The 246,795-nt window shown below is 29.5% G+C and overlaps 3 protein-coding genes across 7 annotated transcripts; 2 read left to right on the forward strand and 1 right to left on the reverse strand.

Annotated features, from left to right (window-relative positions):
• Window positions 1–36,475: 36,475 nt before the first annotated feature.
• On the reverse strand, window positions 36,476–68,728 carry LOC107445760 (uncharacterized). 3 transcript variants are annotated; one of them, XM_087158226.1, is made up of 8 exons: window positions 68,403–68,728; window positions 63,511–63,613; window positions 58,376–58,477; window positions 55,898–56,167; window positions 50,321–50,503; window positions 45,836–45,946; window positions 42,383–42,526; window positions 36,476–36,621 (listed from the first exon to the last, which is right to left on the reverse strand). In XM_087158226.1, exons 2-8 carry the CDS (start codon window positions 63,567–63,569, stop codon window positions 36,546–36,548), a joined length of 945 nt encoding a protein of 314 aa, XP_087014352.1. In that variant the 5' UTR covers window positions 63,570–63,613; window positions 68,403–68,728; the 3' UTR covers window positions 36,476–36,545. The 3 variants fall into 3 exon arrangements, with proteins under 3 accessions (XP_087014352.1, XP_087014353.1, XP_087014354.1); XM_087158227.1 differs by having other exon boundaries at window positions 68,081–68,501; XM_087158228.1 differs by lacking the exon at window positions 63,511–63,613 and having other exon boundaries at window positions 68,403–68,508.
• On the forward strand, window positions 68,678–161,446 carry LOC107445759 (uncharacterized). Of its 3 annotated transcripts, none has more exons than XM_043050116.3 (25): window positions 68,678–68,817; window positions 70,071–70,246; window positions 70,417–70,650; window positions 75,366–75,551; window positions 84,178–84,345; window positions 85,048–85,179; window positions 86,534–86,746; window positions 89,879–90,054; window positions 92,811–92,936; window positions 95,894–96,059; window positions 98,422–98,547; window positions 100,656–100,748; window positions 105,572–105,738; window positions 106,009–106,129; window positions 107,093–107,211; window positions 108,432–108,641; window positions 113,936–114,050; window positions 116,180–116,228; window positions 118,330–118,516; window positions 144,930–145,185; window positions 147,601–147,727; window positions 150,656–150,787; window positions 153,128–154,932; window positions 157,047–157,081; window positions 160,738–161,446. In XM_043050116.3, exons 2-25 carry the CDS (start codon window positions 70,100–70,102, stop codon window positions 161,276–161,278), a joined length of 5,631 nt encoding a protein of 1,876 aa, XP_042906050.2. In that variant the 5' UTR covers window positions 68,678–68,817; window positions 70,071–70,099; the 3' UTR covers window positions 161,279–161,446. The 3 variants fall into 3 exon arrangements, with proteins under 3 accessions (XP_042906050.2, XP_087014351.1, XP_042906049.2); XM_087158225.1 differs by having other exon boundaries at window positions 68,708–68,839; XM_043050115.3 differs by having other exon boundaries at window positions 68,763–68,924.
• Window positions 161,447–166,410: 4,964 nt separating this feature from the next.
• Window positions 166,411–243,534, forward strand: LOC107453272 (protein Skeletor, isoforms B/C). The gene is made up of 16 exons (XM_043050114.3): window positions 166,411–168,833; window positions 186,602–186,754; window positions 195,044–195,116; window positions 196,228–196,336; window positions 198,323–198,488; window positions 201,638–201,710; window positions 207,013–207,199; window positions 220,934–221,033; window positions 223,862–224,001; window positions 225,734–225,860; window positions 228,250–228,366; window positions 229,440–229,763; window positions 233,836–234,029; window positions 234,950–235,010; window positions 240,362–240,525; window positions 241,446–243,534. Exons 1-16 carry the CDS (start codon window positions 168,749–168,751, stop codon window positions 242,751–242,753), a joined length of 3,381 nt encoding a protein of 1,126 aa, XP_042906048.2. The 5' UTR covers window positions 166,411–168,748; the 3' UTR covers window positions 242,754–243,534.
• The last annotated feature ends 3,261 nt before the right edge of the window (window positions 243,535–246,795 follow it).

Raw genomic sequence — 246,795 nt, forward strand, 5'->3', positions numbered from 1 at the left:
ATTTTTTTTTAACTGTATAGATGCTGATTTTTTATTATTGATTCTGAATAAATCAATTTTTTTATGCTGCCTATGGTCTTTTCTCAACAGAACTGATATAATTTCGCATCACTGATTTCAGATCCGTAATCTGTCCAGATCCGTAATCTGTCTTATAAATGTTACGAGGAACATGAAGAAGATACAGAGCATATCATCAAGATTAAAACTGCATAGAAACCCATGCCTAGAATGGTCGTCATACGCCGATAGGGGCACTTCTGTATTATGAACTGTTTCTTTGAGTACTTCTAAATAGCTCAGAAGAGGGAACAGGTCTGTATCTTCAAGCTACAGTTTGTTCTAAATTGGTTTGTATCTGCACAGAAACCCCAAGGGTAAATGGATCGTCATACGCCAATAGGGGCACTTCCGTATTATGAATCTTTCCTTGCGTACTTCTAAACAGGTCATAAGAGGGAAGCGTGCTTAGCTGCGTACGACAACAATACAGGCAAGCTTTCCTATGCAGTTTTAATCCCGATGATGTGCCCCGATTCCCCTAAAAGTCCATCGCGCATTAGACACTGTTATACATAAAGTTTCTAAACTTGCACATTTCGTTGAAAATTGACTAAAAATGCCCTTTTAAAACATAAACAGGATTTATAATAAAATTAGTTTTATAATAAATCCTGCATAGTGAAATTAGGTTAAGTTAATTTATTATACCTATTCACAATCCGGCGAGATAAGGTAGTTTTATAATTGTAACAAAAACAGTCAGTGTAACGAATGTGTGTTAATGAATAATAAACAAAAATGTATGTTTATTAATAAAAATATAGTATGTTCATGAATAATAGATAAAAATGTATGTTTGATTCAAGCACAAAATATTTAAGGTAGAATATTATCAAACAGACGAATGTTATGAAAACATTAACTACAAAATTTTAATTTTTATAAAACTCTAAAATTTTCTTAGTAATATTAAAAAACATTTTTGAGAAAGTAATTTATTGTGTGTATGTAAATTTATGTAAAAAATTTTAAAACATATTTTAGGGTATATATGTAAACGAGTAAATGTAAACTTCAGAAATAATTTCAACATTAAAGAAGATTTAAATATGAAAAAAAAAATGATTCTTCAATAATTATTTCATATAAACTCGTGCAAAAACATATCATTATTAAAACACTACAACGTGCCAATAATTTGATCTAATTATTATAATATACTAATATAATACCTGATGTAATAAATATTTATATAATTATCCCTTAATTTACCCTATCCTTAAATTTACATGATATATAGTCTAATTTAAACAATTGATACACGAAAGTATAGAAGTGCAAACTGATTCCAGTCGCTTAAAAACAACAATACAGGTGTATAGTATTACCTGATAATTAAGATTTTACATAGAATCTTACAGTGCGTCTAATAACTTGGCCAGGGATTGTACAGGTACAGCCTAATTACTCACGCAATTTAAAATCTCAAATAAAAATGAATCTTGAAGTGAAAAAAAAAAAAATCATCAAAGCCACAAAATACGATAAGAACGTTACAAAACAGAAAATAAAAAATCATAGATTACTTACATTCAAACATTCTACTTTTAAAACTTCTTTACTCCTACAGCTCACGAGCAAGCCTTAGAAAAAACTGAATTTTCATTTATTTACTTATTTTTTTTAGAATACAAAACATCTAAAAGACATAAAAAAGAAGGAAGATGCAAATTAAGCTCTTTGTGGGTTTTCGATTCGCTGAGAGTTAGTGACGCAAAATCAACAGTTAGAAAATGAGACCGATTCTTTCCCCTCTTGCCCCCCCCCTCCCTGTTTACAATCGTAGTTGAGAGGAAGAGCTTTAAAATGTTCATTTTGAAATTCGAACTTATATAAATCTCGCCAATCTTTTTTTTTTTAAATAAATATTATTTCAAAATTACATTTTTACTTTTGCAAAAATTACAAACTATAGTTAAAAACTTATTACTTGACGTGTGTTTTGCAAAAGTTTTTTTTTTAAATAATAAACGAGTTTAATTATTTATTAAATGCTTAACTTATTTGTTTTTTCCTGCGGTTACAACTTATAAAATCGAAGGATTGTTTTATGTGCTTAAAAAGTAATAATTATTGAAGCCAATGTTTTTAAAATTTTATTTAGAAACCTTTCTTACCTCACCCGCTACATTTTTAAGGAAATTATAACGATTCTAAGCAGAACTTCTATTACGAGTAAAATATAAATATGTATAGATTCTAATTTATTCTCGACAAATGTAGTTACGCATTTAAAGTAATTTGGTTCCTTACTTTAAGTGTGTCTTAAATTTTTTCTTTTTTTACGTACCAAAGTTTAGGTTAAGTTTAATTTGCTTCAAAGAAAAGTTTTCAATTTGAGATCCAGTAACATGTGATCAAAAGTATTCCATCTACCAGCTGTTCTAAATAAATTACATTTTTAATTACATTTAAGAAAACTTAAAATTTACAGTAAAAAAATTAGCAGAACCTTTATGATTAAGACATAGATATAATTTGCTTTTACAACGCTTTTCTGAAAAGAAAGTGTTTTTTTTGCAACGATTTCTTATGAATCAAATTGTTTTTTGAACGATTTTGTGTTAAATAATTAGAGGAGAGAGAGCAAGATTACAGAAGAAAGACCCTTCAAAACATTCAGAAAAGTAACTTTTTCTTCATCCCGGGTTAAACAAAAGCGAAATTCTGAAAGACCAATTTGTAGCTGTAACATCAAAGTTTCAACGGAGCAAGGTGATTTGAAGAAAGAACCTTCTTCCAGTTCTCTAACGGAACCTATTTTCGCGCATTGTGCGTTTCCTAATTTGTCAATAAAAATTTTCTTTGGTGAAATTAAATTATAAATTCCGGCAGAGTTTGAAATTTATAGGTTCATTTTAAAAGGAATTACGGAGCTTTTACTTGCGTGGGCCGCAGCACTCCATTTTACTCTTTTATTCTCTTTTCAACAAAGAAAGATGCTTGTTTTTTACATATAGAAAACTTCATTCACGCTAATCCATCAAAAATATTGAAAAAGAAGTTTAAAAAATTAATATAAAATGAAATAAATAAATATATAAATCAATAAATTATCCCAAATTTATCTGTCTTCTGCCTAGTATTCAGAGAAAAAAGTATTTATATGTATATATTAAAATATTTTTATACACTTAAATCGTGTTAAGATACCGGAAAAACATTAAAAAATTTATAAGAAAGAGAAAAAAATATGTAAAAAATCGACCATCCCTGTGATTTGAACTCAGTTCCTCAAGGCCTACAGATTTAACCTCGCCAGCTAATATGACGGTAAAAGGCTCAACTTTCAAGACCACGTAACTCCCTTAAATATTAAGTTATAATGTTCAAACGCGGACCGGAAGTAGGGCTCTCGGGGACCAACCACCCTGCCAAAGGAAATTTTTATAAAGCAATTAGGGGGGAACAACGGCCACCTAATCTCTCTTAGTTAGCTAACCGGTTGAGGTTGCTTGAAGCCAAACAGTCGCACAATCCCCGTATAAGCGTGGTCTAGTGGTAGAACGCTGGAGTAGTAACTTACGCCTGGAGTGGGGCGGAGCAGGTTCGCATCCCGACTATGGACAATTTTTTTTTTTTTAAAAATTTGTTTATTTTACATTATTACATCGTTTATTTGTTTATTTTCATTATGTCATGTGTTTTTCGATATTTCAAAGAATCCTACATATAAAAAATCATTTTTTTTATTCGCGAAATGGCAAATAATGCTCGAAGACAGGAAAAAACCAAGAAAATTAGTTTATTTGTATTATATTACTTTTTTTAAACTCCTTTTACCATATTTTCACGATAGTTTAGCATGCGAAAGGTGTTTTATTTATAAAATTAAGCAACTTTCATAATTAAAGAACGCACAATGGAATAAAAACAATAGTAAAAACGTCACGTAATGGTTCAAATTTCAAGACCGCATAACAACTTTCAAGACCGCTTTTTTACAAACGGATAAAAATTTCCGCCGGCTGGCACGTTTGGACCATGGATCCCTATGTGTTTTTCGATATTCAGGAGGGTCCTGCATGTAGGAAATAATTTTTTTTTATTGGAAAAATGAAAAAAACTGGAAAAATCCAGAAAAAATGAGTTTATTTGCTCTTTTTCAACATTTTTAGAAACATTTTGGATATTCTTTTTGGGATTCCCGGGGATTCGAACCCAGGACCCCTCTCTCTAGCAACGAACTTGCTTGTCTGGTGGCCTAAACTCCATTTCACGGTGATAAGTGAAGCCTACCACAGCTTCGCTTCAAAAGCTCTTTCCTCTCATCTTCGCAATATACCTTTAGGAGCCCACTGACTCCCTCCTAATTGGCCTATAAAAAAAATTTAGGCAGTCATGCTTGGATCATAAACCCTTACTTAGGGTCCGAGTTTGAAAATTATACCTTGATATTAAAGGGAGATAGGGGGTCTCAAAATTTGAAAATTTTTACTCACGCTGAAAAATGAAATGTAAAAAAAGTTAACTAAAAGAAAAAGCAAAAAAATTAAATATTAATGCGTGATCAGCACCGAACCTTTGACCACCGGGTCTACAAACTTCTTTACCCGCGGCGCTAACAACCACACCACAGTTAACACGTTGCTTCCACGAATATATAGCTTAAAGAACTTTCCTCTGGTTAATTAACAAAATCTATTTTGGCCAATTACGTGATATCTAATTAGTGTATAAAAATTCCCTTTGTTAATATTGTTTGGTATATAAAACTCTAATTCCTGGCACAGTTTGAAAATTATAAGTTAATAATATAGGAAGTTACGGAGTGAGTCATGTGCGTAGCTCCGGAGTCGAAATTTATCCGTTTTTCAGCTATTATTCCCTTTTTCCCAAAGAAAAATAATTATTTTTATACATATATAACACTTTATTCACGTTGAAATAACGAAAAATAAATTTTAAAAAATAAAATAAAGTAAATAGAATAAAAAATATAAATATAATCCGTGTCCAGGACCGAACTCCTGACCTCCGGGTCTAGAAACTTCTTTACCCGCGGCTCTAACAACCACACCACGGCTTCCATGTTGCTTCCACGAATATATAGCTTAAAGAACTTTCCGATGGTTAATTAACAAAATCTATTTTGGCCCATTATGTGCTCCCTAATTAGTGTATAAATATTCCCTTCGGTACGATTGTTTGGTATATAAAACTCTAATTCCTGGCACAGTTTGAAAATTATAAGTTAATAATATAGGAAGTTACGGAGTGAGTCATGTGCGTAACTCCGGAGTCGAAATTTATCCATTTTTCAGCTATTATTCCCTCTTTCGAAAAGAAAAATAATTATTTTTATATATATAACATTTTATTCACGTTGAAATATCGAAAAATAAATTTTAAAAAATAAAATAAAGAAAATAGGAAAAAAAATTAAAATAAAATCCAAGACCTGGACCGAACCCCTGACCACCGAGTCTACAAACTTCTTTAACCGTGGCGCTACCGACCACACCAAAGTTCAGACGTTGCATCCGCGAATATATAGCTTAAAGAACTTCCTTTCGGATAATTAGCAAAATCTATTTTGGCCCATTATGTGCTCCCTAATTAGTGTATAAAAATTTCATTTGGTACGTTTGCTTGGTATATAAAACTCTAACTCCTGGCACAGTTTTAAAATTATAAATTAATATTAAAGGGAGTTACGGAGTGAGTCATGAGCGTAGCTCCGGAGTCGAAATTTATCCGTTTTCAGCTATTATTCCCATTTTCCCGAAGAAAAATAATTATTTTTACATATATAACACTTTATTCACGTTGAAATATCGAAAAATAAATTTTAAAAAATAAAATAAAGTAAATAGAAAAATATATATATATAATCCGAGTCCAAGAGCGAACCCCTGACCTTCGGGTCTACAAACTTCTTTACCCGTGACTCTAATAACCACACCACAGTTCACATGTTGCTTTCACGAATATATAGCATAAAGAACTTTCCTCTGGTTAATTAACAAAATCTATTTTGGCCCATTATGTGCTCCCTAATTAGTGTATAAATATTCCCTTTGGTACGATTGTTTGGTATATAAAACTCAAAATTTCAGGCACAGTTTGAAAATTATAAGTTAATATTATAGGAAGTTACGGAGTGAGTCATGTGCGTAGCTCCGGTGTCGAAATTTATCCGTTTTTCAGCTATTATTCCCTCTTTCCCAAAGAAAAATAATTATTTTTATATATATAACACTTTAGTCTAGTTGAAAAATCGAAAAATTATTTTTAAAAAATAAATTAAAGTAAATAGAAAAAAAAATTAAAATATAATCCGAGACCAGGACCGATCCTCTCTCCTCCGGGTCTACAAACTTCGTTACCCATGGCTCTAACAACCACACCACAGTTCACATGTTGCTTCCACGAATAAATAGCTTAAAGAACTTCATTCCGGTTAATTAACAAAATCTATTTTGGCCCATTATGTGCCCCCTAATTAGTGTATAAATATTCCCTTTGGTACGATTATTTGGTATATAAAACTCTAATTCCTGGCACAGTTTGAAAATTATAAGTTAATAATATAGGAAGTTACGGAGTGAGTCATGTGCGTAGCTCCGGAGTCGAAATTTATCCGTTTTTCAGCTATTATTCAATCCTTCCCAAAGAAAAATAATTATTTTTATATATATAACACTTTAGTCTAGTTGAAATATCGAAAAATTATTTTTAAAAAATAAATTAAAGTAAATAGAAAAAAAAATTAAAATATAATCCGAGACCAGGACCGATCCTCTCTCCTCCGGGTCTACAAACTTCGTTACCCGTGGCTCTAACAACCACACCACAGTTCACATGTTGCTTCCACGAATAAATAGCTTAAAGAACTTCATTCCGGTTAATTAACAAAATCTATTTTGGCCCATTATGTGCCCCCTAATTAGTGTATAAATATTCCCTTTGGTACGATTGTTTGGTATATAAAACTCTAATTCCTGGCACAGTTTGAAAATTATAAGTTAATAATATGGGAAGTTAAGGAGTGAGTCATGTGCGTAGCTCCGGAGTCGAAATTTATCCGTTTTTCAGCTATTATTCCCCCTTTCCCAAAGAAAAATAATTATTTTTATATATATAACACTTTAGTCAAGTTAAAATATCGAAAAAATATCTTTAAAAAATAAAATGAAGTAAATAGAAAAAAAAATTAAAATATAATCCGAGACCAAGACCGAACCCCTGCCCCTCCGGGTCTACAAACTTCTTTACCCGTGGCTCTAACAACCACACCAAAGTTCACATGTTGCTTCCACGAATATATATCTTAAAGAACTTTCCTCTGGTTAATTAACAAAATCTATTTTGGCCCATTATGTGCTCCCTAATTAGTGTATAAATATTCCCTTTGGTACGATTGTTTGGTATATAAAACTCTAATTCCTGGCACAGTTTGAAAATTATAAGTTAATAATATAGGAAGTTACGGAGTGAGTCATGTGCGTAGCTCCGGAGTCGAAATTTATCCGTTTTTCAGCTATTATTCCCTCTTTCCCAAAGAAAAATAATTATTTTTATATATATAACACTTTAGTCAGATTTAAAAATCGAAAAATTATTTTTAAAAAATAAAATAAAGTAAATAGAAAAAAAAATTAAAATATAATCCGAGAACAGGACCGATCCCCTGACCTCCGGGTCTACAAACTTCTTTACCCGTGGCTCTAACAACCACACCACAGTTCACATGTTGCTTCCACGAATAAATAGCTTAAAGAACTTCATTCCGGTTAATTAACAAAATCTATTTTGGCCCATTATGTGCCCCCTAATTAGTGTATAAATATTCCCTTTGGTACGATTGTTTGGTATATAAAACTCTATTTCCTGGCACAGTTTGAAAATTATAAGTTAATAATATAGGAAGTTACGGAGTGAGTCATGTGCGTAGCTCCGGAGTCGAAATTTATCCGTTTTTCAGCTATTATTCCCTCTTTCCCAAAGAAAAATAATTATTTTTATATATATAACACTTTAGTCAAGTTGAAATATCGAAAAATTATTTTTAAAAAATAAAATAAAGTAAATAGAAAAAAAAATTAAAATATAATCCGAGACCAGGTCCAATCCCCTGTCCTCCCGGTCTACAAACTTCTTTACCCGTGGCTCTAACAACCACACCACAGTTCACATGTTGCTTCCACGAATATATAGCTTAAAGAACTTCATTCCGGTTAATTAACAAAATCTATTTTGGCCCATTACGTGCCCCCTAATTAGTGTATAAATATTCCCTTTGGTACGATTGTTTGGTATAGAAAACTCTAATTCCTGGCACAGTTTGAAAATTATAAGTTAATAATATAGGAAGTTACGGAGTGAGTCATGTGCGTAGCTCCGGAGTCGAAATTTATCCGTTTTTAAGCTATTATTCCCTCTTTTCCAAAGAAAAATAATTATTTTTATATATATAACACTTTAGTCAGATTTAAAAATCGAAAAATTATTTTTAAAAAATAAAATAAAGTAAATAGAAAAAAAAATTAAAATATAATCCGAGAACAGGACCGATCCCCTGACCTCCGGGTCTACAAACTTCTTTACCCGTGGCTCTAACAACCACACCACAGTTCACATGTTGCTTCCACGAATAAATAGCTTAAAGAACTTCATTTCGGTTAATTAACAAAATCTATTTTGGCCCATTATGTGCCCCCTAATTAGTGTATAAATATTCCCTTTGGTACGATTGTTTGGTATATAAAACTCTAATTTCGGGCACAGTTTGAAAATTATAAGTTAATAATATAGGAAGTTACGGAGTGAGTCATGTGCGTAGCTCCGGAGTCGAAATTTATCCGTTTTTCAGCTATTAGTCCCTCTTTCCCAAAGAAAAATAATTATTTTTATACATATATAACTCTTTATTCACGTTGAAATATCGAAAAATAAATTTTAAAAAATAAAATAAAGTAAATAGAAAAAAAAATTAAAATATAATCCGAGACCAGGACCAATCCCCTGACCTCCGGGTCTACAATCTTCTTTACCCGTGGCTCTAACAACCACACCACAGTTCACATGTTGCTTCCACGAATATATAGCTTAAAGAATTTCATTCCGGTTAATTAACAAAATCTATTTTGGCCCATTACGTGCCCCCTAATTAGTGTATAAATATTCCCTTTGGTACGATTGTTTGGTATAGAAAACTCTAATTCCTGGCACAGTTTGAAAATTATAAGTTAATAATATAGGAAGTTACGGAGTGAGTCATGTGCGTAGCTCCGGAGTCGAAATTTATCCGTTTTTAAGCTATTATTCCCTCTTTCCCAAAGAAAAATAATTATTTTTTTATATATAACACTTTAGTCAGATTTAAAAATCGAAAAATTATTTTTAAAAAATAAAATAAAGAAAATAGAAAAAAAAATTAAAATATAATCCGAGAACAGGACCGATCCCCTGACCTCCGGGTCTACAAACTTCTTTACCCGTGGCTCTATCAACCACACCACGGCTTCCATGTTGCTTCCACGAATATATATCTTAAAGAACTTTCCTCTGGTTAATTAACAAAATCTATTTTGGCCCATTATGTGCTCCCTAATTAGTGTATAAATATTCCCTTTGGTACGATTGTTTGGTATATAAAACTCTAATTCCTCGCACAGTTTGAAAATTATAAGTTAATATTACAGGAAGTTACGGAGTGAGTCATGTGCGTAGCTCCGGAGTCGAAATTTATCCGTTTTTCAGCTATTAGTCCCTCTTTCCCAAAGAAAAATAATTATTTTTATGCATATATAACTCTTTATTCACGTTGAAATATCGAAAAATAAATTTTAAAAAATAAAATAAAGTAAATAGAAAAAAAAATTAAAATATAATCCGAGACCAGGAACGATCCCCTGACCTCCGGGTCTACAAACTTCTTTACCCGTGGCTCTAACAACCACACCACAGTTCACATGATGCATCCACGAATATATAGCTTAAAGAACTTCATTCCGGTTAATTAACAAAATCTATTTTGGCCCATTATGTGCCCCCTAATTAGTGTATAAATATTCCCTTTGGTACGATTGTTTGGCATATAAAACTCGAATTCCTGGCACAGTTTGAAAATTATAAGTTAATTTTATAGGAAGTTACGGAGTGAGTCATGTGCGTAGCTCCGGAGTCGAAATTTATCCGTTTTTCAGCTATTATTCCCCCTTTCCCAAAGAAAAATAATTATTTTTATATATATAACACTTTAGTCAAGTTAAAATATCGAAAAATTATTTTTAAAAAATAAAATAAAGTAAATAGAAAAAAAAATTAAAATATAATCCGAGACCAGGACCGAACCCCTGCCCTCCGGGTCAACAAACTTCTTTACCCGTGGCTCTAACAACCACACCACGGCTTCCATGTTGCTTCCACGAATATATATCTTAAAGAACTTTCCTCTGGTTAATTAACAAAATCTATTTTGGCCCATTATGTGCTCCCTAATTAGTGTATAAATATTCCCTTTGGTACGATTGTTTGGTATATAAAACTCTAATTCCTGGCACAGTTTGAAAATTATAAGTTAATATTATAGGAAGTTACGGAGTGAGTCATGTGCGTAGCTCCGGAGTCGAAATTTATCCGTTTTTCAGCTATTATTCCCCCTTTCCCAAAGAAAAATAATTATTTTTATATATATAACACTTTAGTCAAGTTGAAATATCGAAAAATTATTTTTAAAAAATAAAAAAAAGTAAATAGAAAAAAAAATTAAAATATAATCCGAGACCAGGACCGATCCTCTGACCTCCGGGTCTACAAACTTCTTTACCCGTGGCTCTAACAACCACACCACAGTTCACATGTTGCTTCCACGAGTAAATAGCTTAAAGAACTTCATTCCGGTTAATTAACAAAATCTATTTTGGCCCATTATGTGCCCCCTAATTAGTGTATAAATATTCCCTTTGGTACGATTGTTTGGTATATAAAACTCTAATTCCTGGCACAGTTTGAAAATTATAAGTTAATAGTATAGGAAGTTACGGAGTGAGTCATGTGGGTAGCTCGAGAGTCGAAATTTATCCGCTTTTCAGCTATTATTCCCCCTTTCCCAAAGAAAAATAATTATTTTTATATATATAACACTTTAGTCAAGATGAAATATCGAAAAATTATTTTTAAAAAATAAAATAAAGTAAATAGAAAAAAAAATTAAAATATAATCCGAGACCAGGACCGATCCTCTGACCTCCGGGTCTACAAACTTCTTTACCCGTGGCTCTAACAACCACACCACAGTTCACATGTTGCTTCCACGAATATATAGCTTAAAGAACTTCATTCCGGTTAATTAACAAAATCCATTTTGGCCCATTATGTGCCCGCTAAATAGTGTATAAATATTCCCTTTGGTACGATTGTTTGGTATATAAAACTCTAATTTCAGGCACAGTTTGAAAATTATAAGTTAATATTATAGGAAGTTACGGAGTGAGTCATGTGCGTAACTCCGGAGTCGAAATTTATCCGTTTTTCAGCTATTATTCCCCCTTTCCCAAAGAAAAATAGTTATTTTTATATATATAACACTTTATTCACGTTTAAATATCGAAAAATTAATTTTAAAAAATAAAATAAAGTAAATAGAAAAAAAATTTAAAATATAATCCGAGATCAAGACCGAACCCCTGCCCTCCGGGTCTACAAACTGCTTTTCCCGTGACTCTAACAACCACACCACGGCTTCCATGTCGCTTCCACGAATATATTATCTTAAAGAACTTTCCTCTGGTTAATTAACAAAATCCATTTTGGCCCATTATGTGCCCGCTAAATAGTGTATAAATATTCCCTTCGGTACGATTGTTTGGTATATAAAACTCTAATTTCAGGCACAGTTTGAAAATTATAAGTTAATATTATAGGAAGTTACGGAGTGAGTCATGTGCGTAGCTCCGGAGTCGAAATTTATCCGTTTTTCAGCTATTATTCCCCCTTTCCCAAAGAAAAATAATTATTTTTATATATATAACACTTTAGTCAAGTTGAAATATCGAAAAATTATTTTTAAAAAATAAAATAAAGTAAATAGAAAAAAAAATTAAAATATAATCCGAGACCAGGACCGATCCTCTGACCTCCGGGTCTACAAACTTCTTTACCCGTGGCTCTAACAACCACACCACAGTTCACATGTTGCTTCCACGAATATATAGCTTAAAGAACTTCATTCCGGTTAATTAACAAAATCCATTTTGGCCCATTATGTGCCCCCTAATTAGTGTATAAATACTCCCTTTGGTACGATTGTTTGGTATATAAAACTCTAATTTCAGGCACAGTTTGAAAATTAAAAGTTAATATTATAGGAAGTTACGGAGTGAGTCATGTGCGTAGCTCCGGAGTCGAAATTTATCCGTTTTTCAGCTATTATTCCCTCTTTCCCAAAGAAAAATAATTATTTTTATATATATAACACTTTAGTCTAGTTGAAATATCGAAAAATTATTTTTAAAAAATTAATTAAAGTAAATAGAAAAAAAAAGTTAAAATATAATCCGAGACTAGGACCGATCCTCTCTCCTCCGGGTCTACAAACTTCTTTACCCGTGTCTCTAACAACCACACCACAGTTCACATGTTGCTTCCACGAATAAATAGCTTAAAGAACTTCATTCCGGTTAATTAACAAAATCTATTTTGGCCCATTACGTGCCCCCTAATTAGTGTATAAATATTCCCTTTGGTACGATTGTTTGGTATAGAAAACTCTAATTCCTGGCACAGTTTGAAAATTATAAGTTAATAATATAGGAAGTTACGGAGTGAGTCATGTGCGTAGCTCCGGAGTCGAAATTTATCCGTTTTTAAGCTATTATTCCCTCTTTTCCAAAGAAAAATAATTATTTTTATATATATAACACTTTAGTCAGATTTAAAAATCGAAAAATTATTTTTAAAAAATAAAATAAAGTAAATAGAAAAAAAAATTAAAATATAATCCGAGAACAGGACCGATCCCCTGACCTCCGGGTCTACAAACTTCTTTACCCGTGGCTCTAACAACCACACCACAGTTCACATGTTGCTTCCACGAATAAATAGCTTAAAGAACTTCATTTCGGTTAATTAACAAAATCTATTTTGGCCACTTATGTGCCCCCTAATTAGTGTATAAATATTCCCTTTGGTACGATTGTTTGGTATATAAAACTCTAATTTCGGGCACAGTTTGAAAATTATAAGTTAATAATATAGGAAGTTACGGAGTGAGTCATGTGCGTAGCTCCGGAGTCGAAATTTATCCGTTTTTCAGCTATTAGTCCCTCTTTCCCAAAGAAAAATAATTATTTTTATACATATATAACTCTTTATTCACGTTGAAATATCGAAAAATAAATTTTAAAAAATAAAATAAAGTAAATAGAAAAAAAAATTAAAATATAATCCGAGACCAGGACCAATCCCCTGACCTCCGGGTCTACAATCTTCTTTACCCGTGGCTCTAACAACCACACCACAGTTCACATGTTGCTTCCACGAATATATAGCTTAAAGAATTTCATTCCGGTTAATTAACAAAATCTATTTTGGCCCATTACGTGCCCCCTAATTAGTGTATAAATATTCCCTTTGGTACGATTGTTTGGTATAGAAAACTCTAATTCCTGGCACAGTTTGAAAATTATAAGTTAATAATATAGGAAGTTACGGAGTGAGTCATGTGCGTAGCTCCGGAGTCGAAATTTATCCGTTTTTAAGCTATTATTCCCTCTTTCCCAAAGAAAAATAATTATTTTTTTATATATAACACTTTAGTCAGATTTAAAAATCGAAAAATTATTTTTAAAAAATAAAATAAAGAAAATAGAAAAAAAAATTAAAATATAATCCGAGAACAGGACCGATCCCCTGACCTCCGGGTCTACAAACTTCTTTACCCGTGGCTCTATCAACCACACCACGGCTTCCATGTTGCTTCCACGAATATATATCTTAAAGAACTTTCCTCTGGTTAATTAACAAAATCTATTTTGGCCCATTATGTGCTCCCTAATTAGTGTATAAATATTCCCTTTGGTACGATTGTTTGGTATATAAAACTCTAATTCCTGGCACAGTTTGAAAATTATAAGTTAATATTACAGGAAGTTACGGAGTGAGTCATGTGCGTAGCTCCGGAGTCGAAATTTATCCGTTTTTCAGCTATTAGTCCCTCTTTCCCAAAGAAAAATAATTATTTTTATGCATATATAACTCTTTATTCACGTTGAAATATCGAAAAATAAATTTTAAAAAATAAAATAAAGTAAATAGAAAAAAAAATTAAAATATAATCCGAGACCAGGAACGATCCCCTGACCTCCGGGTCTACAAACTTCTTTACCCGTGGCTCTAACAACCACACCACAGTTCACATGATGCATCCACGAATATATAGCTTAAAGAACTTCATTCCGGTTAATTAACAAAATCTATTTTGGCCCATTATGTGCCCCCTAATTAGTGTATAAATATTCCCTTTGGTACGATTGTTTGGCATATAAAACTCGAATTCCTGGCACAGTTTGAAAATTATAAGTTAATTTTATAGGAAGTTACGGAGTGAGTCATGTGCGTAGCTCCGGAGTCGAAATTTATCCGTTTTTCAGCTATTATTCCCCCTTTCCCAAAGAAAAATAATTATTTTTATATATATAACACTTTAGTCAAGTTAAAATATCGAAAAATTATTTTTAAAAAATAAAATAAAGTAAATAGAAAAAAAAATTAAAATATAATCCGAGACCAGGACCGAACCCCTGCCCTCCGGGTCAACAAACTTCTTTACCCGTGGCTCTAACAACCACACCACGGCTTCCATGTTGCTTCCACGAATATATATCTTAAAGAACTTTCCTCTGGTTAATTAACAAAATCTATTTTGGCCCATTATGTGCTCCCTAATTAGTGTATAAATATTCCCTTTGGTACGATTGTTTGGTATATAAAACTCTAATTCCTGGCACAGTTTGAAAATTATAAGTTAATAGTATAGGAAGTTACGGAGTGAGTCATGTGCGTAGCTCGAGAGTCGAAATTTATCCGCTTTTCAGCTATTATTCCCCCTTTCCCAAAGAAAAATAATTATTTTTATATATATAACACTTTAGTCAAGATGAAATATCGAAAAATTATTTTTAAAAAATAAAATAAAGTAAATAGAAAAAAAAATTAAAATATAATCCGAGACCAGGACCGATCCTCTGACCTCCGGGTCTACACACTTCTTTACCCGTGGCTCTAACAACCACACCACAGTTCACATGTTGCTTCCACGAATATATAGCTTAAAGAACTTCATTCCGGTTAATTAACAAAATCCATTTTGGCCCATTATGTGCCCGCTAAATAGTGTATAAATATTCCCTTTGGTACGATTGTTTGGTATATAAAACTCTAATTTCAGGCACAGTTTGAAAATTATAAGTTAATATTATAGGAAGTTACGGAGTGAGTCATGTGCGTAACTCCGGAGTCGAAATTTATCCGTTTTTCAGCTATTATTCCCCCTTTCCCAAAGAAAAATAGTTATTTTTATATATATAACACTTTATTCACGTTTAAATATCGAAAAATTAATTTTAAAAAATAAAATAAAGTAAATAGAAAAAAAATTTAAAATATAATCCGAGATCAGGACCGAACCCCTGCCCTCCGGGTCTACAAACTGCTTTTCCCGTGACTCTAACAACCACACCACGGCTTCCATGTCGCTTCCACGAATATATTATCTTAAAGAACTTTCCTCTGGTTAATTAACAAAATCTATTTTGGCCCATTATGTGCCCGCTAAATAGTGTATAAATATTCCCTTTGGTACGATTGTTTGGTATATAAAACTCTAATTTCAGGCACAGTTTGAAAATTATAAGTTAATATTATAGGAAGTTACGGAGTGAGTCATGTGCGTAGCTCCGGAGTTGAAATTTATCCGTTTTTCAGCTATTATTCCCCCTTTCCCAAAGAAAAATAATTATTTTTATATATATAACACTTTAGTCAAGTTGAAATATCGAAAAATTATTTTTAAAAAATAAAATAAAGTAAATAGAAAAAAAAATTAAAATATAATCCGAGACCAGGACCGATCCTCTGACCTCCGGGTCTACAAACTTCTTTACCCGTGGCTCTAACAACCACACCACAGTTCACATGTTGCTTCCACGAATATATAGCTTAAAGAACTTCATTCCGGTTAATTAACAAAATCCATTTTGGCCCATTATGTGCCCCCTAATTAGTGTATAAATACTCCCTTTGGTACGATTGTTTGGTATATAAAACTCTAATTTCAGGCACAGTTTGAAAATTAAAAGTTAATATTATAGGAAGTTACGGAGTGAGTCATGTGCGTAGCTCCGGAGTCGAAATTTATCCGTTTTTCAGCTATTATTCCCTCTTTCCCAAAGAAAAATAATTATTTTTATATATATAACACTTTAGTCTAGTTGAAATATCGAAAAATTATTTTTAAAAAATAAATTAAAGTAAATAGAAAAAAAAAGTTAAAATATAATCCGAGACTAGGACCGATCCTCTCTCCTCCGGGTCTACAAACTTCTTTACCCGTGTCTCTAACAACCACACCACAGTTCACATGTTGCTTCCACGAATAAATAGCTTAAAGAACTTCATTCCGGTTAATTAACAAAATCTATTTTGGCCCATTATGTGCCCCCTAATTAGTGTATAAATATTCCCTTTGGTACAATTGTTTGGTATATAAAACTCTAATTCCTGGCACAGTTTGAAAATTATAAGTTAATAATATAGGAAGTTACGGAGTGAGTCATGTGCGTAGCTCCGGAGTCGAAATTTATCCGTTTTTAAGCTATTATTCCCTCTTTCCCAAAGAAAAATAATTATTTTTTTATATATAACACTTTAGTCAGATTTAAAAATCGAAAAATTATTTTTAAAAAATAAAATAAAGAAAATAGAAAAAAAAAATTAAAATATAATCCGAGAACAGGACCGATCCCCTGACCTCCGGGTCTACAAACTTCTTTACCCGTGGCTCTAACAACCACACCACGGCTTCCATGTTGCTTCCACGAATATATATCTTAAAGAACTTTCCTCTGGTTAATTAACAAAATCTATTTTGGCCCATTATGTGCTCCCTAATTAGTGTATAAATATTCCCTTTGGTACGATTGTTTGGTATATAAAACTCTAATTCCTGGCACAGTTTGAAAATTATAAGTTAATATTACAGGAAGTTACGGAGTGAGTCATGTGCGTAGCTCCGGAGTCGAAATTTATCCGTTTTTCAGCTATTAGTCCCTCTTTCCCAAAGAAAAATAATTATTTTTATGCATATATAACTCTTTATTCACGTTGAAATATCGAAAAATAAATTTTAAAAAATAAAATAAAGTAAATAGAAAAAAAAATTAAAATATAATCCGAGACCAGGAACGATCCCCTGACCTCCGGGTCTACAAACTTCTTTACCCGTGGCTCTAACAACCACACCACAGTTCACATGTTGCATCCACGAATATATAGCTTAAAGAACTTCATTCCGGTTAATTAACAAAATCTATTTTGGTCCATTATGTGCCCCCTAATTAGTGTATAAATATTCCCTTTGGTACGATTGTTTGGCATATAAAACTCGAATTCCTGGCACAGTTTGAAAATTATAAGTTAATTTTATAGGAAGTTACGGAGTGAGTCATGTGCGTAGCTCCGGAGTCGAAATTTATCCGTTTTTCAGCTATTATTCCCCCTTTCCCAAAGAAAAATAATTATTTTTATATATATAACACTTTAGTCAAGTTAAAATATCGAAAAATTATTTTTAAAAAATAAAATAAAGTAAATAGAAAAAAAAATTAAAATATAATCCGAGACCAGGACCGAACCCCTGCCCTCCGGGTCAACAAACTTCTTTACCCGTGGCTCTAACAACCACACCACGGCTTCCATGTTGCTTCCACGAATATATATCTTAAAGAACTTTCCTCTGGTTAATTAACAAAATCTATTTTGGCCCATTATGTGCTCCCTAATTAGTGTATAAATATTCCCTTTGGTACGATTGTTTGGTATATAAAACTCTAATTCCTGGCACAGTTTGAAAATTATAAGTTAATATTATAGGAAGTTACGGAGTGAGTCATGTGCGTAGCTCCGGAGTCGAAATTTATCCGTTTTTCAGCTATTATTCCCCCTTTCCCAAAGAAAAATAATTATTTTTATATATATAACACTTTAGTCAAGTTGAAATATCGAAAAATTATTTTTAAAAAATAAAAAAAAGTAAATAGAAAAAAAAATTAAAATATAATCCGAGACCAGGACCGATCCTCTGACCTCCGGGTCTACAAACTTCTTTACCCGTGGCTCTAACAACCACACCACAGTTCACATGTTGCTTCCACGAGTAAATAGCTTAAAGAACTTCATTCCGGTTAATTAACAAAATCTATTTTGGCCCATTATGTGCCCCCTAATTAGTGTATAAATATTCCCTTTGGTACGATTGTTTGGTATATAAAACTCTAATTCCTGGCACAGTTTGAAAATTATAAGTTAATAGTATAGGAAGTTACGGAGTGAGTCATGTGCGTAGCTCGAGAGTCGAAATTTATCCGCTTTTCAGCTATTATTCCCCCTTTCCCAAAGAAAAATAATTATTTTTATATATATAACACTTTAGTCAAGATGAAATATCGAAAAATTATTTTTAAAAAATAAAATAAAGTAAATAGAAAAAAAAATTAAAATATAATCCGAGACCAGGACCGATCCTCTGACCTCCGGGTCTACACACTTCTTTACCCGTGGCTCTAACAACCACACCACAGTTCACATGTTGCTTCCACGAATATATAGCTTAAAGAACTTCATTCCGGTTAATTAACAAAATCCATTTTGGCCCATTATGTGCCCGCTAAATAGTGTATAAATATTCCCTTTGGTACGATTGTTTGGTATATAAAACTCTAATTTCAGGCACAGTTTGAAAATTATAAGTTAATATTATAGGAAGTTACGGAGTGAGTCATGTGCGTAGCTCCGGAGTCGAAATTTATCCGTTTTTCAGCTATTATTCCCCCTTTCCCAAAGAAAAATAATTATTTTTATATATATAACACTTTAGTCAAGTTGAAATATCGAAAAATTATTTTTAAAAAATAAAATAAAGTAAATAGAAAAAAAAATTAAAATATAATCCGAGACCAGGACCGATCCTCTGACCTCCGGGTCTACAAACTTCTTTACCCGTGGCTCTAACAACCACACCACAGTTCACATGTTGCTTCCACGAATATATAGCTTAAAGAACTTCATTCCGGTTAATTAACAAAATCCATTTTGGCCCATTATGTGCCCCCTAATTAGTGTATAAATACTCCCTTTGGTACGATTGTTTGGTATATAAAACTCTAATTTCAGGCACAGTTTGAAAATTAAAAGTTAATATTATAGGAAGTTACGGAGTGAGTCATGTGCGTAGCTCCGGAGTCGAAATTTATCCGTTTTTCAGCTATTATTCCCTCTTTCCCAAAGAAAAATAATTATTTTTATATATATAACACTTTAGTCTAGTTGAAATATCGAAAAATTATTTTTAAAAAATAAATTAAAGTAAATAGAAAAAAAAAGTTAAAATATAATCCGAGACTAGGACCGATCCTCTCTCCTCCGGGTCTACAAACTTCTTTACCCGTGTCTCTAACAACCACACCACAGTTCACATGTTGCTTCCACGAATAAATAGCTTAAAGAACTTCATTCCGGTTAATTAACAAAATCTATTTTGGCCCATTATGTGCCCCCTAATTAGTGTATAAATATTCCCTTTGGTACAATTGTTTGGTATATAAAACTCTAATTCCTGGCACAGTTTGAAAATTATAAGTTAATAATATAGGAAGTTACGGAGTGAGTCATGTGCGTAGCTCCGGAGTCGAAATTTATCCGTTTTTAAGCTATTATTCCCTCTTTCCCAAAGAAAAATAATTATTTTTTTATATATAACACTTTAGTCAGATTTAAAAATCGAAAAATTATTTTTAAAAAATAAAATAAAGAAAATAGAAAAAAAAAATTAAAATATAATCCGAGAACAGGACCGATCCCCTGACCTCCGGGTCTACAAACTTCTTTACCCGTGGCTCTAACAACCACACCACGGCTTCCATGTTGCTTCCACGAATATATATCTTAAAGAACTTTCCTCTGGTTAATTAACAAAATCTATTTTGGCCCATTATGTGCTCCCTAATTAGTGTATAAATATTCCCTTTGGTACGATTGTTTGGTATATAAAACTCTAATTCCTGGCACAGTTTGAAAATTATAAGTTAATATTACAGGAAGTTACGGAGTGAGTCATGTGCGTAGCTCCGGAGTCGAAATTTATCCGTTTTTCAGCTATTATTCCCCCTTTCCCAAAGAAAAATAATTATTTTTATATATATAACACTTTAGTCAAGTTAAAATATCGAAAAATTATTTTTAAAAAATAAAATAAAGTAAATAGAAAAAAAAATTAAAATATAATCCGAGACCAGGACCGAACCCCTGCCCTCCGGGTCTACAAACTTCTTTACCCGTGGCTCTAACAACCACACCACGGCTTCCATGTTGCTTCCACGAATATATATCTTAAAGAACTTTCCTCTGGTTAATTAACAAAATCTATTTTGGCCCATTATGTGCTCCCTTATTAGTGTATAAATATTCCCTTTGGTACGATTGTTTGGTATATAAAACTCTAATTCCTGGCACAGTTTGAAAATTATAAGTTAATATTATAGGAAGTTACGGAGTGAGTCATGTGCGTAGCTCCGGAGTCGAAATTTATCCGTTTTTCAGCTATTATTCCCCCTTTCCCAAAGAAAAATAATTATTTTTATATATATAACACTTTAGTCAAGTTGAAATATCGAAAAATTATTTTTAAAAAATAAAAAAAAGTAAATAGAAAAAAAAATTAAAATATAATCCGAGACCAGGACCGATCCTCTGACCTCCGGGTCTACAAACTTCTTTACCCGTGGCTCTAACAACCACACCACAGTTCACATATTGCTTCCACGAGTAAATAGCTTAAAGAACTTCATTCCGGTTAATTAACAAAATCTATTTTGGCCCATTATGTGCCCCCTAATTAGTGTATAAATATTCCCTTTGGTACGATTGTTTGGTATATAAAACTCTAATTCCTGGCACAGTTTGAAAATTATAAGTTAATAGTATAGGAAGTTACGGAGTGAGTCATGTGCGTAGCTCCAGAGTCGAAATTTATCCGCTTTTCAGCTATTATTCCCCCTTTCCCAAAGAAAAATAATTATTTTTATATATATAACACTTTATTCACGTTTAAATATCGAAAAATTAATTTTAAAAAATAAAATAAAGTAAATAGAAAAAAAAATTAAAATATAATCCGAGATCAGGACCGAACCCCTGCCCTCCGGGTCTACAAACTGCTTTTCCCGTGACTCTAACAACCACACCACGGCTTCCATGTCGCTTCCACGAATATATTATCTTAAAGAACTTTCCTCTGGTTAATTAACAAAATCCATTTTGGCCCATTATGTGCCCGCTAAATAGTGTATAAATATTCCCTTTGGTACGATTGTTTGGTATATAAAACTCTAATTTCAGGCACAGTTTGAAAATTATAAGTTAATATTATAGGAAGTTACGGAGTGAGTCATGTGCGTAGCTCCGGAGTCGAAATTTATCCGTTTTTCAGCTATTATTCCCCCTTTCCCAAAGAAAAATAATTATTTTTATATATATAACACTTTAGTCAAGTTGAAATATCGAAAAATTATTTTTAAAAAATAAAAAAAAGTAAATAGAAAAAAAAATTAAAATATAATCCGAGACCAGGACCGATCCTCTGACCTCCGGGTCTACAAACTTCTTTACCCGTGGCTCTAACAACCACACCACAGTTCACATATTGCTTCCACGAGTAAATAGCTTAAAGAACTTCATTCCGGTTAATTAACAAAATCTATTTTGGCCCATTATGTGCCCCCTAATTAGTGTATAAATATTCCCTTTGGTACGATTGTTTGGTATATAAAACTCTAATTCCTGGCACAGTTTGAAAATTATAAGTTAATAGTATAGGAAGTTACGGAGTGAGTCATGTGCGTAGCTCCAGAGTCGAAATTTATCCGCTTTTCAGCTATTATTCCCCCTTTCCCAAAGAAAAATAATTATTTTTATATATATAACACTTTATTCACGTTTAAATATCGAAAAATTAATTTTAAAAAATAAAATAAAGTAAATAGAAAAAAAAATTAAAATATACTCCGAGATCAGGACCGAACCCCTGCCCTCCGGGTCTACAAACTGCTTTTCCCGTGACTCTAACAACCACACCACGGCTTCCATGTCGCTTCCACGAATATATTATCTTAAAGAACTTTCCTCTGGTTAATTAACAAAATCCATTTTGGCCCATTATGTGCCCGCTAAATAGTGTATAAATATTCCCTTTGGTACGATTGTTTGGTATATAAAACTCTAATTTCAGGCACAGTTTGAAAATTATAAGTTAATATTATAGGAAGTTACGGAGTGAGTCATGTGCGTAGCTCCGGAGTCGAAATTTATCCGTTTTTCAGCTATTATTCCCCCTTTCCCAAAGAAAAATAATTATTTTTATATATATAACACTTTAGTCAAGTTAAAATATCGAAAAATTATCTTTAAAAAATAAAATAAAGTAAATAGAAAAAAAAATTAAAATATAATCCGAGACCAAGACCGAACCCCTGCCCTCCGGGTCTACAAACTTCTTTACCCGTGGCTCTAACAACCACACTACGGCTTCCATGTTGCTTCCACGAATATATATCTTAAAGAACTTTCCTCTGGTTAATTAACAAAATCTATTTTGGCCCATTATGTGCTCCCTAATTAGTGTATAAATATTCCCTTTGGTACGATTGTTTGGTATATAAAACTCTAATTCCTGGCACAGTTTGAAAATTATAAGTTAATATTATAGGAAGTTACGGAGTGAGTCATGTGCGTAGCTCCGGAGTCGAAATTTATCCGTTTTTCAGCTATTATTCCCTCTTTCCCAAAGAAAAATAATTATTTTTATATATATAACACTTTAGTCTAGTTGAAATATCGAAAAATTATTTTTAAAAAATAAATTAAAGTAAATAGAAAAAAAAATGTTAAAATATAATCCGAGACTAGGACCGATCCTCTCTCCTCCGGGTCTACAAACTTCTTTACCCGTGTCTCTAACAACCACACCACAGTTCACATGTTGCTTACACGAATAAATAGCTTAAAGAACTTCATTCCGGTTAATTAACAAAATCTATTTTGGCCCATTATGTGCCCCCTAATTAGTGTATAAATATTCCCTTTGGTACAATTGTTTGGTATATAAAACTCTAATTCCTGGCACAGTTTGAAAATTATAAGTTAATAATATAGGAAGTTACGGAGTGAGTCATGTGCGTAGCTCCGGAGTCGAAATTTATCCGTTTTTAAGCTATTATTCCCTCTTTCCCAAAGAAAAATAATTATTTTTTTATATATAACACTTTAGTCAGATTTAAAAATCGAAAAATTATTTTTAAAAAATAAAATAAAGAAAATAGAAAAAAAAAATTAAAATATAATCCGAGAACAGGACCGATCCCCTGACCTCCGGGTCTACAAACTTCTTTACCCGTGGCTCTAACAACCACACCACGGCTTCCATGTTGCTTCCACGAATATATATCTTAAAGAACTTTCCTCTGGTTAATTAACAAAATCTATTTTGGCCCATTATGTGCTCCCTAATTAGTGTATAAATATTCCCTTTGGTACGATTGTTTGGTATATAAAACTCTAATTCCTGGCACAGTTTGAAAATTATAAGTTAATATTACAGGAAGTTACGGAGTGAGTCATGTGCGTAGCTCCGGAGTCGAAATTTATCCGTTTTTCAGCTATTAGTCCCTCTTTCCCAAAGAAAAATAATTATTTTTATGCATATATAACTCTTTATTCACGTTGAAATATCGAAAAATAAATTTTAAAAAATAAAATAAAGTAAATAGAAAAAAAAATTAAAATATAATCCGAGACCAGGAACGATCCCCTGACCTCCGGGTCTACAAACTTCCTTACCCGTGGCTCTAACAACCACACCACAGTTCACATGTTGCATCCACGAATATATAGCTTAAAGAACTTCATTCCGGTTAATTAACAAAATCTATTTTGGCCCATTATGTGCCCCCTAATTAGTGTATAAATATTCCCTTTGGTACGATTGTTTGGCATATAAAACTCGAATTCCTGGCACAGTTTGAAAATTATAAGTTAATTTTATAGGAAGTTACGGAGTGAGTCATGTGCGTAGCTCCGGAGTCGAAATTTATCCGTTTTTCAGCTATTATTCCCCCTTTCCCAAAGAAAAATAATTATTTTTATATATATAACACTTTAGTCAAGTTAAAATATCGAAAAATTATTTTTAAAAAATAAAATAAAGTAAATAGAAAAAAAAATTAAAATATAATCCGAGACCAGGACCGAACCCCTGCCCTCCGGGTCTACAAACTTCTTTACCCGTGGCTCTAACAACCACACCACGGCTTCCATGTTGCTTCCACGAATATATATCTTAAAGAACTTTCCTCTGGTTAATTAACAAAATCTATTTTGGCCCATTATGTGCTCCCTAATTAGTGTATAAATATTCCCTTTGGTACGATTGTTTGGTATATAAAACTCTAATTCCTGGCACAGTTTGAAAATTATAAGTTAATATTATAGGAAGTTACGGAGTGAGTCATGTGCGTAGCTCCGGAGTCGAAATTTATCCGTTTTTCAGCTATTATTCCCCCTTTCCCAAAGAAAAATAATTATTTTTATATATATAACACTTTAGTCAAGTTGAAATATCGAAAAATTATTTTTAAAAAATAAAAAAAAGTAAATAGAAAAAAAAATTAAAATATAATCCGACACCAGGACCGATCCCCTGACCTCCGGGTCTACAAACTTCTTTACCCGTGGCTCTAACAACCACACCACAGTTCACATGTTGCTTCCATGAATATATATCTTAAAGAACTTTCCTCTGGTTAATTAACAAAATCTATTTAGGCCCATTATGTGCTCCCTAATTAGTGTATAAATATTCCCTTTGGTACGATTGTTTGGAATAGAAAACTCTAATTTCGGGCACAGTTTGAAAATTATAAGCTAATATTATAGGAAGTTACGGAGTGAGTCATGTGCGTAGCTCCGGAGTCGAAATTTATCCGTTTTTCAGCTATTATTCCCTCTTTCCCAGAGAAAAATAATTATTATTATTATAACACTTTAGTCATGTTGAAATGTCGAAAAATTATTTTTAAAAAATAAAATAAAGTAAATAGAAAAAAAAATTAAAATATAATCCGAGACAAGGTCCGAACCCCTGCCCTCCGGGTCTACAAACTTCTTTACCCGTGGCTCTAACAACCACACCACAGTTCACATGTTGCTTCCACGAATATATAGCTTAAAGAACTTCATTCCGGTTAATTAACAAAATCTATTTTGGTTCATTATGTGCCCCCTAATTAGTGTATAAATATTCCCTTTGGTACGATTGTTTGGTATATAAAACTCTAATTCCTGGCACAGTTTGAAAATTATAAGTTAATATTATAGGAAGTTACGGAGTGAGTCATGTGCGTAGCTCTGGAGTCGAAATTTATCCGTTTTTCAGCTATTATTCCCTCTTTACCTAAGAAAAATAATTATTTTTTTTATATATAACACTTTATTCACGTTGAAATATCGAAAAATTAATTTTAAAAAATAAAATAAAGTAAATAGAAAAAAAATTAAAATATAATCTGAGACCAGGTCCGAACCCCTGACCTCCGGGTCTACAAACTTCTTTACCCGTTTCTCTAACAACCACACCACGGCTTCCATGCTGCATCCACGAATGTATATCTTAAAGAACTTTCCTCTGTTTAATTAACAAAATCTATTTTGGCCCATTATGTGCTCCCTAATTAGTGTATAAATATTCCCTTTGGTGCGATTGTTTGGTATATAAAACTCTAATTCCTGGCACAGTTTGAAAATTATAAGTTAATATTATAGGAAGTTACGGAGTGAGTCATGTGCGTAGCTCCGGAGTCGAAATTTATCCGTTTTTCAGCTATTATTCCCTCTTTCCCAAAGAAAAATAATTATTTTTTATATATATAACACTTTATTCACGTTGAAATATCGAAAAATAAATTTTAAAAGATAAAATAAAGAAAATAGAAGAAAAAAATTAAAATATAATCCGAGACCAGGACCGATCCTCTGACCTCCGGGTCTACAAACTGCTTTTCCCGTGACTCTAACAACCACACCACGGCTTCCATGTCGCTTCCACGAATATATTATCTTAAAGAACTTTCCTCTGTTTAATTAACAAAATCTATTTTGGCCCATTATGTGCTCCCTAATTAGTGTATAAATATTCCCTTTGGTGCGATTGTTTGGTATATAAAACTCTAATTCCTGGCACAGTTTGAAAATTATAAGTTAATATTATAGGAAGTTACGGAGTGAGTCATGTGCGTAGCTCGGGAGTCGAAATATATCCGTTTTTCAGCTATTATTCCCCCTTTCCCAAAGAAAAATAATTATTTTTATATATATAACACTTTAGTCTAGTTGAAATATCGAAAAATTATTTTTAAAAAATAAATTAAAGTAAATAGAAAAAAAAAGTTAAAATATAATCCGAGACTAGGACCGATCCTCTCTCCTCCGGGTCTACAAACTTCTTTACCCGTGTCTCTAACAACCACACCACAGTTCACATGTTGCTTCCACGAATAAATAGCTTAAAGAACTTCATTCCGGTTAATTAACAAAATTTATTTTGGCCCATTATGTGCCCCCTAATTAGTGTATAAATATTCCCTTTGGTACGATTGTTTGGTATATAAAACTCTAATTCCTGGCACAGTTTGAAAATTATAAGTTAATAATATAGGAAGTTACGGAGTGAGTCATGTGCGTAGCTCCGGAGTCGAAATTTATCCGTTTTTCAGCTATTATTCCCCCTTTCCCAAAGAAAAATAATTATTTTTATATATATATAACACTTTAGTCAAGTTAAAATATCGAAAAATTATCTTTAAAAAATAAAATAAAGTAAATAGAAAAAAAAATTAAAATATAATCCGAGACCAAGACCGAACCCCTGCCCTCCGGGTCTACAAACTTCTTTACCCGTGGCTCTAACAACCACACTACGGCTTCCATGTTGCTTCCACGAATATATATCTTAAAGAACTTTCCTCTGGTTAATTAACAAAATCTATTTAGGCCCATTATGTGCTCCCTAATTAGTGTATAAATATTCCCTTTGGTACGATTGTTTGGAATAGAAAACTCTAATTTCGGGCACAGTTTGAAAATTATAAGCTAATATTATAGGAAGTTACGGAGTGAGTCATGTGCGTAGCTCCGGAGTCGAAATTTATCCGTTTTTCAGCTATTATTCCCTCTTTCCCAGAGAAAAATAATTATTATTATTATAACACTTTAGTCATGTTGAAATGTCGAAAAATTATTTTTAAAAAATAAAATAAAGTAAATAGAAAAAAAAATTAAAATATAATCCGAGACAAGGTCCGAACCCCTGCCCTCCGGGTCTACAAACTTCTTTACCCGTGGCTCTAACAACCACACCACAGTTCACATGTTGCTTCCACGAATATATAGCTTAAAGAACTTCATTCCGGTTAATTAACAAAATCTATTTTGGTTCATTATGTGCCCCCTAATTAGTGTATAAATATTCCCTTTGGTACGATTGTTTGGTATATAAAACTCTAATTCCTGGCACAGTTTGAAAATTATAAGTTAATATTATAGGAAGTTACGGAGTGAGTCATGTGCGTAGCTCTGGAGTCGAAATTTATCCGTTTTTCAGCTATTATTCCCCCTTTCCCAAAGAAAAATAATTATTTTTTATATATATAACACTTTATTCACGTTGAAATATCGAAAAATTAATTTTAAAAAATAAAATAAAGTAAATAGAAAAAAAATTAAAATATAATCTGAGACCAGGTCCGAACCCCTGACCTCCGGGTCTACAAACTTCTTTACCCGTTTCTCTAACAACCACACCACGGCTTCCATGCTGCATCCACGAATGTATATCTTAAAGAACTTTCCTCTGTTTAATTAACAAAATCTATTTTGGCCCATTATGTGCTCCCTAATTAGTGTATAAATATTCCCTTTGGTGCGATTGTTTGGTATATAAAACTCTAATTCCTGGCACAGTTTGAAAATTATAAGTTAATATTATAGGAAGTTACGGAGTGAGTCATGTGCGTAGCTCCGGAGTCGAAATTTATCCGTTTTTCAGCTATTATTCCCTCTTTCCCAAAGAAAAATAATTATTTTTTATATATATAACACTTTATTCACGTTGAAATATCGAAAAATAAATTTTAAAAGATAAAATAAAGAAAATAGAAGAAAAAAATTAAAATATAATCCGAGACCAGGACCGATCCTCTGACCTCCGGGTCTACAAACTGCTTTTCCCGTGACTCTAACAACCACACCACGGCTTCCATGTCGCTTCCACGAATATATTATCTTAAAGAACTTTCCTCTGTTTAATTAACAAAATCTATTTTGGCCCATTATGTGCTCCCTAATTAGTGTATAAATATTCCCTTTGGTGCGATTGTTTGGTATATAAAACTCTAATTCCTGGCACAGTTTGAAAATTATAAGTTAATATTATAGGAAGTTACGGAGTGAGTCATGTGCGTAGCTCGGGAGTCGAAATATATCCGTTTTTCAGCTATTATTCCCCCTTTCCCAAAGAAAAATAATTATTTTTATATATATAACACTTTAGTCTAGTTGAAATATCGAAAAATTATTTTTAAAAAATAAATTAAAGTAAATAGAAAAAAAAATTAAAATATAATCCGAGACAAGGTCCGAACCCCTGCCCTCCGGGTCTACAAACTTCTTTACCCGTGGCTCTAACAACCACACCACAGTTCACATGTTGCTTCCACGAATATATAGCTTAAAGAACTTCATTCCGGTTAATTAACAAAATCTATTTTGGTTCATTATGTGCCCCCTAATTAGTGTATAAATATTCCCTTTGGTACGATTGTTTGGTATATAAAACTCTAATTCCTGGCACAGTTTGAAAATTATAAGTTAATATTATAGGAAGTTACGGAGTGAGTCATGTGCGTAGCTCTGGAGTCGAAATTTATCCGTTTTTCAGCTATTATTCCCCCTTTCCCAAAGAAAAATAATTATTTTTTTTATATATAACACTTTATTCACGTTGAAATATCGAAAAATTAATTTTAAAAAATAAAATAAAGTAAATAGAAAAAAAATTAAAATATAATCTGAGACCAGGTCCGAACCCCTGACCTCCGGGTCTACAAACTTCTTTACCCGTTTCTCTAACAACCACACCACGGCTTCCATGCTGCATCCACGAATGTATATCTTAAAGAACTTTCCTCTGTTTAATTAACAAAATCTATTTTGGCCCATTATGTGCTCCCTAATTAGTGTATAAATATTCCCTTTGGTGCGATTGTTTGGTATATAAAACTCTAATTCCTGGCACAGTTTGAAAATTATAAGTTAATATTATAGGAAGTTACGGAGTGAGTCATGTGCGTAGCTCCGGAGTCGAAATTTATCCGTTTTTCAGCTATTATTCCCTCTTTCCCAAAGAAAAATAATTATTTTTTATATATATAACACTTTATTCACGTTGAAATATCGAAAAATAAATTTTAAAAGATAAAATAAAGAAAATAGAAGAAAAAAATTAAAATATAATCCGAGACCAGGACCGATCCTCTGACCTCCGGGTCTACAAACTGCTTTTCCCGTGACTCTAACAACCACACCACGGCTTCCATGTCGCTTCCACGAATATATTATCTTAAAGAACTTTCCTCTGTTTAATTAACAAAATCTATTTTGGCCCATTATGTGCTCCCTAATTAGTGTATAAATATTCCCTTTGGTGCGATTGTTTGGTATATAAAACTCTAATTCCTGGCACAGTTTGAAAATTATAAGTTAATATTATAGGAAGTTACGGAGTGAGTCATGTGCGTAGCTCGGGAGTCGAAATATATCCGTTTTTCAGCTATTATTCCCCCTTTCCCAAAGAAAAATAATTATTTTTATATATATAACACTTTAGTCTAGTTGAAATATCGAAAAATTATTTTTAAAAAATAAATTAAAGTAAATAGAAAAAAAAAGTTAAAATATAATCCAAGACTAGGACCGATCCTCTCTCCTCCGGGTCTACAAACTTCTTTACCCGTGTCTCTAACAACCACACCACAGTTCACATGTTGCTTCCACGAATAAATAGCTTAAAGAACTTCATTCCGGTTAATTAACAAAATTTATTTTGGCCCATTATGTGCCCCCTAATTAGTGTATAAATATTCCCTTTGGTACGATTGTTTGGTATATAAAACTCTAATTCCTGGCACAGTTTGAAAATTATAAGTTAATAATATAGGAAGTTACGGAGTGAGTCATGTGCGTAGCTCCGGAGTCGAAATTTATCCGTTTTTCAGCTATTATTCCCCCTTTCCCAAAGAAAAATAATTATTTTTATATATATATAACACTTTAGTCAAGTTAAAATATCGAAAAATTATCTTTAAAAAATAAAATAAAGTAAATAGAAAAAAAAATTAAAATATAATCCGAGACCAAGACCGAACCCCTGCCCTCCGGGTCTACAAACTTCTTTACCCGTGGCTCTAACAACCACACTACGGCTTCCATGTTGCTTCCACGAATATATATCTTAAAGAACTTTCCTCTGGTTAATTAACAAAATCTATTTTGGCCCATTATGTGCTCCCTAATTAGTGTATAAATATTCCCTTTGGTACGATTGTTTGGTATATAAAACTCTTTTTTCTGGCACAGTTTGAAAATTTTAAGTTAATATTATAGTAAGTTACGGAGTGAGTCATGAGCGTAGCTCCGGAGTCGAAATTTATCCGTTTTTCAGCTATTATTCCCTCTTTCCCAAAGAAAAATAATTATTTTTATATATATAACAATTTATTCAAGTTGAAATATCGAAAAATTATTTTTAAAAAATAAAATAAAGTAAATAGAAAAAAAAATTAAAATATAATCCGAGACAAGGTCCGAACCCCTGCCCTCCGGGTCTACAAACTTCTTTACCCGTGGCTCTAACAACCACACCACAGTTCACATGTTGCTTCCATGAATATATATCTTAAAGAACTTTCCTCTGGTTAATTAACAAAATCTATTTAGGCCCATTATGTGCTCCCTAATTAGTGTATAAATATTCCCTTTGGTACGATTGTTTGGAATAGAAAACTCTAATTTCGGGCACAGTTTGAAAATTATAAGTTAATATTATAGGAAGTTACGGAGTGAGTCATGTGCGTAGCTCCGGAGTCGAAATTTATCCGTTTTTCAGCTATTATTCCCTCTTTCCCAGAGAAAAATAATAATTATTATTATAACACTTTAGTCATGTTGAAATGTCGAAAAATTATTTTTAAAAAATAAAATAAAGTAAATAGAAAAAAAAATTAAAATATAATCCGAGACAAGGTCCGAACCCCTGCCCTCCGGGTCTACAAACTTCTTTACCCGTGGCTCTAACAACCACACCACAGTTCACATGTTGCTTCCACGAATATATAGCTTAAAGAACTTCATTCCGGTTAATTAACAAAATCTATTTTGGTTCATTATGTGCCCCCTAATTAGTGTATAAATATTCCCTTTGGTACGATTGTTTGGTATATAAAACTCTAATTCCTGGCACAGTTTGAAAATTATAAGTTAATATTATAGGAAGTTACGGAGTGAGTCATGTGCGTAGCTCTGGAGTCGAAATTTATCCGTTTTTCAGCTATTATTCCCTCTTTACCTAAGAAAAATAATTATTTTTTTTATATATAACACTTTATTCACGTTGAAATATCGAAAAATTTATTTTAAAAAATAAAATAAAGTAAATAGAAAAAAAATTAAAATATAATCTGAGACCAGGTCCGAACCCCTGACCTCCGGGTCTACAAACTTCTTTACCCGTTTCTCTAACAACCACACCACGGCTTCCATGCTGCATCCACGAATGTATATCTTAAAGAACTTTCCTCTGTTTAATTAACAAAATCTATTTTGGCCCATTATGTGCTCCCTAATTAGTGTATAAATATTCCCTTTGGTGCGATTGTTTGGTATATAAAACTCTAATTCCTGGCACAGTTTGAAAATTATAAGTTAATATTATAGGAAGTTACGGAGTGAGTCATGTGCGTAGCTCCGGAGTCGAAATTTATCCGTTTTTCAGCTATTATTCCCTCTTTCCCAAAGAAAAATAATTATTTTTTATATATATAACACTTTATTCACGTTGAAATATCGAAAAATAAATTTTAAAAGATAAAATAAAGAAAATAGAAGAAAAAAATTAAAATATAATCCGAGACCAGGTCCAAAAAATACATCGAAACTGTCCTGAAACCGAAATTGATACCTTCCATCAGGAATCTCTTCCCCAACAATGCACCATTTATTTTTCAGCAGGATACAGCTCCATGCCACACAGCAAAAGTATGCAAAGCATGGTTTTAAAATAAAAGCGGAGATATATTACCATGGCCAGGAAACAGCCCTAATCTCAATCCAATTGAAAATTTGTGGCAACGTTTGAAAATTCTTGCCCGAAAAAAACGTCCTTCCAATAAAAGACAACTTATTGAAGCTATAATTGATTCTTGGCACCATGTGATTACGAAAGATGAACTCTAAACACTCGTTCATTCGATGAAAAGATGCTGTGAAGCTGTTTTAAAAAATAAGAGTTATCCTACTAAGTACTGATTGCGTAAGTATCACTTTAAAAAAATGCAAATCTAAGATAGATCTTACTATCAGTTGCATAACTTCTTTTGTAATACAGATATTGTAATACTGTATTTATTATTAAATTCTACATTAAATTATCTTCAATTTGATATCTAAACGTTTGTATTTTAGTGAAAATTAATCTTTTCCACTAGTACACAAAGTTGAAAAACATGAAACTTTCAAAAAATTTCCACACTTTTGGCCACCACTGTACGTATAATACATGTATAGGAAAAAGTCAAATTTAAATTGGGTGTATGCTTATAATTACTTACTTTGTAAAGCCCTTTATGTTAATTTGAGTTTTTGCGTACTTCGCTAGATCTCGAGATCTTTAGTCTTCTTGACATGCATTCCATTCGCTTTGTTTTTAAGATATAACTAAATAAGCAAAAAGTGAAATTAAAATCTACTATCTCCCTGATTATTTGACTTGAAATTGGAACTTAGCAAGTAATTAAAGTGGCCACGAATATCAAAAAATTTTCAATCCGTATAAAAAGTTCTCGAGACGTAGCGAATACGTAAAAATAACATTAAGGGGTACAAACTTTTGATATTGCCATATCTATCAGATATCCCTCTGACATCTGAATAATATCCATGAAATATCCAAAAGAAATCCAGTGTGTGTGATGTCAATCAGATATTTGGATATTGATGTCGGCTGCATATCCAAAAGACGTCTGACAAATATCTCTGACCTACCACAGTTATCCAGGGGATATGTGGGGAGTGAGTAGTTATCGGCCATGTCATCTATAAAAAGGCAGGGCCGGATTAAGCACAAGCGGGGCCCTAGGCCATTCAAATTTTTGGGGCCCTTAGATTAAATTTTTTTCTCATATATTTTTTATTTATTGAAATATGAAAGTGCTTATACATCTTTTCATTTAAGAAAGCAAACTTAAAATAAAAATAAATAATAATAAATTAAATTTTACTTTATTTTGTTAAATTAGAGCTAAAAAAATTATCGTATTTTATTAATATATATTTGAAATTGATTTTTTTTTAAAAAATCCTTGTTTTTCTTAAATTACTTCAAATTTATTTCCAAAATTTTTTTAAGGAGTCCCCAGGCCATGGTCTAATGGGTAATCCGGCCCTGTAAAAAGGTACTCCACCATAGAATTGAGTTAACATGTCTTATATACTAGTGAATTGGAATTATATTTTTGTAGTGGTAGATACATTACTGACATCCCTGGATGTCTGAGAGACATATAGTTTGTCTAAAATAAGAACTTCTCCAGGCATTCGTCTGGACTTGTGGCTGTGACTATGGTAACGAGGTATGACTATTTCAAGTAGGGGTGCGGGGTCCCTGTTTGGGGTAGGCGAGAGAAAGGGAATTTCTTCGGTCTATTGTGTTAATTCTAGAGTGAAGCCACCCTCCTTAAAATGCGCCATTCTTGTTTCCATAGCACCAGACGGCCTCAGACTTTGTGGCGGGAGTTCTAGCTTAGAAAAAACTCTATTTCATTTTTGTGTACCAGAATATTTAAAAATGCGTCGTTACTAAATTTGTATTATTTAATATTAAACGATACAAATTTTTAATTGAGCATTTCTTATTAAATTGAACTTATCTTGTATTATGAGTATAGTATTTAGATTGTATATCATGCAAGTTTTGAGAATATTAATTGCAAAATGTTGGGATATATGTAAAATATACTCAAAATACCTGATTTACTTTATTTGAAAAATTGTTTCAGAATTCTAATTGGAAATATTTGTATACTTTAAATTATTTTTTTGCTTTGATTGATCGTTTAAGAAATTTGTTAAAACAGTAAATTTTATAAAATACTGAATTTTGTAAAATTTTATTAAAATAAATTTTTTTCCACAGTGATTGTAATATTCAAAATGAGTGTTTTAAATTAGAAACGTTAATACAATTATGGCATAAACATTTTTATTAGTTCTAGAAAAGAACTGGTTGTATTTGAAAAATGAGTAGTTGAAGGAATAACTAACTAACTAACTCAGTGGCGCGACAGCCCATTAAGAGGGCCAAGGCCGACTGTGCCCATCTCAGTTTTCTTGACCTTGGGCTCTGGGGTGCAGGAGCATATGTTCCGGTCAGGTGGTCAGCCGAACGCGGAACCCCCAGTGTTAGTTCCCAAGCATGCTTGGTACTCATTTTATCGACCCACTGAAGGGATGAAAGGCTGAAGGAATGAGTTGAAGGAATAATATGAAAATATTTCAAGATTCTGAATTTTTTCAATTATGAAAAATTTTTTTTTTTAGAAATCAATGATTCATTCTTTAAAATTGAAAAAAAAGTTTCATTAACTTCAAGAAAATTGTTTAAATTATGAGATTTAATTTAAATTAGAAAAAAAGGAGCATTACTGAAACTGAAATTGTTTTACAGTTTCACGCTTATTGAAAAGAATGTTAAATAAATAAGGGTATAAATTTAAACAATAGAAACATCATCATAGTTTGCCAGACAGCTCAATGTGAGCCAATGCCTTCCTCTGAATATTTCTCCATAATGATTTGATTTTTCTTTGATCTTCAATTCTTTTCATTAGATGCAAGATAATCAAACTCCACTGAGTCAGCTCATCTCAATCGCAGCTTTCCACGCTTCCTTGTTCCAGAGGGTTTAAAAAGCAGCATCTTTTTGTACTGCATTGTCATCACTCATTCGAATCACGTGGACCATCCAATTCATTTTTACGTATTTTATAATATCAGGTTGTTTATAAATCTTGTACAGTTCAAAGTTATATCTCCTTCTCTAGTTATTGGTTTCAATTACACCTCAAAGTATACTCCGCAAAATCATTCTCTCAAATATTACGGTACAATTTTCCTCCAGTTTTGTCACTGTCCAAGCTTCAGAAGCATATGTCAAAACTGGCCTGATAAGAGTTTTGTAGATTAAGAACTTTGTTCTTCTAGAAAGAAATCTAGATTTCATAAATATTCTCAACCCATAGACAGATATTGCCAGTTTTTATTTCAGGAGTCATTCTGTTGTCAATAGTAGTCAGGGGTCTGTTTAGGTTTTTCTGAGAGGTACATATTTTGTGAAAATTTAGACATAATTTGTGAAAATAAAAATTTATATTAAAAAATCAACACAAAAAAGTGGTAAAAATATGGATTTATCGTTTCTTACAGGCTAGAGAAATAAAATTTTAAGAAAAAGTATTTTGTTTTTTAAAGTTGAATTTGTGAGGGTACCGCTAAATTGTAGTAAATTTGGCCTGGAAAGACCCCTGGTAATAATTGATCCCAAGAGATCCTTACTGTTTCAAATCTATTTCAAGACTCTGTTTCTTGAGATATATTTTGTTTTCTCTACATTTATGACTGAGCCCACCTCAAGAGCAAGAAATGCCTATTTTAAGGCAGGAAGAGAACAAGCACAGTAAAAGTTTATATTAATCTGTTTTCCCAGGGATGCAAAGGCATAAAATAAGAATTAATTCAAATAATAAGAAACATATAGGATGAATATTTTTTATTTTAAAATGAGAAAATACAGTGAAAAATACAAATATAAAAAGTAAAATTCTTCATGTCTCCATTTCATCTTCTGGAAAGATTTGACACAATTTATCTGAAGTTTCTTGGGATGACAAATATTGATGACTGAAATAAAATCAATAAAACAATTATGATTTGCATACTAGTATAGATCCTAAAACTTTATTTAATTAACACTAAACATACCATAACACGTCAAATGACCGTTTAAGAAATTTTGCATTGAAAATGCGCTCATCAACTTACTGCTTTTGCACATTTGACTTCATGACTTTTTCTAACAATTATAAACATTTAATATTCTATTATTATTATTTTTCGTATTGTGTTTGTTTCGAATAATACTTGTCGTATACCTAATTTCTATCACAACCGGTCATTTGACCGGGAAAACAATTTATTGCTTTATGTGGTTATCGGATCAGGAATTAGGATGTAATGCGTGGTCAACTTATTGTATTCGATTATAATTGCACATTTCTGCAAAGACTGTTGTGTCGTTAGTTCAATCAGAATAAATTCAAATTTCAAGAAAGTACATAAAATTTTAGATTGGCATTTTTGTGCCAGAAAAAGTGACAAAAAGTAAATGTTTTGGTAAGTAGCTTATATTTTATTTTGAAAGTTTTACTTGATTTATAAGTAACTGTTAGTTTTTACCCAGAAAAACGTCAAAACAATGAAGACAGCATAAGTATTTAGAAGAAATAATATTATTTATAAGAATAATTATAATTCTAATAGCTATTCTTATAATTATAAAAATTATAGGAATAATAATAATTAGACGAAATATGTTTGCAGAAAATGTACAATGGAAACACCCTGTATATGTAAAAAATGCATTGAGCAATGAATTAAAAATTCTTATTCTTTGAGTTTGTAATACATAAAAAATTGGCAATATACAATTCTGTTTAATTATAAGAATTTTTTTTTTTTTAGTTTATTACCTTCCTAACATCCATATTTCATACATTCAATCAAGAAACATAATGTCCGGTCATTTGACCGGCTTTGGTAGAAATAGGTATAGATTAACAGGGTTCGTGATTTTTTTGATTTTTTTAGAAAAAATCAAAAAAATCGGATTATTTTGATTTAAATCGGATTTTTTTGATTTAAATCAGATTTTTTTGATTTTTATTTAAATACACTATAAGAACTTTAATTTAGGATCAAAAAAACTTTATAAATGTTTAATCAAAATTAAATTAATATTAAAACTATATTATAACAATATTTTAGAAGCTCTAACTTACTAAAATAATTTTTCATTATAATGCATAGCGACCATTTTGATACAAAGGCATGATTGAAATTAAAAGACAAGATAAAATAGATAATTTAATGAATACTACTTTAACTAATAACACAAAGTTTCAATTAGCACAGCATAATTTTAATTTAAAATTGTGATCTCTTTTTTTTCTCATGATTTATAAAATAGCAAAATAAATGCAACAGATTGTGTTTATAAATGTAGTTATTCATCAAAAATTAAATATTCAATCTATATATTTTTATGTTAAAATATTCATTTTTAATCCTTTATCAAAATACATATGTTAAGCTAAAAAAACATTTTAAAAAAAATCTATGTACTCATTGGAATTTTTTTTCACAAAAGAAAATCTGATAATTTCAAAGATACCATAAACATATTATGAGAAGAAAAATAAAAACCAGTTAATAACCCTACTGCTTCAAATAGACTTTGATAGGGAAGAATGACACTATATCAGGAAAAAAATATCTGAACTCAGCTTTTTTTTTTCTTTCTATTTTTGGCATATTAAGGTAATTTTTTTTAAATATAACCTCAAGCTTTAGAAATATAGAAATTTCCATCAATAAACTACAGTCAATTCGCTATAACTCGAAGTTCGTTAACTCGAATATTACTATAACTCGATATTTTTATGAGGGCCCGACCCTTTTATTTTCAATTTCATGTTAATTATTCTCGATTACTCGAATTTTACTCCCTTTAACTCGATTTTTTTTGGATCTTTTAAAGCAAGAAAAAAAAAATCTAGGAGCTGATATCTTGCCCCTTCCTTTGCAACAAACACACACAATGTCTTTCGCACTCTTCATGGAGAAGCTAAAGCTGTCCCTCTTGAAGTATGTGAACAGTGGTTAAATGAAACGTTACCAAATTTACTTCAAGCATACAGTTAAAATGATGCTTTCAATATTGATGAAATGGGTTTATTTTTTAAATGTCTTTCAAATAAGACTATGATGTTTAAGGATAATAACTGCTCAGGGGGTAAAATGAGCAAGAAACGTTTGACTGTCCTAGTTGAAGGAAATGCGTCTCGGACAGAGAAATTGCCCTTACTTGTTATCGGAAAATACCGAAATCCCCGATGTTTCAAGAATGTAAAAACGTATCCTTTGGATTACAAGTCTAACAAAAAGTTTTGGATGACATCAGTTTTATTTGAAGACTGTGTAAGAAAATTAGATCGGAAATTCTTCGCTAAAAAAAGAAAAGTGATACTGTTTATGTATGAATGCACAGCGCATAGTGATCTACCTAATTTGAAAGCAGTAAACTTGCAGTTTCTCCCGCCAAACACAGCAGCAAAGTTGCAGCCCATAGACCAGGGTATCATAAAGTGCTTAAACAGTCTTATCGTAAATGTCCTGTCAGAAAAATGATCTTAAATATTGTTAGCATTTGGAAGATTTGTAATTGATAAGCATTAATTAGATAATCCGACAATATTTTGAAAGTCCAAACCGAAACTAACGGTAAGTCGAACTTCCGATATGTCGAAGTTTTTCGTCAGTTCCATCAGATTCGAGTTATCGCGAATTCACTGTATAATGTAGATTTGAATTTCATGCTTTTTTAATCAAAAGGTAGAATTTTAATTAACATTTGCTTTTTGAAAAAAAAGCATGTTTATTTACTTTCTACAGCTATGCAAGTCTATATTAAGACAGCATTAAATATTTACTTTAATCTGTACTTTCAATGTTAAGAATCAAAAGATTTTTAAACATGTAATTTTAAATGTGTTTAACACACTCCAAGAAAGAAAGTAATTTCGTTAACTAAAATTAATTAATGCAGCAATTTATTTAAAATAAATTTTAAAACTAAGAAAAGAAAATAATAAAAGTATCAATAATTTAAAGCACTGTTTTTTAACTTTTAAAATCAATATAATATATATATAAAAATCAGTTGATTTAAATCAATGATTTTTTTTAAAAAATCATTTGATTTTAATCATGATTTAAATCGTGATTTAAATCAAGCTGATTTAAATCAATGAACCCTGTATATTAAGTGTTGGTATTTTTAGTGTAAAATCAATCAAGCTAATTTGAAACGGGCAAAAAAAGATTTTTTTTTGTTGATAAATTAAGGAAACCAGACTAAACTGAAGAGGAAACTTAAGAAGTTTATTCCTTGAAATTATCAATATTACTTCTTATAAAGAAATTACAATTTTTTTTCAAAAAGGGGAATACATGAAAAATATTGAACAAAAAATATAACTTTTGAGACATGGAGAAGATTAAGGGTTTAGGATATCAATGTACCAAAAAGAGAAAATTTTTTCTGAGTTCAAGCTTTATTAATACTTACAGCCTTAAACTTAAAAATTTGGAAACTAGGTTTAATAGAAAACATATCAATGAACAATTGAAACATCTGAATATAATAATTAACATCTAAACAAATAAAGAAATTGCACTCATATTATTTCCCACAAATGAGTATGCTGGAAGTGAAATCAATATAAAGCTATAAATAATTCATTTGTAGTTTTGACATGAAAGAAATCATTTCAAAATTTAGATTTCAATATAAGCGACGTTTAGTGAACGAAGATGACTAAAGGAAATAGAGGAAAAAATGAAAGGTACAAATTTTTATATTGGTGCATATTTCAAACAAGCATACAATTAAAATACCTTAAATATATAAATGATAGCATCATTTGTAGTGAACAATAGATATGGGAAAGCACTCTAAGCATATCGACATAAAATATAAAATAAAAACTGTACGAAAAATAATAAAGCAATAGACTTGAAAATTAATAAATTTCACAATAGGTATAAAAATTTTTTAATGAAAAGAAACCCCGTGGCAGAATCGCGAAGACATTGTCTTACAGAGTTCTTGCAGAAAGATTTTATCTTTTCATTTGAATTATATTCAAAAGATGCCTTTCTTGCACATCGAAGAGGTAAAAAATGCTCACGATTTTTCTATTCTCATTTGAGAATAATGAAAAATAAAGAATAATGATGAAAAAAGTTTAGTTACAATGTTATTTATTACAACAACTGAGTCTCGAAATGAAAACACGCATTTAGTAACCCCTTTTTAGAGAGTCCGATTCGCGTTATTTCGTTGTCAATCTCTTTTTTCTAGTTACTGCCACAGATTTCATGATTTTTTTTTAATGATGAATTACAAAATGCGAAAAGGAAATAATTAGTGAGTTATCTTCCTACAAAATGTGAGAATATCGCCCATAATATTAGAATAAAAAAAATATTACATATTCAATTAAAAAAATTATTTTATTTGATCAGATTTATTTATTTTTTAAAGTTAACGCTTCTGTCGCTTTAAATTAGTAACATGTATATTTGTTATTTTTAAGTATCCAGCAGAAAGATATTAGTATTAGAGAGGTATGAAGCAGAAAAAATGATTTTGCTACCGGGAAAAGAATTATGTATTTAAAGCAAAAGAAAAATAAATTAACACATTTATTTAATAGGAAATCACATGTTTTTTTATTGAGCAGACAATAAATTTTCCACATTTGTAAGAGATTTTTTGTAAGTTTAAAATAAAGAAGGTTCCTTATTTTAGCAATGGTTGTGGATTCTGTTTTACTGTTTTTGGCAGTATGACTTCTTTAGCTTCTGCACTCATATCTTGTGCCGACAAAAGCACAGGTAAAAGTTAGCAACATTATAATGTTGCTAACTTTTTCGCTAAGTCGTCTGACGATTAAGCATCAAACCATCGTCTCTTTCACATAACATAAAATTGATTCTATTCTAAATTTAAATTTTGTTTACAAAATATCAACATGTTAGGAAATTTCAAAACGTAGGCTAAAATTATCTGTTGTCTCCAGTAAATATAATTTTCCAAATTTCTTGATGTGCCCCCTGTGGCAAAATTGCGGTGACACAGGCGATATTGTCGCAGAACGTTACACAGTGTTTGCAGAAAGATTTTCAGTTGGAAACGTAAAAATTTTGGTTTTTCTTTCTGCATAACTTTTCAAAAAATGTTTTTTTTTTTCTCCAGAAGAATTTTTTTTCAAAGATATCTTACTTGTGCATCAGAGAGAAAAGAAATAATCTTAATTTCGCTATTCTCATTTGAGATTAAAAAAACAAAAAATCATTAATGACCAGCATCAGCCTAGAATTTCAATTTAATAATATAAAATAAAAAGAATAAAAAATCGTGAAAGAGATAGTTCGTTCTAGAAATGATGACCTTTCTTTCATTATTTTATTTCTTTAAAGAGCACCATATTTTACATACACTTGTTTGAGTATCTCCTTTTCAAAGAGCTCTATTTGCTAGATGAAGAAATAATTAGTGAATTTTTTCCGCTGAAAAAATGCGACAATTAAAATTTTTCAAACATTTTTATTCGATAATTTCTTCTGTTAACACAACGTTTCTGTGACTTTAAATTAGTAATTATTATAATTAAAAGTATTTTAAGGCAAAATATTAGTGATAAGGAAGTTTGTCGCAGAAAGCCAGAAAAAATTCTGTCACAAGGGATGTGGCCATCTGGAGAAAAAAGATAGAAAACTCATACTTTTTTAAAGAGAGGAAAGGAAAATAGTTTCTTACCACATCATGCTAAGCTGTTGGGGTGTGAGATTATTGTTGTTATGCTTTATGTCAGATGCTTCTCCTTTTGGAATATCATTATGTTTCTCTGTCAGTTTGTTGTTAGGAGGTTGCCACACCACCAATGCCATTGAAGGTTTCTCTCTGAAACATTAAATATCGTGATAATATAATTTCAATTGCAGTGTTGTCTCAAGAAATTTTTTTAGAGAGTCATTTCTCTCACCTATTATTTTTTGAGGAGTAAATTTTAAAATAGAGGGGTGATTTAAAAAACAGAGATTATGTTTGATACTTATAAATTACTGCAATTTACACAGGTTACATTATAACTAACAAACATATTACACCAAGTAAATATAGAATCATTATTTGAACATTTAACCAAAAAACATTATTCCATATTATTTTAAATATATTCCCTATTTAATTAATTATACTAAGGTATTTTTTAAAAAAATATTAATAAAAGACATAGAATTAATTATTTTTGTTTTAACCATTTTATAGCAAGATAAAAATTCAGGTCACAACTGAGATATTTATTGGTTGCAAAACGTTCTGGTAAGATCATCCAATTCAGAGATAGCCAGATTTTTCGACAAAAAAGAAGCACCTATCAAGTATTTTTAAAGCATTCAAAAAATATTTTCAATCACTTTCTCAAAAAATCTCAATTAGGATCAGTGCAGAAATAACAATTATTTTTTCTGCCGTTTGAAGTTCTTAATTTATAAATACAAGATCAATAAAATTCAAGAACATTTTCAAAAACTTTACATAATCAAGATAAAATAACTAGTTTCAGATAAATTTTACCGAGAAAATAGTGAAAATCATGCATTTTTTGTAATTTAGAACGACAATCGTCATGACAAAGAAAAATCTCTTCTTAAAAGACAGAAATTTAAGTCATTTCTACAAAACCCTAATAGAGCTTTAAAAAAAACTTAAATAAAAAATAAACACCTTTAAGCACTTTTTAAAAACACTATGAATCCTGCATTAGTCACATATCAAAACTACTAGCCATAATTCAAAAGTCATTGTCAAAGGCAAATCTTAACAATTTAACACAGAAAACTTCAAACTAAAATTTAAATTTACCTTAAATTGAACTATTTAATAAAATAAAAATTCAAATTAAGTCATTTGAGGAAAAGAAATAAGAATAGATTGGGTTTGATTTTTGATAACTTTTCAAGACTAGAACACTAATAAGGATAAATCTGAAGCAATATTTGATGTTTTTTTAAAATTCTGACTATCTTTTAAATTATTATACTTCATTTTAAATATATTTCAGTCTTTTATTTTTTTAATGAAAGAATTTTGTTTATTTCTTACTGTTGCAATTGGAATCATTCAGCAAAAAAAAGAAAGAGAAATTTTTTTATTCGATTACAGTAATTCTCGCTGAATACCTTGTAAAATTTATTAGAATTATTTGTGCAGTAAAAAAACTGTGCAAAAAAATTCTATATCAATACTTTCGTTGAAAGATAATTTGTTTCGCTGAATTTACTATTTTATTGCATTTGGTGAGGTGAACTCTTAGAGCAGTACCTATAATTTCTCCAAAGCTGGCTTTTTAGATACTTTGAGTAACAAAATGTTCCTGAAAACGGAATACATAAAACAGGGTGCGTAGCCCCTTTCAACAAAAAATAAGTTTTAAGTACTTTGTAAGCACTCAAAAAATATTTTTATGAACTATATATATATTAATAAAATGCAAAATAATTTTCAAAGACTTTTCTTGATCATGATAAAATAACTAGTTTAGGGGTGATTGTGAGCCCAAGTCAAAATTCCGGAAAATTTCTTAAGTTCAAAAAAAAAAAACCCAGCTTAAATTGAAAAATATTTAAGCAAGGTTTTTTCTCCTTCTTCTCAATATTTCTTGGTTTACTTAAAATATATTTAAAATTTTACACATTCCTATACCATTTACACATACCTATAATGACCTGGAGAAGTAATTAAAATTTACAAATATGTCTTTCTTTCTTGAGTTTATGATTATAATAACTATTTACTGATAAAAAAAAATTAATATTAATCGTGAATATAAGCTTAATTTTTTCCGGAGCACAATCTAAGAATCTAAGCTCTATCAAAGAACATTTTTCTTGATTATATTAGCTACCATAAAAAGATCGAGAGATTTTTCAGTTCGATTTCAGAGTGTGGAAAATGGTGTTTGAAATTGAGAATACCTTGCAAAATGCAGCAGCGTTGCACATGAGAGTGCTAGAATCTCACCAGACCCAGCTCAGTAGACGCAGATGTGGAATCCGATATATTTTATCAAACATGTAAAATGATTGACATTTTTGAAAAGGGAAAATTAAGCACTTTTTAAAAACACCCATAGAAAAAAGCACCTTTAAGGGCTTTTAAAAAAAGAAAATCGAAAGTAAGCACGTTTTAAAAACGGTACGCACAATGTATTGTACAGCAGGAAAAGAACTAGCAGGAAATGCGCTTCAAGATGCGCACTAGCCAACTCAGCATTCGAGTTGAGGTTGGTTAATGACAGAGCGTCGCTAGACTAGCAGTTCTACTCACGCCAGTTAATAAGAAAACAGTAAAGGTTTAAAGGGGGGTAGATAACAAGTCTTGCAGCAAATTTATATGGCAGTGCATAAAACTTTCAACCAAAGATGATTTGAATTTTTTTTGACCGATGGCACTGTGGATACGTAAAAGCCGATCTTATGTGGCACATGGCAATTGCCAGACACATGGCAATTGCAGTTCAAAATATGGTAGGAGAACAAAAATTATATTAAACTAATTAATATTTTTAAAATTTTAAACTAATCAAAAATTTGTTAGTACTAAAATAAATATATTTGCAATTGATCTGGAGGAAAAAAAATTTACAATTAAAGGGGAATTATGGTGCTTGTTTTAAACTCTAAATAATATCTATCTATATAAATTTACATAAATATCTGATTTCATGCACATGATATCTAATTTTTTCTGATTTAATGAGAATTCAATAAAAGGAAATTAGGAAAACAACTGAAAGTTATTATGGGAGCTTCATTAGATACTTCATCAGTTATAACTTGGAGTTAACCTTAAAAATTTTTAATAATGATATTCCCGATTTCTTTCTTCTTCTCTGTTCATTAAAACTATGAAGAGTCACATCCATACTAAACTTAGTGAATGATACTATACCGAAAAAAAAAAAAAATCAGCGCACAGCTGTTTGGTGACTGTCGAGAGCACTCCTTCAACTCCAATTTTTGCAAACTGAGTTTTATCCCGTATAGGATCTGCATTTACGCAATGTGGATAAATTGAATTTATAAATCAAAGAAAAACAATAAAGGAAAAATTAATGACCAAACATGAGAAGCGCTTAAAAAACTGGCCAACTGTGAATATAGTTTTGCAATAAAAGTAAAAGCTCATCAACATGTAGTACATTCTTACATTTTATTTAAAAAAGTACTCAATATTTTCTCAGGTTCAACCAGCTTCTTAAGTTCAGGTGCAAGAATCAAGGATTTGGAAGTGGTGTCACTGGAACCAGCATCTTGTAGCCTGTGTTAAGAGAAAAAACAAACAAAATCCAATTAATATCAAATAAACTGTGCAAAATTAATGCAAAACAACAACTGGTACATCTAAGACATATTTTTCTGAATTAATTTTGTTAGCTCATCTCAATAAACACACCTTTTTAGATTGTTTTAACATTTTAAATATTTATTCACCCTTTGAAACTGCCCATAAGCATAATGATTTACACATAACCGTCACCCTCTATCATAATTAAAGTTACTTTCCTCATATAGTTTTACATTCTGCAGTCACCATATAAAAATAGTACTGCATTTATATATAATATAAAACCCCATGGTTGAATGGCAGCGACTTGTCGCAGAACGTTACATAGTTCTTGCAGAAAAATTTTTCTCTTTAAAAGTTTAAAAAAAAAAAACTTTTCTTTTCTACAAAACATTACACGTAATATTCGAGTCATGTATTTAGATAATCACTCTTTGATATGCTAAATTTTCGCCGATAGTATCGTAAATCAATGCAATGTTTCGATTAATTTTCTGCAATTAATGATATTGATTTTCCCAAGGATTTTAAATATCCCGATATATTTCAAACAGTATGGAGTATTTACTTTTGAAGGCTATCAAATTTTTGGCAGTTATTGCTATTTATTTGTCCATAGTTTTTAAATCCAATATTTTTCACTACAATAACCTAATCTCGAAACGAAACATGCATTTGAGGAGTCTGATTTGCGTGATTTCGTGCAAATAGTACTATGGATTTCATGACTTTTAATTATATTTTTTGTTGTAATGATTATTTTGCAAAGAACGAAATAAATTGTGCATTCCAAGAATAACACCCATAATATTAGAATAAAAAATTATTACATGTTCAATTAAAAAAAATAATGTTTTTTGTTTTGTTAACACAGCGCTTTTGTTATTTAGAATTAGTAACATACATGTTTGTTATTGTTAAAAGTATCACGCAGAAAAAATATTAGTGCTAGAGAGTGTTGTTGCAGATAGATTGGAAAAATTCTGCCTCAGGGAAATAAATCCAAGGTTAGGACTTTGGACATCATAATCTGGTTTTAGTTGGATCAATGGGTTCTGAGGTCCTAAACTGTCTATAAGTGTCCAAAAGTTTATTTTAGTTAATTTTAGTTAAAAGTACAAACTCCATATGTAATCATTGGTTTATACAATTAGATATATTAATACTTGATACATTTAATTAACTTAAATTTTAATGAACTTAAAACAAATAAAAATCATCTATTTGTGTATTTTAACAAAGATTTATTTGAAATAAGAGGGAGTGTAAAATAAGAGAAATGGAGATTTTAACAACTATAAATAATTATGCAGAATATACCTGTACACTTGGAATAAAGTAAAAAAATTGCCACTTCAAATATTAAACACAAACCACTATTTCAACAAGCACTGTTTAAATAGTTATTATGTTGCAAATAAAGCTAAAATTTTTATAATGCTTTTAATCCTCTTTATTTAATCATGACAAGTAAAATGAAGATGGATATTTACTCTACTTAGTAATATCTTTTGATGCATCTAAAATACATGGCTATTAACCAACCAATCAGAATTTGTGATAGAAAGTGTGTGCCATATTAGATTCTTCAACAATTTTTTCTGACTAAATTATGCTACTACAATTTTGCGTTCAGCAGGTTTTGAAAGGTAGTGAAATAGTATACAAATTTGACAAACATCTTTGTTTTTGAGCAAATTAATGTTAAAACAATTTTTCAGAATCATTCAAATCAGTTTTCAACAGTTTGATCTGTAATTGAATAAAATTTAACAAAAATCTAAAAATTTGTGATGTGTAGTTTTAAATGACTTATACAAAGCAACAAATCACAGTACTTATTTGCTTGAAAATTTTAAGGAAAAAAAATCCATTGAAATTCTAAAAATCATCCAGCATCATTATTTCATTTAATCTAATAAAGTGGTTCCTATATTTTTCACCTTTTTTTTAAAAGCATTGTGCTGTCTAATAACATTCTATCCTTAAGAGAGTTCGTTAAATAATAAATAAAAAAAATCAAGAAAATAGAAAGCAAACTTTTAATTAAAAACCCATGATGGTGAGGATAGAGGACTTTAGGTATTTTTTAAATACTTGTTAAAAGCATCCATATAATCAATAACTTTTAAACTCTTCCATAAAATTTGAAGATTATGTTATGTGTTTGAAGATTATATTTGACAAATGGACAACTTCTTTAAGTTGAAAAATGTTAATTTTTTTCCTTCATCTATTCATAGTTTTTATTTTGAATTGAGTGAAATAAAAATAAATTACCACTAACTTATCCTCAAGAAAACATATAAGTCATTTTAAAAGTTTCTCATGAAATAACACTAAGAAAATTAGTCAATAAATAACAATTAATAAAATATGTTTTTTATATTTGTTTGTTTTACCCCATTCCCTAATTAAAAATGGACCGTAGCTGAATAACATTAGTAATTTAACTTTCTTTTTCCCTCTAAGGCAACACAGCTATAAGCATATATAAAACCCTAATCACTACTTATTATTTCTTACTTGTGATAAGGAGTAACAAGGAGTGTGATACATATTTTTCTTAAAATAAGAACATTAAAAATCATAATTATCATCAACGGCCCAGGGTGGGCCTTGGCCTGCTCAAAAAGTCTATTTCCAGGATAACCTTCTTCCTGCTAGTGTTTTCCAGTTAAGACCAAAAGGTGTTACTCTTTTTGTTTTGTGGGACAGTCTTTGTCCCTTTTTATAGCGTGGCCTGCCCATTTTATTCCTTGTCGTTTAATAATGTCAGCCGGTAAAATATTTTATATCATTTGCAGTAAAATAAATATATATATTCAATCATAAATATTGGTATGATCATAAATGTCATTAAAACACATAAAGGAATGAAATAAAATTTGAAATATAGCATGCGATTTGTTTCTGAACAGTAAGCAAGTATGTGTATGCAATACAGCAGGACATACGACACATAGTGGAGGAGTAAGAGTACGGTAAAGTGTGACACTTAGAGGTGAAAGAGAGGAGGGGTTGTCAGTGGGCATACTAAGAGCCTCACTTTCAGTGGACAAATTAAACTTTTTCCATCTTGTAAAAAGTGCAACTCCAGCGAGGCTAGTCCTCACCACCTACTTGATTGCCTGGTTTTCACAATGGAAGAGGTTCTTGAGACCTCTCCTTTTCCTGGATTTTTTGAAGACTCACGGCCTCATGGATCTGGTATAGCTCCACTATCCCAACTGGGATTGGAAACAACAAGGGAGGAGGGGGATTATTTAGAAATAAGTGTGACATCATTTATTAGATGGCCCTTAGGGGTGTAATATTTTTGCGTTCAAAAACACACTACTATGAAATCTCCTTAAAACTTATACTTGTTTCAGTGTCAAGATGGGACACCTTTATTAGTAGGATAATTGGCATGAATGGTAAAAACAGAGATGATTTAATTTGACAGTGGCTATGTCATACTGAAAAAAATAAACATATAGTTAAACGACAAAATGATAGAAAATTATAAAATTAAATTCTTTCAACTATATATTTATCTCTCTTTTACTTTTTTTACTCTTGTTTTTCATCCAACTGATGAAAGTGTACCATTGACACTGAAACACATATAGGTTTTCAAATTTCTTTTAGTATTTTTGATTTTAAACATTGTTTTGAATAAAATTTAATTTCATCACGAAGAATTACTCTCGTAATTTTCTATTACAATGAATTATAACAAATGTCATACATTTCTTAATAAAGATATAATCAAAGCACACAATAAAAAAAAAATGTTTTGTTATATAGCAGGGGTGATTGTGAGCGCAACTCAAAAATCCTGAAAATTTCTTGAGTAAAATCATTAATGACTCATTTCAACTTAATAAATTTAAATCAATGATATTTTCACATCATGAAATTCTAAAAATATTATATGCCGCATAATTTAAATGAATAATTATGTACAAGTTTACTTTTATCTCTAATGACATTTATTATTCTACCAGAAAAAATATCACATATGAACGAGATGTTAAGTATAAATTCTAGTTCTAATATTTTTAAATAAAATATACCAAAATTTTTATACATAAATGGGATAGATGATTTCTTGAAACTTCTGGACCTTTCCGGGACCGGAAATTTTGGATCGTGGAAAAATCCAGGACGAGACACGGAAATTTTCGGATCTCTGTTAGCAGAAAATCTGGATTTTTTCCGGAGCACAATCATCTCTGGTATATGTTAGATATAAGCTTAAAACAGATGATATAGATGCGAAAAATCTCATCTATAGACGATAGATAAGGAAAATTGTACTAATCAATCCTGAAATTCAAACTGAGCACTAGACATACTTACATAATTTCTAACTGCTGCAGATTACTTGGGGATTTATTTACAGGAGCGCTTGCAGAGGATGAGCTATTGCCAGATTCATAAGTGCTGCTTTCAGATGGAATGATGAATTGATTGCTGATGTGCATGTCTCGAAAACGAGCCGCCATTTTTTCTTCTGTTATGCACATCTTTTGAGGGGTGTCCCTAAGAATTATTCTCAAATCAATATCATCAAAAGAAAACTTTCTAGAAATACATACAACTTAATATACACTTCTGTGAACAGTTTACAAAGTTGTTAATATGAATCAAAAACAAATAATTTGTGCATCAACACTATGCATAGTCATGGTGCGTAGTCATATGTTTCAAAAAAAATAAGAACCTTTTAAGTACTTTTTAAGCACTTAAAAATTTTTTTAAGTACTATATACTTCAGCAAAATGCAAAATAATTTTCAAAGACTACATGATCCGGATAAAATAACTAGTTTCTGACAAAGAGCTCTTTTCCCGACTATATTAGCCATTACAAAATGATCAAGAGAATTTTCGGTTCGATATCAGAGGGTGGAAAATGAAGCCAGAAATTGAGAATATCTTGTAAAATGCAGCAGAGTTGCACATGAGAGTGAAATAATCGCACCAAACCCAGCTCAGTAGATGCACATGCGGACACGTAAGTAACACCAAATAAGTAAAATGATTGGCGCCTTCATACGCTATGTACGGTGGTTCACTGAAATAGATTGTGGTTGAATGAATTGTGAAAACGTTGAACAAAGTGAATTTGTGGCGTAATACGTGGGGAAAATCAGCATGGTAAAGAAAAAAAATCTAATTTTCAAATGCCCCATTTAAAAACTTCCAATGAAAAAAAGTACCTTTAAGGGCTTTTAAAAAAGAAAATAAGCACCTTTAAGCTAACCAAATGCTATGCACCATGATGATACATTAATGAATTGTATATTACATAGACAGCCCTCAATATTCTGATTAATTTTGTCAATGACTGATTAATTTGTTAAAAGCTGTGTTACAAATAACTTAAGAACCAAAAATATAGTTAATAAAAGGATGAAAATATTGCACAATGAGCAAAATGATAAACAGAACATTTTAGTAACTTATCATCTAGCAACCAGATTCTTTTCATAAAAAGCAGTTTTAATGAGGGTCTTACTTTAAGTACATCATTTGAATTGTATAGATGGTATTTCAAAATATGACACAAAAACATATTTTCTTTGAATAAACAAACCTTTTTTTTGAGGGATTTTATTTTTGACTTTAAGTATAAGGGATTCACCATGATTTGGAATACATAATCCCAATAGTTAAGTCAAGAGCGCAGTCAAAAATAGCCCCTTAATGAACTTTTACCTTTTGTAATACCTCTAAAACTATTTGAGCTAATCAAAAAAATTTTTGCACGCAATTGTAAAACTGGTTTTTAGAAAGAAAATCTCATGCACAATAAAATTTAATTGCAAGGTATACAAATCTTTACCTCATTTTTAACCAAGTAATTTCAAATGATGAAACACAAAATTTGAGAAAAATCATATCTCAGTATGAATTTTATCAGAAATCGCATTTTTAAATTTTAAGAGCTATTTGTCATATATGTTCCGAATTTCGATTTTGCCATTTTTAAATAACATAGCTTAAGTCAAAGTAAAAATTTGTGTATCTTATAATTTAAAATTCTTTGAACCATTTCTAAATTAAATAAAGAGAAATGCTAAATAATTGTAAAAGTATATTTGATGTGGCAAAACAGGTAAAAAGTAAAATTTAATATTCAAATAAAGGTCTGAAACTTATAACTTCTTTCTTTATTAAAACTAAATTAATGGGATCATATATTCTATATACCACCTTATTTTGAGGGTCAAGTATTTAAATTTGAGAGAAAGAAATTTAATTGGAGAAAGTACATTTTTTTTTACGCTTTTCAGAACTAAAAATATGGTTTGCATAAATTAATTAGTATATTTGAAAATGGATCCTCGACCCATTGAGGTTGAATCTCAGTATGTGATAATTCAATCATTAGATCAAAAGCTATTAAGATGTTCCATTTTTTTTGTACACTGTACATAACACAGCAGTTCCCCCTTCTTTATTTTTGACTATGGATCCTAACAGAATAAATAAAGTTCATTTGCACCTAGGACTGAACCAAAAGTCCACTAGTTATTTTGAATATATTTAAGAGGGCAATTTTTTTATTGTTTTATTTACAATAGTCTAGTTATGAAAGTGTTTTTAGTGTATGCATAAGCTGAAAATGAATAACATATGCTACATCATAATATTCAAGAAAGAACTGTTATAAATATTGAGACCAGTTATCAGAGACACAGAATTCATCATTCTTAAATTCGATAATTATATTTTGATTGGAAAAATTTCTATCAGAATTACTGGTGCAACTTTTTATGAAACATATCTCTTTCCTAATTCATTTAAAATATTATAAGCACCTTTTAAGTACTTTTTTAACACTATATACATTAACAAAATGCAAAATAATTTTCATAGACTTTACATGATCATGATAAAAGAACTAGTTTCTGACAAAACACTATTTTCTTGATTATATTAGACACTAGGACTGGGCGATATTAGAAATTATATATCGTGATATATCGTCAGTTTTGCATCGCGATATAGCGATGTATCGCGATATAGTATTTTTGAATTTCATTTACTTTAAGGCACAGAAAGTCAGATTTCTATCAAGACTTCATACGCATATTGATTTAAATCAATTTATAAATTTGAAAATATATATGTTTTGCTAAAGAAAGATATTAAATAAATTGACTAAGATGTACAAATCTTACTTAAAATATTTATTGAAAAAATGTGCGTAGATACAGAATGAAATATTTGCACTTCTTTATCGTTTATAAGGTATAAGCAGTCTTAATTTAAGTTAACCCCTAAAACACCCTTAATGAAAAAAAAAATTGTTATTAAACAAAAGCTGATTTTAAAATTTCAAAATATATTTTAATTAAAATAAAAGTTAGATTGACTAAAAGCCGAAGTTTAAAATTAAAAATGTTCGAATTTTAAACTAAAAAGTAAACATAAGATTTGTAATAATTTCTTAAAATTTTCGTTCTCTGAAAGATTTCTCAGTTTAAAAATAAAAAGGGAATTTTATAAAGATATCTAGCTGAAATTATTGAAAGAAAATTTAAAAAATTAAAAAAAAAGTTTGTTAAGAAATTCATTATACACTTAAAACAAAATGTTAAAAATAATTTTTTTTTTAAAAAAAGAAACTTTTTTTAACAAATCAATATTTGCTTGTACTATCATGCGTAAATAATTACAGAATTATTAAGTTCGATCGGAATGTTCAAATTCTTAAAGAAGAAGTAAACACAAGTTTTGTTATATTTTCTAAAAATGATCACGCAAATAACAAAAGATTTCTTAGTTTAAAAATAAAAAAATAAATAAAAGTGAAATTTATCAATATATTTACCTAACAGCATAGGAACAAAATTTAAAAAATAAGTTCGTTAAAAAATTATTTGTATGCTTAAAACAAAGAGCTAAATAAATTTTAGAAAAAAAATGCTTCTTAAACACTATTTTTATTATTATTTCATATAAATAATTAAATTAAATTAAATAATGACCGAATTATGAACGAAAAACAAAGTAAGGCAAAGTTTCTTAATTAAATTCTTAAAAATAAAAACAAAAGAATTGTGATATTCGGTAATATATTTAGCTAATTAACTAATAATATAAAACGAAAATTTAAAAAAAATAATGATTTTACTCTCTAATAAAACGAAGTAGTAATTGATAAAAAAAAAAAAAGAAATGAATAAAATTCGCAAACTTTTCAAATTCTTTTGAACAAATAAAGTTTATTGACTTATGTCCAAAAAATAAGTTTTGTTTTAACTTTATTTCTAAAAATAAAAACAACTCAAGATTTATAAATTTAAAATCAGTAATAGAAGCCCATTAAATTATTAGAAGTTTTATCCGAAAGGTTTTTAATAAATTAAAAGAAAGTAAAAAAATAACCTAACAAATTTATTTACTTTGTAATTTAATTCCTTATGGGTGCCTTAAATTAGATTTCCGATAATTTTCACATTTAAAAATATAAAAAAAGTTTTGTCAGAAAATAAATAAAAAACTTACCTAATTAATGAAGAAACTTTTCTTTATAAATTCTTTTCAATAATAGATTGCGTTCAGAACAAGGTTACGACGGCGATCACGAAGTTAATCCCATTGAAAATAATCTACAAGAAACGATTTCAAATCGCGAAGGTGCGAAAACGAACATGTGATATAACGATATAAGGTCTCAAAAGTGATTCTGATTCTACCGCTCATCAGTCAAGGCCGTCTCAACATAACGAAACAATATCGTCTTCCACAGCGCGAGTTGGCATCGGAACGTAAGAGAAAGTCCTTGCGTGTATCGCTATATCGTCTTCTTCACTCGACGGCTTAAATCAGATTTCTGATGTATCGCTTGGAATGAAAGTTGCTGTATCGGTTTGCCGATATAGCCGTTAAATCGATATGTCACGATATATCGATTTATAGCCCAGTCCTATTAGACACCATAAAAAGATTTTTCGGTTTGATTTCAGTGGGTGGAAAATGAAGACTGAATATCTTGCAAATTGCTGCAGAGTTGCATATGAGTGAGCAATAGTCTCACAGAAACCAGAAGAATATAATTAAATAAGTTCAAATTCTCAGAATTCCGGTTACCCTTCCACGGATCCCAAGAATTCTGAGGAACACCTCTCGGGAACCCTATACAGAGTATCTGCTACATTTTATATTTTTAAATTCATGACTTTCCATGACTAATTCCAAGCATTTTTCATGACTTAACAAAGTTACTATTTTCTCCGACAAAATCACAACAATAAATTTAAAAAAGCATTATAATAACATTAATTGAAATGCCAGGTAATACCAAAACTGTCATACTCTGTATCTTCATATTTATAGATTTTAAATTTAAAAAACAGAGTGAAGAAAGAGTTGAAGCAATAGAATAGCTGGAAAAAAAATGCAAAAGCAAAAAATTTTTCTCTCTGCAGAATTCTAAAGATACTTTTCTTGTTTATCGGAAAGGAGAGAAATATTCCTGATTTTTCAGTTCTCATTTCGGAATTAAAAACAGGCTTGTTTCAGCTAGAATTTTAAATCGATAGAAAAAAATATAATAATAATAACAAAAATGCTGAAATCAGAGAAGTTTAAAAGATACATTGCTCTAGAAGTGATGTTTTCTCTCTCATTCTTTAAAAGAACACTATAATTTTTAAAGAACATAATAAAAACATTTTATATTTTAATAAAATCTGCCTATGAGTGGGGATTTTGTTACAAATTCAGATATTCGGAACACCATGAAATTGGGGGGGGGGGGTAATTCCATTTTAAAAATTAGATTTTTCGACGTCATGACTTTTCAGGATTTTTTAAAAATAAAATAGGTTATATCATGACAAATTTTGTTCAATGCTGAAATTCATGACTTTCCAGGTATGCAGATACCCTGCATATATTGTATAAAATTTATAAATCTTACTCTGATCCTTCAAGATCTGTTTTTCTTTTTAGGTTGATTTGTGAAGGAGGAGGAGTGCTGTTGTTGTGCATAAGTTCCCAACTGGTGGCTGTCTGAGATGTGCAGGGATCAGGATGGATTGGGGCAGAAAAACGGACGAGTGAAGCGTCTCCTTTTGGGACCCATGGCATAAGACTCGGCACAGTGTGCGCCCAGGAACAAGTGGATGTCGTACCATATATAGCAGTGGAAACAGGTGTAACAAGTGGTGGATCCATAGAGGGTTGAGCACTAAGGTGATAAATATTGCAAGTTTAGTATTTTCCAAAAAATATCTGTTTTATTGTGAACTATTGCTAGCCTTTCATTGAGAAGAAGTAATTTTCATATTTATCACTTAAGAAAAATACATAAACAAAGGAAGAATCGTGTGGCAGAATCACAGTGACATTGTCCCAGAACGTTACAGAGTTCTTGCAGAAAGAATTTTCCTTCAGAAAGTAAGGAATTATGGTCTTCTGCTAAAATGCTCGAAATTTTTTCTTCTCTAAAATTATATTTAAAAGATGCCTTTTTCGAGCATCAGAAGGGAAAAAATGCTCATAATTTTTTGAATTCTTATTTGGGAAAAAAAAGGTTTTCTTTTCTCTTACTGATTGTACGATTTTTTATAATTATTATTATTTGATGATAATGCAAAAAATGAAATAATTAGTGTGTTTTCCTCTTACAAAATAAGAGAATATCACTCGCCCATGATATTAGAATAAAAAATATTTCATATTCATTAAAAAAAAAAACATATAATTTTATTATATCCAAATAGGGTTTTCGTTGTATAGACAACATTTCTGTTACTTTAAATTTAATTAATAGCATGTATATTAGTTATTATTAAAAGTATCTTGCAGATATTAGTACTATAGAGGTTTGTCACAGAAAGCCCAAAGCAATTCTGCCACAGGGAAGGAAACTTTAATCGCTTATACACTAACACATTTTGTTGTTTCAAATGGTAAAAGACATTAAAATTCTGCTACTCTTTATTTTGTTCACTTTTACCAAAGCAAGGCAATAAGAATTTATCAAACTTTTTATTATTATTATTATTAAAGTTCTTTTTTTGTTTAAATAACAATTTCTCTATATTTAATTAGAGATTGCTATTATGAAATTTTAAACAGACTAAACGAGACATAGCGTACAACATTGTCACATGTTTTACAAGCATAAGTTTTTGCTTTTTCAAAAAACTTACTGAAAATACTAAACTTTTTCCATATGAGAATGTGTTTAGGGGAGCATATTATGGATGTAACAAATAAATATATAGATAATCTTTCTTATATCTAACAAAGTTATTCAATATTGCTGTAATTATTTATGGTTACATGTATAATAAAGATGAGAAGAGCTTAGTTCAAGCCAAACTTGGACTCATTAGCTCAAAGAAACATTTAAGCCCATAATAAAATTTAAATACTTTCTAACTATTTGTAAATTAAACAAATATACAAAAACATCAAAACAATAATGCGAGTTCAAAGTAAGTATCATGTTAGTAATCTCGACAATATATTTTATATGGCACTTCTTTTTGCAAATTTAGGCTTTAAATATTATCCAATCTCTCATAATAAATTTCTGACTTGGGTACAAAAAAAGAATGCTATCAATCTTAGGCTCGGGTTTTTGGATCTTAAAACATCCATAGTTCGTAAACAATTTGTCTTGTATCTAAAAATCTTATTTAAGGTTGCTTCTATTCAGTGATGGGATTCAGTTGGTACATGGGTACCGATTTTTAGAATTTTAAAAGTATTGTGTTTCGCTTCTTTAAACTTTCTAGCACTATTGATTTGCATAGGTTGCAGTAATAAATGTATATTGGATTTTTACTACTTCTGAGCATTTAATACATTTCATAAATTATTATAGTAATTATATTTGACTTAAATAGAATTGAAAAGGCAATAAAATTTAATGGACAAATTTTTCTAATAAAATATATAACAAATTTTTAATCAGTAGAAGGAACAAGAAACCACAAGAATGCAGAAGAAACTAACTGTTAACTAAGATAACAAAACTACTCTTCTTGAATGCCAGAGACAAAAACAGTTTCAATATTTTTTCGAAAACTTTGATGGATAAATGGATGTTAAAAGGTAAATGTGATATGACAAAAGTCAAAAGCTTTAATGTTTCTGAAGAATATAAAAAATGCCAAGTGGAGCCATCTGGAAATGTAAATCTTTTTAGGATATTGACAGGCTTTGATAATAGCGAAAAAATTTTTGTTGTTGCTTTTTTACATTAAAATCCAGTCTTGATTTAAAATCAAACGTCACAAAGTAATCATATGTCATAAAGTAACATTTAAAATAAAAGTCAGTTTTTTTTTTATTGTTCATGGTTAAGTAAATAACACAAAAAAGTAATACAGTTCCTTTCATTTTAATTTCACATAGAGATAGTTAATTAAAAAAATCATTTTACCTGCTGCCCATATTAGGAAGAGCGCTTATATTGTGAGTTGCAAAAGGGTTGCTCCAAGCTTCTGTAGGTGGTTGCATCTGACACAAGTTATGGAATTGCAATCTGTTTTTAATTAAAGAGAAAAAAAATTAGTGCAACTAATAAAAATAAACTCTTTCAAATTTAAGAAATTACACAATAACTTTTTTTTTTAAAAATCAAGAAATAATGAGCAAATTTTATATGTTTCAAGATATTGAATATTGTTTTCATACATAAATATATATGAATAAAATATATTAAATTATTCAAATGTCTAAGTTAGCTCATTAGAATACTTAGTCTGATTTAAGAGTTTTAATATTTTTTCATCTCAGGAATTTTAGTTCTTAAAAAAATGCCATGTCCTTTATTTTACTACTTTAAGCTAGTTTAGAGATTTACAAGATTACAGATTTACTTGTCCACTTGTGACTTACTTATTCATTCAAGAACAAGGGATCAAGACCCTCTATTCGAAGAACTTTATAAATTATCCTATTTTTTGAAATTTGTAATAAGAAAATATTTTTAAAATTTCTTTTAATAATATAGCTTTGCTTAAATAGTATGCCGAGGAATTTTAGAAATTTATTTTTTTGTATAAATCAGTTTTTCCATATAGTTAATATTACATTGATAAATAATAATAAGTCAAATTAAAAGTTATCAATTACTCTTACATTTAAATAAGTACTCCTACATGTAGATAAATTATGTGTACTTATCATTTTTAGTTTACACATTTAATTTTAAAAAAATCATTCATTGCTTAGATAATAATTACACACTGGTAAAATTAATTAATAATTCAGCATTGAATTATTAAATAATGTCAAATATTTACTCTGTTATAATAATTCTCAACTGGTTAAATTGAGATGAGTTGAATTATTATGAGTTTCTTTTTTTTGGGGGGGGGGGGGGCAGGTTAATAATCTTCTTTGGGATTTTGAATTTTACGATTGTAACTTTTAAAAATAAACAGTTTTAATTGAAAAATGAACATTTAAATGTTTTTTTCTCATAATTTTCTGTTTAAAATATTAAAAAAAAGTTGTTTATCAATCAATCATCTTTTTTAAAATTACTTTTTTTGAAGAAAATTCATACACAAAAATTGTCTTTTAGCTTGCTTTTAAATATTTTTCAAAGGCATCGATTTGTTGGTATTTTGACAATTACTGAGCATTGCTTTTTGAAGTATACACATAAAATAGTATAAGAAAGGTAAAATATGTCATTTGGTTATTTAGTCTGATTCAAAATGAATTTCAATATTTTTTTTAATTAATTCTTTTTATAAGCTTTTGTTCTTATAAAATAAAATAACATGCATTTACTATTTTTAGTTAGGTAACTTGCTATAGATGTGTTAAGTACGAGGGCCATCATCTTGTTTCTTCTTCTTCTTTTAAAAAAAAACTATCGACACTCCAGGTTAAAGAGTGAATAGAAGGGCTGGGTCACTCCTTCGAAGAGACCCGTGCCACTCCGAGCCTCTAATTTAAGTCAGTGAGGTTACGGCGGAGCAGCATCAACTTCTCGTTTCAAAAATAAATTTTTCCGTACGCCATTCGTTACATTCATTGTTTCCCATCATTTTGAGGCAATTTTCTTCTTATCTGATTGCAAAAATTTAACAGTCAAATATCAGATAATGACCAACAAGAATTATGATAAAACACAAAATGAGAAAACGTAATTTTTCATATTCTACTTCAGAAAATATAAAGGTGAAATCAAATGAATTATAAGAAGTATTAAAAGAATTTATGTGAATAAAAAAGAATTATGTTTTTAGTTTAAAACCTTTAAGAACTTGTATAAGTGATTGAAATCAATACCGCATCACAATTTTAAACAGGAAAGAAGAGAAAAAAATGAGCATCGTCAAAGAAAATAAAATCCTGAACTTCAAAAATTAAAGTTATAAATGCTTAAATATTTTCTCCAATTTCATGATGTATTTTTTTAATATTATTATTCAAAATATTAGTGAGTTTTAATTATAATGCATTACTTTTAAATATTTATTAGTAAGTGTAATATTTCTATTATTATATTCTCAAAGATCATTCTTTTTAGTAATTAGCATTTAAGGATTTTGCTTCTCAGTGATAATGTATAAAAACAAATTTGCTATTATTACATATATATACATACGAAAATATATTAAAATTAGATATGCCAATTAATAAACTATTCTAATCAAACAATATGTAATATAAACATGACTTTATATGCTTTTTTTTTATTTAAGAGCAAAAGTTAAAACTAAAAAAGAAAACAACATTGAAACGATGACAACAACCATTGAGAAATTTTTCTAATTTTAGAATGTTACTTTTTAATAATATAAGGAATACCAAGAAAATGTATGAATAGCACTATATTTTTGAACAGAAAGCAGTGTAAAGTTTGACAGCTATTATCAGAAAAGTGTTGAACTCTTTTCTTACAGAAAGTATAAACAGCAAAGTTTTCATATCCCTTCGTTGTGATTTTCGAGATCTGGGTGCGGTGTGATATCATGAGGTGAGTAATCGCAGTTTAAACTCTGCATAAGGAATGAACCACCCCTTCTCTATTTTCTCCTTAGCCCTGATCTACTCTGCTCAGAAAAATCAAGAATTTCCACAGAATGCTGAAGGGATGTGAGATCTCAGGGTGCAAGATCTATTCAATTGGACACATTCAATATAGAGAATAATGCGTCCTTATGAAAGGTGTTGGTTACAGGGTTGGAGTTTTGGACAGGACACATGGGTTTTACGGTCTTAAACCGTCTTCAAGTGTCCAAGACCATGAACATTTTTAAAAGGTAAAAATTTTATAAGTGTAAACATTGTACACATAATAATTACATATACAGTAGAGAACCAATTATCCAGGATGCTCGGGACCATCGCTAACCTGGTTGCCTGAATTACCCGGTTTTCTGGATCGATCAAAAAGTGTCGTTAATCGATGTTTTATCGAACCCGAATTACAAGGAAAAAGTGCAACACATTTTAAAGTAAGAGAAAAAAGAAAAGCACTCTAAAATTTAAAAAACAAATAGTAGTAAAATAAGATTTAAAAAAATTTGCAAGTTTAGACAAGAAAAACAAGTTCAAAAAATATAAGATTCTCATATTTATTTTTAAAAATAATTATAATTCCTAAATTAACTAATATAAACAAAACCAATGATTAAATAATGAATATATTTTATACCTAATTATCCAGGGGGAAAAACGATAAAATAAAAGGAAAACTTTTTAATCTAAATAAAAACAACAAAAATCATTGAACAGAAACAATAGTTAAAAAAGACACTAACATAAATATTAAATCCCGGAACAAGGAAAGATCAATGGAATTAAAAAAAGAAAAAAAACCTAATGATAAAATTTATGAATAAAAAGAATTAATTTATTGAGTGCGAAATTTAGCGTGAAAAGAAGAAAAAAAAAATTAACATAGTAGAATCAGAAAAACAAAACTGCCATCCGCTTCATAAAATAATCGTACTTTTAAATTAATAAACAATCCTCCTTTTATTTTCTTCCATAAAAACACAATTTTTAATGAAAGTAGATGTGATTCCACATTAAGAAAAACTTTCAAATAATACCGCACTTCCAAAGAATCAGAATTTATTCAAAAGAAAAACATTTCATTTTTATTAATTGATTTGTTAATCGATGTCAAATAGACAAATATATTCTTCCCTTTCCTCTTCAACAAAAGTAAACATCTTCAAAAAAGTTCAACATTTTACACACTGAAATGAACTCCTGCAAATGCAGCATGCCACTCCTTTGAGTTTGATTGACGGCCTAAAGGAGAAAATAAAACTTTCATCCCTTCCCTGCCTCCTCTCGATCTAAATATCTTCAAGGTCACGGAAGAAATGACGTTTCTCTGGGTAAATGGGGAAAAAAATTCTCCCCTTCCCACATTTTTCTCTACTCAGCTTCAAGGATGAGTCCAATTCCCGCTTTTTTCATAATTGTTCTAGTTTAAAATGGCGGCAAAACAGTGCAAAATGTCCCCCGGTTTTCTGGTTACTGGATAAATGGTTCTCTACTGTATTAATAAATATTTTATACTTTCACTTTACTTTAAATTAAAGGATAATAATCTAATGTAATATAGCTGGAAAAGATTAATAACTTTTGAAGCTGCACAATTCACATAATAACAAAAGTGAATACCTTATCTATTAAATATGCCTTAAATACAGATAAAATATGTTTTTTTTTCCAAAAGGATAAATACAATACAGTAGGGAACCGATTATCCGGAACGATCGGGACCATCGCTATTCCGGATAACTGATTTTTCCGGTTTTCTGAATCGCTACAAAAAGACGTTTTTTTATTGTTAAACCCAACTAAAAAAAAATAAATCTTTTGGAAATAATCTTAAAAAGAAGAAAAAACGATGAAGAAATAAACTAATGATTATTTTAAAATGATGGTAAGGTAAACATCTTTCAAAAAAGAAAGAAAAATCCTAAAATCTTGTGAGAAAATTTATTTTTTTTATTTTTAAAAATAGCAAAAATAGCAGGAAAATTTATCAAATTTCGTTCCAGTTTTTTGGTTTTCTGATTTCCGTATAACGGGTTCTGTACTGTATTAGAAATAATAATAAACTCTTTTAATAAATCATGAACTTGTCTTCAGTTTGTTTCTTGCCCAAAAATTAACCTTTTATTTTTCACATTATTTTTTTAAAATTGTAACATAATTTGATCCACTGGGTCTTGGAGAATTTGAAGAAAAGGGCTTTGGACAGGATGGTTTAAACTGTGGATTAATCCATTCTGTCCTAAACCTTGCCAACTTTGGCTGGTTATGCAGTTATGTGAATTAAGAAGTTAATGGTTGGTATGATAAAAAATTATATTGCTCCTAAGTTAATTTTTCAATCAGAAGGTTTGTATTATTGTTGAATACAACTGATCTGCTAAAATGTTGACAGATTTATAGAGGAAAGAATTAAGTCTGGAAGCTATTTCATAAAAAATAATTTGTATCTGAGGTCTGAATAAGCATTTTTTTAAAATTTGAAATGTCATTGTTTTTTAAATGAATGTCTATTTAATTAATATTTAACATACTCACTGTGTATTATTTACAGGCATACTGCCATTTGAAGAATAAAACAATGACTCTTGATTCATTTTCACAAATGGAACTATACAACAAATCGATATTATTTATAATGCTGAAACAAAAAAGAAGATTTAGTTTCTGATAAAACAAGTTACAAATATAAATGTTAAACCTGAATTGCAATAGTTTTAAAGTAGCCATTTTTTTTTAATAAAACTTGCTTCTACATTAACAGAGAAAGCACAGACCAGGATGCAAATGAAACAATAAAAAAATTGTTAAAAATAAAACAAATTTAGGTGTTAAAAAATTTAGCTGTTATAATAAAAACTTATGTTTTCAGTGCCTCTTTTCCCATTGCCATCCAAAAAATTATTAGGTTAAACTATTAATATTTAAAAAAAAGGAAGAGATTTTAAAATTCCTTTAACAATGCTAATAGATCATTGGTATCACATTGCACAAATTATTATGGCAATGAGAAAATGCTACTGAGAGGTAACATTTATCTTTTTATAAACATACAATATGTTATGAACAATTTCTAAGAAAGCCCCAAAGTGAAAGGCTAATAACACTTAAACAAAATCATAATAGAAAAAATAATAATAGAATAATAACAAGTTTCCTTAATAAAAAAAATTTTCTTTCTTAGTAAATAACAGGAAGATTTTCGTAACGTGATCTATGGCAGAATAATCGGTATATCTTGGCAACTTCCGGGCAGTGGCCCGCTAGGATCTCTCTCTCTATATATATATATATATATATATATATAAAATCACAGAAAGGTACCAACTGGAAAGATATAACTTGTAGCCACCCTAGGCAAACATCTACATGTTTTTTTTTTTTAATTAGCAAGTTTAAAATCCAATAGGTACTTTGGAGATTGCAGTTAGCGCAACAGATCACGATACGGAAATATCCCCTAAATAACAACAAGTTTCTTATTATTCACTAAATACAAAATAACAATAAGCTTAATTATATCAAATATATCTAATAAGTTTTGCTAAAAGAACTTTTTCTCAAAAGGGAGAAGGGTATTGAATTAAAACAATATATCTCAAAATCAAGGGAGAACAACTTTAGTCATAACACAGCCCCTCAATTTTCTGTATACAGGGATGAGATTAGCCAAAACGCAAAAAAGCTGAATTTCCACGATAGTAAATTTTACGCAAGAGCAACCCTTTAATAATAAATTCCAGACAGTTTAAGGTAATAAATAATGTGTTGACATACAATTGTGTACTAATCTATTATTATAAAAATGATTACATTGATACTTAACATTTAGTGAAGAAAAAAAATTACCAATTGAAAAAATAAAGCTGGAAATTATATTTTTCCTCAGTTCACATAAAAGACAATTACTAATTGAAAAACTACCTGGTTTGGCAAATTAAAACTACTGAGAATATATATTAATATTTCATTTCTTTTAATAAATACTGTTATGTGATTTATAGCAAATATATCAGTAATATCACTTTTTAAATTATATTGGGAAAAAAAACTTTAACAATGGACCGAATCATTATGTTCATATTATAGTCTAATCTAAACACAGCCCTCTGAAACATATCAATAACAGTGAAATAGAAATATATAGTAACTCTTCAACATACGAAAATTGCTATTTTAGTTTGAAAAATTACATGACAATCAGCAACTATTTAGATAATTGTTTTTTATTTGATAAGAATTTTGCATTTTATAGCATTAATAACAGCAATTATAAATAAAATTTTGATGATGAGTTCTCTTTTTCCCCAAAAAACATTTTTTAATTAAATCCCTTTTTAAGTGATTGCTTTTGTTTGCTATATCTTTTATGTTTGCTATATTTAGTCATTAGTCCATCTTCAAACATCTTGTGACAAATCCTATTTTTTCTTCTTTGCAAGCACCGAATGTAAGTTTTGAATATATTCCCTTCCAGTTTCTCTGATGTTGTAACACTTACATATACTAATAATCGTCGTTAGAAAAACAGTCACCTTTATAGTTACTAATACTAATTAAAAAAAAAATTTACTTCTTACAAGAATTGCGATAGTTGATCTTAAAATTGCGTGAATATGAATAACAATTATGGATTTTGAAATCACATGAATATGAAACTAGATATACGATTTTGAAAATGAGAAATCATGATGTGTAATTTTTAGATTGTATAAATAAGAATTATGATGCATAACTTTTAGAATGCGTGAATGCGAACCCCAATGCCTTATTTTAAAATCACGTATAAATACAAAAATCAATGTTTGATATTATAAACCGCATGAGCAAATCAACACATTGAATTTTAAACTTGCGTGAATACGAATCGCTACTTAGTTTTTTAAAAAGACGTAAATACGAATCACAATATCAGATTTTTAAATCTCGTAAATAAGAATCGCAACGTACAATATTCAAATCGCGTGATTAAGAATCGCAACACGCAAATATGAAAAGCTATATTTGATATTACAATCATGTGAATAAGAATCGAGATATTAGCAGATTCCAGGCTTGGGACCTCTAAAAGGCTTGTCAGAAGCAGCGTCGTTTGAACTACGAAAATCGGATCTATCTGGAGAGCGGGTAAAAAATTCGGAAAATCTTATCTGCTGCGTGTAAAAGTGGAGAAAATAGGGAAAAATGAGAAAAGATTGGTAGCTATGTAGTATGAATTTTTCTGTTTCTCCTTGAAAATCGGTGAATTTTCTGAAAAAGCAGAAGCTACTTATAAAAAAAAATGAAATTTTCAGAAAATCTGAATTTTTGATAAAAAAGCTGAAATTTAAGAGATAAAAGTGAAAAAAGCAGAAATCCGCTAAAAAGCGGAAAAATCTCATCTCTGTGTATAAAAATCCTAGGGGTACCAGATACAGGGTATCCGCGCACCTGGAAAGTCATGAAAAATCATGAATTTCAGTATTGAACAAAATTAGTCATGAAATGTCATGATTTTAACTATTTTTTTAAAAAAATCATGGATTTAGGTCGTCAAATTGATCTAATTTTTAAAATGGAATCCCCCCCCCCCAATTTCATGGTGTTCCGATTATCTGAATTTCTATCAAAATCTTACTCACAGTCATATTTTATTAATATATACAATATTTTTATCATGTTTCTTCAAAATTATGCGTTTTTTCAAAAAAATGAAAGAAAGAACATCATTTCTAGAACAAATTATCTTGTAAACTTCTGTGATTTCAGAATTTTTTATTTTATCAATTTAAAATTCTAACTAAAGCAAGCCAGTAATTTGCGATTTTTTTAAATTCCGAAATGAGAACAGAAAAATCCGGATATTTCTTTCCTTTCTGATGAACAAGAAAAGTATCTTTAGAATATAATTCTGCAGAAAAAACAGATTTGCTTCTGTATTTTTTTTCACTTATTTTATTGCTTCAACTCTTTCTTTACTCTGTATTTTAAATTTAGCATCTATAAATATGAAGAGACAGAATATAGCAGTTTTGGTTACACCTATCATTTCAATTAAAGTTATTATAATTCTTTTCAAATTTATTGTTCTGTTTTTATCAACAGAAAATAGTAACTTTGTTAAGTCATGAAAAGTTCTTGGAATTAGTCATGAAAAGTCATGAATTTGAAAATCTAAAATGTAGCAGATACCCTGCAGATACATGCAGAGGAGTTTTAAAAGATATCAGCTTATACTGAGTTAGCTGGAATAATGTAATTTTTGACAACAAATATACAATATGAAAAAACATAATTTGTATACTAAAGTTTACATTTTAGTTTCGTAAAAAAAAACAATATAGATATTGTTTTATTACAAAACTAAAATATAAACTTTAGTGTACAAATTATGTTGACTAAATTTCATCCCCTTGTTCTTCCCTGCAAGCCTTTTAAAAAGTTTAGTACTTATTTTAAAATGACGTGGTTTATGATTATGGTAAATTTGTTTTTGGTAGAAATCACCACATTTTCTCCCAACAATAAAATGCTGCTTAGCCCTTTAATCAGAAAACTATTTTATAACATATTTCAATAAATTTTAAAAATTAAGAATATTTAGCCAAAATATGCCTTTAATAAAAATTAACATCACAATGTGAATAATTTAGAGAATAAAATATACTGTTTTCCATATTGGCAGGAATATGTTACAATTCAAATCTATTAGAATTTTTTTTTATAAGCAACTTTATTTGTTTTTTTCCCCTTACAAATTATTCATTTTACACTTATGCAAACACTCATAGGCGTAACTACTGCACACAATTCATTGTAAATACAAAAAAATAAAAGAATGTCAAATTTTAACTATGATTCATGAAATAAATCATTCTCATCTCATAAATGTTAAATTAATTTTTAAATATCGATGGTTTAATACATTACACAAAAGTCCTAGAAGTTTTTCAATACTTGGAAACGACTTTTAAGAATGCTCAATAACAGATATGTTTTCCTAATATGTTCTCAACTTAAGTTAAATATCAAAATAACACTACATGAATAATTTTTTTGCAATGAAATAAATATTTAAATATGATTAATACACATAAATAAGGTGTAATAAAATATGAAATTAATATACTTTAAATATTTAAAAAGAGTTATTTTTCGTATTATGCTCTGTGTAAATTCCTTTTCTACAATTATCCTAGCACATTCTTCCCTTTGGAGGTAGAAAAATGAAGAATCTTGATTTTCTCTAGTATTCTTTAACAGCAATATGTCAAATTTGTGCTTTACATTAGATCAAATGATGTAATACAAAAAGAGAACTATAAAATTACTAAGAAACGAAAACTACAACAAGATGTTTGTAACGGCATAACACATATATTATACACGGTTGTAATTGTTACATATAAAACATAAAGAACGTTGCTCTTTAAAATAAAAAAAATTCTTACAATTGACATATTTAAGACCTGAATTTATGTCTCTTGAATAAATTCATCACGTAAGTAAAGCAGTACGGACTGAATCGCTCATGTCGTCCTTTGTTTTGTTTTGGTTGTAGAATTTTCGATTGAATTTGGAAATTAAATATTAGAAATTTTAATGGCAACAAAAACTGTCTGCAATATTTTATAACCGTTTACCGTGATCGTTACAATCCTTCTAAACTTTTTGAGTTTAAAGTTTTGTATCTAGTTTAATGCTATATACTTCATATATCTTTAACGAACGAAAAACGTGTTCTAGCGTTTCAATGCGAATAAGAAACTCACAACTAAATGAATTTTTCGTAGTGTCCAATCCAAGTGGTCCAATCATCAAAGAGGGGGGAAACAAGAACCATCTTATTTGAACCTTGCCTTTGATGTAAGAATAGATATTATATTTAGTAAGTAATTTAAGTATGAAGATATTTCGTACTTTGATTTTCATTTAACATTAATGTGTAACGTGGTAACTATAATATAAATCTGGTAGGTAATATTTATACTACTTCGTATGTAAATTCATTTTTTGCTATTTTACTCTTTAATGTGATATATTTTTTTCATTATATCTAAAGGAATTCATCTCTCTCTCTCTCTATTTAGAAAAGAATAATTTCATGAATTGCTGAAACCCATGCTTGAATTAGCATTTGGGTCCCTTGATTAGTACCTGAAACTAATACCTAGAGCTGACTTGTTAATAATAAAATGCAATTATAAAAGAAAACCAGGTTGGTTTTAACGGTTGAGCAAAATTGTAACCCTGAATGATCTAAAATAGCATTTTTTTCAATACTAAAAATTGTAAATGCAAATTTACAAGTATTAATTCAAATGAAAATTTTGTTTACTTTGTTAAAGTATTAATTTTTGTAATGTTAGTAAAATTTTATCCTTTCTCTGGACTCGAAATTCATTTTTTATGAAAATATCCCATTTAATATAATGGGGCTTTACCATATAGAAATCTGTAACAATAATAGTTGGGTTAATGATGAAATCAGTTAAAAATCAAACCCATAAAAAAACCCACTTTTAGAAGGTAGAATTTTTAATTTCGTTCTAAAAATATGAAGAAATTTGTTTGATTCAATTTTATTTTAGCAAAAGATATATATGTTTTGATTTCATAATTTTTATTCAAAGTTCAAGATTTTGCAATTCTTTATCCTTCTTCATGACCTGAGGTTTGGGAAGTTTTAATAATATTTATGTTATAATATTTTATGTTATAATCATAAGTATTTGTCATTTGTAATGATTAATTCAAAAAGTAAATATTTGATTTTTATGCATAGATGATTCCCCAAGATTATTCATATGATATATATATAATATAATGTCATATAAATCTGCAAATATGACATTTTTAGATGAAGGTTTTGCCTTATATCAATGTCTTCTTATTCAGGGAAATTCCCCTGTCCTAGTTTTAATTGCATATTTCAATTGATCTTGCTTCTAGAGTCAAGTTTTTCTGGGTTTTACTATAACCTTTAATTATCTATACTGATTATTTACAGTGTAAACTAATTATTTACAATTTTTAAGAAATCTATTAAAAATAAATGATTTTAGTTCAATTGTTTTATTTCATACAAATACTAAATTTTCTCAAATATCTTTATTCAGCTGGAAGGTGTTAGTTATTTGTTAGAACTATGTCTTCATCATTGTATGGTGATCTAATGAGTGAGGGTAAAAAGCTTGCTGCAGAAGGTAAACTGTATGAATCCCTCAGCAAATTTGAGCATGCCAGAAAGATTCAAGAGACACCAAAAGTCCTTCAGAGAATCCAGCGTTTAAAGGTAGGAAATTTTCGCATTTCCTTATTATTTTTACTTTTGTAAAATATCCCACAATAGATTTTCAACCATATATGATAATTTTTTTCATCCCTTAAGTTAAACCTAATTGTTGCTGTCTTTTAAAAATTTTAAAATTATTTTAAAATGGCAAATATTTTTTCTTTTTGCAGGAATTTATACAGCAACATAAGAATAAGAACGAAGAGTCCCGTGTGCAAAAGGGAGGAAAAACAAAGGATTCCTTAGAGAAACAAAAAACTCCATCTAAACAACTTAAAAATCATGATGTGCTACACGAAACCCAAAAAGTAGAAAAAACAAATGATTCTCCATTGCAGGCAAAAACTATATCAGAACAACATAAAAACCATGATGTCCTACAAGAAATTCAAAATGTTACTGAGGTATAATATATATATTTTTTTCAGATTATCTTTCCACCTGTTTTTGTTATTTTATTATTTATTTATTATTGTAAATCGAAATTTTATTTTTTTTACGTAACCAAAAGGCTACTTTACTCTAAAAAGTTACAAAATCAAATCATTTACCCCTTGCCAGTGTCACCCGAATCCAGTTCAGGCAACTACTATGTGCAGTACTTGTGATGCCCAAACTGACTTCGGGCATGAGAAAAATTAAAGTTTTTATTTTGTGAAGCCCGAGCTGTGTTCTTTTCTACTTTAGGATAATTCATTTAATTCTTTATTTTCCTAATAGATGGTCCTAGTTTTTCACTAATTAGGACTTTAGTCCAGGGAGGAAAAATGTGGGTGTTGTCATCTGCTTATCATACTTTAAAGTAGGGGTGCACAACCTGTGGGCAGCAAGAGCTTCTAAACACAAGAAATTTTTTTTTTTTTTTAAGAAATGGTAATTTTTAATCGCACTTTTAAGTCATCACGTTTTGACACAATCAATTTTAACAGATTCTTTATTAAATCAGTGTTTTCACTACAGCGCGAGAATCTCGCTTATTTTTTTCTTTTCTCGCATTAAAAAATTATCAACGCGAGAAGATCGCACACTCTATTAATCAATTTCAAAATGCGCGAATTTTGGAAAAAAATTCGTCTTCTGCCATTTTGAATAAAATCCGTTTAACTTTTCTTCCTTGATCTTTCATTATTTTCAACATGGATCCCTGTTACATAGCTTCCCTATTTACCAGTATTGTTCAGAACTGGTGCCAACAGCAGAACACAATGCCCCCCCCCCCCGAATGACAGAACACCTTTCAGAACACATTTTTCTGCAACCACGTGTTCATGGAAGGTAAGATTTCTTCATGTAAGACGTTTAAATTTTTTTCAATGCTACAAATTTACTTAGAGATTCTGAATTGTTCAGCATCTGTTGCAAGGTCATTTAGCACTCAAAACCGAATTAGGACAGAATATCTTATACAAATGACTGATAAACATTTGAGCAACCTAATGAGAATAGCTGATGAAAAAGTAGATATAGAACGTTTTCCATATGATGATGCAGCAAAAATATTCAATGCTTTAAAAATTAGATGTTAAAAATGTATTATAATTAAAGAAATATTTTTTTCTAAGTCTATTCGCGTTATTTTAATTTTTAGAAATCTCACTTAACTTTTTGAGATCTCACCCTGTTTTTGAGAAAGGGTGAGAAATTCTCTCTCATTTTTTTTCTGTAATGAAAACACTGTAAATGTATGTTTAATGCGCTTTCTTGAAGCCAAATTTATCGTAAATATAAATAATATTTTTTTATACAGTTATTTCTGCTTTTCTGCGTGATTTTGAAAATTCCGAATTTTTATTACGATGCGAGAATTTTTATCAGATCGCAAATTTAAATAATCACTTTTTGTGCACTTTATTTATGACGATTTCAGCTTAAATCTAAGTGATTTTTTATCTTTTTTTTGCAATTCTTTCTTTTTTTTCAAAATTTTTTCTCGGCAGTTATTCCTATGTGTTCCCACGTATTATAAAAAATTCCAATTATTCTGTTACGACATGCATTTGACGCGCTTTATTCGTGCTGAGTTCAGCATAATTATATTTTTTCCTAATTATTTCTATACTTTTCCTCGTGATTTTGACGATCCCGTTATTTAACTCTGATGTTATTACGACACGTGATTGTTAATCACGCAATTAAATAATCACTTTTTGATACGGTATTACAGTACAGTTTTATCGTAAATCCTAGTTATTTTTTCTTCGTTTTTATTTCCGCAACGAATGTGGTAATGAATTGTGATTTGATCAAAAAACAAATATTCGGCAAAAAAAGAAGAAGAAATCTATTGAACGCCGTACGCTTGGGGCCAAATAGCAAAGTCTTTTAGCAGTATAGCAACAATGAAACTAAAATTTCACTGCTCAGAACAATATTTCCTGGAAAAACGTATTCATAAATTAACTCTAAAAAATAAGGCCAATCAAGAACGTTTTTGAAAATGTCAAAAAGCGAAACAAAGAACATAAAAATCAATCTTAATTGTCAGGATCCTGATTCCTCTCCCACGCATTTGATTGACCCCTGACCTGAGGGTAAGGGACATGGGAAGTGTCGTTCCCCTACATTGGGGGTAGAGCGAAGGACTTTTTCTTATGAGAAAGAATATTTTTAGATCAGTATTAGTTTGAACGTAGAAGAGTTTAGTATTAGCTGAAGTAGGAGAGCGAAGGTATGAACTGGAAGGGAGCAGGAGAGCTCCGGACTTTGAATGCCATGTAGATTATGTATGTACTCATACTTTATTTTTTACTCATAATTAATCCAGAGATGCCGAAATAAATGCTTATACCTGAAATAATCCTTTGTCATCCTTATTGAGGATTTCATTAAAACGAACCAAAAAAGTAGTGTCTCACATTGATTTTTGAAAAATTCTTTTAAAGCTTAACATCTCAGTTTTTCAATTACCAGAAAAAGCCAAGAAAAAAGAATTAAGTCAACAGAAATGCTATTAAAAATTACTGCATTATAATGAAAACGTCTAAAAAAAGTTGTTTTTTTTTATTTAAGGAAAATAAAAAGATAGAAAAAATGTTCTTAATTTTTTAAGTGAAAATCTTATGCCAAAAATCTCAATTTAAATTTTTCTCATTGAAATAATTTTAGAAGAAAAAAAATTGTTTAGAAGAAATTAAATTTTATTTGTAACTTTATTTTTAAAAAAAATGCTGAGTCATAATAAAAATGCCTAAAAAGAGAAAAACAGAAAAAAAACAAATTTTTCTTAATTCCTGAAACAAAACTTTAATGCTGAAAATCACACTTTTCTATGTTACTGGTTACTTATATTACAGTTTACAGGGAAAGAGTGATAATAAATTAATAGTATGAGACGCTCTGTTAAAATGCTGGGTTATAATAAAAACTGCAAAAAATGGATCCTTCTCAAAGTATCGAAAAAATGACAAAATTGACTTGTCTGATTATAATTTTAAAAAAAAAGTAATATCTATAAAAATTCAAAAATAAAAAAAACTTAGAAAAATACATTTCAAAAAAATATTCTGCCAAATATTTGACTGATCATTCAACCAACTGAATTTTTCACAGAAGGGCCAAATACTCGTTACATCCCTCCCTAAATTAAATGCAATGTTATTGCAACTTGAGAAATTCATTAAATGGCGGAAAACGTGAATTTTTAAACTGCTCACTGCTTGTAGTTTAGATATCAATTTTTTGTTGCTTAAGTGATCTTTTTCGATAAAAAAAAAGGGAAAATGTTTACGATATAAAAAATCTAATAATTAATAAAATAAAATAATAAAGTACATTAAAAAATAAGCATTGAATTTTATTTTGAACTATCACAGCTTTGTTTTTATTTTAGACTTTTGTTTAAAGGCTATAAATTTTTTTCAATTAAAATATTTAATTTGAATTTATATTACTTAATTACGACTAAACTTTTTCCTACTTTCATTCTGTGGGCATTGCAGTTTTTTTAAATTTATTAGAATTTAATTCTAAAATGAGTTTTCATATTGCATGATATGATAAAAAAAAATATTTCTTTTCTTCAATGTTTATTTATTTTGATAAATCTATTGTTCATATGATAAAAATAGCAAGTTCTTTTATTTTTGAATGAATTCTAATAATGGAACACTACTAAGTTATTGATATTACTAAGTTTATTGATAAAAAAAATGGAATGCTAATGTTTAAATAAACATTATTACATTTGTCATTAACGTGTCTAAATACATGTGTGGCCCTTCGTTATCCAACCTGCTGTACAAGTGACCCTTCTCTCAAAAAGGTTGTGCACTCCTACTTTAAAGGATTTGTGAAATTTATGTTTTGAAAATCATATTGTTGCGTTTTTATATTATACTACTTATATTATATTTAGCTTCAAAATTTTGTTTAATTTGCTCAAATTGATTAAGATGTGTGTGTAATCCATTACTTTTTTATATGTATGTAGAACTTATAAATACAGTAGTTATTGCATTTAAAATTTCATTTTTGTAATAAAAAAACCATTTTTTAACTTTTATGATTATTCAAAAATAAGCAGTCAAAAACAAAATAAGATTAAACAGTCAAAAATTTTTATTTTTGGTCCATTTTTCTGGAATATATGTAACTGCTAAAGAGTTAAACCACAAGAGTGCCTGAAATAAACCTGTTTTGTCCGGAAAAAACCTATATCTGTCTGGATATGTACTCTGGAAAACCGGAAGAAAATAGAGAAACTGGAATAAATTATAAATGACCAATTTAATTATTAGGCTATAGGTATAATAAGAAAGGCTTAAATTTTAACAACTGAAATTTAGTTTTTCACATAAATTTATTTATTTTTAAAAAAATATCTATTTTCGTACTTTTTTTTTTAGCTTGATACAGATTTTTAAAATCTATAATTCCTATTATTAAAGAATTGAGAGCCCTGTAAAGAGAAAATGATAGACAAATAGAAAAACAAATAAAAAAAATAACAAAAGATAATTTTTTTTTTTGTATGGAATTCATTTTGTGAAGCTAACTTTGCTTGAAATGTAATCACTTTTAAGGTCAATTATCTTGGAGCTTATCACTACTCTGATAATTAATGTAATCTATTAGTTTTGTTAACATTTTGAATTTATTTGTGGCGTTTCTTGTTTTCCAGGTAATTGAACTGCCTGATAATCCAAGTGAGTTAAGCCCATCCAACTTGAATGAGTTTAATAAACTTAAGAAGACAGCCATGAGCTTTTCATATGAAGGTCGCTTTCAGGATGCTCTCAATACCTTCCAGAAATCATTAAAATTGTGCAATTGCCCACTTGTGAAAAAATATATAAAAGATATTAAGGTAATTCATTTTCAGTTGTATATTTTGCGATATCCGATGAATAAAAAAGAATGCTCCTTTAGAGTAAAATATTTGACCACACCTTACTATATAATACAGGAAGTGAAATAACTGTATAACAATCACGAGAATTCCAGACTTACATGTTGGCAGTTCTTATGGTGATGTTTAATTAAGGTTTTGAGATTGTCAATGGTTGTCAACAGTTAAGAAAAATTAACATTCAAATTTCTGTTTCAAGTTAGTTAAAAAAAAACAAGTTGACTAGGCTTGGTTGACGGAAAAAAAACTCTTTTCCTTTAATGTGTACTTTTCAGAAATGAGTTTGCTTTTTTTCACATACCAAAGTAACTTCAAACTTTTTATCTGGGGGAATTTATCATTAGCTGGATAACAAAACTTCATTAAGAACAGGGTGCGTACCATATTTAAAAAGTGCTTAAAGGTGCTTATTTTTTATTTACGCTTTTTAAAAGCTCTTAAAGGTGCTTTTTTTTATTCGGGGTTTGTAAAAAGTATTTAAGTTTCTATCTTTTAGAAAGAGATATTTTCTATGCTGTATCGATTGTTGTTCCAGGAATGAGATTCTTCCGCGGATTTCGGTTTTCTTTCCAGATTTTTCCCTCTAATTTACGCAGAAATTTTTTTTGCACAAGTTCAAATATTTCATGAGGAATTTAATTTTGCGGTGGGATAAAACTGGTTGACCTTTAAACAGGGATGAGATTTTTTTCTCTCTCAAATTTCGGCCCTTTTATCAAAAATTCCGCTTATCTAAAAGTTAAGTTTTTTTAAAAAAATAAATATCCCGCTTTTTTTAAAAAAATTCAGTTGTTAAAGTAAAATAATTCTATTAATTTACGATTTTCAAGATAAACAGAACATTCAAACTACGTCCTACTTGCTAACCCTTCCGCATTTTTACTTATATTAGCTATTTTCTCTAATTTCACGCAAAGAAAATAAGATTTTCTGTATTTTTTATCCGTCGACGGGATAGCTTGTATTTTCGTAATTCAGACGTCGCTGCTTCTTGTACTCAAGCGTGAAAACTAACAAAAAAAATAGAGGTGGCTTTGCGGGGGAATTATTTATTTGCTCTTTCAATTAATCTTGTAAATTTTTTATTTATTATGTCTAAACAAAAACAATGCAAAAAAGCCTTTTAACCTTTATATTTTACACTTGCATTTCAATTTAATTATGAGGTGTTATACTCTTCAAGAGTGCAGCTACAGTTTATATTATATACTTTCATATGCTTGATAATATTTTATACTTTCATTTCAATTTAGTTATGACGAGTTATATTTATCTCTAGTCCAGCTATAGTTCATTTTATGTACTTGCACATATTATACACTTGCATTTAAATTTAGTTATGACAAATTGTATTCATCATTAGTCGCGCTATAATTTATATTATATACTTGCATATCTTTGCTTATATTATACATTTGCATTTCAATTGGGTTATGACAAGTTATATTCATCATTAGTTCAGCTATAGTTTTCTTATATCCTTGCATTTATTATACACTTGCATTTCAATTTAATCATTAGTCCAGCTATAGTTTATATTATATACTTGCACTTCAATTTAATAATGACAAGTAATATTAATCATGAGTCCAGCTATAGTTTATATTATATACTTGCTTATATTATACACTTGCATTTCAATTTAATTATGACAAGTTATATTCATCATGAGTTCAGTTGTTTGTATTATATACTTGCTTATATTATATTCTTGCATTTCAATTTAGTTATGACTAGTTATATTCATCATGAGTCCCGATAGTTTATACTTGCATATACTACTTGCTTATATTATACACTTGCATTTCAATTTAATTGTGGCAAGTTATATTCATCTTTAGTTCAGCTATAGTTTATATTTTATACTTGCATATACTTGCTTATATTATACACTTATATTTCAGTTTAATTATGACAAATTGTGCAATCAGCTATAGTTTATATTATATCCTTGTTTATATTTTACACTTGCATTTCAGTTTAATTATGACGAGTTATATTAATCTCGAGTCCAGCTATAGTTCATTTTATGAACTTGCATATATTATACAATTTAATTATGACAAGTTATATTCTTCATGAGTCAAGCTATAGTTTATATTTTATGCTTGCATATTCATACTTATATTATACACTTGCATTTCAATTTAATTATGACAAGTTATATTCATCATGAGTACAGTTATTGTTTGTATTCTATACTTGCTTATATTATATTCTTGCATTTCAATTTAATTATGACAAGTTATATTCATCATTAGTTCAGCTATAGATTTCTTATATCCTTGCATTTATTACACACTTGCATTTCAATTTAATCATTAGTCCAGCTATAGTTTATATTATATACTTGCATATATTATACACTTGCACTTCAATTTAATAATGACAAGTTATATTCATCTTTAGTTCAGCTATCGTTTATATTTTATACTTGCATATTCTTACTTACTTTATACTTACATATTGCACTTACATTTCAATTTAATTATGACAAGTTATATTCATCATGAGTTCAGTTATTGTTTAATATATACTTGCATTTATTATATACTTATATTTCAATTTAATTATGACAAATTGTGCAATCAGCTCTTTATATTTTACACTGGCATTTCAATTTAATTATGAGGAGTTATACTCTTCAGGAGATCAGCTACAGTTTATATTATATACTTTCATATGCTTTATAATATTTTATACTTTCTTTTCAATTTAGTTATGATGAGTTATATTCATTTCTAGTCCAGCTATAGTTCATTTTATGTACTTGCATATATTATACACTTGCATTTAAATTTAATTATGACAAATTGTATTCATCAGTAGTCACGCTATAGTTCATATTATATACTTGCATATCTTTGCTTATATTATACATTTGCATTTCAATTTATTATGGCAAGTTATATTCATTGTGAGTCCAGCTATAGTTTATATTATATACTTGCTTATATTATACACTTGCGTTTCAATTTATCATGTCAAGTTATATTCTTCGTGTGTCCAGATATAGTTTATATTATATACTTGCATATATTATTAATTTGCATTTCAATTTGGTTATGACAAGTTTTATATATTATGAGTTCAGCTATAGTTTATATTATATCCTTGCTTATTTCATACACTGGCTTTTTAATTTAATTATGAGGAGTTATACTCTTCAGTTAGTCCAGCTTCAGTTTATATTATATAGTATTATATGCTTGATAATGTTTTATACTTTCTTTTCAATTTAATTATGGCGAGTTATATTCATTTCGAGTCCAGCTATAGTTCATTTTATGTACTTGTATATATTATACCCTTGCATTTAAATTTAATTATGACAAGTTATATTCATCATGAGTCCATTTATTGTTTGTATTATATTCTTGCTTATATTCTATTCTTGCATTTCAATTTAGTTATGAATAGTTATATTCATCATGAGTCCTATAATTTATACTTGCATATACTACTTTCTTATATTATATACTTGCATTTCAAATTAATTATGTCAAGTTATATTCATCTTTAGTTCAGCTATCGTTTATATTTTATACTTGCATATACTTGCTTACATTATACACTTGCATTTCAATTTAATTATGACAAGTTGTATTCATCTTTAGTTCAGCTGTAGTTTTCTTATATCCTTGCATTTATTATACACTTGCATTTCAATTTAATCATTAGTCCAGCTATAGTTTATTTTATATACTTGCATATATTATACACTTGCACTTCAATTTAATAATGACAAATAATATTAATTATGAGTCCAGCTATAGTTTATATTATATACTTGCTTATATTATACATTTGCTTATATTCTATACTTGCATTTCAATTTCGTTATGACAACTTATATTCATCATGAGTCCACCTGTAGTTTATACTTGCATATACTACTTGCTTATATTATATACTTGCTTTTCAATTTAATTATGAAAAGTTATATTCATCATTACTTCAGCCATAGTTTAATATATCCTTGCATTTATTATATACTTATATTTCAATTTAATTATAACAAATTGTGCAATCAGCTATAGTTTATATTATATCCTTGTTTATATTTTACACTTGCATTTCAATTTAATTATGAGGAGTTATACTCTTCAGGAGTCCAGCTACAGTTTATATTATATATTTTCATATGCTTGAATATATTTTATACTTTCATTTCAGTTTAGTTATGACTAGTTATATTCATCTCGAGTCCAGCTATAGTTCATTTTATGTACTTGCATATATTATACGCTTGCATTTAATTTTAATTATGACGAATTGTATTCATCATTAGTTCCGCTATAGTTTATATTATATACTTCCATATCTTTGCTTATATTATACACTTGCGTTTCAATTTATCATGTCAAGTTATATTCTTCGTGTGTCCAGATATAGTTTATATTATATACTTGCATATATTATTAATTTGCATTTCAATTTGGTTATGACAAGTTTTATATATTATGAGTTCAGCTATAGTTTATATTATATCCTTGCTTATTTCATACACTGGCTTTTTAATTTAATTATGAGGAGTTATACTCTTCAGTTAGTCCAGCTTCAGTTTATATTATATACTTTTATATGCTTGATAATATTTTATACTTTCTATTCAAATTAATTATGACGAGTTATATTCATTTCGAGTCCAGCTATAGTTCATTTTATGTACTTGCATTTATTATACCCTTGCATTTACATTTAATTATGACAAGTTATATTCATCATGAGTCCAGTTATTGTTTGTATTATATTCTTGCTTATATTCTATTCTTGCATTTCAATTTAGTTATGAATAGTTATATTCATCATGAGTCCTATAGTTTATACTTGCATATACTACTTGCTTATATTATATACTTGCATTTCAATTTAATTATGTCAAGTTATATTCATCTTTAGTTCAGCTATAGTTTTTATTTTATACTTGCATATACTTGCTTACATTATACACTTGCATTTCAATTTAATTATGACAAGTTGTATTCATCTTTAGTTCAGCTATAGTTTATATTTTATACTTACATATACTTGCCTATATTATACGCTTGCATTTCAATTTTTTTATGACAAGTTATATTCATCATTACTTCAGCGATAGTTTTCTTATATCCTTGCATTTATTATACACTTGCATTTTAATTTAATCATTAGTCCAGTTGTAGTTTATATTATATACTTGCTTATATTATACATTTGTATTTCAATTTAATTATGTCAAGTTATATTCTTCATGAGTCCAGCTATAATTTATATTTTATACTTTCATCTACTTGATAATATTTTATACTTGCATTTCAATTTAATGATGACGCGTCATACTCTTCAGGTGTCCAGCTACAGTTTATATTATATACTTTCATATGCTTGATAATATTTTATTACTTTCTTTTCAATTTAATTATGATGAGTTCTATTCATTTCAAGTCCAGCTAGTTCATTTTATGTACTTGCATATATTATACCCTTGCATTTAAATTTAATTATGACAAGTTATATTCATCATGAGTCCAGTTATAGTTTGTATTATATACCTGCCTATATTCTATTCTTGCATTTCAATTTAGTTATGAATAGTTATATTCATCATGAGTCCTATAGTTTATACTTGCATATACTACTTGCTTATATTATATACTTGCATTTCAATTTAATTATGTCAAGTTATGTTCATCTTTAGTTCAGCTATAGTTTATATTTTATACTTGCATATACTTGCTTACATTATACACTTGCATTTCAATATAATTATGACAAGTTGTTTTCATCTTTAGTTCAGCTATAGTTTATATTTTATACTTGCATATACTTGCTTATATTATACACTTGCATTTCAATTTAATTATGACAAGTTATATTCATGATGAGTCCACCTGTAGTTTATACTTGCATATACTACTTGCTTATATTATATACTTGCATTTCAATTTAATTATGACAAGTTATACTCATCATTAGTTCAGCTATAGTTTAATATATCCTTGCATTTATTATATACTTATATTTCAATTTAATTATGACGAATTGTGCAATCTGCTGTAGTTTATATTATATCCTTGTTTATATTTTACACTTGTATTTCAATTTAATTTTGAGGAGTTATACTCTTCAGGAGTCCAGCTACAGTTTATATTATATATTTTCATATGCTTGAATATATTTTATACTTTCATTTCAATTTAGTTATGACGAGTTATATTCATCTCGAGTCCAGCTATAATTAATTTTATGTACTTGCATATATTATACACTTGCATTTAAATTTAATTATGACAAATTGTATTCATCATTAGTCACGCTATAGTTTATATTATATACTTGCATATCTTTGCTTATATTATACATTTGCATTTCAATTTATTATGGCAAGTTATATTCATTGTGAGTCCAGCTATAGTTTATATTATATACTTGCTTATATTATACACTTGCGTTTCAATTTATCATGTTAAGTTATATTCTTCGTGTGTCCAGATATAGTTTATATTATATACTTGCATATATTATTAATTTGCATTTCAATTTGGTTATGACAAGTTTTATATATTATGAGTTCAGCTATAGTTTATATTAAATCCTTGCTTATTTCATACACTGGCTTTTTAATTTAATTATGAGGAGTTATACTCTTCAGTTAGTCCAGCTTCAGTTTATATTATATACTTTTATATGCTTGATAATATTTTATACTTTCTATTCAAATTAATTATGACGAGTTATATTCATTTCGAGTCCAACTATAGTTTATTTTATGTACTTGCATATATTATACCCTTGCATTTAAATTTAATTATGACAAGTTATTTTCATCATGAGCCCAGTTATAGTTTGTATTATGTACTTGCTTATATATTAGATATAGTTTACATTATATACTTGCATATATTTGCGTATATTATTAATTTGCATTTCAATTTGGTTATGACAAGTTTTGTACATTATTAGTTCAGCTATAGTTTTTTTTATATCCTTGCTTATTTTATACACTGGCATTTCAATTTAATTATGAGGAGTTATACTCTGCAGGAGTTAGGCTTCAGTTTATATTATATACTTTCATATGCTTGATAATATTTTATACTTTCTTTTCATTTTAATTATGACAAGTTCTGGTCATTTCGAGTCCAGCTATAGTTCATTTTATGTACTTGCATATATTATACCCTTGCATTTAAATTTAATTATGACTATATTCATCATGAGTCCATTTATTGTTTGTATTATATTCTTGCTTATATTCTATTCTTGCATTTCAATTTAGTTATGAATAGTTATATTCATCATGAGTCCTATAATTTATACTTGCATATACTACGTTCTTATATTATATACTTGCATTTCAAATTAATTATGTCAAGTTATATTCATCTTTAGTTCAGCTATCGTTTATATTTTATACTTGCTTATATTATACACTTGCATTTCAATATAATTATGACAAGTTATATTCATCATTATTTCAGCTATAGTTTTCTTATATCCTTGCATTTATTATATATTTATATTTCCATTTCATTATGACAAATTGTGCAATCAGCTATAGTTCATTTTATGTACTTGCATGTATTATACACTTGCATTTAAATTTAATTATGACAAGTTATATTCATCGTTAGTCCCGCTATAGTTTATATTATATACTTGCTTATATTATACATTCGCATTTCAATTTATTATGGCGAGTTATATTCATCATCAGACCAGCTATAGTTTATATTATATGCTTGCATATATTTGCTTATATTCAGGGATGAGATTGTTCCGCTGGTTCGCGGATTTTCGCTTTTTTTTCATATTTTTCTATTTTTTCCGCTAATTTACGCTGAATAATAATCACTGAATCCGCTAATTTACGCTGCTGATTAATAGTCAAAAAGTTAGGTGATATCAATTAATTTAATTTTAATATGCCAACAAAGTGGGATGTTTTGTCCGAAAAAACTAATCTTATAATAATTATTATTTTAAGCTAATTTACTTTAAATTCTAATGGCAAGTATAACAGTTGGTAATATATTTTATTTAGACGAATAAGGCATAAAATAAAATTGATGCTCTCAGTTAAAAAGAATCGGAAAAATTCGATGAAATAAGTCTGGAAAAAATAGGAAATAGTCAAAGATTTTTTTTTCTTCCATGTGTAATCCTCCATTCTATAAAATTTAATCCTGCACTATTTATATGCAATCTGAATGTTTGTAAAAGATGATTTTAAATTTGATTAATTATTTTATAATCTCTTACTTTCTCTCAATAAATGTTTCTATTTTTGACGAGTTTGAAAGTTTGATCTTCAAACTGTCAAGGGTAGCCCCAATATGAAAAACATGATTTTAATAGTTGATGCAGACAAGCAGTCCAATGTTTACTAAACTAAGCAACTTTAATTTCAGTTACTAGTTTCTTTTAAAGATTTACCTATGTATAAAAGAAACTAGTACCTGAAAATTTACTAAACTAGAACCTGAAATTTTAGAAACTAGTACTTGAATTGAAAGATTTACCTATATTTGTTACTTAACTTTTGACCTCTGTTAATATTTTTGACTTTATGTATTCCTTTATAATTGTTATTTTTTTGCAGATTATGATTGCTAAGCATGACTCAGAGTTGCTAGAATTTCGCCAACTTACATATTCCGGGAAGAAATTAGCTCAGGATGGAAAGCAGAATCTGTCAGTTCAGAAATTAAAAGAAGCCTATGAAATTTGCCCCTCTCCTAAAATTTCAAAAATCCTTAAAACTTTAGATGTAATGTCATTTGTATTTTTTGTTTTATTCTGCTTGTTTTATTTTCTTGAAATGTTTTGTTTAAAATAAATATAAAGACAAGTTGAATTAAAATTAATTTTATTAAAAAATTGTTACATTTATGTCATTTAATACATAAATTATTTATATTAAAGAGGGTCATAGCTACTAACTCTACTGAATTTTACCAGTTTGTCCTGATCTACTAATTTAATTAAAATTCTTCTGGGTTTTGTAATCTCAAAAAATTCCCTAAAATTGAGTGAGTTCAATAAAAAAAATCTGTATTGAAGTAGAATATTTGTACAGATTATTGCTTGCTTGAATATTTAAGTATTACTAACACATATAATGATGCAAAGCTCATTTATAGAAATCAGCTCAAAACTTTTTTTGTTATAAGATGTTCAGTTTATTTTTTATTCCGAACTTGCATTTTAAATTAATTTAACAAAAATCTTTTAACTATCCTTGATGAATTAAATGCCTATTAATATTCAAAATTATGAATATACATAACATTTCAAGGTCATTCAGTGTCAATCATAACTAGAAAATATTGCAGTTTTTCTATTTTGATGACTATAAAAATACCTAATTAAAAATTGTTGCGTCTTTTTTGGGGGCTATGTATTTGTTTTAATTCATTGTGCTTACAAATACTTTTTAAGTTCTCTTGGAATTTTTTTTATTTATTTATAGGATCAAAACAATTCTAGTGAAAGATCTTCTATTTCAAAGAAGTTGTTCATTAATAGTGATTCTACCAATGAATTTGATTCTGTAAGGGTGGAAAACTCCCCTGATGAAAAACCAGCTTTCAAATTATCAGAAGTAAAGTTTGCTTCATTTTGCATTGTTAATTTAGAAATAGAATGTTTTTTATTTTATCATGTAGTTTTAAATGCTTGAAACACTCTCTGTAGAATAGGAATGAATATGTACTGGTTCATGCTTTTGAAGATGGTATCAATTAATTTTCATTGCATTGATTTTAGCAGAAAAGCAGAATTTATATTGTTAATCTATAAGATATAAAAAAAATAATGCAAATTTTTAAAAATAAATTTGTACTTAGAAAAATTGTTTTATATTCATTATTAATTGTTTAAGTTCAATCTTTGGTCTAATAAAATAAAACTTCTATTTATTTTTATTTAAATTACAAATTAATGTTTCAAATCTTTGATTAATTACAACAATTATACTTCATGTATAAAATTTTCATGTTACTTTTTCCTCTCTTCTAAATTCTCACTCATTAAAATATTTATCATTAATTTAAACACTAAAACTGAGTTTGATTTTCTTATAAAAAGCTAATAACTAATTAATAATAACAAGGTATTTATTTAATCAGCATTTAATTTGTGAAATATAACCAGGGGTCTTCCAGGGCAAATTTCCTACCATTTAGCGGTACCTTCACAAATTTTAAGCGTTAGGAAAAACGGTAGTTTAATGAAATACTTTTAAAAAAGCAAGTTCTAAAATTCTCCATCTCTTAAAATTTTGTTTTTGTATCCCCATAAAAAAACTATAAATCCCAGTATTTTTTTAAATGAAACAACGAGGTTATCTCTTTATGAACTATACAGAAAGTCAAAATTCAAACATTATCTTTAACATTATTGTAAATTTATTCTAACAGACCTTTATTTTTTTATGAAAAATTTTTTTTCCTTGTGAAACTTTTTTTGTAATGACCTACTTGAAAATGTTCTCATAATGAAAATAAGTTCTAGTACTATTTAATGCAAGTTGAAATTTAACTATAGACAATGGATTTTTAAATTTGGAAACAATTTTAAGCTTGGAATTCTACAATAGCAAAATTATTTTGTAATATGTGAGGAAAAATTTATAGAAATTTACCTGTCATAAATGATTTTAATTCGTAGTGACAATTTTTGAAGATAATTTCTTATTTTACCATATTTTGGTGCTGATTTTTTAATGTAACTTTTAATTTTCAAAATTATGTCAAGATTTTCACAAAATAGGTACCTCTCAAAAAAACCTAGACAGACCCCTGATAACAATTTTTTTTTCTTTAAAAATGTATTTTTTAAAAAATGCAGTGCTTTTTATTGTGTTACATTTTGTAGTTTGTTTTTGAGCCTAATCTTGTCTGATTCGATTTTAACATTATTTTGAGTTTCTTTTTCAATGAAAAATTATCTATTAGGAAAGTGACAGAACTAGTGAAAGCAGCGTGCAAATAGCATCATCTGAATCTGATGTTTTGAGTCCTGCTGCATTATGCAGATTCAATGATCTGTATAAAAAAGCGAGATCAGATGCCAGTGAAGGAAGACTTCAAGAGGCTTTAAGTGCTCTAAAAGAAGCTTCATCAATTTGTAAAACTGACAAAATTTTGAAGCGAATTAAAGACATTGAAGTAAGTTCAACTATCTTTATGGAAGTTTCATATTTATAGAGTTTCTTCTTCTCTTCTCATTAGCACGACAGCCCAGGATGGGCCTTGGTTTTCTCAACAAGCCTATGCCAAGACATTCTTCCCTTAGCCAAGGTTCTCCAGTTTATAATCCTTAAATTTTATAGGTCCTTTTCAAGGCCGTCCTCTTTTTCTTGTACCTGTTGGCCTGGCACTGAAAACTTTTTTGGTTGTCCTGCTATCCTCCATTCTTATAATGTGGCCTGCCCATTTAATCCTTTGAATTTTGATAAATTTAATGACATCAGGTTCTTTATATGTTTTGTAAAGTTCCGTGTTTGATCTTCTAAACCAGGTACTGCTTTTACTTATTCCACCAAAAATGCTTCGCAGTATTTCTCTCAAATCTAGCTATCATATTTTCATCTCCACATGTCATTGTCCAGGTCTCACATGCGTATGTAAGCACTGATTGTATAAGACATTTATAGAGTAACACTTTTGTTTTTCGTTTTATTAGGCTTGACTTAAGATTGATATTTTCTTAGACCATAAAAACACTTATTTAGTTTTATTTTCAATGATTCTTAATCCCATTTTAATGGCTTCCTTCTCCAGACCTAAAAAGGATTGTGTTAGTGCTGTCTGCTTTCTAGCGATAATATCTAAATCATCAGCAAAAGCCAATATTTGAACTGATTTGTTGAAGATATTTCCTCGGGTGTTGATGTTTGAGTCCCTTACTATTTTTTCTAATGCTAGATTAAAGAGGAGACATGCCATGGCATCTCCCTGTCGTACACCATTTGTTTTATGAATTCTCTTCTCCTTTCTTGCCTCTTTGTATTTGATCGCAGCATTTCTAGAATGTCTCTTATTCAGCATCTTCTTACATGCTTCATTCTTTTTTTCTGTTGTCATGTAGCATTCACTATCAAACCAATCTTTCCTTTTAGTTTTCTTAGCTTTTCCCACCACTTCATTACCAGTCTTAACGATTGTTTCTTTCAAAGAGTTCCATTTACAGTTCATGCTATCTTCCTCCCTTACATTCTTTAAGGTTACTGTCAATTTGATTCTGGAATTTGAGCTTAATTACCTTATCTTTTAGTTGTTAACAGTCAAACTTTTCCAAACATTTTCCTCGAATCTTTCGACTGCTGGAGATTCTAACTCGTAGTTTTGCTATTAAGAAGTGGTTAGAATCTAAGTTGGCACCTCGGTAGGTTCTTACGTCCTCTATATCCGATTTATGCCTGAAATCCATCAGAAAATGGTCGATTTGATTGAATGTGATCCCATCAGGAGATCGCCAGGTCATTTTATGTATCTTCTTATGCTGGAACATCGTGCTTGGTATGATCATATTATAATCTGCAGCAAAGTCAATAAGTCACTTTCCATTGTCGCTTGAAGTGTCACGGAGACTAAATTTGCCAATTATTGATCTAAATTCCTTTTCCTTGCCAATTTTTGCATTTGCGTCCCCTAGTAACACTTTGACATAATTTTTTGGGCAGGATGCATATAGAGCATGCAGTTCTTCATGAAAGAGTCACTAGAGAGAGAACACTGTCCTTGTCTTCAATTGGAGCATGAAAAGTAATGAAACTGTAGTTGAAAAAAGCTCCTTTAATCCTAATTTTGCATTGTCTGGATTATTTGGTGTCATAATCTATTAATAATGGCCTTATCCTTTTACTCAGGATAAAACCTGTTCCAAATATGTTTTTTCTTATCGCAACTATAGATAACTGTGTGATTTTTCTTTTCAATTATTCCAACTCTAGTCCATCTGACTTCTTGGATGGCCAGTATATCGATTTGATAGTTTTCAATTTGATCAATCAGCATTTGTAGTCCTTTATTCTTGTACAAAGAGCAAATGTTCCATGATCCTACTCTCAGTTCCTTAAATCCTTTTCCAGTTCGTCTCCGAGAAGTCTGCCCGGGTATATTGGCTTTCTGAGAACTCAAAACAATTGTGTTTTTTTACAGAGTGAGGTTGTTAGCCCCACGCCTAACCCCAACCTGGAGGACCAGGATGTTCCTCTTTGTGTGGTGTCTCCCCTCCAACCTGTCCGGCTTGGGTGACCCTACCAGGAGCTGAAGCTCCCGTCGGCTTAACTCTCGGGATCAACAACACACACAAACCACAACACCACGTTAAGGTGGGAACACCATCGCTGTGGATTTATAGAGTTTAGTTGTAGAAAAAGATTCTATGTAAACTTAGAAAATATGCCAACTTCAGGATGTATATAAATAACTTTCATTTATATATATTTACCGTAGAGTCACGACAGTCTAAGTCTCGATTGTTCGAGTTTCCCATTAATCCGAGCTGGTGAAAAAGAAAAAAATTATGACCAGCACACACATGGCATGTGAAATGCTTATTAAGTTTGGTTTTACATTGACTACTGTGCCTGAATGTTGAGAAACGAAATGGTGTGTTGAACACAATTTTAAGTTTTTGAAAAAAGGCTCTGTCCTATTTACCTTGAATTATCAAGACTCTACTGTTTATGCATATATCAAAAGTTGTATTTTTAATGATCTGAGAGAAAAAAAAAATTAAGTTTTATCAATGCTGTTAAATGTCATGCATGAATCTAAATTTGTTGTTGTCGCCATGGATAGTTGCCAATATGGTGACCATTTTTTGTTTTGTTTTTTTCTTCTTCTAATAGTTTGTTCGCTCTTCCATGAGGATGCTATATGGTGAGTGTCCCATATTAAAAGTATGGATATTAATTTAAAATAAATCGTCCTTCATCAAGGACATTAATCAAATACAATTATTTTTTTTAGTATAAAATGTTTTTTTTTAAAAAATGCACCTAATTCCTCCTTCAATTAAATTATTTACTTACATTACATAATAATGGTAGTTTAAACTTTGCATCCTTGACAGTCTTTAATTGGCTTTTTTGAAAACTTGAATTTCTTATCTTCTAAGTTTTTCTTTTTGTTGTAATTTAAAACAATAGAACATTTTAAGAAAGAAGTTTTTATGTATCTACACTATAAAGTATGAAATAAAATAGTTTAATTGATTCCTTCTCTTATCTGTTTTTTTATTTGTACATAAGTAAACTATCTATTAAATGTTTTGTTTCGTTGCTATTATAGAATATTTTAAAAGACTCAGCGGATGATGGTGATGACCAAATGGTTGCTGTTGCAGATGGATTTTATATTTTTCATGGAATTTATGAGAAGTTATATCCTTACCAACGTCTTGGGGTGTCATGGATGTATGACTTATTTAAAAAATGCAAAGGTGGTGTGTTAGGGGATGATATGGGGTAAGCGCAATAAGTTTTATTTTGTATATATTCAGATATACAGTGCACAGGGTGTGTAGCGTTTTTATAAAGTGCTTAAAGGAGCTTATTTTCGATTTTCGTTTTTTAAAAGCCCTTAAAGGTGCTTTTTTCATTGAGTGTTTTTAAAAAGTGCTTAATTTTCCCTTTTCTAAATTGAGATTTTTCTTGTACCATGTTGATTTTCACTACGAATTATGCAGAAAGACACTGTTCATATTGTTCTATTCAACGTTTTCACAATTAACTCAATAACAATGTGAAAAGAAATTTTTTTTGTTGACATGACTGTTAAAACCAGATAAAACCGTCAATTGTCAAAAACTTTCCAATCCTGCCTAATTATGATATTCTTTTAAAGTGCTTAGAAATGTTATTAGAGTGCTTATTCTTTGTTGAATAATTAGGCTACGCACCCTGAGTGCAAAGTCCCATATCCGAACGTTCATTTACCAAAAGATCTCTTTTTCGGAAATTTTTTAGCAATCAAAATAAACAAAACTCTTCTGTTTTTTTTTTAAAAAATAATAATAATAATAATTCTTTACTCTTGAAATTTTTTAAGAAAAGTATGCAGTTTTTCTATGATTATCAGCTGAGAATCCTCTGCTTTTTTGGTTTATGATTTAACCCCGACTTCTTATTTCTATTTGATTTTAATCCGATTTTTATTACTATGTGGAAAAAGATTGTATATCACGAAAATGAAACTCTGTATTTTATTACTCCACGTCTGCCATAAAAGTATCCTAATAAAGGATAATAATAAACGAAGTGTGATTAGAGGAGTTTGAGGATCATAATAATATTATATTAAAAATTAAATTGAAATTTTTAAAACTATGTGGAAATCCCAAAGTATTGAAAATGCGATCGACAAAACCACGTGGACAATAGAATCCTCACAAATCAAGTGCATCAAAAAGTAATTCTACAAATACACGATTCAAAATTTCCTGTGTATACTAATGTAGCATTAAAAAACTATGAAAATCAGCAGCAATAATTGGCAGAAATGCAATGGTAAATTAAATTAGAATTGCTGGTAAATCGTCAGTAAAGGAGTGTGAAATGCACAATTCAAATTTTGCCGAAAAAGAGTTGCCGCTCCACAGAGAGAGAGAGAGAGCAGGAAAAACCTGCATAATCACCTAAAATAACAGTGCGAATGCAAAGTATTTTTACTTTTTTTTTCAAACTTTGAAATTACAAAAAATGTGTTTTTTTTTTTTGTTTTTTTTTTTTTTTTAAATGGTGGCCTCTCAAAGAGCAATCTATGATATATTTAAGAATGATAAACTATTTCATTTACAATGGCATTATTTAAGTATATTCAGCTGTTCCTTTTTTTTTTCTCTAACTTTTTTCAGCAGTTAAAACTAGTATAGTTATCCAAATCTAGCTATCACAAGAGCACAGTATTTGTGTATCCTCTTAATGTATTGTGTATGATATGTACAGGGAAAACATAGGGAATTTTTTTTTTTCTAGATTTGAGTGGCAATCCTGAAAAAATATTGTATGAGAGATTTTGAACCAAGTGAAATTCCGTTTTAATAAATGTCGGCGGCGAATAAACGATCGGCAAAACCAAGTGGTTTCAGAGTGGAATCGTCGTTAATCAAGTGGGTTGAAAAATTATTACTAACTTAAATGCAGGATTTGAAATTTGCCGTATTTTATAAGCCATACTAAAATATCCATATAAAATGCCACCACATTTCCTGCAACACCACAAACCACCTAGATTTATTCATTGTCAATTGAAAATGGGGTTAATTAATGTCTATTTGTTATTTTTTATTGAATAAGGACGTTTTGATGTTTAACTTAAAAACCTATTATCTGGAAAAATCTATTTTCCGAACTTGCCAAAGTCTTCATGATTCCAGATATGGGTTTTTCTACTGTATATATATATATATATATATATATATATATATATATATATATATATATATATATATATATATATATATATATATATATATATATATATATATATGTAAAACTGCTCTCATTTGTTTTATTTCTGACATCATAATTGCTCACACTATTTAGTTCATTTCCTTTTTATGAGCTATAGTTTCAAATTGTAGTATCGCTGCTTTTACATTGAACTGGTTTTAGGAGACTAATTTTTCTGGAGGGATTCAGTAACCAAAAGTCTCATGACCAAATTTAACAAAAAGTTAAATATTAAAAGAATTTTTTTTTAAAAAAAAAATGGTTTAAAATTATAATTAAGCCAATTTTTTACTATGATTTTTTCTTCTTTCTAATTTTCAAATTTTTATGTCTTTCTTGACATTAAATTTTTATTCCAATAAGAATCTTAATCCATTTTGCTTTGTTTAAGGCTTAAGTTAGCTAAAAAGAAGAAGAAGAAAAAAAAGTCGAGTAAAGCGAGGGCATTCTCATTGCCCCTAATGATAGTTTTGTGTGAGATTTGTTCCAAACTGATTGGGAAAAAATTGCACCTTTTTTATCTACTAACAAGTGAGTGGTTTTCTTCACCCCCCCTACTTCTCACTACACTATTTTTTCCTAAAAGTATCTCATTACATTACAAATTATGAAAAAAAAAAGAACGATATTACAATAAATAAAGCCAAGTACTCTGGTTCTCTTTTGCAAATTTTCCAACTGAGACTAACCAATTTCATTACAGAGAACCTCCACTGTATTTTTTTTCTTTTTTTGTGCTGTTGAATAAAAAAAGTATTTTCTTCTTTTAGGTTGGGCAAAACATTTCAAGTAATTGCTTTTTTATCTGGCCTCATTGATGCTGATTTGGTGAAGCATATCCTAATTATTATGCCTGTATCTTTGTTAACAAACTGGGAAAGAGAATTTGCTAAATGGTAAGAAGAATCAAATTGCATTTTACTTTGTCAAAGATATTGCATGCGCATACATATCCAACATTTTGAAAATATGATTTTTGTAACTGCAATATAAATTAAAATTTTCTAATGCAGACAAAATGTCACTGTAGACTGATTATAAATTTTCTAAGTGCAGTACAGAACCCGTTATCCGAAATCAGAAAACCAAAAAACCGGAACGAAATTCGATAAATTTTCCTGCCATTTAAAAATTTTTTTTTTTTTTTTCTCGTAAGATTTTAGGATTTTTCTTTCTCGTTTGAAAGATGTTTACCTTACCATAATTTTGAAAATAATCAGTAGTGTATTACTTCATCGTTTTTTCTTCTTTTTAAGATTATTTCCAAACATTTTTTTTTAGTTGGGTTTAACAATAAAATAAAAAAACGGCTTTTTGTAGATTTTCAGAAAACCGGAAAAATCAGTATCCGGAATAGCGATGGTCCCGATTGTTCCGGATAATCGGTTCCCTACTGTAGTATAAGTAAGTATTTTTGTAGGAATAATAATTACGATTGGGAAAAAAGTCTTAAGGCATTTTTATTTGTCCAAAAGGCAATTTTGAGTTAGCTTTTTCCAGGTCAAATCTGGTAAATTAAATTTTAAATTGTTTGCAGGTTGAGAATATAGGTTTACTTGCTTTCCGACTGGCTAAAAGCTAAATTTATCTTCCATCACCAATTTTGAGCAAAGGCTGAGTCACAAAAGTGGATTTATAAAATAAAAAAAATCTGGCATACCAATACTTCTGAGGCAGAAGTTTCTTAACTCAGACATCTACTCAGAAACAATTAAAGATATTAGAATCTTGAAGATGCACCTAATCCTGGTTGCCTCTGTAAAAAAATCTAATTTTTTTCAATCCCCTATCGTGCAAGTGTAAATTACGATGTTACGAAAAACATTTTCATAAGAGTGAAATCCAGCAATTTGATTGTGTGTCAAATTCTCTGACAATGATAATGATTTCAATGATTGCATAAAACTGCATTTACCCCTGATAATTCACTGATTTTTTTTTTTTTTCAAATCTCAGTTTTCCTGAAAATTTACAAATCCTGAATTACGAATTTTCCCTGAACATTTGACTTTCAGATGATATCACTGATCAATTTCTGAATTCTCATTCCAAATTCTAAGTTTAACAGTATCCAAGTTTAGATAAAGATTAATACTTATTTATTATTTTATTTTAGTTTTATTTTTTAAGATATTGCGCTTATAAGAGAGGAGTGGCAACACTTGTTTAATTTTTAATTAAACGCTACCATTTTTTTTTCTTATTTAATCCGCTTTTTTAAATAATGGATTAAAAAAAATAATAACTACTCAAATTTGGACTTTAACAAATGTTTTGTATCTCAATTTGGAATCGTTTAATTTGTACCTATTCTAAAAATTTAATAATTTTATTTCTATAAATTATGAATTTTAGTATTAGTCTGGACAAAGCGCAATGATTTTTGTATTTTTTCTCCCGCTAACACAGCCTATTATAATTTGAGTTATAATTCACTAAATTCTTCTGATTTAAGGGATTTAATTCAGCTTAACTATATTCCTACTTTATTGAATAAAAAATAGCCGTATTTTAATTATTTTCATAATTTTAATTATTTTCGTAATTTACATAATTTTAATTATTTTTTGTATTTACATTTAACATTTTTTTTAAAACTTTTTCTTAGTAATGTATAGGATAGGGTTGTTTTCTTCTTTTTATATCTCTTTCACCTTTTATTCATTCATATGCCTGTGCAATCCATTTCCCCCACCCCCTTTTAAATCAAAGAGAAAACAAAGTCAGCATGCCACTCCTTCATGTTTGATTGATAGCAGCTTGTTAGGAAATCTAAAATTCCATCAGACACATAGGAAAAAATAAAACATTTATCTCTACCCTTCCTCTTCTTGACCTAAAGATCTTCAATGTCACGGAAGAAATATTGAAGTTTTCTCTTTACGAATGGGGAAAAAAATATCTCCCATACACATATTCTTCTACTCAGTTTCAAGGGTAAGTCAAATTTCCACTTTTTTCCTCTATCATTATCGTTAAAAATGGCGGAAAAACTGAGTTAAATGTTTCCTGGTTTTCTGGATCCCGGATTAATGGTCTGTACTGTACTTTTATTTTTGTCACCCCCTTAATGTAAAAACAGGGTGCGTAATGTTTTTAAAAAGTGCTTAAAGATGCTTATTTTTGATTTACTTTTTTTTCCTAAGCCCTTAAAGGTGCTTTTTTTATTGGGGGTTTGTTAAAAGTGCTTAATTTTCTATCTTTCAAAAGGAGTATTTTTCTTTGAATTGTTGATTGCCATAAATTAAAAAAAAATGCATGATTTTCGCAATTTTATCTGCAATATTTATCAGGAACTAGTTATTTTATCATGATTATGTAATGTCTGAAAGTGTTTTTGCATTTTGTTAATTTTTTCTTTATAAATTAAGAACTTTGAACAATAGAAAGAAATAATTTTCATTTCTGCACATATCCTAATTATGAATTTTTTTTGAAAGTGATTAAAAATATTTTTTGAGTGCTCAAATTGTTTTTTTTTTTTTTTTTTTGTTTTTTTTTTTTAAATATCTTTCTGTGCATCCTGAAAGAGAGAGAGAGAAAAAAGCTTTTATCTATCTCAAATTCCTCAACCTGTTGTTTGAAAGTGATACACTTCATATTTATTGTTCTAAACGTGCCATAAATAAAAAATATATTTTCTTATTTGCCCTATTTGTGAAAAAAATAAATAATAATAATTTAAAACATGTTTTTAAAATTTTATGGGAAAGATAAGTTATAAATGTAAATTTTCTTATACATCAAATCGACAGAATCTTTAACCATTAAAAATGACATTTTGTTTTGTTAGAAATTATTTTTGCCTGTAATTATCAGACACTTGATTATAGAGCCTCCTTAATTCTTTCAGGTGCCCTGGTATAAAGGTTTATTTATTTCATGGAAGTTCAAAGAAAGAACGTGAAAGAAATATTCTTAAGGTGAAAAGGAAAGGTCATGTTTTATTAACTAGTTATGGAATGGTAGTCAGCAATTTGGATTCTTTGGCTCATATGGAAGGGGAGAGATTTATTTGGGTAAGTTTATCCTCTTATCAATCATTTTATTTTTAATTTAATATTTATATTAAATTAATATAAAAATTAATAAATATTGTTGATTTTAATTATACTATGGCATTAAAATTCTGGTGGTCTGTATTTTCGTATTTAGTTGAAAAGCAATCGTCATTGTCCAAAGGCCATGGAATTTGCTACATTAAGGCCTGGGCTTGTGTTGCAATTGAACATATAATTAGCTAAGAAAACAGTCAGATTAAGTCCCTTCGCATATATAGAAATATCTAGTTTGAAATACACAACACATAAAATCCTTACATTCTGAATATACATCCTTAATCTATGGTATATTTCAGTGTTTTACATATTTTTATATTTTTAATGTCCATGTGGTAGAAAATGGTAAAAAAAAAAAAAATCAAAAAAACACTGGAAATAAACTCTAGAAAAAGCAATGGAAATAACCAAAAAAGAAAAAAAAAGCTTTTTAAAATTGCACCTTGATAAAAAAATATCCCTTTTACAATTATACTAATTTATGTCCAAGTAAATTTGGACTGTTGAGCAAATGAGCCTTAATTAAAAAATAATTAAATGTTTATTCTTTTTCTTAAAAATAACTAATGTACAAGGATTATTTAAAAGATAACGGAAGGAACTTTATTCACTTCATACTATTTAACAAAATCTTTAGGGTTTTTTAAGCAGCTCCATAATTTTTCTGACTTCCAATAAATTTTCTGAATTCCAATAAACCTCATGAGCAAAAATTAATTGATACATTATAAAAATACTATTAATTACATTATATAATTGCGTTATGTTCAATTAAGAAAAATCGGAATCTGTATTATTAGATCGTTTCGGCAAGCTTAAAATTAAACTTTCCATATTAATAATATTTTTTTTTAATAATTCATTTGGTCGATTATCATTTGAATCTATTTATCAATTATAATTTTAATAAATATTTCATTATATTGATTTAATGTTAAGCAGCCTGAATCATGTCTCAATAAATTCACATAATTGAAGTAATGGTTTTTCCCAATGTGTGTTTCCAATGCACTTATTCATTGCTTTTTTATTAAGTGTTCAATGAAAATTAATTTTTGTTTAATGTCTTAAAAAATATATGTGATAGAACAAAGCAGTTTTCAAAGTTGAAATGAGCATTACAAACTACACTAGAAAAGTTAAACACCATGCCAGATATCTATAGCTTGTTCTTCAGTGTTATTTGTACTAATTTTTGTAAAAGGTGCTCCAACTCTGCATTTTTTTAAAAATGGATCTACATGTCATATATTACTATTATTACTACTATCAATTTTTTTTAATGATTCAGTTTCAAATTTTGAATTATCAACTAATAAAAAATTTATAAATATTCTTATGTGTTATGAATAATGTTAAAGACTTGTGTACTGGCATGAGATTCTTTTGACTTTTTGGCAGAATTTCTAACTTTTAAAATATTTGATCTACTTTTTTTGAGAAGGTAATTTTAAAAAAAGCGAAAAATAAAAATTAATCATTGTTAGCTTTTCATCTAGGTGAAGAATGATGATTTGTGAATTGTTGATCAGACTATTTGCATACAAATTTAAAAAGTTATAATGAAATTTTCCAGTGAGAAAATGATCATAGGAAATACTGTGTTAAATGTCTATTTTTCTCAACAATTTCTACTTTATTTTGTCATTTTACTTTATTATCTTATTTTTTCATTATGATTTCTGTATAAAGCTTAACATTTTGTTGGGCTGTCAATGCACACATGTAGCAAAGAAATAATTATGTAAATAATTGAATTGTTTTCTTTTTATGCAAAATGTCTTCACACAATTTGTTTTTATCATTTGAATTGATAGGTATACCGTATCTGCGCACCTGGAAAGTCATGAATTTCGGTATTGAACAAAATTTGTCATGATTTTAACTATTTTTTAAAAAAAAATCATGGAAAGTAATGGGATTAGTCTCCAAAAAAATCTAATTTTTAAAATATAGTTTACCCTCCCCCCCCAATTTCATGGTGCTCCGAATATCTGAATGTGTGGGTATCTTTAGAATATAATTCTGCAGAAAAAGAAGAAAAAAAATATTCGATGTTGTATTTTGTTCGGCTCTTTTATTGCTTCCACAAAATAGGTGCCTCTGAGAAAAACCTGAGAGCCCTGAATTCTTTTTTAAAATTATTATTTGGTTTTTGTCGGAGAAATTAGTATCTTCGTTAAGTTATGAAAAAAATTTTGGAAGTAGTCATGAATTAAAAAAATCTAAAATTTAGCACATACCCTGTAGATATTTTTACACTTTTTCTTTCTTTTCCCACTCTTACATGACTTCACACTTTTAATTGCCTTTTTTTTTTCAGGATTATGTGATACTGGATGAAGGACATAAAATAAAAAATCCAACTAAAACCACAAAGGCTGTTCATGAAATTCCTGCTAAAAATAGGCTTGTTCTTACTGGTACACCCATACAAAACAATTTGAGGGTAAGAATTACCTTTTTTTTAAAAAAAGTCTATTAAAATTGTAAATAAACTGTTTCTTTGTTTGTACATTACATACTTTAAATCATCTTATTATTAACAGCTGTGCAGTTCCATTAGCCAGGTTTTGTTAATTGTTTCAATAAATTTCTGAAATTCGCCAAAATAAGCATTAAAACAGTTTTGATAGCAGTGATTGTATAAAGTTTGATTTCTAATAAAAAGGATGATAACTATTACTGTTAATTGCTTTATTGTTAATTTTAAGTATAAACTGTGAACTGATGAACTTTTTTTTTTGTTGCACGAAACTATCTTTTGGTTCAAATGAATTCCATAATTGTCTGCAAAAAGTTTTGAATTTGTTTACTTAATTCTTTTTGTGTTTCAATTATTTTTTATTGCCTTTTGGACTGATTGACTTGTTCAAAAATTTTAAGCTGTCATTTACAAAAATACTATGACGATTTAAAAAAAATATTTAAAAATTTTTTTTTTGTAAGTTTAATGTTTGTTGTAAGTTTCATATTTTTGTTAATATTTCATAAGTTTCTGTCTAAGCTATTGGGATTAGCAAGATATATACAGTCGGACCTCTATTTATCAAAGTCGCTGAATCCCAATTATGAGCTCGTTATGTGGAAAATTCTTTAAGTAGAAAATCACGTTTTAAAACACTTAAACAACGCAAAACAGTTTTTAAATTCATAAACACTAGGCATAATTAAAATAGCAATTGATACACCTTTATCTTGTAAACTAGTATCTACTATTTATTTTATAAATCTTAACCATAAAAGAAATCTGCATGAAAAGTGAGAATAGATCAAAATATTATCCATTATTACTGTTGTGATTATGGTAGAAAGAAAGAGTCAGAAGCCACGGGTCGACTGTGACATAGTCTTTATTGAACTAAACTAATGTAAGGTAAATTAAAAATTCTGGTATTTATATGAAACATACAAGGAAGTAGGAAAATATAAAATGGAACTTTGACATAGATTTTCAACACAGCTGTTATTACATCTGATGGTTTTAGCGGATGTACAAGAGGAAGAAAGTATCTTCGAAGGAATTCTTCTCACGACCTTAAACGATCATTAATATCGAAATATGTGATTGCAAGGAAAGTCCAGGATAAAATAAGGTTACAACTATTAACAGTTACACTATTATGCTACATACATTTTCAACTAAAAAAAAAAGCTACATTTATGTATTAAATTATAGCTGCATTTATTACAAGAGTAATTTTAAACATACATTACCACATGTGTTCTTAAGTTTAATTGCTACTGATAAAATCTGTTAATTTGAATTGAATTTTTCATTTGAAAGGCAAACAAAAAAGGATTTAACTACTTTCGATAAAATAACTTTTAGAGAAAGCAGTAAAACATTACATAAAGCCTTGGCTTCAAAAATTAATTCAAGGTAATTTCCCCCATAAAATGCGTTAACAAGTTTGAAATATTCTGGAAAATGGGGAAAGTGGATCTCAATGAAAAGTTCGTTAAATAGAAAATTCACTTTGCTATTTAGAAGTTATTTTACGAAGAAATTTCCAAAATGTTCTTAATTTCCTTGAAAAAATTCGCAAAATGGAAGTTTGTTAAATAGAAGTCCAACTGTATAATGTAAAGTAAACTTTTATTTTTTATTCTATATCAGAGTTTCTTTATTAAAAAGTTGTGAACTGTTTTATTTGAAAAAGATAACTTTTTAGTATAAAAATATTGTTTCAGTTCTTTTTTTTTTTTTTTTTTTTTTTTTTTTTTTTTTTTTTTTTTTGAGATGTTTAAATTAGTTTCTGCATTGCTTCAGAAAATTTTATTGAGTCTGCTTCACCACTGCAATTAGATCAAAAATTATTCAGAGTGTATAGTATCTTATATTACTTTCTGTACACTGGTTACTATAAAAAGTCAGTCCCTATTTTTTTAAAATTCTATTTCTTACTTTATTATTCAGTATTTAGAGATAAGAGTTAATCATTATTTTACATATTTCTTATCTCATAATCTTTATTATTCAGTATTAGGAGATAAGAGTTAATCATTATTTTACATATTTCTTATCTCATAATCTTTATTATACATATCTTTTAGGAGTTATGGGCTCTGTATGACTTTGTCCATCAAGGTGCATTATTGGGTTCCATGAAAACATTCAAGATGCAATATGAGAATATTATTACTAGGGTAATGCTTTTACTTATTCTATAGCCTCTGTTATCTTGTGATTTATGATAGGTAGCTTATGTTGTAAGTATAAGTTATGGGGCAAAATTAGAAAATTTTGCTACTGACAAATGGCCAGTTGCACCATTTTCCGTTGTGGTCACTTTTTTGGAAAAGAAAATTTTGAATAATTACAAAAACGATTTTTATTAATAATATAAAGGATTTCTCAAAATATGGTGAGCATTACAAGATTCATTTCTAAATTGAATGAAATTATTTCAGAAACAAGTATGAAGTAAAAAAATTTCAGAGCCACACTCGATTGACCCATCTTCACTTGCTGTTTGGTGAACCTCCTCCTCATTGCAATACTTGCAATGTTTTACTCACTGTTCATCATATTTTAATCATTTGCCCATTTTTTAACCCTCATCGTCTAACCTTTTTTGGTAGCAGGATTTGTTAGGTGACTGCCATCATCCTAGCATTTTTGCATTTCTACGCCAATTGGTATCTTATACTGTATATAACTGTTTTATCCTATTTACAATTTTATGTGATTTTATTCAGCTTTGAATGCAACTGTTTTATGATGCTTTACTATGTTTACATTTTACCTGGTTTTACTCACTTTTGAATGCGTTGGTTTTGTTGTATTTAAGTTTTATGAATTCCGTGGGATTTTTGATGGGAAAAACTTGTAGTATACATCTACCTAGTATTTATTTTGAAACCGTTTGTTTGGCACAGAATTTCCTTCTGTGGACTTTGTGCCATTAAACCCAACATTCAATTCAATTCAAATTTTCAGAATATATAAAACATTTAATTAACCGCTTTCCTAATTATCCCGAGTTAACTCAGGTACTGCAAATATTTATCATTCGGAGAAAACTCAGACTTTCAGAAATTGTTGGTATATTTTGTTTTATCACGTTTTTACTGGGTTGGTAGCAAAAAATATAATCTGCTGTGATTGGAAGTTTGCCAAGTTTTATTTAGGAGTGTTGCTGGGAATTCCAACAAAATACGTGTGGGACTGCACACTTATTTTGTGTGATTGTATATACAATGGTTTCTGAATTTACATAGCAATAAGAGTAAAAAATAGTGTATTCCTTAACTTACGTTTTAAAAGTATCACTTTGTGTCATCCCTTGCTTTAAAAACTATCATACAAAGAATAATATTGAACTTTTTTCATTTGCTCGGGATAGTAAACTGATTTTAAATTAAATATTTCATACAGATAGAAAAAATTTCAAAACTCAACTTAAAACTTGTGCATTATGTTTTGTTTTACTTCCTTGTATTTATTAATAAAATAAATATGTTGATTTTTCTGCATTTTTTTTTCCAAGTAATTGGTAAGGGAATTGGTTAATAATAAAATGCACACAGGTTGCTTTTTCAACCGAAAAATTGTGAAAACTTTCTGACATTTTTTTTAAATTGCTACTTGTTATATTTATTTTGTGGCAACCTTTAATTTTGTTCTATAGTATAAATGATCTTGTAAAGTAAGTGTAATTTCGAAATAAAAGCTCAAATTTGTAGCTCAAATATTCTTTTAAAGGTCATACATTATTTCTGCAGGGCTGATTGTGCTCCGGAAAAAATCCGGATTTCTGGATTTTTCGCTAACAGTGATCCGGAAGTTTCCGGAGATCGAAGGTCCAGACTTTTCAAAAAATTATTCATCACAGAATTTCCGGAAATCATATTTTCAAAGGTGGAACTTAAAAACACAGTTTATTTGTTTGTAAGGGAGAGCCAGATACTTTCTAAGCTTATATTCATGATTAATATTTATTTTTTTATCAGTAAATAGTTATTATAATCATAAACTCAAGAAAGAAAGACATATATGTAAATTTTAATTCATTCTCCAGGTCATCATAGGTATGTGTAAATGGTATAGGTATGAGTAACTCAAGAAATTTTCCGGAATTTTGACTTGGGCTCACAATCACCCCTGTTTCTGTTACTTTGTTGAAGTCATAAAAAGTTTAGCAGAGTCAGTCAGTTTTAATTCTGTATGATAAATTTTAAGAAAAGTGAAACATTTTACAAAAATTATGTAATTAATTTTTAACTCTTTTTCTTCTTGCATAATTTGTACATTGAGTCATTTAAAGAACTCTCTAATTTCACAATTTTAAAATCTTGTTTACTTTTTTCAGCATTTGCAAATTTTTTTTATTTATTTATTTATTTTTTTACATAGACTTTAGGACCTTAAGTTGTTGTTACTTTTAATCTTTGACAAATAACAGCTGCATAAAATAAAATGTGTTTTTCATTCATTAAATCCCTTAATTGCTGTCTACCTTGTTTAATTTATTCTTATAATACTTTTTTTTAAGCAAAAATGTTTATTTTTAGCACTAAAAGCAAGTGAAATTGTGTTACATTTTGTTTGATTAGCATTTGATTTTGCTGATTTAACGGACTCTCTGATTTCAGTTTTAAAACTAAGTCTTTAAGTATTATCATAAAACACGCCGTAATTCCAACGAAATTTGGCGCAGTGTAAAGGGGGTGACAAATAAACATTACTGAAGAAAAATGTGAATCGTCGTTTTTAAAAAAAAATCAATTATATTTGATTGAATATAATTAAATATGGATCACAAAACATAAACATTATAAAGTGAAAATAATAGCTAAAAGAAGTAAATGAATTTAATTAAATCTAATTTACTTTCTACAACAAACCCTTATTTTAAAATTTCGCTACATTTACAGTACAGGCAAATAGGTGAAAAAATAAAAGTTCTGTGATAAAATATAAAATACAGATGACCAAATATTTCATAAAAAGAAAGATTAGTTTATTATTACATATATATATTTTTGCATTAATCAGTATCCAAAAATCCATCAAAAGAAATATCAGAGTCATCCTCCAAAATTAAGTCAATGCACTTTTCGTTCAACATTAACTTCCATTTATCAGGAATTAATAAATCCATCTTTGCTTTTACCTAATGCATTTGAAATACCTTTATACCTTGAAATACCTTTGAGTTAGACATCGTCTCTTCTAAGACAGTTTCCCAAGCTGCGAATACAAAACTAATAACTTCTTGTCAAGTTGGCCTTTTTAAATTCCTTACAAGAATCTTTTATTTTTCCCGATTAAGAGTCACGATTCTTTTCTTGGCGCACTTTTAGAGTCATCCGCGAAACAACATCTGTTGGTTGCAGAAGGCTTGTAATTTTTCTTTCATATTTAAGGCACCTCTAAGCAAAGCGTGACTAAGGCAGTTTCTCCAAATCGAATCGAAAGTTTAACTTTCAATGAACTTTTTTTAAGCAAAATATCAGTACAGTTTAAAATCCATTTTATGTTAGCTTCTTCATTAATCTATCGTATGAACGCCAAAAAATCTATATTTCGTAAATCCATGGCTTTCTAGGTTGGAACTCAACTAAATTTTCGCAATTACGATGGGCGAATTTGGTCGAACAAAAGACTGTGTTTTTACATATAGGAAAATGTGATATATTTACAAAAATATAGACTTCTGATTAGCTTAGTTGAGCCTTCACAATTACGAACATTTAAATGAATTCCCCCCTAATGTCAGCAAGAATATGAGTTTTTCGCAGCTGGATGACAAAGTTAGCAATCAGTTATCCCATTGTTGACCGTTTTATACTTTAATTCAGTTAATTTAAGGAAAATAATACGTTTTTCTCAAATTTTGGCTCTTCAGGTGTGCTATATTCTTTTAATGATGGACATAGAATTGTTAGATAATAAATAAAATGGGCAGACAATATTCCGCTTGACCATTTTGAAATATTTTAGGTTCTAGTCAATTTTCTCTTTATATATCTGTAATGAGGTGAGAAATTTAAAATATCCATAAAGTTTGGTGTTTTTGCCCCGGGCCCCAATCAGGCTGACTCTGGTCCTGCTTCTAAGAGTAGCACCCTCTCCTTTTTACTCAATCTTTCCTGCTACCACTCCACCTTGAAATTCTTCCTTTTCTTGAGAGCACACACATATGTACCATTCAATGGGACATTAATCTTCATGCAACTCAGAGAAAACGCTGTTGACCTCTTCTGTTGAGAATTTCATTCCATTCTCTGCCCTCCCCAACTTGACAAATTTTTCCAAAAAAGCACTTTTAAATTGTGTGGTAAGGAAGAGGGCATTTTTTTGGTACTGATTAACCATTAGTATTTGTGTCACAATATAGAGAGCGTTTTATTGAGTTAGGGCATTTTATTAGCATTTTAAGTATTTTCATATTTAAAATTACATTTTATGAATATTCGTAAAATAAATACTTTGGGATTATCCCATCAGCAGGGATATGAACCAAGAATCTGTAGTAAAAATAATCAAAACAAACTAAAAACCCCTAAATTTTTTTATAGTTACAAATTGAACTAAAAATATGCCACTGCAATTTCTTTGGTGCTAGGCCAATCTCAAATTCCAATCATTTTGCACTAAAGAAAACTAACTCGCATAGTCAAGGATTACACAGTAAATATGATGAAATTTGCTGTTATTGGCACAGAAGCTACCTTTTGGCGATAATACCAGGTGTGGCGAAAATAATCAATGAATAATGTATGTAAATGGTCGAGACAATCTCAAAGTACCATAAAATATTTTGAGCCAGGAAATACTCATTGATTATATGTCGCTTAAATAAAACAAATAATAATATTAAGCTGCTTTTTTAAAGTGAATTATGCTGCCTCTATACATGCATTTTTTATATGTAAATAATTTATGATGAGTCTGGTATATGCAATTAAAAAAAAAAGAAATTATTTTTGAAAATTGAACTACTAATGAATATTTTAAATTGTAGTCTCGTGAGAAAGATGCTACTGCAGGAGAAAAGCGCCTTGGAACAGAAATGGCTGAGAACTTGAAGAAACTGATTCAGCCTTATTTTTTACGTCGAACAAAGGCAGAGATTTGGGATAATGAAAAGGCAGACGTGAATGATATAGAATGTAAAATGGCAGATTTGAGGTAAGAAGCTGTTTGCAAAAAAAAAGAAAAACTTAAGTTAGTTATTGTTTTTTTACTTGTTTATGCAAGTGGATGAAATTTTAATTCAACAGGTACAAATGAAACTAGTGAATTCAATTTTTATCTCTTATTTTGTGTTGGCATTACCAAATTCTTTTGATATGCAACTATATTTTAAGTGTTTATATTCTATTATGGCTTGTAATCTTATATTTAAATTGCAAATTGTAACTTGATAAAGTTTTATATTATGAACATATTTATTTTCAGAATATCTAATAACAGCAATAAGGTAACTACCCGAAAGAACGATTTCATTATTTGGTTGCCAATGTCTGATCAACAGTGCGAAATTTACAGAAATTTCCTCCATTCAGAAGTTGTTAAAAATGTATGTTTAGCTAACTTCATTATACTCTTTTCTTGTTTTGATATAGGATTATATGTAAAAATAGGGTCAGTGGGAGAAAAAAGCTGAGAGATTTTATTTAAATACTTCTTAAGATTAAGGGAAAAAGTTTTATTATGAATTTGAGGTGGTTAAAAGTACACAATTTAGTTCATTTTATATCAATAGATAATCACTATAAGAATTTTTTAATTTTGAATTGGGAAATCTACACATTTTTACAACATTTTAAATAATATAAGCGATTTTAAATATCAAATTACAAAATTTGAGTACAATTAGTCAAATAGTTTTTGAGTTAACATATTTTTAAAAAGTTGTACATATCTGATCATTTATCCAGATCAATATGTTCATTTTTTATTACTGATTTTAAAATTTTGTATACATCTGAATGTCAGGGGTTATAGTATTTCAGGTGTACCCCAGAACTCCGGGTTTTTCATGTCATCTCTCCAGGTCTAGAAACTGGGGGTGGTTCATATTCACACTGTCTTAAAATCCAATATCGCGATTCATATTCACGCTGTTTTGAAATCCAATATCATGATTCTTGTAAGAATTATTTTTTCCCCTACATTTGTTTCTAGAAAAGTGTCATAATATTCATTGGTAATTCAATTGTAAATCAAACTTTTCTATTAAATGTGAATAATATATAAATGGGTATCTTTTTATCGAGTTTTGCACGCTGTTCGATTGTTTGTTCGAGTTAACAACTTTCAGGATTTTTCACTTTGTCACAATCAGCCCTAAACTGTAGCCTATCATCAATGAGAAAAATGAAATAAGTTCATTTTTCTTTTCTTTCTAAAGAGTGTTCATTCCTCCAGTTATGTTTATTCTCATTTGTATGTTCCATTTTTAGTTATTTATCCTCATTTGTATATGTTGCTATTTTTATATGAATATTGAAAACATAAATTTAATTATTTTTCTTTATAGATTTTAGTTTCTAAAAGATCTCCATTAGTGGAATTAACAACATTAAAAAAGATTTGTGACCATCCTCGCTTATTAAGTCAAAGAGCTTGTCTGCAGTTAGGTCTAAATGGAGAACTAGAGTATGTTTTCTTTCATATATTTATTCACTTTTATTATTTATTAATGTCTAACAAAGACAAGTTATATTAGTCATAATTTGTCTTTGTTAATTGTGATTTGATGCAGATGGGACACCAGTGCCCCTTTCATCTATGTATTTTGAGGCTCTGATTACTAGCAGAATTATATATTGCTTTTTTTATACATATAAGATAGTCTTATATAGTTATTAAAAATCTAAAATATTCGAAAATTTATCAATAATTGGTTTTGAAAATTAAAGAAATTTCAATGTTAACTGTTTCTTTTTGATCTAAATTAGTGCCAATAATTGTTTAAAAGTTAGCCATGTTTGAAAGATTTTTACCTTTAACACAGAAAAAAACACCTATATTTCACACTGTATTCCATAATTATAAAGAATTAAAATGTTAAATATGATATTTTGCACTTATTTTGGATTATATTCATACATAATAAAGTAAAAAGTATGAAAAAAATAAGTTTCATAAAAATTCTGCATCAAAGGGTTAATCGTAAAATAAATAAATGAACAATATAAAGGGAATTTTATCTTTTTTCTGATCCCCCCCCCCCCATTTAATTTTTTTTAAAAATATTTTTTATATCTGTTACTGCATAAGACACAAAGATCAATATCAGTAGCTTCAGCAAGCTTCTATCAGTAGCTTTTGCTATGAAAATTGCCTGAATTTCAGATGTAAAAAAAATGCTTTTATCATTAGTATGTGTGTCACTTTTCAGTCTTGGTGACTGAAATCAGTCTTAAGAAAATATCATGACACTAAATTTCATCAATTAGTATCAGTTTTCTACTTTTTCTTTAAATTAAAATGTAATTTTTACCTTCAAAATTTAAATTTTTTTACAAACATTTTCTATATATTTTTTTAGTTAATTTTATACAAATATTACATTTTAATGCGATGCGACATGATAATTATTATGATGTCGCACCACAATGAATGAACAGGATAAATTGAACTTCAGTGCCTACTTGCTTGAACAACATTTGTACTATTGAGCGATAAATTTCTAAAAAATCTGGTAAACAACTCTTGATTGTGTTAATTGGTCAAAAAATAAGTTCAGTTTTGAAATGTTTTTAGAGTGGCACCCGTACATCAAAATTGTGTGGAAAAGAATTTAAAAAAATATTAGATTGTGATATAAATTAATGATTATCTCTGAAGCAGAATGCTTGCCATTTTTTTTTTAGTGAAGAAGATTTAATGAGAGAACTGGATGATGAAGCCACAATTGCCTCATCTATTGAAAATGTTGCAGATGAAACACTCATAATAGAATCTGGAAAAATGAAGTTTTTAATTAACCTACTGGAAAATCTTAAAGAGAATGGACACCGAACACTCGTCTTTTCACTCTCTCGTAAAATATTGGATATGATTCACCGTATTCTTTTAAACAGGTAATCCACCTTCCAATATGTTTTAAATATCTCAGGGCTGTAAGTTTTTCAAAAAAGGAAGGGGGAAAAAATGATGCAAAATCATATCATTTCTAGTTTGTTTTCCAAAATTACTTTTTTCTTGGTCAGAAAAAGTCTGATATGTTAGTACATTTTAATTTTGATACCAGTGGTCTGTTTAAGAGAAATTTTGGTCCGTTAGCAGACCCATCACAAAATATCTTATCATAAAAACGGACCCTTCACAAAATAATTTATCTTTTAATCGGACCTTTCACAAATTTGTTTATCTTCATTATTGTTTTGTTAATCGAATAAACCCTTCCGAAGGGGATGGTTCGAAATGTTAATAGAATATTATGTAAATAAAAATTAATTTCTGGCAATTTTCTAAGTAAAATATTATAAATTTAATAATTGTTTAAATTTACTTAATGTGTAACACATTATAAGTGATACATTACTAAGTTGTGTTATTTAAAATATGTCAATTGAAATTATTAAAAATGTGAGTGATTTTGTTTCCACTATTAGTTTGAAATGAATATTCTGCATTCAGTAGTATAGGCTAAATACCAAATATTTGTATGTTGCATCTCTAATTTAGTAACAGCAATTGTTGAGCAGAATGTTGTATCTATTTACAATTTAAAAACTTCTTGAAAAGGTTTTTAACAATTTTTGCAATAACAGGACCCTATTTGCACATTCACAAAAGCGGGACCCTGGTTGAACGAATGTGACTTAACGCTTATTTTATATTCACTAATTATGAGTAGTTTTTTCACATTTTTACAAAAACAGAACCTTCACAAAAAATCTGGACAGACCCCTGGATACAAATGAGCTAGATATGAAACAAATTTACTTCATTGACAATTTTTTGTTTTGTTTATTTAGTTCATTGTAGATTTGATTATAATTTTTAGTATTTAACCATCATGTAAATATACCTTTTAGACTTGTGTAGAGTAGTGTTATGTTCCATTAAAATACCATGAGATACTGTTATAATACTGTACTGATATATTTCGGTTTCATACTGTTAATTTTACTAACAAACATAAAGGCATAAGTTTTACACATTTTAGCAAATTTTAATGTATGTTACCTTTACTTTGTGTTTGATATATTCCATGTAACAGTAGCAGCATGATATAATTTATAACTGGGATAAAATTTCTTAAATAAATTTTTTTTGAAAAATAAAAATACAATTATATTTTTTTTTTTTTTTTTTTTTTTTTTTGCTTGATAAATTCAATAAATTTTTATTTAAGAGACACATCTATATTTTGATATCGTTTGTATGTATTCCTTTTTCAATGAATTCAGACTGGTAAGTTTGTTTCCAGACTACAGTTGAAATGCCAAACATTTTCGCTCAATGTACAAGTATATTGTTTAAACAAAAATTTTAGACTACTATGTTTCAGTATCTAATAAGCTATCCCTGTTTGCAAAACCGAAAAGAACTGCGAAAGATCTGTTGAGGGTGCGCGAACAATAGCATGTGAATGCTTTAGACACGTAGTAGAATATTATTCTTCAAAGTCAAATTTCTTTTACTTCTTTTAAGTTTAATGTTGATTTTCACTTATATAATTTGGTATCTCTCAGAGTTAAATTTCATAACCCTTTGTAATCCATCAGCACCTGTTGTTCTTTCCTTAAACCAGTGTTGTTAGACGGTGTTCTGCAAACACTAGAGGTCCACTGAAAAGTTAAAGGGGTTCCAAGAGTTAAGACATAATATTTCTATTACATCAAAAATCCATTATTTATTTATTATTTTGGTAAAAATGCCAATGAAATAGAAATGACAATATTTTTTAAAAAGAAAAAATTAAGTAAAAGTAAGTAAATCAGAGTTAATCAAGTGAGTAAAGTTAAGTAAAAGTGAGTTAAGTTAAGTAAATCAGAGAAATTCGGATAAAAACCTGGATCATCAGGGAATTTTATAGAAAAGCTGGAATTTTTTTTCTTAATTTAAATTATTTTACCATTTGCTATATCTACTTTATTTAGATGGAAATTTGTCAAACAGTTGAAATATCATCAACTTAGCAATACTTTGCTTACATTAAAATTCTCTTCATTATTATCCTGCTAAACTAGAGTGCCATATTAAACTCTCCCATGTTGCTAAATGAATGGAGAAATCTTTGACCTCTTTGAAGATTATGGGACTACACAGTTTAAAAAAGGCAAAAATTGTGGTGGAGTTGAAAGAAAGGGTTAGGGATATTGGCTTCTGTTCATATAAGTAGGTTTTTTTTTTTATCTTCTAGTCCGTGGACTGAATTCATTTATTGTTAAAGTTTGTTCCAATGCTTTGGGAGTATTTTTTATGTTAACAAAACTATTCAAAATGTTTTAGTTATTTTAATTTTATAAAATTCTCCAAAAAACTATTGGTTATAATTTTAATAATAGATTTTATCTTGCACTCTTTTTCTGAAAGCTTTTGTTCTCCCATCCAATGAATTATTTTTTCTTAGTTACTCATCAATCACTCATTTTTCTTGAATCGTTAATGGCAAAATACTAACCATTGTTGCATTGCTGCTAATTTTCCGTATTTCATTTTAACCTTTTATAACATATTTTATTTTAAAAAATCTTTTTTTACGAACCAACTAGATATTTTTTACTGTTTTGTTCGTAAATATTTGATTTTTGATTCAAAATTCATTTATTAATCACAATGTCGAAAGTTATTTCATTGAAAAATAATGTTTATAGTGTTAGGATTAAAATTAAAGTAATGCTCAGTAATTGTAATGGTTATCATTAACTTAAATTTATATCCGACTTAAAAAATAACACTAAAGTGAAAAAAGCTGGTTTGACACTGACTTATGTTGTCTAAAAAATTTCAAATTAATTATGGATCATATTTTACAAGTTAAGAACTGCATAGAATTTTTTTATTCAAATGTCAGCTTCAAAATGCATTTAAGTTACAAACAAACTCAGAGTTTTGACAGTTTGTAAGTGAGTAATAATTTTTGCTTTCGTGTGATTTACATCCGACACCAACAATTTAAACCATTTAATTTGATTTTATTGTAATCAGTTTTTATAAAACGAATTGTTTTCGATAGGTTATAATGTACTTAGTATTTAATATAAAAATTTGATGATTATAAACTTTGCTTATTTTTAAGATATTTTTTCTAAGAAATTTATGTTAATTTTTTCGTCCGACACCCTGTAATTTATTTCCCAGTTATAAAATCAACTACCTAATCTAAACTAGGAAACCGTGTAGTAAGATTGGAATTCTTTAAATATTCTAATTTCTATTAAAAAAAATGAAAACAAAACAAAAAAGAATAAAATTTAGAGAGTTTTATCTTGTTTTTTTTTCTGTAAAATATGCCACAAGAAATTTGACAATTTTGCCTTTGCCAATGTTTCTTAAATAGTAGTGCTAATACAAAATGAACAACATTATTTAAACATTTGACTAAATACTGGTTTAAAGGAAATTATATCAATGAATTTTATAAAGAGCACTGTTTCCATAAAATACAGTATAAAATATTATAAATACAGTATAAATTGAAATGTAAATAAAAAAATAAAAAAAAAGTAATAAAAAAATTAAAAATTAAATAAAAAAAATATTAATGTATAATCTCCTGCTGTTATTTTCTTTTGCTTAATGAAAATACAGTAAACAGTACTTATCCAAGGTTTTTTTGGGTCACTCTGTATTTACTATTTTGTGCAAAAACTACTCAACTCTTTAAAAAAAAAATTTCATTAAAAGCAATATATTCTACAATCTAAACATATTATTTTTTTCCACATCTGTTCAATGATGTATTAAATAAATAACATTTTAAATAAAATACTATATAATATTTAAAAAAATTTTATACCCACCTAAACTTCATAAAGAAAAAAAAAAACATGCTGACCTGGAAATTTTGAGATTTTTACTGGAAAATTAGGGAAATTTGAAACCTGATTTGAGTGGCCACCCTGGTATTTCCAATCAGACTTTTAAAATCAAAATTAAGTTACGAAATTAATTTACCGAATCAAAATTAAGTTACGAAATAAATAAGAATTAATCCTTAATAACCATTAATAATGTTTATAGCAGTTGTTCATTTAAAAAAAAAATTAATTCATAATTTGGCTTTATGTGTTTTCAGTTTTTGTCTTTACACAAAAACAAGTTCATTTCTGGACTAGTTAAAGCTCCAGAAGCCATAAAATTTAAAATATATTATGCTAAAAAATAGAAATTTTCTTCCTCTTATTATCTTTTTAAAAAAATAGTATATATTTATTGGTTATTCTATTCACAATCATTTAAGATTCCATAGCAAAAAAAGACGAAAGGAACAGTTGCTTTGAAGTTTAAATTAATAAAAAAAAAAGTTAAACAACTTCATTTTCATTAACAACTTGTGTATTATTAAGGTTTAATTTTTATTGGCAAATAAATTTCGTTACGAAATCTAGATGCTTAATTTATTAAAATTCATAGCTTTAATGACCCTATTCTGTTTTCCTAATTCCTCGTAAATGGGATTAATATTGCTACAGATTATAGTGTAACTAAAGAAAAGTATGTGGGATGCTGGTCAATTACCCCATTTAAAAGAATACCTTATCACTGTGGGATTATAACATGTTATAATTAAAATCCAAACCTGCACTAAGCATTCACTATTTTGCCTCTTGAACATATTTAAGTCCTGCGCAAATTTCATTAAAAATCTCTGAGTAGTATAAAAACCAATAAAACATAATTAAATTATTCAAATTGCTTATCTTTTACCACAATCCTTTTTTTTCTGGATGTTTGCAATTGTGACAGTAAAAATTTTATTAAAAAATAAAACTTAACGAATTAAGCGTTTTGTTTACTGAAATATATTTATTTAAAAGGGAGTCTAAATCTGAAAAAAGGAAGACATCAAATGTTGCTGCAAGTTTATCCTTGTAACAATTGCTCTAGTCTAAGAAGTTATTAAAAATTAATCCCAACCTATTCTGATTTCTTTTCCTTAAAGATGGTGAAGCAACTACATTTTTGATTCTCTCTCCCATTTATTGCTAATTTACTCCTAACGCTTTTAATATTTAGCTAATTTACTGGCTAGTAATTTTAAGTCTTCAGTGTAGGCCCTGAAATTGCAATTTACTATGAACTTAGAACAGATTTTGACTTTATTTAAATCATTGCACCTTGGTGCTTTAACAATCATTTTTACAATTGAATGCTAATATTTTTTAAAAATACTCCATTTATGTCTCAAATTTTTTTCTAGGCAATGGAAAGTTGTTAGAATCGATGGCACAATATCAAAAACAGAAGAGCGTGAAAGACGCATACAGTTGTTTCAGAAGAACTCGTCATATCCTGTTTTCTTGCTGACGACTCAGGTACTGTTATGTGCATGGTTCCTGACTTTTTTTTTTTTTTAAATCAAAATAATCAGATTTTTTTGTTTTAAATTGGATTTTTTTTTTTTAAATCTAATTTTTATTCAAATACACTGTAAGAACTTTGATTTTTGATTAAAAAAAACTTTATAAATGTTTAATCAAAATTAAATTAATATTAAAACTGTATTATAACAATATTTTAGAAGCTCTAACTACCTAAAACAATTTTTTCATTATAATACAAAGCTTTGAATGCATAGCAATCATTTTGAAACAAATGCATGATTAAAATTTCAAGACTAGATAAAATAGAGAATTCTTTTTAATATAACCTCAAGCTTTAGAAATATACACTTTAAATCAAGAAAATATAATGTAGATTTTGTTTCCATGCTTTTTCAATCGAAAAAGAATTTTAATTAACAATATTTGTAGTTTTTTTGTAAAAAAAACTCATGTTTATTAATTACTTTCTACAGCTATGCAAGTCTATATTAAGACAGCATTAAATGTTTAGTTTAATCTATACTTTCAATCTCAAGAATCAAAACATTTTTAAAAATGTAATTTAAAATATGTTGGTATTTAACAGACACCAAGAAAGAAAGTAATTTCGTTAACTAAAAATAATTAAAGCAGCAGTTATTTTTTAAAAAAAATTGAAACTAAGGAAAGAAAATAGTATAAGTATCAATAATTTAAAACACCGTTTTTTAACTTTTTAAATAAAAAAATTTGATTCATTTGATTTAAATCAAGGATTTTTTTGAACAAAATCATTTGATTTAAATCAAGCTTATTTAAATCAACAAACCCTGGTTATGCTTTATATTTTTTTCACTGTGCAATATAAATCTAAGTATTCTATAGAATGATACATTTTAATTATAATTATGTAAAGGAACATCAATGACCTCTTTGGGATTTTAATATGGAATAGATCATTTCAAAATTCTGTTAAAAACAAAAAAACTTAATGTTGTATGCTGGAAGAAAGTATGAGATAAGATATGAGTTTGACAGAATCAAAGCTTTACCCCGTTAGGGGGCATCCGGGGAATGCTGTACGCACATGGCTACTCAGCAAGAAAAAAAGACAATTCATAAAAGTAGACTTGGTGACAATTCATGGCAACACGTTGTAATAATGGACAAGGGAGGCTAAAGCAACTCCAGCGAAAGCCTTGGGATGATGCTGGCTAAGTACCGCATGCAGAGCAGCAACCTCACCGAGATCCTAAGATTTCCTCCCCCAAACCAACAGGCCGCAAAGAATTCAGTGAAACCTTAAAATTAACAAAAGTAATCACCCAGTAAACAGAATTTAGGTACGTGAGTGTTCAGACATAAAAGGCGAGGCATCAAACAGTAAAAACATTGAATAAAGGTAGCAAACATATTGTGATGATGAAAAGTGCGACAATTTGCACATCGACGAAAGCAGATACAATTTCAAATAGAAGAGTTACAGCGAGGCAGCTGTAAAGAAACATTTGCAAACAAGGGGAAATTCAAAACGTGAACAGTTAGAAAATTTGAAAAAATTTTTAACAATAGGTTAATCGAAAATCATTTCTAAAAAAATGAGTTTGACGGAATATCAAACTGAATAACAAGAAGAAAATAAGTGTGAAATTAAAAAAAGAAGTTAAATTTTTTTTTGCATGTAATTATTACACCTTTTCCCATTGGTCAGCAAGCTTTCAACAACCATTTTAAAAGGGTTTTATGAATTATAAGATGGGTAATTCTCAATTATTATCAAGGTACATTATCATTATATATTTTAGAAAGTTGAAGAAACCAGTGCTCCTAAATTATTTCAATTCAAATTGAAATGATGAAGTGAATTTACATAATCATTCGTCTAATAAAATGTGCATTGCTGTAAGTTTGATAATCATGATATTTTATAATATATTGCTATTATTTGTTTTGCAAAAAAAATTCTGGTGGATTTTTCTCTATTTTTTAAAATGCAATTTTTATTTTGATTAACCTAGTTTAATATTATTCTTAGTGTAATGTATCATATGTTTTGTTAAGTGTTATTAGTTTCATCTGATGTTCTATTATATTGTTAGTTTCAATTTAATGATTTGAAGTTTTTGTAATTTTTTTTAAAGGTTGGTGGTGTTGGAATAACATTAACTGCAGCTGATAGAGTTGTAATCTGTAAGTTATTTTTCTTCTATGTTGTGTCTCAAGACAATATGCTTCCTGCTTTGTCTTTTAATTTAAACACAAATTGATATTGTCATAATTATATTAAGGATTAAATGAATTATTATCAATGAAGTGAGAACTTCAATTACTGTGGCCCCAAAATGTGTGGCTAGAATTACTGTGGCCCCAAAATGTGTGGCTAGAATTACTGTGGCCCATTCAAGTAAAAAAAAATAAAATTCTTTTTTCCAAGGAGGTTGTGCAACCCTAGCCTTTGCAGAACACAGCTTGCCTACAGCTAAATACTATTCTACTTTAGTGAAAATTGTTCCTTCCAAACAATTGTTTCTTTCTTCAGTATAAAATTGTTAAACAGTAGATGAGTTTTATGATGTAAAACTTGGCATTGTATAGAATTTTGTTATACATAGATCATCTTAATATCACGTAACTTTACACTTAACATGGCAGCAGTATTAGTCTGAATCAGATCAATCGTAAAATGCTTAAAAATAATTTTCAGATAAAGCAATTAAAAATGCAATTAAGTATTTAAACTCATCTACTGTTTAACAGTAGATGAGTTTAAATACTTAAACTCATTAATTACAGAAAAAAAATGGAAATTTTCTAGAACATGAAGAGTAATTACAAAGAAATTTATTAATTTTGGTTTGCTTAGCCTCTGAAATTAATAATCTCTTAAAAATTTAGTGAAATATATTTCCCTAAATATCTCTTTAGACTGGATTTCTCAAACAATTCAAAATTGTTTTTGCTTAGTTACTAAAAATTCTGCCATTTTTCTTATTTATACTCATGAAAAAAATTAATTTGATTTATGAAGAATTGTGGTTTATGAAATCAAATTACATAAATCTCTTTGTTAAAATCTGTATAAATCTATTTTAAATCATTATATTTATTAAATTTGCTGTAACTGCAATATGTTGTTAAGCTGAGTTATATTTTTATTTATTTTATTGAGAGTCATGTTATCGTGCAATCAAATGCAAATGACAGTAATTTAACTGGACACATTCAGAAGATTGCAACAACTTTGAACGATATTACAATACAGAAGGCACAAACTTTTTTAAAAAAACCTAGATTATGATTTATAGCAAGTTAGTAAGATACTAAATGAATTTGATAACAAAGGTATGACAGATCAATGTTTAATTATTAAAATAAAAGGAGAATGAGCCTCACTCTCTTCTGTACCTATCTATGTAAATAAATGAAACAAACAGTATGTGTATATACACACACAATAAACTCTTGCTACTGCGATATCCAATACAACAACTCCCTTTATTATGACAATGTTTCGTGTTCCTGACCAACTTGCATGTGAATTAATGTCCTGCACCTCTCAGTATTACAATATTCTCTGAAACAATAAACCCCTGTAAAACGATTTTTTTTTTTAAATTGCAACCTTATTTTCTCCACTCATTATTGCTTTTCAAATATGTAAAAAAAATATTATGCCATTGTTTCCATCTTTTCTGACAAGAGAAGACTCACTGCTGAGCACCCCAAAAAAATTCCACTCGTGGAATCGCCTTCCTTATCTCTTAAGAAGTCACTGAAGTCACATTCCTTCGTGTTAAAAGCTGATCATGAGTCACAAATGACCACAAGAATCACATTAACACCTGAAAGAGTTTTTTTCTGTGGAGGGTGGGTGGAGCACCATTAAGGAACGAAAATCATTTTCCTCCTTTGGCTTCAATGCATACTTTGTCGGTTGACCTGGCAATCAAAAAAAATGAATAAACAAACAAAAATATCTGACTATTTTCAATAAAAATTGTTTTCAGGTATGTTTACGATCTTACTTCCTGAATTTATTTCAATTGTTTTTAATATTTATTCATTATTAGCACACTGCAATTTTATTTTTTATATAATATATTTATAGTTAATAAATAAATAACATTTAAATTTAAAGAAATCTTGTTGTGTCTCCAAAGTATGTAAGCCCTGGATATAACAATAGATCCCTCTACAACACTATTTTTATTTGGTCCCCAAAATATTGTTGTAGCGAGGATTTACTGTGTGTATTTATATATATATAACAAATTCAGTGTATTTCTCACAGATGATCCTAGCTGGAATCCAGCTACAGATGCACAAGCAGTGGATAGAGCTTATAGAATAGGTCAAACGAAGAATGTGGTCATTTATAGGCTTATGACTTGTGGAACAGTTGAAGAGAAAATTTACAGAAGACAGATATTTAAAGATTCTATCACAAGGCAAGCCACTGGCTCATCTGATCCATATAGGTAAATATTTCTTTTAAAAAGTGTAGCTTATTATGAGAAACAGCAGTTGATCAGAGTTATTGATGGACCCTAAGGCAGCATTATTTCGGGTTTTCTGCAACTAACTTCTCCAGCAACAATATTTTGTTTTAAAATACTTTTATTTATAAAAATTACTAATTTAAAGTCACCTTGAAAGTCTCTTTCCTTCGAGGCTAGTATTAAAATGTTACCTAACTGCCCCAGGTGCCACAACATGCAGGCTTCTCCCCAACATGTCTTGGACTGGACAAGAGGGGCGCTCTAAATGACCCACTTTTGGTGGCCGACTTCCTCCGGGTCATGAATTTCATGGACATTGTTTAGCCCTGCTAATTTTGGAGATAAGGAAGAAGAAGAGACTAATTTAAAGTAACAGAAACATTGTGTTTACAGTAGAAATTATAGAATAAAAATGTATAAACATTTTTAATTGTAAAAGTAATATTTTTTTAATTCAAATATTATAGGCGATATTCTAGTATGTAGGCAGAAAAATTAACTAATTATTTCCTCTTTAGAATTTTGTAAATCATTACACAAATTAAAATTGGTAAATAAATTAAAATTTTTACATAAGTTAAAAATCGTAAAGTCCATGAAGTAACTCCCAAAATAAAGATCATGAATCATGCGAATAAGATTCTTTAAAAAAGAGATACTCAAATAAGTGTTAGTAAAATCTTTAAAGAAAAGAAATGAATGAAAGAACACCATTTCTAAAGCGAACTATCTTTTAAACTTGAACGATTTCTGAACGAACAATTTTAGCGAACTTTAAAGATTTTACTTTATATTATTAATTTGAAATTCTAGCTAAAGCCAGTCCTTACCAATTGTTTTTTAAAATCTCAAATGAGATTAGAAAAATCATAATTGTTTCTTTCCACTCTGATGTGCAAGAAAGATATATTTGAAAAAAATTCTGCAGCAAAAAAAAAAGCATTTTTCAAAAAATTCTGCAGAAAGTTAAACTTAAATTTCCCCATCTCAAATGAAAAATCTTTCTGCAAAAATTCTGTGACAATGTCGCCTCAATTCTACTACAGAGTTGATGGACTCCTGACAGTTTATTTTAAAATATTATTGAAATTACAATTAGTCAATTTTATCTCAGATTATCCAAATGTTCTATAAAATAGCTACCATCTAATTAAAAGATTAGCTTATTGCTAATTGGTAGAGTGCTGTGCTTACTTATTTTGTGAGTTTTTCTGATCCACTTAAATCTGATTTTGACCTTAACTCCCACATAAATACGCATTTCGAGTTGTGGAAATGGAACATTAATTCTGGCTTGAGATTTTTTTATAAAGTCTTATGGAGTAATTATGAATCTTGTCCCTTTTTGGTGCTGTACCTAAATGCATAAAAAAATTTTAAGTTGGTACTTATGTAGTAACAAAAATTTGCACATTATACATGTTGTGTAGCGTTTTTAAAAAGTAATTAAAGGTGCTTTTTTCATTCGGGGTTTGTAAAAAGTGCTTAATTTTCTACGATTTAAAGAGTTTTTTTCTTTATCATGTCGATCATCATCATAAATTAGAAGGAAAAAAAATGCATGATTTTCTTAATTTACTCTGCAATCAGAAACTACTTGTTTTTATCATGATTATGTAAAGTTTTTGAATTTTATGATTGTAAAATAAAGAACTTTAAACGATAGAAATTTACATTTTATTACTGTTAGATCCTAATTATGACTTTTTTTTTTTTTTTAAAGAGTGATTAAAAATATTTTTTGTTGAAAAATCTGGCTACGCACCCTGTTACATAATATTTACTTTCTCAGAATATGGATAGAAAATCAATTTGTTGATAATATCACTCAAATTGTATATTTATTTTACGTTGATAATTTTATAACAACTACTTTTGTAGTATTTAGTATCTAGTGTTTTTATTTGGCTAAAAATAGAGTTAAACCAAAATAATGATTAAAAAATAACTTTAGAATAATTTAATGGGGTGCATAAATTGGAAACATTATTTTCTCAAATCTATCATTTTATAGTCATATTTTAGTAATATTTATGTGATATTTCACTGAAAATCCAACTATTACAAGTTCTTCATAATTTCGCCTGTTGCTATGGACTAATGAAATTTTAACTCACTCTTCAGAAAAGTCTGATTTTATTTATTTTTTATTTTAGCTGTTTTCTTTAAGTTTTTTAAATTTAATATATTAAATACGATGCTATTACGAACTATAATTTATCCAGATAAGTTATCACTTTTTAACTTGACAATTAAATTGGAAGTAGCATGTGTCATTTTTTCAACCTTTTCCACATGATTATTCGAATTCCAATAATTTTGATTTGATATACTGTTTTGGATTTGAGTTGTCGCTTTTCAGCATGTTCAATCTGCGCTGATTTTACTGTAAACTCAAATCATTTATTGATTAATTTTACTTCATGTTTTTCCAAATTCCATAATTTTTACTATGTTTTCAACATGCAAATTTCAAATGAGAGTAATCCTTTTTTGACATACTCAATTCGTGATGATTATATTATAAATTCATGTTATTTACCATTTTTTTTCCAGCAGCTATTAATAATTTTTAAAAAAAATCTATTTTGACTTCTCTGATATTTTTTATATTATGTGATTACAATTTGGTTACTTTGGGAAATGTTTGTGAAATGAAGTTCAATATCTAACTTTGAGATTTGGTACAAAAATATTTCTAAAAAATTGTAAAATGGGCGGCATTATCTAATTGTGCCGCTAATTAATTTTCTAAAATTCTGGACTGCATCAGGATTTATTCCATTTCTTAATTGTATTATTGAATGAAATTCAAATTAAGGAAACAAATTTTTATATATAGGCTCTTTTGTGTATAATTCACCTTTCATATGCAAATTTAGCTTCATCATGAAAAATTATGCTTAATTATTTCATTAGTTGTATTGAATTGACTGTGTTGGGATTGCAGACAAATTTGAATTTGTGAAGGTTATCTTAGTAAATTTTGCTACTAATGACACAGGATTGCCACTCCACACAGAGAATAGGGAAAACCTGGAAAATACAAGGAATTTAAAAATCAGCTAAAATATCAGAGAAAATGCAGGGAATTTTGAATTGTTTCTTACAAACTGAGAAAAAATAGGGAATTATATTTCTTGTGTTTGTTTAAAAAAATGCTGAGCTATCAAAGTGTAATTTATGGGTTATTTAAAGATGATAATTCAGCTATATTATGTTATTTTATTTTTTATAGCATTATTTATTTTATGTTGTTGCTTCTTATTTCTCCAAGTTTTTCTGGCAACTAAAACTATCTTTATCCCAATATAGTTCACAAGATTTCAGTGAATGTGTGTTACCTCTTACAGGATTGCCACTCCACAGGGAAAACCTGGAAAATACAGGGAATTTGAAAATCACCTAAAATAACAGGGAAAATGCAGGGAATTTCGATTTTTGTCTTTTGAAAAATGGTGCCCACTCAAAGCGTAATCTATGGGATATTTAGCCCTGATATTTCAGCTATACTCAGGGATGTGGTTCTTCGCTGATTTCCGCTTTTTTTTTCTGATTTTCCAATTTTTCCCGCTAATTTCTGCGGATTTTTTTTTTTTTTGCACAAGTTAAAACATTTTATGAGGAATTTAATTTTCCGCGGAGCGAAAATATTGAAGTCCTCATTCCTCCCTCTGAAGTTTCTCTAAAAATCATTTCCTTGGGATAATACAGGAATAATACTTGAGATTGACCTTTATACAGGGATGAGATTTTTTCGCTTTTGTCTCTCGAATTTCAGCCTTTTTATCAAAAACTCTGATTCTCTAAAAGTTTCTTTTTTTAAAAAATAAATATTCCGATTTTTTTTTAAAAATTCAGTCGTTGAAATAAAATAATTATATTTATTTATGATTTTCAAAGATAAACAGAAAATTCAAACTGCGTCCTAGCTGCTAACTCTTCCTCATTTTTACTTATTTTAGCTAATTTCTCCGCTTTTGTGCACAGAAAATAAGATTTTCCGTATTTTTATCCGTCCTCCGGATCGCTCGTTTTTCGTAATTCGTCGTATTCCGTTTCGTCACTGCTTCCTGTTTTCTGGCTTGAAAGCAAACGAAAGAAGAAAAAAAATAGAGGTGGATTTGCGGTGAAAATATTTATTTGCTCATTTAATTTTGTTAATTTTTATTTATTATGTCTAAACAAAGACATTACAAACAAGCCTTTTAGAAATCCCAAGACCAGACTCTGCATATATCTCGATTCTTATGTCAATCATTGATTTTCGTATTTACCTGATTTAAAATTTGCGCTTTGCGATTCTTATTCACGCTATTTAAATATTGCGCATTATGATTCTTATTTACGAGACTTAAAAATCCAATATCGCATTTTGTATTTACTCGCTTTTGAAACCCTTTGTAGCGATTCGTATTCACCCGAGCTTAAAATCCAAAGTCGGGATTCGTTTTTGCGGTTGTAAAATCAAACATCGATTTTCGTATTTATTAGTCCTTTTTAGAAATTAGACTTGGGATTCGTATTCGCACGATTTAAAGATTATGCATTGTGATTCGCATTTATGTGATCTAAAAATTACGCATCATGATTGTATTTTCGCATTTTTTAAATTCGATAGAGTTTGATATTCACGTGATTTAAAAGCCTCATATGGGGATTCATTTTCTCTCAATTTAAAATCATGCATGTGATTCATATTCATACAATTTTATAATTAACCATCGGGATTTATAATCACATAGTTTACAAGTTTAAGGATCACATTTTTTTTGTGTCAAATTTTTGGATATAAGTAGTATATGGGGGGGGGGCTAGAGGACACATCTAAACTCCTTATATATAATCATTTTAAGCCCTTTTTGGCAATTTTAACATCGAAAAATGATATAAAATCTTTAAAAACAACAACTTTTGAAAATCAAAAACACTAAAATTTATGTGTTTTGTTTTGAAAAACCTCTCATTTTAGGTCAAAAAACACTAAAAACAACTTTGAGTTAGCTTTGAAACAAAAGCATCAAAATGAACATTCTAATGTGAAATATGAACAAATAATTGACAAAACAAGTCATATAACTTTGACAAAGTTGTTTTCGATATGTGAATAAACTCCATTATTTAAGTTTTTTAAAAAGGAAAAAAAAGCAGCGTCCCCAAGATGGAGACACTGATTTTAAAAATTCAGAAAATAAAAAGTAAGGAAAACTTAAGCTTCTTCTAATTCATAATCAGAAATTTTGTTATTTATCCAACCTTTGAAATTAAATATATAAATACCTTTGTTAATTTTCTTCATGCTTTTATCAGATAATTCTTCTGAACTTTTACTCAAAAAATATTCTTTTTCATTATCTAGTTTTGCAACGACTGTTTCTCCATATTTTGTATCTATTTTTCTTAGAGATATTAAATTGTATTTACCGACTTTTAAATCTCTTAAACTATAAATATCTGTACGTTTCTTAAGACTATTGAATTCTTCCATTTATTATATTTCATTTTTATAAATACATATTCATTTTCTGAAGATTATTTTTCTGATATACTTATTTATAATTTCATAAGATGTTTCATTCACTATTTCTATAGCTTTCTCTTTTATTTCATCATTTTCGATTTTATTTACTAAATCTTCTAATATATCAATATAGGTCATGATCAAATCATCAATTCCAAATCTATCGTGAGTTTCATTAATTTCCATTAAATCACAAATCAAGCATACTAAATCATATATTTCATCATTGGTTTCCAAGTACTTTAATTCTTCCATTTATTAAGAACCGTTTTTTGAAATACAATTCTTATAGTACATGCATTTACGTAATGAACATCCAGGACCTAAAATTTTTGCACATTTTGGTACTTCAATATCTAAATCCTTGGATGGCATATTTAATTATTGTAGTATCTCTTTTTCCATAATTCCTCCTTTAAATGCAAACGTACCACGATATAAATCATAAAGATTTTGAATATATAATTTTACATTATTATTACTAATCCAGAGCTCTTTGTTATTAGGAGTCCTTTTAAATCTTAGACCATGTATCTCTGTAGCACATTTACGTACTATACTCAGTTCTTGATCATCTAGTTCACAGTCCAGTGTAAATACACTGATTGTTTCACCAAAAGGTAATTTTGTATGTACCCACCCTATTTCTCGGACTATCTTGCGATTTGGAAGTATAAATCCTTGAATATTGATAATAAGAGTTATGTCATTCATATTTATTAGAAAGTGTCTTTTATAAATACTTTTCAAAAAGCTTTCTTTTCAACTTGTACAACCGTCTTTTTCCAAGTATTACATTTATAACACGAGGTCATATTAATAGGAAATCCTTTCTTATCCAAAGTAAGAAAGATACCCATATTATCAGTTCTCTTTTTACATTTTTCGCACCAACGTCTATCATCCATATTTATTAGAAAATGTTTTTTATAAATGAATATAGAAGATTTAAAATATAGAAGATATTAAAAAATGGAAGATATAAAATATAGAAGATATAAAAAAATAGAAGATATGAAAAATGGAAGATTTAATATCCAAAAGGTACAGTGTTATAATCGTCCAAAATTCTTCTTTTATCAAACCCAAACATGTATCTTTTATTTGTCTTAATACTTGAAATATTTCGATCTTTTTCGATTTTAAATTGATTGATTTCTACATCTAAACAATCTTTTTCACCAGTTATTATTTTCATTCTATTATCAAAATCTAATACAGTTTCACTCTGGTATGACATTTTAAATCCTTTAACTTTTCCATGTACAGAATTATCATTCAATATATAACCATAATCTTTAGAGGCTCCAGCTAACCAAGATGCTATGTATTTATCATTTTCCAATTCATTTGTCCATTCTCCTAACATGCATCCTGTTTCAATTTTAATGGTTCCATCGTCTATATACACTACACTATCTGTATCATAATAAAGCACTTTATCTCCTAATTTATCTAACATTTCATATAATCTAATTCTAGCTGAACTAGTTGTAAAAGCGGCTATATATACGTTGGTATTGAAGTTATTTTTTTCAAATTTATCTTTCATTTTATAAGTCATTTCAACACAATCGTCATTCAAAAAATTCATATTTATATCTTTAATAGTGTCATCTAAAATAATTCTGTAAAAATCTTCAATTTCTATTACGTATTCTGTTTGCTTCATATTATTTCTTTGTCCAAACTTACCCCATAAAGAATTTAAACATATCTTGGCTATAAATCTCAAACCTGGATTGTCTTCAATTTTATCTAATTTTATATTCAATTTTTCTTTAACTACTCTTTTGTATTCTTTCTCATTTTTGAAATTGTTTTTCCATTTGTCGCATGTTTCCAGTTTTATCTTTAAGAACATTTTAACATATTTTTTAAAAAGTTTGTTTGATTTATTTTCAAAATGCCAAACTTCATAGATATTTAAAATCTCATATCCTTTTTTAATTGCTAGTTTCATTTCATCAGTTGTCCAAGTTCCTATTATACATCTATCCTCATCACTATGTTTACATTCAGAATTTCTTATCTTATAACAGATATCACATTTTTTCTTCTCCAAGGCTGTTTTGAAATGATTACATTTTATTGTTTCTGAACAACTTCTACATAATGAAAATATTAACTTTTCTGCTTTATAAGGTAGTACAGGATGATATAATTTTTTTGGTGGAAGTACTTTACATTTAATTAATCCATACCAATTGTCATTATAATTTTTAGGATTATATATCTTTTTTGGATGTTTAATGGGATAGTAATCAAAGTAATTTACAGTTGGATACAGTGAACATAAATCGATATATCTACCTTTTTCGTTATCCTTCATTTCATATTTTAATTTGGTAGGTTCACATCTTCCTCCAAAAAATGCATCTCTGGGATTTAAACGTTCTACAAAATCTCTTTTCCATTCTTTTTTCATGTATTTTTTCATATCTTTATTATTATCAAAATCACACTCCCACATTCTTATTAATTCGTATCCTTCTTTTATTATTTTCTTATTTAACTTCTTAGTTTTTTTATATAAATCTTCCATGAGCATCTGATTTATAGTATTTACTTGTGTTTTAGTATAACATTTAGGACATCCATGCCAGAAGCAACCTTGAAATTGAAATACTGTATTCTTATAAAACCCATCTACTTTATAATATTTCTTACCCAATTTGATTTTTTTCTCTCCTCCATTCAAAGCATGACGAATATTAATGTTTTCAGTTTTAGATATATAATCTAGCCAAGCAATTGATTTTTTACTATATTGATCTTTTTGAATTTTATCTTCATCAATAGCTATTGTTTTCTCTTTTAAGAATTTATCTCTGTAAATAGCCATACATAAACCAGCTAAAGTTACATACTTAAAAGGATCAACATTCACAGTTTTTAAAAATAATCTTCTTAATTCTAGACAACCTTTTCTTAAAATATCTACATCAGATCTACAGTATTTGGTAAATTCTTTTTGAAAATCAAATGTTTCATGTTTCACAGAATCATACCATTTATCAAATTTTTTTCTGTCTTCTTTAACCATATAATCATATCCATAGTAATATTTTTTAGGATATTTGCCTATATATTTTTGATTCTTTTCTTTATTGAAAAGATGAGGAAAATAACCTTTAGCTAATTCATTCAAACCAAATGTTTTTGGAAATTTTTTAAGTGGACACATTGTAAAATTAATAGAGTCTATAAATCTTATGTTATATCCTTCTGCTTTCATATATGCTAACTTATTTCCCTGATAAATTGTAAATATCTTTATATGATTTTTGAAACAATATTTAGCTAAAAACTGAAAATCAAAGCCTTTTCCATAATGAGCTATGTATTACAGTATATCCAAAATGATGATCTTTAAATAACCATTCACAAAATTCATTTTCATTTCTAAATTTTGTTTCACATCCATTAAAATCACGGCATATAACCAGATTTACTTCATGAATTCCACTATCTTGCATAGTTTCCACATCAAAAAATAAGTATTTTTCAGTATAATCATATTTACATTTAACACACCAATCTTTCTTATTGCTTATATTTTCAACACAATTATCTTTACAAATACCTCCTTTACTATCTTTATGTTGCATAAAACATTCATGACCTCTTGTCACAAATTTTCTACAATTCCAGCATTCATATTCGCCACATATATGCTCATCAGGTTTTCTATGGTACCAATTAATTACACGTTTACATTTCAAACATTTCCAAAGCACTTTACAAACACTGAAACCTTTTGAATTTGTCTTTATATGATTATTAAAACATTTCTGTCCTTTAAATTTACGATTGCAATCTTCACAAAATATTTCTTCTCCTTCACAATCAGATTCTTTAACAAAACATCTATCACATTTTAAAGGACATTTATGTTGATCACTTCTTTTATATCCTATTTTACAATAATTGCAATAGTTATTTTTACCTAAAAATCCAGTCATAGACGTAATGACATCAAAATGATTTATATTCTTATATATAAATATGCAAGTAAATTTATATTCACCACTGTATATAATTTCATTACCATTTTCTCTACAAACAATATTAATTTGAATATCTAAAAATTTTTCAAATATTTTAACTTCTTCTAAGCAACATACTTCTAATGCAATATTGCATAAATAATGTAATTTCACAGCTAAAGTTTTTTGTAACATGCGTCCTTTTCTAATATACAATATTTGATTATTCGATAATTTTTCAATACATAATTTATCACTTAATAAATCAGGATTCTGAATCGCTAAAGCTGTTACAATTGATCTAGCTAAACAAATACTATCATCATTTTTTATTTGACAAATACTTTTCTTTTTAACTGGATCAGTTTCAGAATACAATTTTAAAGCCTTATGTCTTCCTCCATGAGGTAATTCAATAACATTAAAATCAAATATACATTCTGTTATATCTAATTCTTTATATTCCATTTGGTTAGATAATTTATCAATATATTCTTCAAAAGCTACTTTAGTTGACATCATTTTATCATGAAAGGGTGTATTTAATTTTGGATTATAAGTAATTACATCTACTTTTCCTACAATATTTCCAATTGCTCTTCTAAATATATTTTTTAAAATATTTTGGTACTGTTCAGGTAAAATTTTGGATCCTGCAACTCTATATTGTTTTCTATATACTCTATATTTCTTGATAAAGTCACCTCTGGATTCAATAATTTTATAATCTGGTTTAAAAAATTGTTTAAGATTTACTTCTCTTTTAATTTTATTCTTTATCTTTTGAGGTCTATATATAGCATTTAAATTAGATTCAGTTATTATATTTTTTTCTTCTTTTGGTTCAAATTCTCCATCTTTATATCTTAAATTATATGAATCAAAAACTTTTCTTAACTGATTCCTTTTACAGGGATATTTGTTAAATTTTTTTGTTTTTCTTTTCAAATATTTAGAAGCATCCAATCCCAAATAATCTGTTAATATAGGCTTATATTTTCCTGTTGTTCTGACGTATGAAATTATAGAATCAATAATATTATCAGTAACAGGAATTTTAAATTTAGTTATTAAAGCTTTCAATTTTTTCTCACTGAAAGTTGAGAGTACATCACTCAGGTGTTTAAACACCTTCATCATGTCTCTTATTTATTGGCAAGTAAATTTATAAAGGCTTTTTAAAACTCCATCTTCTTTGTTTTTAAAAATTATTTTTATAAAAGTTCTTCCATTTGTTTTAATTCTTCCATTCTTTTTATGTGAATTTTACTTTTAAAGTGTCTCTGTTTATGTGTATACGAATAATATCTTCCGCAATCACATTGATATTGAATACATTTTTTCTTAAGGTCACATTTAATACATCTTTTAAACATATATTTTTTATTTTTGTAAAATTCTTCTTCTGATTTTAAAACATTACAATCGCGACAAACTTTCTCCATTTATAAGATGGTGTTTTTATAAATGGATTATTAATGAAGGGTCAGTGACCCTTTATAATATTTAAATCTACTTCAGAATTATTTCTTTAGGAATGAAAGATTTTTCTAAATCCTTTTCAATTAAATCATTCATCACATCAAAACATTCATTGTAATTATTAACTATTAATTTTACAATTTTTTGAAGATATAAATAATTAAGAATGTAAACTTCTTTGCGTTTACTATCTTTAAAATCTATGAGTATTCTTTGAATCAATTTATCAACCTCTCTTGCTTCATAAACTTTTTTGAAATATACGTAATAATACAAGTCATTAGAATTTCTGCCCGTATTATAACCAGCTAATCTTGCTTTTAAATTTTTAGTATGTCCTACTTTAAAATTGTTATTCTTTGAATAGTGAAGTGTTGTTGCTATGTAAATATATGAATCTTTACTTTTTACTTTTACATTGTCGATAAAATTTTTAATATTATTATTTGCTAGCTTTAATTTTTCAATTTCCTTATCTTTTAATTTTAATTCTTTTTTCAGTTTATATTCTCCTGCTTTTCTAATATTAGGAAGAACTTCTTTAGTTACCCAATTAGTAAATTCTTCTGCTTTAGGCATTTTAGATCTAAATATTAACTTATAAAGAGCTGATTCATTAATAAATATCGTTTGGTTATGAAGGTCAGTATTTGACTGACCTTTAAAATTTTTAAATATAATCTTATTTTCATCAGAAACGTTATCTAATATTGCTTGCTTTGGCCTTTTATATTCTAATATTCTAGCTATATCAGTACCTTTAAGCGACAGCTTTCAGCTAAACCAAGGTTCATTATCTTTATCAATTATAATCATAACACTTTTATTATTAAAATTTAATTTATTATTCTTAATATCAATAATATTATCCATAGTATTTATATGAGAATGTTTTTTTAAAACAGATTACTTTAAGCTTAAAATCAGAGAATATAATCCAGATTCATTGATAAATATGGTTTTTACATCAATATTTTGGAGGCCATGTTTCACGGCCTCTGGAAAATGTTTATATTTCGTTGATAAAATTGGTATGTGGATTTAAATTTTCTTTGATTTTCAGGGGTCTTTGATTTTCAGGGTTCCACGATACCTCCTCGTTCCAGGGGGGAGAGAATTCTCCCTAGCTGGATTTATCATTTATAAATGAATTCCATAAATCTTCATATTTCTTTTTCCCTTTAATTTTTATAGAATTATTAATATTGAAAAGATCACAAATCTTCTTCATATAAAACAAGTATTTTAAATTCTTTTCGTAATAACAAAAATCTAAGAACTTGTAAAATAATTCATTTGCCTCATTCGTAAAATTCAGTTTATGTTTTCTTTTCAAACTATTAAAGAAATATATTCTACTTTTGAGTCGCTGCTTTAAAAAAGTATTTATATCAATATTGTAATAGGATTCATCTTCAGAACTATCATAACAAATTTCTTTCTTTTTAATTTGTTTAAGCACTTTTAAATAATTATCAGGAATATCCATTTATTTACGAATGTTTTTTAAAAATAGATGACAGCACTAGTACGTTAAAAGAATAATTTTTGAGTGTTATCTTTTAAAGATAAGGAAAGTAAAATGTTTTCCAAACAAAAATAATTATTAAACACAAGCTGATTTTTAAAGTGTAGATAAACATACAAGATAAAATAAACATATTTTTAAGTATTATTCTTATAAAAATTAATTTATATTACAAGAGAAAAATTTAACTCAAGGAAATTTCTTTTAAAACTTAATAATTTTCTTGTTGAACTGTAATTTCCTTTTTCACATATAGATGACTCTGAGAGGTCAAAGTTTAATAGCTCTTTATATCTTATAATAAGGATAAGATTCTTACACTGTCGGCCTCAGTGGCCGAGTTGGTTAGGGCGCCCTTAGAGAGTTAGGCAGCGAGTTTGAGGTAGTGAGTTCGATCCTCGTTCACCCACTAGGGTAGGAGATGAAACAGAGCTCCACGTAGTGTAGATGCTGAATAGGGACCGAAGTCGGTACCTTGGATTCCCTCCCTCATAGCAACGAGGTCGAGTAGCCTCCCCCATAGCAACAGGGGTTGAGGAAAAAAAAAAAAGAACCGGCTGAGAGGTGAAAAAGGCCTATAACATCATCCTGTAAATAAATAAACAGCTACACCTCTCAGCAGAAGAGGCCATTTTGCAATTTTTTTCTTTGATTTTTAATTAATATAAAAACACAAGTAAATGTTTTTCGTTTCTTGCAATTCTTTTCAATTTTAATACATCTCGTAATCGATACACCCACACATCTAATAAATCCTCATTGTCTTCAAATTCTGGAAAAATATCATAAAATATTACTTTTCTAAAATAGTGTAATTTCATTACCTTTTTTAAATGATTTTCAATAATTCTCATATTATCATAAGATTCCAATTTGAAATCGTCTCTCGCTGTAAATATTATATTGTGGTGGTTTTTTCTCCTTAAATTATCATATTCTAACTCTATTCTAAAATTGAATAGATTTATATTAAGTAATAAAATTTTATTTATATTTTTTTCAAACATATTTATTTACATTTAAAATCCAGAGGCCGGAGAAGAGGCCCCTGAAATTTAGGGGCGTAGAAGGGAGTCGTGTTTTAAGGCTCACGTTATTAAAGAATAAAAAAGCTAATTTTGTAGAGTTTTTGGAAAAATAATATAAAATTCAAAACGAAAATCAACCCCTCCGAATTTGGGGAGGTTGAAATAGAGGGTATTTACCCTAATTTTTATGTGTTTTATGGGGGGGGGGTGATTCACCCTCCCATAATTTCGATTAAAATCTTATGTTTTTATAAAATATCTTTTTTATCTATCCAACTGTTAAAATCATTTGAATAACCTAACCATTTAACGAGTAATTTATCTCCTTTTTTTCTAATTATCTTTTCAATTTTATATACTTCATCCGTCTTATTATATTTAACTAATTCATTTTCATAATAAGTACCTTTTATCTCCTCACTATTTAAATCATTTATTCTATATGTAATTGGATCTGTTCTCAATATTTCTGCTATGATGAAAATTTCTTCAGTAAATGTAGGGTGATAACCTCTCGTAAACGTTTCTTTAAATTTTGAAATTCTTACTTTATCACCTATTTTAAATTTTGGTTTCCTGATTACTTTTCTAACATACAAGTTATTATAAACAAGATTTTCATTCGTTTTTTTACTTGCTTCGGTAGGTGACATTTTTATAGATCTATGATATGAATTGTTGTAATTTTGAACTAATTTATTTAAGATACAGGGATGAGATTCTTCCGCGGATTCGCGGATTTCCGCTTTTTCTCAGATTTTTCCATTTTTTCCGCTGAAATTGTTATTTGCACAAGTTAAAATATTTTATGAGGAATTTAATTTTCCGCGGAGCGAAATTATTGAAGTCCTCATTCCTTCATCTGAAGTTTCTCTAAAAATCATTTCCTTGGGATAAAACTGGTTGACCTTTATACAGGGAAGAGATTTTTTTCGCTTTTGTCTCTCGAACTTCAGCCTTTTTATCAAAAACTCAGATTCTCTAAAAGTTTCGTTTTTTTTATTTATTTATAAATACCCCGTTTTTTTTTTTAAAAAAAATTCTGTCGTTGAAGTCAAATAATTATATTTGTTTACGATTTTCAACGAAAAACAGAAAATTCAAACTACGTCCTAGCTGCTAACCCTTCCACATGTTTACTTATATTAGCTATTTTCTCCGATTTCACGCACAGAAAATAAGATTTTCCGTATTTTTTATCCGTCAGCGGGATAGCTCGTATTTTCGTAATTTAGACGTCGCTGCTTCTTGTATTCTGGAGTGAAAGCGAACAAAAAAAGCGGGGAAAAAATAGAGGTGAATTTGCGGTGAAAATATTTATTTGCTCATTCAATTAATCTTGTAAATTTTTATTTATTGTGTAAACAAAAAACAATTCAAACAAGCCTTTTAGAAATCCCAAGTCCAGACTCTGCAAATATCTCGATTTTTATTCACGCGATTTTAATATCATTCATCGATTTTCGTATTTACCTGATTTAAAAGTTGAACGTTGCGATTCTTATTCAGGTCATTTAAATATTGTACATTGCGATTCTTATTTACGAGATTTAAAAAACCAATATCGCGATTTGTATTTACGAGCTTTTAAAACCCTATGTAGCTACGCGAGCTTAAAATCCAATGTCGTGATTCGTTTTTGCCGTTGCGATTTTAAAATTATGCATCTTGATCTAAAAATTACGCATCATGATTTGTATTTTCGCATTTTTTAAATTCGATGTAGTGGTTCTTATTCACGTGATTTAAAAGCCTCATATCGGGATTTATAATCACAAGGTTTACAAATTTAAAAATCGCACTTTTTTTGTCAAATTTTTGTTTTTATATATATATATATATATATATATATATATATATATATATATATATATATATATATATATATATATATAATTTCCCTTGTTAATTTATACAGTTTTTCCATGTGCAAATCCGTTTCGGGCAAATCCGTGGATAAATTGTTTGCTAAAAATTTCTTTATTAATTTATACAATTTTCCATGTGCAAATCCATTTCGGGCAAATCCGTGGTTAAAATTATCTGCTAAAAATTTTTTCTTTGTTAATTTTTCCATGTGCAAATCCATTTCGGGCAAATCCGTGTTAAAAATTATCTATTAAAATTTTTTCTTTGATAATTTAAATAATTTTTCTATGCGCTAATCCATATCGTGCAAATCCGCGGCTAAAATTATTTACAAAGCAGGCAATTTATGTTTCTATTTTATATTTTTTCTTAAATAAACATCTATCTTCTAAAACTATTTATGATCAATTTTTAAAATTATCCAGTATAATATTACCTTGCGCACATCCATTTCGGGCCCATCCTTGGTAACTAACAAATCAAAACTCAGAATAACAAATCACTTCAGCAGTGCAGTAAGAACGACACTTTAAAACCCTTTTGTTACACTCAATTTGCGCTTTTGTTTTCATATTTTGTAATCTGGCAATCTTTCTGCGAAAACATTTTTAAATTATTCTTGAAAAATAACTGTCCATGTAAGTTGTTATGATTTTGCTACTCGCTTTATATGTTTTTAATGTTTTTTCTTTTTATTTTATCTGTTTTTACATGTTATATTTACTTTTTATGATCTATTTTTATGTAGTTATTTTATAAAAAAAAATTTTGAGTGCTCCTCACACTATTGTATTAATATATTTTGCTTTGGCTTTATTGATACAATATCAGAAAGCACTCTGTTTTACGGATATAATCGTGTGGGCTGAAGAAAAGATTATATCTTTTTTTTCCGGTTTTTTAATTAACATTTCACTTTTTTTTTTTTTTTTTAATAAAATGTTTGTTATTTTTTTTACTTATTATTTCCCACCCCCCTTTTTTTCATATGTCTATAATTTTTCTTTGTTTTATTCTTCATTTTGAACTTATATATATATATATATATATATATATATATATATATATTTCCTCTTTTTCACTTTCTGACTACTCTCATCCCTGAAGATATCAATATATCTTTCTGTTTTATTAGCTGCCAAGTATTTTCTTATTTTTCCATTTAATGTACGATTAAAGCGTTCAACCACTGAACACTTTATTTCTACGTTTTCAGTTGCAAACCACTTAATATCATAGTCTCTAAATATTTTTTGAGTCTCTTTAGAAATGAATTCAGTTCCTTTATCTGTCTGGATGTGATAAGGATGCTGTTCTTTAAATATTTTTTTAAAGGCATCTGTTACTTCTTTACCTGTTTTTCTCTGAATGGGAACTGCCCAAGCATATTTACTAAATATATCAATTACAGTTAAAATATAATTCATTCCGTCATTAGATTTACTAAAGGGCTTTATAAACAATAAATCAGCTTGCCATTGATCATCAATATGAGAAACATATATTCGTCTTCTTTTGAATTTTCTAACGAGAGGTTTATATCTTGTGTATACATCTTGAGTATGAAGAAAATCAGCAATTTCATTTTGAGTAGATTTTGTTTTCCGTTTCAATTCATTCATTCCACAATAGCCAGTTTCAGGATCATAATATACAGTTTTTATATCCTCCTGTTTCAGGGGTTTAATGACGCCCTGTTCTAGAGCGTCGTTTTTCTTAAAAAAGAACACTTTTTAGATCCGCAAATTGCACATATTCCTTTTGTCATTGGACTACCTTTTTTATTAATTACATGTTCGATATCCTTAGTATTTGTATGGTTTTTACATTTTAAACAGTATATCAGTGAACCCATTCCAAATGTCTTTTTTGCTTTTATAATAGGTTTAACAACTGCTCAGTCAATTCTTTCACGAATGGTAGGATTTGGAATTGCATCTAACTCATTTATCATATTTGTATCACATACTTCGTTTCTAGTTTTTGTATCTTTGTTTTTTAAATAACAAACATCGTGTCTGTATGCAGCTTCATCTACTTTATTTATAGGTTTTGACCATTCTTTATATGTTAAATCATCATTCAATCTCTTTTTTCCTCGTAGTAATTGGGTTCCAGGACCTGTAAAATTATGACCTGGTAAATGCATTTCAAAGGGTAAATTGTTAATAGTTTTATTAATTACACCCTTTCCTGTTTTACACTTGCAATTCTTTTTATTACACATTTATTTAGATAAAAAAATTATTTGTTGACATACTTGTAACCATTTAATTGAGACTTCTTTATATATCTTTCTATGGGGAAATATTGTAAATTTTGAATATATTCAACTTCCCTCATATATACTTCTTGTTCAGTCAGATTGCTTGATTTGTACAAATTTAATAGTTGTTTATAGAATTTGAAAGCTTGTTTATATTCACTCTTTTTAGCTGAAATCTTCAAAGATCTATCTATTATTTCAATTACACCAGCTGTTAAACTCAAGGCTGATAAGGGTAGAAAAACGAAACTTATTAAGCCAGAAGCACTAAATAAGAACTTTCCTACTGATAACGATAAACTCAAATTATTCATCAATTGATAAGATTTCCTGTTTATATAAATTCTTTTTTCAAGATATTCTTCCATTTATATAGGATGAAATGTTTTATCTCGGTATCTCATTTCAGGATTAACTAAATCCAACATTAAAAAATCATATGGTTTTATGATGTACTTTCTATACATTTTATTAAATTCTTCTTTTGTTAATCGACCATCTATTTCTCTTATTACTTGTCGAATTTCTTTTTGTTTCATCTCAAAAGGTATAAAGTAGTCACTATTACTTCTTATTGTTATAGGTATTTTATAATAATACTGACTTAAATAAATAATAGAAGCATTTTTCTTTCTTCCACGAATAAAAAATTCTTCAATAGAAGATCTTTTTCACAGATACAATCATCAAATACAACTAAATTCATATAGGAAGGATCCAAGTCATCTACGGTAATAAAATCCTCTAGTTTGGAAGAAAACAAAACTTGATCTTTTTTATATTCTTTCAAAACTTCTTTTTTATTCTTTAAGCCTTTACATTTTTGAATATCTTCTAATTCTACATCATCAAATTGAGTATATTTTTCTTGTAATTTTACGTATTTAGATTCACATATATCTTTTGCACACACGTAAAGTCTGTCAAAGTGTAAATAGTCATATATTAAATTAACTAATAAATTTGATTTTCCACACTTTGAGGGACCATTTATAATTAATCTAAAAGTATGAATAGGTAGTAAAGGATGTTGATTTGGATCTTGAAATTCATTAGATTCATTATAATCTCTTATAATAATTTTAGGATACATTTATTTCCTGTAAAATTTTGTTCTATTCACTATCTACTGCGAGTAGAAAATAATCTACTACGAGTAGAAAATAATCTACAGCGAGTAGAAAATAATCTACTGCGAGTAGAAGCGTCAGCTTCGTTGTCTGAAAATAATCTACTGCGAGTAGAAGCCGCTGTCTAAAAATTAATTATATATAAATGGAAAGTATTGAAAAAGAGAGGAATAAAAAGCTGTTAGAGCAATTAAAAAATGATCTAAGATTAGTTAAACTACAATCTGAAATTAGAAAAAATAATGAAATAAAATTAGAAGAAGATATGGGAATACAAAAATCATTGGCTGATTTTCATGAGCCTTTAATCAATCAAATGGAAAAACTAGAAACCTCTAGAGAAAATCGTTTGCAGGGTATAAAAGAAGCTGTTGATGATTTGTTTCTAACCATGAATGATTTTTCTTTTAAAACTTTACCTCAGATAGAGAATAAGTCTGAAGAAGATTATACTGAAGATGCAGGAAGTATGTTTTTAAAAATAGATATAGACAGAGATGTTGATAAAACTGTTCTAGAAGAACTAGAATTTGAATTACCTTCAATAATGTGGAATAAATCTGATGAAGAAATTGATGAAGTTATCGATAGGGCGAAAGAATACAGAGATAAATTTAAAAGAGAGAAAGGAAATGAAAGTAAAAATAAAAATTTTGCAACTAAAGAAAAGAAAGTAGAATATCAAAAAAAGATTGACATTGCTGATAATAAGATGAGTATGATGAAAATATATATAGATGCTTTATTAGCTATTAAAAAAGGTAGATATTACACAGGAAATGGTTTAGAAGATAAATTGAAAATTTTAGCTGATTTGACCGATAAAATTTGTAAAGGTTCTAAAAGTAAAAAATTGTATAACAAAACTGTCGATTTGTTGGATTTACTTTTAAGAGAGAAATCTTTAACAAATGAACAGGTTAAGGAATACTATGGAAAATTTCTTACTAAATAAATGAGTAATTATACTGTAAAAAAAGTATACTTGAGCGACAGTCAGATTTCTAAATTGAAATCAGCTTTTAAAAATGGTGAAGAACTTAGTTTGCAAATAGACAAAAGTAAAACACCCAACTTTGATTTACATTTAACAGCTACACAAATTAACCAAATTGCTAAAGGTAAAAGAATTAAAATATCAAAGACTCAACTGAAAAAGAATGGTGGGTTTTTACCTTTTTTAATTCCGCTGCTTTCAACTTTAGCATTAGGAGCCGCTAGCGGAGCAGCTGGTTGGGGAACCAAAAAAGTGTTGGATAAAATTTCAGGATCAGGTACGACTAAAAAAAAAAAAACTTGTGGAAAGGGGGTATATCTTCCCTCGGAATATCCAACAAAGTAATACAAGAAAATATGAAAAACGAAAAAGGATTTAGAGGTATATTTACTATAGATATGTTACCTAAAAAGATAAGAAAATTTGAAAACGGAATAATAAATTTAGATATATCTACAGGAAGTGGAACTCATTGGGTTTGTTATTACAACGACCCAAAGTATGATTTTATAGAATATTTTGATCCTTTTGGAGAATATGAATATAACACTATAAAAATAAAAAATGATTTTCTTCCTAAAAATATACAAAATTATTTAAATACTTCTGGAAAAGAAATTAGATATAACGATAGTTTTTTACAACAACCAATTTCTGTAAAATGTGGTTTCTATTGTATGAAATATATAACTGAACGAAATAAGGGTAAATCACCTATCGATGTTTTATATTTGTTTACTCAAGAACCTAGTAATTTAAATGAAAAAATTGTTTCCACTAAATAAATGAAGTATCTTATTTTAGATTCTAAAAATTTAGATAAATCGGAAGATTTTACTATTGAATATTCGAAACCATTTCATTTCAAAGAGGTAGCTCTTCAGTCTTTTTCTATGTATATTTCATGGAATAATATTACAGAGAAAAATAATAAATTTTCATATTTTGACGGTGTGAAATGGGTAGATTTCATTATTCCTAATGGTCATTATAGTATCAGAGGTTTGAATCGTTATATGGTAAAATATTTTGGAAATGATCCTCCTATATTATTTGGAATAATTGAAGAAAGACAAAGATTTAGTATTAAACTCGAAAAGAATTATAAAATTGATTTATCTAAAAGTGAATTGTACAAAATTTTAGGCTTTGAACCTAAAATATATGAAGAGGAAGAGCAAGAAGGTAAATTTATTGCTGATATAGCTAATGGAAATGATAATATTTATATTCACTGTGATATAGTTGATGGTGCATATATAAATCAGTTTCAGTCTCAAGTTATTTATTCTTTTACATCATCAAATCCTCCTGGAAATTTATATGCTAAAGAATTTGATAGACCAATATTTTTTCCTGTTAAATCTGATTTTACATACAGAATTAGAATGAGAATTACAAATCATAGAGGTGAACTGATTGATTTAAATAAACAAGAAGTGCAGTATAGATTTATTACTAAATAAATGAACAAACATAGATTATATAGAAAGAGTAAAAAAATACAAGGAAGAGGCTTCTTTTCAGACTTTATAAGTCCAATTGTAGAAGATAAATCTAAGGAATTTGTGAGAGAAAAATTGAATGAAATATTTTCCAAAAATAAAAAACATGGTGCTGGATTGAAAATTTTTATTCCTAAATAAATGGATAAAATTTACGATTTGAAAGACACTAGTTATTATTATAATAACGACATTGAAAGTTTTGAATATAGGGAAATAAAAAGTGAAAATAGAGATAGAAATAATTTTCATGAAAATGCTACTTATAATTTCTTTATCAATGATACAAATGCTAATATTTTATATTCTGCAGGATATCTGCAACAGGAATTAAAAATTGTAAAAGGAGATGGAGGTGCAATAAGTAATGAAAATGTTACTCTAGTGAATGGAGGAGGTCTCGTAAATTCAAACAGGTTGACTATAGGAAATACTGAAGTTGAATCCACTATAAATTATAAAGCCATTATGAATCAAGTATTAGGGATGATACACTTCACCCCTGATTATTCAACATCAGAAGCTACCAACATGTTCTTTTATGTAGACACAGCTGATTCTGCTGATAGAAAGGATTTCAAATATAACGGAACTCTGGTAGAAGCTACCAAAATAACTGATTTTTTTAAAAACCTTAAACTAAATGAAAGTTTTAATGAAGGATTTTCAAAAAGATGTAAATTTACTAAAAATAGTCAAACAGTAAAAATATGGATTCCTTTAAAATATATATTTGATTTCTTTAACGAATATAAAAAAGTAATGACAGGTTTCCAAGTTAAAATAGAAATTCAAAGAAATGATAGTAAAAATATGCTGTATACAGATATTCAAAATCCAGACTTTAAGGTCCTTGTTGATGATTTATCACTTTGGTTACCTTATGTTAGATTTAAAAATTCAGCATCTGTAAAATTCAATGAATTAAAATTATCAAATACTCCTATAGAAATAGATTGGGATCATTATAACATTATCAAATCGAATGTATTTTATAAAAATGCCAGTGGATCCTATTCTATTCCTGCTACATCTGATGAAGTTTTGAGTTTATATGTCATTCCACAATATGAAGAAAGAAATGAAAATATGAATCAAAATAACATGATGTTTGATCACTTGGATATGATAGAATGCTGGTTAATGATTAATAACATTAAAGTTCCCACAGTAAGTTATATGATGGACTTTGATAAAAATGATTATAATCGATTATATTATGCTCTTTTAGAATCAGGAATGAATAATATAAATTCTGAAACAGGTTGTATGATAAACTATTCAAATTTCAGTAAGTATCCTATAATTTGTTTCAACTTGGCAAACCATGAAAATTATACGAACTTAAGTAATTTAATGATTGAATTCAATTGGAGGTTGAGAAATAATACTACTAAAAATTATGTTTTTTACTTCATTTTGAAAGAAAGAAACAAATGCTCCTTGAATATGTCAACTCAAGATATAAAAATGATTAAAACTCTGAAAACATAAAGGATTTTTATTATTTTAATAAATGGCTGCTTATTATCCTCTGGGCGACGAAATAAAAGAAGGTCCACCAGGCCCTCCTGGTATAGGGTTTAAAATAACAAATGATGGTCATTATGATATGGAAAGAAAACTTTTAAAAAATGTATTCGATCCTCGAGAAGATAGTGATTCCGCAACTAAAAGTTACGTTGATAGTAACTACAAGGAAATAAAAGGAAAAATTCATACTTTAACAGATAAAAGTCTGATTCACGGGGAAGAATTTTTCAATGCTAAACAAAAATATATAAAACATTTAGGAGATCCTAGAGAAGAATCTGATGCTGCAACTAAGAAATATGTTGATGAATTAAGAGATAAATGTTTGATACATGATGAAAATAACTTTGATGCTAAAAATAAAATCATTTCAAATGTAAAAGCTCCTCTAAACGAAACAGATGTAGTTAACAGGGAGCATTTAGAATATTACTGTATATTATGGGATGTGAGTAAAAGAAATTATCATGCTCATAATGAAAGAATTTCAAATGTAAAAGCTCCTGTAAACGATAAAGATTGTGTTAATAAGCACTATGTTGATACTAAGACATTTTGTGCTACCACAAGTAGAGCAGTTCAATTCACGGGTGCGGGATACAAAATGTTTCAATTCGATGAATTTAGTTCAAAGCTTTTGGCTGCAAACTTAAAATTAACTCAAAATATGTATATGAAAATTACCATCTTTTTAGCCTGTGATAAAATGAATGAAAATCCAAGAATACGTTTAGAGAAAATGAAAGAAGTCCTTATTGATAAAGCAATATCTGTCAATGAAGAATCAATAATTGTCTTTGTCTATGGAAAATTGAATGAAAATTTAGTGTTATCGGTATTAACAGAAGGGAACTGTAAAATGAAACCCTATATACATATTGAGAAATTAGAATTTAAGAAAGTGTAAAAATTATTTGTTAATAAATGGCAAATGAAATAAATTGGGATGACTTTTCTAGAAAGAAACTTTCAGAAGATGTAATTATAAGTTTATCAGATTATTTAAAATGGGAATATGTGTTTCAATATTCTGAATTATCTGAAAGGTTAATAGAACAGCATGCACAACCAGATGATTGGTTCATTATTTCTCAATATCAAAAACTCAATGAATCTTTTATTGAAAAACACACCTCTGATGTAGATTGGGAAAAAATATGTAGATACCAAACATTATCTATCCGTTTTATTGAGAGACATTTAGATAAAGTGACTTGGTATGAAATATCAAGATTCCAAAGATTGAATTTCAGATTTATAGAAAATTATTATGACCGTTTAAATATGAATGTTGCATCTAGATATCAAAAATTATCAATGGACCTTATAAGAAAATTTCAAGATTATGTAAATTGGGATTATATTATACAATATCAAGATATTGATAAAGATTTTGCAATAGAATTTGTTTCTAAAATAGATTTCTGTCTTTTAATAAAAAATAAAAGCAATATATTACCAGAAGAATTTTATAATTCAAACAAAGAAAAGATAGTTTGTATACTTCTTGCTGAAATTTGTCATAATACACGAGTAAAGCTATATGAACCATTAAAAGAATAAATTATTTAAAATTAATAAATGGCTGCTTATTATCCACTGGAAGATGATTCATCTACTGTTAAAAAAGCTTTGGAAACTTACATACAAGAAAAAGGTTTATTTGAATCAGATGAGGGCTATTATGATGCTAGAAATAAGAAAATCATATATCTTTCAAATCCCTCTAAAAACACCGATGCTGTTCATAAAAATTATGTGGATAGAAGAATAAAAATAAATGACAAAAAATCTGATAATATTTTAACAAGAGATAATGATGGATTATATGTACCTTCATTAATAAAAAATGGTACTTATAATTTCAGTAACCATAGAATTACAAACGTGGCAAATCCTATTATAAATAAAGATGTGGCAACAAAAGAGTACGTAGACTCTCAAAATTTCTATGCAACTATTCAAGAGAGACATGACACTTATACAACGGGAGGATTTAAACTTATAAATTTTAATGTAATGAGCTCTAAACTGTTGGAACCTAACTTAAAATTAACAACAAATATGTATATGAAAATAACGTTATACTTACACTCTGAAATATATTCATGGAAACCTTTGATAAAAATTGAAATAGGTAATCAAAGAATATTGTCTGTACCTATCACTGTTAATGCTGAATCTGTTACTTGTTTTGCTTATGGAAAAAGGAACGAAATTCTAAAAATATTAATATCAAGTGACGGAGATTCAAGCGAAATAAAACCTTATTTGCATGTTGAGAAAATTGAATTTTTGTAATTTATTAAAAAAACTAAAATATTGGAGTTTATTCACATATCGAAAACAACTTTGTCAAAGTTATATGACTTGTTTTGTCAATTATTTGTTCATATTTCACATTAGAATGTTCATTTTGATGCTTTTGTTTCAAAGCTAACTCAAAGTTGTTTTTAGTGTTTTTTGACCTAAAATGAGAGGTTTTTCAAAACAAAACACATAATTTTTTAGTGTTTTTGATTTTCAAAAGTTGTTGTTTTTAAAGATTTTATATCATTTTTCGATGTTAAAATTGCCAAAAAGGGCTTAAAATGATTATATATAAGGAGTTTAGATGTGTCCTCTAGCCCCCCCCCCCATATACTACTGATATATATATATTCATTCGTGGATTTCCTCTTTTTTACTTTCTGACTTCTCTCATCCCTGTATACTAAACTATTTCACTTACTATAGCATTATTTAAATATGTTCAGCTGTTTTCCCACCGATTAAAACTAATAAATATAGTTAGCCCTATATAGCTCACAGTAATTTTTGTTTCCTCTTAATATATTGTGTATAATATGTGCCAGGAAAACACACAGAATTTTTTTTACTGATGTCTGTGGCAACACTGAGACATTTTTAAAACTAAGTAGAAGTAGAGTTTGCATAGCTGCAAACTCTACTTCATTTTCCAGTAGTAGACTGCTGGATTTTGCCCATTTTTCCTGATCTACTGGTTTAATAAAAATTCTGGTTTTTAAAAATTTTTAACAACTCCCTAAAATTGAGTAAGCTTCCTAAATAAATTCCTATTGAAATAGAATTTTAGCACAGATTATTACTTGCTTTACATAAAATAAGTGTTTATTAATACATAATGAAGCGAGCCTCATTTATAAAAATCAGTTTGAAACTTTTTTGTTCTAAAACTTAGAGTTTATTTTTATCCAAAACTCCCTTTTTTAATTAATTAAAAATCTTAACTATCTTTGATGAATTAAATTCATACTACTATTCAAATTTATGAGTAAATACAATGCGTAGCAAGTTAATTTAAAGGTAATCATGACAAAAAAAATATTGCAGTTTTTCTATTTTGATGACTATAAAAACCCCTAAAATTCCCCATGCGTAAAATATTTAGTATATTTTTCAACAATTATCATAAAATTTATATTTTGTAAAATCCACTGGATTTTTTCTTATCCATGTTGGCAGCCATGCTATTGTTTAAAGTTAAAGTTTATATTTTTGTAAAGCATTTCTGTTTCTTTAGGTATTTTTCTAAACAGGAGCTTAGGGAACTGTTTGTACTTGACAATCCAAATTACTCTGCCACTCAAGAGCAGCTCTCCCAAATGCATTCTGGTGAGAGAAAGACAGACTGCTCTTTGGATGAACACATTGCGTTCCTGCACTCACTAGATATATTTGGAATCAGTGACCACGACCTCATGTTCTCCAAAAATATCAAGGATGACACTGAAGATAATGATGAATCTGCTGTTTCACATGACTATATCAAGAAACAGGTTACTTTAAATTTATTATCTGTATATCTGCAGTTAATCATAATAACGTAATTACTTCTCAAACGAATGTTAAATTTTTAGAAATTTATTTCGCAAAAGAATTTTTAATTTAATAATTTATATCTAATTACTTCAGAGATAATTGTGCTCTGGAAAAATTTCTCATTTCTGGATTTTTTACTTACCAAGATCCAAAAGTTTCCGGAAATCCAAGGCCCAGAAGTTTCAAGAAATCATCGATCACATTTATCATAGCTGCCAAGTGTACAGATTTTATCGGAACAGTTCCGATTTTTATGCCTTGTTCCGATGATACGATTTTGGGGCAAAATGTTTCGGTTTTTCATCATAGCGTGATTTTTTCTTTTACTCTATAAAGCGATCCATGTCCGATTGACGAAATCCAATCAAGTCGCGTTATCACTTAGCTCCGCCTCTAGCTCCATTCGTATATTTGATTACGTATGTACGGGTCGCTTCACAGACACCAAGAGGAAATGTTAGCTTCCTGACTCCTTGTCTTAATCTGAAAAAATGTCAAAAATTCGGCGAAGTCAGTGTTTTCGCGACAATTATAGTGAATTTGATTTCATCAAAAAATCAAAAAAGGGGACATCGTACGCGTTATGTATTACTTGCAGTACAGACATTAGTATAGCACATGGCGGAAGTGTGATATCATTTCACACGGGAAAACAGCCAAGCATGCTACCGCGTATTCAAATATGAAAAAGTCAGCAAAAATTTCCGATTTTGTGTCGTCCACTATTGATCTACAATCAATTAGAAGGGAACTATTATTCACAGGATGTTATGGACAAGTGTTTGATGAAAAGTTTTTAAAATCAGCCAAATCTGCTACACTTAACAAGAATAATTGATTATTTTTTTATATGTGTTTATTGTCACATATGTTTGAGTAATAATAAAATATTTTGTTTTTAAATATGTTTTAAATTACTAAAATCAGCTATCATTTCTGTTTAAATAGTTTGTTGAATAAGAATAATAATCAGAAATCTTGTCAGTTGATATGTATTATAATCAATAATAATTGTTACATTAAATCTTATACAGTTACAATTATACAAACATTTAGTGTAAAGAAGTGAAATTTAATATCGCGACCGCGTGACATGTTCCTATTTTTTTCCCTGGCAGGTATGCATTTATGTATAAAAATTCTTGTATATTTTATTTAAAAATATTAGAACTAGAATTTACATTTGGCATCTCTTTCACTTGTAAATATTTTTTTGATGGAATAATAAATGTGATTGGAGATAAAAGTAAACTTATATATAATAATTCATTTAAATAATGCTGCTTATAATTTATTTAGAATTTAATGTTTTAAAAATATCAATGATTTAAATTTATAAAGATGTTAATTGTTTGAAATGGGTCATTACTGATTTTACTGTTAAGAAATTTTCAGGATTTTTAAATTTGGCCCACAATCACCCCTGTTACATGGAATCCGTGCCAATCATAGAAAAATTTGTAGTCTTATTCTATATTTTTAAAATTTTTTCCGTGTTTTTTTCCGACATCATTGTAAATCATCTTCAATAATTGAGTAGTACTTTATTTATGTCACACTAGAGCTACACAATGGGCTACAGGTGACAGACTGGGAAGCATCCCTGAGGATGATCCGAAGACATGTCATCATAATTTTGATCTTCTACCGAGGGGATAGCTCCCCCAGCCTGTGAACTCATGCGAGAAATTGAGCACTTTGCAGTTAAATAGTTTAACGAGGACCAATACTCTGCACAGATTAAAATGGTCACCCACTCACTTATTTCTGCCAATGATGTGTAACTTTGGTCTATCGTGAGCAGTGTCTTACAACGTTATTGTGGGACTCCAATAATTGCATTAAAGTCTCTTTGAAGACTGAAGAGCACACCATACCACGAAAGAAAATTTTTGTCGTAAATTCTATTTACCCTTCATTACTAATTTAAAAGATAGAAAAGTAAGTCCAGGCAAACCTAGAGTAACTCATGAAGTTTCAATTACTGAAAAAAATACTTCAAAATATTAAAATGCAAACAAATTATTAGAAGAGAACTTCTCCGTTGCATAATACTAAGTCGTCTCATAATTTATTTTCATTTGTATATTTTAAAATTTTCTTTTCGGTCTTTGCATATTTTCACGGCTTACTCTAGATTTCTCAGCACTCACTTTTTCTACACTTTAAATTTTAAATTAGGAATGAAGTAGAAAGAGAATCTGCGACAAAAATGTTTCTTCCTCGGTATGGCGCCCTCTGAACTGAACCGGGTTCACAAAGTAGGCATGAATATTGCTGGGGCATTTCTTTATGAGATATTTCTATGTATTAAATATTTGGGAATATGTTATTTATTAACGTAATCTTATTTCGATTTTGTTGCTTTTTAGGTTGCTGCTGCTCAAGAGCGTATCCAGGCCGAGGCTGCTGTAGTGGAAGATGGTTTGCGATTGGCTGGCAGATATACTAGACCTTATACTGAAAACATTCCTTCATTCAAAAATAACACTGAGAGAGGTAAAAAGTGGCTGATTTAAACTGACATCTCTTCAAACTACCATATTTTATGGGGTGTGTCTATTGTAATTCTATACAACTAATTCAGAGTGTCTAGCGATACGGAAAGCTGGAAATATATTAACTCTAGAAATTTCTCAAAAATCTTAGTAAAATAGGAAAATTCTAAAACAAGCAATCAATGAATGCTTCAATCTGTGAACAACGATTCACTAAGAATGCCACACAAAAAAAAAATTTGTCCCTGTGATTCTAAAGTTTCCTTTCGTTTTTTTCAGCAGCTAATTGTTTTTTATTTTGGTCGTTTCTCTATGATTTTTCAAATTCTGATATATTTAATAAGTAATTATGACGTGCGAATTTCGAATTTAAATTATCACTTTTTTGAAATGTTTATTTATAGCAATTCCATCGTCATTTCGTATCATTTAATGATAGTTTTTTTTAAAAATTATCATTTTTTGTCCCTTTCAGTTGGTTTTTAATTCCAATATTTTTTTATATGATTTTATAAAGACATGCGAATTTCAAATAATTTTTTTGAGTATTCACTTTTTGATGCATTCCTTCTTAATTTCACATTGTTGTATAATTGATATTCAGGAGTTATTTATAATTTTTTCTCATAGTTTTTCAAGTTATATTTTAAATACTGAAGTATTCCAACATTGTAACATACAAATGTAATATACTAACTAAAAATAGTTGTTATGTAATGCAGGTTTTCTTCTCATAACCTATAACACCCTGTCATCAGCTTTTGTTCAGTTCACCTAGTAAGGCTTTAGTTCAGTGACAGATATAGTTCCTCAAAATGAAGGAAGCATGAAATGTTCAGTTTGTCTGATAATTTTCTTCTCTTTTTTTATTAAATGGTTCCCTTTTTAACTAAATAGGTAGAGAAAATCACAAATATTTATTACTATCTGTATTATATTTTTTGTAAAAATGTTAAAAGATGAATAGAGCGTTGCTAGGCATTGTGAAGATGCAGAAGACCTCAAAATTTATAATGTTTTTATTTTTTAGTAAATTGTATTGCCAAAAAATTATTTTTTACCAAATAAACTTGTCTTTATTGTTCCTCCACTTTTTTCAATTAAATTCTTTTAACAACTTATCACTGTCATTTTGTTTTTGATGATTAGCAACATTTTACACCTGCAGTGTATGATTTGCAATATTTTTTAAAAAAATTATTTTATAATTCAATATTACAAAAAAGATCTCTGCCTCCCACTTTTATGAAGTATTTAAGAAAAACTTTTATTTCAAAGAACAGTGCTATGAAAGAATGGTGACTTTTCAATTTCTTTTTAAATAAACATTTAAAGGTTTACAGAGATGAGGGAGAGGTATATAAACAAACTATAAGAAACATTTTTAACTATTGTCTTTATCTGGCACTAATATCTCTGTTAATTAAGTTATTGTTAGGATTTTGTCAGCTTCATATATTGGAAAAAACTCAAGTCTCCTGTTTAAATAGCCGTATTTTTTTTAACTGCAGATAGTTCAGAAATTTTCATTCATATATTCTGTTGGAAATATGTTCAGGTTCTAAGTTTTTTTTGGAATTATTACAATCTGTGTCTTTAGAGTTACAAAATCAGAATCGTCAGATAGTTCTATCTTGAGAAATCAGATTGTAAATATGCAACTTCTTAAAAATGTAATAACTCAGAAACTATTTGATCAATTATGCTTTAATTTTGTCTACATTCTTTATAATGATGTAAAAAGTTGTATTCAAAAATTTTCGATTATTATTAGATGAAATAATATTAAAAAAAGTAAATTATTATTAAAAATTATTTTTTGTGTGGAGTTATCTTTTGATAAACATAAGTTATTATGTGCAAAAATTTTTTCATTCACTTGAAAATTCCTTAACATGTGGCAAAATATACAAAAAAAAAGTGAAGTTAGCATTACAAGGTCCAAACGTTTGACCGTTCTCCATATTAAATTAATAGGACCCTATCTTGAATTTGCAGCTACTTCCCCCCTCCTATTTTGAGGGTCAAGAATCCCAATCTGTCAAAAAAAGGATATGTTTAATTATTTAAAGTATGTTTTTATGTCTTGGAATATCATTTGCACTAAATGACTAATATTTAAGTTGAGACACTCCAACCAATAAGATTGAGCCACTAATAATCCGATCTTTAGATCAAAAATTATCCAGGATGTTAACTTTTTTATTTTGTACATTAGAGGTGCTCAACCAGCGGGCCACGTGCGGCCTGTCGACTGTTGATGTGCAGCCCGAGGGAGCTTCTGAACGCAATAAATTGTTTTTTAGAAAAATATTGCATTTTATTTTGTACTATAGTGGATTGGTTTCAACTTTTGGATTTTGTTTAAACATTATACATTTTCTTTAATAAAAATATTTGATTAAAATTTATATTACTCTAGAAAATAGGTATATATTTTTTGCACTTTCACGCTGTAAATTCTACAGTTTTTCTCTCTCTCTTTGTGCAGATTTATAAAGAGGGGTGAGATATAATTTATTATTATACTATTATATTAATTATATATATATATATATATTATTTTTAAATAAATTCAAATAATTAAAAATACTTAATTTTCTGCTAATTTGTTATTAAGCTAACTGATAAAAAAAAACTTAGTGTTTAAAACACTAGTGTTATATAAAAATTATCATATTTGCCGCTAACATGACTAAATATGCATGTGGCCCTTCATCAATCTACCTGCTGTTCAAGTGGCCCTTCATTTTTTAAATGTTGTGCACCCCTATTGTACACAGTACGTTATAATATTGCTTTCTTTTAAGACAGTTTTCTTTAACTTATTTTGAAAAAAATAATAATTTAGTTTTTTAGGCACCCATGCAAATTGTATATAAATAATGCATTACAATGATCCATTTAAGTATCTTTTCTTTTTGAACAGATACTTATAAGGCTCCATCTTTTCCTGACATTGTTGATTTAACTCAAGAGTCTCCAGTCAAGTCGCAATCAATTTATCGTTCTGATGATGATGAAGAGAGTGACAACATTTCTTCCTCTGTTACGCCTAAAGGTAAAAAGACTTACCGCTATAAGAATTTTATGAGATTGGTTTAATTTGATCAAGCTTGTGTAAAAGATTTCTCCCTATAAGTTCTGATTATTGAATAACAAGATTTATTAGTGAATAACATTGATTTTTGAATAACAAGAGCAGAAATTGATTTGTGATGCAAGGATAGGGGATACAGAGATGCCAACTTGCACTGGACAGCAGATAAATATTTTCAAGTGGTTGTCTTTTAATCTGTAATTCTTAGTTTAATAATAATTCAATTTATAGGAATTTTACTCACCACTGCTTTTAAATTATTCAAAGGCTTATGTAGGGCACGACTTTGTTACAATTAAAATGTGTTAAACGTTTAAAACCGTTTGAAAATAACCGAAAATCTGCGAATTTTATTTTGTAATATTCTACCGTTTTTCAAAACATTTTTTTTTTAATCCCTAGAAGTTGGCATGATAGTGTGGGAAATTCTGGAACAGATCTCTGAGGATTAGGGTGTGTACTAGTTATTTCTGGGGTTTGTGGTTGTCCTGATAAAAAATATTTTGTCCTGGTTTTTATTTTTTGTATTGAAATTCCTGATTTTTGTGTGGATTCAGAACATTGAAATTTTTAAGAATACAAATGCAGATATTTGAAAAAATTATTTAAGAATCAAAAGGTTTGGATTTCTGAACCAACTCTATTTTAATTAATAAGCTTAGTGGAAATTACAAAATTCAATAGTACCATTTTAGGGACCATCTATTGATTATCTATATGGTTCAGACATGTCACCTTACCACAGGATTCATTATTTCAACTTTTTGGGGAATTCAGTCATTTTACAAAAAGGAGACTCTATTAACAGTTTTATATAATAAAATTCAATGGAGTTTTGTAGTTTCACAGCTTTTGATTTCTTTCGTGTGATTTAAAGCAGGTTAACCATCCACCTGGAAAATCTGAAACTATCAGGGAATTTTGAAAAAAACTGAAATTTTTTTAAAATTTTGCTAGTTTAAATTATTTTACCATCTGTTATATACCCACATTTTTTTCGACAGAAGTTTTATCGTCACACGGTTGAATTATCATCAACTTCACAATACTTTGCTTGCATTAATTTGCTCCATTATAACCCTGTTAAACTAGAACGCCACACGAAATTCTCCCGTGGTTGCTAAATGACTGAAAAAACCTTTGACCTCTTCAGAGACTATGGGACTGTGCAGTTTAGAAAAGACTAAGATTGTTGTGGGGGAAGGGGTCAGGATATTTGCTTCGGTTTATAAAAGTAAATTTTTTCCATCTAGTCGATGGGCTGAATCCATTTATTGTTCATGTTTGTTCCAATGTTTGTGGGGTAACTTTTTTCTCTTGACAAAATTATTCAATTGTTTTAGTATTTTTAAATTCATAAAATTATCCGAAATAAGTGATTTAGTCCTACATAGAATTGCCTGATTCACCTGATATTTTATATCCATCATTTAATCAATATAGGTTTGATATTGGTCAATGTAGGACTTATATAGACAATTCTAGAACCCATAATAAAAAATCTAGGCATCCCAATATTGGTCCCTCGGTACATGTTCTTTTAGGACCCATATGAAATCAATTTTGAGACCAACTAGGGCCAAGGTAAAATTGTTACTAGGGTCTTTTCAATTTGTGATTTCCAGGTGTGATTATATTTCATAGTTAACTGATACTATTACAGGGTGTGTAGCGTTTTTAAAAGGTGCTTGTTTTTAATTTTCATTTTTAACAAGTGCTTAATTTTCCCTTTTTCAAAAATGAGAATTTTTTTTTCTTTACTGTGTCGATTTTGGTCACGTATTATGCAAAAGCGTGGTAGTTACATTGTTTTACTCAACGTTTTCACAATTCATTCAAACACAATGCATTCCGGTGTACCGTCAGTCCGTAGCGTATCATTTTACAATCCAATCATTTTACATGTTTGATGAAATACTTGCATGCACGTATACTAAGCTGGGTTTGGTGAGATTCTTGCACTCTCATGTGCAACTCTGCTGCTGCATTTTGCAAGATATTCTCAGTTTCAGCCTCCAAAAAATCTCTCAATCTAATATAATCACGAAAAGAGTTTTTTTATCTGAAACTAGTTATTTTATCGTGATCATGTAATGTCTTGGAAAACTATTTTGCATTTTGTTAATGTATATAGTGCTTAAAAATATTTTTTGAGTGCTTAAAAGGTGCTTATTTTTTGTTGAAAGATTTGGCTACGCACCCTGTAATATTATTTGAATATTATCTATGCATTGTTGTTATATATTATTAATTATGTTATCTGTTGCTTCATATTATTAAATATGAAAAAAAATATTTCAGAAGGAATAAAGTTCTGTCAGGTTCAGTCTTCTAAAAAGAAAGATAATCTGAAGTATAAGCCATTAAATTTGGAAAAAAATAAAATTACGCATTACTATAGTCCTGCTAGCTTGCCTGAAACACCGAACACGAGCAGTCCCAAGGGAACTCCCACGAAAGATTATTCCGTAGAAAATTTTGAAACTCCATCGGAATCGATCAAAGAATTAATTGCGAAGGAGAAGAAGCATTCTCATTTTGAAAGAACCGATTTTAATTCCAGCAATGTTTCAGAAGGTAGTGATTCGATAATCTACGAAGGCACTCGGACTTTCTCTAATTCACCCGGAAGCACGCAACATTCTATGAAGGGGAATTCGTTGAATGATAATCTTTTAATTGACATGGATACAGTTGGAGAAGTTTCAAATAATGTCGGAGAAGTTAATATGTTTGACGGTAGTCCTGCCGACCATTTGAATGTTGTTAAAGAAAGTTTGAATAATACTGGTAAATCCAATATGTTGTATGAAAATCTTTCAGAGGAATTGGAGACAGTTGGAGAAAATAATATTAGAAAGGATGATGCGTTGAAAGATAGTCCTTCAGATTGTTTGGATGCAGTCGTGGAAAATTGGAATGATTCTAAAAAATCCAATGTCTCGAAGGATAATCTTTCATACGACTTGGAGGAGGATGCACTTGAAAAAAGTTTGAATGAGACTGGAAAAGTTGATAGGTTGAAAGATAGTATTTCAGATGATTTGGATTCAGTTGAAGAAAATTTGAATCATTCTGAAAAATCCAATGTTTATCTTTCAGACAACTTGGATACACTTGAAAAAAGTTTGAGTGTGACTAGAAAAGTCGAAGGGTCGAAAGACAGTCCTTCGGATGATTTGGATACAGTTGAAGAAAATTTGAATCATTCTGAAAAATCTGATGTTTCGAATGATAATCTTTCAGACGACTTGGATACCCTTGGAAAAAGTTTGCTCCACACTGAAAAAACTGATACGACAAGGGACAGTCTTTCAGATGACTTGGATGTAACTGAAGAGTTGGAACATAACCTTTCAACTGAACTGAGCATAACAAAAGAAAATTTGAATGAATCTAGAACTTCTGATTTAGATGTTCAATGTGGATCATATGAATCTAAAAATGATCATTCTTTGTCAAATATTATGAATCACGATGAAGATTTAGAAACTTCAACATCAAGTCTACCAACTAAAGAAAATTCACCACATACTGCTGAACGGGATGTTTCATACAATGTATTGTCTAACAGTCTTAAGAAGGAACATTTTTCTTTATCAGTTAAGGAGGAAAAATTCTCACCCGAAACGAGTGATGCTATTAACGAGCAATATCATCCACTGAATGAAAATAATAGTCCAAAATTAACTGATCTTCGTAAGATTTCACTGAATTCAAACAACAGGGACTTACAGGGTGGTCGATTTTCCTACTCAGGATTGCCATCAAGAGTGAAAAATTTGGAATCAACTACGAAACAAACAATGTCCACAAGTTTGTTGCATCATCTCAGTAAAAACTCATTGTTATTCGTTGACAATCAGGGTGATCCAAACTTAAATCCTGAAAGAAAGCACTCAGAAGGAGCTCATGGTGACTCATCAGAAATTTCTGATTCACCAACTGTAAACAAATTTGAATCAAGAAAGTTAGACTCTTCAAGGCACCACCCACAAGATATGTCTGCAATTTACAGAACTAGTTCACCTGTAGGGAAAAAAATTTCTCAAGATTTGACATTGTTTTTGAATGAAAGCCTTAACGACCTTAGTTTCATAAAATCGGTAAGCAAGGATTTTTATGTTTGTGTATTTCATTAATTGGTATCATTCTTTTCCTGGGGGCGAAAAAAATAGCCAAATTATTATTGATGTCACTGATGCTTAAACTATCGGTATAGGGTACCTAAAATACTGATACAGAGACCTAACATGTGTAGCAATGTACAACATGTGTACTGTAGCAATTAGTTTTTTATGGCCCTTCGAAATGGAATAATGCCCCGTACTTTGTATATCAAAATTGTTTTTTTTTTCATGGCGTTGCTTTTCTACGATCTTTATTATACAGTTGAACCTTAAAAGGACGCCATACCATGGGAGAAACTTTTCATGAGAAATTTTCTTTCACCTACATAACTAATTTAAAGTTCTGAAAAAGTGAGTTCAGACAAACCTAGAGTAAGTCATGAAGTTTCAAAGACTAAAAAGAAATTCGTAAAATATTCCACTAAAAAAAAATAATAAATTATGAGACGATAACTTAGGATTACTAACTGGAGTAGTTCCCTTCCAATAATTTGTTTGAATTTTTTGAAGTCCAGCTTCATGGCTTACTCTAGGTTTGCTTGAACTCACTTTTTCTTTTTTTTTAAATTAGTAATGGAGATCAAGGATAATTTGTGATGAAAATTTTCTCCCATGGTATGCAGTTCTCTTAATCAAGCACTTCACATAGGATTGATTATTCTTTGCAAATGATAAGACACCAGAAGAGAACAAATGTGTGTCAATATCAAATAATGTCTTGAAGATTTATAAACATACAATAATTGGAAAAATTCTGTATTCACTTCTAAAAAATTTGATGCAAAAGAAAGAAGAATTAAAAAATTTATTTAATTAAAAATTTTGGTTTGAATAAATTTTTTTCCTACTCGGTGCAAACAATTATTTTTCCGGCAGATTGCTATTCTTTTGGTCTGACCAACTATTTTTTTTCACATCAAAATGCCATGTTTGGCAAATTTTCTGAAAACAGAAAAACCTGTGGTTGAAATCATCCTGGCAAATACTTATTTTTACTAAAACTACTGCTAAAGGCACAAACTAATTTCTTATACAACAAAAAGCATATATTTTTATTTTCTTTCAATTTGGTTGATAAAAAGGTGCAATTTTTTCAATTATATATATTAAAATTGATTTTTGCTAAGAGAAAATAACAAAAACGCATTTTGATACAAAACTATGCATTGCTAACTATTTAAAACAAGATGGTGCATTATTTTGTCAATTTCATTATTTAAAATGGATACTTTTTTTATTGAAAAAATTTACTAGTTACTTGTCTTGATGTTGTAATGAAATGGTATCAAAAATATTAAATCATTATTAATAAATATATCTTAATTAACTCTAAATTATAATACCTAATATTGATTTAAAAAAAATACATGAATTCAACATTCTGTTGTATTTTTTTTTTTCATCATCATCACTACAGTTTGTGTTTAAACATTGTGTAACAAAAAAAAGCTTCAAAGCACGTCCACGTATGTTGAATGAACGTACATAAAATTAAGTAATTTAATTAATTTCTTTTATATAAACCACACTGTCTAATTGTAAGAAAAGTAAGATTACACTACATCAAAAGTATTAGAAAACTAAGTCTGAAAAGAATTTTTTTTAGCAGAAAATCATGACAGGTTAAAAAAAAATCAGCGTAAAAGTGACAAATTTTTTTATACTTCTTTTATTTAGTATGTTGGAAGTGGCAAGCATAATTTTAATTCTTTCTTAAACGGCATTTTTTGCAAAGAGTTAAGCTATCCCTGCTTTAATGTTTAATTTTATGTGTATTATCATTTGAAAAAATGAACCCTAAATTTATTTCTTGAATAATTTTCTTTCATTTTTTCATTGTTCTCTTAAATTAGTTTACATCAGTGGTACTCTTAAAATATGAATCATTGCTTAAAATCATTCTAAATATTATTTTAAGCATGGACATTCAAATGAAAAGAAAAATAAGTTTTTCCCCCCATTATTTCCTGGATGGCTTTTTCCATAATGAACAAACTTGCCCTGACTTTAGATTTTGTGTTTTTGCTTCACTATGTTATGTATACCATCATAATTTGAATGTCCTGTAACATTATAATTTCTTTTTCTAGAATACAACATTGAAGAAAAGAAAATCTTGTGCAAGGTAGCTCCTTTTACCTAAAATTTTATTCATATATTGGTAACATTTTTGGTATATTCTTAGTATTTTAAAGTATCACTTGTGTAAAATGAAACTCTATAAAACAGAAAGATACTGGTCATAAAAAAGTTTCTCATAGTTTTTGTCACATTTTTTTTTTTTAAATATGGCTCTTGGATTAGCAAATATCCAGATACTTGTTTGGTTTTCATCAGTATAAAATGTATAAGAATTATAAAGGAATCGCTCACCTATGAAGCATTCAATCATAAAATATTCATTATTCCAAATTATGACTTAAAACTGAAAATGATGTTGCTTTTTTTAATGAGCAAATTTTTTTTATTTTAGCGTGTAAATCTATAGCACAGTTTCTTACAAAGTAGTTATGAAAACATTTTTTTTATTTATTTTTTTTTTGCGTTATGGAGATTTTCTTTTATTGCGTTGTGAAAAATACCGTCCAGAAACTTTTAGAGCGCAGTATGTTTAAATTTTTTTCATAAAGTTATATAGTTGAAAATGTTGAGTATAATTAATATGTAATGTTGTAATATATTATTTGATATTGATGTTTCTATTTTTAGATTTTTAATCCTCAAATCATTGAGGTTAGGTACAAAAAAAATTATTACATTTAAAATTCGAAAAATTACTTGCAGTTTTATTCTATTCATAGAGTTTTTTTTTTGTAAGCATAATGTGCCACTGTTACCTTAATTTAGAAACATATATTTGCTACTATTAAAAAGGTATGAGTGTTAGGGAGAATTTTTACAAAATTCAACCACAGGGATGGCAGAACACCTGAATAGAATAGGTATTGTCAGGGATGAGATTCTTCCGCGGATTTCCGCTTTTTTTCAGATTTTTCCATTTTTTCCGCTAATTTCCGCTGAAATTTTTTTTTGTTGCCCAAGTTAAAATGTTTTATGAGGAATTTAATTTTCCGCGCAGGGAAATTGTTGAAGTCCCTTTTCCTCCCTCTGAAGTTTCTCTAAAAATCATTTCCTTGGGATAAAACTGGTTGACCTTTATACAGGGATGAGATTTTTTTTGTGTCTCGAATTTCAGCCTTTTTATCAAAAACTCCGATTCTCTAAAAGTTTCGTTTTTTTAAATAAGTATCCCTTTTTTTTTAAATTCAGTCATTGAAGTAAAATAATTATATTTATTTACGATTTTCAAAGATAAACAGAAAATTCAATTTACGCCCTAGCTGCTAACCCTTCCGCATTTTTACTTATTTTAGCTATTTTCTCCGATTTCACGCACAGAAAATAAGATTTTCCGTATTTTTTATCCGTCGGCTGGATAGCTCGTATTTTCGTAATTCAGATCTCGATTTTTATTCACGCGATTTTAATATCAATCATCGATTTTCGTATTTACCTGATTTAAAAGTTGCACATTGCGATTCTTATTTACGCTATTTAAATATCGTATATTATGATTCGTATTTACGACATTTAAAAATCCAATATCGTGTTTTGTATTTATGCATTTTTAAAATCTCGATTTTATTATCAAATCTCGATTTTCGTATTTACCTGATTTAAAAGTTGAACGTTGCGGTTCTTATTCAGGCGATTTAAATATTGTACAGTGCGATTCTTACTTACGAGATTTAAAAAATCAATATCGCGATTTGTATTTACGAGCTTTTAAAGCCCTATGTAGCAATTCGTATTCACGTGAGCTTAAAATCCAATATCGTGATTCGTTTTTGTGGTTGTAATATCGCGCGATTTAAAAATTATGGATCGTGATCAAAAAATTAAAAAATCATGATTTGTATTTTCGCATTTTTTAAATTCGATGTAGAGTTTCATATTAACGTGATTTAAAAGCCTCATATCGGGATTTATATTCACATGGTTTACAAGTTTAAAAATCGCACTTTTTGTCAAATTTTTGTTTATATATATATTTTTTTTTCTTCTTTTTTCTTTCTTTCTTTTTTTTGTTTTTTGGATTTCCTCTTTTTTCTTTCTGACTACTCTCATCCCTGTATTGTATTGAGTGTATGCCATATTTGTGGAGTGGGCATCAAGAATGTCAAACATATTTTTGTTCTCCAAGGTTAAAATCTAGGGTCTCAATAATTTGGGGTGACAGGCCTGAAATTAACAGTGGTTTTGTTGGTCAAGGTCTAAAATTGTTTTGTATTTTTGCCACTAAATTGCATATTTCACCACAATTGTGAACATTGCTCGTTCTCTGCTTTGTATGGACAAGTAATATTGTTTGAGTTACTGTCTTTTGGACCAGGATGTTTGTTTTTTCTTAATTTCTACTCCTGGGAAAAATTGTCAAATGATATTGCAATGCCAGAACTTGTATTAACTGATTGATCAGACTCTACTCCCCTTTCATTCTTTTCTGTTAATATTCAGAAAGAAAATTTTAATCACTAGTTCAATGGACTAGTAACTCAAAAGACATTACTTGTCCGCACAAATTTTCGTTTATTTGTCCCCACTAGTTTTCTTTTTTTTTTTAAGTTAATAAATTGAATTTAATTTTAAAAAAAAAATGCAATACAGAAAATGTAATATGATACAAATTATAAGGGACAAAACAAAGTTATGATGACAAAAACACATTAAAACTCTGAACTAAAGGTAAAAAAATCCAAAAGGACCTTTCCTGTACATTGATTTTTGGTTAGAAATACCATTCTAAATTTATGACCCTAGCCCTGTGGCAGAATTTTTTTAAGCTATCTGCGACAAAACTCTCTAGCACTGATACCTTTCTCCAAGATACTATCAATAATAACAAACATATATGTTACTAATTTAAAAACACAAAAGTGCAGTCTTTACAAAAAAAAAATAATTTTTTTCAATTGAACATGTAATAATTTTTTATACTAATTGTATGGGTGATATTCTCGGAGTTTGTTAGGGGGGGGGGACGCACACATTATTTCCTTCGCATTTTGTCAATAATCATCACTAAAAAAATAATTAAAAATCATAAAATTCATAGAAGTAATTGCTGCAAAAAGATCAACGACAAAATCACTTGAATCGCGCTCCTCAAATGTGTGTTTCGTTTCGAGATTGGGCTGTTGTAATAAATAATATTGTGTAAAAAATATATTGGATTTTTAAACTTTGGAAATTTCAATAGCAGTAACTGCCAAAAATTAGATAGAATTATTGCCTTAAAAAGTAAATACTGAAATGCAGGATTCGAATTTTCCATATTGTTTGAAATATTTCGCAATATTTTAAATCCACTAGAAAATCAATAACTGCTGAAAATACGATCAAAACATTACATCGATTTACGGTATTCTCCGCGTAAATTGAACACATCAAAAAGTTATCTAAATGCATTATTCAAATATTGCGTGTAAATTTCTGTAGAAAATAAAAGTAGAATTTTTTGCCTTTCAAAATAAGTCTTTCTGCGACAATGTCGCTGCGATTCTGCCGCGGAGGATCCCAGGGAAATTTTAACGGCTCTGGACCACTCTTAATTTTGCAGCCTGATTATGTCATTTATGTTTATCTTTATTGTTATTATGTTTATCTTGCTTCTTGATTTAATATTCTAAAATGAGGTTGTATGTAGCAACAACCAGTGTTGAGCCTAAATAAAATTTTAAAAATAATCAATTCTATAGGTAATTTTTACTCTGTTTTCAGAAACATGCATCTGCCATCAGAAAGTGATTCCAGTCAACCAGGCAGCTCTTGTGCCACCCCCGAACGCATTGTGTCCGAAAGCGAGGAAGAAGTTTCGGATGATCCCGAGAATTCAGTGGCCTCCATTCCCCTCTCAATTCCTAGCACACCAGTGGCCAGCAACGGAGGTCGTTCTCCGAGGATAACTCCTCTAAGATTGTATGGGAATTATATCTCGCCCAAGAATAGTCCATTTGCAAAGGCACTGGCGACATCACCTCTCATTCAAGTGGATGCGACTCCTGCAGAATCGCTCCATTACGATGACAGTCCTGTACAAAGAAAAAATGTCACCAAGAAAAATATGGTGTTAGATTCAGAGGATGAGGAATCATCGCCTGTTTTATCATTCAATCGGAATCAATTAAATGATTCATCCAGCAATGAAAGCTCAGAAGAATCTGAATGTTTTGTGACTCCGAAATCCAAACCGAATTCTATTATTTACTCGTCAAGGAAAAAGTTATTTAAAACTTACTTCAACGAGAGTTTTTCTGATTAGTTATTATTTTAAGTTTTCTTTTTCTGCTTAGAATTTCTGTGAACTTTTTTATATCTGTAGTAAATTAAGTGGGAAAAGAATTTTAATGTAAAAAATTAGATAGTTTTTAATGTTTTTTATGCCACATTCTTTGTATTTTTTTATGAATAAATGCATATTTGTATACTATTCTTTATTTGCTTGCCTAAAATAAATAATATATTACATAATTTTCAAATTATAAAACGTAAAGTCAATCTAAAAATTTAATGAACCATGCAGTTTTACTGTTGACTAGTTGTAAATCGAAATCTACTGCCAACTAATGTTTGAAAAACAATAGTGAGCCATTCTATATTGCAGCAGGTCATAATTGGGAGTACGCAAACGCCATTCAAACGATTGGGAAAATTTTAACGATTAATAAGTAGAAATATTGTGAAGAAAAATGTAAGTTTATTTTAGAACAGTTTTGTCCCTGAAAATATTTAAAGAAAGCAGGGTTCGAAGTTGTCTTTAAATTTTCCCCAAAAAATAAAATACTCTTAAATTTTAAAAACTTCAATAAAATGTCTTGAAATTTTTAAGATTTCTTTATTTTTTGTTGGAGACAATAGAAAAGGTAAATATTAACATATTTATGCTAGAGAATTGAGGAAATTTCAAATTAAGGGGAAAAAAATTAGTTTCGCTTGATGGATAAAATAACCACGTCTTCACTTCATCAAAGCATAGTATTAGGCCTACTTCCATTGTTGGCGACAATTATCCCTGAAAGATTGCCCAGTGCAACAAAAGATTTCTTTCCGTTTTTTTTTTTTTTTTTTTTTTTTTTTTACGCAATTGGCAAAATGGGTCTTAGTTTGGAAATGATGGCGTTCACGCACTTTTCAACTGTGTTCAAAAGTCATTGCGCATGCGTTGCTATGACGAGCTTTCTGTTCGCTCTGCTCACCGACCTCATGTATTTATTTCTCATTCATCATGTTTTTTTTATTCATGCCAAAATGGGTCTTATTTTGGGTTTGATGGAGTGCGGAACTTATTTGGACGTTATCACACTTTTCAACTGTATTCAAGAGTAATAGTAAACAGTACGCATTCGTCGTCATTGCACGCGTTGCTATGGCGACCGCTGCTGTTTTTCTTTTCACTAGAAGGCATTTTTAATGTATTTACATTATAATAATTTAAAGTATTTTTAAATTTTTTTTTTTTATTAACGTATAATTGCAGGCTTGGCTGTGATTTCAATATGAATACTGAAGAAGGAAAAGTATTTTGTGACGTCTTGAAACACGTACTAAGGCATGATATGAAAATCAATCCGACGACAAACATCATTTTGGACAGTTTTTGCAACCCGTGATTTGAAAGGTTGTGGCGTTTAACGGAGTCAATCCAGAAAGAAAAAAGCATTTGACCTATGGGTAAGCAGTGATCATAATAAGACGATCACAATTTTTTGTTGATTTTTTTTTTAAATCGAGAATCTGCAAAAGAAAGTTTTGAGAAACACATCCCCACAGCAACCGCTATTCATGATCCGTCTTCTCGCAATTTAAAAATCTCGCATCGGGATTCGTATTAACTCAATTTAAAAATGAAATGCAAGCAAAGTTAGCTGAGCTGACTGAGATTGAAAGTATTTTAATTAGAGAAGAAAATATTGCATATCGTTTGCTAGGAGAGGATAATGAAAACGAGAAAAAAAAAAGTTAGCCTTTTTAAAAAGTGACATGAAACAGGACATAAAAGTTTCTCAATTCGTGGTTTATGCTGCGAATGAAATAGTGCCTCCAAAAAAACTTGTGACAATTCCTCATGATGTGACTAAAATAAAATATATTATTTTTCCATGTTCTAATTTGATTTTTGAAGATATAAATGTATTTGGAAAAAGACAATCATATATTTATTCTGCATTCTTTCCCCTTAGTGTGGACTGGTCGTAAAGACACGGTTCCCGGTAGAACACCAAAGGCAAGCATCATTGGTTACCGTCAGTAAGCGGGTGGGTGACCACTTTGATCAGCCTGCTCAGGGACCGAGGGTGTGCGGTATCGGTCCTCGTTAAACTGTTCTACTGTAAAGTGCACGATTTCGCGCGAAAGTTGTCCGGCAACCAGAGTAGGGGAGCCACCCTCTCTGAGTGATCAAAATTGCGGGTATGTCTTCAGATCATCTTTAGAGATGTTCCAGACCGTCCCTAATCGCCCATTGTGCAGTTCTAGTGAATAAAATACCTACCTACCCCTTATTTACAATCTGTTCTTTTTATTTTAGTTGTTTTTTTTACTTATCTTTTGTAAAATTAAGAAGAAGAAAAAGAATTTTAGTAAGACAATATTTTCCATGCGTTATATATAGCTTTCATTTTTACAATTCCTTTTTTAACTATGTTTTACAAGAACTCATTATACGGAACGATTATTATTACCATGAGTAATGTAAATATTCCGTATCATAAATGTAAAGTAAAGCATGAACTTCACACAAAAGTGGAATAGTGGCTTACCCAATTATACGCACAATGTAAGATTTGAATTAAAAAATGTTTTTTATTTTAAATTTGGAAGTTTTTGAGTGAAAATAAGTATCAATGCTTCAATATTACCTCAATGTATTTGACTGCATTCTTTCATCGAGATTTCGATGCTTTTTTATTTTTCTGAAACAAAGTAATTACTGTTATTTTATTTTCTATCACGTTCACAACATTGAGGGGAAATTTAGGTAGAGATAGCTAGTCTATATCAGGCTTTGAAAACTTCTTCAAAGATGAACTGGTAATAGGGTTACATTTTTGCCGAAAAATTCCCAACTCCGGTCGCATCGCACAGCAAATTACTTTTAGAATTCCTGAAAATGTTCTTTACTTTCGTTATCTTTAATGTTTCCCAAAGTTCATTAACGATTGTAAAAGATAAGTTTTAGAATTTAGAACTACTTTCAATTCTTCACATCTCATTGCTTAATCATTAAAAATGATTAATATTAGTTAAATATAATTATAGTTATACCAAATATGATTTATATTCGTTTAATATTAGTTGATTGCGTTTTAGATTTAAAGTGCTGCTCACCTTGTAGAAAAATGTAACTATTTCCCCCCAATTAAGTCCCATATAGTTATTTTTGCATTTAAGTATGGGTTTCATACATAATTGTCATATTGTAAAAAAAGTGAATCAGTAACCTTGAATCAGTGAATTGATTTTTTTTTTCTATACTCCCAGGACAAATTATAAGACGCTCTATAATATTCTATGTAAAATCTTAATTATCAGATGATACTATACAGCTTTATTGTTTTTACTCGACTGAAACCGGTTTACACTTATTTACGTTACTGAAACCGGTTTACACTTATTTACGTTACTGTATCAATTGGATAAATTAGACGATATATAATATAAATTCGATGATTGGATAAGTTAGACGATGTGTTATCTAAATATAGAATATTTATTATATTGAGTATTATAATAATCAGACCAAATTATTAAACGTACTGTAGTGTTTTTATAATGTTTTGCACGAGTTTATATGCAATACTTTTATATTTACACACACATGTAATGGGTTTTTATTCAGGAGATTTTTTATATACTTCCTATTAGTATTTATGTTTAACGTATTGCATTGCAATGTTAACCAATTCATACAAGAACGTATAAAAACAATAAAGCTGTATAGTGTCACCTGATATTTAAGATTTTACATGGAATCTTTTTTTTACATCTAATATTTTGACCTGAGACTGTAAATCTTCTTTTTCAGCAAATTTCATACTTGTTTAATTATGATGAAGACTAATGACTTCAAAAGTTGTGCGAAACTTCAATTTTAAGGTCAGTGCAAAGAAATCACCCCATCTGTTTATTTGTTATGTACTACTTATTATAACGGTATTATTAGTATTCACGGAATTAATAACGTTTGTCGTTCACTGCAGGTACTAGTAGATTTTAACGGTTTAAAAAAAATAGCCGTTTTTGATTGAACTTCGATATAAAGTACCACTGGAAGTATTTATGTCCTAATTGGCGTGAACGTAGTAGAATATCAAATAACTCTCCATGAGCCGCAATGGCTCAGGAGATAGAGTGTTCACTTCCCAATGAGGTGACCCGGGCTCGATCCCAGGGATGGCTGGTCGATACGAATTTGAATCCGGCTTGTACCGACCGCAGTGCTGACGTAAAATACCCTCAGTGGTAGACGGATCATGGGTTAGAGACCCTTGCCGTCAGACTAACCGCGGGAGGTTTTCGTGGTCATCCTCTTCGTGTAATGCAAATGCGGATTAGTTTTATCAAAAAGGCCCTCCTCGAAGCAAATTTCGCCCAATATTTGATCCAGGAGTTTCCTTGTCCTCTGGGTTAGGTTCAAAGCTACACGGCTACGGAGTTGAACATTAGCAGTCGTTAACCTAAAAAATTCGCTGTTCAACAACGTAAAAGGTCGGCTGTTCAACAACGGTTATAAAATAACTCGTGATTCACTGGTTTCATAAAAAGTATTGCACCTTGCAAATTCATGTAATTTTTTCCCAAAATTTCAGAGGTTTAGTAAATTTGATCCCTAAAATTTCCAGAGTTTTTCTATCGCAAGCATGAAAGAAATACGCGCCTAATAGTTTTCCATAAAAAACATGTCCTGGAAATTTAAAAAAAAATCAAATATGTCTAGCATATAATCTTTTAAAAGAATTGGCTTTTAAACATTAAATTAATTTCTTGAGACCCGAGCTTTAAATAATGGAATAAAAGGCAATTTTTAATCATAAGTTTAAAACAGAGTAAACTTTTAAGTACGATAAACTAATTTTTTTTAAAGTAAAATTAAAATAATAAACCAAATAAACGTTTTTTGATATTTTTAATTGTTACTTAAAAACTATACATTTTAGATTTTAGCATTGTGTTGCAAGGTATAAGTTATTTTTTTAGTGTATTTCTTCATATTTTAGTAATGAAAAAAAAATGACTGAAATTATAAGATATTTATGTACTATAATTAATTTTCTTATAATTTTTCATTATAAAAAAAGAAATTGCAGTGAACAAGGTTAAATTCAAATGTATTTTTATACAAACTGTCGTCTTGTAAATATCTGCACACAGATAAAATAATCTTTAAATGTTATTTTTAAGTGATAAAACAGTACCAAATATTGGGCACTGGGTTCATCAGAGGTTAAATTAATTAAGTCTACTAAGTTCTATGAGTTTTGAAAATTCAACAGCTAAATAAAAGACTCTTTAACTTGAATTAACTCTACTACTTCACCTTTTACAACGAGAAAACTTCAGTTAAGGAAAAGCGGCACTTTAGAAAATGCAATCTAATATTTTGAAATAAAGACATACATCAGAACTTTTGTTTAAAGAGTTGCTGAAAAAAGGTGGATGCTTAGAAGTTTTACTTTTCTTGGTGCTATGATGGTTTCAAACTGGGAACACTGCCTCCGGAAGGTGCAACAAACATGTGAATACTTGTGTGTAGTAATTAATTTTTCATAGTTAATGCGCTACTTTTTGGAGAAAAAATGTATGGTAGTGCGACAGATACCCCTCTCCCCCATATTTTGAAGGTGAGAAATCCAAGTCTGTCGAAAAAGAAGTATGCTTATTCAGACTAAGTACGTTTTTGTGCCTGTCTCTGTAAGTTAATAGATAGCGCTAATTAATTAGCATAGTTGGTATATCCCCTCTTTTTTTTTTAATAACCGTCATTGTACGGCCGACGGCCAATTTTGGGTTTACGACTACTATTGTTCAACTCCGTAGCTTTGTAATTTTGAACCTAATCCTGAAGACAAGGAAACTCCTGAATCAGTACCCCCAGAGGTATGACTTTTTATGGGAACATGGAGGACTTTGTGACTCTACAGATTTAACGTGTATCAGTCACCATTTACTACACGGGTTGTCTTCGGCCAGCGGGGATCGAAACCACGACCTCTTGGACATGGACCCAGTGCTATCCCGGCCCCATATCTTTTTGAAAATTTTTTGATCGGCTATTAGTTCATGAAAATCCGATGCTTAGATCGAAAAATATTTAAAATGATTTAATTTTTTATTTATTTTGCTCATGAATAAGAGATAACTGAGAATTTAGTTTAAAAAAAATAATAATACTGATATCAGTTTCATAAATTATGAAATTTTGACAAAATAAGATTGGATAAACCAAAGAATTTTTTCCTGAATGCATGTGACTTTTTCGAAAGATACAAATAGCGTAAATGATTCAATTAAATTTACATTTTATAACTCAATTTTTCCTTTATATCATGTTTACATGTTTTGGTACTTTACATGCGTTCGTACTTTCAATCTATGAGTTTCAAATCAAATAAATTGCTCAATTTATTAGCCAGCCCGCGGCAGCGTGCAACAATGTGGCACAGCAATAGCATGCAAAGATTGATTTTATTTTTCCCTGTTAAAAAAAAAAAGAACTATAATAATGATAAATTGACGACATCAGATACATCAAAGCCTAGACTAAAATGCACTAGAATACCGTGAGCGAGCAAATAAGTTCGAATTGGAAACAATGAGGCAGTCCGAAGATTTTCTGGGTCAGATTTTAAAATTATACTTTTGATGTTAATACATTTCCCAGAAATATAGCTATTTAAACAAGATAATTTTAAGTTAAAAACTATTTAAATATCATTAATTTATGAACAAAAACTATAGACTAATAGTTATTATGTAATGATAAAAAAAAGATATTATCCTGAATAACTTTTGTTCTAATGATCGTATTTTCATGACCAACAGCGCAAACGATATTTTAAGTTGCGATGCTAATTAGTTGTAATAATTGGCGCAAACGATCTTAAATATCGTTTGCTCAACTTAAGATAACGCAACTTAAAATATCGTTTGCGCTAACTAATATGCTAATTAGTTAACGCAAAAGATATTTTAAATTGCGAAATCAGACACAAAAATGTTTTCTCTGAACGAATATATCTTAGGACAGATTTGGATTTCTGACCCTCAAAGTACGGGGGAAGCACAACCTAGAAAACTGGCCCCTATAGTTTAATTAGAAGTTGCAAAGTTCTCCGAAAAGGTTCCGAGGGTAGACGAGCGAGGTCGAGCATGGATCGAAACCTCTAGCTGTTTATTAGTAGATTATTATATCTTCATTAAAAAAATAAAAACAACGTTTCTTTGAAAAATTTTGGTATGGTGCCCTGCGAAAATTTTTCCCGCTAAATACCTCTCTTGAACCAAATTATTGATGTGGCCGAATCCAATCGAATTTTGTTACCAAAAAAAAGATACTTTGATAGCTTCTCACTGTCCTTCCCCCTGAAGCGATATTCACAGCTCGATTATTATTTCTCGCGCTTTCTGAGAAGTGATTATAGTGAAGAGATCGAAAGGTAAAAAGAAGTTCTCCTTTTTTCTTTTCTGGGTCATCATACCTGATGCTTCCAGGTCAGCGACTCTCTTTTTCTATATGGGTTTCTGTGCTGACCATCTTTCTCTACACAATCCTTTGGCCATGCTCGCTGAGTGGTTGCAACTGATCACCGCTGCCGCCGGTAAGTTATTATCCATTCTCTACGTTCTCTTTTTGTAACTTATAAGTCTTCCCCCTGAAACAGACTTATGTGATATTTGAATTATTTTGCTTCTTATTAATCCGCATGTATAGTTTGTATGCTAATATGAAACCATGGTACATAGCGTTTTTAAAAAGTGCTTAAAGGTGCTTATTTTCGTTTTTCAAAAGCACTTAAAGGTGCTTTTTTTCATTGGGTGTTTTTAAAAAGAAGTCTAATTTTCCCTTTTTTAGAAATGAGATTTTTTTTCTTTACCATGTCGATTTCCACTGCGTATTATGCAAAAGTGTGCTTTTCACATTGTTCTATTCAACATTTTCATAATTCATTCAACCACATTCCATTTCGGCGTACCGTCAGTCCATAGCGTATGAAAGCCTGATGCAATCATTTCACATGTTTGATGAACTACTTTGCCGGTCCGCATGTGCGTCTACTGAGCTGGGTTTGGTGAAATTATTGCACTCTCATGTGCAACTCTGCTGCATTTTGCAAGATACGTATTCTCAGTTTGAGGCTTCAATTTCCAGTCTCTGATATCGAACCGAAAAATCTCTTGATCATTTTATAATGGCTAATTTATTCAAGAAAGGAGTTCATAGTTATTTTCTCACGATCGTGTAAAGTCTTTGAAAATTATTTTGCATTTTGTTAATGTATATTGTACTTAAAAATATCTTTTGAGTGCTTAAAAGGTGCTTTTTTTGTTGAAAGATTTGGCTACGCACCCTGGATACGATAGCCGCTGGTGTACCGATAGGATCACGGTGTGTTAAGGCTTAAAGCGTGATAGTTTTAGTATGTTTTTGAATAAAAGTAATTACAATAATTGAAAAACGGTCTAATTGTGGTGCATTGAGGGTTTAAAACGCTATAATTTTAATATGTTATATGTATTTATTCTTATTTTTAACGGCGAAACACACACTGAAATACAGAAACGAATTGTAATTACAATTAACAGTTTTAAATGTATTTTAAGTGCAATGAATGAAAAACAATCTGATATCGGTGCATTTAGGGTTAAAATGAAGTAGCTTTAATGTGTGTTTTAGACTAATTATAATCACAATTAAAGGTCTGAGAGCGGCTCATTGAAGGCTGAAAAGTGATAGTTTTAATATGTTTTAAAATATTTGTAATAACAAGTATTAAAAAAGAAAATTTTTCAAAACTGTATTATAAATTTCCGTTTGATTAAAATAAGAAAACCTTAAACGAATAGTCAATGCATGACTTTTTTTTAAAGCAATAATTAATAAATAAATACTTGTAAACATTTTTAAAGATTAAAGAGATTTAAAAAATTTTGCGTTTAAAACCTGTGAGTTCTGCAGTCAGTCAGATCTTAGTATGTGTTTTACCTACTAACTATACTATAGTCGCAACTAACTATAGTCGTTATGTTACCTACTGATTATGAATTAATAACATCGTCTAAGAGCAACGGAATGAAGCCTACACGCATACGTCCAAAACTGACTAAAAGCATCTAGAACCGATTCAAGAAACTTTCGAGAGCCGCATTTCATACTTTACTTAATTTTATAAACTTTAACTGACTCTTGTCTAGGTATTTCATATGAAGTACCTAGTTATTCTGAAAAATAGAGGATCATATAGTTTCCACGGTAACAACGAGTGATTACTATAATTTTTTCACGAGTCATCTAACGTTAGTGTTAACCCTACGCAGCCATGTAGGTAAAAGTAACAGACTTATTGAATTTTAATGTTTCGTATTTAAAAATGGATAAAAGTAAAGAGGATACTATGCAAACAAGGCCACCCATTAACATAATACGGTCGAAATATTTGAAGAATCAGAACTACTATTACTCCGAAGCATGATATATTTTTTTTTCTAAAAAGAAAATTTTTGAAAATTAATTTTTTTCCTTTCAGATTTCCTAGCACCATTTTTACTTTTGTTACCAATTTTACTACTTAAAATACTGTTCGTATTAATAAATTAGCACGCTGGTTTCTAACCCATGGTACTGGGCCATGAACTATGTCAATGAAGCATTTTTAAATTTTTGAAAAATAAATATTGGAACAAATTGAGTATTGAGAGTGACTTGAGGATAAACTTCTGCAACACTTAGTGGACCCTGGCTTGTTTCACAATTCTTTTCCATGCAGCCATATATCTTCATTATTTCCAAGTCGTCCATAACGTCTTCCTTCCAACTTTTCCTTGAGCGGCTTCTGGGCCAGTTGATTATTTTTTTCAAGCCTTAAATATTGTCTCTCCTCTCTACCTGTCTAAGCCATGAGGGGCACTGGGATTTGATACATCGAACAATATTTTTTCTTTTATGATTTTCTCGATTTTTAGGTTTGACCTAATTATCCATTCTCCTCTATCATATAGGTCCTATATCTACCTATTAGATATAAGTCATATATCTAATAGGTCCCATTATTCTCCTCAGGACCTTTCGTTCAAACACCTTCAAGCCGTTTTCATCTTTTTTGGCCTTTGTGTAGGTTTCACTTTCATATGTCACACTAACATTTGGACTCGCAAGTAATTGACAAGCAGTGTTAAATATAAAATTAAGAATTTTTTTTAAAACTTATTTTATCTTAATTTTTTTTAACTTTTTATTACAGTTCTACTAGCTAAGTGATAGGACATCAGTATTAAGTAAATTTGTTTCTTTAATTTAGTGTTTTCACTACAGCGCGAGAATCTCGCATATTTTTTTCTTTTCTCGCATTAAAAAATTATTACTGCGAGAAATTCGCGCATTCTATAAATCAATTTCAAAATTCGCGAATTTCTCGCATTTTGGAAGAAGCTTCGAATTACGCTATTTAGAATAAAATCCGTTTCACTTTTCTTCCTGGATCTCTCATTATTTTCAACATTTGCTCCGTTATCTAGCTTCCCTATTTACCAGTATTGTTCAGAACCTTTTCGAACAACAGAACACAACCGAACCACGGAACCCCTTTCAGAACACATTTCTCTGCAACCACGTTTTTACCGTAGGTAAGGTTTTTTCATGTAAGACGTTCAAATTTTTTATGCACTAATGTAAGATGGACAAATACCTAGTAAAGGCAAAATCTTCTATGATGATGCTGCAAGAATATTCAATGCTTTAAAAAATAGAAGACGTTAAAAATGTATTATAATAAAGGAAATGATTTTTTTTCCAAGTCTATTTGTGTTTTTTAAGTTTTTGGAAATCTCACTTAACTTCCTGAAATCTCACCCTGTTTTTGAGAAAGGGTGAGAAATTCTCACCCATTTTTTTTCTATGATGAAAACACTGTAACTTTAAAGTTATTGCCTTATATAAAGTTATTCCCTAAAGTTATTTCTTTATATAAAACAAAAATTATCTTAATTCTTCTTGTACAGTAATTTTCACTAGTTACTATATATTTGCGTATATATGCCATAGGAATACAGTAGGTGTCTGTTTCACGTGTATTTGTAATATTATTTTTTTTGTTTTTGTTTTTAGTAATTAGTAGGATTTGAAAGGTTTCTTTTTTTACAATATTGGTAGTCCACACAACTAAAAAGTTTAGTAAAAGCTGAATTAGCATATTTAAGGTCAATTTCTCGAATCATTAAGATTGCATGTTAGTGTACGAAAAATTCGATCATTAGATTAAAAGCTATTAAGGTTTTTCGCTTCCTTCACACTGTTCATTTGCAAATGTTAGCTAAGACAGTTTGTTGAAATGTGTGACTGGATTAGTTGCAAAAGTAGCCATCCGTGAATAGGTTTTCATTCGAAATAGGCTATGTTACTACTCGGATTCTGAACTGACGTTTTTATGATGTTTTCAAATGACAGAAAAGTCTGTTATTAATTCCGTTTTATAACAGTTGGTTGGTTGTAAATCGTTTGCACTAAGAATCGCACTGTTTATTCGGAGCACCTGTCACTCAATATAGAATTCGTTTCGAATACAAGAAAAGAAAGCCAGAGATAAAGGTGAATGTGCAATTTCCTTCATCGTTTATTTTTACTCAGTTACTGTTCTATAAGACTTCGAACAATTTTAACAAGCAAACTTTGACGGAGGCAAGTATATGGTTAGAAAAAAAATTATAAAATCTTTAAGAAAAAGACCGAAAGACTTGCAAAAAGATAGTGCGTCTACTTATTTATAGTATGTCCCACTATGAAGAAGAAAGCAATACGTGTAATTGCAAATGTAATGTCAAAAGTAAACACATTTCAGTAAAGAAAAACATTTTCTTTAAAATATTTGAAAATTTAACTAATAAAATGAAGAGTTTTTTTTCTGTTTATTTTTTTATAATATATTGTTAAATAGTTTTACTGCTCTTTATACTTGCGCATGAAAAAAAAAGAAAATCATGTGCTTGCCTCAAACTTCAATTTGAGACACACAGTTTTACGCAGGAATTCGCTATATGAATTTCTTTAATTTAGAATAAATAAATAAAAAACACAGTTTGTTTTTTGATAAAACAGGGTGAACAGTTATGCGGAATTAAGATTAAATCCGTATAACAACTTAAGAAATAGTTATGCGGATTTTCGCAGTTACTATTTTTTTCATCTAGTGTCTTTAGAAAAGGAATTTTAATATTCATTCTAACTTTAATTAATTTAATTCTAAAAATTAAAACTTAAGATTGTTTTTCCCTAATTTCGACCAAATTTGAAAAACAGTAATGAGTTAAAAAATGTAGAATAAAAGAGTGATTCATTGTTTAAATTAAGTCGAATACATTTAAACTTTTAATTAATTGGAAACCTTTTTCGTTTACGACTACCCTTATTTTTTAAGTTGTTATAAGCAAATTTTCAGAGTTTGAACTTTTATTAGATTTTATTAAATCAATATTTTTCCCCGCGATATAAAAAATTTACTTATACTTACTAAAAAAAAAAATTATTTTTTTAAATTTATTTTTCTCTAATTCGTATTAATATAGTCATGTGCTAATAAAAAAAAATTTTCAAAAACAGTATTGCGTCAACGAAAGTTAATCAAAATCTAGTTCATGTGTTTTTATACTTACGTATAAAAACACATGAACTAGTTTTTTTAAAATTTCATATTAATATTTAAAAAAAAGTTGTCGAAACTAGTCGGATACCTTAAAGAATTAACATGCAAATGCAGATAAAAAAATTATTCATTTGAAGAAAAGCACTCCACATATTTTATTCAATAATCCAATATCCACGTGATATTTTACTCAATAATCCAATATTCACATATTTACTCAATCCGCATGATTATCCAATATCCACATGATATTTTACTCAATAATCCAATATAAAAACATCTTCAGAAGCGGAACGTTTTAGAAAATATTTTTGGTTGCCTAGATCGCGTTAATAATTCAGAGTCGGTTCAGTTCGTGTAATTCAGGGACACTATTCATGAGTCTAATAGACCAAAAACACTGCTAGATTTGCAAGAATTTTTTTTTTCAGCATTAAGAATCGTTGATATTGTGAAACAACAAAACGAGATGGAATGAACTTGATTTTAGATTAGATGTTGTGTCATCAGGGCCCCGACTTAGCCTAATTGGGGCCCGGGGAGAAATATTCTTTGGTGGGCTCCCTCTGTTTCACTATTTCAGTAACGAAGTATTTAACTTTAGGGAGGTATTTAAATTTTTCACCTCGTTATACATATATAACAAGAAAATTGACTAGAATCTAAAATAGCTATTAAATCCCCCCCCCAAAAGGTGAGACGAAATATCTCCTGTCTATTTTATTGATATTCTGACAATTCTATGTCCATCATACCGAATGCAATTTTCTGATTGTTAACTTTGTCATCTAGCTGCGATAAATTCATATCCTTGTTGACACTAGGGTGGAATTCAGCTACATTTTCGCAACTACGATGTGTCACATAAGCCTATCAGATGCCTGTATTTTTATAAAGACATTGCATTTTGCGATATGTAAAAATACATGCTTTTGATTGGCCAAATATGTCCATCATAATTGCGTAAATTTAGCTGAATTCTGTACCAGAAAACCATAGATTTACGAAATATAGATTGTGTTCATACGATAGATTAATGAAGAAGCTAACATGAAACTGACGTATTTATTATACACTGTACTGATATTTTGTTTAAAAAAAAAGTTCATTAAAGAAGGAAACCTAAAATATACTTTCTATTCGATTTGGGGTCCCCCTCTGATGTGGGACCCGGGGCAACTGCCCTGTATTTCCCTGTCTTTGTCAAGCTCTGTGTGTCATGTTGCGAAATGGACGCACAACGAGCATTTGTAACAGAATAGAAAAAAAAAATATGAATGCATTTTTCATTAATTTCGTGCTTTACATATTGTCATATCTGTAATAGTTTTAAAAATATAAATATTTAAAATCCGGTTATTCATATGTGTTGATCCTACCAACGATGTTTTTTCCTCCTTTTTATATATTGTTTCTCCTCAATCCCAGCTGTTCCCTGACATATTTAAGTAACTTCTTCTGTAATCACCCTCTTAAAATAATCATAAAACAATTTTCAAGTACATTATAGTCATTAAATTTTATGCAGACTAATATTTTATTACTCAATAAAAAGTTTTATTATTATTGCATGCATTGCCAAAACGATGAAACGAACCAGAAAAGTCCGTAAAACTGATTATAAAACGGAATTAATGGGGTATAATTAATGATATTACGCTCGAGTTAGCAAATATCAATAGCCAGAAATCACACAAGGAGTTTTAGAAAAAAAAAGAATAAAAGCTAAAAAAAAAATAATAGTTTATTTATCAAAGTTAAACATTAGAAAATAACGCATGTCATAGCTCCGTGAGTTAAATTTATTAGATCGCCTTGCTTTTATGAATTCTCACACGATGAGCTATAAATATTTTTTTTATCTACTTGAGTAAGTTGACATACGAGATTTAATTTACTAATTTAACTAATTCCTTTAAAATTTAACCTAAAGCAATCCAAGTTAAACAAAATGTATGAGTAGTAAGAGCCATCTTTTAGCTCAATGAGGAGTTGGAAATTTAGTTCGTTTTAAAATTAAGTTAGAAAATATATAATAATAATAATGAATGAAGCTGTTGTTGTTTCGAATGCTACTTGCCAACACCAGCAAGCCTGTTTGATGAAATCAAGCGAATTTAAGGCAGAGGGTGCGTCCCTTGAGTTTCAGTGACGTTATCTATGGCCAAGAATTTGACTTTAGCCACACACACGTCACATCCCGTTTATAGGGTGGTCCCATTCATTCATCTACAGATTGTACTTTTGATTTGAATCAGAGAACGATCCATTTCCAATTCAGTACTCAATATGGAGGACTTTGTGACCCGACAGATTTTACCTTTCACCAGTCACCGTTTACTACACGGGGATTCTTCAGCAGGAGGGGATCGAATTTAGAACCTCAATCCCAGCTCCGATAAATGAAGTAAAAGCGTATTATGATCCTTAGATAAATGCCTCTTATAGATTTTAGCCCAAACATTTTTACCACCCAGATAAATATAGAAGCTTTTGATGTCCTGTTTTTTTTTTCTTCCCCAAGGCACGTTAGAAGTATCTTTTTGATCTAAATTTCTACAATAATTGTACTTATCTTTTTTAAGAAATAATTAAGTAAAAAAAATGTTTTTTTGCATCGAATACTTTCTACTAAGAACAGGAATCAGATGAAAGTAATTTCACTGATACAAAAAAAAAAAATTTGTTTATGTTTTATAAATGAACTATTTTTTTTTTCTTCTGTAGATTATTCAGAATACTCTTATTTTATTCTGTTAGCGTCATTTAAATGTATCTTTCTTTCCTCGTCTTACTTTTTTATGATTTTTTTTAAATTTATTTATTTGAAGTTATGAACTCTTATGAAAGGGGTAAGAGAAAAGAAAAGAAAAGAAAAAAAAACGTACAATTACACAGAGATGACAATCTTTTTACGTCGCGAAGATGTATGAGAATCGGGTCACCCATAGGAGAGCTTTCTTTTTTTTCTTCAAATTATTGGAAAGTTGTTCTCTTTTCTTTTTTTCTTTTTTATTTCCCCTCGAGTTTGACCAATGACCGTGATATGGGACAATACACGCGGATACAGTTTGAAACTTTAAAATCTAGCGAAATCTCCTATCAAATTAAAACATATTTTAAGATCTAGTTAGCATATTTGCTGTCAATATCAAGTCTTATCGTCTGCTTTAAAAATATCATCTGCATTAAAAATATCGTCTGCCGTCACTATCATAGATATTCATTGGTGTCATCACAGTACGAAAAGAATAAAAATTATGCGGTTCTGCATGACAGAGTTGAGTCGTCTTTGTGTCAGTGAGTTAAATTCGAATCCATACGTAATTTCAAAGTCATGAATTTTCCTCATAATTTTGTGACTTGAATGTATAATAAAATACACAGCGAAATATATTTTTAAATCAAAGAAGAAACGAGATAAGAATTATTCGAGAGAGAATGTGTTTGTTTCAAATTTTTGGCAGTTGATTAAATCTTGTTATTAATGCTAATAAGTCAATTCGCATTTCATAATTACAGTAATATTAATACTGAGAGAAAAGTGTTCGGTACTATTACTTCAGTATTCGTAATTATTTTATTAATATTGTTATTATTTTATTAATATTCGTTATTGTTTTATTTATATTCTTTATTATTTTGTTAATATTCTTTATTGTTTTATTGATATTCGTTATAATTATATTAGTATTCGCTGTTATTATAATAAGATAATTCGGTATTATTTTTCATTATTATAAAAATTTAGATCAATGACTAATTTATTGCGATTTTTTTGTTTTGTTTGCATAACTCAATTTTTTACAAACCTATAATATAAGTAAACCACATCAATTTACATGTACAAAAAGTAAAAGAATGAAATTCCGGTTTCAGATGCTTTTAGTTAGTTTTGAACTGCTCATAGCTGCTTCGCAATGACTAGTGTGTGCGTCTACACCAGGGGTGACGAACCTTCATGCACCAACGTGCCATTTTTTCTCAAATATATTTTAATGAGGTCATAGACGTGCCGACAAATAGTTTTGACTTCGTGATTATTGGGTAAATAATAATACTAAATTTTATCAACTCAAAACTCTTTATTTACTACGAAAAAATGTTATTCTCAACTTTTGCAATGTCTCAGTTATACGCGTAATTCAACTTAAAGTAACATCAGTGTGACTTCTGTTGTTGCAGATTACATGATAAATAACTTATATTAGGGTTATAAGATATTAGTTTAAGCAGAACTGTTATATTTTTTGCTAGTTATTTATTATTCGTTTGTTTTTTTGCGGTTATTAATTGCTTTTTTGGCTTTAATTGTTCTTTTTTTGCGAATTTTAATTGAATTGTTAATAGGCTTCATAGTAAACTATGTGATCGGTGGCGTGCCCAAAATATTGTGTCGCGTGCCATAAGTGGCACGCGTGCCACTGGTTCGCCATCCCTGGTCTACACGCTTCATTCCGTTGCTCTTAAATAGACTTAGTTATTAATATGAAAAATAATAAATTATATCATCTGCTTCTCCTTATTATTCATCAATTAATCATCCGCAATAAGGATAAAATGTACTTTTCGTGAGATTTGAGCTATTTATGATTTATAAAATATCTCATAAATTGTCTATTTTTCCCTTTAATAGTCTATCATTAGTTATTTCATGGAATAAAAAGTAAAATATAAAATTTTTCATCTGTTATATACTTTAACTCAGTGTCAGCGGATCAAATGGTACCGGGCTGCCCATTTCATTGAAACTGAATTTAAATTCCTAGGTTTATAACCCAAATTAAAAATATTTGTGTTCCATTAAAATTTTATTTATTTAAAAAAAAAGGGGCTCCGAAAGTAGTGACGTAAATTTTTTAATATTTTAAATAGTAAAAAAAAAAAGAAAACCACCGCAACTATTTTCTCTTTCAATTAGTTTTAATTAAAAAAAAAATCAATCATCATAACTGTAAATATAAGTATAACATGAAAGCGAGGCGCGAAATTTACATTGGAACTAATGAAGAACTTCGTCTTCTCTCTCGATCGTGACTCATTGATTTAACGTTCGGTAAGTAAAAATTTTAAATCAGTTTATATTTATTTTTTGGTGTAACTGTATTTGATTTTGAAGGCATGTTTAAATGCAATTAAATTAAAATTAATCAATCAAAATAATCTAAAATATACCCCCCCAGCGGGCCGCGGTAAAATTATCAAACGTTGACAGGCACGCGGTGATAAAAAGGTTGGGGAACACTGCTTTAACTGATTTGTCTAGTTTATTTTTATATATATATATATATATATATATATATATATATATATATATATATATAGAGAGAGAGAGAGAGAGAGAGAGAGAGAGAGTCAAACCCCGCAATAGTGAACCTTCAGGGGACCGAAATTATTTCGGTTCACTATATCCGCACTGCAATTTGACTGTATATATATATAGCTATAATTATAATTCATAGTTATATCTTTTTCACTTTTACTCTGAACGAGACTTAATTGTTGTGTTTCGTTTGCGTACACTGTGCATTTTGTGATTTTTTTTAGTTAATGGTTACGTTACTAGGTTTATCTTTCCATATTAAATTTCAAAGTTGAAAGGTCTGGAATCTTTCCGACACGATCCACTTTATCTTATCAAACTGATGCTTAAAAAAAATTGATTAAACTATTTTCGTTCCCTTCCTGCTGTATACGGACACAGAAAAAAAAAAAGATTATTCTTAGAAGTATCATAATTATTTATTTTTTTTAACAAAAAGCAAACAAACCCTAAATGGCTGAGTGATTCTTTAAATAAAATAAAAGGCATCATCGGAAACTGCAGTTATCGGCATAGAGGCGAAACCGTTTTTCTTGACTGAGTTTTGGTGAATCTCGCTCAAGAATTTGGCCTTCATCGGAGTGGAATGGCACACGATATGGACCTCAGAGTTTGAAATGTTTTTATTTATTTATTTTCGAAGACATTTACCTAAAACAATTGATTACGACGTTCATTTTGAAAGTAATTTGGAACACACATCATCAGTGTGATGTTTTATCGCAGTACAACTGGATCGCCCACTCTGAATACTTGATAGATTGGGAAAAAAAAATTTAATATCCACCTGAAAAGATATTGTTAACGAATATAGTTGAATTTATTATAATTTAAATTTTTTTGCCAATGAAATTTTTAATTTTTTTGCCATTTTGCCAATGGGTCTTGTTTTGGGTTTCATGGCGTACGCACTTTAATGTGAACGTCCTCGTACTTTTCAACTGCGTACAAGAGTAATAGTAAGCAGTGCGCATGCGTCGTCATTGCATGCGTTGCTATGGCGACCGCTGCTGTTTTTCTTTTCACTAGCAGACATTCTTAATGTATTTACATAATAATAATTTAAAGTATTTTTATATTCTTTTTTATTATTAACTTATAATTACTGACTTGACGGTGATTTTAATATAAATGTGAATACTGAGGAAGGAAAAGTATTTTGCGACGTCTTGAAACACGTACATAGGCAGGATTTGAAATGTTGTGGAGTTTATCGGAGTCAAACCTGAAAAAATTTGGTTAATTAAACTGGTTACCATTTGGACAATGGGTAACCAGTGATCGTAGTAAAGCGATCACAATTTTTTTTTTCTTTTCTGTTTTTAATCGTTACCAGCGCTCTACAAAAAATTCCGATTTTTTTTGTTTTTCAATTTTTTTATATATTTATTTTTAATTCAAATCGTTTTCTTAAATCTTTAAAATCAATAGCTTGCTTAAACAGGATGTCCTAAAGTAATTTTGATAAAAAAACTATTTTAATATAAAAATACTTCTTATTTTTTAAAAATTTTGAATTTTTTGTTGATTGATAACGAAAACGTCATAGTAGAGAGCAAAATTAACTTCCTTTAACGGACAAAATTAACAAGAGCTTATTTCAATTTACTCGGGAAGGGTGTAATCATTCCTGAACTGTTCAGGTTATTTTACCACTGATTTTAAATTTCAGGGTTATTAAATTTTTTTATCAAAGTCTTCACTTGAGTTAATTACATATTAGTATTTCTTTTAATTTATGACCTATAACATTTAAAAGCAATCTAATTAATTTAATTTTATTAAGATTACAATTATTTCATATTCATTTCGTAACAAATACATGTTGTGTTTGTTTGTAAACATGGATTTTATGTTTGTTTACAAATATAAATTTTATGTTTGTTTAAAAACGTAAATTTTATGTTACATTAATAGCTTAAGAACTCTAAATTTTATTCGTTGAAAACGTACATAAACCTACTTAAAGAGGCTGGAAAATTTTTCTTAATCTTAGAAATGGACATATGGTAAATATTGCGGGAAATATTTAAATTAATAATATTAGTTTTTTTTTAATCGTATAGAATTTTGAATTTTAGAAAAGTGGCCTCATATTTTCGAAATTTTCAAAAGTTACTACTATTAACCACTGGCCGGGAGCGAAATTTCATATTTTTGTCCTATGCGGCACATAGGTCTATTTAAAGAATAGCATATCACGTAAATTGTTTCCGTGGCTCTAACTGGTACTATTCTATGTAAAATTAAAATTATTAGGTGATACTATACAGCCAGAGCCGGATTATACCTTTCGTAGGCCCTAGGCATAGCCGTTTTTGGGCCCTCCTTCCCCCACTCCTCCCCTCTTTTCAAAATGTATGCTAAAATTTTCTTGCATATTTTTTTTTACATTTTTATTAATATGGATTTTAATTTACAAATTTGTTTATCGAACTTTATCTGCAATACCGACATACTGCCGATATTGCAGTAGATATCGATAATGCCATTATGATTAGTTCGATCGATAACTATGTTAAAGATAAACTAGTGAATACTTTTCCTAACGTTCACATTGCATTAAGAATATATTTGTCGATTCTTGGATCAAATGCAGAAGGAGAAAGATCTTTCTCCAGATTAAAATTGATAAAAAATTATTTGCGTTCAACAATGATCGTTTAGCATCGCTCGCACTTATGTCTATTGAATGCGACATTTTGCGTAGTCTTGGAATTCGACAGCTAATGCAAGATTTCGTTGAATCCAAAAATCGCGAAAAAGTAATATATTAGATCATAAGATTCTGCAAAATAATTTATGACCGAAAAATATTATATTCTTATATGTATCTTTATAATTTTGTGCAAAATACATTTGTTGTTTTTAAAGCTAAATTATTTTTGTCAACAAATTTTTTTCTCCCAAGTTTTTCGTAGGCCCCTGAATGTCGTAGGCCCTAGGCACGTGCCTAGTGTGCCTATAGGTTAATCCTGCCCTGTATTCAGCTGTATTGTTTTTACTTGGATGAAACCGGTTTGCATTTGACTAAGGAAATTAAAATGTTTTTCATTTTTTGATATCGAAAGAATCAAATGATGATTAATAAACATATTAAATGAAACAAAATAGTTGATATTTTTATTGTATTAACTTGTCAGCAGGGGTGATAGTGAGCCCAAGTCAAAATTCCGGAAAATTTCTTGAGTTAAAAAGAAAAAAAGAAACAAAAAACTGTTTACATTGAAAAATTAGAAAAAAAATTAAACCAGGATTTTTTTCTTCTTTCTCAATATTTCTTAGTTTACTTAAAATACATTTAACATTTTACACATACCTATACCATTTACACATACCTATGATGCCCTGGAGAAGTAATTAAAATTTACAAATATGTTTTTCTTTTTTGAGTTTATGATTATAACAACTATTTACTGATAAAAAAAGAATATTAATCATGAATATAAGCTTATAAAGTATCTCTCTGGCTCTCCCTTACAAACAAATAAAATAAACTGTTTTTAAGTTCCACCTTTGAAAATTTGATTTCCGGAAACTTCTGTGATCAATGATTTTTTGAAACGTCTGGACCTTCGATATCCGGAAACTTTCGGATCACTGTTAGCGAAAAATCCGGAGATCCGTATTTTTTCCGGAGCACAATCAGCCCTGCTTGTAAGTTATCAATCATTTACAAAACTCTTTAAAAAAAAACACTTGAACTTCAACTATACGGAATCCGTTAATGTGTACATTGCTTAGAAAAAAAATTCATATTTCGCACTTCGGCAGATCATCCTACGTTAATTTGAAGATTAGGTATAGGATGTGCTCATAAATGACAGACATTAATTTTAGCGGACATTGGACGACCCTAGCAGATCGCCCAGTTCTGTATCTGCACGGCCATACACCCAATTTCTTTTAAGCAGTTTGTCATAAAAATCCTAATATAGAAATCACCATGCTCGTAATTATAAAACTTTGCATGCTCATTAAAGAATCGTATGACATTTAAGATCTTGTTCTAAAATCAGTGTCAGCGGTCGAAATCACACACTCCAAACATTCTTTTAATGTCAAATGCCCAAAAGAAATGGAAAGAGAGACGGAATTTTAATCACTTAACGTTGAAGTCCGATGCGAGTTTGGGAATTGGGACATATTTACCCTTTTACTGACCCCGATTTCCTTCGCAATGGGTCATGTTTTGAGTTGGGAATCTTTTTTGGCGGTCACAGACAGAATATTTTCACGAAAGAGGACACACACTTGCCGGTGAATTTTTGATGCCTTCCTTGCCCTTGAAAAAAATACCGCCTAAGAGAGACTCGCTCTCAATTCTTCTTCTTGTCTTGAAAAGAAAAGGCCGAAAGCCATCGTTCTCTTTTAAAATTTAATGTTAACTAAGAAAAGGCACACACACACGATTCTTTTTTTAACGATGGAATTCCAGTTAGCTGTGATAGGTGATATAGATAAAACAGATTTATTGAAAAAGAAGTACGTTTCCAGTGTTTATAAGTAACCTATTGTTGGAAAAAAAATGGATGCATGCGGCAATTTCAATTTTAATTTACAATGTTATTATTTTTTTTCCCTGTACATGTCTTTTTGTTTTACGTGCTTAAAATGAGTTCTAAAAATAAAAGATGATTGGTAGAATTGAAATAATGAAACTTTCATAAATGAAAAAAAATTATTTAGCATTTCCTCGTATAAATAGAATACAACTTATTATAATTCTGTACTAGTCAGCCATTTTTTTTTTTTGTGTGTGAAATGTATCCTTTATAAGAGAACGCTCTATGAACATAATTTTCTCTGAACACAACTGAATATTCTTGTGTTAATGACTTCCAAACATTTAGCGTACTTAAAATTGAATTCAACATTAGAGTTTCTATTTCTTTTTTTTTTTAATGAAACTATGCATGCATAAATAAAACAAATTGATAAAAACTGATTCCTAAAACTTGACCATTTATCGATGCAACTATTGTTTGATGAAAAAAAGGATAGCTCTGAATTTTTGCGTTGAGTAAAAAAACAAAAAAAAGAGAGAAAGAAAGAGAAAAAAAGTGAAAAAGAAAAAAAATCGAAGGCAAAACAGCGTTGGAAGTGCAAAAAACGATATCAAACTGAAATTAAATTTGTAAAAATATATCTCTGTGCTTTTCTGGTACTGAAATTTCATTTTTTTATTTACTCTTTAATAATTGAACTTATTAGTAAATGTAATTTTTTAATCAATTATTTATTTAAATTTATGAACGTTCTGGTGTTTACGATATTTAAATAATAAATAAACCACTTTTTTTATCCCATTTTTGAAGACTTTCAGCTAATATGATAAGGGGGAGAATTTTTACGTTTCAGAGATAATATTTAGTTATATACAACAGCTAATGTATTTGTTAATATATAAAAGAGAAGTGCGTTACATTAGCCAATATGAAAGCCATTTTTTCTCGTTTTTTAAATTTATAAATTGCTCTATCCTTCATACATCCCTGAATAAGTTTCCAACGGTTCTTTCCTTAGCAATTAACAACCTGTCGGTTTTTAGAGACGCATAGGACGAGGAATAGCTGATTACCATTACATTCTTGTAGTAAAAGCAAGTGCAAAGATTTTTTTCTGATCATTAACAGGGCCTAGTTTACAAAAAGAGAGGCCTAAGATCGAAGTCTCTTCTCCAAATTTCAATAGGACCTTAGAATAGAGCTCTAAATTAGCGGTCGCCAATGGATGAAAAATGGCTACCGGGATATCAAACTATAATCACCAATGGCGATCATGTTACAGACCTAATGTAAAAAAATAGAATACGCGTGATGCGAGCTGATTACATCATAAATCAAAGACCTATTTCGGTTGTTTTGCTGGAAATTTTTTTCTCCGAATTTCCATATGTTTTTTAGTATCTTGATTTTTTTTATTGCGATAATATGAATGGTGAATCTCGCCTTAGTGTAATGACTTCTTGATGCTCGAGTCGCAGATATGTCATCATTTTTTTCCCAGAGTTGTTACTACACATTTCTGATATTAGAGTACATACTCTATCAGCTAAATCTCAAACTTTCACCAATGGTACATTAGTGTAACTGCAGCGCAACGTTAACTATCAAATTTTGTTATTTATTTCCATTTATTGGTTAAAAAATACCAAAGTCATAATTTTTGATGGTTTTCCATTAATGGACCAACATAATCTTAATGGTAATCATCAATAATTCCATCATAAACCATTATATTTTTGATGGTAGCCAACATAAGTAACCATCACCCCAATCTAAGAATTCGGACTGATTTTTGATGGGCAAACATTAAAAAAAAATTTGATAGTATATTCCTGCTAAACCATCAATAATTAGTACTAAACCGTCATGGAAATGGATTATTGTACCGTAGTGGACGGTCACAAATTTCCATCATAGTTTCTTAGAAAACAAATGTTGAAAAGATTAAGAACAACCATCTCCCCAATCTAAGAATTCGGACTGATTTTTGATGGGCAAACATTAAAAAAAAATTTGATAGTATATTCCTGCTAAACCATCAATAATTAGTACTAAACCGTCATGGAAATGGATTATTGTACCGTAGTGGACGGTCACAAATTTCCATCATAGTTTCTTAGAAAACAAATGTTGAAAAGATTAAGAACAACCATCTCCCCAATCTAAGAATTCGGACTGATTTTTGATGGACAAACATTAAAAAAAAATTTTATAGTATATTCCTGCTAAACCATCAATAATTAGTACTAAACCGTCATGGAAATGGATTATTGTACCGTAGTGGACGGTCACAAATTTCCATCATAGTTTCTTTGAAAACAAATGTTGAAAAGATTAAGAACAACCATCTCCCCAATCTAAGAATTCGGACTGATTTTTGATGGGCAAACATAAGAAACAAGCAAATCGTTTTGATGGCTTATTTCTGAGAACCAACAAGAATTCGTATTAAACTATCAAAGAAATGCATAGTTTGAACCATCGTATATTGTTGGTCCATGAGAATCAAACTTCTCTTAATGGTTAACCATCCTAGTACTAAAGTAGCATTTTCCATCATGGAATGATGGATGTTTTTTTGCATATCAAAAACTATGAACGATGATGGTGACCATCAAATGATGTTTAACGGACCTCACTTCATGAATCTCACTAAAACCAACATAAACCATCAAAATGTTTTGATGGGTAGTTATTTGTAAAGAAATTTTATAATAATTATTTAGTGTGAGAAGAAAAACCAAAGAGCTTGTGTGTATGTGTTTTTAATGTGTGTTTCTTTTTTGTGTGTGTCTATAGTGTTTCTGGTGAAGAAATTTTATAATAATTATTTAGTGTGAGAAGAAAAACCAAAGAGCTTGTGTGTATGTGTTTCTAATGTGTGTTTCTTTTTGTGTCTATAGTGTTTCTGGTGTGTTCGCATGCAGCGACTCCTTACTATGGTACCGAAATAGGACCCTTCAAACACTATGCCCATGATGTTCAGGGAACAGTATACGCTGTCGACGATCGCACTATATTCATAAAGGACTTTTCTTACGATGGACAAGGACCAGGTACATCTCCTAATTCAACATTAGGACTATAAATTTTGGCTTATCACTTTATATTATTACTTAAAATATAAAAGTTTATAATTTTCAATAAATGCAGATTTTATTTATACAATTCAATGATTTTTATAGACGCATTTTTAAAAGTATATTTTACATGTTCTATAAGTGTTTAATTTTAAACACATGGATGTTTAACTCGTATGTTTGTCACGTTAATATTGTAACACAAAATGGTTACTAATCTATCCTACCAGAGTCTCCTATAATAAGTACTTTGAAAGTGAATATAATTATAAATTAAAGAATTTCACTTTTAAGACAGTTGAAAGAAAGTGTATCTTTGTTTTTTTGTACCTCTGTTTCCACTAGCAGGCTTAAGCCAGCTTAAGAGGCGACCTTGCTGAAAGTAGTGGCAACGCTTGCGAAGAACATTCTTACGTTTTTAAGCTTGTTATTTTTCCAAGTTGGCTGCCGCAGAGAAGGTAGCAATGAATGGAAAACGAATAAATCTGAAGAGACAGTTTTTATAAAACAACATTTATTTAAAACATAAACACCACAAAAAAACCCCACACGAAATGCAAAAATTAACTGCAATTCCCGTAACGGGTTAGTATACAGCTTAAAATAAATAAAAAAAATTCTTGATCTCGTTGTAAAAAGAAATAAAAAAATTTATGAGCAAATGGAACATGATTTTAAAATTACGCTGTCTATCTTTTTCCATTTTAATGAAAAGAGTCGATTGTTAAATAAAAAACGAACAAATTTGATATTTTTGCGTTCAAACAAAAATCTCAAACAGAGCTTGCGTTCAAACAAAGCTCGTCATCTTTAACCGAATTTTAATATATCAGCGCACCCAAAAGAGCTATAGTTCAGCTAGCTCAAATATATATAAATGGAAACGGATTTAAACTTGCTCGGCTTAAAGTTAAGCTTTCTTTGCCGTATGCTGACTTAAACCTGCTAGTGGAAACAGGGTATCGTGATCCTGTAATAAGATTTGCTTATCCAATAATAATGCTTCAATAAGAAATCAGATGGGGGGGGGGGTTAAACAAAATAAAATGCTATAGAGATGATTTATTCTTTATTTATTTTGAAAAAAAAAATACGTAAATTTGTCATTGAGATTTTTAAGTTGTTTTTTTTTTAAATTTGTTTTTTTTTACATTTTTTTCACTTGTTTTATTTTTAAATTTATGAATCAAAACCTTAACAAAAAAAAAAAAAAAAAAAAAAACTTCTACTGATAAGACACAGACAGGTCTGTGTCTTATCAGTAGAAGAAAACGTATAGATTGTAATGAACAAAGTAGGCTTTCAAATGAAACAACCCCGGGAGTGACCCTCGGTTGCACAGGTGTAAAACTTACAACTGAAGAATGTTCCGCAATATAAATGGCCCATGTTACATGCCCTATAGGTAAGGAGAATAATAAAATTTGGAACATAATATATGATCATGAATTGTAAATGATGGTGTCCAGATGTAAAGATGAAGTGTTTACATCATTATCTAAGCTGTAAACAGTTTAGTAAAGTTCTCAAAGCAGCAAGAAAACAAATGTAAATGCGATTGTCTTTTACATAGCACCGAAACTGTAATTGAGAAAGTTCTGTAAATGTACACATGCCCTGTTTACAGAGTTCGAAGCTAAAGCTAAGGAATGTTCCATAAATATAAATGTACAGATATAAAAGTAAAGTAAAAAGTAATAAAATTATTTCATACTTCCAGAGAGCATTGAGGGAGGGAACGGAGAGCGAGAGTAGTACGGGAGGTAAATTCCCACATTTGTATTAGCATGCGTGAAGGTAAAGTGGGCGTGCTAATGCAAAAGTTTGGGAAATCGTTTTCCATATTCCTCTCGTTTTCCATTCTCTCTCTCAATTGGTTGGTGTTGGACTCAACCAATGCATGGAAGTTCAATACAAGAAGAAACAATCTCACTTCCTTTAACCCCTTCCCTTTACCAATTTTTTTGAAGAAAAAAAAAAGAAAAAAATCAACAATTTTTTTTATTTCATTAATAAATACAAGGAACTAAACCAAAACATAATACACAAGTTCTAAGTTGAAATTTTATTATTATTATTTTTTTGTGTAAAAAAAAACATTTAGTTTACTATCCCGAGTTATCTCTGGCAAATGAAAAAAAGTTAAATATTAGTCTTTGTATGATAATTTTTGAAACAAGGAACAACACAAAAATGATAGTTTCCCAACGACGCCAGTGAAGGAATACGCCATTTTTTAAACTCTTTTTTTTTTATCTGTAAATTCAGCAACTATCGTATATCGTACGTGTGAGTCCCACTATCCAACAGCATAACTCCCAAACAAAACTGTGCAAACTTCCAATCACGAAAAATTATTATTATTTTTTGCTTCCAGCCGAGTAAAAACGTGATAAAACAAAACGTACTGGTAAATTCTGAAATGCCCGAGTTTACTCGGGATAATAAATATTTGCAATATATACATTCCCGAGTTAACTCGGGATAATAAATATTTGCAATATATACATTCCCGAGTTAACTCGGGATAATAAATATTTACAATATATACATTCCCGAGTTAACTCAGGATAATAAATTTTTGCAATCTTTACATTCCCGAGTTAACTCGGGATAATAAATATTTGCAATATATACATTCCCGAGTTAACTCGGGATAATAAATATTTGCAATATATACATTCCCGAGTTAACTCGGGATAATAAATTTTTGCAATATATACATTCCCGAGTTAACTCGGGATAATAAAATTTTGCAATCTATACATTCCCGAGTTAACTCGGGATAATAAATATGTGCAATATATACATTCCCGAGTTAACTCGGGATAATAAATATTTGCAATCTATACATTCCCGAGTTAACTCGGGATAATAAATTTTTGCAATATATACATTCCCGAGTTAACTCGGGATAATAAAATTTTGCAATCTATACATTCCCGAGTTAACTCGGGATAATAAATATGTGCAATATATACATTCCCGAGTTAACTCGGGATGATAAATATTTGCAATATATACATTCCCGAGTTAACTCGGGATAATAAATTTTTGCAATATATACATTCCCGAGTTAACTCGAGATATTCAGGGAAGCGGTTAAAAGCCTTTTTCTCTCCAATTGAAAAAGTGCAATAAGCTTTTTAAATACTGAAACAAACGCAAACATTTTCAAGATTTCTGATGTCCCAGCCAGTGCTTTAAATAGAGCGCATTTCTCTCGGTACATAACGTGATGAATACAAAATTGATTTCGGCCTGCAACACCGCCGCGGCGACCTTTGAAGCACTGCCTGCCCCCCCGTGAATCAACATATAAAACAGGTTTATAGGTTATTATTAGAGAGTCGCTTTCTATTTATTTCTTCTTCTTCCTATGCTTCATTTCCTACTTCCTTTGGGCCATCACTGTTAAAGTCTTTTAATATAATCAATAGTTTAAGAGGGTTTTTCTTTTTAGAAATGAATGAGCTATTCATAGATTTTGCACGCTCTTTAGTTTAAATTTGTCGCCAAAATACACTCTCCCGGGCTGATGGCTACATTGAAATTCATAACAATAGAATTGGTTAGAAATGATTGTGTTATCTACCATTGGAAGAAACAGATCCGTTTTTTCTTTTCTGTATTAAAAGTAAACACTATTATGTTTCAATAGATTTTCAGAGGAAGGAAGAAAAAAAAAATTTTTATTTTTTTTTTTTTTTTTGGAGTTTATGTGGTGATGCTTGAGTTAATGCGTGATACACAAATATCATATCATTGTGTCTGCTCTAAAATATAAAATTAAATATTTGAGATGAAAAAAAAATGCTCTACTTTTGATTTTTGTTGTAAGTTTTTAAGGGGAAATGAAACGTAAAATTTTCTAAAATCGGACAATAATTCGGTATTTGTTTGTAGCCTTATTTTGCATAGTTTTTTTTTTTTACATTGGTAAAAAATTGAAAAAAATACTATAAATGTTTACTGAATCACATTTTGTTTTGTTTCCTTATCGAATTTGAAGATGATTTTAAACTCATTTATTTTTCTTTTGCAAAGGTTGCTTAAGTTTTTTTTAAAAAAATTATATTTAAAACAAATTTTTTAAAGTTTTTTGATACATCTCTGTATTTGTTGGTATTCAAAGGATGGTATAAATTTGTGATTGAAGTGAGTAAACTGTTTTGAAAAGCTTTAAATGTAAAAAAAAAAATATATATAATAAAAATATTTTTTGATAAATTTTGCTCATTGAACATGAAAAAATTCTTTCTGATCTGTAACTTATCGACGTGGCCGCAATTTTCTTTACACATTTTTGTTGACAAAATATAAAAATATAATTTTTTTTGAGAAAAACAAAAATACGTGGTTTCTCGTAACTTTCAATATGTTTATTTGTGGCTTCATCATAACTCACGTAATCTATTCACATTTACTTAATCGAATTGGCAGAGCAAACGGGAAATAAGTAATTATTAAAAAATTGTCATAATATTTCGATTTGATTAGATTAGTGCCATAAGTTGGAGAATGCCGTGTTGTTATTACGTGAAAATCCTTTAGAAATATTTTCAGGATTTTAATTGAATTTTTTGAAATGACAGTATTTTTTTCATAATGCAATTTTGATTATTTTTTATTTTTATGTAAGTAAGCGTCTATTTTGGAAAGTATTTATAACATTTGTTATAGACCTTATTCTTAACACCCCCCCCAAAAAAAAATTATAGCGTAAGGGACATTTTTCATTACGTATGTAATTATTACAAGCATATAACTAGCACCTAAAAATTAGGTTTCTAACAAAAAAAGGAATGTTTTTCTCTAAGTTTCACAATGCCCTTTATAGTGAAAAAAAATAAACAATTAACATCGTATTAAAAATAATGAATGAAAGCAATTAACGCTTTTTGAAATAATATTAAATAAAAAAAGAAGTTAATATGAATAATAATAATAATAATAAGGGAAGACTTAATATGAATGAAGTCTTAATCAGAAAGATTTACCTTGCATGTAACTAACACTTAAAAATTAGGTTTCTAATTTTTTTAAAAAATGTCTACTTTAGCGTAACAGTGTCCATTTTAACGCAAATAATAAATATTTAAACATATACTATTTATAGGCATATCGTATAACGTTAGTTGGTAAAAATCATTTATTAACAACAATATGTAGCTTAGGGATTTTTGGTTACATTTATGAATAAATATATATGTTTATATAGATAGATATATTTATTTAAGTAGATGAGATATCTTGAGAAAAATTTGAAGCACAGGTATTTTTTAAATTTTATATATACGAGGGTTGTAAATTAAATAGTGGCAACTTAACTTTGAAACTCACAGAAGAGCGGGCATGAGCTAATAGGATATGGAAGCGGTGAGGTGGAGCTGTTGTCGATGTGTAGAGTGCAGAAACAGTCGATTTGCTTAGAAGGGTAGTTGTTGCGTGGCGTTAAAGTGAGGAGTTTCGTTTCCATCGCTCTAAAGCATGTTGTCAAAAGGCTTAATGACGAAAAAAGAAGAGATGCTTGAACCCATCGTGCTACTGTCCTATACGGTAAAGCATTTGCACCACAGGCTTCCACTAATCCACGATAGCATTCTGTTGCATTTTTGCCACGGACAACCTCGATTTTAAGCCACGACTGCTGATCACCTTTTGACAACTTGCTTTAGAGCTATGGAAACGAAACTCCTCACTTTAACGCCACTCAACAACTACCCTTCTAAGCAAATCGACTGTTTTTTGCACTCTACACATCGACAACAGCTCCACCTCACCGCTCCCGTATCCTATTAGCTCATGCCCGCCCTTCTGTGAGTTTCAAAGTTAAGTTGCCACTATTTAATTTACAACCCTCGTATATATATATATATATATATATATATATATATATATATATATATATATATATATATATATATATATATATATATATATATATATATATATATATATATATATATATATATGATTTAGTGGATGGGGAATCTTGTGGTAAAACTGGCACACACAAACCTAAGGCATTCCTGACATGATTTATTTTTCTTTCTTTAAGATCTACACTGTCTTTTTCAGTGTAGTTAACACCCTATTAAAAATTAATAAATGGAAACAATTAGCGCTTTATGAAATAATGACCCGGAAAAAGAACTCTTCATCAGAAAAAAAAACAGTTCACATCTTTGAACTGATTAGTTACCACGCGCATGACCTCATAATTGGCAGTTTCTCACAACTTTTAACGATCAGCTTTCTCCGATTTTAATCTCTGTATTACTTCTTTGATTTTTTTTTTTTTATGCCCTGCAGGAAAGAAAATTCGGAACATCTTCCCTTGCCATTTGTTTTCCTCTTCCTTTTTGTTGTTTTTTGTATTTCATTTATTATTCCGTCTTTTGTTATAAAAAAAAATTATAACTCTTTCTTGTTAGTTATTAACAATGGGTGAAATTGAGGACGTTTATTTGGTAGAGAATCTTTTTTTTAGTGCCCACGTTATATTGTTGTCCATTGTTTTGTTTCTTCATGGCACTCACTCACTGTTAAGAAATGTTCGTGACAACAGGGGGAGTTTGTTTTTCCACAACGGTTTAACAAAGTGGCACAATTTCTCAATGAAAAATGAGAAAGAATTACATTTTCCTACAGGGTACTACATTCGCAACCAAGATGAAAAAAAAATTTTTTTTGCAACGAAAACATTTAAAAAACATAATGTTTCATATTCAACCATTTGATTTGCAAGATAACATAACATAAATATTTTTACGGCATGTAACTACTATATAATGTTATTGGGAGATGCTTTTTTTTTCTGAACATAGAATGGGACTTTTTCGTGTTCTGCGATTATTATTAGTTTTTTTTTTTTTTTTTTTTAAATAAGACATTTTTTTAGTCTACTTTTGTCGAAATGTTCGAGCATAATAACGTTATCTATAACATGAGGTCACATAAATGCCACGACGGGCCTGTAGGAGAGTTAAGGCTCAGGACTAAAATGGCATACGAACCGATGACAGGAAATATCATCGTACGTGGCTAGGGGTGCTTCACCACAGGGATCGAAAAGCAGCCCGTCCGCCCGTCCTCGGCGGTCAAAAATTCCCCGCGGACAACAAATTTCTCGAATCCAGCGTCATTTTTCCGTTAATGTTCGTGATACATTTTCAATTTTTGTTATCTTACAAGAGTCTAGCGCCTCACTTCTAAAATGACCCTCTAATCTCGAAATACAGCAACATACTGCGCATGGTGGAATTGATGTTTTCTCTGTCTGGGAGTACTGCAGCGGTTGAAAGGGGTTTTTCAGCAATGAACTTACAAAAAAACACTTTACTTACTGCTGTTAAACAAGAAGCGTTAAACGCATTTATGAACATCTACCTAAATGGAAAACCGCTTTCAGATTTCTGTGCAGAAACCTCTGTAAATCATTGGCTTGATTGTGGAACTGGCAAACGTCATATCTGATTCATTTAAAAAACGCTGTACCATCGGATAAATTGACATGATAATTGACAGATAACTTAACCTTTGTTATTTAAATTATTTCATCAAAGAAATAAATTATTTCATAATAGAAATACCAGGTTTTACTATTAGTAACCTAGTATTTCTTTTATTACTGTATAATGTAATCCTAGTATTTGTAATCCTAGTAACTACTAATTCATTGTGCAATAATTTTTTCATTGTGCAATGTTTGTAATAAATAAGAGAAAATTATATTTTTATTTATTTAGAAGCGACGGGTTAGTTTCAAAGGAGGACGGGTACATTGTTGGACAAGCCGTCCTCGGGGACGGGTAAAATTTCTGAGTTTTTTCGAGCCCTGCTTCACCATATTATAACGTGCTCAGAAACATTTAATAATAATCAAAATTTTATCATTCGACAAAAAATACATTAAAAAAATGTCATTTAAGAAAAAAATTAGCTTTAAGAGCAAAACTAAATTCAGATTTGAAATCCCCATACCTGAATTGAGCAAGATCAAGTATTTGTATAAATGCAACAGAAAATTTGTTCCCCAGTGTAACAGTATTACTAAGTAAATTTTGGGTTTGAAATATTAGAATTGGAAACTCAGAGTTGTTCGGAATTCTGCAATTTTTTTGAATTGTTGCCAGATGTAAAGACATTTTCTACTAGAACACGTACAGGATATGATGAATAGTTATTGTTTAATTTTTTAAACAAAAAAAAATTGCCATTTATGGAAATATTTTTGAAATGTTTGTTTGTAAATTTTTGTAGATGCCTTTTTCTGGGCTGGTTCCACATCTAAACCGGATACTTCAGGTTTTATAATTCCAGATGAAAAGGGAAAGTAAGCAGCATTTAATGTATTTTATATAGTTCTTTTTTGTTTTGTTTATTACGCTATTTTTTATCTATTTATACACCCTATTAATTTTTTATCTTTCAATCAGTAACAAAAAAATACGCCCTTGAAGGTGAGTTAGTTTCTCAAATTAAAGATTTCTTAATTAGAAATGATAGCGCAGGTTCAAAGTTTAGACGACCCCTTAATGTTAATTTTACTTTTTGTGTATTTTGCCGTATCTCGACAATTTTTTAAACGAATTGAAAATTGTTTACACACCATTATAAAATTCATTTATCCAAAGACAATTATACTAAAAAAGTAATTTTTACTAATCATTTATTTTTTATTATTTTATTTAATAATAGTCAAATGTTGCAATTTGACTATTTATAAAATTATGCACAAACTTAAAAAATTTATTTTATATGGCAAAATACAAAATTGGAACGAAATCTGTCAAATAGTTCAAAGGAAATTGAGTTTTAAATATACGACTTCGTTGAAAATTCAATGAATGATATGTCGCACACATAAAATTCGATTATAAGGTATGTTTGTTCAGAAAAATACGTTATGATTGATTTCGTAATTTAAAATCGTCCGCATTAATTAATTAGCCTATTTGATACCATCCCCTCGAAGATAGAGTACGTGTAAAATCCGGTCATTAGATCAAAAGTTATGCAGGGTGGTTAATTTTATGTATTATTTTTTGTGCACTCTACGTCAGAAGGTGCAAACAATGTTCGAGTTAGAAGGCGCATTTGTTATAGTAAGTCTAAAAATTCGGTACATGATAGGCAAAATATTAACCATCCCTGTTTTAACGTGTAAGTGGTTAAGGTTCGATTAGATTTAATTCTAGTAGTATTATTGTTTCTTTTAAATCTTTAGAAGCTTTTACCTCCAATAAAAATAAGTGACTTTACAAGTAAGGGGATAATAAATCAACAGTACGGAGTCATTTTACCAAAAGATAATTTTATTCATACTCAACAAAACGTTTTAATAAACTGTTTTAGAAATTTCATTTTTATTTTAATTTCTTAAAATAATTTTGAAAAGTTGTTCTCTTGAGGTACTGAAAACGGAAATTTTTGTTCTTATTTAGGAAAACTCCTCTCCTAGAGTACAGACGGACGGATCTGCTTCTAAGATTGCCTGCAGGGAAAACATTACGAAACATTAAGTGGATAGCTGTCTGGTGCAGAAAGTTTACAGTAAGCACACACACATTTTTTTTTAACTCTTGAATACTACAAATAATTTTAACTTCATCTCACAGATCAATTTTAAGTGGCTCATGTTGCAAACCCAAGGAGTTATTTAACCTTACATGTTCATGGTATTGAATTCATTTCCTCTGATTGTGGAAAATATGACAAATTTAATTGGCAAAATTAATATTTTAAGAGACCTGTAAAATGAACAGCAAAAGTAGTTTCAAGTTCGAAATCCCGTTCTGCCATGTGTCACTTATTCCTAACTATTTTTGTGTCTTGTGCATGATCAATGCGAAAATTACAAATGCAACACTATTACTTTCATGACTTTTTTTCGTAGATACAATATGTATATAATTATAGAAAGAAATTTTTACTACGTTGACTAGGTCACACCCAGTACATTCTGCTGCTCTCTAACGGGTTTGAAGGGAACTTTTGAAAGTATGTAGACTTAAATACGAGGTGTGGCAATTATATAATGGGACTGCTGATGTACCCACAGACGAAGTACGCATGCGCCAAACGTGAATGATCAGTAGTTTATGCAGCGTGAAGTCGTCTTTTTCAAATGTGATCCGACTGTAAGCAATTTAGTCCGGCCGTGGCCTTCGTTTGTTTAACAGCTGTTATTTTGTTTTGCCAGAAAAAATAATAAGTGCATTAAGCAACAAATCTTTCATGAAAGATGAGAAAAGCGCTACTGAAACATAAAAAAGCTTATGGCAAAACAAAATGTTTATCACATTTGTGAGTTTTTTAGTGGATGGCCGAGAAGACGGTGAAGTTGATCGCCCTGCTACGCCAAAAACAATTGAAAGAAATGAAAAAGAAAAATATCCGTAATCTGATTCATTCTGATCGATAGTAAACTAGTATAGTTAACTACAATCGTGGGTCGGTAATTCTTTCATGACTTTGTTTAGGTGGGGCTTTAACTATGATAGATCACTGATATTTTAACACAAATGAGCTGATTAATGTGCATGGTTTTCCATTGTGGTGCTTAACTCTTTTAATTAGAGCCTCATTATTATAGATAAGCGGTTACTTTCCGGTGTTCCGCTGAATCCTCAGGTTCCGTGGATGGATCACAGGGGTTCAACAGTTAGGATTTCTTTAAGCCAGTAATAATTATACGCATATCTTATCAATAATCAATTCATTTATTCAATATATTGTTTACTTACACCAAATTTTTTACTCAAAATGCGAAGGACGTCTTTTTTAATAACAATATATTGAGCTTATTTTCAGCGCATGCATCATACACTAAATGCAATTTCATAATTTAAAATATCGTCGGGTTAAATATTTTCAGAATAAAGAGTAGTCCTTTTATTTTATTTATTTATTTTCACAAATTCAAATAATAATAGATTTTTATAAATTCAAATAAAATCTTTTAAAGATTCCGAAATAAGTTTCGATAAACGGGATAGCCTGGTTGTTAGGGCGCTAAGCCCATGTCCAAGACGTCGTGGGTTCGATCCGCGCTGGCTGAAGACTCCCCGTGTAGCAAATGGTGACTGAAGCAAGTTAAATTTGCCGAGTCACAATGTCCTCCATGTTCCCATAACAAATCATACCTCTTGGGGTACTGATCTAGGAGTTTCCTTGTCTTCTGGATTGGTTCAAAGCTACGGAGTTGAACATCAGTAACCCAAAATCGGGTCGGCTGTTCATCGAAGGTTATAAATAAAAAGTTCGATCCTATCGGGCACCGTAACTGAAAAAAATTGGGTACCGCTCTATATAAATTACGCGTATTTTTCAGCAACTCAAAATTCGAGGAATCAAAATTCTTTAATTTTAACTCCCAGGATAGGAATCTCTCTAGGATTGGAATGTATGTTACTAGGAACGTATGTTACTAGAATGGGATGTTGCTAGGAACAAGTAACATATAACAAATGCTTTTTTTTAAAAAAAAGTATTTTTGTTTAAGCTATCACATTAAAATTCTGTTTATTCCCTCGATAGGCAAATTTTGCTGATATCTTCATACCGTCTGATCTTAAAATCCCTCAACCTTTGGAGATCGGTCGATTGCCGACAAAAGATCACGGTGTATCATCAGGGCCTGTCATGGTAGTCGACACACAGACTCTCCTAGTTCCAGATTTCCATTACGATGGACTCGGGCCAGGTATTTTGAATAGATTTAATAAAGAATCATCTAAAATTGTATTTTTTACTATACATTGTTCTTACACACATTTGTTATGTTTTAAAACTTGTTAATTTATGTTTTAAAAGACAAATGGGAAAACGAAGTTTGGAAGAATTGAAACTAGACTACTTTATACTTAACCGAAAGTTTTGTTTTGGTATAATTTTTTTAAAAATTTTGTTCAGGCAAATGATTTGGTTCGTTTTTTCAACACTTCATGTTTAAAAATTTGAGAGCTCTTCTTACTTTGTTTTATTTTTGCTTGTTATTCTGCGTTGACGCAGCATTTTAAGGGTTAGTTCCTAATCGACATCATTCTTTTGTTGTAACATTTCTGTACTGTAAGACAAATAACTGGTAACATTGCATTAAAGTTTTGTTTTAAGACAGAAGACAATATTATGTTTTCTATTTCTCTTTTTTTTTAAACTTTACAGCTGTAGTTTATTTAAAACCTGCTAGCCAAGTGTTTACTTAGCTTAATTACTTCTAAATACCTGTTTTTTTTTTAAACATTTTTACCTGAGTTTTTTTTTTCTCTTTACTAAATACCAATAATACAGCTAAGTTTTGATTATTTTTCAATAACGACAAAAAATATTTATATACAGAATAACATTTATTAATGATATTTTTTTGGAAAAAAAAGTTGCTATTCGGCCCTGAATATTTGGTATTCAGATTTAGCCAAATCACGATTCGTTTACACACCTAACTTGTATATATTTACTTTAGTAGCATAGATTGACTGGACCCAGTATAACTAAAGTTTACTGTAAAAGTGAACATAGCTTTTTCACTGTTTAGTAATTGAAAACCCGTTAATAAGTTCGATAATATATTACTTTTTAGTAAAGAAACACCACTTTTAATTCCAGTACTTTAATTTGGAATACAGATCAAGATCAAAAACGTAATAATTACGGAACAAAGGATGTGAAATAACCATTACAGACGAATTCCGCTAATTCATTAAATTTCGGATAGCTCAGTGGATGATGGTACTAAAGTCTTTAAGAGATTTTAGAGTAAAAAAAAGCAACAACAAAACGTATTAAAATATTTTTCTTTTCGCAATTTTCACCATGAGTGCGATCTCTAAGACTCAAGTAATTTAAATTAGTGTTGGAGGCGTTGCAGACAAGGCATAATCTCTATTTTCATCCCACATAACAGAGTAATTTATAAATTTTAATTCGGATTCAATCAAATTCACTAAAAATATCATTTAAGGGGCCGGGATAGCCTGGTTGGTAGGGCATTGGTTTCGTATCCAAGAGGTCGTGGGTTCGATCCCAGCCAGCCGAATACTCCCCACGTAGCAAATGGTGACTGATGCACGTTAAATCTGTCGAGTCACAAAGTCCTCCATGTTCCGATGAAAAAACAGGGGGTACTGATCCAGGAGTTTCCTTGTGTTCTGGATTGGTTCAAAATTACGAGGCTACTGAGTTGAACATTAGTAGTCGTAAACCTAAAATTGGGTCGGCTGTTCTCCGCCGGTTATAAAATAAAATAAAAAAAGAAACTTTCATCTACTCAGCCTTCTGTAATTTCTAATCAAATCAATAATACATTTTTATTTTGACCTCACTTTATCTTAAAATTTTGAAAAGAAGAAACAAAAACTTGTCACTATTTTCAGTCATTTCATGCATAGTTTATAATGCTATTAAATATAAGTTTAAAGAAACTTTTCGTCATGTTTGGCTCAATTTGAGGTCCCCATTATCTCCATTCTTTTTAAAGCAATAAATGAAGAAAATTATCTAATGGGGCGGTTACGTAGAAGGGAAATGGGTTAATGGCTACTCGTAAAATCGCCAATATCGACGCCAAATGAGGGGGAAAAGTTCATAAAACCAATTCAAACGAAGATAAATATTTCCAAATGAAATATAACTTACTTTGTAAAATGTAAATGATCGTTTCATAGTAAATTTTTCTTCCGCATCGATGGAGTTGAAACAAAATAGGGGGACAGTTTAATTGTGAAAATACGAACCATTCACTAACGTTTATGTTAAAATCGAGATAGTATATCATCACGTGACAGAAGTAGCGCAATTCGTCGTGAGACAAATCGCTTCGTGTTTCATTTATATTATGAAAATGTTTAGTTTTTTGAGTTATTTTCATGCATTTTATGACCTGAAATTAGAAATGTTTTCATAATACACTCAAAATAAATGAAATACATGAATATTGTCGCTCGCCAAGTTTATGTCAAATATGGAATATATACAACAACAAAAAAAAATTCTTCTTCTTTTTAACAATTTATGTTTTTACTAAACAGAAAACTGTTTTAGTCAACATCGATTCTTGTAAACATCTGCATTATTTAGTGATTTGGAGGAAATTTTTCGATTTCAGTTCGGTTAAGCAAAAAATCGATGATTAACTTGCCTACAGTCCTTCTGGCACATATGCTGGTGCATTTTAATGCGGCTTAGTATTAGTTAACTGTTATTATTTAAAGCAACATAACCTACGTTTATCTTATTTATTCTATGCACGTTTAAATTTAAACAAATTTTTAGTCACTATTTGAAATAATTTCTACCTTACTGTGAATGACCGAAATCGGTGGTTGTTGACTTCCACCGGTGAATGTTGAGAATCACATAATCGCTTTGGTAAATGTCCGAAATATATATACTAGGTCTACTTAAGTGCCACTGCCCGATATGCATTTACCCGGTATGCCCTACAATATTTTTTAAGATTCAGTGCGACTGCCCGGTATGCCCTACATCGATGTTTTTTTTTTAAAGTTCAGCACCACTGCCCTATATGCATTTGCCCGGTATGCCCTACACTGATGAGTTTTTAAAGTTAAGTGCCACTGCCCGGTATGCATTTAACCGGTGCTACGAATACTGATGTTTCTCTTAAACTATCCGTAGCAGATATTAAAATATAGAATAAATATAATAATATCAACGAATAAATTAATTTAAAATCGGATATAACGAATATTTTGGACATTCATCAAAGCGACTATGTGATTGCACCAGTGAAAGTTAATATTTTCTTGATTTCGGTCATTCAGGGTAGCATACATATTTTTTCATTTCTGGTAATTGAGAATAAATTTTAACAGTTAATTTTTTTTTTCTAAGCTGGTTATTGGTGGGTTTCGAGAGGATCTCGTCAACACCCTAGAGGTCTTCGCCTGGCTAATGAAGATGGCAGGTAAGAGAAAAAATTATGTGCACTTTAAACTCAAGATTTTTCTTTCTTTAAAATGCTCAGGTGTTTAGTAATGTCCGCTTTTTATGTTACAACAGTGAGCAAATAATTAACGGATCACAATGAATAACTTTTGATCTAATGATCGGATTTTCACGTTCTAGAACAGGGGTTTCCAACTTACATGAGACCACAATTAAAAACACAACTCAAATGGCGGGCAGCAACTTTATCAAACTTTTATGTAGGACTCTTTTATGTTTGAAGGAACATTAAATATTAAAGTCAGATTTTTACCAAGTTGTAAAAAAATAAAGTATTGAATTACAAATTAAAATAAGAAGTAGATTTTTAAAAATATTTAATTGTTATTAATAATAATTTTAAAGACATAAATAAATAATTAAAATTCGGACTACAATAACTTTAATGTGCACCTATGTTTTTAACAATTAATGTGCAACAGATATCTAATTGTTAAGATATAAAACTTTAAAAAGGTTGGTATTAAAACTTAAATAGTAGCACATAACATGTGTAATGAGAAAATTGAGGTTTGTCTGCTGTAACTACCAGAGAATAGATATTTACTTATTAAATTTAAAATTTACAAATGTGTGTGTTAATATTTTCGTCCAAAATGAGTGGTTTCAAAAAGTTAAATCGGAGAATTTCTTAGAAAAAATTTCTGATACGCACATGCTAAATTATATTCACAAAATACAAAAAAATGTAATAAAAAAGAGCAACATACACGATTATTTTTGTATTTGAATAAATGTTTTCTTGGATGCAAAACCTGAGAAAAAAATTTTTTTGCACCGTTGGTATGTTAAATTTCACAGAAAAGAAGAAATTAGGTTTTTATTAACGAGAAAAGTATTTTAAATCCATATAGATTTTTTACGAAAATTGTCTGCAAAAAAAAATGACAACTAATATATTTTAGTACGCGGGCCACAAAAGAAGGCTTCGCGGGCCGGATGCGGCCCCGGGCCGCCAGTTGGAAACCCCTGTTCTGGAATAATGGTTCTATCTTAAGGGTTTGGAGGGGTGATTTCATATATGCTAATTAAATAGTGCAGGTGATATTTTAAGTTACGAAATCAGACACAAAAACACCCTTTCTCTGTATAAACATACTTTTTTTTCTGAAGGATTCGGATTTGTAACCCTGTATGACAGTGTTTCCCAAACTTACGACTTTTGTGTACCCTCTCTAAATTTTTCGTCAGGCTGTGTACCACTAATAAGAAACTGAATATATTTTTTACTATAAAATGGCACAAAAGTTAAAAATCACAACTGGCTGTTGGCACCCCTCATTATTTACTGTTAACTCTGCAAAAAAATAGCCAATAGAAAAATACATAATCGTAAATTTTCATGGCTAGATTTGTTTTTAAATAAAATTTTCGTTTGTTACAAGATATTTCGCATTAGAAAGCGTACCCTCGCTAAACTGTTCCCGCACCCCTGGGGGTACGCGTACCACACTTTGGGAAACACTGCTCTATGTAATCGGGGAAATATAGTCCCAATTGTTAGTCAGGAGAGTGGTCCAATGTTTGGACCACTTAATGTAATTTTTTCGTATTTCGCTATATCTGGAGAACTTTTTATGTGAATTTAAAAAAATTTTCACTCAATTATAAATCTCATTTTTCCAAAAATAATTCTACGCAAAAAATAACTTTTAGTAAAGATTTATTATTTTATTTAATAATTAGTCGAGAAAATTTTGAATTGTAAGATATTTAATTTCATCATTTTAATGAATGTAATTTTACACGGAGAAATACAAAATTTGAACGAAATCGGTCGAATAGTTCCTGAGAAAACGAATTTTAAAACTATGACTTTTTCTTAAAAATACTACCGTCTTACTTGGGAGCAAACTAGAGAAGATCAAAAATAGTATGATTGATCTCTACAACGTCGATGCGCGCGCTTCTTATAATTACCTTTCAACTCCCCTCTCACTCTTTCGGCAACCAGACAGAATAAGACGCATTCAGTCTCGCTTTCCTTGGTAGTGACTTGTTAGATTTCGATTTCAGTAGTGACTTGTTCTCGATTTTTCCTCGCTTCAATAAAGGGTTTTGAAAATTTATACTAAGAGCAGCTATAACGAAATATTTTAGTCACGAATATTTTAGTTGTTTAATTATAGTGAAAAGAAGAAATTTTTTTAAAAAAAGTTTGAAAAAGTTTAGAGGTAATTCTTCTAACGATAAGAGTGGTGGTGGAGGGAGGTATTAAAAACAATCGAAACATACCAGATTAATGACGAAAGAGAGAAATTACTGTCATCTCATTACTGCGATCTCTAGTTATCCATTGGTTAAATATATATATATATATTTATATATATATATATATATATATATATTTGGATAGATATTCATTAACACTACAATATTTCAAGTCATAAATGGAAAAAAAATGCATCAATTGATGTTTGTCCGGTTGCCGTTGTGTTGAATTGATTTTCAATTTCAGACCATATGTGTTTGAGATATCACAAAATTCTTTTTCTTCGTCGGTATTCGTATTTATATTAATAATCACCGCCGAGGCAATAATTATGAATAAGTTAATCTATTAAAAATCAAGAAAGTACTTTGAATTAATAATATGTAAAGTATGTATGCGTTAAATGAATAATAAGTATTAGTTTTTGTCTACTCATGACTATAATATGAGATATATTGTGTGGAAATATTGTGTTAATGATAATCGAATCAGAAAAAAAAAAAAAACTTTTAACCAATGGGTAACGTGAGTAACGTAATAATACTATCTCGATTTTGTCATTAGTCAGCGTCATGGTTATGACTATAAGGTTAATTTCATCTAATTTGTTTTTGTAGTTCATTTACGATTGTTTTGAATTCCGCTTTCACCATTCTTTACTTCAAACATTATTGAAATTGCTTCTAAGCTACTTCAGCTACAGATTCTTTTTACTGTTATTAAATGACTGTGACTAATATTATTCACGCTGGTGGAAATAAAAAAAAGAAAAGAAAAAGATTCTGAAATACAATTAACTCCAAGAAGTTCCAAAATTATCGTCTGCTTTTTTTTATTTATTTGATCTAGTTGGGCTGTTTTATTTCATTAATGCTTACGTTAGAAAGATATTTTATGACTCTTTTAACTCTTTATTTGCGATTATGGCGAGGAAGTTGATCTAGTCGAAAAGTGTGCGGTCGTGGAAAAAAAAAAAAAAACCTAGCGAAACATCAATTTTCCCAATGGATCAAATAAAAATAGAAGAGGAATAAAAAATATGGATCGTTTTTGCCTTTCTTTGTATGATTTCCGACTTATATGGTAAAAATGATTTTAATGCATTTAAAGTAGGAATTATATATAAAAAAAATTGGAAAAAAAAATAGTTTACGTGTTTATTAAAATAAATAAATAAAATTATATATTTTAATTAAAATAAAGCTCATCCATGTGCCGAATAAACACATTTTGTTTTTGTCTTGATTCTGTTTGTGGGTAAGCTGATATTTTGTTTTCATAAACATGTCTCAATTTTTTCCACTACTTTCAGAGCTCATATTTAAGACCCGGTCGTTATACAACGGTAGAAAATGTAGTCTTTATGTAACTACGTAGCTTAGTTGAAAATAAACTCATATATGCGATAAAATAATTAAAATAAACAATTATTTAAAATTATTTATTATTTTTTATTTATAGCTTAAATAAGATAATTTTTGTAATTTAGCATGTTTTATATTATGTACACAGCAGGATATTTTCAAAGTTGTTTTCACTTATCGACCATGAATCTTAACGACCCATCAAACAATAGGATAGATATGTGCTATAAAATTATCAGTTAGCTTACTTAAATCAATACCTTTTCTGATAATTATTCATTGTAATAAGAAGTTCTAACAAGAGTAAAAGCAATTATATTTGTCAATAGACAATCACATTGTAAAAACATTTAGACAGAAAAAATCATAAAATATTATTTTTTAATTGATAACATTATACCAAATGTTGACTAAAATATTGAATGCTAGTTCTCAAAAAAATATAGATATTTTTTTTTTTGTCAGATTTAGGTTAGTTAATAATAAAAACTTGTCATTTAGATGCAATTTTACACATAATTTGCTTATAATTTCCTAACTTATATTAACTCATAATTAACTTAGACTCATAATTAATCAGACACTATCTGATCAATAATATCAAAAAGGGAAAGGTTAGTACTTAGGTAGCTGAGAACCATACGTCAAAAATACGTATATTTCACCTTTAAATTTTACTAGCCATTCGTTAAATTTAAAAAAGGTCGAATTAATAACAAAACATGGTTATCCAAAAGATGCAAAATCTTACGTAAATAAAATTCGTTTTCATTTACGAATATTTTACAAGCAACTTTTTACTAGGTAAGAATGAGTACGTAATTTTTACATATTATTTACGTCAAAAATTACATAATCTGAAACGACGAATTATAGCAAAAAATGGAAAATTTATGTAAAATTTTACGTAAATAAATTCGTTTATTTTAAGATTATTTTACCAGCCACTTTTTATTAGGTAAGAATGGTACGTAATTTTTACATATTATTTAAGTCAACAATACGTCAAGAATTGCGTAAGCTGAAACGGCGAATTATAGCAAAAAATGGTAATGCAAAAAAGGGAAAATTTAAGTAAAATTTTATGTAAATTAATTAGTTTCTTTTATGAATACTTCACCAACCACTTTTTACAAGGTAGGAATGAGTATGTTATTTTTACATATTATTTACGTCAAAAGTTACGTAAGCTGAAACGCCGAATTATATCAAAAATTAGTTATCCAAAAAATGGAAAATTCACGTAAAATTTTACGTAAATTAATTCGTTTCTTTTAAGAATACTTTACCAACCACTTTTTACAAGGTAAGAATGAGTATGTTATTTTTACACATTATTTACGTCAAAAGTTACGTAAGCTGAAGCGCCGAATTATAGCAAAAAATGGAGAATTTACGTAAATAAATTCGTTTATTTTAAGATTATTTTACCAACTACTTTTTACTAGGTAAGAATGAGTGCGTTATTTTTACATATTATTTGCGTCAGCAACACGTCAAAATGTACATAAATTGAAAAGTAGAATGAAAAAAAAAATATCTGTGTCTGATTTCATAATTTAATTCTAAAGCATTAATTTACTGACGTAATAAAAGTTTGATAAACATAACTAGGTAAAAAGTTATTCGGGGTATTTTTTTTTTATTATTTAAACTATTATTATAGAGAAAATGTTTCTCCTCAGCTTGGCTCCCCTCGCCAAGTACACAGGTCGCACAGTGGTGATAACACTACCGGACGAGTACACCGTCCATGACTTTGACTGGTTTGGTGTATGGTGCGAAGAAGCGCAAGTCGATTTTGGTAGTGTCGCACTTCCCCACAACATCGTAGTACCACCTTCACCTAGGACACTGGGGATTGAACTTGAGGTACGATTTTTTCTTTCATTCAAAATTATTTGATAATAGGCTAAATATATTTGCGTAGCAGCTCTGTTAAGATAGAATAAAGTCCATCATTGTGAGTAGACCGATTTTTAATAGTTTTTGTTATAAATGATTGATTATTATTTACTATAGTTTTCTTATACCAGGACTCCTATTGATTAACATATCCTAGAGATCTTTTTAAGAGAGATTTCCCGTCCGTTAATGCATATTTCTCCTGTTCACAAAATATTTTATTGTTAAAAATGTCATTTCGCAAAGTATTATTTTATCGTAAAAACGGACTCTTCACAAATTATTTTATTGTAAAAACGGACTCTTCACAAATTATTTTATTCTAAAAAATGGGCATCTTTGCAAAATTTTTCTTCAATTCGATTTAGACCAATTTTGAATAATTTTTGACATTAATGACCGATAATTATTTACTATAGTTTTCTTATACCAGGACTATCTTTATTTATTTTTCCAATTGACTAATATATCGTAGAGATCTTCTTAAGAGAAATTTGTGGTCTGTTAATGTATTTCTCTCCTATTCACAAAATATTATTTTATCGTAAAAACGGACTCTTCACAAATTATTTTATTATGAAAGTGAACCCTTCACTAATTGTTTTATTCTAAAAAATGGACATTACAAAGTTTTTCTTTTGAGAAACGGCGTCGATGCCTCCTTTAGTTCATGGTTTTAGAAATACAACTTCTTGAATGACATGGTTTTTGTGTTTTTCATTTTCACATATTCATAAAAACATAACCTGCTTGTTAGAAAGAACCAAATTTACGATAATTTGAGATTTGGGAATAGGTTTTTTGAAAATCCTTAAAAAAAACAGGAACTTTTACAAAAATGTATGGAGACTCCGCTGCTTTTTGTGATTTTTTACCATATCAGAAGATCAGGGCCTTGTTTTCTCATATTCTCAAAATTATCAGTAGATTTTTCACAAGTTTAAAGAAAAAAACAGGACCTTTCACAAAAAAATCTTCCATAACCTTTACATTGGGTAAAAATCGAAGCGTCAAGCGTTAATATTAATGGGTTAATTTGGTAGTGAAATTACTGAGAAACTATATCAGTTTAATAACTGATAAATTAGTATATTTTGCATCAATTACAAATTTGTTAAATTTTTCAAATATTTTTGATTTTCTGTAAAAATTATTGAATAAAGGAATCAAAAGCCTATTCAACCAGGAGAAAGTTGTTACATTTATCAGAGAGCTGAAAATAATTTATTAAAAATGTCAAATTTAAAAAAAAAATGAAGGTATGAATAATACATAAAAATTATGGATTTGACAAATGATCTTTTAAATTATATAAAAGGCAAAAGTGTTTATGTTATTAACTTTTTATTGACCGAGGCAATCACAATTTCTTTTGAAAAGTATCAACTTTTTGAAGCTAATATGTGAATCTTTGACTTATCGTTTATGAGCAAGCAAAATAAATGTTGCTTAATAACAACAAGTAATAATATTAAGATACATTGATCTGTATTAAATTTAGTGTAGAGAAATGAAGTTAAAATCGAAGAAATTCAGATAGAAGTGAAAATGGTTTTAACTAGTTTAGAAAAAACTTCTTGTAGTTTAAAATTTGTAAAAGAGATTTTCAGTTACATCAATTTATTATGAGCTGTGTCTTTGCATGTAATAAAATTTTCTTTTTAAGAAAATACCTCAAATGTAATTTGATAGTTCATAAATTTTATGTGCAATCAAGTTCTTTAAGCAATCGAACTTTTTAAAAAGTTCTTAATTTCAAATTTGAAAATATCCGTTAATTTTTAATGATTCTCTGAATTTTTAGTAATAATATTCGGAGAAAAAAAATTTAAAATTCTACTATGTTCTGAAATTCAGAGAATATAGTTACCAATGAGAATTCGTCATCATTGGAGGATTTCAGCGAAGTATGAATTATAAAAGGAGATAATAATTTGGTACCCGTCTTTGAAAATTAAAATAATTGAAGTTTAAGTTTAGAAAGATTGAAAGGGACACTTTGGTAAATTCGAGTAAGTGAGTTTTAAACATCATAGTTTGAAAATAGTAAATGAAGATTATACTTTGTCTTCATTGCGTCTCCTTATAATTACCGAAATTTGTAATTCCCATTCAAACTGTTCACGTCAGACCCTTCGAAATGTAGAAGTTTAATTTGCTGATAAACAAAAAGTTTTATAAAATTACTGATTGCTTGCAAATATAAGTGAAAGTTGCAAATGCACTTGCAACTTTCTGCCACTTTCATTCGCTGGGAGCAGTGAAATGGACGCAATAAATGCCAAGTCATTTTATTAAATACGAATAAAAATCCGTCCTCTAGAAATTCCAATTTTTTTTTCTCTCTACAAAATGTCACTTATAATTTTCTTCCATTAAGCTCTTCCATTTATTTCATAAATGGATGCGAAAAAGAAAAAATTGCATTTTTGGAGGTTTTTTTTTCTTACCTAGTAAAGCAAAATCTATCAAGATATAAAAATTCTTATGTAAGAACAGACAAGTATTATTGAATAATTAATCAGGCAGTCAAAATTCTTTTTTCTTAAAATTTATAACCACGCACAAGTGTTTTAAAAAAATAGCCGTTAAAACCATACCGCTCGTGGTTAAACCAGTATGAATTAAATAAGATGCTGCTGGTGACACTGATGTTAAAATGAAAATAATTTAAGAATATAATCAATCAATTAATTGCTATCGTAAATAATTAAATGGATGTTTATTCCATGTAAAAGAAGATGTTTAAAGTATTAATCTTTCTAATATTCATTTCTGCCGGATTATAATAATAAACCCAAATGACAACGACCCAATTTCTTTGGAAAAAAAATTTGTCTCGCCCCAAGCAATTAATTGTAAATAATTATTTGACTCGGACGTCATACGAAGACAGATTGCTGATTCCAGAATAAATAAAAAGGGAACAATACATTTTGTAGGCCATACACGTATAAATTAAGCACAGAAATAGAGCGCACGTTGCCCTCTCACCCTTCACTCTGTGTCATTGATTCATTTTTGAAGAATTTTTGATGGAATTCTCTGGTGGATTATCTTTCGTGAAAACAAGATTTGTCGTTCTTTAATCAAAAGAATTTTGTGATCAGTGTGTTCGCCAGTTTGTTTTGCGTTTGTAATTTTCATGTAAACATCGTCACTCATGTCATATTTTTTGACATGACATCTCTGTTAGTAACAGGATATTAAGATTTAAGAGATACATATATGTTTTCTTTTTATTTTATATCATTTTCACTTTCTTTAAATAAATGAGCTATCGCAGCAAAAACTTTTTTTTATATTTTTATAACAGTCGTTGAATGGACCACCTAATTTTTTGAGTTTACGACTGCTAATGTTCAACTCCGTTCTCTTGTAATTTTGAACCCGATCCAGAAGACAAGGGTATTCCTGGATCAGGTATTGGGAGAAATTTGCTTTCGTAGAAAACTATTTTATATTGTAGGACTAATCCTCATTTGTGCTACATGGAGAGGAAAACTATGAAAACCTCCAACGGTTAGCCTGACGGCAAGGAAACTCTAACCCATGATCCGTCTATCACTGAGGATATTTTGCGTCAGCACTGTGGTTGGTGCAAGCCAGATGCGGAATTCGTATCTACCAGCCATCATTGGGATTCGAACCCGGTTCACCTCATTGGCAGACGAACGCTCTGTCCCCTGAGTCATCACGGCTCCAGCAAGGACTTTTAATAGAATTCTCTGGTGGATTAATTGTTCCCGTAGGCTAAATTTGTCGTTCTTTAATCAATAAAATTTTGTCATCAGCGTAATCGCCATTTACGTTATGTGGTAAGATAGGTAAAATCGTCACTCACTTAGGTAAACATCGTCTTAATAATTTTTTAGTTGATTATAGGCCAATAACGAGATATCCAAGGTACCAACGAAATATTAGGGTTGAAAAAATAATTATTTTGTTTTGATTTCGGATGAAATTCACTTTCATGAAATTATTTTGTTATCACATCGAAGATTATGTACTGAAAAATAAGGTATTCTAGTATAACTAAATTTATTCAGCAAGTAAATAATTATTTCAACATTAATAAAATACATCTAATGTAAAACAGAAATTTCTTTCACTTGTGATACTTACTTACCATTATAAAACTATTATCTTTTATAACTAAAATGATATTTTTTTTAAATGAATATTTTCCGCTATTAAATTATCAAATTAACATAGCGTACCTAGTATGGAAAATATTTATACCGTATGAAAATATTGAATTAGGTCCCAGAAACAATTCGAATGAAATTCTCTAGGATGAAATTATTTTGTCATCACATCATAGGTTTAGTACTAAAAACCAATTTTTTTCAGCATAAACAAATTTAATCATCACGGAAATATGTATTTCAAAATTAATAAAACACATATCATGCAGAAAATAATTATTTGCATTAAATGCTATAATGAAAAAATTAAATTTTCATAATAAATTGTGTGTTTTCTGTAACAAAATTATTTTTTTTTATGAAACGTTAAACAAACATCGCAACGCTAATTAGTAAATATTTTCTGCTAAATATTGAGGATTCGCTTCGATCAAATTAATAATATTAATTAATAATATTAATCAAATTAATAATAATTAATAAATACTCCAACAATTATAAAGTATTAATAATACAGAATACTTACATTAATTACTAGCTATTATGAAACGATAATTTTTCATAACAAAATTAACTTTTACGCATATAAAAATTATTATTTTTCTCTCTAAGAATGTTAAATAAACGCCTTAACTCTTGCTTAGAAAATATTTGCAGACAATTCTGCAATATCGAATCATATAATTATTCTTCCATGTTTCAAAATACTCAAATCAAAGGTATAAAGTATCAATTTATTCTTCTCAATTATAAAGTTTTCAATTGTTTCAAAATACCCTGTTATTTTCTTTCATAATTTCTGTCCATTTAAATCCTTTACCTAGGCTCTATGCTATATGCAAAGAATATATTTAATTTCTACCATCAGAATCCTCTTTTGTAATGAACAAATATTTTTGAGGGAACCTAATAAAAAAAATTATAGCAGTAGATATTTTAGAGCCCGCTTCGTAAGCAATTCTACGTTAGTTAGATAAACAAAAGATTTGTTTACGAAGTTCAGAAATAATCTTGATTAACAAGGCATAAAATTAATATTTTTATGTCAGCCACTAACTTATTTTTAATTTTATTTTTTTATAATATCGTATTTTGTTAAAGAGACATTTCATATTATGAAATATTTATTTGAGTACAACGACAATGAGTTGCATCCAGCGCTTCAACGTGTACTGGGTTGAATTGTAATTTCTTTTCAAATTGAAAATATGATTGAAGCAGAAATAAGTTGAATTAAAAACAAAATTTACGCTTTAAACAGATATAGAGAACGCTTCTCTCTCGGAAAAACATATTCCATTTCATTTGAATAGACAATTGATAACTTAATTGGATAAGGCATCACAGAAGAAAATTTGTAGATTTGCACTTCCTACAAGTAAATAAACTGTATAAAAAAAATATTGATTCTATAGGGTATTTTTTAGTTAAAAAACATTTATTAATTTGTATTTGAAACTTAAAATGCTTTCAAAGTAAATTTTAAAAAAAAATTATTTTGTTTTAATTATTTATTTTTAATTAAAGATTAATTTTTTAACTAAATATTTTTTAAAATTTTTATTTTTTTTAAATTTTAATTTGAAAATATTATTTTTAATTTTTAAATTTTATAATTTATTTTAATTTTTATAATTAATTTTGATTTTTATAATTAATTTTGATTTTTATAATTAATTTTGATTTTTATAATTAATTTTTAATCTTAAATAATTTATTTAATTTCGATTTTTATAAATAATTTTAAATTGATTTAAATTATTTAATTTTAATGTTTTTAATTTAATTTGTTTAATTTTATTTCTATAATTAATTTTTAATTTTCGTAATTTTTTTAAATTTAGTTAATTTTATATTATTCAGTTATTTTTTTTAATATTAATCATTTTCTTAAAATTTGATTTTTAGAATTTTATTTTTAATATTTAGTTTTTTTTAAAATTAATTTATGATAAAAAACAAAACATGCCTTCAACTTCATTAGGCTTCAGACTTAGATCTGTATATTTAAAAAAGATTAATTTCAAATAGGAAGTTATTTTTCAGTCAACCAATAACTATATTTTGAGTCAACCAATAACTATATTTTGAGTCTGCGGCACTCTATAGATTATTTATTATAGATTTTTTATTATTGTTCTATTAATACAGCCAATAACTTTATTAAACCAGATTCATAACTTTAAAAAAAATTTCAACTTTTTTTTTAGTTTAATTACATTTTTATTCTTCTATTTGTTACAACCAATTTATGATACGGTGAAATAGATTAAGGATTATATTTTTCAAATTTATTATGTAACATTTAAATAGTTAAAAAAAAATTTTTGGAATTTTTATTACATCTTCAACTCGATAAAATAAAAGCGTGTTAACGCAAAATAAATAAAATGAAAACAAAATATGGCAGACATCTAAATATAATTATATCTTGTTAGCAGGTGAAGAAAGAGACTTGAATAGAATCCCATCTTTCTTCTTTCTTTTCTTGAAAAGAAAAATCAATAAAGAAAAACTTAGTTTGCAACTCCTTGAACAAAGCTACTTGTTGCTGCCCGGAGTTTTCTTTTTAGCTTCTGAAAGGACTCTTAATTCAATTTTTTTTATCCTTCTGTTGACAAAAAATACGCTATGATTATGAAGCTGTAATACTTTGAATTTGAATAAAGAGAGTTAAAAATTATTAGACTTGTTTATCTTTTAACCGCTTCCCTTACAAATTAAAAAAAAATGCAAATTTTATCCTCATAAAGTATTAAATGGTACTTAATATATATAATAGTAATTTAAGTAAAATTTTTTAAGAGGTCGACAATTAGTAGAATTTTTTTCTCAAGGTAAAAAATCATTATAATTAATAAATAATTCTCACTAATTTTTTTTAAAAAAATGTGAATTTATTTTCTAGTAAAATTTTGCTCTATTTTTTCAAAATATATAGAGGACCAAGCTAGTCAAAGATGGACGTTAGCTCTACATAACCGCTAAGAATAACTGTTACAAATCTTAACAATTTTATTAATAAGTACTGCATAAAAAAGCGATATTTCATAGGACGAAACAGTTGTCAGAAAACCCCCATTAAGTTTTTAAAATAACTTATGCGTGATAGTACGTAAGTCTTTCGACGTTCGAAGTGTTTTAATTTTACAAAGTTTTCTAAATTTTTGAATCTTGATGGCGATGTTCTGCCACCTGTATTTTACTTCTTTAACAACAAAATCGTTTTCATTTAAGTCTTCAATACGTCTATCAGCATCAGTTTCACACTGTATTGTGTATCTGTTCAAAAGACACTATACTGTATTCTACAGTATAGTAGAACAGTATCACACTGTAGTTGTAAAATTAGATGTGCATTGTTTACTAGGAATCTTTGATAAGGGAAATTATTTTTTAACAGCTTTTTTTTTTTATCTAGGACTTTCTTGACCTCGGGATCTAGAATTTTTTTTTTTAAATGATTTCAGATGAATGCTTTAAACGGAAATAACCGATATCACTAAAAAAAATTCGCCATTTCAAGTCATTTAAGTAAACAAATATGGCATCAGAAATTATTCGAAAATAAAAAAGAACAAACACAGAGCAAGTGTACTTGGGTTTCGTTCCTAAAAAACTTAAATGTTAGACTGGCATAGCTATTCTTTAAACACATTGAGTTTCTTGAGTTCGCTAGATTTCAAGGTCAATTTTTTTTTCATTCTTTCTTCAAGCCTCATAACTGTTATAAAAATAGGAAGAACTTAAAGATGAAAATTTTCTTTGTATTACTTACCATCATCAACCATTTACTTTTTTCATCCACCGAACAATAAAAAACACTTTTTTAAATGTTACAAATGTATTTTTCATCATTGGAAACAAAAATGAAAGTACATCGAAATCCAGCAATTTTTGTATATATTTGTTTACAAAACCTTTTAACTAGCATACAGTAGTTTTATTCTTCTTTTAACTTTGTGAAGTGTAATTCTGCAGAATGAAAGTTAGTTCAAAATGATTAATGAATTTCAATTCCATACTGTGCTTGTTTTTCTTTTATCTGTTTGAAACTCAATTGAGAGGGATAAACAATTCTTTTTTTTTTTAAATGATTGCATTTTTACATAAAACTACGTTCAGATACGTAACGTCTAGCTTTCACGAGAACTCCTCCCGACTGGATGTTTGAGGATGGCTGTTGCTATGGAAACATATTATGTTATTATACTTTCCCAACATAAACCAAGAGGAAACGATTAACCCCACACTCCTATATGAATCTTCATAATCAAACCCATCAGCCAGCGAGTTTGACATCTGGTGGAGTTTCTTTGAAAGTCAAACAGTACTTTACAAATTTATTTATTTGTCATTAGAAAGTAGCACAATACTCAGGCGTTGCCTTCATAGATATGGTGGTATTTTTCAACAAAATTGCCCTCCTGAATGAAATTAAAATGTAGCTTTTCATTTTTTTTTTATTCCACGAAAGAGGATTGTTTGTTGGCTATTCCGGAACTTTGGTCATTCCTTTTCCCTCTTACCAAATCCTGCTGCAGCTTATATAATGAGAGACATATTGTTATAAGGCAAATACAAAGATGATTACCAATTAACTGAAGGCTTATTCAGATCTTTGCTCTCTAGTCTACTTCAGTTAGTTTCTCGTAGATTTGCCCAAATCTAAATCATGTCAAAGTGAATAGTCAGTATTTTTTTTACGATCCTTCGGAAGAAAATTGGCCATTGGCTATTTTAAAACAGTGACCATCTTATTCCACTCTTATCATCAATTGAAATCCTGTTGCAGCAAAAGTAAAAAGAGAAACTTTACTTCAGTGAAAGACAGGGAGAGAAAAAGTTACGTATGATTAACAATTAGCTGAAGGCTAATTTAGATCTCTGCTCTCTAGTCTAGTTCCGTGAATTGCTCTTAGATTTGCCCGAATCCAGACAAATGATGTCAAACTGTTCTAAGAATTTCCTCATAAATAGTCACCATTTTTTTTTTACTATCCATCGGAAGAAAAATGGCCATTGGCTATTTTAAAACAGTGACCATCTTATTCTAATCTTATCATCAATCGAAATCCCGTTGTAGCAAAAGTAAGAAGAGATTTATTTCAATGAAAGACATGGAGAGAAAAAGTTACATATGATTAACTGAAGGCTTATTTAGAGCTTTGCTCTCTTAACCTTGAGTTGTAGTATGATTTGATTTCAAAACCTGATTTTGATTGCTTACGTATTAATGAAAGATCTCCCATCTCTAGTCTCATTGCATATTAAGAGAAGGAGATTTAATAGAGCAACTGTAAAAGTGTAGTTATCTAAGGTAGCCATTTTTTTTGCTGTTGTGGATATGTGAAATAAATGATTTAACAATAAACATACCGACACTTAATCTATACCTATTTCTACACTTAATCTATACCTATATGGAAGGAAATAAACTAAAAAAAAAAACTTTATTATGATTAAACAAAATTGTATATTGCCAATTTTAATGTATTACAAACACAAAGCATAAGAATTTTTAATTCATTGCTCAACGCTTTTTTACATATACAGGGCGTTTCCATTGTACATTTTCTGCAAACATATTTCTTCTAATTATTATTATTTTTATTATTCTTATAATTGTAAGAATATATAATTCGTATAATTAATTTTATTTCTTCGAAAAACTTGTGCTGTCTTGATTGTTTTGACATTTTTCTGGGTAAAAACTAACAGTTAGTTAGAAATGAAGTAAAGCTATCAAAGTAAAATATAAGCTACTTACCAAAACATTTAGTTTTTTTTCACTTTTTCTGACACAAAAATGTCAATCTTAAATGTGAGGTACTTTCTTGAAATTTGAATTCACAGTTATTCTGATTAAACTCACTACGCAACTGTCTTTGCAGAAATGTGCAACTTATCGAACGCAATACGTTGAACACGCATTGCATTGTCATTTCTGATCCGATAACCTTATAAAGCAAAAAATTGTTCTCCCAGTCAAATGACCAGTTGTAGTAGAAATAGACATACGACTAGTAAAATATTTAAAAAAATAATAATAGATTATTAACTATATATAATTATTAGAAAAGTCATGAAATCAAATGTGCAAAAACGATAAGATGATAAGCGCATTCTCGATGCCAAAGTTCTTAAACGATCAATTGGCCGGTTATGGTATAGTGTTAATTATTAAAATCTTCTGATGGCAATAAAACATTTTCTTTCTTTATTTTTTTTTTACAGTTCTATATTTTGTACGAGAATGAAAGTTTTGAGTGTGGCAATATTAGGACTGGAAATTACACGCAATTCAAAAAAAAAAACTGAATATTTTTTGATATAGTCGTACACTTTCCACGTACTTAGACGTATTCTTAATGATTTGAAAGTTTAATCCTACACATTGTAATTAATTAATGCTGGCGATTGTTTTAATTAGGAAATAAGACACAAAACGTTCTTAAGTGAATAAACATACTTCTTTTTTTCTATAGATATTACTTTTTGACCTTCTAAATATAGGAGACATCGGTTAACTACTAATCACTATTAATCCAAGTAAGGCAAAACAAAAACCTCTAACTGAACTAATTATTTACTAGAACTGGAGTTGATCCCTAAGCTCGGTTTCGTATTGGTTATTTATTTCCGTATTTCCGAGTCATCTGTCATTTGGAAAATATGGTCTTAATGGTTCAGCCAGAAGAGCTGGCGAAAAATTCAGGCACTTAATGTTCATTTTATATCAAAAAATCGTATTTTGAAGATCAAAAATTCTAATTCTTCGAGAGAAAAAAAATATTTCAAATAAAAAATACGTTTCTGCGTCTGTTTTCGTTACATAAAAAATCGTCTGCTCTAATTAATTAGCTTATTTAAGGTATGACTCTCGAACCAATTAAATTATCCTACCATTACTCTAACTGTTCTAAAAAGTACGCTCGATCTCGAGCGTTTTTGAAAACAAGTTTCGAAACTATTGAAGTATTACCTTCATTACAAAACAACGTTTTTATATTTATCAGATTGCTCAGATAAACATATTTGCAACGTAAATTCCTTCATAATTGCGTAAATATATAAAATTCTTGACGTATTTTAATTATAATAAAGCTAAATTGAACTATTCTTTGGAAAGAAGTAAATTTGGACACACGAGCTTGATAAATTACTTCAAAAAGAGTTTCATTTGAGCAATTTGTCCCAAACCCATAACTCAAAATGTGAAAACTATAAAATTAAAGGGTCCGACAGTCTTTTGATTAACCTATTGGATATTTTCTAGACCTCGATTATTCTAACGGTTTTTGAGGAAGTAAAATCGGAATATTTCAATTCGGTTATGCTCATTCAGAGAAAACCTATTTTAATGCCTGGTTTTGTAAAATTTTCTAATCAGCATATTCAAAATTTGTCTCACCAACTCCAAGTATAGCAAATAGATTTGATCGAAATTCAAAAAAAAAAAATTTTTGTTTTTTGTTTATTCATTTATTAGGGTCTATTTTATATCTATTGTGCATCTTTCTGTTATTTGGAGATAAAAAGTCATGCAAGTAAATATTTCCATTTCTACATGCAAATGAATATCGCTGTTTAATGATACGATTCTGCATTTGCTGAGAAATAGATAACATATTTATAGTCTTAGCCAAATAATATTTTTTACATTTTTATCCGTTGTTGAACAGCCGACCCAATTTTAGATCTACAACTACTAATGTTCAACTCTGTAGCCTTGCAGTTTTGAACCAGTTCAGAAGACAAGGAAACTCCCGGATCAGTACCCCCAGATTTATTGATTTGTTATGGGAACATAGAGGACTTTGTGACTCGACAGATGTAACGTGCATCAGTCACCATTTACTATATGGGGAGTCTTCGGCCGGCGGGGATCGAACCCACGAACTCTTGGACATGGGCTCAATGCCCTACCAACTAGACTATCTCGGCCCTAGACAAATAAATTACCAAATTTCATGCTATTGATTACTTAATTGTATTTTAACGTTAAATTTCTTCTATCTTATTATATTATTTCGGAATAATTTGGGTCCAAAAAAGTTGAATATAATCTACAATTTTATTTATTCTTTTCTAAAAGAGAAGCAAAATAACCGTCAATCAACGATAGGGCTTTTAGCTTTGGACAAAGCCTTAAAAAAAATGCTTAGAAGCTTTTAAAATTCAAAAAAAAAATTTTTATAATAATAGTCACTTTTTCATCAAATTTTGGATATAATTCAAACCACCTTCTAAAAGCTTGTGCATTACTTTATTTTAAACTTCATATACAGTAATTTTTCAGTGCACTGTGTGTATATATACTGTACGTTGCACGTACATAAGGGAAATCATGTCTGTACATATTGTTTGGTAATAAATTCATTTTCCCTTTGTTTCTCTCTCTCTTCGATAAATTCAATTTTTTTTGTACCCCACTTTTCATTAAATTCAAATTTTTCGTTCTTCTCTTTTAGTATATTATTCAGTTAATATGAATAGGGCCTGATATTCGCAAGGGCAGAAAGGGAACATGTCCTCAGCTCCCAAAATGATAGCGGCCTCCAAATATTAATATTTTAATATTAATATTTAAGATTTTAATATCACATTTTATTCAAAATTTTACTTTGTTTCTTCAAATTTTTACAGTAGTCTAATGTTTATCCAAAAATCTAACTTTTATACGTAAAAAATAGTAGTTCCAATGTATTTTTGTTTAATCAAAAATATGAGGCACCATTTACACCGTTGCGAAAAGTGCCATCCGTATACTATACGCATCATGTGTTAAGAAAGAATGTACCACCCATATTCTCAATCTTTGTTGATTTGTTAGGGACTCAAAAGCAAATGAGGGGGCTTATTTGGGGCGAGAAAAAAAATTGAAACAGAAAACGATTAAGTTGCAAACGAAAAGGAAAATATTTTCCATTTTTCCGACGACAACTTTACGTTGTCTGTCGCAAATGTCTTTCATTTTTCTTCATTCGTCTTGCGACTCTTGAGAATGGGCGCCTATTTTTAAGCGCTCGAAACATATCGACTTTAACACCTTCATAAGTTTCTGAAGCAAATGATGGTTTTATATTATAAAATGTATGGCTCTATTACACTGTAAAAATGTTGGAAAACTAATTTTGACTCGACAAGAGACTTAGAGAACTTCATTTAATGACGTGTTTCCGATCAATTGGAGAAACATTTCTTTTATTTTCAGAAGTACGAAACTGAATCCAGGGTACGTAGCGTTTTTAAGAAAGTGTTTAAAGGTGCTTATTTTCAATTTATGTTTTTCTAAAGCCCTTATAGGTTATTTTTTTTATTGGGGGTTTGTGAAAAGTGCTTAATTTTCTATATTTTAAAAGGAGTTTTTTTCTTCGAATATCGATTGCCGTCATAAATTACAACAAAGTGCATGATTTTCACAATTTTATTCACAAACATTTTTGAAAATTATATGCACCGTAGGTGTCTTTTACATTTAGAAAAGTTTCTGGATTTTTTTAACAGTGTAGTGAGAATAAATTTATTGTATTTTTTCTTATCCTTTCAGTACAAGCTGAATTGTGAGGTTTTGCGTGACGACCTTGGTTATGAGGTTAGGTGGATTATGGATGGAGAAGATATCGTCATGCAGTTAGTTGCTAGACTTGGTAAGTACGCCATTTATATTATCTTCATAAATTTTGTTGAACTAGATGGGGTAACCAATCCCAGTAGAATACAGTGGCAAAAAAGAAATCATTCCCAAGTCCATTGATGGACCAACATAATCTTGATGGTAACCATCAATAATTCGATCATGAACCATTACATTTTTTGATCGTAACTAACATAAGTAACCATAACCTCCATATAGGAATTCGGACTGATTTATGATGGCCCAACGTAAGAATAGCAACTTGTTGTGATGGTTTGTTCATGGCGAACCGTCACGAATTCCCACCATCCTAAGGTAGGAATGACTACCACCATCCTAATGTAGGAATTCGGACAGATTTATGATGGTCCGGCATAAATTGTTCTGATGGTATATTACTGAGAACCAACAAGAATTCCCATTAAACCATCTTGGAGATGTATAGTTGGAACCATCACGGATCCTCATGGATTGTTGGTCTATGAGAGTCAAACTTCTCTTTATGGTTAACCATCACAGCATTAAAGTATCATGGAATGATGGAAGTTTGTTGGCATATCAAAAACCATGAACACGTAATTGAAAATGCTGAATGATGGTGATCATCAAATAATGTTGGACTATCATGAATTGTACTGAAACCAACTTCGAAACTTTTTGATGAGGCCATCAAGACTTGGGTGCTGATGACACTGATGAAGGTTATTGTTTATAGAACCAAAACTATAAAATTTGAATAACTGTACTTTCATTTGTGCTTTATTCACATTTTTTTTTCTTTAATCTACATAAAAGTATGCCCTATGCCGACCGGCCTGTGTAGGGGATAGGGAACTGTCTTTGCATCAGAAAGGTCCAGGGTTCGAATCCCGGGCAAGGCATGGGTGTTTCTTTCTCTCTCTCTGTGTTCTATGTCCTTTCTCCTTTGTGTGTGAATGTGACCCGCCCTATAAACGAGTTGTGGTTGTGTGAATGACTTGGCAGAAGTCGAATTCTTGGCCATAGATGGCGCCACTGAAAAACAGGAACAATCGCACCCACACTGCCTAAACGCATACGACAAAAAAAGTATACCCTATACTATTTGCACTTCTTGAAAATTATTGCTGAGAGAAATCTCTTACAAGAGAATGATCCTCGTTGTTCAGCGATGTTTCACCGGGGCTATTGCGTCTCATTGCGAGGCCATAAACGTTACTGAAAAGCGGAAGTCTGCTTGACAGTTTTTCCATGCAAGTCTCTACCATGCAAGTCTTTCTAAAAGTTAAGAAAAATAATTATTTTCACACGCAGGATTGCTCAATGTATATAGAAAAAAAATACAGAAAAATATAAGCTACAATTTTTCGAAGCGTAAAATTTTTTTGTCTCTTTGCAAGTCTGATGCAAAATTGCGCATACAATGTTATGAAGTCATTGTTACCCAAAGTAAATGTATAGTGCGGCTTTTAGGAGAACTCCTCCAGGCACCAGTCTCGCGTTGTGGCTGGTACCATGGTTACGAAAAAAGGCACTTCGAATAGGGGTGAGAGGTGAATAGCTTTGTCTCGATCTTGGCATAGGTCAGCGTGAGTAAACCAATCGACATCTTCATTCCTCCATTGTACCCTTATTAGAATGCTTCTTAATGAATACCTTATGCTTTTGCTTGTTACCATAGCAGTAGACTTTTAGTCTGGATGAGTTCTCCTCAAAACTGCACTAAAAAGGATAGAATCTTTGCAATAATAAACACCAAATCAACAAACAGAAATTATCACTCTTACCGAAATGACAGCCAAACTAACGAAGTTGCACGCAGAGAAGCAGCATGCCCTTCAACACCTAAACTAGCACAGACTGATGGTCAATTCTTTTCCCTTACTAAGATAAGCACTTTTACAGGTGTACAGTGCACAACATTTCAAAAAGGACCACCTTGAATAACTTTTGATCTAATGAACGGATCTTCACGTTCTAGGACACAATCGAAATGGCTTGAGGACGTGACTTCAAATATTCTAATTATTATATATATTTTATTTTAAATTACGATTTTACAATTTTTTTAATAATGGGAGAAAATATTTTGATTGTAAGATATGCAATTTTTGCATCATTTCGAAGAACATAATTTTATATGGTAAAATACAAAATTTGAGCGAAATCAGTCGAATAGCTCTTGAGAAATTGAATTTTAAACATCTGATTTATCTGAAATTCAATATCTTAGGATGTTTTCAACCAATTTTTCTCAAATTTTGTTTTTTTCCATTTAAAATAGTATTCTTTAAAATAATGCAATATATCTTACGATTCAAAGTGTTTTCAACCAATATTAAATTACATAATAAAAAAATAATAAAGACTTACTAAAAGTTATTTTTTGCTTGAAATTCTCTTTGGGTTTTATAATTGCTGTGTGCGAAATTTTTTCAATTCGCTTAAAAAGTTCTCCAGATATAGCGAAATACGCAAGAAGTAAAATTACCCTATTTCACAGATTGCGGCTAGCCCTTATATTTTGGGGGATTATGAAATCCGAATTTGTGGAAAAAAAGGTATATTTATTCAGAGAAAGTACGTTTTTTTGTCTGATTTAGTGACTTAAAAAATATCGCCTACATTTATTAATTAGCTTATTTGAGCTCAACCTCTCGATCTATTAAGATTGAGACCTATAACATGAAGATCCGATCATTATATCAAAGGTTATTCAGGGTGGTTCGTTTTTTTTTTTTTTTTTTTTTTTTTTTTTTTGCGCACAGTTTTCTGTGATAAATTACAGAGATAAGCAGGGAAATTAGCTCTGCAAATCTGCATAGATGAACAGTTAAACAATGCACTTTTATTTCATTTCAGAGACCGGTGATTACATGTCTTTCGGTCTGAGTAAGAACGATAGCAGATCTGAGATGGTGAAAGCAGACGCCATTGTTGCTTGGATAGACAAGAAGAGGAAGGGACACGCCGTCGACTATTACCTAGAGAGCAAAGAACAAGTAACATATCTATCTCATAATAAATATTTTCACAGGAAAACACTACAGCGTTTAAAGGGAATTGCAAGCTCGTTGCTTAGCAACCATTAAAGACAATTTTTTGTCTAACTCATCTCGGTAACCTAGCAACGAAAAGGAATTTCATAAAATTTTCTTTTAAATACCAGGGAAGGGTCAAGCAACATTTTAGCAGAGCCTGACTAAGGCAAGGGCATACGGGGCAATTGCCCCAAGCCCCCACATCAGAGGGATCATCCAAATCGAATAGAAAGTATATTTTACGTTTCATTCTTTAATGAACTTTTTTTTTAACAAAATATCAGTACCGTGTAAAATCCTTCAGTTTTACGTTAGCTTCTTCATTAATCTATTGTATGAACACAAAACTTTATTTCCTAAACTCATGGCTTTCTAGGGCAGAATTCAGCAAAATTTTCGTAATTACGATTGACAAATTTAGCCAATCAAAAGCCTTATTTTTACATATCGCAAAGAGCAATATGTTTAAAAAATACGGGCTTCTGATTGGCTTAATTGAGCTATCGTAATTGAGGTAATTTAGCTGAATTCCGCCCTAATGTCAGCAAGGATATGAATTTTACCAGCTAGATGGCAAATCGCAGCTCGATGGCTCGAAATGTCAGAAAATCAATAAAATGAACAGAACGATATTTCGTCTAACTGCTGAATGTGGGGGGGGGGGGACTTTATAGCTAAATAGGATCTGTTCAATTTTCTTGTTACATATAGAACGAGGTAAAAAATTTAAATACCTCTATAAAGTTCGGTTCTTCATTACTGAAGCAGAGGGGGGCCCTATTAAAGAAAAAGTTTTGTCTATCTCCTCGGGGTAACCTATCAACGAAGAGGAATTTGATAAAAATTTCTCTTAAATACCGCGGAAGGTTCAAGCAACATCTTAATACTTTTTTTAAAAAAATAATTTTTTTTTTTAAGATTGAATTAGAAGAATTGTCTTAGGTCAACGAAAGTAGCTTTAATATTTTTTAATACTTAAACCCAGTTAAGTGTCACTGTTTTTGTAACATGATTAGCCATTACTGTAACTCTAATGCTACGTTAAGAATCGAATGAATTCATTACGCCCAAAAATCGAGACCTATCAGAATTATATTAACTTGGTCTTAACCTGAAGACATTTATAATAATAGCATTAATAAATCGATAACTGCAAATTCTGGTCCAAGTGATAATTAGTGAAAAAATATTCGGTTAAAAAAATATAAATGCAAATGAAACATCAGGTCTAGTGTAATAATAGATATAGCATAATACGTAATCAGGTATGTTGTCGGCTCCAATGTGATACTGAAATCGGTGAATCATAAATCAGTGCATTTAAAATATAATACTAGATCTCCTACGATACTGGTTTTATTATAATAATGAAGTCGGTGTTTCATAAGCTGGTATATGTTTACATTATGATACTAGATTCAGAACTATACTGATCTCATTTTTAAATACCTCATTTCAGAAATATTTTTCCCTTCGACAAAGGTCGACTTGTATTTAATCGTTTATTCGGCAGCGAGAAAACTAATTTATTGAATATGGCCCACTGTTCTAAATTAACTCATTAATCTATAAAGTAAAATTTATTTTTCGAACTTAGTTTAATCCTGAATATCTTAGATCACGATCACCCTGAATATCTTTTGATTTAATGATCGGATTTTCTCGTACTATATATATAATTTTGTTTGGACAGTGTGTTGGACGACGTGGTAGCTGCCCCGATACTAAATTCCCTGATGGTCAGAACAGTGTCACTCTTCTGAATGCTGCTGCTGTCAACGGTTACACCATGGTCACAGTGAAGAGACCTCAAGTGGGATGTGAGTTACATTCATATTTTATTCTATTACATTATTCTTGGAAATTATAAGGAATTAGAATACTTATGTGGAGCGAATATTGTAAAAGTAATATATTGTGATTTTTTGAATTGATTCGCATAATTTTTTTTTTAAATTGATAGTAATGATCACCTTTTACTGCTGGAAAATAAAGGAAATTTAAGCAAGTTATTTTCATTTATGATCAAGTGTTTATTTTTGTAAATGTTTTTGTAATTCTAGCAAAATAGTAGAAATTTTTACTTACACGGATATGTTTTTCTTATAATGATATATATTTCGTATAAAGTAAATGAATTACGTTACATATGTATAACATATAGATATATATATGTAATAATAATATAATAATAATATAATATGTATATATAATATAATAAGAATGACACTATGTTCCAAATGAAAAAAAAAATCAACAAAATTCTCATAACCATAAATTAGAAAATACGTACACTCTTTGTTGATTCTTTTCCTTATAATTTTCTAAGAAGCAAATTGTTAACATGTAAAGTAACAGGTTGCGTCAGATAGGAACAAATTTGCATTTGGTAGGTAAAGTGTCTGCTAAAAGTTTGGTGTCTAATGGGTCGAGATAGTGGACAAGAATGAAAATCAATGAATATTCTTTAAAGAACTGACCGAGATTCAAAAATAAGGAACAGAAAAAAACTGATTTATAAGGTTTATGAGGAGAATATGAAAGTTTGAGTATATATTTGACTGAATAATGTCATGTGTTTTTATAAGTTCATATGCTTTAATAATCTATACATAAATTTCTTTTATGTGGCACCATAAACTTAGGTATTTCTCTATCTATTGGCAACATTATAGTTATTCATTATGTTAGGTTGTTTTGAATAATAATTTGAATAGTGTTAAAAAATTAGTTACACGTTAAATATTTATTTGGATTCGTTTTATTAGGTTGCCTGAAGTAATGATTTGTGATGGTGTTGAATAGTTGGTTACTTGTTTAGAATATATTTGCATTCTTATTGAAACAGAAACTTAGATAGCTACAATAGAAACTTACAAAGTAATTATTCAGATTTATTTTCGGCTGTAGGAACACAAAGCGTGCTAGCGTGCTCCATACTGCGATACCAATAATTGGTGTCTCAATTTGCCTTTTTCTGGCAATAGCATGTATACATTCTACGAGACTCAAGTTATGGAGAGAGATGAGGAAATAGTAGAGCACGCAATGGAGCTTTGGGATAAGTTTTGGATCTTAACTCACGACAGAGATGGAAATAATCCTTTTGCTGCCTACGATACTGAAATGTTCCGAACACAGAGATACGGTGGTTTGTGGAATTTAATGGATATCAGACAGATTTTAAATGATTACAAAAATTCAATGCCTAAAAAACTTTGACATTATTGTGGGCATGTCTTAAAAGTAGCTAAAATGGAAATCAAAGTACTTACCTGCGGTAAATATCTAGACGGTGAAAAATAATTGGTTAATATTGGGAGTACAAATTAGTTCGGTCCGTTTTTTTGTGATCAAAAATGCATTTATTTCAGTACAAAATGAATGAGCAGATTAATCAAAGTATTCTTCATCGCTGGCTACTACTTTTTCCCACCTCTCAGAATTCGAATTTCATCTCGAAAAAATGTCTCTTCTTTTGAGGCGATAAAAGTTAGGAGCCAATTTTCGATTTCTGCGAAAGAAGTGAACTGGTGACCTGCCATATCGTGCTGCATCCGTTGGAACAACCAGTAATCAGAAGAAGCAAAGTCCAGCGAATGTAGTGGGTGCGATAAAATATCCCACTTGAGCGTTTCCAAATAATATTTACAACTTTTGCGACATCAGGCCGACTGTTATTATACAGAAGAATAATTTCTGTCATGTCTTTGACCGTATTTCGGCCGTTTTTCTGGTAATGCACGGCTCAAACTAATCAATTGTAGCCTATACCGATCACCCGTAATGGAAGGTAGCAGCTCATAGTGTACAACTCTATTCACCCTTCTTCATTCACCATTCTTGAAACGTCGAATCTATTCCCCAGATGATTTATCAGTTGAAGCATTGTCACCATAAACTTCTACAAGCATTCGATGCGCTTCAGCTGCACCTTTCTTCCAATTAAAGCAGAAACATATGAACTCCAGCAAATGCTGCTTAGTTACCACAAAATTCGACATATTCAACAAATTAAAAAACAGGGTTTTTGTATGAAACTCAAAAAACCAGCTGTCACGATGAAACATTTATAACAGCAGAGCCATCTCTTAAAAACGAACCGAACTAATTTGTATTCCCAGTATATTGTTTAAAACTATTTAAAGTATTAGGATTGGAGGAGGGATTTCTGTTTCACATGATGAGATTTGTTGTTATTTTTTTCAGTGGATGAGAAATATGATCAGCATATTTATTCAGATGGTCCTCAGGCAATTATATGGGCAATTGGACCATTGAATGACAAAGGGGAAGTTTCTTACCATGGGGCCATGCGATCAGAAGGTAAGCAACAACACAAAAAGAACAAATTAAGATTTATTAGACAAGATTTTCCGTGTTTATTACTTTTTAATTGCTACTTTGTATACATGCTACCATAATTTATTTATAATTTACTACTTTATATACCTGATACAGATAATTTATACTTTGGTTAAGATTAATGTAATTTAGTACATACTTTGTATAAGTGATATATATAGCGTTTTAGCTTGAAAGCTGTGCAGTATAGCCGCATACGGCTCTATCTACACGCACTTCGGTCCCAAAGAATTTCATTGATTAATTTGTAAAAGATAAATATAATTGATGAAAATTTAATGTGTAGAATGGCAACGGAAAAAAAACTTCCTTGATTACTAGATTTATATTAAACTGTATACTGTAGCTTCGTTTTATATAGAATTTGTTTTATGATGAAGAGTAATACAAGAGATATTTTTTGTCTGTTTTAATAAGTGGAAACAATTTTTCTTTTGCATACAAGGAGCCGTCCAAATATTATGCAAGCACTTAAAGGGGAAACCGGATGTTTTTCCTGATAGAAAGTAATGAAGAATATGAAAATGCTTATGTAAAATATTAAAATTTCAGTTTTTTTAAAAGCAACGTAAAAGGACGATTGTAAAAATTACATTTGGAAAAATTTAGTAAGTTAAATTTGGGAAAACTTCTTTTTATTTTAACAAATTTCAAAATTTTATTCAATAATTTTCTTTTTTACAAAGTTGCATCGTTTACAGCTTAATCCTTAAACTTTTAATATTAGATTGTCACAGTATAAGTAAGTATTAAATGGAGAAAAAAAACCATGGGTGGTGTTTTTTACAAATAGTTGAGGGTTTGTAATTAGCTTATTTTTTATTAAAAAGGGGGGATAAGGTGTCGAAAAGTGTCAAAACGAATTGTCCCTAATTGAACTTTAGCACAAATACAATTACTACCCACTCCGAAAACGCTAAATAAACTTGTATAGCAAAATTATATTATGATAGTGAGAGTTATAAATTATTTTATAAGAAAATCACTTTTTATTGCAATAGAATAATTTTTCCTGCACTATTTTCTTTCTAAAGGTGACGTCTACATCGATTTCGCCCGATCCCCGCAATGGAACTGTCCTCAACCTCTTGAGCCAGACACAGAACCTCCACCCACCACTACGACTACTAGAAAGCCGACCAAAAAACCGGAACGAAAACCCACTACCCCCAGCAGCCGAAGTCGTAGACCCCAACATCAACAATACGCCAGTAGGACAGCTGCATCGGATGTTCGAGTGAGCGAGGCTAAAGTGAGCACTGCCTGGCATGTCCCACCCATTGTTTGTCCGGCAGATAGAACATTCCGAGCTCAAATTGGACCATCTGGCGGTAAAAAGGGGTTTCAAGCTATAACTGGTAAAATACGATTGCATTGCATTTACTTTTAGTTTGACTTTCATTATATGAATGTTACAAGAGCAATAACAAAAAATAAAATAGATTTTTTTTTAAAGAAATTAAAATGAATGCTATAGGGTTAAAATGATTTGAGTCTATAGGTAAATGACAAAGTTGTAATTTAATCGAATGATTGCCCTAGCATATGTTCTATTAGACTATGGTAGAAGCAATTGATCAACTAGGTTTGAGTATCGAAGAGCCATAACAGTCGAACCTGCAATTCTCTATGCTGAACATTCTGCAGACATGCAGCAATCTGCCAAAATAATTTGTAAGAAATTTGGGACATACAAATTCGCAATACAAAAAAAATTTATCCTTAATAAAAAACAGTCAGTAAATTGGGTCAATTTTTTTGTGTTAGAAATTTTGAAGTACAAAGCTTTAGCGGGATGTCGAACATCCTCCAAAATTGCAACTTGTTCACGTGCATTAAAGTGATTTTTTCTCATAACTTTTCAAATAGTGCCACCGACAACTTACGAATTATTGTTATAAATTTAAAAAAATAAATAAATAAAAGAAGAATTGAAAATAAGAAATTTTTCTCAACTTTTCCTGGTAAGAATAAGAAATGAGCTATCAAATAGAACGTACATTTTTTACTACGGAACACTGTGATATCGTGTTTAATGCCACTTGCCAATACCGGCAAGCCTTCTTGGTAAAACCAAGCGAGCTTTAAGGCAAAGTTTCTTGTTTTTCAATGGCGCCATCTATGGGCAAGAATATACGACTTCAGCCATACACAAATCACAGTCCCTTTATAGAGCAGACCTATTCCTACATCTTTTCATTCATCCACAAATCATAATTATGACCTGAATTAGAGAACGATCCATCTCCAATTCAGTACCCTCAGAGGCATGATTTGTTATGGGAACATGGAGGACTTTGTGACCCGACAGATTCAACTTGCACCAGTCACCATTCGCTACACGGGGAGTCTGGCCGTATCGTAATTATATACTTTACGATATAGAGTTCCGTATTCAATTTACAATAGTATGATATAAACAATTTCATTTTTAATGCGCAATATTATCTGCTCCATGTTCCAAATTTTATAGTACAATTCTATGCTCCATGTACGAAATTAAAATTATACGCTCACTATACTATATTGTGATTTTATGTTCAGTATAAGCTATTACAGTTCGACATTCGTGAACTCTCTTTTTTAATATAATATGTCAATGATCGCACATTTAAATGAAAAGGGAATAAAATTTCGTTTTCAATTCCATAATGAGGTAAACACCCTACTGTTGTAAAACTTGTGCAAAAGTGCACCAGGCATTTGAGATTTTTTTTCCTTTTTCAGGAAATGTTGGCATCTTCATTTTTTATTTTCAATTTCTCATTTTATTAACCTTTATTAAATTTAAAGATATTTAATTGGTTCATGTACCTTTTTAATAAAAGCACCGAACCCTACTCTCAAAATACCTGACTCTATCTAGGTTATATTTTTTTTTCTTTCTTTACTCACTCCGCGACTTACAAGATTAGAAAGATGTTCTCGACTTTTATTTAGCCATCCCATTTAATTACACGAACTGTTCGAGAATTTTTCACCTTCCAGTGATGTGACACACAGAACTGGAGTGGATCTGATCGAATCTCTATACACATCTATGGCGGGGCACTTATCCCTTTTCATTAGGACTTCTTTTCAACTTTCCGTTTTATGTTCGCTTTTTTTTCCTTTCTTCCTCTCTCTCTTCAGTTTCGGAAGTAAAATTCGGTCTATTTCATTTTCTTCTCACCGAACTATTTTTCTCTTCTTTCTTGTTAACCACTACTTCTTACACTGAATATTTCGTTGCAGGGAATATTCGAAATAACTACTGGTTAAATTTTATTCAAATATAGTCTATTTTTTTTAAAAAAAAGTTATCACGCGTTTTATAGTAAAAATCGCAGTAAATTACGCTAGAAATATAAGCACGCCTTTAAAGGAATACGGTTTTTACAATAATATTTATTTATTATATTAACCTAAACAGTGATTGGTGGAGATTGCTTAAATGGTACTTTCCACTAATTGATTACGCAAAAATCTTTTTTTTTTAAATATGTAAAATCATGTACATACATATTTTTGCTTTGAATTAACGAGTTTGCCTAGAATTAGTAAAATTGAATGTTTAATTAACGCTATTTACTGTTGCTACCTTTTTTTTTTTTTTTTTTTTGAAGTAGCAAATAAGAAATAGGCATTAAAAATATCAGAACACAATAGTTATGATTTGTAGCGATTTTAAAAAGTGCTTGTGTAAGTAAGACAAACGTAGTTTCGGGTAAACCGTGTTTAAAGTTTTATGATCAATAATCCGTATAAATATATAAAATGTTACAACTAACTATAATGCATCAGTATCAAGTCTATATGTTAATGATGCTTCTTCGCAATTTTCAAAGGTCTGAAATGCTGATATAGTCTTTTTTTTCCACGTCGATCTACCCTCACGCGAGGCCTAATATGTTTTTTTTTAACATACTCTTTAGTTGCTGAACCTATAATTTCTAAACGATCCATGAATATCGTCCAGTAGTGGACAGATCGTAAAGACAAGAACACCGAAGTCAAGCATCACTGGTCGCGGTCAATAAGCCGAAGAGTGACCACTTTGATCAGCCTGCGTAGGAACCGGGGGTCCTCGTTACGTTAAACTGTTCTACCGTAAAGTGCTTCACTTCGCGCAAAGGTCGTCGGGCTACCAAAGCAGGGGAGTCATCCCCTCTGCAGAGGATCAAAATTGTGATCGCATGTCTTCGAATCATCCCCAGGGATGTTTCCCAGACCGTCGCCAATAGCCCATTGTGCAGCTCTAGTGTGACGTAAATAAAGTACCAACCAATCCATAACTATCGATAAACTTTTCCAACCTTCATTAAAAAATCATTGCAGCTGAGGAAGTTTTGATTTCAACTATTTATTTTGAAAGTACGATTAATTCTTTTCCTTAACCAAATTATTTCAATAAAATAGTTGAAATGATTGCATTTTACTAAGTGAATTGATAGGAGTGAGTAAATCCATGAATCAACTAAGAGTGTAAGTTCGCTTGTTTAGACACGTCATATCATGTCCTGCGTTACTCTCAACATATTACGCTGTAACTTTTACAAATAATCTAGGATAAACTACTTTAAATGAATTTTTAAAAAAATTTCGTTCAATATTTAAAAGTTTTACGTTGCTGTTACCCTTTTAACCGCTTCCCTGATTAGCCCGAGTTAACTCGGGCACATATTTATTATCCCGAGTAAATTCGGGCATAGCAGAATTCGTCAATACGTTTTGTTTTGTCACGTTTTTATTTGACCGGAAGCAAAACAAAAAATAATAATAATCTACTGTGATTGGAAGTTTGCTAATTTTTGTGTGGGAATCTTGCTATTTGTGGGACTGCAGGCGTGTTTTATACAATTGTATATATGACGGTTGCTGAATAAAAAAATGGCGAATAAAAAATGAGAAAGAATAAAAAAAAATAGCGTTCGCGAACGAAAGTGAAAGTAAAGCAGATGATTTTTCAGATTATGAAGATGTGAACATATACAAGGACTAGTTTTTAACTTTTTTCAATTGCCCAAAATTATTTGAGATAGTAAACTGATGGAAGTATTTTTTACGCATAAAAAATTAAAATTTCAACTTAGAACTTGTGTATTATAATTTGTTTTAGTTCCTTGTATTTATTAATGGAATATGTTGATAATAAAAAAATATGTTGATTTTTTGAATTTTTTGTTCAAAAAAATTAGTAAGGGAAGGTGTTAATTGTCGAAACTTGAAAAGGACATACAGTTTGGAAATATCTGTAGCAGAAACTTGGGGAGTGTATTCTTAGCTTTCCGCATAACTTTTTAATTTAAAGTTGTAAATTAAAAGTCCTCTATAACTGGCTAACCCTGTACGTTCTGAGACTTACTAATATTCTTTTTACTGTTTACTTTGACTGTGAAAATTTTACATCTTCTATTCACTTATTGATTGACTTCAAACAATTGTTTGCAGGTCAGGTGGGTTGGGGCCTTGCTTGGTACATCAATGGAATGCTCATTCCCGAACTAACGGTGGAAAGAGGCAAGACTTACACTTTCATTGTGGAAGGGGGCGATGATCCTGAAAATCTGGCACGCACACACCCTCTCTACATCACAGACGATCCTGAAGGAGGATACGAATACAAGACCAGCGCCGAAAAAAAGGTCTCCTATTTGGTCAAAACTGGCCTTTTTTTGTTATTAATAATAGGCATCATCATGCGTTCAATATTTGTTGTTTTATGACTAAGAAGCGCTTAACGTTTGAGCACAAGTATGAAATTCGTTTACCATAATATAATTCTGCGTAAAATATAATTTTAATAATTAATTAGCACTTTATTAATAAAATTATTATTGATTAAATTATTATTAATTAAATAATTATTAATCAAATTACTTTTCATTAAATTATTATTAATTAATTACTAAATACATTATTATTAATTATTACTTATTTAATAATGGTCAAAAAGTTTTACAATGGCAAGATACACAATTTTTTGATATGACAAGCATAGAAATTTTTGAATTGAAATAACTGCCTATAAAGTTTAAGCAAATTGGACGCATAGTTCTTGAGAAATGAATTTTAAAAAAAAACCTGGCACTGTTGAAATTTAATATAATATGAAACTAGCTGACCGATTTCGTTCCATTTCTTTTTTAATATTGTCATTTAACACTAGATTGCCCAAGGAAGTCATTTTGACTGCTTTTTAATTTCAATTAGAAAAACAATGATGTATATAATGACACAATTTCTTAGAATGTTGCGACTTTTTGTACGCGTAACTTTTTTATTGTTAATATTTACTAATAACAAGTTATGTAACTGTAAGTATTATAAATATATAATATTACAAATTAATTTCAAACAAATTTCTTTACACATTAGTTATTCTTTCACAATGCAGTCATTTCCACTGCTTTTTGGGCAATATAAGTATATACTAAGTTTCATTCTTTCTCGTGTTAAAGCTGCGCAGTATAAAATTGGCAAGAAAAAACCATTTTCATAGTTTGAAAATGAAAATATTCTTCTTCTTTAAGTGTGCTAATTTTAATTTGTATTTGGCTTACAGAGAGTAAAAGTTTATGCTGGCGTTTCGAGCGACAGAAGAGGAAAACACACTCCGTCTGCAAGTGAGTTTCTTCTTTTTTTCCGATTTAAACTTACATGCTTACACAGGAAAACAACCCTGTTTACAGGACATATTTCGTTAAACAATCCGCTATTTAGAATAATTAAAGAAATTCTTCACTGCCAGTTGACAACTGTGGAAAAATGGATACTATAATTTGATTTATAATATTGCTTCACTGGCTGCGATCAGTGTGCGGATGGGTGACCACTCGTATCAGTTTGCGTAGGGAACGAGGGTGTGCGGTATGGGTACTCGTTAAACTAGTTAACGTAAAGTGCTCAACTTCGCGTGCGGGTCGTCGAGCTACAGAAACGGGGGTGCCATTCCCTCTGCAGAGGATCAAAATTGTGATCGCATGTCTTCGGATCATTCTTAGGGATGTTTCCCAGAACTGTCGTCAATAGCCCATTGTGCAGCTCCAGTGCCACGTAAATGAACTACAACAACAACATCATATTGGTTCAATGTTTTCCCTACAAATACATCATCATCCAACCATGGCCAAGCACTTAAACCAATTTTTCTATCTCGATGATATCTTTAGACGGCAAAGGTGACGTGGACGGCACCTGAGCTGGAACTCCCTTCTACAAACACCCCAACTAATAAGAGAATTTCAATCAACGACAGATTTAGCGAACACTTTGCTGCGTATATTCGCCAGATTTTTGGCCAGCTACCAGGATCGAATTCACAACCCCCAGTTCTTCAACAAGTGCGAGCGACGCTTTAACCTAATACGCCCACCAGACCTCCCTTCAGCTGTGAAAAAGTCTAACAAAAATTTAAAATGTCAAAGAGTTAGCAGCATGAAGCCCTTGTTAATGAAACAGTATAACAAAAGAACATGTTTGAATTATAGATTTCATTTTATTTTCTAACCAGCGTTTAACTAACGACTCTAAATATTTAAATCTGTTGGTTTGTAATTTTGAACTCAAGCCTGACTCCAAGGGAACCCTAGCATCAGGCATGATTAGGACAGACTATGCCAGTGGTTATCAAAAGGTGTTCCGCGGAACCATTGGGAAGGTCCCATGAATTTCAAGAGTTTAAAATTTTATTAGCTGATTGTATTTGAAACTTTTAATTACCCTTATATCCAATTAAGGATCCCCATGTCAGTTAATGTTTTGGTTCTTATTGTTAAATTATTTAAGTAAAATGCTATATAAACTAAAAAAAGGCTAAATAAACTAGAAAAATGAAGAAAACAAAAGTGATTTTCTTAACAATAATGTATTGAATAAATTATAAAAACGATATGAATTTATAAAAAATAGCATTACTATGAATTTCTTATCAAACTTTCTCATAAAAAAATCATCACTAAATTTTTTCATGGCAACTGTAACTGCAATTCAGTCTTACTTTATGCTTTTCAACAACAAAATAAATAAAAAAAAGTTCAAAACTGGACAAGATGCCGCTTCTGACTTGTGATTTCAAATTTTTGATTCAAGACTAGTATTAAAAAAACTATGAAAGAATTTTATTCTTCCCATTTGAAAATAATTACTAGCCTTGTTTTGTGAATAATATGTTAACAGTAGCTAATAAGAACTCAGTCAGAAGAAGAATTCATATCTATCAACCATGGCTGATATTTAAAACTGGCCCACAGCATGAGAGGCAAGCACCCCGTCCCCTGATCCACTGTGACATGGCCTTTCTGATCCGTAGTTGATTCTGCTTTATTCTCCTTTATTTTCACCTGCTTTTTTAATTTATCTTCATATTGCGAAGTTAGTATCTGTTTTTTTCGTATTCGGGAAAATATCATTACGAAAAATATCTTAAAGTAGAGTAAAAAAATTAAAAAAAAAAAAAAAAAAAAAACTTTTTATTGTTCTAAAATTTTGAGGGGGGATTCAATATGGACCTCAAGTAAAAGTATTTTTGAACTGCAATCATATTTCTAGAAATGCTAAAAAATACGGCTTCTACAAGAAGATTACATATGATTAGGCCCAGCCACGTGATTTTAATCACATGATTGCACCTATACACGTGATTGTGCTTGGCGATTACATCAATTCGGTTTGATTTATTATCACGCTGAATGAAATTCCGAAATCTGATTTAATTGGATAACTGTAATTGACGTCACGCGTGTGTGTCGTTCCTCATTGGCTTCTGAATTGTAGCATAAATGAATGCCATAATGATGATGGCTTGCAGGGGGGGGAAATTGAAATGGCGTCATTTATAAGCTTCATTTTGGTATGTGAAGGTTAAATGAAAAATAAAAAGGTAAGTTAAAAAAGAAGAAAACAACAGAATCAACTGTTGGTTAACGGGGGAGTATTCGAATAAAAAATGTTTAGATAATCGAAGTTCTTTTGTATGTTCATGATTGCTCTTAAAAAAATGAAGGGTATTTTTGAAAATGCCAAAGTATTATTTCCCATAAATAATAATAATAAAATGAACTTTCAGGTAGGTTTATTATAAGCAACCTAATTTGGTAAATAATTTCATTACTGATAAGAATACATCAAGTTTTCGTAATTAAGTAGAATGTTATTTAATTTTCTGTCAACACAATTTTATTTACCGTAAATAATAATCATTATTGCTTGATTTCACTTTTAATCTTTTTCTCACTGCTGCTCCAAGTGTATTCATAATTAGGGATGAATTTTAAATCCTTTGATGAGGAAAAATCACAAAGATATATTTTTTGTTTGCTGTTGTTGTTATTACGTTAAGTAGTCTTCGACTAACACAGTTTGCTAATTAATGACACTAATTGGAATGGTATCTAATGAAGTCAATGATATCGAGATGGGATTTGAGAAAAATACAGTAGGAAGGAATTTCTATCAAAATTAATTACTCTAATGATGTGGATAATTTGAAAGTAAGAGATTTTGATAAGTCTCTCTACAAGTTATATAAGAATTGAATTCAACGAATAGATAAACAAAAAGGTACTGTTCATTTTTAGATCTTAATTTCATCATCTCCTTTATAAGTTCTGGATAATTCTTCTCATTTAGAGTTAGATTATTTAATTTGTGATCTTTTTTACTTTTAGAAACTAAAATTAATCAAATCTTTGAATTCCCAACACAATATTTAATAATTATTTATTTTTCGTTAATTCGTCGTATTATGGTACCCGTAAAAGTTTTAGATAATTCTTATCATTTAGTGCTAGGTTATTTAAATTTTATTCTTTTTCAGTTTTCAAAATATTAAACTAAACTTTGATTTACCTATCAATTCACTTTAGTGAACCCAACATAATATTTAATAATTATTATTTACATTTCATTAAGTACGTAACATTACCGAAAATTTTCTCTAAAATATTTTTTTTCAATTGTAATGTAAGGTTTAGAAATATGTTTTTTTTTCAAGAAAAAAATTTTGCTAACAGTTTGTAGGAAATTCTAGCATATTAAAATTTTTTACTTGGGGAAAAAACCCGCGCAAAGGTTCTTTAAAAATATATTCTGTGAGTCCCCCTACAAAAAAAAACCTAAACAAAACAGTGTCAAGCTTTGAATTTTCTATGGATTTTTTAGTAATAGACGGTTATACTTTAAATTTGATAATTAATTAGAGATGCGTAGGAATTTACGAAATCAGTTGTAAAAATGTACTGCTTTTCAATAAAAGAATTTTTTTTTATTTATTGAAAAAAAAAACACTAAAAAAAACTTTCTCAAAGTCGTAACGTAAAAATAATTTTATTTTTTGTTTTGCTTTATACAAAGGTAGCTCAAAGTATACTCAATCTTTCTTTTGGATAAATGTTTGATTCTTTAAATGGAATTAAGTTTATTTACTAAGAAGGACCATCTTCTTCACGCGATTCTTAGGAAACATGACAATTCGGACCAAACAATTTCTTCAAATTTTAGGTCTTCAAAACAATCTAAATTTTTTTTGTATATTTATTTAGTTACATTTATTAATAGATAGCAGTGTAGTTTATTGACATTTGCTCAAGAAAAAAATTAAATAGATATTCACCACATTTTGAATACCAGGAAAATGACATATTAGCTTAGAAGTTTGAAAAAACAGTCATTTTAAGCTATTAGTAAGTAACAAAATCTAAGCCTTTATGTTTGGTGGAACATGAATGACTTAAATTAATTATTTTGTCTACTGTAGAAAGAATCAAAAAAAAAATTTGTTGCTGATATGTACAGAATAAAATTGTGTGTCATTAAATAAATAGGTAACTTTGATTACATTCAATCTTATTACAATCAAACATAAACTTGGTATTAGTTTAATATTTGCTTTCCCTCTTTACAGTATTAGCAGTTAAAAAAAATTCTGGTAACACTTCAATGTCCTGGCATTCATAAGCCAAGAAAGTGACAGCCAGGATAATGACAAATTCGCCATTTTATAGCATATAACTTTACTTTAATTTAATATTTTGGCTTAAGACGTTTATATTCTGCAGAAAACAACAGTATTTCTTAAAATAACTCAGATAAATTTATGTAGTGTATGTTATTAATGATTTCAAGAAGACAGGAAAATGACAACACAAAAACCTACTAATCTTGAAAATTTTTTTGAAATAGATTTTGAATCAGAAAGTTGGTTCTTTATTCATGCAACAAGACATGTTCAGGTAGGAAGGTATCTAATCAATCTATTAACATAAGATATTAATTGCTGGCTCTATCCATTTTGGTTATAAACCACTAAATGAAAGTAGCCAGGAAAATTACAGATTTTCCTTCGACAAACAAATTATTGACAGAAAAAATAATTTTAAACGAAGTTTTTGTAAATAATACCCTCTTCGTATATTCTAAAAATGCTTACACTGGTTGAGATAAAAAAAAAATTAGATATTGAAAATTTTATGGGAAGTTTTGAAGCTAGTTATTCGAAATATTGCTTGTGACATGCCAGAAACATGAAATTTTGAAGTTCAATTTAATTTTTTAAATATACAAAATAGTCGATGCTAGTACTAGGTCATTTTAAAATGCTAACAGCAAAGCTATTTATTACAATTTAAAAAAAAAATATTTCTTTTAGTATTATAGTATTAGGTCTTGGAGCAAGGGACTGTGAATTGTCATATTTCGGGAGAATCACCCAGATATTAAATACATTAGGAATTTAACTTAATTTATATATTTTGTGACAGCACTTTTACTAACTTTATAGATATTTTCTAACTTGTTCCAGAATTTTAAATTCCCTAAAAAGTGAGATAAAATTGCTATTCTCTCTTGTTTGAATGTAGGTACAAATCCACCTGTATCGGATCCTTTTAACGGATTGACCTTTATTAAAATTTATTAAAATCTACCAGCATTCGAATTTCTTGTTCTTTTTGATAATAAAGTCTTATTTTTTCCGCAGAGGGGCGCATGTGCGAGTATAAACTTCCAAAGAACTTAGCAGTTGATGATTTTGCAACATTCGAATTATTCCAAGAGAATTTGGAGCTCAAATGCGATCGTGGCAAACAGGGACGTTTGACTTTCAAACCAGACAAGGACACTCCAGATCTTCTTTATTACCAGGTAATTATTACTACTTTTTTCTTTTTAATTTTGAATCTTTTACCATAAGTTCGTGCTCATGGATTAAGTTATACATTATACTCATGATATCCTTAATCATTTCATACTTTGCAAAATTTTTATGCATTTAATAACATGCATAAAAACAATTATTAATTGCTAGTGAATGTGAAAAAAAGCAAAAATGTAATTTTACAGAATACTGGGTTTCGTATTTTGTCTGTAACATTAGTTACAGTAATTGTTTAAATGTAATTAAAATTAGAACTTTATCCCATACATTTAAAAACAGCGATTTCAACCCAAATAGCAAAATAAGGTTTATTTTCACACAGCAGAAACCTTGTAATGAAAGCCTAAAAGAAGTTTTTTATGCGGTTTACGTGTAAACCTTATAATCTTAAAACAAGATCTGTGTCAATCTGATCTTTTCTACGCAAATTGCCCTAATCCAAAACCTTGAAAAACAAACTTCTATATGAAAACCTTAAATCGTGGTTGTCTTAGGGTTTTCTAGCTTGAAAAAATTCTTGAATAAAGCTAGTCTTAAGGTGAAAATAGTCTTAAAACTAGGTAATTATAAGGTTTCTTTTCGCAACGTCTTGTATGCTCAGCTAAAATCCACCTTGTCATGAAATTTTAATGGACAATGCAATTTGATCCTATCTCTAGTGTGGCGTCAGGTAGAACGTCATTATGGATCTAAGTGACAATACTTTAAAAAAAAAAGCTTTGAAAAATTATTTTTAATCCTTTTAGGATGACAGGTTTGAAACTGCAATATTTTTGCTTTATTGAAAAGCGGTTTTTAGTACAAATAATTTCGTGACAATAGAAGAAAAATTCTGTTACAAGGTTGCGGTAATGGTACATGCTTTCTGGGAACTAATATCTTTTTTTTCAATCTCTTCTCTTTCAAGTGTTACACGCACAGACACTTGGGCTGGAAGATACACGTAGTGGATTCCTGCCAGGACACCCTACGGCATGAGGCTAGCATACAACATGTGAGGAACATAACCTACAACTCCTTTGAAAGCGACTACAAGAGAGGAGGGGAGAAAAAGAAACTACCTTCATATGCCAAAGAGAGTTGGACGGAGGAATCAAAAGAGATTGAAGACGACTTCTTAAACCTACAGCTCAAAACACCAGCTTATGAAGAACCACATCATCGCCCTTCCACACCAGAAACGAAAGAGCGCACTCAATATTTCTACACCACTCCCGAGCAGAGAAGTTTGTATAAGTTCAAAACGACGCGTCCACCACCGCCACCCACGCAAAGGCCAGTGACAATGGAATCATTCAATCTCGGTGACGTCATCCACTCGCCCGGTCCCAGAGGTAATTATTTCTACAACAATCAGCAAGCCCCTTCGAACCATAAACAGAGGTACCAGTCAGAAGCGATCAAAGTGAAAGTGTACCAACCACCGCAAAGCTCGGTAGCACCGCAGCAACAGCAGTACAAGCCAAGACCGCAGCACCATACGCAGCAGGACATTTTGGGAGCTGTGGACGCTCTCCGGTCGCAAATATCCGTCATACAAAATGCCCGAAAAGAAAAGCCGCTGAGGGATGACGATGTCCGACATTACCGCACCCAGCAGCGGCATAATGGTTACAGAAACGTCACCAGACAGCCACCGCAACATTCGAAAGAGCAATCCCTGTCGCAGATCTTCGCGGTGGCAGGTCGCAACGGACAAAGCGTGATACCCGTTATCTTGCATTCTACTGGGAAAAATCAACGGCCATTTGTTCCTCCAAGCCGTCCCCAAACAAGGCGACCCGCAGAAACAAAATACCACCCTTACGCAGCAGAAGCTTCCTCATACTTGCCGGTCATCGTTCAAAGGGAGACTGCGAACAGATCTCGAGATGTTCCTCTCGTCCCTGTAGTTCTCGACAAATCCGAAAGCAGGAATTTGCACACACTGCAACAAGTCCTCTCGATGCTCAACGCGAATCCGCAAAGCGTCAAGATACTCAACTTAAACCATCATCGTTCGAGAATAACCAGAAGTGCTGATCATCACCATGGTCATGACGGTCACGATCACGATGACCACGGCCATGAGCACGAGGATCACGATCATAAACACGAGGGACACGAAATGCACCACAAGTCCAAGAAATCTTTTGGGATCAACCTCTTTATGCCTTTTCAGACTCTGGTCATCGCTTTCATTGCATCCGGGTATTTGAGTCGAAGGCTGGTCTAGAAGACTCGTTTCATCTTTGCAATATAGCCATAAGTCATTATTTGTGTATTTATCTGTTGTATAAAATAGTGTTATATTTTTTTCTGTGATGTATAGAGGATGTTTATTATATCTGAACAGATACTCAGGGTGTTTATTGTTTTATCCATATGTACTATAGAGGATAAAATTAGCAGTCGCCGCCTGCTATACAAATGGTGGTGATTAATAAAATAACTGCCAGTCACCACTCGATCACCATTTCTTTCTTCAAAAATGCAATGCGCATTTTAAAACTTTTTTTAATGAGTATGAAATTACTATGAGTATTTAATAATATTCTGAAAAATATTTTATTTTACGTTTTTTTAAGAAAATTTTCTTAATTTTTAAAATTTCACAATGTTTACCAGATTATGAGGTACATTTATATAGCCAATATTATGCAATTACTTGCCAATACTTTTCTTTGTTTCAAAATTTTCAATTTTTGAAAAAGTGGCTATATGTTTTAAAACGTGATCACTGTTAAAAATGCAACTGCTAACCACTAGCCTGTTACAAAATTGTTTAATTTTGCACTGCAATCTGTCCATCGCACAGGGTTATTAAAATGCTTAAAAACTCCAGGATGTTGGAAAAAAATAAGCAAGTTTTCATAACTTCACATAATTACAAATATAGCTATTAACATTTATCGGTCTGAAAGTATTTCTTGTTTGCTTCCCATCTGGTATAATTACAATGATTAATTATTATTATAATCAATGATTAATTACATCTAAAATTTAAAAATACGACAGATACTAATTAATTACATCTAAAATTTAAAAATACGACAAAAATAAGTGTCATAAAAATAATTAAATAATTTTAGTTATGCTACATATATGGTGGCATTGTTTCGTTAAGGGTTAAAACAAGAGTAATTTAAGTTTTAAAAAGTATTATTATTACCTTTAATTAGTTTTAAATAAGGAATTTATTTACTAATATAATATACTCATTTAATTTCGTAGAAATGCCTTAAACAAGAACCTTGCTTATTTTACATGTTATTAATGAATATCTTTTTTGTCCGTATATCATTTTTATTAATAAGTGAATCTATATCTAACGCATGTAAATATATTCGTAGTATTTAATAGTTTTATATTAAAGTGAGTAGATGATATATATGTGGTTTTAAATAAGAAGTATAGTTATTTTTGAATACAAATCTCTTATAGTTATTGTTGAAACGTTTTGATACGAGCTATACGTTATGTTCTGTCTTTATAAACGTGTATATTTTATTTATAAATAAATTTATTTTATAACAAATATGTATTATATTCATTATCAATTTTACAAAGCAATTTATGAATTGATTAAATGAAGCTATATGCATAGCTTATTGTAAATAAACATCAAAATTCAGCTTTTACACTACGATTAATCGGGATTAGACAAAATTTTGCTCATGTTATGGCCGCATTGAATGGTCTATTAAAGTCCTTGTAATTGAGAACCTAACTCAGAAGACGACGGAATCTTGAATTAAGTGACGCAGTGTACCATTAAACTCTGTATTCTCTACTCTTGATCTTTTAGAGCCCGATATTTTCTGTTGCTGTATTTCTTATAAGTTTAAACCAAAACAAAATTTAAAATTACTATTGAGTTTCTTATACGATTTCACATGTTTTTGTCTGTATATAAAATAATGTATTCTGAAAAATGCATTTTGTTTTTTTATGCAATATGATTTTTCTGCTATGATTTATGGTCTTAACTAACTTCTAGTTTTCAGTATCACTTGCTGTTTTTTATGTCATATTTTTCAGCATTTTGATAAAAAGAGAATTTACATGTCGCAGATATTTGTCCTCACTGTTACTTCGAATGTAATTCAAAAATTTAAACTTGAATTACTTATCAAGTAAGATTGGCAACGATAGCCACATATTTAATTTCATGTTGTCAGCGTTCTTCTTAAGCAGCCGTTTTTTCTTTCTTCAGGAAATTAAATTTGGAAAACAAATTGGTTCATAGTAAAGCGTCTTTTTAGTACGTCTCCTACTTTACAATAGACTTTTACTTTAAGTAATACGTATTTTAATGGAATTTTAAGTAGTAAATAATACTTTTAAGGAAAAATTTCATTCTTTTTACTGGAATGTTTGGGCCTTACCAAGGAGGATCCCCTCTTTGTCATTGACTTTCTTCGAATGAACAGTCCTTTGGAACTTGTTAGACTTCGTCAGAATTCGGAGCATTGGAAAGAACATAAAAACATTCTACGTGACTTAGTAGTGTTTTTGTAAAAACATTAACTTGTGAGGTTTGAAATTTCATTTATTCCCCGTGTTTTTGTCACCTTATATTTACTATGATATTGATAATATATTTATTATAGTTAATAATCTTTGCAGCGATGACTTGAGCAAGTACTTCTGTACTTAAGCGAGTACTTAACAGCCTCAGATATATCTTAGTAGATATTCAAATTTCAATTTATCAAAAGTTACTTGGTTTATTGTTTATTGAAAAGTCCCGCAGTGGACTGATAGTTAAGAAAAGATTCCCAGCAGATAACCGAAGTCTAGCATCACTGACTGCTGTCAGTGTGATGGTGGGTGACCTGCTTAGTAGGAACAGTCTGCTTAGGGACCGAGGGTGTGCGGTATGGGTCATCGTTAAACTGTTCTACAGTAAAGCGCTCGACTACGCACGCAGGTTGCCGGGCTACCGAAATGGGGGTGCCTTCCCCTTTCCAGAGGATCAAAATTGTGATAACATGTCTTCGGATCATCCTCAGGGATGCTTCCCAGACCGTCGCCAATAGCCCATTGTGAAGCTCTAGTGTGACGTAAATAAACTACAACAGCAACTGTTTATTGGAATTACATACATTTGCAGGCTTGTGTGCTCAATTTAGACTTATAAGCCTTTGTCAAAGAAGGACGGATAGCACAACACAGAGAAGAATAGCACGAAGATGCATTCATGGTAACGGCGGGATTCGAACCTGCTACCTCTTTTAGAATGGCCCATATATATTTAAATATCTAATGTTATGTTGCATACCTCCTGGTATTTCATCCATATATATTTAAATATGTAATGTAATGTCAAATATGTTATAACCCTCTTCAATTAGCAGTTCAGTAGTCATAATGGTTTGACAGATTTTGATCCGTACGAAGGTCTTTGCTTGCATATATTTTGCAACGAGTTTTTTTATTGTTACACATATGTGTGCAGGCTTCGAGCTGTCTTAACAAAATGCTCTTCATAAGCCCTAGTCAAGTTGAAAAGCAGATAGATCAAGTTCGAGAGTGAAATGCATTGTACCGTAGAGGCGTGTAGCTGTGCAAAGCGTTGATATAGCAGGTTCGAATCCAGCTGTTATCTGGATATATCTTCGAGATGTCCTTCTATTTGACAAAGGTTTACAAGCCTACATTGAGCGCACAAGCCTGTAAACGTATGTAGATCTAATAAACCAATAAAATAATATAGTTGTTAACATTTTAGATTTTTTTTTTTACAATTTCTTATACCGCTGTTCATTCAAAATTGGTTTTCTTTTGACAAAAGAATAAGCTTCATATTTCTGAAAATGCCCATATATGAAAAGAAATATTCAAAAAAAATGTTTTAAATTTTTTTTTATAAAACTTAGATTTGTCCAAAACTTGACAATACTAAATCAGAGGTGGCGTTAAAGTCACCTTTTACAAAATTAATTTCTGAGACAGGTGCATAATGCTATGCAATCCTATTTTTTAAAGGTTTTAAGCGAGACCTGCAGTGACGCACTGTGTTGCTAATTCTTTTTAATAATATTAATGGAGTTTATGTTTATTTAGTGATTTGGGACGTACGTTTTAGGAATATTTTATAATTTTTGACGCATCCGGATTAGTTTAAGACTTATGGAGGAATGAAAGTGTGTCATATTTCATGGAACTGTCTAACACATATAGAAATATTTATAGTTGGTGCTCACAAAAAAAGAAGAAAATTGAAACTAGAAGGAAAATGCTGAGTAAGTTTTTTTAAAGCTATAACTTGGATT

The sequence above is a fragment of the Parasteatoda tepidariorum genome, chromosome 2 (assembly GCF_982258835.1).
Source record: "Parasteatoda tepidariorum strain Cologne lab strain chromosome 2, Ptep-v5.0, whole genome shotgun sequence".
In the NCBI taxonomy this organism is placed as follows: Eukaryota; Metazoa; Arthropoda; class Arachnida; order Araneae; family Theridiidae; genus Parasteatoda; species Parasteatoda tepidariorum.

What these genes read in the sequence shown, in the direction of transcription:
- LOC107445760 (XM_087158226.1), bottom strand. Translation starts at nt 63,569, where the DNA reads ATGAATCAAGAGTCATTGTTTTATTCTTCAAATGGCAGTATGCCTGTA. An exon ending in ATGCCTGTAAATAATACACA is followed by an intron (nt 58,478 to 63,510) that starts GTGAGTATGTTA and finishes AATTAAAAACAG; the next exon opens with ATTGCAATTCCATAACTTGT. An exon ending in CAACAGCTTAGCATGATGTG is followed by an intron (nt 36,622 to 42,382) that starts GTAAGAAACTAT and finishes ATTTTATTTCAG; the next exon opens with TCATCAATATTTGTCATCCC.
- LOC107445759 (XM_043050116.3), top strand. Translation starts at nt 70,100, where the DNA reads ATGTCTTCATCATTGTATGGTGATCTAATGAGTGAGGGTAAAAAGCTT. An exon ending in AAATCCTTAAAACTTTAGAT is followed by an intron (nt 84,346 to 85,047) that starts GTAATGTCATTT and finishes ATTTATTTATAG; the next exon opens with GATCAAAACAATTCTAGTGA. An exon ending in CCATACAAAACAATTTGAGG is followed by an intron (nt 98,548 to 100,655) that starts GTAAGAATTACC and finishes CATATCTTTTAG; the next exon opens with GAGTTATGGGCTCTGTATGA.
- LOC107453272 (XM_043050114.3), top strand. Translation starts at nt 168,749, where the DNA reads ATGGGTTTCTGTGCTGACCATCTTTCTCTACACAATCCTTTGGCCATG. An exon ending in TGGGGCCATGCGATCAGAAG is followed by an intron (nt 228,367 to 229,439) that starts GTAAGCAACAAC and finishes TTCTTTCTAAAG; the next exon opens with GTGACGTCTACATCGATTTC. An exon ending in AGACCAGCGCCGAAAAAAAG is followed by an intron (nt 234,030 to 234,949) that starts GTCTCCTATTTG and finishes TTTGGCTTACAG; the next exon opens with AGAGTAAAAGTTTATGCTGG.